Raw genomic sequence first — 288,358 nt, forward strand, 5'->3', positions numbered from 1 at the left:
GGAGCCTTTACCCTGAGACATCTAAAAGGACTCCTCTTTAATTCACAGCATAGTAAAACTAACTGAAATAATGGATACAATTCTCCAGAATCAACTGTCTCAGAAATAAAATCAGAAAGATTCTTTCTGGGAACCATGTCTGAAGAAAGCACATTTGCAAAATCAAAGAAATGCTTTTGTTACCCACAATAAAATTCAGTGAGGTATTCATCCTTATTTTCCCTGGAAAATTTACTAGAAAGAGTGGACTAAAATGGAGAAGATTGGTTTTATTCTTTGTTCTATAGATGGAAAAAAAGTGGTTTAATTCTTCAAAACTACTACATCAGACAGGCAGGCTGAAAAGTTTAAAGAAATTAAAAATAGACTTTTTCTTAAACCAAGTAGAGCCATATAGAGCCACGTTCTGTACTTACAAGCTTTGGTCTGATTTTAGATTCTGTAACATGGAGAAGAATCAGATAAAACCACTGCAGTGAACATTTCACTCCTACCTTACAACTGATTTGACCAATCATTTTGACTTCTCAGAATTTAATGTAGCTCTTGCAAAATATACTGATACAAGAAGTGATTAAGTACAGTGTCATTTCTTGCAACACAGGACATTTTATAATCACAGAATCGTAAGGTCAGAAGCAACCTGAGTTCATGCAGTCCAGCCTCCTGCTCAAAGCTAAGTGTGATCATGTAGACTGCCTGGGACTTTGTCCAGATGCACCAGAAAATCTTAAGCAACACAGACTCTACAATCTCTCTGATAAATCTGTTCCAATGATTAATTATCCCATCATGGGGTTTTTTTTTTTCATATACTTAATCCAAGCCATTCCTGTTTCTACCTATCAGCACTGCTTCATTCTCCTACCACTATGCACCTGAGTTAAGAACCTGGTTCAATATCCCTGCTAACTTCTTAGGTATCGAAATTCTAGTTTGTCTCATAATGGATGCAAAATCTGCATTTGCTCAGACTGTAAACAAAATAACTGGCAATGCCTATAAATGGGAAAAAATATACTTAATTACATTTTAATTTCTTACCCACTGATATTTCTAACTATTTTGCACAATCATGTTTATATTCATATTTTTTAAAGATATTGGCTTTAAAAAATGCAGAGTGACAGCAAAATCTGGTTTCATGAGTGACAAATCACAACGAAACACTAGGAGTTAAACTACTTTCAGTTTCTCATTACACATTCCCATGCCTGGTACCATCATTCCTACTCATACAACACTACCAGCAGCTGTGAAGAAGGAAAGTGTCTAAATTTGGAACCAAAAGCAGGACCCTTGAAGAACCTTGGCTTAAGTAACGTCCCTGTAATTAACAAGACAAAAAGACAAAAACTATATGACAAACAGTGGACAGATGGGCTTCTGAAAGGAATTTTCACAAACATTTTCAATCAGTTGTGAGAGGGGGTTCATCTGCAAGCATCCGTTCTTCAGAAATCCCTTTCTCCCAGAGGGATTGTGGAGGCTCCTTCCTTGGAGGTCTTCAAGACCCGCCTGGACATGTTCCTATGCAACCTGATCTAGGTGACCCTGCTTCTGCAGAGGGGTTGGACTAGATGATCTCTAAAGGTCCCTTCCAACCTCTACCATTCTGTGATTCTATGATTCTCATTGAAAATAACATCTCACAAACATTGTTACTCCTGCAGAGGAGCACTTTGAAGGCATATGTCAGCTTGCCATAACTGGATACTATGCTTCTGTTTTACTATGAACATATCTAGAAATTCAGTGGACTCACTTTCCCCTGTCCAATTTATTTGAGTTTACTAATTCTTTCTCCATTAATACTTTCTCTGTATTTTAATGACAGAAAAGCATCCTCAAGTCTGCAGGTAAAACTAATTTTTTAAAACAGCAGAGGTCTGATAAAGGCCTGGCTCTTTAGCAACTATTCAATAATTAGTAGGTGGTAGCAGTCTGAAATGGTTCTTCTCAATGCCTGATAATTTATTTTCATATCAAAACCATAAATCACGGGCAACTGGCATTTTTAGTGTCATTTGTAAAGTTCTAAGGCTGTTTTGAGGAAAAGACAAGAAAAAACACTGCATTAATAAAGAAGTAAAAGAAAAACCTTTCTAGTTTAAAGTTAGATTCTACTGCTGAAGTGTATTTTCCTTTCATGCAACTTCTTTAAGATTTTTCTGCTATAATGAAAATTAATCTACGTTTTACATGTCAAACATGAAGAGACTGAGACTGAAGACAAGTATGTCTTAGTTTATCACGCCATATGCTTTAAACCCTTTTCTTAGTTACTGCAGCCCAGGTCCTGTGAAACAGGTGAATTTCTGTCCTTGGTAAGGGAAGGACAATGGGTCATTTTGATACATCTCTGTAGGGTCTGTGAGATAACAAGATGTGAGCAAGCAGAGGAGCAAGCAGGGGCTGACAAACACACCAATCTTCAGGAATAATGGGAACTGAAATGCTCTTTGGGAGAATACCCAGGAAAATTCTCAGTGTTATAGTGTTTTCTCAGTTCACTGACTGAGGACAACTTCTCCCTGGGTACAAACCATTGACTTCATTTCCACATGTCATCTAGATGATAGAGACTCAACAGCAATTTTAAAAAAACAAAAAAACAGACCTAACTACATCACCTGGTTTCCATTAGACGTCTTATGGCATCAGGAATGGGAAAGACCTGTCAAAAGCTCCATTTCTTCTGTTCTCAAAGCAGACTTTCCTTCACCTTTTTTAAAGCTCAGAATTATTATCTAGGTTTCCACTCTTAGGCCATGTGTTATTTTTTAAAAAAATGTTAAAACCAGACCTACAATCCATCCAAATTTCCATGAGATTTTCAGTCATCCTGAAACAAGATTTATTTGTAATGAAAACCAGATATAACCATGAAATAGCCCTGCTTTTTCAATCAGTTGAGATAGACAGGCTTAAATGTTTGTTTGTTTGTTTGTTTTGCAATCTTACATAATGTCCGAAAGAAACAATCACAATAGAGCAAAGTCTTTTGGGCTTTTATTTATTTTCTTCTCCCTAAGAACATTGTTAAAGATCCCTTGGTAAAAATGGTAAAGCCTCAGCTCAGACAGAATTCAAGTAGGAACATACAAGCTCTGGAAACACTCGCAAAGAGCCACAATAAGCATAAATTAAATGCCCATTCTTCTTTTTCCCTTTAAGCAAGCGCGGAAATCAAGGTCAAACTCTCAGGAGCAAATGTTCAGCTACTGAACTACTGAATTAATGGTTCTCAACCTCACCACAGGTGTACTGGCTACTGCAGTTGATGATATCACTCCACAGCTCAGAAAACACAGAGGCTGAGAAACACAGCTCAAGCATTAAAGAGGGAAGGAACTAACATTGTTGTGTCCAAGATTGCTAAATCATATTGTGCACTTGCTGTTCTTTGAATTCAAACCTTCTCAAGTAAAAAGAAACCATAGCAGATTCATATTAGTTATTGTAGCAGTGTAACTGGAACACTACCTGCAAAAGCAAAATGATTTTGTGTTGAAGTACTGCTGCAATGAAATCTAAAAATGCACAATTTACCTTGACTAATTTCTAGAAAAATTAGTTACTAATTCCTCTGAGCTAAAGCAGGCTTCATGCGGTATCAAAGTTTTATATCCATCAGGACAGCAACTATAGAAAATAGCAAGTGCACCATTTAACCCTGTAATTGAAAGAGAAGTCAGTCATTGCTAACAAGACAGGTCTGACTTAACCTCCTATCAATGCCCACTATATGCTTAAAACAAGCTTTAATAGAGGAAATCAAGATATCTGTGTTAGGGAAAATACCTTTCTAATACCAAAGACATTTGTTCTCTTCTCTTTCCTTGTCTCGCATTTCTTTTTCCTCCTAAAATTGAGGTAGCATGAACCAAATATCTTGCTTTAGAAGGAAAGAAAAAACAGTTAAAAAAACCCCATGTAATAGCTATATTCATCACTAAAGGCCTGATCATAATTTCTTCAGAAAAAAACTGTGATATTGAAGGCAGATCCCACACCAAAAATCTCAAAATAGAACTAAGTTTAGGTGGCATTAATGCTGAAAGGATGAGAATAGGGGGCTGAAGACAATGGAAAAATTAGTAAAAATACGAGTGGTCTGCAGACTTAGCACAGGGTAATTTGGGGAACAGCACAAGATCACACTGTTGGAAATCAGAAACAGTAAATCTATTGCAGGAAGATCAGAAGAAACATATTAGCATAAGATACCAGCTAAAAGACTTATATCTTTTCATATTCCCCTGTATGCAGTCTGTGAAGGAAGTGAATTCATTGAAATCTCTTACACAAGAAACTCATTTCCGATCTAAAGGCTGTAACACATAAAATCCCTGCAAACAGAATGAAAGGCACTTGAACTACAGTAAGAAATGCAAACACTAATATTTAAGGAATGTTATAAATTTGGTCTTCCCAAAACTTATAATTTCTTGTAATAAGTTTGTTCTTTAGTCGAAAGAGTATCCCAGAGGAAATAACCTGTTAGAAAAATAACCTGCTAAAACTCTTCCTTCTTAAAATTACCTCATTGTCAGAATTGTAGTAAAAACAAACTACAAAATAACTACTCTGCTTGGGAGACTGACACTGTACTGTCATTTTACAGCTGCAAGCAATGATATGAAATTGAAGGGATTGTGTCCACTGCTGGAAAAGTCGCCCAGCTACAGAAATTATTCTTTCATCTGCCTGAAAGTACAGACTAGCAATGCACAAGCCAGGTCTAGACCTACAACCATAATCTCTGTCAGCATACTACTCTGACCATGGTAACGAATTACAGGCAAAGCTCTCCATTTCCCACACTCATCTGAGGAACATGCATGCTCCTGCTTAACTTCATCTGATTTGGCTGACCTGTACCATACATATGGTCTAACTGAGGAGGTCCCACCAGTACAACAGCATTACTAATTTCTCCTGTTCAATATGCACAAGCATCATGTTTGCTATTTTCACTGTCGAAAGATAATTATCTTGCAGCTGATTAGTACACTCATGTGGCTTCTTGTCAGTTATTACACATTGATGAAGCTCTACCTGATGTCAGATATTCTTGCAATTAGTCCCTAACTGCATGACCTAGCAGTTTATTACTGTATTTCATCCTGTTTCTATTAGTTCACTTCAAATTCATTTAGCCAGTTTCACTTCATCTTTGAGTCAAACAACATTTTCCAGTTTTAATGAATTCACCTACTATTTACATTAGTGTAAAAATGGGGAAAAAAGCATAAGACTGATGCTCACACTATTCTGGAGTCTTTCTTTCGGACCACTAGTTCTTACCTCATCAAAATTTTCATTATTGCATTGAGTTTTTCATCACTTCACAACTCATCTGCTACACGACAAATTTTCCATCTAACTAATGTTTCACATGGCACAATACCAAATACGTTTCTTATAAGTAAGACTTACTGTGGTCTCCTTGCTTATAAAAGAGTCAAAATGAATAAGGTTATAAGGCTGATCCATCATAATGTATCTTATTTGACTTCTTGTTCCTTTATCATTTTCTGTGATGTTTTTCCTTACTTTTTTGGTTAATAATTTTGCAACATTTGCATACTATTGATTCAGATGCATAGGTAGGGAGTTGTCCATAAGTTTTTAGGTTTTGAGTTGTTTGGGTTGTTTTTTAAACAATAATGTTATGTATAGTATTCTCCATTTTTTCTATACCATTCCAGCTTTACTAGACTAAGTGAAAGATCTTGATAGCAGTAATTACACATGCTTGTTTTTCCACTGTTATAGTGAAGTACATTGAGTATAACCACTCTTAAGATACGTTATACAGTTCTTCACAAAACTTTCTTTCTCCTCAAAAACAACTATAGTAAAGTTGTCATTGATGGAAACAGGAAATCTTTTTGGTTAATTGTTGAGATATTGCTTTGTTAGCCAAGAGATCATTCTAAGCTTTGTTGAATTATGACATTTTTGTCTTTGAGAGAAACATGGTAAGCTCAAGGAATACACTTCTGAAGCACAGGAAATACTTCCACTTTCATACATATACAGATATTGATCACTATGGAAAGATAGGAAAAGATGGAAAAAGCATAGATTTGCTTCATTGACAGTAATTCCATTCAGTTGTAGTATACTACAGCACACTGTAGAGCAAAGAATATAATAAATTTTTTCCCCTAAAATTTGCAGCCATTTTTCTCACATAATTTATACTTCACAAAAAGTCTGCAATTCACTTGACCGGCAGAATCCAATTATTGCCTAATTAAGAAAATCCGTGTCCTTTATTTAACTGGAAGGGATCCAGACTCAAATAGTTGAATGTTCTTTTTTGTCACCATTAACAAAAAAGAATTCTTTATGTTTTCAGGAAATAGCATCAATTATTTCTTCTACATTGAATTCCTGGAAGATGCTTCTTATCTCAGACCTGAGTAGACTATCAAAGACAGTTTTACAGCATTGTACTAGACTCAAACTATAGTCTCTATACTTCAAAAATATTCCAATTTGCATATCTAGAAGTTGCATCTTTTAGATAAAGTGCTGCAGAGACGTCCTTGAACATCACACAAAGGCCAGAGTTGGAGATATCTGTACATATTTGTCCTGATCTCAGCGTGGGCTGGGAGTGATGTTTGGACATTAAAGTTCTGACCTGCGCATGCACACTGGAGAACAGGTACGCGATGCCATTTGCATGGAAAAGTATATGTATGCTTTAGAAATTCTCTGAGTCTTCACTGCTTCTTGTTGGGAAGGTATAATTTCTTTCTACAACTTCTTTCCATCCCCACGGTATAGTGGACTGGGACTTGAGAATATCTGGTAGGCTCCTCTGTCTTATAGTGCCCAGGATAATTTTGCCTTCAAATGCCTTAGAAAGTGTTCCCAGATTATATAGGGTTCAGTGTCTTACAAAACTATATTATAATGTTTCACAGTTGCTGTTTTATGCTAAAAGGGGGCAAAAGGGAAGAAATTCGGTAGATAAGGGATGAAAAAAAAAATCATTCAAAATTCAGAACAGCTAAATAGGTCATTCAAGTCTTATAATAATCTCCAGTATCCAGGAGCAGGTGATGACATTGGTAGTCAGGAACAGAAGTATACAAAATGCTGGCCTTTTTTGCAGAGCTTATAGGTCTCATGAACACTGGACTGTTTCTAGCACATGGGATGCTCTCTAGGGTAACCCTTTAATATATTATCAAGTATATGAAGGCAAAAATATATATGAGAATATACAGAACAGCTCCACAGTCTTAAAATATTTGCATTTTACGCCACTCAAATACAGGGGCTTAAACACTGCTTATAATTCTTTAAATATTACTGAAGGTAATGACTAGTCCTCTCACTGTGGCAACAACCACTTCTCTGATCTCACTTTTGCATTAGACACTCTTGGCCAATGAGTCAGTTGCTTCAGCTAGAGAGCCAAGGAACTCATTAAAACCTTCTTGCAGTCTCCAGAGGTGACCAATTTCATTAGCAACTTTGCTCTACTCATAGAAGTATAGTGGCACGTTCTTTGTGACCGCATCCAGAGCCACCAAAAGGTTGTCTATAATGAGAGAATGGCTATGAACATACAATGCAATTTCTCAGCTGATTCCAAAACTATCTACTTCGCCTTCTATTTTTTTCCTAAAATATTCAGACCTAACAGATTGATAACTAAGGCCTGAGGTGCACCTCCTCACCTTTCCTGCAACCTCAAACCTCAGCATAGATCCTATTCTTTTTGGACAGTGAGAGGTCTGCCTTAAGCATTTTACAAGCCTACCAAACCCACAGCTTATTACATTACTCATCAGGATTCCATAAGCTGAAGTTAACACGTCAGTTCTCATCTCTTCTTCCAAGACTACAGCTATAGCACTACCACATTATAGCCTGTCCAGGTTATTTAGGAAAGAGCACATTATATAGCAGAAGTAATTTTCTCTTTCAGTGTCTTGCCTGCTCAGCTCTTCTGGGAAGATTTTATGTGCACTACCTACGGAAAATTAGATGCAAACCAAAAATCTCTGTTTGGAGCTACTAAATCATATGTGGCCAGAAATCGTACAGATACACAGAAATTTTGTCAGCTAGATGGGTATATTGACAGTTTCTTTCAGAAGTATCACTATGTAAAAGTCATTCAAATAGCAATTAGAACTTATGAAGAGAAAAATTTGACCTTTTTTTTTAATTGAAAATGCCTGCTAATTTGGATGCAATAAAAGTGATAAAATGTTATGGCAAAACAGAATGGCAAACACTACACAACACCAATCAAATAAGATGCTGCAAAGTGATAACTATGATAACACTGCTGAAAGTTCTCTAGCTTTTGAGGATTGAGAAGAAAAATAAAGCCTAATAAAAATCAGACTTTAACAATCTGCTTGACAGAACTGCATTGGATACACATGAAGTATAAATTAGAATAAACGTTATTCTTTTTCAAGATTTAGAGAACAGTAAGATGAGTGAGGTTCTCTCACAGGGCATAGAAAGACCACTTGAATGCCCTCAGCATACAAGCTTTGCAAAGAGTAGGTGGAAATGAGACGGAGAGGACTGCTATATACACTTTTCTGCAAATCTTTCTTTACCCCAAACAAGGCACAGACTGCACTTTCCACTTTCAGAGCAATTCTATGCTTAAGACACCACCAGGAATGATTTTGTTTAATGTTCCACAGTTTAGAGAGAAAGAAAAGAGAAGGCTTGTTTTCTTGAGCACAGTTCTCCATGCTTCTCATACTCGGGGACAAGTAAAATGACTTGAAGTAATTCATGCCACTGCACTTAAAGACTGCTGCATTATCACCACTCTCACAGGGAGAGTTCTGAAACTTCTTTTTGCCCAAAGGCTTTACTACATCTAGAAGGGATTGAGAACTGCAGGAATCTGGCGCATGACCAGGAGGCTTAAATTGCTAAGTTCTAAAGCCTCTCATTTAGCTTGGGTTGCCGCAATGCCGTAAAATCTGCTTTAGCCATGAACTTTGAGCAACATGTGAACCTTTACTCAGGAACCACGAGATGGCACTCCAAGCAGCCAGAAATCCTGTTTAATTATCAGCAACTATGATCTTCCTCATTTATGTAATTTATGCAGAAATTGAGTAAGACTGCTTCTTTTTCAGACAGTACTACTGAGATTACAAATGGATTTCTGCTCAGTGACTCTTCTGTTCCCATAAAGCTGAGCAGCCAGTGTTTAGACTGATCCATTTCAAACAGCTGTTTAATACTGTGCTGAGACAGACACAACATAAATCAATATTTTAAAAGGTGATCTGTGACCACAGGTATCTAATTTCAAGGTAATTTTAATCACATTTAGGAACACTCATTTCACAGGCTGCCTCATTCAATTTGTCCTGAACAACACCTGCTGTGTTCCTTCCTCCCACACCACCATTCAACTACTCTACCTACCCTGGTGCCCTGCCTGGGATCTCATACTCCCCCATTCCCACACAGCTGCCTACCAAGTGGCAGCCTGACATTGGCAATGGAGGTAGGAGAGGAGAGCCCCAAGCCCCTAATGAGACAGAAAAAAAATACTTTCTAGAGTCCTTGGCAAGATAAGAGGAACTTCAGGATCCTAAAGGGAAAGATAAGCAGTATTTTTCTGACATCAGTCTGGCCAACACTCTGGCTGGAGGTTCCAGTGACCAAGTAGCTTTACTCTTTGCCATAAGAAAGCTTTCTATCTTCTGACATCATATCAAATACAGGAGCATTTACCTGACAGGCCAATCAGCCAATACATCCCACTGCAGCACAGCCTGGTGCACTGCATCTCTGTCACACATGGAACACATGGAAGGCTCCTCCTGTCTATTAGACCCTCGCAGCTATTTTTTTATGCCTCTAAATAATGGAGTGCATCTGGTCAGTGTAATTCACATCGCCTAGACTACAATGGTGTTTCACCTTTCTGCTTCCTGTCAGGAAGAATATATGTAGGTTTACCCTGTGGATTGGAGAAGGCATGAAAGGATGATAATATGGCATGGCACAAACTGCTCTGTGCACTACTCTACCAAACCTCCAACAATCACCAAGGAAACAACATCAAATCCAAAAGCCATTAACACAATGCCCAAAATAACACATCTCCAAATAAGATTTCCAAACAAATTATCTGAATAAACATGGTACCTGTGCATTGCTCCCCAAAATGTCATCAACTCTCCACAGGTAAAAGCTGCCAAAGCTCTGAATTAAATGGAAATTATTTTCTGACTACACTGTAGGTAGGTTTTTGGTTTTTTAATTCAGTGATATTGAGGTGCTCAGATATTTTTCAATATCTTTTATCAATTTGGGATTTTTTTTCTCTAGCAAAATTAGCACATGTCATTGAGAAACCCTCTAGAAATAGGTTAATCCTCTAGAAACATCAGCAAAACTGAATTTTGGTACTCAGAACCATGGTGCTGGAGTCTGAGAGTTGCCATCAGAAAAACAGAGAAATGCCAGAGGCTTAGTCTGACTAACACAAGGAAAATGTCTGGAGGAGTGAGACAGATAGCTAATCATCTGTTCCACCAGAGGAATAACTCCAAACACACACTTCGAGTTTTGTTGCAGGCAAAAGGGACAACAAGACCGTGGTTCTCTTCCCATGTCTAGAAGTTTGCCTCCCTGCCAGTTTCCTTTGTTTATGCCTGGGACTCATTCTGCATAAGAACAGTTGCATTCCTACACCATACTTAATGAGAGCTACCATATGAACAAAAAAGGCAGAACAGGGGAGAAAGAGCTGCATCCTTGGTGCTGAAAATAGTCAGCACAGATTCTGCCAAATGCTGATTTGGTTGAAGAGAGTATAATGCTATACAAAGTAACCAAAAGTTAAGACTTCAGTTCAAGCCTGAACCTGCCAAATTTTTACCTACTTTCTTTGAGAATAAAGCCTTTGTTTTAGTTATTATAATTGTCTGGAAAAATACACCTTCAACAGGCATTTAGCCAAATACAATGCTTGTTTATTTTAATTCCATCATTCTGCTAATACAATCTAACAAATAAGATTTGGTTTTCATAATGAGCTCTGTAGTGGGCTGATACCTGTAAAGCTTTTTCTCTAAGCTTCAGATTTGTTTCCTCATTAAAGCTCTGCAATACTGATTCCTGCAGTAGTTTCATGAAATTTCTTTGCAAATTGCCACCTGATCACAATCAAACTCCTGCAGCTCACAGAGCAAATCTAACAATCTGTATTCTGTGCAATAATGCATCCATGCCCTAGAATAAATATTACATAGGACTTCTGAGAACAACAACAAAAACTGTTTAGAATCCCTCAAGGCACTGAATATTGTAGATAGAGCTGGACAGATAAAAATCACAGCTGAAAATGGTTTTGCTGTCTGCATTCTTTTGAACCTATTTTTCTTAAGCAATTTGACCTAAAAATTACTGCACTTGAAAAAAGAATATAGGTCAGACATATTCAACCAAAGACTTTATTTAGCAACCCAAATAAGATGGGCTTTTCCGTCCAATATCCAAGTGTGCTGAATTGTTCTGCATCACCTTTATTATGTTATCAGTGCACAATGTCATCAAGTTTCAAATAAGCCTCATTCCACATCATAACTGTAGTTTGAAAACAATTAGCAGGTGGTGTTGTCCATCTGTGAATTAGGCACAGTCCTGCCAAACTGAGTTTAAGAGGTAATGCACATTTTTTTCAGAAGCCCTTCCTAAAAACCATCACAGAGACTTGCTAGCCCAGCTTCTCAGCATGGTTACAGAACATAACAGATAGTGATGAATTTTTAAAGTGCCTGAAACATTACTTGTTTTTATTTCTAGGTTTAACAACATATAAATGTGACAGAACAGTGAAACAAGCTACCTAGGAAAAAAAACCCAATAATTCCTTACACAAACTATTAGTGGCAGCCATTGTTCTTTGGATTTAAGATATTCTTTATTATGGTTTGTTTGTTTTTTAAATAATGTACTAATTTATAGAATCTATGTACATTTGTTGCAAACACTGACAAGAATAAAAACCAAAAGACCTCTTAGCTCAGAAATCACCTGTCAATGTATTCTATTGTTTTCTTTCTTTATTCCCCTGCTGGTGAAGTGTTCTGCTTGCATATGGGTGAATTCTTCATTAATTATTAACTCTAATACTAACTAGTTAAAACTATCCAACTCTCTGCTAGACAGGCCAAAGCTCCTTTACAATTTTGCCATAATGAGTGCTGGGAAATATAAACCATATCAATAAAAGTTACATAGAACAATAGTGGCTAACTACCCAGTGCAGTTACCACTAAAGCCACTGAGGATCTCTTCAATGACCTTAATAAGAATCACAGTAGACCCCAAAGGCATATAGAGGAGTAATGCAATGACAGAAGTCATCTCCCATCAGTACTAAGTAAAGAAAACAAAATCAGCAAAAGAGAAAGACAACACTCCAGTCAATTTACTTAACACAAGCCTGTGCTGCTGTGCCATGAAATACCAACCCCACACAGGGAATCCTAAAGCACAGGTTCAGAAGCAATTTGCAACGTGCCCTTCAAGGATATCAATTTAGTCAACCACTGGGTAACAGTAGTAACATCTTTTGCTCCAAATACCTCAGGTTAAATTTGGACCCATGCAGAAAAATATTTGGACAAACAGAAAAAAGGGGAGAGGAAGGACACTCAATCAAGACAGGCTGTGTGCAGAAGCAACTTGACATAAGCACATATTATACCTAGTGTGATGGCATCGAAGTGCACAACTCTAAACTTCAGAGAACCAACTGTTCACTCTGCTCTAACCCATAGAAATTCAATTAAGCCGTAGATTTAAGCACCTTAAACATACTTTGAGACATTCAGTGCAGCTTTCAGATGCAGAAACTATTCTCTCCAGTAACACATCTATTTAACAAAACCTAAAACATGTAACCACAACCATGAATCTAACAAACCTAAACTCACGTCCCTTGATACTTTTAAAACACTATATTAGAATCTAAAGCTAGTCTGCAGCTGGAATAATTTACAGGTAAGGTCTGTCTTTAATATCAGACATTGTGGTTTTTCCACTAGAAGGTTCAGTACATCTTCTACCAGGACAGTCAGATTTATTACTTATGATGGATGAGCTGCACAGTTATAACACAGTTTTCCAATAGCACTTTGATAGATGCTGAAGTTCTTTGAAAGATTTAAACCATCTTCTTTTAAGCAAGGCAGATTTGCCACTTGCAGTAACAGAATTGCTAGTCTTACCACCACTTCTCTTGAAGAAAGAAATCTCATTAGTTTCAGATGTATAAGAAACACAAAGCTTTCAGTTCTGTGTTAGATTCTTTTGGAAAACAAAACAAAGCAATCCAGAAACGAAAGGATAAGAGCATTTACTGCTTAGAAGAGAATGTGTCACAGAAGTGATTAGAAATAGCAAAGCAAGTGCTCTCTTGTGGCAGCAGTGGTAACAATGGTTACAGCAGTAAACAACACAAGGGAAATAGCCAGAGAACACACACAAAAAATAGCAATACAGAGAGGCCTTTTATTTCCCCAAGATGCCACTATAGCATTAACATAGCTGTGTGAATCTGATGCCCCCTATGACCTGCACAAAAATAGAAGAGTCATCATCTACAGGACTACCTCTACTTCAGTGAACCAACTCCCTGGCCATTTGGAAGACCAGATATTCCATTACAGCATTTCTCACTACAATAGGATTACACCAATTTCCATTGACAAAGGTCTTCCTTTCAACTCTTCCATTCTCAATCATAATGCAATTACAGGATTCTACAGCAATTTGAACCCTTCTAAGGGGCTTGATAGAGCTTTGATTCTGCACAATGGACCCACTAGCAAGCAAACCCTAGAAAGACAGAATGAGCATGAGATTGCCTTGCCCTAATCATAACAAGCCTTTTGCAAAACATTCCAGATCTGTAATTTGCTTAGTTAGCTCCAAGTGGGAGCACATCACATGCAGATCTGTATAGATCATGTATAAACATGACACAATATCTTTTCATTTCCTCAGATGAATATATAAACCAAAATTCCAGAAGTATAGCTTCAATATTTCCTTTTGACAATCTTGGCAACATCTAGCATTTAGCCTATAAGCATAATGATAACTGCTAAATCTAGGGTAAGCAATACCACTTAGGAACTAGATTGATAAAATCACTACTTACAAGTTGCTATAACATACAAAAAAACAGACATTACTCCCTAAACTGAAATACAAACTATTTTAAATGGAAAGCATTTCTATTTCTCAAATAGAAACATAATTCAATAACACAGGATCTATATGTAACATCCACAATATCTGTGAAAATTATAGCTTCCTGGATAAATAACATTTGTTATTCCCTTCACAACTTTCATAATTTGTTTTTAATCTAATGGGAATATAAATGTGAAGGATTATTATATAGTTAGCACATAAACATTTCCCAGAGGTAGAAACTACTACTGATCTTAGATAAATATATACTTATACAGCACATGTTCTTCGTAAGGAATAATTACTCTAGCGTATCTCTCTAATATAAGGTATAGAAACAAAAGCAAAGTCAGCCAAGTAACGACTCCCCACATTATGACTCCTCAGATGATAGACTGGTTGTTAGGTGACTTCAATTTGTAATTTCCTGTTACCCTAAAAATGTATATTCGTATATTCACACAATTAATTTAACAGAATTGATAGCTGGAGAACCAGCCTAAAACTGACTATTACAGAAACAAATGCCTTGAAGTCAGTGCAGGACAAAATCATCCTGCTAAAAGTTTGCATTATGCTTACAATGTGGCTTCACAAACTCTTTAGTGAGAACACAATGTTACACATTTCCTGGTAAACTCCCCCACCCTCACTCCCCAATCAATCCCCCATCATTTGAAGTGCTACAGTTGTTTACTTCAGTGTGGAACAAATTGACATAGATTAACAACAGTGCTGTAAAAGGCATCTGAGTCGTTGGTGGGGTTTTTTTTGCTTTTAATCAGAATAGTTTCCCTAATTTGTCTTGCCATAAGTGAGGAGGCTGAGTGGGTCAGGACAAAGAACTAGGGGAGGGAGGAAACAGCACAGCAGAGGCTAAACTTGCACTCTCTGCCTGTGAAACTATGGTTTTAGTGAATGTGTAGGACTTTCTCAAACCATGAAACAGATGACTGCAAATGAGAAATTAGATATTTTCTGTATTATCCTTTGTAAAAGAAGCTTATTTAGCTTTAATTTGCATAAATTAGTACTTAGAAAAGGCCAGATCCTCAGAAAGGATACAACAAATTGCAATCAGCTTTTGTCTGGCATCTCTGGAATTAGTGGTTTAGAGCAAGTGAGAATCGTCTGTGAGAGGAACAATTGTGTTGACTCGAAATTACACAAAAGACTACTGTTAAACAAGCAAGAGTTTATATTAGTAAAGACCAAGATGTGTGTTTTCTTGACTTCCTTGTACATTTAACTGAGCTGTGTTCTCATTCAAAGTAATTATTAGAGGAGATGGCCAGGGAAAATTTGCAGATCACCTTCTAACCTTGGTGTGATAAGATATTAACAAGGTATTCCAGACTCGATGAAAAGTGGAACAGATGGCCAGTCTGCAAGACCACAGGAATGTAGGAGACACTTAAAGAGCTCATTTGTAAAAGCTATTTTGAAAAGCATCCTGTCTGCACAACTAATAAGCTGGTGAGAATTTCTTTTCATGATAAAATGTTTTTAACTGCATGTCCTTGCCTAGTTTTCTTTCGTGGATGGATTTCTGCAAAAGTCAGACTGACCATAATAGAACAGTCATAACAAAGCAAGACCAGCTGTTCTGGGCAGATGATAGTAAATACAGCCCTACTGTGAGTCATTTTCCCCAGAACTGATATGTGAAGCTCAACAAAGTTATTTCTCTGACATTATTCTGGAGAAGAGGCACCCATCGCTAACTTGGGAACACGGGAAAAGGACAGTGAGCAGGGGAACACTATCCACAGAATCTTTTATTATGATGACAAACTAGGGAAAGCATTCAAGTTGAGCTTACATGGTTGCCTGTTAAAAATACTAGCATTTCCCTGTAACGTGACTATATTTGATCTGAGATAACTGTCAGAAAACACAGACCTGGAGCCTCCTTGTGACGTCTTTATAGCCCCTTTCCACAATACAAACATGCCTTACACAAGTTTTTTAAAAGTGACCATGCAACAGACAGGAACCAGCAATGCATATAATTGGGACAGAATCCTGACTTTTGAAAAACCACTATGGTATTTGAAGTGGTAAAGTGGAGTTACTTGTGGTTTAAAAAAACTCACACTACTAGTTTATTTGGGCCACAGATCAATAAACAAATACATATGCACCTCACTGGGTAAGATCTAATTCGGAGAAAAGCAATTGATACTCTGAAAAACTCAGGAACATTTTCACTAGCCAATGTCTCTGCTATGAATTACCAGAGGATCAGCTTGCACTCCAAGCCCATTAGTTTGAGGGTTGACATAAAACACAGTTAGAACATCTGAACTTTTATTTTCCAAAACCAAGCTTCTCAACCTCCTTTCAAATTGTGTAATGGCTCAGCTGTTTCTAAATGCCACTGAAACGAACCCAGTGAAGCCTCTAAAAAGACATTGTGACAGTAACCTTCACCATCACTTCCTGAGGGTGTTTTGCTTTGCTTTCTTTTTCCCCCCTTAACAAGGCTTGATCTCACTGTCTGGCTGAACATTAATCCCCTTTCACCAAGTACCAAACTAATGCTTACTGTATTAACACACTGCAAATCCTCAAGGTATATGTTACACACAACTCAGTATAAAAGGTAAGCACAGGGCTTTCTTTTCACTACAGCTTTTACTAGGAAGGCAAGCAGAATACTAAGGTAAGTTTTCTTCAGATCCTGATCTTTTTCAAATTGCAAATACTGTATATAATTAATTGCCTCTAAAAAATAGATTCTCCTTTGCTTCTTTTTCTTTCTCCTTAAAGACAGGACACATTCTCTGTAAGAAATTTACATTCAAATCTTTCATTGAAAGTGGTATGGTACTCTGCTATTATTACTCTGCAAAGATTGCTGACATGCTATTTCAGTCACTTTGGAGAATCAAATTCCCTTAACAATAAACGCATGGACAGATCTATTTAATGGCTTTATCCTATGTTCTCAGTTATGTTTCTGAAAGCTTGCCATTATAGAACCACTTGAGAATAACATGAAGACTCGGTTGCTAACTGTTTCTAGAAATATTTCCTTTCTCCAGTACAGATGTATTTCTTTGCTTTATACACAGGATGAAGACAGTTAATTGTTATATGCTGTTATTTTGCTGGAAAGCAATTTGTTGCAATAGCTGTCAGCTCACCAATATTACTATAGCAGTGGAAAGAGAAGAATGTGAATTCTGCATTACGGTGAATGCCACATGGTGCTCAGGATACTGCTTCACAAGGGTGAGAATCTTAAGCTTAATTTCAGGTGCCAGAATGAAATATTCCAATTGATGTATGAATAACTCATTTCTCTAGTCTAACAAACACATAGGCAGGATGAGTCTTGTGAAAGAACACGTTGAGTAACCGCTGTGCTCTTTGACAGGAAAGCAGATACACAGTTTTTTTGAATCACAAAGGGAAGGGTATAAAGATGCTAGTAAAATTCAGATCTTGAGCTAGCTGCACACATTATATCATATAACTGGAGTGGAAAGTAGTACAATCTGGATGACTCCCTTGTGTTCGATTTGTAGCTGCAAATGGGTACAATAAAGCAGCTGTTACCATGTAGACAACTTTATTTTCCAAATAACTTGAAGAATCAAGCAATTGATCCAAAAGATTGTCTGGTGAGGGTATAACACAAATTTGCCGTGTCAGTCCTTTTGAAAGGAGAAATCTAAGGATCTAGGTGAAATTCTAAGAGTCTGATCCCACTGGTTGAATTCATTTCCACATCAGGTCCCTTACTTTAGAAAAAAAAATGGAATTCTATCCCATAACAAATTTCAAAACAGGTATTTCTTGTAATTTGCAGGATCCTGTATATAAATATCCACCAGTTTCATCTGTTCAGGAAACATGTACCTTCAAGGAGGTTGTGTATGAAACAGTGAAGATCCCTGGCTGTGGTGACCATCCTGAAGCCTTTTACTCATACCCAGTTGCTACAGAGTGCCATTGTGAGACCTGCGACACTGACACCACTGACTGCACTGTGAGGGGACTGGGGCCATCCTACTGTTCCTTCAGTCAGAATGGAAGTAACCAATGAAGGGTCCTTGAGATAGCAGCGTGGCTTAAAATGGTCAATTCTAAATAGAAGGTACTGATTGGGCTTATGTGGCAAATAATAGGCAAGGCTATTTAAAAACTGCCAAGATGGGGAAAAAAAATGTTCAAGGCCAAAATGGAGAGCTACTGACAAAACTTCTCTCCAGATCTTCCCTATTTCCCCCATAAGTTTCCTTAAATTCATTTTTACAGGCCTATAGAATGTTGTTTCTGATTCCTTATGCCCTTGCCTCCTCATCTTCTGTTACACCTTCATTCTTTAAATTCCTCTATTTCCACTGTTTAATTCACTTAACTTATTGTGTGCTCTCCTACACTTTCAAAAAGCTCCCAAGTTCTAAGTCTTAATTATTCCCTTAATTATCCCTTGGTTTCCCTCTCTCCTCAGAACACACTTCTTTTAAAGAGCCCCACAGTACTGGTTTTCTTGCAACCAACATCTATCTGTGCCACTACTTTCTGCTAGCTGGATTGTAAACCTCTCCCAGCTGAGATCTTGACTTTTTTTTTTTTGGCAAAATATTTCATACAGTCACAGCATGCTTATTCAAGAGCCAAACTCTATGTTCAAGTGTTGAATGTTACCTGAACTCTTGTGCTTTCTTGATAAGGCTTGTTAGCTCAGCCTTGGTGACACAGTAATATGAATAATATGAACTCTAGTTGATACCTGGCTAACTTGAAAAAAGAATCAGCTGTCTGCTGTCACCTGAGTAAGCATAACCTAAGCCAGCTAAACAATTCTGAAAATTTTGCCAAATATCAGAAACACTGTATTTCCTCTCATAATGCAACAGAAAGTAAAACACTATTTAACACAGGAGGTCTCACAAATTACTGAAAGGTAAATCTAAAGTTATCTGATTCCAGTAGTGAAAGCATGGAATGGTAACCTGCCTTGAAAGTAGTTCACAGTAGTCCTTTTTGAGATGAAAGTTCAGAGAGTTTTGCAGCTGAGTCTGCAATGGCCAGTATGAAGTTGGGATGGCCTGGAAGGAAGCTGGAGAACTGACTGAATCAGAATGGACAATTATGTCACATTATTGGGAAAGTTATCGGAAACCTATAGAATGAAATCCTATCAAGAAAATGAAAAGTTACTGCTCTTCATCAGAAACAATCACCTGCACAAACACAGAATGGACAGCAACTGGTTCAGCAGCAGTTCAGCACCAAAGACTTGGAGGTTATACAAGTTAAGTATGAGTCAACAGCATCACAGCACTGCAGAAAACTGGGAATGTAAGAAGTAGAGTCTACAAGATATGACTTACTTCCACCACTCAGTTCAACACAATGAAGACCTCAGGTGAACTGCAATTTCCACCTTTGGACATAGAATTTAAAAACTGAAAAGCTGGAGAAAATCTACAGGAGAGTCATAAGATCGAAGAGAGGTCAAAAAACATCTTAGGAGAAAAAGCTTTAAATAAATGGAGTTGTTTTGATTATGTGAGTTAACAGTGGGGGAAATTAGTGGAATCTTTTACATGCTTGAAGACTGTTACAAAGAGAAAGGAACAGTCAGTTCTCCATGTTCATAGTGGACAGAACAACTAATGAAAGATTCAGAGTAGTCACCAGCAAATCTTCCAAAAGCTACAGACAGCCAGGCACTATTGAAATAAACTGTCAGGGGGTTGGGAAGGAAGAGAGTTGACTAGTGACCGCTAGAGGTCTTCAAGAACACATTGCGCCTGCTAGGAATGACAAAGTTGCCATGTGGCAAAGGAATGAAGTAAATGACCTCTTGAATTCACCTGGCATGTCTGCTTTTGAGATCATTACAGACATGTTTATTTGAAGGGAATTTGTCTGTCACTTTGAGTCTCTCAGAATAATTTTAACTTATTTCTTTTTTTAGACTTTTTTACTGAAATATATTAGTTCTCTTAATTTTATTTATAAGATTAATTTGCATGGACATTTTCTTTGGTGTTGTGAAGTTTTAAAAGTGATAACAGGTAAATCAAATTGCCTCTCACTCATTTCAGTTTTAAACATGAGCTGACAAGATAAAACTGAGCATATTAGTCAGATCAGGGACAATTCTGCTTTGGATGAGCAAATCTTGAATTTAAATTGCAAAAGAGAAACATATAGTAAAAAAGCATGGAAAATGACAGGCTTTCAAAATAAATCTGTAAACACCTGTATTATCTGTTGTGCATTTTGGAATAATAAAAATAATTTTGTTGTATTTTTGTTATGTATGTCTTCATAATGTAATTAAAACACTTGAGAGGCCACCTACTCACTTTACTATGCTTTAAATCACACGTTTTCTTCACTCCTTATAGTTTTTGCATTTAACTAATATTTCTTCACCTGAGAGTTTCTACATCTAATTAATACACTCACATGAGCCATATTTGCATTATATGGCTAAATCACTTCAAATAAAAGATTGGTATATTTTAGCCTGATACAGGAACATGATCAATTAGTTGTAACACAACAGAACTGCAGATGAGAACAAAGATTATCATAAATATTTGATTTAAACTACAGGGATAAGAATGGCTCCAGTGCTGCATCCACATTAGCTTGAGTATGAAAACCAAGATCATACAGTTCTCATTTCATTCATTAGACAAACACACCACTCATTTTCATTTTGCAAAGGAATCTACTCAGAACCTCAAATCTAAAACTGTCAAGATTATTGAGGTTAATATCAGAATGTGAGCAAAAATAATACTAATCGTGCATCACTACAAGCTTCCACACTCTCACTTCATATCTCTCACACATCTTAAGTACCAAGGCTCTGATAAATGATGAGTTCTAGAGTCCTAAAGATGCAAAGAAGAAGTTGCCCTCCATGCAATTACTAACCTCAGACAAGCAAATTATAGCCTTCGGCAATACCTCTTTGAAGCATTTTCTCAACCCCTGTCTGATACCTAGATATGTGTTCTACCCAAATCTCTTCCATAAAGCTGGCTTTTTGGAAAATGCATTATATACTTATCATGCATCAAAAGTTTTCTGTTCTTCAAAAGATCAATGGGGAAAAGCAAATAAGTTATTGAACATATCATCTTCTTCTAATCATAAGTGATCACATAAAAAGCTCAGGAAATATAGTTCTTACACAAAGCCTTGTTCTTAACAGTGAGCTTTGAGTGCATGCATCCATTTATATGAAACTAGCATTGGTATTCTACTCTGAAGTCAAATGCATTCCAAATCATGCCAACAATTACCTGCTGTTCTACAGACTGATGGAAAATACTTCACTAACAGTAGTTTCAAAACCCATCTGGACGAATTCCTGTGTGACCTACTCTAGGTGGTCCTGCTCTGGCAGGGTGGTTGGACCAGGTGATCTTTTGAGGTCCCTCACAGCCCTCGAGATTCTGTGATTCTGTGATTCACTGACAGAAATTCAGAAATACTTACAGAAGGCTGTTTTGACTTGAAGATATCTTAGATTACCTTTGATAGCATGTAAAACAGATTTTGACTTGGCCTTCTCAAAGTTCACTTTCCATTCAATGACCAATAATCATTCATCAAACTTACTTTTACATCAATGTTTCTCCAAAATTTTAGTGAAGGTACATGCAAGCCATGAATATCAGCCTAGTCCAAGGTCCAAATCTGCTTTGAAATACTATTTAAGAAAAAATATTTAAGAAGCTATTTGTATGCTCTTTGCCTAGCTCTGTCATGATAAATAAATGAGAACTTTATCAAAAGGTGAAAGTCTCAGTATGACATGCTATTCTAAATAATAAATTGGTGGTCAAGACTTTAGAAACATTTACCAAACATTCCTACCATGGTCTTAACCCTTTCCATTGAAATCAATAGGTAAAATGCTTTTCAACTTCAAAAGAACTATTCTGTCAATGGTGAACTTTTCATAAACTTCATATTAATTCTATTTTTAATGGTAGGATCTGCAAAAAGGCCTTACAATAGGTCAGACTTCAGGCATTGGCCTACAGAAATTAACTTCAGGGGTAGTAAAAACTAAAATGAACTAAACTATCAGTTTATTTACTCCCAGTAAATAAAATTACCTCTTTTCTTGCATCACCCTGAAAACAGCAAACCTGAAAAACCATAACCCCCTGGATAAAGGCATACAGCATAGAGTTGAACTGTATACTGTTTAGCTGTCCTTTAAACATCTTTGAATGACACCTAATGCAGGATACACTATGTTGTAATTAAGTCTTTCAAATGCCCACATATATAGATAAACCACATGAAGATTATTCACCTCTGCTGATACATCTGCAAGTGAACTAATACTTTCTATCATTTATTATGCAGACATTTTGACCTTGATCTTATGAGTGTCTGTGCCAGTTGTACTTGAAACCCTCCAGACATCAAGATGGGAACATGAAGTACAGCAGCAGTATTCAGAGTTCTATTAACTGAAATGACCGTTTAATCCTAACTGCCTTTTTAGGTAGAAAGCATGCCCTGAATTTATAGACAGGTAAAGAAATATACATTCTTCACCTTGAAGTGACTAAAAAAAGCATCAACCTATTAGCACCACCCCACTACTGTCAATGCTTAGGTATTCCCTGCCTAACCACAGAATCTCAAGGGCTGAAAGGGACCTTGAAAGATCATCCAGTCCTACCTCCCTGCCAGAGCAGGACCACCTAGAGTAGATCACAAAGGAACTTGACCAGGTGGGTTTGGAATGTCTCCAGAGAAGGAGACTCCACAGCCCATCTGGGCAGCCCCTTCCAGTGCTCCCTCACCCTCACGGTGAAGAAGTTTTTCCTTGTGTTTCTTTGGAACCTCTTATGTTCCAGCTTGGACCCCTTGTCCTATCATTGGACATCATTGAGAACAGCCTGGCTCCGTTCTCCTGACACCTGTCCTTTATGTATTTGTAAACATTAATGAGATCACTCCTCAGTCTCCTCTAAGCTAAAGAGCCTCAGCTCCCTCAGCCTTTCATCATAAATGAGATGCTCCACTCCCTTATCTTAAAACATACTTACACTTGCCTTGATAATTTTGGCATATAACTGGGCTCACAGTATTTTTTACCATAAGCACGAAATATTAATGTCCTTTCTCCTTGTATTGGCTCTACTGAACAATAAGAATTTATCAGTCATCCAGAAATCCTCAGACAAATCTAGTCTGAGAAAGAGGTAATTACAAACAATAGCTGGAAAACAGGAATGTCAAGACTCTGATTTGTACATGTCAAGTTGAGGCTGCACTTGGGCTATTTGAATGGGAAGGGTAAAGACAGTTGAGCTTGGTGTTAATATGCTGTACTCCTCTGTCAGCCTTGCAAGTCAGTGATGTCATTATGTAATATTCAGCCACACACTTAACTTTTATTTAAAAAAATACAACTAGCTTCTTAGTTGAAACTGAAAAAAAAAAAAAAAGAGCTAAACAGCTAATCTGAAAAATTCATTTAGAGATGGCAGCCTTGAGATTAGTGGCTCTCCTCCACTCAGGCAATGGGATCTATAAAATTTTTCAGTGTATCTCATGTTTCTCTTCAATTTGTGTTATTAACATCAGCTATCAAAGCCTTGGTCTTTCAATGTGACTTATACTGATAGACATTACAGCAGCTCACAAGGCTGCAGACTCTGGGAAATACAGAAAATGAGACAGGAACAGGGTTAGAGAAAGGATATACTTTCAAGAAATCAAATGTCAGTGTTTCATTATGTGTAGGTGGGGAATAGAAGGAATTAACTAGCTATGCTTCACAGTCATTAACTGTTAGTTTTGTTTCACGGAGCAAGATGTAAAGTTTTACTTCATGCTGATGACCTAATTCATTTTATAAAATAATGGGGTGGGGAGGTTGTAAATATATTACTTGTATAGCATGATGTTATTCTGTATGAGAAAGGTAAATTTTGGATCTAATATTGCTGGATTGTATTTGGCTACAGTTATGTACACTGAATAATGCTATAGACAGAGATTCAGTCAGAACAGGAATCTAACCCTTAAAATAAATCCTTCTTAAGACACCAACTTTCAAGACATAAGGTACTCTAGCATTATCTAATGGCTTCCAGATAGACCTTTGAACAACTTAAGTAATCCAATTTTCCTCTTGCTTCAGACTCAAAAACTAGCTTTCATTATTCCCTTCTCTCATTATAAAGTTTTGAAAAATCTTTATGCTTTTGTGAATGCTGTAGAAATCCACAGTCAAAACAAGAGGACAATGAAGAAAAAAATCTTCTGAAATTAGAACGAAAACTTTTTGGTTCAGACACTGTCAAATGTCATGGTGAGGCAAAGGATTATGGATCAGGTCTATGCCCTGATAATACTGACCTTTTGGAACAAGCATTTAGAATCAGCAGCAGCTACTATGATTCACTAGCCCAGTAATCAAGAAATAAAAAAGACAGTTTAAAATTAATGCCACTCTTACTTCCAAATAGCACCAAAACACAGCTCTGACAAGCAATGGATCTGGCCCAATCACTTAAGCTTCTTTCCTATATGTTTTCTCCTTTTAGACTCTGAATATCTGAATCTTCATGAGAATGCTAAACCACATGTAAGCCAACACTTTAGGTGGGGGACTGATTTACGCCATCACTGTGAATGCATACAAACTCTATCACGTTGGCAATCTAGCCTTAAGACAAGCAGATCCTGATCTATGATTATCTGGATGTGTCCATATACTTGATTATTATGTCTGGAACTCAAAACCACTTTACACTGTGATGCTTAGTTCAGGGACAATGTAAAACCATAACCAAATCAATTCCTGTCTGTCCACAATCCAGTTACTTAGTATTTGTTATTTCAGCATTATTCAGTATTTGTTATTTCTTATATAAGGTTATTGTACAACACATGGAGGACTGCCATTTTACTAAGCACTTCTCTAAGCAGTGTGTAGAAACTACCTTATCAAATTCCAATATCCAGTTAATTAATTCATTAGAGATAATGAAGGTGCAGCAGTTTAACAAACATTCAGTTCACCCTAACACAAGCCCCAAACATCACCTTTAAGAACAAGCACTGTAGTTAATGGAAAGTATTTTGTCTAGATTGGTCTTCTAGACCATGAGAACTACTCTAATACTTATTTTCATCTATTTAACCCTATAATATAGTTAGTGAGATTACAGATTATTCTGATACAGTGTCTGAAGAATATCCATTTAGTTTTGCTTGTACTGTGTAGGCCAATATTGTTTTAACAATCAAAAATAAATAGCATGAGAGCAAGATTACATCAGAATAAATAAAATTCAGTTATTAATTTCAATGCTTCAGGAGTGAAATACTCAAGGGTTTGTGATGGTCTTAAGTAACTCAGTCTACACCCTTTCAATTGATGTCTGATCCATTCAATATTCACTAACACTTTGAAGACCAGAGTAGTGTCAGATCTCAAATTAGAAAATTTCCTTTTAATGTCACTCTTGTGTTAATTTCTGTCATATTATTTCAGGTTATTTGCCACATCTCAAACTAAGTAATATTAATAGCAGACAAAAAGGATCTTCTTTTTGATAACACAGCATGCCATGTGAAAGAAACAATCAATTCTGGTTTTGACATACACAGCCCCATTGACTTCAAAATGGGAGAAGTGATGTGCCCAAGGATACAGCAATTGATAAGTGAGATTTCAGGACCTCTTAACTCCTCACTGCAACAAAGCTACATAAAACCAGAGGTTGAAGCATTATACAATTGTACAATTATACAATGTTACCATATACACCAGCTTATTAAAAATGTATCCTTATACTTGATCTACAGATAAATTTTATCCTCACTGCATCCTCACTTAACTCCTCACTGCAACAAAGCTACATAAAACCAGAGGTTGAAGCATTATACAATTATACAATGTTACCATATACACCAGCTTATTAAAAATGTATCCTTATACTTGATCTACAGATAAATTTTATTGCCCATGACACAATGAAGAACAAGGGATAAGTGTTGAATGGTAACTCTACTACTAGATGAAAAGAATCTCATATAGACCTGCCAGGTTTTGAAAATAGATGGTTGAACTGGGAAATTCCCTCAGTCTTGGTAGGACATGACTATGTAAGTCCTCATTATGTTACATGGCTCCAAAAACATTATGCAAATAGCTGTGCAAAAAGCACTGAAACAAGATCTTTCACACATCAGGAACTTTGTGTCATAATTGGATTCTCCTGCTTGAAATGTCACATTCTCCCAGTGAACATGTCTATGGTAGGCAAAGGATTTCCTGCTTACCTCAGCTGATTCCTAATGAGAAATCCATGCAATTTACTACTTTTAATATTGTTGATCTGTTTGTGACTAGAACCTATTACTGTGAACCTGGACTTGGTACTGAACATTTGACAAATTAAATTTATGTGTATGAAAACAAAGAAACTAAAACCACTGGAGATCTCACAGTTAAATCAACTAGCATCACTGTGGCACAAAACAGAAGATACTCAATCATTGCAAAACAACGCAGTAAGAAATCAACCACAAAATAAAAATGTTAAAAGCAGGAATTAACTGCCTAATAGTTTCCGGTAAAATGCTGCCCCCCACCCCTTTGCAACCTGGTTTGTGATGTTTCCTTCTGCAGGGAAAGTCTAAGATGTCTGAAAGAGAGTATTCAATGAACAGATATTTCAAGCTTGTCTTAAATTTCACATCAGTCAAACGATACAGATGAAGAGCAACGTACAGAACAAGCATCTTCCCTAAAGAAGAGATATAAACATCCTGAATTATACAGAAATAGATCACACTCTCGTGAGATATTTCACTATTTACCAAATGTTACACAGTTCAATGTCTGGTTCTGATGACAAGTACTGCTTCTCTGACTCACAGGTATGGACGTTGTCAGTGAAAAAATACACTGTGCTGGATCCAACCACAGTCCAGGAGCTGAGGCTTCTGCAGCTCCATACACTCAGGTCCAACCAGCAGCAAGGCTGAAGGCACATAGTAAGTATATGCACAAAGAGCACATATATACACTACAGATATATGTGGATGGCCCTACAGATCAGCTGCCACAGTCGCTGGCATTTGCTTTCATTCCCTCCAGGCTCTTCAGTCACTGGCACCCAGGCATACGGGACCTTTGGAAGTCAGGATAGACTGTGCCAGTCAAGTGCAAGGCATGGCCAGACAGATATACTGACCAACAAGCTATTTATATCAGATCAGTCCTTTTCAACCCCTTATTTGTCCCCCAACAGGTTTTGCTGACCAAATCACCTAAATCTATCCCTTTCCTCACCTTTGATTACTTCTCTAAACATCCTAATAAATCTTGTGCAATCTCAAAATACTCTTCCCCTGCACCCCATAATGCATCACATATTCCTAGGCAGTGACCTCTCCAGTGTTGATTCATCTTGGTGTGGTTTCACAACTGCGAACTTGGGCTGACAGGGGTAGCCCTGGGGAGGGCCCAGATAGGGAGATTCCTACCTCTGAGATCTTAATTTGGGTTCCTAACATGCCTTTGTGCCTCCATACTCCTCTGGGCTTACAGAGAATGAGCTTTTGATAGGCTGACACCTCCCCTGTGATGGGCCTGGCAGTAGCTGAGCCAAGCGTTACTTTGACAGCCCCACCTGCCTTTGACTCTCTGTGCTCCAAGGCAGACAGGCTTTTATCATATATCCTAACAGCTGATTTTCTCTTCCTTTCCTTACCACATTTTCTGGCTACTGACAGCAGCAGATAGAAGTATCTTTGCACATTTTCAATCATGATACTGCTAACAATTCACATTTACTCCACAGAAAGTCTTTTAAAGAGCAATTCCAGTCACTTTTTCATGGCAGTTATTGTGTTCTCATTCCTTTCACACAATAAGCACCTAAAATCCTGCCTATTTTCCCAAACTGAATGCCTAGTGTTATGCCCACCTTACTGAAGTTTCCAGATTAAATGTTTCAGTATGCATATAACTAGTAGTTTTACTCTAATACAAGCTGTGTTCTTACTTTTGGACACACATAGGGCACACACAAGTTTGAAAGTCAAATTTTCATTAATTGATAAATGGCAATGATATTAGCTACCAAGAACCATCATCGGTCCTGTTCTGCTTAAGATGCTAAGGGGATGTTTTTGATATTGCCTTTGACTTCAATGTACAACAACACATGTCTTTTTAAAAAGACTTTAGATGAAGGACATAGAGCAAAAGCTAGTTAGCACACTGCATAACTGCCCCGAAGTTTTCAGCTGTTGGCCTAAAAACCAGATTCGAAACCAGGCTCGATGCCTGAAAAATGAACCAGACTCAAAGTCTGAAAACCAGGCTCAAAGTCTGAAAACCAGGCTCAAAGCCTGAAACCAGGCTCAAAGCCTGAAAAATGAACCAGACTCAAAGTCTGAAAACCCAGGCTCGAAGCCTACTTCATGCGGCAATCAATCCAGGGTCCGGTTCTCAGCTGGGTGGGAAGAAATCAGTCCTACTCAATGTGAGTGATAGCAGAAATCTTCTTCTTTATTGAGAGCAGGCTCTAACTTATATACACAGCAGCTTCAAAGCTAGCTCAGCAACAGCAGCTAATAGATTACATTCTTATGTTCATCCTACTTGCAGTTTCTGCGATAAGCAAGCTCCCTCACATTTTCCCATCTTGTTCTCTCTCCGAAATTGTTTTCCACCTTGAGCTGTTAGCTCGTTAGCTGAAAACAGCCCGACCTTGAAGGAAGAGAAAGCGGCCTGCTGTCTACATGACAGCAACTGCTTTAACCATGGCTCTGACTCTGGTCTTGATTGTGCATTAAATTCATATAACTAGAGCTCAGGCTGCCTTGCCCCAACAGGCCTAACATTATACCCCGGGATCCATGTCCATGCTCCCTCATTTTTTCTCCACACATAACTACCAAAAGTTCATATTTAGCCATGAGGAAGTGAGCATAAAAATCTCCTGAAGAACTTATAAGTCTACTTCTCTTTGGAAAAAAAAACAGGTTATATGAGTAAGTCCCTTCACATCAGGAAAAGGTACAATAAAGTCTATAAATAAGCTTACACTGGTATTTTTACAATGTTTCTTTAGCTGGCTTTCCACCTGTGCTGAGAACACTGCTAAGTCTATTTTACTGGTTTTGAGCAAAAATCATAAAAAAATAAGAGAATGAAATTGATACTGTGACAAGAAGAAACACACATACAGGTAATGAAACTCAGAAAGTCTGCTTTCAGTGTAGAACAAAAGAGAATTTCCCCTTTCACCTCTTCAGCTCAGACAGCCTTTGGCATTTATTGAGCTCAATGTTTTGATTTCAAGTAATATTTTTCTTTGCCTGGATGCGAACAACCTTTATGTGGCACCTGCACTAAAGTAAAATTCATTGGGAAACCAAGGTCAGACAGATTTTCCTGATGAACACTTGAGTTTCCAAAACAAATCACATTGTAATTCATTGTAAGCAATACTTTCAAGAACCCAGCTTTAGTTATCTAAATTAAAATCTCTACAAGTCGTGTTTCCTAAATCTCATTTATTCTTTAGTACACTAATATGTCCTCAGGTAGCTCACCAGAATAAGCTACAAGTCTGTTTAACAGTCCCCTGAAGTTAGGCTCTGAAATTCTACCTGACTTACAAGACTCCTTGCATTTGAACGGGGCTTCCTAAAAAGATAATACTTATGAAAGAGACAAACTCTAAATCACAAACGAGCTTTTCATTATTGGAACCCTTCTCACTGGCCTATATAGCATTAATAGCATCCATAAATTCATGCATATCCAAGATCTTGTGCTTAGGTTTGAAACTCATTTATGGATGGCTTATCATTGTATTTTTGATATAAGTATCCTGAAGTCTATTCAGCTCCAGTGTAATTTAAGAACCCTTCCAGGAAGTTGAAAAGAGATAAAATAGAGCCTGCTACTTAATCATACGGGAATTCCTTCCTAACAAATATCTCCAAATGTTCGTAAATGAAGCACAAGACTTAAGAGCAACCAAGTGAGGATTTATCCCTGAAGCACCATCTACAACACTGGATATGTTTTTTCCAGGTCATATAAGTGCCATCAAATTTCTATCACAGATATCTGTTAGATGTTTTATTTGCTTTGGGAGCTGAAAAGCATATCTAGCTTTCCCCATAAGCAATATTTTGTGTCCTTTCCAGAAAACACAAAACATACAGCTGTTAATCACAGAAATTACAGATTCACAGAATCTCAAGGGCTGGAAGACACCTTGAAAGATCATCTAGTCCAACCTCCCTGCCAGAGCAGGACTACCTAGAGTAGGTCAGAAAGACAAAGAAGATAAAATGAAAAAGGAAAAAAAAAAAAGACCAAGTAGCAGTAAAGCAAAAAGAGAATCTCTGTAACACTTTGAAATAGTTGTAGTACTAGATATTCTGATTTTAAAAAAACTCAAAAATAACCAAATCCTGCCTATGATCAAACTATCCTTCAGTTTCCAGGGCAATAATCTTTAAGTGGGGATTCTCCTTTAATATACTACTATGACAGTATTCTCTGACTTTAAAATGTACCCTAGCACTAGTTATAACGAGTTAGTTTCCTTTTATTTCAGTGGACCAGGATCTCACCCTAGGAGTCTTCCATTGATCTTTCCCATCCTGTCAAAGACTCAGAAAGACTGACAGTTCCTGTGATTCTGAAGTGAAAGGAATTTTCATTCCCATAGATCTTTTCTAGGAGTCTTACTACTCTCTGAAACAACTCTTGCAGATACAATATTCAGAAAATAACTTTATTGAAGTGTCTGGAACAGTACAACTAACTATGATATTAATAAACTAATATAATCTCTATCTCAACTCACAGAATGCTAACAAACACAATAGACTGAAACAGTCTGTGGTGATTTTACCCCAGAGATTGCTTCCAAAGAATGTGGTAAAGTCCCAATGTTTGAAATCCTATTAGTCTTAGCAGTTGTGATGGGTCATATAAACTAAATGACACAATTCTTTTTCAGCTGAAGGATGTCAGTTTTTACAAAGAATCTTTTGGGTACCACTAAGTACTGGGATAAATATGAAGTTTCTCATTTATGATTATTCCCAAATAGAAGCTAAAAACTGAACCTGATTCTTAAAAGCTGTTATCTTAGATGGCATCAAGTAATGGCAGAGTAGCATCCACAGAACAACAGAGATAGCAGGCACACCACACCACCTCAGCTGAGAGAACATTTCAGATTCACAGAAGTAATATTTACCTGTTTATCTGCTTTCACTCAAGTTAATGAAGAATTAATCACTGCTGTTTGATCTATAAACACCTTCTACAACCTTCTATGTCACACAGGCATCTCACTGTGCATGTTTTAGGTGAAGAAATTCCCAAGAACATGCCTTACCTTTTGTGATATTGTGCCACAGTGACACATTTGATAGAAGTGAAGATAAAGAACCTTTATGTCAGTGATTATGTTGACATCAAATATTAAAATGCATGGAAAATAAATAATCTTCTGCAATTTTCATAGATAACAGACTTATGAAAAACGTTGCTGCACACATCAGCCTTGCTTGCCAATCTAACTATATCATTGCTCTTTGCAACCTTCTGCTGACTGTCCCTTCTCTATTGCATTAAGCATAGGCTATTTGCTATCACTTTCAAGGCTCTCCGATTGATCCTTCCTACCCATCATCTCTCATCGAGTATTTACAGACCTCCAGTCAAGCCATAGTGGCAGCGTCCACCGTCTAGTTAAGTTTTCAGACAAGCAACTCTATAATTTCTCTCAAGAGATGACACACACAAAAAGACACTTTCCAGTTCTCCTTTGCATCTTCTCTTAAAATTCTTCTTTGCCAAAATGCCAATAAGAAGAATATTGTAGTGTATGAACATAGGTATTTCACTGGTTGATCAAGAATACTAAATTGTCTCCTTGACAACCTGCCTACAAGTACCTTTGTGTTATTTTAAAGCCACAAATTATTTAGTTCTCTTAATAATGCTTTGGAGCTTGGTGGTTTATCCCATTTCTTATGACAAGCTAAATGTGAGGGTCTCCCTCTGAGGTAAAGGGAAAGCACTTGCCAAACCACAAAACCTGTTAGTCATTTTAATCTAGAGTAATAAAACAACAACTCCACAAGATGGCATTACAGTAAACCCAGGTGGACGAATGGGAGGCACTGACATATGCTCCCTCTTGACTGCTTATTTTCAAGGATGTTGCTGTACTCATCAAATCATCTGTAAATAGCCAGGATGCACAAAACTGACATCTCAATCTCTTCTCTTGAAAGTAACATGAGAAAGCAAATAAAGGGAAACTCACTTCATAGAGGCTATTTTATATGGAAACAAACTGCGTGTGAGCAGTCTATGGGATCCTATATGCACACTGTCAATGCAGAACCAGTCAATTACATTCTGAGCAGTGATGCTCACTTAGTTCCTACCAAATACAATTCTCTAGGTGAAGCAAGGTTTTCCTACTCAAGCTGACTGGTGCACAAGGCATGCAGGTTGATATTTAAGTATAGTGAAAATTAGTATAGCACCAAAGTTGAGACAGCCTCTGTGCAATTAACAAAAGTATCCAGTTAGCTAAAGAAACAACTGCAGTGTAATTTGATATTCTCCTAAGAGTCAAATAAATTCCTCTGAAATTATTGCCAGTGCAGATGATGCATACCACAGTAAAAACACAGCATTATGAGATTTCAGGGGCCTATTGCAGATAAGCCGGTTTCACATCAAGATTAAGACAGTATCTTCCCAGCGGCTTTGTCAGGAAAGCAGTCTTGAAGGATGCATGCAGAGGCTGAGACAGAAGTCTACAGCAGTGGAAAGATTGCCTGAACTGTAACACGTCAGAGGCTGAGCAAGATAATCTAGGCAGCTAGAACTATTCCACGTCTCTAATTCTACCTGCACTATTTCCAGATAAAATAGATTTGTATCAATGGTGTTACTTGTTTAGTCGTTGCCCTGTTCAATGATACATAGTCATGGATTCAGTAGTACAGTGTGCACTGAATTTCCAGTGCCAGGAAAGTCTCATATGTCCAAATAAAAAAAAGCTAAATAATGTGATCTACCTCATTCCCAGAGATCAAGTGATGGAACACATCAATTAAAACAAATACCCATGGCAGCTTCTGCTTTTTGTTAGTACCTTATGAAACACTGCAGGCCTGATCTAATTCAAAGCCACCTGCTGACTTCAGTGGGCTCTGAATCAACCCTTAGCTCAGGCAGACTTTTCAGTTATCTCTTTAATGAGGCACTCAGTTGATTAACAGCCCTCCCACTTGCTACTCTAATGCGAATGCTTTTATTTCCGTGCTCCTCGTGGCAGTAGATATGATTGTACAATCAGTAAGAAAACTTTAAAGAAAAGCTGTATAACTGCACCATCTGCTCAGGTATTTCCAAATAACTTCATTTTGGGCAGATTCTCATTTGAGGATCAAGTTATCAAAGTAGCAATTAATACCCATCCTACCTGGTGGCATAAATTATCTAATCCCACACAAACACAAAATCTTTCTTTTCATATGCTTGTCATTATTTTCTGATGCTTTCAACTATTAAAAAAGTAAATTAAAAAAAAAATTAGTGCTAAGACACAAAACCACACTGAAAAGAAACTGTTAAATACAAGTTTGATCTAACTCTGATCCAAGCACAGTACACAGTGACTGTATTTCAGTTCACAAAATTAGCCTGCCTCTCTCTTAGCAAAGAACCACCAAAAGAATGTAACACTGTGTAGAGTACAAGTTACCTCATGGGAATAAACACAGAACAAAGCAGATGCTTCTGTGTACTTCACTGCCTTATACCAAAGAGTTTCTGGCTACTAAAAGAAAAAGCACTTATATTCTGAGACATCTGATAAGTGCACAAAAACATGTATTTATGAAAAGACATTCTCCTGAGACAAAAAAAAGTGGTTTTATTGCATGTCCCTTCCTTGAGAAGCCACTAATCTAAGATAGGATGAGCCTGCACACTAAGGTCTTTCAAGCCCTTCTACATTTGGAGAAGTTTCATGTTAAAATCCAGATTAAAAACATCTCTCCAGTCAGATCAATATTGTAACATAACAATATTGTAACAGTTCCAGTGGAGAATTTCCAAGACACTATAATATAGTAACAATACAAAGTAGTTCTTTGAGGAATAAATTTCCTCAGCCTATGTCACTAATAACCTATTTGCTACAACATTTTCTGGACATTTCCTAATATCCATTTACTTAAAACAAGAGAACAACTAACCTCTCAGGTTTGGTCTCTTTTTTTTTTTTATGTCAGCAATTGATATACAGAAGTTGTAGCCCATAAATATAGCTCCTGGCTGCTAAAATATAAATTGCACTTGTACACATTACTTACATTTTCAATAGGACATTTATACAGAGTTAAGGACTTCTGACATGTAAGGAATTAGTAAGTAAATGCATGTCTATCATTCAGAGTCACAGAGACTTCGATAATTCTTCCACTCATTATAGTACAGTACCTTAAAGAATCTGTATGAACACAACATGTATAAGCTTCAAAATAAAGGAAAAGAAAGCAATATAAAACACCATAAACACAGAGATTACAGAAAAGAGAAGGAAATAACAAAAGGAAAATAACATCTTGGTCACAGTCCATTAATGTGAATACATAGAGAAATGTTCCAGCAATACTTTTATAAACTTAAAATGACATGAATTCCAGATGACAAATGGCTCAAATGTCTCCTATTGCTTCAGGGTAATAAAGACAGGAGAAACAAAACATGTACAGAAAGGAGAATATTGATTTCAAACATCTGAAATACCAGTATTTTAACTCCCCCACTCATAAGCCCACGGACGCTGATGGGCATACTTCACAGATAGTGTTACTACACCGTTATGAATATTTTGTAGCCAAAAGTAATGTATGTAACTCAGTCCTACCCACATTTCCTTAAGCACAACCATGGGCTCTACACGCACTTCCCAGCTTTCAGATCCTTTCCAGATAGATAGTCACCATTCCATTCTTCTCCTTCAAACCCAGACATGGTAAGAGATGTCACAAATTCCAATAGGTCACTGAGTCTGGACAACCAGAGACCATACCAAGAACACTGGGGAAAGTTCTTGGTCTGCTTGGTAGATGAGATCCTCTGTTATCTGTATTCAGTGTGTGATCTTCAGTATTCAGGTGGTCAGTTTATTGTGTACATATAAAGGAGGCTTTTAAGTGCTGGGAATGGGGGGAGTATCTTGCTTACCAAAGTTTTAAGACGATTTATCAGCTATTGCCCTTCCTTAGCTATGCTCTTCAGAGGTCTCAGACAAAAGAAAACCCTGAATCAATACCCCATGACCAAAAAAAAAAAAATCATAAGTATATTTTAAGAGCAAATGTTCAACAAATATCTGATTCTACAGTGGCAACCTGACAGTATGTCAGTTCTGCCCCAACAGTAAAGATAGATGAGATTAGTTTCATCAGAGCCAATTAAAACACCATACAACAGAAATGAAAATAAGCCAGATATTAACTGCATAAATGAGCAGGTGCCTTTTCCTCTGAAAATAAAAACTGGGAAAGTACCAGGAGATTTGTTCAAAGCAATTAGCAACTGTGTTGCAACAGGAAACATGCCATGATATATAGCTGAGCAGATAACAGTTAGACAAGCACATAAAGGGAATCTTTTTGTTCAGAGTCTTGACACAACGATGGTACTCCCAATAGCTGAACTGGGTTTTGTATTTCAACATTGCATGAAGAAAAAATCAGAAGCAGAATTCACCCCAAGGTATCATGAAATCATTGGTTTCCTAGGATTTCATTCACCACTGAGCATGTTTTTATCAGCTATGCAAAAGCATGTGATGCTTCCTAGCATAACCAGATTTGGAGAAGGCTGGCTAGCCCAATCACAATGAATTTAAGAGAAGTCTCTCCCATCAAAAAGAAGAGATTAAACATCTTGCTGCTGACTAGAAGAGGAGCAAAGAGCATATTCTATTCTCAGTTGCACAAAAACACTGACAATCCTGCATAAACAGAGCATTAACACACTTCCGTGATAATAAAAAACTGTTATTAACAATCAAAGAATGAATAAACATGAAGGTACAAAACAATTCAGTTGTCTGAGAATGACATGAAGCTCTTCCAAAGTAAGAAATAGTAGAAAAAGTCCTAAACAGTTTACTTACTATTTAAGTTCAGGAAAACTGTGGACTCTCCAAATACAAACTGACTCAAATAGTGAATCATTTATTTTTACACAGTAAATATGTTTGTAGACCATAGTACATTCATGTTAGTGACAAAAGAAACAAAACCTTTGAGATACGACTATGACAAAGACTTCTTGTAAAACAAGGAATGTTCATATCAGAAAGATTTACTGGGATTTCCCCAGGATTTTGTCAGAAACCAACCAACAGAGTTACATGCTACAACTACCTCCAAGACAGGGAGGAGGAAATCATTACAGATAAAATGACATCAGGTCATTATTGTGAAGCTGGTAAAAAAATTGTTGCTGTAACTTATGAACTACTGTACAACACTCTTGCTAAACTCTAGATTGACTGACTCACAAATTGGTTTCTTCCAGCATAAGTAATAGCATTGGTTTGGCTTTGACACTCTAAATTCATCAAAGTGGTCTTTGGCTGAACTTATTCTATTGTGGTTTTTGAGGGGGGATGGGAAATACTTTTCTCCCATCATTTATCAGCAGCTTTCTTGGTTTACTTGGTTTACTTCTAAAAATGACAAAGACAGAGGAGAAGACATCCAAAACCTGACTGCTTGAACATTTTTAAATAACACAGTTTAATACTATATATAATGGTTTTAAGGTAGTTTCTAGAATCTAAAACCAACTGTGTTTAGACTCTTGACTAGTTGTACTATTTGCTGGTACCTGCTAACAGACCTGTCAGTTGCAGATAAATGCACCATTTTCTCTCCAAATACATAATGATGCATGAAATCCAGGGGGCAAACAGTGTGGGTTTAGGTCACTGATTTGTCACAACGCTATAAAACTGCTGACAATGAAACTGTCTCCCATGCTTTGAGGAGAAAAAAAAAAAAAAAAACCACTCTCAAATGTAAAAATAGAAAGGATATAAATAAACTTGATTTCAAAAAAGGCTTCATGGGATAATTGTCTCTTTTCTATAAGGATTTCAAGGAACCATGGCAATTCCCATGGCTACAGTTGATACAAAAGTTTGATGTACAGTGAGTGAGTCATGGAGCAGAATGCTGTAGAACTGAAGAATAAAGTTACAGAAATTTGTACAGAGCTCAACCCCTGTAACAGAAATGGGCTGTAGAAAAAAACATCTAAGCTCACAGATACATTTCTTTCAGATTATACATGTACCCAGCTGCACTGATCATTTTAATACCAAGACTTTACATTTGGCAAGAAATTGTGCAACACACTTGATAGTCAAACCTAAGAGTTGGTTTCTGACATTTCCTGTCATAAACATTTCAGGACTTACCATTCCATGTCTGTAACTGGGGAAGTATGATAGAACTCTTGTGTTAGGAACAGTATGCTTAGCAAGCAAAGCTATTTTTGCAGCAAGGCCTCACTAAAGCAACAGGCAATACTAAAATATGTTACCTATATGAATTATACCAGTAAAACTGCACCAATAAAGCCTTACACAGGTGCTCCCAGGGACTTAAGTGTACACTAAGATTTGCTAGGTGCTATTCTTACTTCAATATTTCAACAAGTCACTCAATTTCTCTGATATTGTTTAGCATCTTCTTAAAGTGTTGAGATAGATGTGATTTGCCCTGGAAAACATCCTTTTAAAATATAGTATGTATCAGCTACTCATAGTAGCAGAAACACTCTTAAGGCAGTGTAACTATGTCAAAAGAGTAAATCTTTTCCTTGAATAAAAATGTCACAGGAAAATGACTCCCTTTACAGACAAGCAAGAGTTCCCAGGATATGGCTAATAACCATTGCTATTTGTGGTGGATAGGTGTTCCAAAACCAGGACTTAACTACGGTCCTTGTCAATAGCTGGTGGCACCTATACAACCAAAGCTCAACGTTGATCCATCCTTTTTTTCTCCTCAACATCAACACTCAACTAAGACAGCCTTAAAGCTTGTTCTCTCTAGTTGACAGCCTAAAAGCAATGCAGAATAACCACAAATCAAGTCCTTCTATTTAATAGGAAATAATCATGGAAGTCTTCCTAGAATGATGTATGATTCATAAACCTGCACTTACATTCCACCATAATGCCCACTCACGGGCACATATTCATCATCTGTGCTGTTTGCTTCCATTGACTTGTGTACTAGGAAGAAGTCACAAACAAATACAAAAATGCTTCAGCCAACATCAGTGTGAAAACAATAGTTTTCCCTATTTGACTGGTCAGATTAACCACCTTCATTTTTGATGAATCCAAGCACAGGACATTTTTCTTAGCAAAGGACAAATCCTAAATTCTTTGAACACCCTAATCCGTTACCAGTGAGTAAGCACTAATGGGCCTTAGGTCTGTGCAGATACTAGTTGTTCTCTAAGAGATTAGAAAAAGGTTGAATGGGATTGCTTTTAGTAACAGCAAAAATCAACATCCCTGCTTTCTGAATCAGAAATAAATTCAGTATCTTTACAAATGGGTAAACTTCTGAAAATCAGCACCATCTGAGACATAAATGTGAAAACAAAATGCTATCTTTTTGCAGTTTGTCATGAGATACAAACCGGGCAGAGACGTTGCACCTATTACAAAGGACAGAAGACATCCATGTTTCTAAGCACATTCTCTTTACCCCTGAAGCAAAGAACACAGTATAGCAACAGGGTGATGCTACATCATCTGTGAAGTTTCTCAAACAAGAGCAGATTGGAAGTACAAGCCAAAATCCTGCTCAACATAAGAAAAAAAAAAACCAAACATCTCACAGAGCAGACAAATAGAATGTTCCAGGCAATAAATTTATAAAGACTAACAAGAAAACAGGCTGGAAAGGGCAAAAGATTCCCAAAGAGGCATCCCAAAGCCAGATGCCAGTGGAGCAGATGATTCACATTGTGACACAGTGGGAATCAAAGTGTTGAGGGGATTTTAGGAGTTTTTCAGTCCGACAGAATTTCTATTATTTCTATTACTCAAAAAATGCAGCATGGAATGAATCCACTTGTGGGTCAAAATTTAAATTTCAAAATTATGTGAAAATAATCCCCAGTCTTTATAATATTGTCAAATTAAATTAAAGACAAACCCCATCCAGGCGAAACAGTGATTTAAGCCAGTATATGCATGCTTTTATAACCATCTGTTTCAAAATAAAAGCCATTATCATCTTATAAAATATTCTAAGGTACTTTTTAAGATTACAAAAAAAAAAAAAACCAAAAACAAAAACAAACCATTAGCTTTATAATGCTATCCAGACTTTTGGCAACTTTAAGTTTTGGTGTGAAAGAAATGGTTCAGTTGGCAAAAAAATCGTGATTCTTCAACAATATGCAGCACTTGGCATCACATTTTTTACAAGGGAAAACTCACATGGGCTACCTGTTTACAACTCTGTTTACAGTTTAGAGAATGTCTTTATGCTTGTATTTGAATTTGTGTAGGCAAAAGCATGACACCAGCACTTAGCTTTATTTGTAATAAAGTGTATTTATTTAAGTGTCATTCAAATGAAACTGTAGATCCTTGTAAAGGATAAGGACAAGACAGCAAATGGCAACACAGAAGAAAAAAAAAAAGAATCAGTTGTACAGCAGAAATGTAATGGCAACGTAATAAATTCTCTAAGGTCTTTTTCTTTCATCCTTCCACAAAGTAATGGTTTTGTTCCACAAGCGATACTTAAACAGGCTAATACGTACTCACAGACTGTGATGTTCAGTCACAAAAAGAAGAGGTGTGGATTCCCATAGCATAAGAGAATACATAAGCTGTAAGAAGAGTGGAGGCTTCCAAACACATCTTACATTTCAACCCAATTTATCACCTGTTTTCTCCCATCAAATCTTTATTTTTTTATTATAAAGAGCCTAGTAATTCACAAGAACTCTTTCAACTGATACAGCCTCTCTCCTGCCTTCAGTCTTCCTAATTCTTATGCAGCTTCCAAGGTTCTGAACTGCACCTCATGTAGAATGTTGGCCCTTGAGTTTATTGGTGTACTGCTTGATAGTAAAAGTTTTATCTTTTCCATTAAATGCTTCTTACCAAAACTTTCAGCTTTCTTCTTCCTCTTTCCATGCTACAACCACTCTCTATGTTTTTGAAAGAGCACATGACAATACCTCATAAAAAAAAAAATCACAGAAAAAGTCAAAGGAGACATCTATGCCTACTTCATGTTCCAGCACATTTGCTAGGAGGAAGAGACACAGAAAACCTTGACACTTAAAAACTTTGAATAAATAGTATCTCTAGCTATAAAAAAATATAAAACCTAAATTACATCATTTTTTTCTTATTAAATATGCTAAATATAATAATATGCACATTTTCTTTTCATTTAACACTTAGAAATATTTCATGTGACACAAAAGGTTCTGTCCAAGTGGAGAATCTTAACCTGTTTCACTCTAATAAAAAATAATTTATCAACATCCTGAAGTTTTCTTAGATTGAAGAAGAAATTAAATCTCTGACCATCATTTTCCTGGTTTCTAGGAAAGTCTACCTGGATATTATGTAGGTAAATTGAAGTTTTCTAAGGATAAGCTGTAAGCTCTTAATGCTGTTTACATGATAGGAAAAGTTAAAAAAACACAACCCTAGGTAGTCCTCCTGGAAGAAAAAAATTCCCAAAACACTTACTGTGTTCTCTCGGGTAGACCCTTCCTAGAAAATTTTCACTTGATTATCTTTGAAATTGAGCTGAGCCACCCAGAATCTGTACAGTATTGGATACAGTGCTAATGTCACTGCCTTTCTTCAAAGTATACCCCACATTTTTTGCAGGTCGGTAACTAATCTGCCACTGCTTCAAAATCTGGAATATCAGGGTGACAGGAAGCCACAGCAATTTTTAAGTGATGATATATATCAATGCTAGTTTATTCAATTTTTACATGCAAATGAAATGAGCCACACACTAATCACTGAATCTCAGCAAGCAGACCACAAATGGATTCAGAGAGTATGACTTCTGCTACTCTTCAATACAAAATCCATTTTAAATTACCTTGACATACATATTGCTTTGCAACACAAGCTTTGGCAGTTCTCTGATGCACTTCTGTATGAAAATAGCACATGGAGTCAACCTGTATTGGCAGAAAAACAAATTTTCCTTCCAGAACAGTATATATCCCGAGCCCAAAATATATGAGTATTGTTACTGAATCTAGTCTAGCTCTTGATGCTGTTGCCTTTCATCTTCCATATCTAGAATCCTTTTAATCTAAACCCCTAACCTTTCCCTCATTAGAGCACAATCCGATTTATATAGATAAAAGCTAATGTGACAAATCAACTCTGATCTAAATCCATGGATGGCAATCTTGGTACAAGTTAACACCTGGATAACCTGAAATCTGTATCTAACCCTGTACAATCACCCTCTCAGATTGACACTAACACTGAAAAAGTGAATACACACACCTCACTGCTCCTCCTATATTTAATACAAATTGATGTCACAACCTGTATCTCAAACATCTCCTATCATGAATTATTCCCCTTCATTAATTCCACATCTTTGAGGTCAAGCAGTACAAGTCGTCAGAAGCACCCTTACTGAAGCCTCTGTGAATGACAGCCCTTCACTGCCTCTGTCATTACTGAGCCAATGTATGACCTAAGCAGTACGTATGACATTTATAATGGCTTTCTTTAGTGGTCAAATGGAGAAATGGAAAATGGCACAGTCTGTATGCTGTTACTGTCATGTTATGATTAAAGCTTTGTATTCCTGGGTTTTAGAATCCTGGGTATCTCCTGAAGCAAGCATACAATTATTTCTCAACTCCACACGCTTTTCATTATTTTCAGGCAACTATTCCACCAATTCTTTAACAGTGTCATGAAAAGACATCCTGATTTAGACTTACCTTTTGAAGGAATACAGTTTCAAGATTGTATTTCTACCAGAAAATATCTTTTCATAGGCCACAAAGATGATGGAGTGGAACATCTCCCTTATGATGGAAGGCTGAGGGAGCTGGGGCTCTTTAGCTTGGAGGAGACTGAGGGGTGACCTCATTAATGTTTACAAATATGTAAAAGGTGGGTGTCAGGAGGATGGAGCCAGGCTGTTCTCAAAGATGTCCAATGATAGGACAAGGGGTAACGGGTACAAGAAAGAACATAAGAAGTTCCAAAGAAACACAAGGATAAACTCCCCTGTTCAGATGGGGGAGCATTGGAACAGGCTGCCCAGATGGGTTGTGGAGTCTCCTTCTCTGGAGACATTCAAACCCCACCTGGATGAGTTCCTGTGTGACCTACTCTAGGTGGTCCTGCTCTGGCAGGGGGGTTGGGCTGGATGACCTTTTGAGATTCCTTCCAGCCCTTGAGATTCTGTGATTCTGTAACTGACAAAGGCTACTGTGACTAACATACTGCAAGAGAAAATTCCCCTCGGCCCCACACACACACTTTGCTGCTCGAGATCTTTCATGCTGTTTCAAGCATTTGTGCTCAGTTGGCTTCAGTACTTTGCTATGCCAAGTTTTGGTTTGTTTTTTTTTTTTTTTAATGGCACAATATAGGAAAGCCATAAGGCAAGCGTAGTTTCTTTTAGGCTTGGCTAGTATTTCCCACACACACGATTCTGACACAGCTTCAGCTTACTCCCAATGAAACCAGGCCCAAGAGTGTTTGAAACATAACTTTAACCACCTACATCTACCACCAAGTATCTACAGTGAATCAAGATTGGCTTCTATTGCATCTAATCGCTCCGTCCCAAAATCATTTATTTGTTCAGAAAGAGGTGTCAGCTGTTACCATTCCATCCATCAGCTGTGTCAAGACCCAAGTACATTATCATTTACAATTCTGTTACTAGTATTAGTTTCTATGGCTCATTAAAGCCGTTTTTTGGGGTTCAATCCATGCCTTTCTGTCTCTGCTCTGACTATAATTCAGTTTTACCATTGCCATCCACTGAAAAGCTGCTGGAAAGACGGTAATTATTTAGTTCTAAATGACTAGGGAGGCAATTTAAGCCTCTAGCGTGACTAACTGGGTGGCTTTAATTTGTTGCTAATATCACAGGGCTGTGATGTACTGGCGTACTATGGACAACAGCTCTGAGTGGGCAGAAACGTATAGCAGATGATCTCACTGATCTTTTCTGTTGCATTGTGTCACAACTCACCAATATGCAGTTACTGTACAGGACAGGAGCAACACAGGTAGAGCAGCCCAGTGCCTAACAAGTCCACACATCGCATCTCACCTATGAGAAGGGCAATGTTTTTAAAAGGCTGTCCTGCCTTGCAAGGGGTTTAGAAATAACAGTCACATCCCCTAAAAAATTCTGGGTTTAATCCAGCCTAGAAAGAGAGCAACTTGACAGAAACAGAAGAAAAATACTCTCATCCAGCACTTCTAAGAAGAAACAGAGAAACCAATAAACACTTTCTATAGGCATTAAATGGTAATCCAAGGCATTCTTTCAGATATCACCAACATCATTACAATTTGAAACCAGCATCAGTACTACAAATTGAAGGTACTTTTCAGGACACCTGTATTCCGTTTATTATGGTTATTGCTCTAAAAACTCTAAGAATAAGTAGGGTGTGGTGGCACTGTCTAACTGGAGAACAAATAACAGCCAAAATTCCACACTTCCTCCCAGTGGAAAGATCCATTCTCCTGAAAACATGATAATTTTTTTTAATAAAACAAACAAAAAAACCCAACAAAATCACAAAAACCCTTCACAAACCACACACCCAAATCCAAGTGATAGACATTTGAGAGACACTGTAGTGAACAAGAAACTGGTTTTGCTGAAATAATACAAGCTTTTCAAGATTTTAGTTTTATTTAAAGCAAGTAACAGCTTCTGTAACACTGATCTTGTGGGTTTGGGGGCAAATAGGGCTGCGAAGTTCAGTGAAAAAATATATATACTTCTCGCCTCCCTGGTAGTAGCACCCACTGACGCAGGCTCTCCCCACACTAATCACCCGCACTCCCGCACATTCTTGCGCCGATCACCCGCACTCCCGCATAGAGTCTCCGACGAGCCCGCAGTGCTACGGGTGCGCCCCCTGCCGGCCCCTGCAGCCACAGCGGCGGGACGCGCCTCCCGCGGGACACGGCCCCATTTCCCCCATTGCCGTCGGGGTTCAAGGGGTTCGCACAGCTTCAGCTCCCGCTTGCAGCCCGGCTTGTTTCTGGTGCCCTCGCTACTTCTGATACACGGCAGGCCGCGGTCTGCCCTCAGAGCAAGCGCTGCGTTCGGTATCCGGCACTCGCTGGTCACCGCACCCGGCCCTTCGCGACAAGCGACACATCCCCCGGCATCACTTCGTCCCACAACAGCCCTCAGCACCAGCGGCAGCCGAGGCCGGCCGCGCTTCTCTCATCTCCCAGCTACGGCCGCCGCCCTCCCGGCCCCATCCGTGTCCAGAAGCGACGATGCTGCCACCCGTGCCGCGCCAGATTAACACCCAACCCCCGCCGCGACCACCACAAACCACCGCCCCCGTTACAGAGCAGGGCCAGCGCAGGCCGAGAGAGCTGCCTCAAACCCCGCCCCCACCCCGCCATCCCCCTCGCTCCCTCCTCCACAGCGCATGCGCGCCGCGAGCCCAGCCCAGCGCCGCGTAACGCCTCAGTGCGTCACATGACCCCGCCCTTCCCTCTCCGCCGCTTCCTCCGCAGTGACCGATCAGCGTCGCCGTTCGCCAGCCCCGGCCGGAAGTGCCGCTCCGGGTGCTGGGCGGTTCCGCCGCTCCATGGTGAGGCGGGGGTAGGGCAGGGCGAGGGCCGGTTGATGGCCGCCGCGAGCCGTGCTGCCGTCGCTGGGGGAACGCGGAAGTCGAGTGCCGGCGTCCCGGTCGCAGAAAGTCCGCGGCAAGGTACCAGGGCTTCCGCGCTGCTGCCCCGGGGGCCACGGGAGCAGCGATGGCGAGGGAGGGAGTTGACGGCCGCGTTACAGGCCTCGCGGAGCGGCCGGCGCCTGGGGAGAGCCCTCCCGGTGGCCTGCGGCCCGCCGCCGGCCTCCTGCCCGCCCGATCGGCCTCGGGGAGGGTGTGTGGCCTCCGCAAAAGCATATGGGCAGCCGGGCGGGCGTTCCGCTGGAGGCGCGGGTCTCCTGGAGGCCCCGTCTGAGGCCATCCCTCTCTGGGTCAGGGCTGTCGTGCAATATGATGCAGCTGCTGAACTTGTTCAGACATAGGGTCACATCTGCAATTTCAAGACTGTTCTTTGCTTTTAACTTCTTGTAACCCAGTGCTGCCACTCTAAACAAGAGTTTTCTCCATTCTTTGTTCCTGCCGGCACCACGAAGCTAGAAAACCCCAGCTAAGTCTTGGCTAGTACAGCAGGCTTCCTGTGGGCAAGTGCTTCTCTGTGCTGAGCCTTATCACTGCCTTCTGCTTGGATGTTATGTTTGGCATGGTAAATGCTAGTGATTTCACAGGTGTGAGAACAAGCCTTCATTTTAGGAGAGAGCTTCAAAAATGAAATACAGTTTCATAGAATCTTAGAATCCTTATGGTTGGAAAAGACCTTTAAGATCATCAAGTCCAACCTCACACTACCAAGCCCATCACTAAACCAAACCATGTCCCTCAGCACCTTATTTATGCTTCTTTGGAAAATCTCCAGGGATGGTGACTCCACCACCTTCCTGGGCAGCCTGTTCCAATGCTTAATAACCATCTTGGTGAAAAAGTTCTTCCTCATGTCCAATCTAAACCTCCCTTGGCACAGCTTGAACCCTGTACTCCTTGGGGAGAGGTTGAAAAATGCATCTGAAGCTGTTAGTGAGAATTCTTGTAAATTAAGTGAATGAGATACTTGTCACCAGCACACTATCATTTGAACAAACAGTAGTGATGGACTTGCTGTGCATTCCCTCTGTTTAATATAGTGGTATTTCAGGTAGTGTAGTTAACTGTCAAAAGAGATGCCTCCTGAAGATAGCATTGTAATAATTAATTCATGGTTTATAGAAAACAAGTGATTTTTTTTTTTAAATTAGAACGTTTTCTAAGAGTTCTGACTCCTAATATACCCAAAAATTTTCAGAATCCAGATCATCAGTTTTGTATTGACCTTCCTCACCCCCCCACACAAGCCCCACCTCCAGCAGCAGGAATTAGACTGAAGTACACAAGCAGCCTTTGTCCATAGCCTGTAACAGTCTTCTCTGAATAGAGCTATTTGGTATTAGCGGAGTTGCTGTTAAAATGTTAACACAGCTGCCCCTAGTTTTGATTGCACACAGTTCCAGTTACCTTCACTTGAAAGACAAACTTTGTGCAGCTAATGAAAAAAACGATTGGTTCTGAGCATAGCGGGTTCGCTAAGATAGTGAACTTTGACAAATGGTCTTTTCAAAGGGATGAAAAAAAACTACTTTCAAAGTCAGTACCACAGTAAAACTAAAGAGGCAAAGACACTTTTATGTAGTAACTGAACATTCTCAGTGCTCAGCAGGCACCGAGAATAAACATTTTTTAACCTTGATTGACATCTGCACTTGACTCCTTATTTGTAATATTTGGTGCAGAATTGCTAACTGATGTCAGAGAGCCCGTGGAGCCCACTTTCAGCAGGTTTGATTCCTAGAAACTACTTGGAAACAGGATGAGTGAATTGCTTGGCCATCAACAGTATTTCTTGTGGGCCATCTCCACAGGAAGAACTAACAGGGATTGCACCAAGAGAGGGGCTTCCAGGAAACTGATGACTGTTGCAGGCTGCCATCTGAATAATTCATCCACCTCATGCTTTGCTCCCAGATTGCTTTTGAGACAGTAATGCTACTACATGTTTCCCCTTTATACTTATGTAGCTGAAATAAGATGCAGTTTAATTGCAGAATTAAATTTAATGTATTTTTAGCTTTATCTAGACTTGAAGGCTATAGTTTCTGTGTTTTTTAAGATGCCTTTTGAGTTACTTAAACCTAGTCTGTCAAGCTTACAAATAAAGATTTCCAGCACAAATCTGATTTTAATGCTTTTTCTAGGTTGATCTTCATAGAAACTACTAAAGACATCAGAGAATTCATTTGAGGCAAAATCAACGGTTCTCAGAAAGCAATATGGATCCTTGTTCAGTTGGAGTTCAGCTTCAAACTAACAATGAATGCCATAAGACCTATTATACCCGTCACACTGGCTTCAAGACTAAGCAAGATATATCTTCCACTGATCTACTGTTACTGCAGCTTAGGACTGGAACGACCCTTTCAGACAACAACACCATCTGCTTCCACCATGCCAAAATTTACATTGACAGATTTGAAGACTTACAAAAGTCATGCTGTGATCCCTTTAACATACACAAGAAACTGTCAAAGAAAAACCTACGAGCAATTGACTTAGATGACGCCACTTTTCTGAGTGCCAAGTTTGGCAGACAGTTTGTCCCTGGTTGGAAGCTTTGTCCCAAATGTATGCAGATTATCAATGGCAGCGTGGATGTGGAATCTGAGGATCGCCAAAGGAGAAAACTTGATACAGATGTACGTATATGGATCAAGATTCACACCTCCTCTTAATTCTGCAAGCTGTTGGAATTGAGCTTCATACAAGTGCTACATAAATTATTTTTAAATAGAAACACAAAAGGCTGTCATCTTTTAGATGTGTGGGAGTTTATTTAAACCTTTATTTGGAGGGCCTTATGGAATCCTCTTCCCTAATTAAATATTATGGCCTTTTCAATTCAAATGATTTTGTCTACTGGGTTTCTGTAAATACCATACTGGTGCTGGTATTTTAAGCTGTTAATCAAGCCTTACAAGGAACCAGCTTATGTGCTTAAAACTGGATACTGCAAAGGTTGCTTCTAAGGATATTGAGGTAAATTTCTGATTTAGTGTCTTCAGTCTAAAAAAAAAAAAAAGAAAAACACCAGTCTATTTTGTCTAGCAGTTCATTATCAAGTGAACCTGCACTGGGATGAATTAAATGTATTCTTGCCGTGTCTGAGCTGTGAAGGCCACAGTGTTTGCTCAGGGACAGTAACAAACTGGTGTGGGAGGTTAATGCTTTTAGTGCTTAGTTTGGAATACAGCTTGTATGTTGTTAGATGCATTATTCAAGATGTATGCAGGTCACCAGTAAAAGTCTGGGCAACCACATTGGCAAGAGCTCATCCATATATGCCTTGCAGCAAAGCAGAATTGCATTCTAGGAGCTGTTGTCCCTTACAGCCCAGGGGCTATTGCCAAACAATATTTTTCAATTACATGTCAGTGTGATTAGAAGGCTGATGGGGGTGAAACTTGATTAAAACTTCTGCTACAAAGCTTGCACTGTTGGGGTTTGAAACTAGTACACTGCTCCAGGATACAAATGTTAAGATTTCAGTTGTTTCTTCTGGGAAATCCAGTGCTTAGAGTTGAGGTCAACAGTTTACCTAAGTTATTAAAATATACTGACTTCGGTGAGTATTTTCTTATGACTTTTAATATATTTTTAATTAAATGATTTCTTCTTTGTTCAGGGGCGTACAGCTAAGGCCTTGAAGTCTTTACAGTTTACTAATCCAGGACGACAGACTGAATTCACTCCTGAGACCAGTAAGAGAGAAAAAAGAAGGCTGCAAACAAAAAATGCATCCTTTAGTTCAGACAGGTGAGCTGTTTCCTGTATTTACATTATCCTTAATTTTCACTTAAAATAGCCTTGATAGTTGGTGTCCCTGTGACAGTATAACATTGTACATGTTTAGGGGTTGCTTTTTTGTTTTTTAGGATGTTAAAGCTTACTCTTATTGCTGAGATAAACAAGCAGCTGTGTGGTGCTTAGTTCCTGACTGAGGTTAAACTACAACAATTAGTCATACAATATTTGTTAAAACATTTAAGAAAGATCACATTAATGCCTTTCCCCTTCTATCTACCTCAGTTTAACCATAAAAGACAAACAGGAACATGATGTGCAGCTCAAACTACACATCCTTTTCTGCTCCTGTTGTTTCTTCTACTCAGCTTGGGCACAAGGTGCAACCAGGGAAATTTTGCTGAGAGGTTAAGAAAATTCTGTATGTAGTAAAATGCTGGATCAAAACTCTTGTGACATCTCCAGCCTGGTTTGAATTGTTCTGTCTGACCTTCTGGTCAAACTCAAGGTGACTTTCAGAGGTCCCTTCCAAGCAGTTTTCTGAGATTCTTCAGTTTAACATAACTGTTATAGAGATAAGTAATGACAAAGGCATTAAGTACCTTTAAATTAGAAATGGCTTTTTGAACATGGAAATAACTTGGTTTTCATTATACAGGCAAGTTATACCAGCCAAGAGTAAAGTCTACGATAGCCAGGGACTGCTACTTTACAGTGGTATGGACCTCTGTGACTGCCTGGATGAAGACTGCCTGGGGTGTTTCTATGCATGCCCCAAGTGTGGCTCCAACAAGTGTGGAGCTGAATGTCGCTGCGACCGCAAGTGGCTCTATGAGCAAATTGAGATAGAAGGAGGAGAAATAATTAGAAATAAACATGTTGGTTAGTGTATATGTACATTATTTATCCACAGTGTGTGTTCCATGCTTTGATTAAACTCAGCACATTCATTTTTTAGTGGTTTAATGAAAGCCATGGGAATTTATCACAATCCACATGAAAATGAATGTGAAAAAGAGCACATTAGTCAGTGTGATTATGGAGATAATCATACTACTGTCTTACCACATTTTATTCTATGTTGTACTCAGTCTTGTTGATCATCCCAGTAAGTTCTCATAGAGCAATCTTTCACTGCATGCAAGTATAAGGCATTCAGTTTCATGTGATAGACCTGAATGTCTCACTGTCATTTCATATACTGTTTTGTAGAGTCTGCCATCTCCACGTATTCCTCATTTTTTCCTTCTCTAGTTCAGGATCTCATAATTTTGTATCTGTTTTATGTGAAACACTCTAAAAGTCATCAGTGGCTTCACATGCAGTATTAATAAAAGCTCTCTCCAGTATTAATAGTGAATGCTATATATTCTATAAATTATCCCAGATACATCTGATACTTTCAGTCTTATTCAATCAAATGGTTTCAAAGGCCTTTAGTTCAGATCCCATCCAAGTTCCTGGATTTTGAGATCCAAGTTATCCATATGAATTCAAGCGTCACTGTTAAAAGTGCTATTGAACTGGCAAGGCATTGAAAAATGTTATTTAATTGTGGTAGTGTTTTGTTGGTTTGTGTATAACACAATTTAAATAATTTTCCTATATTTATTGTCAGTCTGTAATTGGACTGATATTTAACAGCACCTAAAGGTAAAGGTTTGCATGAAATGAATTTGAGTGTCTTAGTTTCCAAACTAAAGAGTATCCAGACATCTGGGGAAAAAAAAGCAAGCAAAAAAAAGTTATGTTTGATTATCTATCCTTAGTACTTTAAAAATTGACATTATAACTAGACTTGGGGAAAAGAGATTTCATAACTGAAGTCTTAGTAACATTCAGTATTATCCTTGCTTGTGTTTTGCATAATTTTTTTTTCTTTCTGGGATAGACTTGGAAGACGTGAATGTTTATTGGGTCACACTGTTGACTTTTGAAGACTTACTTAGTAAAGCAGTATAATCTTGCTATTTGTTTATTTTCTTTTCTGGTAAGTGTTAAAGAAGGTTGCATTGCAAAACTCCAGAGTTATGCTTTGAACTGTACTGACATCTCCTGGTCCTAGTGAAGTATAAGCATCAATTTAGGCTACATTTTTATTAAATCTGCTACAAAAATAAACAGACTTTCTTCTTTGGGTCAGAGCATTGGCTGCTCTTCCAATAGATGTGTGTCTTATTTGCCTTGGGTGCCAGCTCCATTTATCACAAGAACCATCATGTAAGTTTTAGGGAGAGCAGCACATCTTTACACTTTTCCAGATAGCAACACCACAATTTACTAATAGTAGAGTCTTTGCTTACATGCAGGTGGGATTAAGTACATTTTACAATGTGTACTACAGAGCACGCTTCTCCTGACACAGCAATTAATCTTGTGCACTTGATCCACATTTGGAAGCCTGTCATCTCTTAAGCAACCTTTTGAATTAGGTGAAAACATGAATAGCTATCTCTGTGAAGGCAAGAGGGGGAAAAAGTTGGTCCAATCTTGTAGTTTTTATGTATTATTATTTTTTAGTCTAGAGCACAGTTGGCAGTACCCATTGTTAACTTAGGCTTCCAACTGCTTGGTGAATATAACTTATCACTGAAATCCACAGAATTTGGATTCAGTTAAAACAGTTCACTGAAGTGAAATATGAGTCTACCTCTACCTTAAATTGCCTAGGTGATCACATTATTAGAGCTGTATTTCTCCATTAAGTCTGAACAGTTAGTATATTGTCTCTTACAGATTCACTGGCTATGAATACTTTCCTAAATAAATCACTTGATTTCTGACAATTCATAGGTCTGCTCTTTGACTAAAAGCCTGCACCAAGTACTGGGTATGTTTGGTTGCTGTAGAAGCTACAGCGTACTTTTTTTTTTTCCCAGTAAAACAGGACTTTTTGGTATTGGTTGTTCACTTGTCCTGCTGGCTTACATATTTAGGGCATTTCCATTTAGCTGCATTTCCTTAACATGCCTAGGTTATAGCAGGTTATTCAATAGTGTACACACTTCCACGTCCACTGTCTTGTGTTTTTCTGTTAAAAGACATTATTGGAAGTCAAACTTCATCCTCTTGCTAGACTTAAAATGCCTACAACTGTTAATGTACCTGATTTTTTGAGTGCTTTTTATGAACACCACACAAACTTTGCCTAGCAGCATAATACACAAGCAATTTTATCATTACCGAAGAGTGATTGCATGTTGTTCCCAATATGTAGTAGTTCTTTCAGAATTACTCTATCACCAAGCCTGTTAAAACAATAGTCCTGTAATATTTTCAAAATAAACAACTGCTTTGTGTAATAGCCAAAGTTGGTAAACCAGGTATAACTACTTTGAACTCCACATGCATTAAAGAGAAAAGTGAACTGCAGATCAACTGCAGTTACTATGTTGAAAACTTTTTGATATTAAATTGCCAAAATTAATACCTACAAAATTTTTTCCTTATTCAAAGGACAAAAGTCAATGACAATAAAAGAATTTGTGGATCAGTTTGAGTTGATTGGACCAAACCTCCAGACTTATGACCTCTTAAGTTCAGGATTAAGTACTGCTTTGTGTTGTCTCACACACAAAGATTTACATCAAGAACATGGTTGGCATGGTTTAGGACCACTATCAGCTCTAAGTAATAAGGGCCTTCGGAACACAGAAAACAACACAGTGATGCAATGATGAAGAGCACAACCAGCCCTTTAAGACCACCTGCCCCTCACCCCTCCCTTCTTCCCAGGCTCAGAGTCCTGATCCCAGTGTCTTTACCTCTTTTCCCTTGAACGGCTCAGGTGGGGCAGGGAATGGGGATTTCAGTCATTTCTCTGACAGCTCCAGCCACTTGTCAGGGCAGGCAGGCAGGCTCATGACTGGTCCTCCCTGTTCCACAGGCCAGGCAGCTCTGCATGGGCCACTCTGACATTCATCCTGAGGGCTCTAACGCCTCTCCATCTTTCATGTATGTCTCTGCGCACTGCACGGCCTGCATCGTGGCTACCTCCTCACATAGTGTCCTGCCTGTCTGGGCACACTGCGGCCCTCAGGCACTCCAGCATGGTCTGCACCATGGCCACCTCCTCACACACTGTCCGTGGCTCTCAGGCACTCCAGCATGGCCTACACCATGGGCTGCCTCCTCACACAGTGTCCTGCCCATTAGGCACACTCACTGTGGCCCTCAGGCACAACCTGCGCCACGGCCACCACAGTCTCTGCGTGTCCGGGCACACTCACCAATTGCTGCTGTTGACTCTTAGTCCTGCCATTGCCCTCCGTGGGTTGCAGGGTCACAGCCTGTGTTTTCACCACAGGTTGTGGCAAGATTCCCCCATCTGGAGCTACTCTTCTTCAATTGTGCTCCTACCTCCACTTTCCCTTCTTAAACATTGACTGTAGAGGCACCATATTGGCTGGTCTGGACTGGAGGTGGATCCACCTTGGAGCAGGGGCAAGTTTCAAGAACTGTTTATGGTGACCAGCTGGTTACCAAGCAAAAAGCAGCTTCACCTAAACCTATGACAATGGTCAAATTTAAAGGTCTTTTAAAGAGAGTGGGAGTGCTTCTGTGGATCTTGTGAGAGTTACCACATAGTCTTGTGGTCATATTTGAGCCAGAATGTGCTCTTCTCCCCCTTAGCAGCATTGAAAGTTTCAAATTCATTGAACGTGCCCTGGGATGTTTTCTGTTAAATGCTCCAATACCAATACAGTATAGTTGAGTAATTAACTCAGAGAAGGTGTTACAGTAACATTTTCAGCATCTATACTGCCAACAGGCTTTTATCTGTGGGAGATACCTTATAACCTTAAACACAGCACAAATTTATTTTTCTTTTAATTGATTAAGTTGGTAACTCTTAGGAACTAACAAAGGAGACTAATGGGGTTTTTTTTAATCTCTTGGTTGACCATTCCAGACATCAGAAACAACAGGAAATGGCCAGACCTACACAAAAAGCACAACTTCATAAATCCAGAAGTCAGAATTAAAGCCTCTAAGGCAAAAAAAAGAAATCCGAGTTTACATCAGTAGGTTTCTTTGTCCCCTGATTTTATACCTGTTTTAATTTTCTTTTTAGCCTTTTCTTACAGATGTTACCCAAATGAGCTGGAATGGATCAACAGACAACTACACAAAAGCTCACATTGAAATCCTGTAGTGACAGCTACAGGTTATGTGTTCAGGTGAACACCTGTCACTTGTTACATGTCAGAAGCAACTTCAGCTTGCTGGAATCGGCATTAAAGCCTTTGAGTTCTCATCTCATGAAAAAGTGTAAACACTATACTGGTTTTGGCTGGGACAGAGTTCATTTTCTCCCCAGTAGCTGCTACAGGGTTGTGTTTTGGATTCAGTGTGAAAATAATGTTGATAACACACTGATGTTTTAGTTGTTGCTAACTAGAGCTTATCCTAAGTCAAGGTTCACTTTCCCATGCTCTGCCAGTGAGGGAGTGCAGAAGCAGCATGGCCAGGACAGCTGACCTGAACTAGCCACAAGGATATTCTATAAAAGAGGACATCACATGCAGTATATAAACTGGGGGGAGTATGCAGGGACTGATCTCTGGGACTGTCTGGGCATTGGCAGGTATGTGGTGAGCAATTGCACTGTGCATCACTTCCACTGTTAGTTTTTCTCCTTGGATTTTACTTCTCTTTATTATATATTTTTATTACTATAGCTCTATTTTATTTTAGGTAGTAAACTGTTCTTATCTCAAACCACAAGTACTTTTTTCCAGTTCTCCTCCCTATCCCACTGGGAGAGAGGGAGTGAGCAGCTGTGTAGTGCTTAAACCACAACACATACTGTTTCCAGCTTCAATTTGTCTTCCTCTAAAACTAGAGTCACATTTTTTATCGTATTTGTGCCTCAAATGCAGAGTTCCATCAGTTTTCAACTGATTTCTCAGTGGAATATATGATACACACACATGCAGTAGCTTCTTCCCCATGATCCAGATCATTTTCCCCAATAATCAAGCATTCTTAAAGTTTTTCTCACTTTTATACTGCCATGTAACCTGTCAATATTATACAAGTAGCAACGGGCTAAACAGTTCCCTCTAACTTACATGTGCTTTTAAATACTACTAACAGTAGAGGAACAGTTTACTAAAAGGATCCTATGTAAGCATCTTTCATTCCAAACTGCACTAATATTTACCAATGTCCAAGCTGTAACCAGAACTATTCTTATAGTCATTCACTGCAATTAGATTTCAAACTAACAGCTCTCCTCCAAGCACATATTTAAAAAGAAAGTTGAAGGGAAATGTGAACAGTTGTAATAATTAAACTACTGAGTTAACTCATCGTAGGGGTTTTACTCGAAGCGCATTCTCCTGCTCTGACTAGAGGGATTTCTGCTGTAGAAGCTTCCAGTACCCAGCAGAGGGCATCGGCTCCCCGCGAACCTGAACCGTCAGCTCCCTGTGCCCTTGCTGGGAGAGCATCCCCCGACTTCGAATAGGGGATTCCTCATTTAATAGGTTCAGGAATCGAGCCCGGCGAAGAGAGGCAATACCCACATGTGTCAGGTTGCAATAGAGCCGACTGGAGTATAAGATTAGCCCTTGAATGTAAGAATTTCTCACCCAGCCCCCAAACACCTTTCTGATTGTTAGGCTGGTTTTTTTTTAAAAAAAAAAAAAAAGATATCAACACAGTTTTTACACACTGTGTACAGTGTTCACTAGAAAACCTTGATTTAGAGCTTCTGCCTCAGCATTCCCTTAGAAATTCGGTGTTAGGTAGCCAAGAAATCCACTCACAATAGGGTCCTGCACTCATTAGCAGAGCAGAAAACTGACATCCACACTGGTGCTACTAGCAGTGTGCAATACACAGGTGACTAACCACATGGGTTCTGTTTCCCAGGCAAACAGGTAAACACACTGACAGCATTTTACTGGAGTAGCTACAATAGGAACCAGAAGCAGCTCACCACAAGATGTGTTAAGCCAAGGTGAGGAAAGGCAAGATGGGTATCTGGGGATGAGAAAACTTTCCCTGGGTCTCTTGCTATTACTGCTACTACTAAGTGCCCTAATTCTTCTCTTCTTCCCCCAGCTTCCTTTGGCAGCCTTTCTTGTGTACTCACCACCAAATTAAATCTGTATAGCACACTAAATGACTTGCCCTTCTATGCTCTAGTTAGGGCAATGTAACTAAAGTGCAATGATCTCAGTTCTCTATCTCGCCCATAGGTGACGACACTACTATAACCTCCTGAGAGCAAACACTGATTTGGCGTCTCAGACTGCAGCCAGAAATTGAAACAATTCTCTTCTGTCATGATTTCTCCTTGTTGTTTTTCCATTTGTTGTTACATTTAAATTGATAGCTCTACCTACTTTATTCATTTTAGTTACCGAATTAATAATATGAAATAGACAATGCTAATTTACTTACATTAAAGAAAATAGCACCAGCTAAGTGTCCCAAGTTAAGCCATTTACCAGAACCATCAGAATTTAATGTTCTGGGAGAAATCACTGGGATATTACTTGATTCATAGGGCTTAAGACCTCATAAGTCATCTAAGAAACTGGAACTATGTATCAAAGTATGTTCTCCAGAGCCCGCCCAAATAGAGGAGAAACAAACATCACAATCTAATGTGTAAATAAAGACTACAGAGCTATTCCATTAACACAGCTACTTAAAGGTAAAAAATCAGATCTTACCACCTTTCAGCAGCAAAGTTTTCTAAATTCAGTATTTCTTGTTCTAGTTCATCCTTCCTCAGAGTACCTGATAATCCAGATGGATTCAAAGGAATGAGTTTTCTTCTCAGTTTTCTATATCAAGTTTGTAACACATACATAAAAAAATCCTCAAGGAAAAAAAACATAACTACTCCCAGTGTCAAACCTCTAAGCTGCTCCTTTCTTTCTGTTTTATAACATGGTAATGCTCTGTCAGGTGACTCCCATGGCAGTTGGACTGGATCCTGCCAGCTGGCTTCACTGTTGCTGCAATCTTTCTCCTGACAATCAGCTCTTCTTAATAGGTATTAATTAGCCTGATTACATTTCCTCTTAGCTTTCAGACACTATCTTTGTGCTGCTTGATGGGAGTTTCAGATCAGTCTCTGAGAAAAATCAGTTATTACTATGCTAAATATCCTTGTGCATTATGCCTAACCTCATGCAAGATTCCTTAAGTTGTTCCAAATCTCAGCTACACTGCCCTATCAAGCCAGTTTGTCTATGTATTTCATTGGCAATAGCAAGCTGTTCTGTCTTGGGAGCAAGCTCATACCAACAGTCCTATTCACTTCAGTGGAATTGCTTAGGTAGATAAGCAGACCAAGCAAATAGATAGGTTCTGCACAAGTGAAATGTGTCATGACAAAGCACTGAAGCTGATGGGGCTGTTCAGACAAAAACATTGTTCACCCTCACCTGTTCCTTATGCTTTTGTGCTGGCACAGGAATAGAGATAGTGCCCGAGATCTTAAGAAGGCACTGCAGAAGGCAGCTGTGGAGCAACCATCTGTGTACTCCTAAAATAAAGTATCTGTCCACCGCTGAGGTCCCAAAATAAAATCATTGGATTGTCCTGTAGAGATGGTCCAGAAAAAAACTCAAGTCTCTATGAAATTATAAGTCCCAAATGCCTGGAATTGGTCTTAAATATTTAGGCTTCCTGTTGGAGATGAGAGTTGGGTTTGGAAATGGGGGCAAGGCAGCTGAAGATGGAGAGGTGGAATAGATGACTTTTTATATGCTTTCTGTTGGATGTGGTCATAAGCTAGTTGGGTAGAAAGCAGAGTAATTAACTTATGCTAATGACAGTTGTATCTTTAGACAAACCCAGATGTTGTTTTTCCAAGAGAAGGTTTTCTTCCTACTGCTGTGTTTTGGAATTATTTTTGCTTTTATCAAAAAAAACAAAACAAAACAACCCAAACCAACAGAAAGGTACAATTTATCCAGCCTGTTCTGTGGCAACTACCTTCACTTCATGACTCATAGAATCATAGAATGGTAGGGGTTGGAAGGGACCTTTAGAGATCATCTAGTCCAACCCCCCTGCAGAAGCAGGTTCACCTAGATCAGGTCACATAGGAACATGTCCAAGGAAGGAGACTCCACAACCCCTCTGGGCAGCCTGTGCCAGGGCTCCCTCACCTGAACAGTGAAATAGTTTTTTCTTATGTTTAAGTGGAACTTTTTGTGTTCCAGCTTCATCCCATTACCCCTTGTCCTGTTGCAAGCTACTATAGAAAAAAGAGATGTCCCAACCTCCTGACACCCACCCTTTAGATATTTATAAATAAGATCTCCCCTCAGTCTCCTCTTCTCCAGACTAAACAGCCCCAGTTCCCGCAGCCTTTCTTTCTTCATATGAAAGAGGTTCTGTTCCCCTGATCATCTTGATGGCCCTGCACTGGACTCTCTCCAGCACTTCCCTGTCCCTCTTGAGCCCAGAACTGGACACAGTACTCCAGATGAGGCCTCACCAGGGCAGAGTAGAGGGAGAAGAACCTCCCTTGACCTGCTGGCCACACTCTTCTTGCTGCATCCCAGGATGCTCTTGGCCACGAGAGCACATTGCAGGCTCATATTTAGCTTATTATCAATCAGGACTTCCAGGCCTCTCTGCAGAGCTGCTCTTCAGCAGTTTGACCCCCAGCCTGTACTGGTGTGTGGGGTTGTTCCTTCCCAGATGCAGGACTGTGCACTTGTCCTTGTTGAACCTCATGAGGTTCCTCTCTGCTCAATTCTCAAGCCAGTCGAGATACTGCTGAATGGCAGTCAGCCTTCTGTGACTCCCCTGTGTTAATTCCTTTTCTGTGAACTTCTGACTCTTTGAAGTAAAACATGGGGCTAGATCTGGTTTGGAGCAAATGAGAATGCAGGGCCACTGACAAAGGACATCCATCATGGGAATTGCTGCGAAGATACCTGCACTTTCTCTTCCTGTGGTGTAAATGAACTGCAACATCCAGCTCTACATGCACACACCCCCATCCCAACTGGGTGCTTCCATCCCAAACTGGAGTGACATGCTGAGTTTTCTGACATGCACACTTTTCTCATGTATTGTCTGAAGACATCCTGATTCCTTAGTTTTAAGTAATGTTTTTCATCCAGAACAGCAGAACATAAGCCTCTAACTTTGAACCTGTAATTTCCTTAACTTTTTTTTTAATTAAATTGATTTGGGGCAGGGGCAGGGGCATAGACCCAAATGGTCTAAGGCCGATTCAGCTCCCGAATCCCATCTGGCAGTTTTCACATCTTCTCAGTAAAACTCTGGATATGTAAGCACGTGCATGTGGGACTGTATATGCAGCTGACACAGCCAAATGTGTTGGAGCTCACCTCTCAGAAATACAAGGTGCAAATAACATGGTATAAGTTCCCATTGATCAAAGTAGATTTTATTCAAATCCCGTCCAAGAGGAGTCAAGAAGGAAGATTCAAAACCACCTTCTGCCTAAGTGCATGTTTTGTACTCATGAGTAAAGAGGACCCTTGTTTCACTGATTATTATTCAGTAGTCAACAATTATTTAACAATTCACTGGAAGGCTGGAAATTATCCTTCTGCATCTTCTGCTTCAGTGTAATCTGAAAGGCCCATTTGTCACTCAGTTACAGCCAACTTAGTATCAAAATACCACCATGTGCAACAGAGTTCTCCTGGAGGAACAGAGATGTAGCTGTTCCCCCCTTTACCTATTTTTTTTAACTCCACCAATTTCACAACTCTATTTTTCTTTAAAGTGAATTGAAAACCCTTGCCTACCATCCAGCACTAGCTGATGATGCTTCTCACATGTCAGAAATTGCTACTGACATTTCAGTTTTGCTTCATTTTCCCCCTTTCTTTGGTAGTATTATAGAGAACATCTATATTTGAATAAAAAGCAAATGCATATCAGAGTACACATCAGGGAATGCCAAATGTTTTTTTTCTAGTTACAATTCTATTTCAAATAGGGTAATGAAATTAAAGGATAATTACTAGAAGTGCAAAGCCAAGGTTATGATCAGAAATGGTTTCCCTTTCACTCGTAAGTCCCGTCTCACTGAATAACACATTCCTGTAGGGCAAGTTACTCTGCATATCTGCAGGTATCCAGAAGAAACCAAATGTCTGGCACTACTAGTGGAGTGGCTCTTTGTGTATAAACTACCTTAATTTGAAAAGAAGATAAAGAAAGGAGGCTTCATCACTGATTAATAATGGCATAAATTCACTTCAGGATAGGATATTAGCAATCTATTAGCAGAGTTTTACAGGTAAAACCAGAACGTGCTTTCAAATAGTAGTCATGGTAAACTGCTATTATTTTCTTAGGGCTGAGCTGTAGTTTGAGTCCTCATTTGTTTGATAAGCAATCATCAACAAAATACAAAAGAAAACAGTAATTACATAGTTGTCAGAGCTTTGTTGGGTGCTTATTGAGCAGGTTGATCCCAGCATTCCAGGGTAGCCACAACAGGGACCAGGGGAGGCTGTCCCCCCCAGCAGAAGGGTTTCAATGTGGCAGGTGAGATGCCAAGCAGAGCCTTCAGCCACTGAGTGGCAGCTGAGCTCCCCAGCGAGGTCAGTCCAGCTCTCTGCTGCAGCCCTGCAGCAATCCAAACTGAACCAGGTGGTGTGGCTTCCTGAAACCCAGACCAAAACTGAGCTAAATGAGGACATTTGTGCTGCATCCTGAGGGGGGCCCTTAATCTGCCTGTGAGACCACATTCATTGTCCTTTCATTTGCTAAACTGACCCATTCAGCCCAAAGCACTACGAGAGGGGACCTCCTGCATCCTCCTGTATCCTCCTGTGCCTGAGCATGGCGGAGCAGTAGCCTTTGGGACAAACCTATGGAGCATCTCCTCTGCTGTGGAGGGAGGAAGTTTCCCTCTGCATTTTGGTTCTGTTATACAAGGAGTGTTGTGGCAAGCCAGAAGCGTTCAAAAGTTTATGAAGTTTAGGATTCAGAGCTGCTTTCGTCTCTATGAGGAGAAATACTCATCTTGGGGTCCATTCAGTGGGATGCCAGTGACAGAAGTCAAGGTGTGTGAACTACAGGGAGCTGAACATCATTTTCTCATGATGCAAGTGTACATCACTAACTAGCATGAAGTATTAATTAGCAGTGCCCTTGACAGCCCCCATATACCACTGCTTTGAGGAAGGGGGCTTTCCTTCAGTTGGCCTCAGAGAGGCTAAAGGGAGACCTAAAAGCTGCTGATAATTATGGGAGAGGTAATTGAAAGTGAGGGCACTTCAAACTTTATTCAGAGTCATGGACTTCCACACTTTAAAAGCCTGAAGGTGGTAGTAAAAACTGCCCTTTTGCAGGAGCCTGTCTCCAGGAGCTGGCTGGTATAAGGCTTGAGTGTCATAAACAATTAGTAAGGTTTTGCCAATCTGTTTTATTTAAGTGCATGAAATAAAACATCAATCCTTTACTATTAGCTGCTTTATTTGACTGGTAATAGTGCCTAAAAGGGGCTGGAACTCCAATTTGCTCTACTTGGAACCACTGTTTGCTGTGAGAATATATATCCCCATTTTCTGTGAGAGTTTCAGTGGGACAATGACTGAGTCTTGATCTCTTTTTCTTTTTTTCTTCAACTTTATTACATAGGTGGCTGACAGGCAAACTAAATGTAAACTGCATAATGGAAGCAAGATTTAGTTTAGCAAATGTCCCAAATTAGTGTTGTTGTTAGCACTTGGGTGAAAAATGCAGTGTTTGTGACTGAGCATGCTGGCTTTCCTCTGTTGGACCCCACAAACTCATGATACCTTCTCAACAACCAGCTGCAGAGCCCTGGGGAGCTACACCCGAGTTAACCTCGAGGGGTTTTTAATAACTACCAGCCATTTTGTCAGAGACAATTACACCATGCTCTCTGGACTGAGAGAGACATGCTCTCTGGACAGAGAGAGAAACCCAGCAAGATTGCCAGACAGGGACTGCTCTTCTGGAAGCTGGAGCTTTTTGAGGGAAGGAGTAGTTCAAGATGAGGCTGGCTGGAGGTGAAGGGCTGGGGAGGGAGAGGATGTTCAGCAGAGCACAGCTGTTAATCCCCGTGTGCTCCTCTAACAAGAAACCAGAAGGTGAAGCTGAACACATAGAGAATTTGTTTCATAACATTAACATTGGAAATAAGCCAATAATAAGAATAAAAATAAAATTATTATGAATTATAAATATTATAATATTTATTAAATAGTAAATAGGTTTAATTCTACTGTCAGCCTTCAGGACATTTATTCTGCCTGCATTCCACAGTACCTGAGGAGGACAAAAACACTCCTCTGTGTACAAACTAAGCAAATGGGGCAGAATAGCAGGCGGGGAAATAATGATCCCTATGGAGCAAACAAACACGGGAAGAGCAGCCGAGTTAAAGCATTTCCCTCATTCCCTGGAGATATGTCCTTATCTCAGTAATTGGAGGAATAAGAAATAAAGAAATAAAACATCTTATTTAGCCATGGTGGTGGTGGTGGTGGGAGTCCTTTGTCTGCAGCACAGTCAGGAAAAACTTTTGGATTGATCTGGAGTGCACAGGCCTACATTCTATTAAAGTGTATTAACGCCAGGTCCTGTGCAATTAGTGAAAAGTCAATTCCCATTACTAGTTAACACTATCGAGTATCTGCTTTCTTCAATAAAAAGCTATGTCCAGTATAAAGACTATAAATCGATAAGCAGCCACTTTCTAAATCTATTCTGTCTCCTCCAAAAATGCAGAGAGCGCTGCCATTTAGAAGGTGGAATAGATTTGGAAGGAGAGCTCCCTGTCTTGGGAGAGCTGAGCTGCCCTCCCAACTGCAGTGTGGCTCCTGCTCCGGCTCTGATTTTCTTTGGAGAAGCTCATCCTTTTTTCCTCATTTCTAAGAGCTGGACTCATGCAAACTGGTGTTAAAATCTTTGCATCCATTTAGCAGCATCAAAGATCGGGTTGGCAGAGATCCTCCCCGGGATGAAGTCATCTCACGTGTTCGAATTAAACACACAGCGTACGGCTGTGAGCGCTTGGCTGAACTTGGGACAGCCCTTAGAGGTGTCTGGCAGCTCCTGCAGCAGTGGCCATGGTAGCCTGTGCCTGCTGTGGACAAGCCCTGTTGACAGGGCAGGAAGTCACCCTGCAGAGTTACACCTCACACTTTGGTCGCTCTTCAGGAGTGACGGAAGGTCTGCAGCTCACACACAGCTGTCACCTGCTGTCCTGTGTTCACTCTGTTGATTCCATAAGTAATCTTTTTGGGTAATGCTCCAGCTCCCTCTGTAGGCCCCGTGGTGCTTGTGCTGGGCCAGCAGCCCAGGTGGCATGCGCCTCTAATCGCCTTGGCGTCTCACAGAGCAGCCCGCAGCCTCCCTGCACAACTGCAGCACAGTCAGCGGTTGCTGGAGCAGACAGCTGGAAGTTAGGCAGTCATTACAGCAGCGAAGCAGAGAGAAACCTCTCCCAAGTATGCCTTAATAATGCTGTCTCCCAGGACAGGTTTTCTTTTTTTATCTCTATTATCTTTATCTCTTCACAGAAGGTGCAGGTATCCAGGCCACCAGCCGAGCCTCCTGGGTGGCTCACCTCACAGGCACCACACAGCCCACGGGCATGTGAAATAACTTACTCCATACACACAAGGGGATTGTGTCTGATCAAGTTTGATCTTCTGCTTGGATTTGCAGTGCATGGTAAGGACTTGGAGCTGGTGAGACGCTGCCTTTCCAGTGGTAATGGAAAGAAATGGCATCCTATCAAGATGGCAGAGATTTTTGTGTGTGAGGAGCACCTGACTGCTTAGCTGAAAGTCAGAGAAGGAGAAGTGGGAAAGGTGTGTTTGATGCTTTTAAAGTTTCTATGTGCAAGTTTCATGTCTTGTTAATCCCAGAGTAACTGAGGAATACAATTAGAAATTAATGACAAAAATAACTAAGAAAAGGAGGAAAAAGCCCGTCCTTGGTAAGGAAAATGAAACCAAAACAAGAACTGGGAGAAAGAGTGAAAGATTTCTTGTTCTGCTCCTGATACTAGAGGTTTCTGTGGTTTAGTGTTGGTTTTCACTTGTGACCCATGGATATGCAGAAACTCAAAGGCTGCTTCTAGGAGGTGGATAAAAGTTGTCTAAAAGACAGCTGTTGTTGGTAGCCCTTTCTGTGTTAATAAACCAGGGGGAAGACAAAGAACTGGGTAGCCAATGAAGTTAAAGACTGCTAAAGGAAAGAGAATGCATTTTCTTTCTTTACAGCGAAGCAAGGAAATAAAACCGCTTTGCCTGTTTTAATGATAATTTGCTAAACATCTGAGCTGTCATTAGCCAGAATGAATGTAGATGAAATTCAGTCAGAGACAAGACTATTTGTAGAAATTTGGAGTTTATAGGCACATCAATGGTCCTTTTTCCCAGAGGTATTAAATTTTGATTTAGCTGAGGAAAATATATGATGTGACTTAATTACACGATGGTGACTAGCACTTGGTTGCAAATACTGAGCAGTGAGAGTGGAAGCCAAATGCTAGGAGTCTGGTAGGTAATTTTTTTTTTTTAAATTGTTGACCAAATTTGAATTATGAATAAATTGGAGGAAATGGCAGTCTTCTTGTGGAAGTTCCAGAAAAAAATATAAAAGAAAAAGGATCTAAGCTCATAAGGTAAGTTATTAATGTTGGAATATTCGCTTTGCTCCAGTTACTTGTAACACAGGAAATGTGATTTGTGTCTGTATGTCGTTTTAATATTAACTCAGTTGCCAGCTCAGATCTAAAATAATGAGACAGATCCAAGTCTTTCATTTCCAGAGAAGAATTTTTAATGGAAATGAAATCAATATGGCAAAACATTCCACCCAAAGAAAGGCTAAAAGCTGTGTTTAGCTGTAATACTTGAGGACAAGAGGTTTTAGACCCTCCATTTTCTTCCCCTATGGTGTGACGGACGCATGCACATGTGGAAGTTGCTCAGTAAGAGGCTAAAGACCTTTGAGTTCAAATGCATGCTGTGATCGTCTCTGCAGCAGTTTGATTAGGAGCAACTACAACAGGATAAACAAGAGTGAAAAAAAAAGAAAAAGCAAAGCATCACATCCCTAGACACAGCTGTGTACAGCTGACAGGGGCTGAGCCAGAGGCTGGGGTTAGCGGGTAAGAGTTAACATCCTTGATAGGACATCACTGGGGATGCCTGCATTTCAGCAGGAATGCTGCACAATCTCTCTTCTTTCCATTTACAGCTCTTCCTTATTATTCATAAATACGAATTTCCTGTCCCCTTTTTTTACACTATCTATAAATATCTTCAGCTACAGCAAGTGCAGGGATAAAATTCTATTAAAGGGAGTTGTAAATTACAGCTATATTTTTAGATTTGAGCTGTTTGTTAATTTGGTTTCAATGTTTCCCAAAAATGCTGTGATTTTAGTGTTTGCAGCTGGTAACTGTAGGACAACTCTGGACTCTGAAGCCATGTTTATAGCCCAGCACACACACTCAGCCCCCATTGCTTTTCAGGCTTTGCTTTGCCAAAGTGTCTCAGCCTGAGAAGGACTGGCTCCGGGACTCAGAATGTTGACTGGAGCTTCAGAGACCCATCCAAAGGCAACACTGCTTTGTGTGTGGTTGAAGAATCACTGGCACTGAAAAAGGGACAATTTCTCTCTTTCACCGTCTGTGTTACAGTATGTGTGTGAGCAGATGTAGCAGAGGTGCCCAAGAAAGCAATCATCAGGAAAGAGCAGGCGACCTCCTCACACACCTTTGCCTACTGATTTAAGAGTGCTCAAAGCAAGGTCCTTCATCACAGCCTCCACTGAGGTCCTACTCACAACCTAATTGCTCATTGCTAAAAATCCCTTGCTGATTGTGCAAGAGATGTGGTTGTGAGCCCATGTGCTGACTCTGGGAGGCCACTAAAACACTCCTCTCGGGTCTCCTCATGCTTTCTGGTACTGCTGCAGTCCCTGTCCTCCATCTTTGCTGAGGTGCCTGGTGCATTTGCCTCAGAAGGAGAAGGCTGGAGAAGACTCAGCCCTGCAGGCTTGTAGAGATCCCAGCCCCCTGCCCAACACCATCATTTGACAATACCAATGCTCACTGTCTTTTCAGCTCTGTCTGTTCAGTCCATTGAAGAGGGACTTGAGCCTCAGCGAGGTCAAGTTCACTTACAGCCTTTTCAGAGACCTCTACAGTGTGACCTCGCTCTGAGTATGAACAAGGGAGGAAAATTTAGTCGTAAAAAAAGCTTGGGCCTATCCCTATTCCCTGCAGATATGATCTAGGCTTTTTGCTTGGCCATGGGAAATACAAACCATCAAGTACAACTGTGTCCCTTGCTGTACCAACTGGCTATTTTAGATTTTGAACTGGTGATCTGTGGTTCTTTCTAGCTTCATTTAAACATTCATTGCAATGTGGTCTCTTTCTAACTGAAATCTGCAAATGCCCATTTTACAGTTCTGCTGCTTCTAATAGGGAAAGCAGAGAATGGTACAACCTGCAGACTTCAGGTACTGGAAGTAATTTGTCAAAATGTAAAGCTTACTGCATAAAGTATTTCCATCGGCTGTAGTGCAGTGGCTCCTCAACATGAGCCTCACGTCCCGTGCTTAGAATTTGCAGAGCTGAGGCACACCAACTCAGTCTTGTGATGACCAACAGTGAGATTTTACTCATTCAGTCCAAAATCTGCTCTCCCTGGGACATGTATGGTAGAAACAATAGTGGGAATTGGCTCTTTATTTTGTGACTTGTTCAAAGCTTCTGCCAAGTCCCCTGGAAGGATCATCTATGACATTCCTATGTGACCTGATCTAGGTGAACCTGCTTCTGCAGGGGGGTTGGACTAGATGATCTCTAAAGGTCCCTTCCAACCCCTACCATTCTATGATTCTATGATTCAGTGTGCAAAAATAACAGGCAAAAATATCAGGTCTGATTTTCATCCTGCAGAAGGATAGCAACTCTGGTGGGGTTCTGTCCAGATAAAAATCCCTCTATTTAATACAAAGGGTGCCAGACCAGAGATTAAATCCCTGTGGAGTTTGGTCCAGCACCTCTCTTGTTTATAAGACTGGCAGAGATGTATGGCTCCTGCTGTCTTGGGGTGGATCCAGCTTCCAAACTGAACTGATGTTGAGCTGCATAGGGGCACAGAGGCCAGGAGTACGCTGCTTTCTATAAGGCTTACAAGTTTCCCGTCTTCTTATTTTCCACTGAGTGGTTCTGTATTCCCCAGAGGTTCCTTCTTAACAGCACAGACCATAACCAAAAAATTAAAAATAAGAAAGGAGGAGGGAGTGGGGAGAGGAAGGATGAGAATAACAAGACATACCTGCAGCAGTCCTTGCTGTATATTCCCTCTGTGTTCCACTGACGGTGTCAGGCAGAAGGGAAATTGTTCTATCAGTGACTATGTTAGATTCATGACCCCACCACAACCTTGAATTGGCCTTTAGTTGTCGCTGATGGGAACTGAAGAACAGCTCCTGTCGACATGATTGCTGCTCTCCAATGAATCAGAACACGCAGGGCACAGAGCAGCACATTAAACTAGCAACAGAAATATATCACTGTACTTTTATATAGATGTATTGCTTTTGCCCAGGCATATAAATGATTGGGCTATCCACTTATTTTTTTTCCAAGGACTATAAATTAAAAATAAGCTAAGGGTTTTGAAATTATGTTCTCTCTCTCTTCTCACCCCCCTCCCCTTCCTCTTTTTTAGAGCTGGGCAGCTATTTTAAGTCTACAGTAAAACATTTTTAAGGTAATCTTACTGCCTATGTCTACTTGACCATCCTTTCTCTAAAAGAAATCTACTACTGCAGTTATGGCTCAGGTCATTTAACACTTGATTGTGACGACACTATCTGCTTGTATCCTTGTGCTTCTTTTGCTACCAATGAACACTTACAAGGCTGCATTTTTTTAATTGAGTAAAGCCAAGTACCTGAAATGGCAAATTCTCTGTATCTCACGTATTTGGGTTTTTTTTCCCAATAAATATTTTGTGAAATAAGATTATTGTAATATATGTTAACCAAAGGTCACTTTGACTTGAAAGTTAGCTTGATGTACATCTGCATAATTTAACCTAAGTGCCTCAAAAATAGAAATGTTTCACCATTAAACTGCATTTAATTTTTCCAGCTTTCCTCTTACTTGCTGATTGAATCATCTTTTTAATTCATCCATTTCATTCAGAGGTGATAGCACCAAACTTGCAGAGACTGGGGTATGTTTTGTCCATTGCACTGTTCCAGCTCCTTGCAATTTGTCACTTAGAGCTTTGGAGCCAGACAAGCTGTTTCACTTCCACCTTTGTTTTTTCCTGAGATAAAATGCAGAACAAGAAACCACTCAGGAGTGTTATGAAGCTGAGGCAGGCAGGTACCATCACGGTGTTTGCTCCAGGGAAAGCAAGCAGCTCATCCTTACAACTTTCATGGACTAGCTGCTAAAGAAGTTTGGTGTTAACCATGTGTCTGCGTGTCAGATGAAATGAATTTGCCATCCACGGACATGTGACCTGGTCAAGGAAAACAAATGAGCTGGCTACAGCTATTTCCTCTCAATAGAGTCATAAACACTGTCCTAGCAGTTCCTATGTATTTTTTCACCAAGCTTTGGATGACTGAGTCTTTACTGTATACCAGTTACTCTCAAAACTAGTAAGGTATAAATAACAACCTGGTTGCATTATTATCCTTTTAAAAGACCAGTAATTCCTAGATCTAATGATAATACAGTTGCTGGATGTTTTGAAGCTTTTAGCCAAACACTATCCAGGACAGCAATGCTTCACCCCACCATGGTCTTGACAATATTTAAAAAGGAAGTCCTTTTTGGTATCAGCAGCAAATCTAATAGCAAGAAACACAGATTTAAAGGCTTTTTAGTGTGAAGAGGGTGGGAAAGTGCAAAAACACCCCTAACCATCCAACTGCCTAGGAAGAAATGAAGCCTCCATCCTCCCACTCTGTTGCCACCTAGCCACTGTGCTTTAATTCCTTAGGTGTTTAACTACTTCCCAATAAATCTTTCTAAATGCGCTTGGCATAGCCAGTTTGCTGAAATCTTCAGCGTGCTGTGCACTTCAGTACATAGCTTGTGCAGAAATCCTATCAAGGCCCACAATTAACCCAGGGATTACTGCTTACTGGATGGAGGGGAGCCGCTCCTATTCATTGAGTTTTCTCAAGGAAGGGAAACACAGCTGTAAGAGGGAGGATTTACAGTGATATCTATGTGCAGACAAATGCTTCACTTGCTTTGGAGGAAAACTATGTGATGGGGACTCAACCATCCTTTGCTGGCCAGTTCAGGCAGCTCTGGGCAGCTCTTCCCTGAGCATGTCTTCTAAAACGTGGGAAATTCAGAACTCTGCCTGGAGAAGCCAGCTCTTAGGAATGGACTCTGCTCTCACAGTGCCACTAGCTAGACTGACCAATCTCCCCAAGGATTCAGTCCCTTTTAGAGCCCAGCTAAAAGTCCATACATGTCTGCATTCTTAGGGTAATGGATGCTGCTGACCTATTCTCCATATTATTGTTAAAAAAAACCCCAAACCCAAACTACTCTATTTCAAGAAAAAATATACTTGCTTTGTGGCTAAAGGACTGTCCCAAAGCATCTGATTCGCTGGTGCATCTGCAGTTTGCCTTGGGAAGTAGCTTGTTTGCCGAGCTGGAGAATTAGAAAGTTTTGGGCTCTTCTTTTTTTTTTCCATTTTACAGAGCTTCTGTAATTCTTGACTCTCTAATAGCTTTAGCATACAGTAATTGTTTACAAACTAACTTTTGAGCATGACTGGTGCTAAATTCCAGACCTAATGAAGTTATGTGTCTGAGGGTTCGCTCCTGAGCTGCTTTAGGCCGCGAGAATCAGTCTGTTTTCATTGCTGTACTGTCAGGCTCAAGGAGGGAGGGACCACTGGCTTCAAGGGCATTTCTTCCTCTCTGTGCCCATCGGTGGGGCAGAGGGGGCAAAGCCAAGGCCTGGCTTTTGCTCCTTACTCAAAAAGGGATGACCTCTTGCTGAGCTGGGGATGAGATGAGGAGTTTCTCTCTGGACAAGGTAGCAGTAAGTCTAAGGCTCTGAGGCTAACTAATCTCTGCCAGCTCCAGAGGGGAGCACGCCCACATGTTGTTCTCTTTGTTAAATTTCTGAGTAGTTCTCTAATCTGGTCTTCAAAGGCAAGGGAAAAGCTCTCTTGAGCAGCCACAGAAAAGAAAGGAAAACTGAAAGTAACAGAGACTGTCTTAAAGGAGGGCAGTGGCAGCCAGTGAGCTGCATGGCTTCCCAGCAAGGTTCTCTGTGCCCAGCACTATTTACATCCAACTGCAATTCAAATCTTACCCCTGGTCTTAAACAAGGCGAAGTTATCAGCTGTTTTGTAAGTGCCAGTCCTCAAACTCTGATAAATTTAAAATACTCCCACCCAATAAGTAAAACTGGCATTTGAAGGACACATAGAAAGTCATTACTGAAAGGTGTTAACTTTTCTGATAATAAATTCGTTTTCTGACTCCTTGAACACTTTGTCAGCCCAGACAGGAGCTTGTTTTATAGCACAGGCCTGGAATGCTGTTTGCTTATTGATGTTATGAATGTCTGTGATTTTATTTAGGGTTTAGGTTATCACCAGCTGTTGTTGAAAAGAAAAAATAATATCTTGCAATGTCCTCACCTGATCTACTCAACTGTTCCTCCAGCAGCCCATGTGAAGGGGAAGGTTGACAAATTCCTGATATCAAAGCCAGCTGTCAGACCAACACGGGGTAATAGCTGTCCTTGTCAAACACACCAATTAATTCACCGGTGTGTCAATGGAGGTGTAATTGATAGACTCCACAATCTGGCTGAGTAATGAAAGTCGAAAGCATTACTAAGACCATTTCACCCCCTTAAGAGATCCCGTAATCTAACCTGAGCTGTCAGCACTGCAGTGAGGGGTGCTTAAAAACACCCCAAACCAACAGTTTTCTGCAGTAGTAAGTAGGGGTTTTGCACGGATCTTCATTTCAAGGGTAGAAAAAAATGTGAGAGAACACAGAACAATGGCATGATACTGTGGAATAACAGTTTTATCCAAGTGGAATAGAAAACATAATTAGAGAAATTGCTTCTCTGTGAGAATGGTGTGTTCTCGACATCTTTCTTTTAATGAGTGAGTCGTTTTCAGAAGAAAACGTAGCCATTGTCTTAGAAGCTGCGGCTGTGGGAAGGCAGCTCGATTCAGAAGGCTCATTACCATAATCCTTTGTCTGAGTTAGAAATGTTTGTTAACTTTTAAAACAGCAACAACAGAATTGCTGTTACAGTTCCCTGACTGCTACACTTCCTCATCCATTTCAATTGTAGACTTTTGTTTTAATAAACGCTTTGAGGTCTTCTGGCTTTAGAGGGTGGTTTCTAATCAGTCACTCATTTTATTGAAAGTAAAAAAGAGACACTGTGGAGAAAAAATGAGGGAGCATGGACATGGATCCCGGGGTATAACGCTAGGCCCGTTGGGGCAAGGCAGCCTGGGCTCTAGTTATATGGATTTGGTGCACAATCAAGACCAGAGTCAGAGCCATGGTTAAAGCAGTTGCTGTCACATAGACAGCAGGCTGCTTCCTGTTCCCTCAAGGTCGGACTGTTCTTGGCTAAAGGTGGTAGACAACTTCAAGGAAAAACAAGATGTGAAAATATGAGGGAGCTTGCTTATCGCAGAAACCGCAAGTAGGATGAACATGAAAATGTAACCTATCAGTTGCTGTTGCTGAGCTAGCTTGAAGCCGCAGTGTAGATAAGTTAGAGCCTGCTTTCAATAAAGTGAAGATTTCTGCTATCACTCACACTGAGTAGGACTGGATTTCTTCCCACCCAGTTGAGGATCGGACCCTGGGCTAAGAGCCGCAAAACTTCCCAACAAAAGATTTATTTCTTTACCACTGCATCACAGGGATAATGTCGTTGGATCTACAATCAGACCTACTACAGTGGCATGTGCAAGCCAGAACAGCTTTGCTACACCAGCTCTGTTGGCAGATGAGTACTTGTAGCCATGGACTCAATAGCATCATAACAAAACAGAGAATAAAATCTTCAGGGATAAATCCAAAAGCCTCGGAGATAAATCTGAAAGCTCTACACGATAGGCAAGATAATAGCATGACAAGAAGAAGGACTAATATTTAACAAAACCTCAGGCAGGGTGCGTGCTGCCCTGTTGTGCACAAAGCAAACCTCTGCTCCTGCCCACAAGGACACGAAGGAGGGATGGCACATCCCATCTCCCAGCCTCCTCATAACATACAGCCAGACATTCACTGCAGGAATGTAAGACATACCTAAATCCACCTGGGGAATAGGGGGTACATTCCTATATTGACCCATAAAATTTGTCTCACCCTCAGTTAGCACACTACAGTGCCTCTGCTGGGCTATCATGGCTGGGGATACTGCAAATCTATCTAGACTCATCAGTATCATTTAAACGTGCTTGAGAAATATCTGCTTGCTACAAAGAGCAGAGGGAAAAGTCAAACCTGCTGCTCTGGGCTCAGAGCTGGCCCAAAGCACGCCCAGGACCCCTGAGGAGGGAACTAAGTCTCCTGGGATTTTAATGTATGCTTTGAGAGAGTCTGAAATAAGAAAACAGAGCTTCTAAGAGAATATGGGATGGCATTTTATGGGGAGGAACTGCAGTATTGGTTCTTTATGTGGTTCAGGAGATGATTGAAAGACCTTACAACCACAGGCAATGATAAGAAAAGCAAGTGGCAAGTGAAAAGGGATGGGCGAAGCTGGGTAGCTCTGCTTTCCTGATTCCGCGGATTTATGTACTTATGGATGAATTTAATACTTGGTGATCAAAAGAGTTCAAATAGTGGTTGTATTAATGATTTCAATATAACCTCTAAATCCCAGGATGGCAGTAGAAATCTTCTGCTCTGTCTTAATCTTCTGACACTTTTTATTAAGAGCTAAATTAAGTGCTGTTGCCTTATGATAAAGCAGCTTACAGGAGTGGGAGCTGTGGTATTGTCGCTGTTCTGTATGTACACTCCGGGCTCTGCTCTCAAGTTCTAGTCAGACCAGTTAGGTCTTTCCCAAAAACAAATTAGTGAAGGGAAAATCCCCTTTTTGTATTCTTTTGGCCTTTTTGTTGATACTTGGTTAATTCTCACACAGTCTTTTCAGCTATGGCTCTGAGTTTGCAGAGTGCTGCACGTTACTGCCTAAATTTGTTAGGGTGTATTAGTGTTGCAGATATCCCTAAACATGAGAAAAGCCCAAGTCCTCTCATCCATGCAGCCTGGTTTGACCCACAACTGCCGCTCTATCTTTCTGTTTTCCCAATAAATGCTTTGTGTCTATTAAAGACACCTGTAGGGCTCCCAGCTCAAGCAAGTATTATGTGTCTTGCACCAAAGATTTACCTTATTCTGGAGTTTAGGACACCTGTGTTTTGTGGCCAAGGAAATATTAATGTGTCTCAAAGAAATATGAGACTCATCTTGCCATTACTCTTCTCTTCCTCTCACTTATTCTCTGAAGTATATTGATCTTTCACGTGCTTGTATTCTTGAGCCAATACAAAGAGCGTGTGTCTGATATAGGGATGGAAATAAATGATATTTGAAGCTGTTCTCAAACCTCAAGACAGTTGATTCTGGCTTTGCTGTCAATCCCAAAGATGACTCAGTTTCTAAGTTAGGGGTAGTCTTATCTGCTAATGAAAGGTAATGCCATCCCTAAATACCAAGACTGTCAGCCCCAGTCTTCATTTTGGAGCTACAAGGTATCAGAAGACCTGATACCAAGTGCTCTGAATGAAGGACAGGGACTTTTGGGTTATCATGCTATTGCACTCCCCTCCTTGCATTATCAGAGAGGATGTTAGGGGCATCCCTGTTGCAGAATCAGCTGGAAATACAGAAGCCAGATGAAAAGGTTTTTGTAGCTCATACTTTCTTCACCTTCCTTACATCAAGGGCCCCACAACTGGATGCATTATCATGGATGTGGTCTAACAACGGCCCAAGACAGGAGCCTAAACCACTCAATCTACTGCTGGCTGTGCTCTTCCTAACACAGCCCCAATGCTGCTGGCCACCTTGGCTGCCTTGGCGCACTGCTGCCTCCTCTTCAGCTCACTGTCGCCTCCTCTTCAGCTCACTGCCTCCCACGACACACTAATATTTTTCGGCATGGCTGCTCTTCAGTACTGTATCACTGGGTGAGTCCCTCCCAAGTGCAGGACTTGGTCTTTGTTCTTGCTGAATTTTGCAAGGTTCCTGTTGGTCCATTCTTCCAGTCTCCTGCTATCCCTCTGAAGCACTCCTGAAATGCTGGTGTTGTTTTAATGTTCCTACTTACACTGTGAGGAAGGCAGGATATTACACTGGCGGATTCTATTTCTCAAAATGCATCTAGGATCTATCCTAAGAACAAAAAAAGCAGGGGATGATGACACAGAGTATCTCTCCATGCTCCCCCATCCCCCTGACATGAGGTTAGTTGAGTCCCCATTTAGCATAAGATATGTGGCAATAATTTCTCAGTGTTGTGGCCTTCAGTGAATGCAAGGTTTAAGACTTGAGGGAAAGACATCCATAAATTCTCTGAGTGATGAATGGTTGGCAGTTTTATTTGAGTACTTTCTGCTACAGATGTTTAACATTTTTTTCCAAGGGCATACACCAGAGAACAGAATGAGGAGATGTTTTCATCTGAATACTCACATCTGTGGTACAAAGCAGGCGTGGTCACCAATGGGCAGCAGAGCCAGAGCAGTCACACGTGGAGCACCCAAGTCAGGACAAAGAGGAGGGGGAACACAACCAGGTTATGGCCTTGGCAGAAGCCTAACAATAACATGACATGCTTTGCTGGGCAAGGTGGAAGATGTGACGTTCCCAGCTGGCAACTGCTGGTAACTTAATACTCCCAGATGGAGACTGAGGGCAATATGATATTCCCAGCTGGTAGCCATGGCTTGCCTCAGTGCATTCCCATTCGTACATGTGGCTTCTCTATACAATGGGAAGGGGTGGGCAGAGTGTAATAAAGCAGCTGGTCTATTAGAAGATAAGCTTTGTGGAGAATAGCACAAACATGCAGAATCCCCTTAATCTTAAACTTTATTACCCTAGATAATAGGCTTTGGTAGTGACAACAATCAGTTGAAATGCAGAATTGTCTTGGTTCCCTCAGCACCTGCTGTGTCAGTCAGTCAAAAGCCATCTTCTGCAACATAAAAAGGTGCTGTCTGGTACAAGCAAGCTAAGAATTTTGTTTGTTTATCCTGAAAAGGCAAGGGAAAGCTGGGCATCCTCCCTCTGCGACTTCAGCACGCACTCTGAACCTGCTGTAGGGGAAAGGCTTAAGCAATATGAAAGCCTGCTTGCTTGCTTTCCCACAGAGCAGTAGGAGCAAGGCAGCTTTTGTCCACTGAAGCCCACTTCAAAGAGTAGTAGATGTTATTCCTGCTCTGAATCAGGTCAAGTTTCCCAACATTCAATTAGGAATGAGGAAAGGAAATATCATAAAATCTGTCTGTAAAGTCTTTCTCTGTACCATTTACAGTATCTCTGACATTAAATTCATTTAGTTATCTGAGGCACAGTTCAGAAGTAGCATCTCTCGTTCACTTTTTTGGTGGTAAACTTGAGTCCCTGAAGCCTGAAGGAGTGCAATACACCCTCCTGTAAGTGGGCACCTTTCAGACAGCTTTCACATGAAAAGGCATTTTGCTTTATAAATCACTTTGGCTTTATTAATTTTTCGGGGTTTTTTTTTCCCCCCTATCAAAATATGAGGGGAAAAAAGAATTACTTACCACAAGCTGTTCTTCTGCTTACAAATATTTTGATGTGACTTTGGTTGAAAGAATAGCTAAAAAGTGACAGAGGGTCATTTTTAAACCATGAGGAGTAATTCCAACAAAAAAAATGGTGCCAATTATTTGAACTTCTTAGTGCCCTCTAACAATAGTTGTAATATGCAGTGTAGCAGAAGCTCACAGTGCAAGACATATAGGGTAGGAAAGGTGGGTCATTTGGGGAGGAGGCGTTTATACAGGTCCAGGCAGTATAGCTAAATCAGTCCAAATGTTATGACTGTTACAGCTTGATCTTGGTTTAGATTTTGATTCTTAGTTTTGCCCACAAATCTTTCCCTTTTACTGTCTAGTATTTCACTGTCTCCTCTGCAGGAAGTGATGTGTGAGATTTAAAAAATAAAGAAATTGAAACCAGCAGCATATTTTGACTTGCAGAACTATAGGCAGAGAAGGAACAGAAGGTGCAGTGAAACCTGCATCATCCTCTGACTCTCCAAAGACAGAAGCGAAAGGTGATGCACAGCAGCTACGATGGCCCAGCAGCCTGCCAGCTGCAGGCAGTCAGAGTGAAAAGGCATCCTCATGGCAGAGCAGATGCCAACATGCCAACTGCCTGGGTAAGAACTGGGAAACAAGGAAACCTAAAAGAGAACCATAGAATCATTTTGGTTGGAAAAGACCTTTAAGATCATCGAGTCCAACCACTGATCTCACACTGTCAAGCCCATCACTAACCCATGTGCCTCAGCACTTCAGCTACACAGCTTTTAAATACCTCCAGGGATAGGGAAGTCACCATGTCCCTGGGCAGCCTATGCCAGCATCTAACAACCCTCTAGGTGAAAAAGGTCTTCCTGGTTTTCAATCTAAACCTCCCCTGGTGCAATTTGAGGCCATTTCCTCTTGTTCTATAAGTTTAATATCATCTCAGTGGAGCTTTAGAAGAAATGCTGCTTCGACCCTGATCTCTCTCAGCTTAATTGTCTTTGAAACTCATGGTCTACTCCAAGTAATCTGAGGGCTGCTGACCAGTTCACAAGCTGTGTCACCCTCGTGTCTCAGCAAGACCGAGACTAACCCCCCTTCAGACAGTTCTGCTTCCTCTGGCAGACATGACCAAGACACCTCAGCTTCCTTCACAATGCTGTATTGATTTTTTGCAGTCTCTCTTTCCCTGAGGAATTGACTGCACTAGATCATATTAAGAACAATCTGAGCATTTAATGGGGCTCCTTCAATACGGTGAAGTTTGATTGCTTGAAGTTGAAGTTCATGATAATTATTTATGCTGACAGCACCCTCACAGGCAATAAAGACTGACCCTTTCCTGGAGGCCTCAGCCTCTCTGTCGGGGAATTCTTTTGATCCCGCTGTGCTTACCTAGTACACATACTTCTCATTATTAAATATGAGAATGATGATCAGAGAACGAAATGTATTGTACTTCCACTCAAACTGGTATCAGAATTTGTTTCTGTTCCCTGTTACCAAATGAAACTCTTGTGCATGACTACCATTAGCAGTATCAGAGCTCACCTGCAGTTTTGAGAATAGCAGCAAAACTTCCGACCTTACTGAGTGCAGAATCAGGCCTCTACCTGCTCTTCTGCAATTCTGCAGTACCCAATAAAATCTGTTCATGATGAAAATTCTTGTATTTCTGTGTTGTCAAAGAGGTTTGTCCTGAGGGTTGCCTATAATCACAACTCTGAGTTAATGAACAGGTTTATCTGTGAGTTAGTAAATGGGTTTATCTGCAAGTAGGTAATTTTTCAGGAATGATAGAAGCTGAAAATAAATCTCTGTTGCAACTTTTTGAGCCCTGTTATTAAAACTCCTCTTTGTTGGATGCAATGAAGACAGTTCTCAAAGTGTGTGTGTGTGGGGGCATGCACATATCCCATAAAACCAGCTGCCTTAACACCTGTGGATGCTTGTCAATGCACAAAGCATCAACACTTTCATTTTTGGTGTATACACACACACACATATATAAAATCAAAACCATTATTATGTTGTATGTATACACACTCATAAAAATACACACACATATGTAAAACAGCTGCTCTAAAGAAAGCAGTTCAGCTCCTCAGCCCTCAGCAAAGTGTGCAAATGCACAGCAGCTGATGGTCTGCTTTAAAAAGCACAGGAGGTAAGCAAAGAAAGAAGATGATTTTCTGATTTGTTTGCTTTTTAAATATTTTCTTCCCCCGTGCCCAAATGACAGCTACATCCATTCTACTTTTCTCTGGAGCACAATTGCCTAAATATAATGCATTTTGGGACAGCTCAGGTATTCTGCCTTTTTATAGGAGGGAGAAGTACAATGAATACGGCTTTCATACAAGGAATACAGTACTTACCTGTGTTGTTGAGTTCTCCTTCTGTGCTGGAGAGGATGGCTATAGTGCTCTGACTCAGCTTGATGAAATGCCCAGCCCAGGATCTCCGCTTTCTGTCACACTCCTTCTCCCTAGTGCAGGCTCCTTTCTTTATGCAAGATCTTGAGCTTTCAAATGCAGGAAGAGCTGCCTTGCGCTACTCACTAATCCCCCAGCCAGGGGGGATTGAGGAGTCCCAGTCAGGACTGAGGAGAAAAATGAGGCTCTTAACTCATCTAAATGTAAAAATGGTGTTATTTCAGAAAAGAGTTTGTGCAACAGTTAGAAAATATGAGAATTATGACAAAGGTACCTGGAGGCAGCAGGGTGTGACGTGGACAGCACCGGCTGCATGTTGGAAGCCAACAACTGAGCAAGGGGGAAAAGCACATTTGAGGGCCTCCCTTAGATGGCCATGCTTGCTTCCCTTTTTGGCTTTCCTTTGCTATAACTTTGTCTTTACCTTGGTTCCCTTATTTTAAACCATATGTCAAAACAGATCTTGTTTTGGTGGGTTGCTCTGAAACTCGCCAATGGCCAAGTGACCAGGCTAAAGGAGTCTGTGGCTGCCCTCCTCACACAGGCCAGGGTTTGCATTTAGGGAGAGATTTTTCAGCAGTATGGCTTGATGCAATGAAAGAAAAGGGTTTAAAACCTGCTTCTTGTTAAAATAAAGAAATAAAATTAAAAGGAAAGAGTCAGGGAGGCAAGAAAAGAAGCTGCTCTGCTCCTTTCAGGGATAAGAGTCCGTGCAGGCCACTCTGTGGAGCAACTCAGACCATTCCCAGCTCTCCTGTAAGTTTTTCAGTAATACTGAACTCTGGGTGACCCTTGCAGACAATAATTGCTTCAGCACAGGTTTGACAACAACAGCAAGAAACTCTAAAAATAAGCACAAGCTTAAAATAAATGTCAACCCTGGAGACACAGTTGTGTAAAGAATCCAGTGCACCTCCCGTGTTTTCCCTGATTAGCATCACAGTTCTTGGCAGGCCAAAAAAGTAACAGTTTTCAAGGGATTTCCAATGCCTCCTGTTCTAGTTTCTAAAGTGGCAGGGAGCCAGCCAGGAAAGACGACGAGTGGCCTTTAGAGGGACCTCATGGGGCAGCTATGGGCCAGCATCCCTCAGTACCTCAGTACATGTACCTCAGTATTTAGCATATTCAAAGGTAGGATATGGAGTACATACAAGTTAAATGAAGTGGCTGGGATAAATGTCTTTCCTTACAGCTTAGTAGCTGTAACATAGCTCATTTAAAATGGGTATATCATACCTTGCAACGTGGAGTGTCCTAAAGCTGACCAACAAAAACACATTTAGTCACCTGTGTGTTGGGAGAATGAAACAACTTTCTGCTCATCGTCAGGAAAAGGGAATTCCTTCAGCTGTATGTGCTGAAGGAGTTACTTGTTCTTGAAGAGATGCCCACAGGATGTATACAGAGCAGAGGCATGTCCACGTTTCCAGAGCACTTTTAGAGGATTTCTTGTTACAGCAAATCACCTGGAAATTAGTCCTTATACTGCCATGTTTTTAAGGCAGTACACATACCTTGCTGCTACACTGAATCTGGGGTTCAAAAATCCCAAATATTCACTAAATTCGATGGAAAGTAACTCTTCTTTCAGTAGGCAAGAAGACAGCGTTCTACTCAAAGAGGATGTTTGCTTGGTGGTGTTATACGAGGGAATCCTCTCAAAGGCTGGGGACCAGGAGCTGGTGAAGGTAAAGGCTGTCAGATATCCTTTATGAACCACAGAATGAATTTTGATTGGTGAGTAACGGAGAAGAGAACCAAATTTTTATTCTGTGGCTCTTTTTAGGGACATTTTTCTCAGGTTGCCAGGCTGACTTCTCACAGACAGCTGTCTCACAATATGGACTATTTAAAGTTAGAATGTGCCTTACATACCCTCCTCTTAATGTTTTAGATGATAGTATGTTAAGAAAGGCTGTTAGGATGTTAGAGATGAAGAGCAGACACATGCATGGAATTGTATATGGCAGTCAATGAGTAATCCAGGGTCCCTTGTAGGAAGACTTGGAGTATTTCAAGTAAAGAATTTGCATCAAGTTTCACAGTATCACTGTAACAAAGATATATAAAATATTTCAAGCTTTAAATACCACTAGGTTCCAGGATGGAGTGTGTGAGGGAAGAGGAGACAGTTTCTCTGCATACTATTGTCTGCAAGCCAGGTTCTTTGTCTTTCCCTGCCACTCTTCGATTAAAGCATGGGTTAGATCTCAATTGTTAACTGAGATACTCACCTGGCAGCAGATATTCCAGGTAGTCCTAATGCAGCATTCCTGCGACAAAACAGAGATCTGAATTCTGAGAAACACAAATATGACAAAGTCTGTATCCTTGTTTTCTGATTAAATAAACTTCTGCTCTGCCATCACTGACGGGGTCAATCTGGTCCAATGACTTTTGATGAGACAAAGTGGTGGATTTGCTGTTGGCCTTTTCTTTTCTTAGAAAAAATTGGCTATATTAGCTTGCTAAATAGCAAAACTCATGAAATTGCTTATTTTAGTTATCGTTTGGACTAGTAGTAATTATGCCTGTAATACTAAAATGAGGTTTTCGTGCTGGTTAATGAAACTGCTAAACTGTCAAGACTGCTAGTCACACTTAGGGGTCTCCAGAGACTGTCCCCTAAAACAGTTGCCATCGTTATGTGTAATATGGTTTTTTTGTAGGACCAGATGTGAAGCATATGGTGACCTATTACAGCAGGGATGAGCCGTAAGTCCTGACTGAATTATATTGGACAAACTATCCAAATGGAAAGATAACATCCAGTGATTATTATAGGATCACAGCAGCTTTCTAGAGTGTAAGGGGTGATGATGGACTTGGGAAATTGCCTAGCTCAGTTAATCATTCCTGCCTGATAGAGTAATACTGATATTCTTGAACGCTTATTTATATCCTAGAGGAATATTATGCTGTTGTGTGTGCAAACATACTGTAAAGCATATTGCTACTGCTGCCACTACTTTAGGTACCCATTCCCACTGCTGGAGGGAAGTCCTGTGAAGCAGTGGGTGCCATTGAGAACCTGTGGCCTTCTCCAGTGCTAAACCCCGTGGCCCGTAGGACCAAACCTCAGAGGTCCTGCTGCAGGTAGGAAATGGCCTGTAAAGGTGAAAGGCTACCAGGCCACAAAGGAGGCAAAGAAAACAAGAACTAATTACTTAATTAAATTCACTTCTCTTTTATGCAGAGAGACAATTGTAGTGTAATTGGGCACATTTCACTTCCACGTGGCCATTTAGTCGTAGGGGCAGGGTCCTCACTTGCAGGAAACTGGTGAATGGTTGTACTGAGCTCTGAGGGCTCTTGCTAGAGTGCTTGTGTCTCCTGGCACGAGGAATGAGAGCAAGACTCTTTTTTGAATAACCATATTTCCCCCTACCCATTAAATCGATCGTTATCCAATAGTGTACTCAGTCTTCAGTATGTTGGCAGGTACTATCCAGAGCAGAATATAATGGACTGCTTTTTAGTTTTGCTACTGACACTTTATATTACTCTTTGGTATGATTCTGTCATTTTATGAACAGTTTAACCTGTTTACTCATGTGTAAATGGACAATGGTTGAAGATTAGAGAAGCTTCATTTGCTATGAAGAGCTACTGTCTTGTCTTAAAGGAAAAAGAACCAGTTGACCTAGATGGCAGGTCATCTGCTTCTTAGCGTGGATGCATCAATTTACCATCAGTGTCAGCTTATGCATATACTAACAAAATATGTAATAGTATGGCTACATATTCATTTTCAGAGGCCAGAAAAGTATAGGCAGTGATTTCAGTAAGTGAATATACAAATTAACATACAGCATGATTCAGACGACTCACTGGCACATGCGTTGTTTCATATTGATTTCTAAAAACAGTGCTGTAACTGCTGTTGGTCAAACTTACTTCAGACAAAAAGTGCTTGCTTGAATGTGTGTTTAGAGGACAGAGCAAATTTTGTGTTATCTCCTCCTGTCCAGTATTCCTTCCATTGCCACATTCTTAGGCTTTAAGATTGTTTCATCAGATTCACGTGTTTTCTTATAACCCATCTGGTCTTGCTGTTTCATTGGTGATTTCACAGTCTCTAGTCCTGCCCACACCCTAACCCACACCACCAGTATCATCACATTCATATAATCAGATGCACAGAAATGCTGATACTTCCCCCCATTCTACAATTGTGCAAGGCTGATTTATTGCAGTAAAAGCCCTCTTGAAATTTTCCGGCAATGGAAATTGAGGTATTTTCATTATATGGCCAAGCTTTGTGTGACAAATAATGCTACCACAGCTTAATTGGCACTTATACAAATATTCAGGCCTGTAAATGACACCAGTGAAAGCCACAGCTAAGGCTGGGGGTGTCTGCATATGGTTACTACACTCCAGGTAGATAATTTGTTCCTTGGAAAAATCTGTTTTCATAGTAACGTAGTTACAAAGCAGTCTCTCAAGTGCCACTGTGCCGGGTAAGCACATCACAGACAGAAGGTAATGACTGCTGACACCAGACCAGCTTTCCTCTTGTTCCGTATAAAAGCCAGCAAACTCTAAATCATCAGCACAAGCACGCTGCTTACCTGCCCCCATTGTTGGAGCGTGTCTTTACAGCAGGGAGCGAAATCTATCACAACACACTTTTAGAGAGAGGAAAAAAAGAATGACTGCGTGGTGTATAGAAGCTCAACTGGCTGGTCTGAAAAACATTAAACTGAGATTAAGATTTCAACAGAGAGCACTTCCCACTCGAGGAATAGTGCCTTGTGAACTATTTTACCAACAAAAAATCCAAACATCCAAAGAAAAAAACACCCCACCTCCCCAACACACACACAGAGGAATAAAATCATGTCAGGTGGGAGGGTCTTAAAACTCTTCCTGTCCTAGGCACTTTGGCACACACCCTTGTAAGCTTTATCAGAGGAAGGATGACTTCAGTAAACAAGTCACATATTACTGTTTGTCTAACAGTTGCAGTAGTTACAGCCTGGAGATCAGTATGTCTTCAGAATGCCCTTCTGGCATCTATTGGCTATCACTGGTTCAAATGAAAGATCTAATGTGAATGGGTTTGGGTTTTTAAATTCTTCTGTTTCTCCAAGTTAGGATTAGGAAGCTGGCTCATTCTCCTTGTAAACAAAAAGCTGTGGGGAACCATACAAGAGCAAGATGTCAGATGAGGAAATAAAGACTCAATCCCTAATCTGGCCACAGGTCATTGCTATGACCATGTCTTATAGTTGCTCCAACAGTAAAAAGAACAGAGTTCCCAGCTTTTTGCTTTCTCTGACTCTTGCTTGATTTGGGCTTCTCACTAAAGAGACTCTATTACTATGTTGGACACGTAACACGCTAAGTCAAGAAGGTCTTGGCCTTGCCATGCAAATGACTGCACCAGCTTTCTTGCATCATACCAAGAACAGAAAATTTTACCTGCAACTATCCACTGTGCTAATTGGTGTAACTGGTAACTGTAGTAGCTCAAAAAAACCCTTGGAGCAACAGGTAAGATTTTTTTGTATAGGTCATGTCACAAATCTGGAATTCTTTTACATACTTCAAGATACCATACGGTGATGGATTTAAAGGCCATCAAAGTGATGGGGTGTCTAACAGGATCTTTCAAATGTTCCTGGCAATGTAAAGATATCTGAAAATCTGGCCTCAGTTGGATAATAGAAAGCCAAATCAAAGATGAAAATAGACCAGTTGAGTTTCATTTGAAGCTGATATAGCTATTGAATTTTCAAGTTTTATATCTAATTGAGTATGAATAATAAGTCTATGCATTTTGTAGTTTTAAGTCTACAGTAAATTCGATATCACTTTGTACAAGTTGGTCTGTTGATTAGGAGATCTTAATCAATACAATTTAGCTCCTCTAAGGAACTGCCACTCTCCCAGCCTGAGTTGGGTTTGAGCCAGATGCTCTGTGCAGTCAATACAGTGCTCAAATATGTTGTCTCCAAAATTCTCTAGATACTTCATAACACAAAGCCAATAACCATGTGGTGTTACTGACAGAGCTGGAGTCTGTACCTCACAGTAATATAGAGATTTTGTTTCTGCTTCAGACTGTTTTTAAAGAATCTATGATAGTGACTATCTTCAGAGAGTTTGGACTAAGCTAATTCATCACTTATTTGCCTGATGAAGAAAAAACATAAGATGCACTTTAACACTTAAAGAGGATTGATAAAAGTTTGGCATGCATCTAATAAAGATTGCTTGCTCTGTTACCAAGAGCTTGGTTCTACCTGTTCATCCTCCCTCTTCTAGCTTGATTAAAAACCCAGGAATTGGCTCTGATTTTTGTTTTCTCTCTAGTTGGAAGTCTCCCCTGTCACAAAGCCAGCCTGTGGTTCCAAGATTTGGGTATGATTTTCATTTTTTTTTTTGATCTTGGGACAACAAAAGAACTCTTTTCTCCATCTCTTTGCAAAGAAAAGTGTACAAAAAGGAAAACTGAAATTAAAGAACTAGATTATGGCTCAGGAGATGCAGATTCAGTTCTTAGGACTGTCAGATCTCCTGTGTGATCATAGGCTAGTTGGTCACTTTTCAATCTGTTAACTCAGGAGACTCCTTTCCTCTTACCTTTACAGCATCCTGTCCTTCACACTCAGCCTTCCACATCAGATGCCTTGATACACATGTAATGAGCTCCCAAACCACCAGACCCATACTGACTTTAGGCAATGCTACCTATACTGGCAACAAAGAAAGAAGTTCCACTCTTCCTCCAATGGCAGTGACTCTCAGCAGCTAGGAAAGGGAAAAATACTTTGCTGAAATACATGACAGTGAATGTTGCAATGTTTGTAGACAGTATGCAGAAGCATTGCATTTGTTGTGCCATTTCTTTTCTAACAGGCCATCACTGAAAGCCCTTGGCAACACACTGACATGTTTGAGCCACATTACCAATTATACAAAACCACATTTTAATGGGGCTTGGGGGAGAATTTGAGTCTTTTATTTTATACTTCTAAGGCTACTTTTTAATATGTTGTAGTTTATCTAAAACTCCTAGGACTTCTGCAGTCCCGTGACAAGTCCTATTGTACCACACCACCCACTGCTTGAGCAAGAGATGAATGTAGGCCATTCGTTCAGTCATCCTAAACTGAGGCACATGCTTTTGTCAGACCCTCTTCCATCAGCCTAAACCTTAAATAAGTGCCTGAACTGTGTACTAAGATTTGCAGGGAAATGCTGGCTAGAAGAAATGAAGGATGACTCTGGCTCCATTCCATAATCAGCAAAAGCAAATTGAGCCCGAGGAAAACTTCCTCAGAAAACCTTAAGAAGTAAAACAAAATGTGATGTGTCCTTTTATAGCCACATCCTAATTGAATCACTACTAAAGTGGCTGGCTCAAGCCAGAGAGGGAAGTATGGAAAGATAATTAAACGGGGAAAAAATAAATCAATACAGATGACTAAAAACTTGTAGTACACTGAACTCAATCCTGACTTCTCTTGCATTTTCTCTTGATTAGGCTGACAGGAACTGAAGATGAAACTGTTGAAATCTGACTACAGTCTTGTGCTTCTGTGGGTCAGACACAGTGCTTTGAAGGCTGAGACTTCCTGCAAAGTGCACAGGGTGTCCTACAAGGGCTGACAGAGCTGCCTAGGCCTGATCATGGCATGATTTTATCCAAGTGGCATGTAAATTAGCAATGAAGGTGGTGCATAAAAGATTGGTTACCACAGATGAGGAATCTGCAAGGCTGTCAGGATCTGTACCTCAAAATAGAGGAAAAGGCAAAGTACACTGTGTTGCAGGCTTTGTACCATGCAGCTTTTACAGTGCAGCACTCTTTCCAATAAGAAGTTCTCATGCTGGGCAGGGAAAATCAGAATCTTCAACTGTCTAAAACTGTTAGAAAATAGCAAGTTAGAAAACAAACAGGAAAATGGGGAGTGGGAAGAGAAGGGTAAAAGACAATTCCAGAAACGTAATTCAATCAGGTGTGGTCAAAGCCCTTGGGTCAACTTAACATACAATGGAAGCACTACAGAGTTTGGAAGACTCCCTGAAATTACAGATGGTTTCCAGAAGTTTCCTTAATAAAATTTGTCTAGGGAGAAAATATTGGTGTCAGTGAGGGGGAAAAATCTGATTCACGGAAAATGGAAAAGAGAAAGGCAGCTTCAACCAGGAGTTAGCCATCAATCTATTTCTTAGACAGAGTCTTGGCAAAATCCATACTCCTGGTAGAACTTGCCTGGAGTAGATCAGATTGATTTGACAGTCTCTTAGCCTAATAAATGCTTGACCTCAAGGTCTGCTGAATTCACTAAATTCACTATGCAGAGAGAGATTGAGAACCAATCACCTCTGGGGAACATCCTATTCTGCAGCCCTCCCTTATAAAGGCCTTGACTGCTTTCAGCCTCATCGAGATGACTAGATGAAAGCTGCTCTCAGAAGAAGAAAGGTTAATCGACTATGCTGCTGTTAATCAATCACTTGGAAAGATTCAGCACTTAAAATAGGTAGGTCCCCCTTCCTGCCAAGAGGTTCTTGCATGTTAACCAGGGACTATCTCCTCCAGTTTGAAGGATGAGTAATAGACAGAAACACAATCCAGATAGATGCCAGGTGTCTGATCCAAAGCCAGCTGAAGTCAATAGAAAGACTCCCAGTGAGTTCAATGGGCTTGGATCAGACCCCAGAGAGAGACTTATTATCCAAGGTTTATTCTGCATACAGACACTCAGCTACTTTTAGTAGTCAAAGATCCTTGAAAAGAAGCAGATTCATCACACTTTTGCCTCCTTCTGAAATCAAACTTCTTCAAATCCTACTGTGTCCCATTTACCCTGATTGTCAGATATGGCTGACATCTGGCAAAGGAAAATTACCTGCCTGTGACAGCAGAGACAGACACATATACCCATTTCAAAATCTCTGAAGAGTACTGAATGAAAAAATGCCAAACTGCCTGTGTTTTCCTGCCCTTTTTGTAGCTGGTGCTAGCCAAAAATGATAGCTTTCTCAGAAAAGGGAAAGACAGATCAACTTCTGAAAGAACAAAGGAAAATGGAGGGAACAGAATTACAAAGATCCTGCCATGGAGAAGAACAAGCTCAGTGCTGAACAACTAGTGTTATGCAGGTGATGCTGACAGAGCCAGAGAGAAACAAAATACATGAGAATACATATGCTCAGAAAGTACTCCTGAATATCAGGTATTTCTCTAAATTGACAGCTGTATTCAGCACCAACAGCAACTTATGAGAAAGCAGCTGCTATCCTTGATGCTTGTCTAAGTGGAAGGAGGGGAGTCTTAGCCTGTTGTTACAAGTCCAGGCCCTCATATGCCCACATGGAACCCCTTGCTAACAGACCTGCCACACCACATGGCCAAAAAGCCATATGATAAACGTTTCAAACCAAAAGATACACACTTTCAGGACATCTGCAGCTACATGTTTTTTGTCCATGGGTTTACTGCAGAGTCTGATACAGACTTCTGCTTCTTCAAGGCATTGCTTCTGATATTTTCTCACTACCAGCCTTACCCAAGGCAGACTCTTGGCTGAACTTATGACAGCCTTTACTCATCCGGCTCTGTCTGCTGCCAGAAGGCTTCAGGCTGACCAAATCCTGGAACAAGGTTGCTGGCTTAAAATGTATGCTTTTGGAATGATCCAGTTTTTGCTAGAGGTAGATTCCTGAAGTGGAGAATGCCAGACTAGTGCTGTAGACTGTACCTGTCTCAGCCAGGGAGGAGGTGTTGGGTCCTTTGGAACACTGGGGAGCAGTCCGGATGCAGCAGCTATTCTCTGCTTGTCTGGAAGTTCATGGCACTACAAAGCATCCCAGGCAATGGATACCTCTTCCTTATGCAGTGACAACAAGCAGCAACAGATCAGTGAAATAGAATGATCTAAGGTGTGTTACATATAGGATTTCTAGGTGCTTCAAGAAAACACTTTATCTGAGAAAAGACAGTGATCTTAAATGCAGTCAAATGCAGCTGTGGTTGCCAAAACCAATTCCCCAATCTTCCTACTGCTGGCTGAAAAAAATCCACAAGACAGAATCTGCACATACACAGAATAATAGAATGGTTCTGGCTGGAAGAGACCTTTAAGATTATTGAGTCCAGCCTTTACTCCCAACCACTAGACCATTTCCCTAAGTGCAACATCCACCTATCTCTGAAACCCCTCCAGGGATGGTGACTCCAGCAGCTCCCTGAGCAGCCCGTTCCAATGCCTGGTAACCCTTTCAGGAAAGAAATTCCTTCTAATGCTATGGGAAGCACTGATATTTGGTGACTTTTTCCCTTTTGGCTCAATTGCCAAACAACCCACACCGCAGATGTCTACTAAAGAGTGAAGGTGCCTGTCAATTCTATAAGGAAATCTGACAAGAAATGCCACACACCAAACAAGAATTACAATTACCTCTTACAGTAAGAGGTACAGTAGCTTCTTTCCCAGAAAAAACTTTGGTATAGCAGCCTTATGAATTTGAAAAGTTCAGCTCATCTCCATATAAGTACACCAGCAGCAGTCCTGAAAGTAGCATTCTGTCCTGAGAACTGAGAATTTGGTTTTGATAACCTTTGCATCAAAAGAATGTCAAAAGTTAACAACGTGCCAAGTTAATTGGGAATATTCTGTGGCTCTCCAGGTCTTGTTTCATGCTACTGCAGATGCAGATTTGTGAAAACAATGCCTCATCTTCTTCTGTTTGAAACTGGATTTTTCACAGCCCTAACTTCTCTTTCTGAACAAGATTCTGATCATTAGATACTTAACTGCACTGCAGCAACACCAGCAGGTTCTGTTGTTGTTTGCCATTCTACTGGCATGCACTGAACCACACTCCCCCGCAATTCTCTTGTCAGCAGTGGATCCCTCTGCAGCCACAAAATTGAAAAGATATCTGGATAAAAAAATGACGTATGTAATCTATGGCTATTCATTTCTTAACCCATTGTGGATAAGGCACCTACAGATTGGTACTAATGACCAAGTGAGGAAGTACAAAGGTTACTGCCTTATCAGTTTTTCCTTAAATCATCTGGAAAGTTATTCTACAAGGCTTAACTGCACAAACTTAGTTGCACTCAGTTGTAATATCTGAAGACAAAATCTCTTCTGTCTAAAAGGGATGGATAGATGGATGGCAGAGAAACAGAAGGAAAAGCCTGAGTGCTTTATCAACCCAACTGACATCCTATGAATGGTAAGTAATACAAATTTATTGAGAACAGAAAAGTTCTTTCTTGCCCTTATCACTGCCCCTTCCATTGTTAATGCCACAGAAAAATGTCACATTCCCTTCAACCACATATTTAAAAATCTTGCAATTTTATTTGCATATAAAGGCCGCTAGATATAATATCACAATAAATTTAAAGAAACAACTGCTTTTCTAAATTCTATTAACAAGGTAACATAAAACAGAACAAAGCTCCATAGCATTTACAGTGGTAGAACAGAAATAACTATCTGCAACAATATTTTGTGCTAGCGAGATTGCATTTACACACAGTGCAAAATAAGAAAAAGGAAACAAAAAGACAAGAAGAATATTTAAATATAAAGGACAACTAAGCCTTATTTTAGTTAGGCTTGATTGTATCCATTTGACTCTATACATGCCTGAACTACGACAAAGATTTAACTCGGGCTCTCGAAGGCCTTGAGCACTCGGAAAATGTGTCACATCCTTCATCATTTAGATGTGCTGTACAGCATAATTTTGCAGATGCTATACTGGCAATATTAAATCCTAGCTTAGTTATAATGCACAAAAAATACATATATATATAAATTCATATTTAAAAGGAGTCCGCATTTACATTTTCTTTTTTTTTTTTTTTTTTTTACTGCATGAAATATCTGCTCTTTGCAGCTTTCACCTCCAGTCTTTTAAAGCTGAAATAATTTAAAAACAAATAATAAAAGGTAGATATCACATACAGGCTGTGACTATCTATATCAGTCTAAAGTATAAAGCAGGTAGAGACAAACAACCGAGAAGTCTATTCTCCCCTTGCCGCGTTCTACTGTTAACAGAAACAAGTTTCAGTCCATGCACTCATATCAAGAAGTAAATGGACTCCAAAATATTGTTTGTGCTACAAAAGATATAAATGGAGATGGAAAAGCTAATAATAAGATCTAGGGAAAAAGAAGACACTTAAAAAACCCCGACAAGAACATAAGTTGTGCAAATTTGGGTGTTTTTAAATGCTGCTTAGTTTTTAGCTTATAATATAATATTAAAATAAGGTCTCTCACTTATTAAAAGAAAGCTTGGCTGTCCTTTTGAGAACACTATAACAATTTACAATGGCAAATTTATTGGAAAACAAAACTCATTTTACAAATTCACAATGCTGTATCAATTTAAAATGAATGCTGCATTGCCAAAAAGCACAACTAACTTTTCTTCTTGTTTCTTTTGTACCAGCAATTTACAAAAAAAAAACCCCAAAACCCAAACCCCACCCCAAAATAAAACCCCCACAGTTCCCCCAAACCCTCCCTCCACCCCCCCCAATTTTGAAATAAACATGTAACAGAATGTAAGTTTTATAATTAGAAAATGGCAGTTTATAGACCTTCCCCAGTTCCAAATGTGCCGTAGTGCTTCATGATCCTTGAGGGGTTGGAAGGTCAAATATAATTGGAGGGTTGGTTGGTTGAAAGCTGACTGTACACGTTGAAGCATTGATGTACGTTGTGTAACCGTCTGTCATAATGCCATAACCTGTAGGGAGAATGTGTCACACTCACTGTAATATAAACAAACGATAGTGCCTGTGGGCAGCTGCACTGAAAAGCTTGTTTTGGGATCAATGCTTTGGAATAAAATTAAATTAATCCTTTCAAAATGATATGAGCTTTTGAACACTGTCACAAAGGCCTGATTGAAAAACAATACGATGTACTCTATTTGAAGAAAGAACCAGTGCTTTTGGTTTATGTGAAAAATTTTTTTCCCCATGGAAAAGAGCCTCTGTTGCAATTGGACACAGCAGAAACAGAGACAAAAAAAACACACATGTTCTGTTTCCAATTACTTAATTAGTGAGTTGTAGTTTGCATGTCTTTAATGTCTGTCACAAGGAAAAAAACCAAGCAGGAGCAGAAGATTCAGAAGTAACTTTGGTTTTGTCTACAAAAGCCCCTCTCTGGGCAATGAATCAAACCCCATGCTACCCAGCCCTTATCACCCCAGCTCCTTAACCACAGGACTGCCAAGCTGGTGCTTTTCCAAAATCTCAGACTCATCAGCAGGTTAAAACTACACAAACATACATACATTTGCTTTCTATAGATCTGCATTACTGGTGAGAATCATGACTAAGGAAAGGAGTCTTCTGATAAGAACACAAGTGAGCATTGGAGGTCAGTGGATGACCCCAAGCTTCAGCAGGACCTCAAGCTGCAGGCTACACAGATGGCTGCTTTTCATTATGAAGGGATCTTGATAACTCATCACCAAACAAAAAGCAAGAAGGAGCGAATATTAATCTCAGGCTTTTCAGTATGCCAAGGATTTGACTCCCCAGTAACACTATGCCATCAGTTTCAGAATGCTGAAAATTGTTCTCAACTTTCTACACATCTGGCCAGCAATGTCTTTATTTAGGGTGTGCCTGAGGAACCAGCAGCAATGCCATTTCTCTGATGGCCTCTATCTTCCCTTCCACTTGCCACACAGGAACAGGACATAACAAGAGGGTTGTGCAGCACAGTAAACTTGGGCAAGTGGATCAAATTATAGCAACCCATGAATGGAGTCACATTTGAGCCTTCATTGAGTAACTACCATGTGAGAAAACAAATGATAACAGATGTACAGAGATCCTGAGAAGGATCTCCTAATAGGCATTCTCTCAAGATATCAAGGCTCCAATTTCACTAGTGCAAAAGATAAAAGAAAGCTTTGCAGCTTTTGCCAGCAGACATCCACTAAAGGCTAACAAAGAAGCTAGGAAAAAATCTAGGAAGAACTTTTTACAAATAAATAATCCTTAAAAATCAGTTTTATGGAGGAAGAGAAATTCCCATCACAAATCCACACGGGAAAAATATTTTTCTTTCCTACCCACAGTGTCTATCAGAAAGAATAATCACTTTAGAATTGCTGCACTGTCCACATGTACTACTTTATTTATTTAGGCTGGTAATTTTTATTTACATAATTCTCATGGTGGGAAAAAGCATGTTTGTGGTTCTTCTTATCAACCAGAGAAAACACCCACATCACCAAAATATGTGTCTAGCCTCTGTTGATTTAATGTAATGTGGTGCATGTTCACCTCAGCTGCAGCTGAATAAGAATTAATTGCACTGTAAGATAATGCTCTTGACATTTGGCTATTTCTGTACTGAAACAAGCTGTTCTCATGTCTTCTGTGTAAGTACTAAACAGAATTCTAACTTGTATTAGCATTCTTGTAAGAATTTATTTGATTGTTTACTTTTACTATGTGCTGCCACCTTTCCTATGAGATTTTAATGTAAGGTGCTGCATGTGGTCCTCAGTGCTTTCTCTTAATAATGATCTTGTATGCTAAAATACCTTCCTCTCCCATTACTCACCATTTAAGTGTCATCCTCCAATGTGTGTACAATAGCTGTAGAGCATTTACACATTTTAGCTGGAAGTCTTGCTGTATTCACTTATTCTTAATATACAAGGATTAGTACTTATACAAAATACTCAAACTTTTCTTGGAGTTAAAAGATTGCTATACATGCCACTATACTTAATGTCATAGAATCATAGAATTGTTTCAGCTGGAAGAGACCTTTAAGATCGAGTCCAGCCTTTGTCCCAGCCCTATCAATGACTAGACCATTGACAACCCTTTCAGTAAGGAAATTCCTCCAAAAATCCAGCCTGAACCTCCCCTGATGCAACTTGAGGCTGTTTCCTCTTATTTTATTGCTTGTTACTAGGCAGAAGAGAGCAACCCCCTCCACACTACAACTTCCTTTCAGGTGTATCATATCAGTATTTCCATTATAAACACTTTATTTCAGATACCAGGCATGAAGCTCACTGTATGAAGTCACAAGGGCTTCAGAAAAACCAATACCACTAGTTGAGAAACCTATCTGTCTTTTCTTTTATGAAGTCCTCCAAATCTTTAAGCCTACAGAGAACCTAGCTGGAGTCAGTGGAGAAATCTCCAGGGGGGACAATACAAAGCATTTAGTATGTAATTGTGAGTTCCAGGGTCACAAAGCCTTACATGCTCTCTCAAGACAGAAGTTCTAGTGTTTGTCTCTCAGCCACACGAAAGCTAAAAAATGGTATTAAATATTTAAGTATCTAGAAAATGTATTTAATCTCTCAGTCTCTTCCACTGCCACAAGCTGAGCTTATTCTTTCTAAACCTTCACACTCTGCCTAATCTGGTATTGACAGTGAAGATCTCTTCTAAAATATGAGACTGCTGGAGCTAACATAACACAGTGCAAACTCTATTACAGGATGCTTTTAGAAATGTATGCAAAGTAAGTTCTGGCAATCTCTCCTCCTGATGTCTGACTCAAGATGCTCTCCTTTCTGCTTTTCCTTATCAACTGAGGGAGGGGAGCTGAGACAGTAAGCTGTCTTTGATTTTCGTTTTTCTTGTGGCACCCTTCTTGGCTCCTGTGCTTGGAATAATGAGGATCATTTTCACTTTGGCTTGAAAGTGTGGGGACTCTCATATGCTTCCCTAACCAAATTTGTCCAAGATTCAAATTCCTTTCAGTTAACCTGTACAGAACCACCCTTGTACAGTGAAAGACATAGGTGGCTAAATGTAGCACACATCCCCGAAACAGTCTGGTTTCATTCCGGCATAAATTTACAAAGTGTAATTACTTCCCTCGATCCCCTCCCTCCTTGAATCTGATATGCTATTATATCCATCCTTTGCCACACATCATCAACATGTGCATCTTTGCAATCAGCCTGGTATCAAAAAGAGAGGCAGGCAGTGCTGCTCCTTACCTTCATGAATTCCACCAAAGACATGGAGTTTGGGCCTTACTCGCCTCTGCACTGTGTTCAACAGTTCCACACAACCCACCCTCTGCAGCTCCTTGGGAACCCAGTCTCGAAAACCTGAGGGCAAAATGCAATCAATATTGTTAATTTTCTCTATTCAGGTTAAGATTTCACGTAGTCTTTCAGGAAGTCATAATTCACAGAAGGTTTATTACATTATCTGTAGCCGTAACCTCTCCATTAAAGCACACAATGGCTTTTAACAAATGTTTCACTGTCACTTTGTCTTCCTTAAGATTTCCTCCCTGCATCTGCATTAATATTTTTCTAGATGTGATTTGGTTTTTTAAACTAAAGGTTTAAACTCGTCTTATCTTCCACCTTGAAACCCTGGGACATTTATTCCCAGCACTGCTGCAGATTTTTCTTCCCTTTCCCTTGGCTCTTATAGAAGTCAGCTTCCCAAACCAGCTACGTGGTCACTCCAGAAATGAAACACCTCAGGAACATCGGCAGATCTGTGACTCATTACCTCTGCCACCCCAAAGATTTAGAATACAGTCTCCCCCAACTTCCAGAGGACTACAGTCTGCAAGTGTCAGGTTATTTCTCGGGTCCTAATAACCAGCAACAAGCAAAGAAGCAAAATAGCTTCCAAGAAGCCAGAGCTAATTAACTGCATCACCTACGGACAATGCAGAACAACACACCATCAGTTACACTTCTGCCATCAGTTATGGCAGAAGTCTGCTACTTGGTCAAGCACTGATATGGGTCAGCAGGGCAAGATGAATGAGGAGGAGTAGAAGGGAAATCAGGAGCCACATCCAACTGTAGCACCGTTCTACTGACTTCAGAGTAATTACATCCTGTGCCAAGTTTATCCCAGGTACTAAAACATGTTGTGACATTAACTTGACTGAACTTTGAAGAGAACAAAGAGTCCAGTTACAGCTCTACTTCCCTTAACATGCACGTAATTTCAAAAGCAGCATTCTGTCAATATTATCATGCAGGCTGAGGCCTAGACACACGCACAACATGTCATGCGGCACATGATTAACACCTAATCTGTGCCTGTAGTTAAACACAGTGCCAACCTTTAGACATGGAACATCATTATCACCATCAAACCCCAAATTTAAGTACCCTTATTCAATTAAAGCACTCGGTGTCTGCAGCATCACAGTATTTCTGTATGAACCCAATTCAGAGCTGAGGGGATAAGCAATCCAGTTAAATTAGCACCCATGAAACACAACAAACATGCCTGTGAGGGTTTTTTGCTTCTTTGGGAAAATAAACAGATTAAAAGAGAGCTATCCAAAGTGTTGGGTTTCAGTAGTCACTGCAATCCACTGGCAATGGATGGTGCATCACTGCTTTATCAAAGCAGCACACTCCAGAAAGATTAAACAGAATTTTCAGATCATCATACAACATTCTCTAAGTAGTTTTAAAAGAATAATAAGGACATAAAAGAAGCAGTAAATATTTCTCTGGTCAAAAACTTTCTAGGTCTTTTTCCTTAGCTCTGCTTAGGTTGCTGACTCTTAATTGTGGTACAAAATAAAAGTAAGCTTTAATTCCTGACTCCACTGTCACTGAGGAGCTCTGGGAGAGTACCAAGCCAGCCTGGTAACTGTTAAATGCTGTTTTATCACAGCACCTTGCAGTAAATAACATGTGATACTATTCTGTGAGACACGTGATACAGAAAAAAGTAGTGGAAATTTCTAAATGGTTTTACTGTGGGCTTTAATGACTTTAGATATGAGTCCTCCTGCCTCTGCTGATGATCATCTTAGTGTCTTTTTGCAATCATAAGAACTTGGCTTACAACTCAGGATCAAAATGGGGATCAGTGAATTACTCTCATTTACAAGTCAAGTAAAATTTAACTAAACATGAAATTTAACTAAATAACTAAACTAAATAACTAAACTAAAATTTAACTTAAACTACGTAATGAAAAACCAAGTCATGCATTCATAGACTTGTGCTCACCTGTCATTAGTAAGAAATGATTATTTGAGAATTTGCTATAAGCTAATTAATATCTTTAAAACTACTGTTACATATTCTAAGTTTACAAGGATGTTATCAAGAAAAATATGTGACTACATATTCCTAACTCTTGACTACATACTCTTAAAACCTTAAGGTACTGTGTTAATTGTAGTGGAAAAATCTCTGAAAAAGATATGGGATTGGAAACTTTATTGTCAGATGAATACTGTTAAATAAAATGTCAAACTGTAATGGCTATAGAGTCAGATATTTGATCTTCCCTGGCTTGAGTTTAACAATAAATTTAGTTTATATTAAGAAAACACGTGGAAGCTCAGTAGATGTGCTAAGCCTAATCACCACCTTCACATATCTTCCAAAAAAGGCTTCTTAATTCAGTTTTGAGTTAGGATACAATTACAGTATAGCTCATAGTAGCATTGAGTTTGCTTATTTTGAAAGTGAGATTCTCATGCAAAAAAAACCACATAGCTTTTGTTTCACTTACCAAGGGGAGGTCCATGTGTCATTAGTATATCAATACCCTCAGGAATAAGGTTCCACTTGTCTAGCAAAGACTGACCTCTGGGTAGGTTAAAGCCCCATCCGTTAAACCACGGTGTCCTTGAGGGAAAAAAGCAGGAATTGCATCAGTGCAAAATAAAAATCTCTTCCCTTCTCCATTTTTTCTGAATTAAAACAATGCCTGTGCTTCAGAGATTAACTGCAGGCAGCTGTTTTAAAGGAGATGCCTCTAAAAGAAACTGATTTAAATACATAAGTACGTTAATCTATATATTTTAATTTAGATTGATATCCTAAGCTTTTTATGTATTTCGAAGAGTTTTCAGCCCTGGGGGTGTTTACTCACTAGATAGAAAGGGAAAAGAGGTTAAAATAACAGTCTTAATCTAAAGCTTGGCCCTGTTCAACCGTAAGCACTCCATCCTTGTGTTACCTACCAAAACAAGCAAAACATCTCAAAAGTTTTTTGGAGGCAAGAGTCAATGTCTCACAGCACACGTCAGGTGTGAGTAACAGTTAAACAGGAAGTCTGTACCATGCAGTGCTTGTAAGCACCCGCTTATATTTGACTAAACTCAAAACTTGCTCCTTTTAGCATTTTGAATATTTGAGCATTGTCATATAAAATGGCTTCTGGAGTTCCTGATCTCACAACATTTAAGTCCCACAAGGACTTTTTAAAGATATCTTATAATTCAAAATTCATTCAGACTGAGATCCTCAGACTCCTCCACCATGGCATAGTGCTCTGGGACTTTGGTTGACCCATCCACACCAGCATGTAGTTAGTGATGAAAAGGGGACCTTCTAGGAATACTTTTTCAATGTAAACCAGCACAATGCAGGTGTATTACAAGAAGTATTTCCTCAGCAGGCAAGGCAGGCAAGGCAGGTACACAGAGAGAAGAGATACGGTAATATTTACACTTGTAACTAACAATCTTTCATACAGCTGTTAGCACTGTACTAATATTAAGAGTTTCCATCCATGTGTGTATTTCCCTAGAGCTCAGGCAACAGATTTAAACTTAGTTTTCAAGGCAGGATACTCCAGTCCTAACCCTAATCATTTGAAGGCAGCTTTCTGAGAGTTCAGACTACTTCTGCAAACTTGTTTGCTGCAGATCTGAAAACAAAGAACAAAAATTGGAGGAAAACAACCAACCACAAACCAGTCTCAAAGAAAACCACATGTGTTAAAAAGAGAGAGGTTGTTAAGAGCCCTACATCATTTAATTATGTAACCTGACTCCTGTACCCTCTAAATTATGCATTTTTTATCTTCGAATATGCATTTAAATTGAAACTTCCTGCTGAGATTATATCTCTTTTATTTGTTTTTTGGGGGTTTGGTTGGGGGTTTTTCCAGAGAAAATACTGTGACCAATGTATACCCAGTGATATGCATTGTCTGAATTCTTGACAATTGGCAGCATAGAAAAACAGCAGGCACTGCTAATAGAGGAGCGGAAAGGTCAACTGGTGCCTTAATAACCAAAAAAGGACCCATCTCAAGTAGTCCTATTGAACTAATACTACACACACACACAGAGGAACTTGTTCAACCTAACACACTTCCTGGATGCTGGATGAACACTACCACAAGATGGGGAAATTAGGTATTAGTTAAACATCTTATGTGAGCTATGGGCTCCTCACTAGCATAGCAATGGAACTTCACTTCTCACTGCTGGCTTACTCTGCATCCACCAAAACACCTAAAAAAGTCCCTGTGTACAGTAAGGTCACTGTACCTCACAGAAGCTTTTTATGCAACTGAATTAAAACTGAAGTATGTGTCTTGGATTTAGCTGAATCACAAGTGTTTCTCTGCTTTTCAATGATTGACCTTTCTGAAACACGTACCTCAATTTTATTTCCTATAATGTTTCTAGGTTTTCAAGTATCAAGACTATTGCAACCTTCTGGGCTACAATTAAAAGTTTTAATATGGTTTGGCTAAACATTCAGCTGCTTAAAAAAACAAACACATAGCATATAGGTTGAACTTCTCACTGCCAATTAATGATTCTTTCCCCACTTGTATTTCTCCTGCAGATAATGCTGTAGTTATTACACCATAGTTAAACCTGAAATCTGAAACCACATCTGTGATCTCTCTGGAGCTCTTTGGAGACTACAACCGCTGAAAAACCTGGATTTGTCTGCAGGTTTTTTATTTTCTTCTGAAGCACTGGGGGAGGAGGAGGAGGGGAACCTGAGCTTCAACATACTCTTCCTTTGCCAGCCTCTGTAATTAGCTGTGACTAACAGGCATCACATGGGAATCCACTTTCAAAAGACCTTCCCTATTACGCAGCATGTGCACTAAAAAACACAGTCAAGTACTTCTATAAAATACTAAATATTTTCATACAAAATGAATGGAGGAGGAGAAGAGCAGGTACGACTGGAAGAACACCTGGATTATAGATTTAGGTTTTCAGGCATTTAAACACCAACCTCTGCTGCACCAGAAAGCCAAGAGGAAGGAGGACATATTCAAAACACCACCAGTAAGAACAGCTTCATGGCACAGATTCAGGTTTAGATGAGATGACAAGGAAGGTCACTCGGTGTTTTCACTATGCGGTCTTGCAGCACAGACAAAATGGAGTTGATGTACTGTGAACCCCGTGAGCAGACAGATGAATGCCTACTCCCAGTAAACTTCAAACGTGTGCAAGAAAGACAAAGCCCACACCTTAGGGTAGGTAGCATCCTATCAAGAGGCATTGGATAGGGATATTTTACTCATATTGGTACCCTTTTATGTATAAGTAAGAGTTAGATAGAATCACTCTCAACCTCTAAATAATTTAAATGAGAAAAAAAAGAGCCCATGCATGTAATTATGTGCCTTCTGCAGCATATTCATTCTATGATTCTCAAACTGGTTACTTACTGGGAGAAACCACTCCATATCTAGGAAGAAATGTGCACACACCTGCGGTAAGTTGCAATCAGGTGCAATAATTAGTAAAGGCTACTTAGTCGTTAATAACCATATTTAAGATCTGACCTATTTTCCTTTTCTGCGAAGCCTGAAGTAAAAGATTTCCGTTAACTCCTAAAGCCCTCAATAGTGTACTTCATTTTTAAGTAGCTGGCATGAAAAGAAAGCTATCAGCTGTTGAGTAATGTCACAAGGGAGGCATAGATGTAATAAACACAAGGATTAGTAATGAGAGATTACAAATGATTTTATCATTTTCTGTTTAATGGACGAGGACACTTCCTCCTACTTGATGCCCAGAGTGAGGGTCCCACTTGCCCACAGCATGTCAGCCCATGTCTGAGAGAAGCTAACTGAGCCTCAGTTTGTCAGAACCACACTGCACTTCATAGCATCCTTCACGTGCCATCAAACCGTCATGATAATTCCTGATCCTCGTCTCACCTGACAGCTCAGCCCTCCCCTAACTGCAAAGCTTCCTTATCATTTAGGGATAGCAGTTCTGTTGGCACCAGATGTGACACAGCAAATACCCTCATGAAATACAGACACCTGGCCTGTTGTTAACTCTCTTCAGTTCTTCATTTTATATAGGAATCCCCACAGATCCCCCTCCACTTGGCATTTTGGAAGTTACATTTTCTGTAATTAGAAGGATGCTTAAGCAGTAGGCTGCATATTAGCTTCATAGCTTGTGCTGCAAGACAAAGACATCACTTGACATAATATACCAAGAAGGAGGGGATTTTGAGATTCACAAGACTAACCTCCCTCTCCTTTTGCAGGCACATTGGGAGAATCCCCTGACAAGACACCCAGATCCATCTGCTTTTAACAGCAGTAGGAGATAGGATCTCCCTTCTCCGAAGTAGCTTTGTATGGTTTTAGTATTTTACTATTACATTTTTAAAAAGCACAGTGATGGAGCATTATTATTACAATATCACAACTGCTCCTTGGTGCATACACAGGAGACACAAGGCCATGGCCAAGTTCATCCAGGTGATACAGGGTTTTCAACAACTTCTGCAACTTTAACATTTGTAAAGGGTGGTATCTCCTGCTACCTGATTTAATTACCTGATCCTCAGAGTTCAACAACTCAAAAGGTATATGTACAATGAGACCTTCTAGATTCAGGTTTCTCTTTTACCTTCACCAGTAAATCCATTTATTTCAACAGTTATTTAAAAACAGGATTAGGAAAAAAATTATTTCACAGATTTTTAATCCCGTGTATTCAATCATTGCTAAAGCTATCCAATCTTCAATTTTATTCTTAATCCAATGAGCAAAGTGCACAGGAGGCAAAAATCTCAGTCTGTTCCCTGCCACAGGGTAACAGCCAAGAGGGTGTCTGAAAGGCATCGCAGCAGAAACCAATAACAGAACCAATAACAATGAAACACTTCCAAATTTTGTCAGCATTCAAATTGAACACACACATCCACACACACACAAACATCTGGCTCATGAGTGAAAGATAAAGTTCGAATAGCAGAACAAAAACAGTGGGACAGGACACTGACATGCACCCCTAGGCTTGTTCAGTTACAGCACCAGCCTCCAAACATATCCCAAAAGTATCTGTTACAATCCTAAACAAAAGCCACAGCAGACTGGAAGAGAACAAAACACAAAGGTGGGGGGGGGGAAGAAAGTGACCTTTGTGCACAGAAAAGCTTTTCAACCCTTCTTCCTTCATGCACAAATGTTTGCCTGGGCAGCACAGCATGCACGTGCCAGTCTCCATTCAGGCTGTGGACTGAGCGTGCCTAGTAGGAATACACAAAAAAGGGACTGGAGCAGGGGGCACGGAGAGGGGAAGGAGGAGAGGCTGTGTAATCACAGAAACAAAAGGCTGAGCAGGGCAAGTGCACGATGTGTTAAGGAAGCACTCTTTACAAGACAAGAGCTTCTATAAAGGCTTTGAAAACTTGCCTTCGTTGCCATAAAAGCTCTTTTCTTTGGTTAAGCTCTTTCTTATAATAAATATTAAATATTAGTAAATATTAAATATTAGTAAATATTAAAACGCTTTTTCCATAATGTAACAACAACTAGGAAATCTTAAAGGTTACATTATTTCCTACATGTGCTCACTGTATGCAATGTTGTGGTATCAGTAAGAGGCATGTTCTGGTGGCTCGAGCTGTATTTCATTCCTGCTAACATTCACCTGCTGTGCCTCACTGTCCCATTTAGAAAGCAAAGACAATAACATCCAACTGAAAGAAGCATCCCAGCTTCCCTGGGATTTTGCTTACTCTGCATATTTAAACAGTGGAAGCTCTCACAAAAGTGGGTTATGAGTACTGTGGTTGTGTTAGCCCTTACTGAATGTATCTCCCCTTATTACTGACCTGCACAGAAGTCAGGAAGTCTCCAAGACATAGTTCTGCTATTTTTACAAAGTTACAAAAACCTGAAGCCTCAAGAGCTGATGTTTTTGGTTGGTTTTTTTTTTTCCCCCAAGGTTTCTCTCTCTCTTTCAACTCACTCACTACAACCTCTAAACACTTGCTAGTGGTCTAAATAACAAAACATTTGAGAAACACAACTCCTGCCCATCCACCACGTCTGGAGGGAAAGAGTCCACACGGCTCTATGAAGCAGTCCTCCATAATGAGAAGCTGCAGCAACCACCTCGTCACCTAGTGTGACCTGGTATTCTCCTTGCACCAAGCTGTTCTCAATTTCTACCTCAAATTGTACAAATTGGTAAATGAAGGTTTTAGATTAGAACTGTCTCAGACAGACATGTGTCCTTGGATTTGAGAAAAGTATGAAAGAAAAAGCTAAGACCTAGACAAAGCTACGAACATTGACTGCTGCCATTCAGAACGTCCCATGGATATCCTAGACGAGATTATCACCTATACTAGGGACGGTAAGTGCAGCTTTAGCCATCCATATGGCTGGAGAATGGTATGTGAAAAGAATTCCCTCCTGCATCTTGCAGTTCTTCCCCCTCTCAGTTTCTAAGCGGCATTGCTTCTGCTGCCTCCAGGCTACTCCAGCTGTTATTGACAGGCAATTGAGCCTTGGTACCCAAATCTGAAGTCCACCTCTGCAGATACCCTTGGTTTCTCTGATGGCCCACACCAATCGGTGGCATCTGTCTATCCTGGTGTAGTTAGTGATGCGTTTTGAGTTAACAATATCAGAGCACCACACACAGTATTTGAAACTAGGAAGAATATTCTATGGGGAAGATGTGTTTTTTAAAAAAAGAAAGCAGAACGAAGTTGAGTAAAGAAACACATAAAAACACACTAGGGGGGTTTAAGAAACTTGACAGCAAAGGAGCAGACAGGCAAGAGGTTAAAATGCTGTTAATGTCACGGAGCATTACAAGACACAGAGGACAGCAGGACCCAGAGCATAGGGCTCCCTGAGGAGAGGGTAAAGAACACACAATGAAGCAGAGGAGAAGACAGAACCAGTAAGTTAATGGGTACTGGGAAGGACAGGAAGGGAGTAGATGAATTTCTCAAGTTCTTGACCTGGACAGCCTTTGCGTAAGTATCTGAATTGCTCATCTAAGAGGAAATCTTTTCCAAATCTTCTGAGGTTTTCCAATCCCTAACTGTATTGCAATTATTTTATTTAGGGCTTTACTTAATGAGATCTGGGAGATATTTTAATATCCCAAAAATATGAAAATAATTCAAACTTGACTCAAGGGCTAATTTCATTCTACTTTTAAAAAGTACAGAACTACAGAGGCCCACTAACAGAAGGAAGTATTAGGCCTTGTGTATCTCTGTGCTGCATATAGTTGAGGATGGCTTGAAGGATAGGCATGGGGTCTAAGCTGGCACCAGCCTCAGTTGTGTCTGTGCATTAAGGACACTACATTTTCCTGTGTGACAATGGGAACACTCTGGAAACAGCTCAGGCCTATGAAGAACCATGTTGGACTGCTTAGCAGAACTACTTCTCTGTTCCAGAGTAGGCACGTTCTTCCCTTCATACTGCATCCCTGTGCAGAGTACATGCACTCATTAAGTGCCAAAGGATACTGCAGTATTGTAATGAGCTTGAACACTTCAAATAGTTATGGCATAATTTTGTAGTCTTTGTAGAAAAAACAGAGAATTATATAATTAATATCTATCTAGAGGCAGAAGCTCTCTTGTATGGAAGCTCACTGAAAGTGCATTCTGAGGGACAGGCCAGGGAGGAGGAAAGGACAAAAAGCAGGTGGCTAAACTTTGGATTGAATTTTTCTCAACAACCATGCATGTTCTAGATAGAATGATGCTAAGATGCTTGGTTTCTTCTAGTAAACTTGATCATAATATGCTAATTGTATTGCATCATAAATTAATTTTCTATATGCCTCTTATTATTCACGAGGGAAATTTAAATTGACAAAGCTTCCACCCCAGGTAGCTCTGGAAGAGAGTTTTATTAGTAGTCCAGTTTCTGAAATGACAGCACAAATTCTTGATCTTATTTCCAGAGTTAACAAATCAGTTTGTTGTTTCTGAAAAGTAAAAAACCACTGGAAAACATCTGCAGGGCACAAACCAACATCACAATCACAGGAATATGAAGGCTTTAAAAAATTCTTTTCAAGTATAAGTAATAACTAATTTAGCCTCAGAACAGTTTACAGACGCACTGTGTAAAAATAAGCTGATCACAACAAGAGTATATTTGCTAGAATATATGCCTAAATGACTTGAAGCAAGTATCAAATGGTAGACACAGAATATCAACCTCCATGATTTTCACTATTAGTCTTTAACAGTACGTCAATTATTCTGATCTACTCCAATGATTTAAAGTCAACACTGAGGTTGCTATTGACAGATGGTGCTGTTTATCTATAAATACCATCATTATTTTTATTTGTTTTGCTCAAAATGCTGTTTAGTATTCCTCAGGAACTGAACTTCCCTGAATGCCTAGCAGAAAACCAAACAAGGTTCACATGTATTAAGTCTTCCACTGGACACACAGACCACAATATTTTAATTGGAGGAATTTGCAACATCATAGTCTGAAAGTTTACAACAAATGGAACAGTTTTATAATTCGGCCACAGTACTCCAGCATTTCTTGTTTGTTTGAAGCCTGTGCCACCTTCCCTTTCAGCTGCTTCTTGAAGCTGTGTTCTGGTTTAGCAAGGAGCAGCTTTTGGCTTAGTAACAGGGGGAGAGGGTTGCAGTGAAGACCCGGTAAAGAGTTTGTGGACCCTCCCCCGGCTCCTGGGTTCACACCCACCTCCGGCCCGGCTGGGCCAATCTGGCGCCTCTGCGATCACTATTTAGGGGACGGGAATTTGAAATGGGAGGCAGGAGGTGTATGGGTGATACAAGATGGAGGTGACCACGCGGACCCTTCAGCCAGAGGAGGAAGGAAGGAGGAGCAGTAGACCGGAGACCCTTCTGCAAGCTGTGGCGGGAATGCAAGCTGTGCCCCTGAAACCTGTGGAGATCCGTGGCAGGACTGAGAGCCACCAGCAGCTCCATGTGAGTGAGCCCGGACGGGCGAGGGACTGTGTGGGGAGACGGCCATGGCCCAGGCCGTGTTGGAGAGCCTGCACGTCGCAGAGCAGCCCCACACGAGAGGCAAAGAGGAGCTGCAGCCTTTGGAATGGGTACACGTCGGAGCAGCCCGTGCAGGGCTGCCATGTGTGTGAGTTACCCCACGGACTTGCAGGGGAGGACTGGTGTGGAGTTCACCCGTTCTGAGGAGGGACAGACGGCAGAAGCTATTGGGAGCAGACTGACTGAGACCTCCACTGCCTGCCCCCCCCGAACCGTTCAGGGGGGGGGCAAGGTAAAAACCTCGGGATCAGGGCTCTGAGCCCGGGAAGAGGGGAGGTGTGGCGGGAAGGTGTTCTTAAAAAGGCTGGTTGGACTTTCCATTGATGTATTACTCTGTGTTGTTTCGTTTTGGTTATGTTTTGGTTTTTTTTTTTTGGGGGGGTATGTTTTAGGTGATGTTGCATTAAATTATTTTCTGTTTTCTTCCCCAAACCGAGTAGCCTGGTCTGTTTTGTCCTGGACCTTAAGCGGCAATTAAGCCCTCCCTGCCCTCGAGCAATTCTCAGCCTCTTCGGTACTTGAGGCTAATCGTGGTCTTTGTTCCCTGATGGGCCTAAACCACCACAAGCTGGATGTAAAGTCACTTACCCTCACCAACCAACTGAAAACAGCCAAAACAATCAAAGATTTTCCAGTGTAACAACACATGCTTATTTGGCATTTAGGTACGGTATGAAATATCATGGCTGGACTTTAAGCAATTGTACTAGTTTATTATCTAATTATAAGTTTTAGGAAATGCCATTTATTTAAAAGATATGCAGGTTTGCTTCATTTTCTGCATTTATTAGAGGCTTTGCCTTATGCAGAAATTTAACAAAGCAGTCTATTCAAAATTTAACCTTTACTGAAAGCTGTGATCCTACCTTGGAGTCTGCAGGAAGGGAAAGTTAACAACTCTTGTCCCAGTCTTCATCCAAAAACCACTGTTACTTTATTTGTCAAACGCTATCAGTCAAGAAACTATAAAAGCAAAAAACCCAGTCATCTGGGGAAATGAGTGATTATGGATCTCCAAATGCAAATCACACCTCCTTCCCAGCTCAAGAAACCTCAGGAGACTTGCATGTGAACAAAGTTCACATGTACAAAAATTCTATAACTGATAGTGTGTGTATGTATAAAAATACCTTTATCTCCTGTTGCTGTGCCTGTGACAAGGAGACCAATAAATAACTTAAAGATGTGGCATGATGCACTCCCAAACCAATGAAAACTCCAACTGCTGTAGCATCCAAGCATGACCCCAGTAATATAAGCTAACATTTTCAGGTTATTACCTGGAGGAGCTGTCTTATGTATGAGCCAATTTAGCAAATCAATTAAAGTAATGCAGTTACTTGATCAACAGATGAACACAAAGGAAAAAAAAAAACCACCGACAGAAGAGACTGGGGAAAAAAACATGAGAGGGTCATAAAAAAAGCAGAAGCTGCTGAAAAGACTGCAGAAAGCATTTGGCATGACAGGGGTAAAGGGAGCATTATTTTAATTGAAAAGGATCTGTTTAAGCATGGGTCACTTACTTGCTTCAAGATCATTAAACAAGGAGCTCAGATTACATGTGGGTCAATTTACACAACATTTAATTTTAGGCTCACCCACCTTCATTTATCCCCTCAAAGAGGTTTGTGGGAGATGCAGATTACTCAAGATTGAGCGAGAGTTATTTCACTCTTCTGGTGAACTAACATGAAAACATCAATTAGCAACCAACCTAGTAGAATTAGTACTAGAATGAGTACTAGAATTTTTACCTGTCTATCAGTGGAATCTGTCTGATCAAGAAAATGCTTTTCATGATCACCTTCATGGTTCTCACCTTGATGGAGTGTGGATTTCAAGCCTCACACCTTTCCAAGGCCCTGTGCAACACCTAATTCCCTTCAGAAGACCATTAGTGGAACATAATCCAGTGCAAGCAAGCAGTAGGGAAAAAAAAAGAGGTAAGGAAGATGTCTTCCTCATTGACCACCAGTCAAAACGCCAGGTCTTATGAAAAGCCTGAGTTGCCTCCCAGTTGGATTGCAATGTATTTCAAAAACCTTTGCACAGACATCTGATCAAACTGCTTCTCCTGGAACTGCAAAGCACCAGCTCCAGACAGGTAACATGCATGTATGATTTGATGTTTCTCGTACTACAAATGCCTTGTTATAGGTCCACGACTGCAGTCATCCCTTGGGATCACAAACACTCATGCTTTTAAAAAACACATTTCCAAAGAAAAGTTGAGAGCTCATATTACATGTTCTCACCTGAAGTAAATTTTTAACTGATGAGTTACAAGCCTATGAACTGGTGGTTTATAATAGAAAGGCAGACTGACATTTAAATAGAGTGGCACTAGAATAATGGCTTTACATTAGTATTTTATAGGAGGCTGAAAAACCACAGAGTTAACATACTATATTTTCTGGCAATAAAAAAATCTGTTGAAAACAAAAGGTCATTTTATTTCATAATATAAATGAATTTGATTTGTATTGTATGGTCAGGAGAGTAAAGGAAAGATTAATTCTTAGAGAAGAAGTCAATGTATCAGGATGGCTAGTATTGGTTTGGTTTTAATTCTTTAACAATGCTGTAAAGCCTGTGGTTCATAACCCACAGCTGTATATTGCTGTACGTTGTAGGTTTTAATATAGGCCCCAGACTTCAGTCTGAGCTGATAAAAATCTGAAACTTGCAGTAGGCCATTATGTGGGCAAACTATTCATTTTATATTCACCTCCTTGTCGTGTCAGTGCAGAGGTCATCTAAAGAGGGGGTCTAATTAATCAAACTGTCAGAGCCAATGAGGAGGAGCATGTTAATAGGACTTTTATTTCACCCAGGAAAGCAGTGGTCTGACAGGAACCAGAAAATATGGCCTTGATGTTGCTGTTTATTAGGAATGCTGAGATCGGTTGTAATAGGTGCCAAGCAGCCTATGTTTGATAAAGCGCTGAATGTCAAGAACCTCAACCAACTAGAAATTAGACTGACAAGAGGAAAGAATCTCAGCATACTGATCAGGACTGGAGAGCAGGTATGGCTGAATGTGATCACAACACCTGCACAGTACACTTTCTCTTTTTTTTTTTTCAAAAGTAAAGCAAAGTACCCCAAAACAAGAAACTCCAAAATACTCCCCACCTCAAAATACCAAAACCCATCATCCATTTTCCTGCACTTAAAGGTGAGGCTTGTGATATGTAACTCCCACTTAGCACATATAAGCAAACCCAGTGAAACTAGCACAGAAAAGACCCTAAATTTGGTACAACGGTCCTGAATTTTGAGGATTGCCTTCATAGGGTCCCATAGTGGCCAGCACACTGGTGCAGCCCTACAGCTCTGTTGTCCTTTGAGAGAACTGACAGGATTGTAATTGGTCCAAGATGAGTTTAACAGCTGACACTAACTGATCCAGGTGAATGCAGAAGCTGCACCAGGGGAAGGAAGCATGGCATAGTTAGCAGATAGGTCTGTGCACCTCTTGCCTGTGTGAGACTGAGCACTCAACGAGTTAAACCCTGGCCCCATGAAACACAATGATAATGCTAAAATAAATGTGCCGAAGATTTCATTTCTTGCCCAAAGCCTTTCCACAAAATTGATGTTCTTAGCACAAAGTGCGTGCCCATAGTAAAGAAGAAAACAAGCATATCTAAAAGGGAGTGAGTGGGAGATATAAGAGATGCTCACAGTTTTTGAAGGGCACTGGACTCATTTTAGCAGCAGCCACGGCATTTGCTGTGTGGGTGATATATGTAAAATTTTAAATTAATTATTTTAGTAATGCATCCCTACGTGATTTCTCAGGCTGCGATGTATTTTATACTTCAGGCCATGGTAGGCTTTATAATTAACTACTTTCTGAAGCCATTTTAATTAATTTTTTTCCCCCAACACCATTATTTCCAAATGAATAGAGAGCTAACATTAAATAGCCTTCTTAATAGAGAGCTGCAGGAATCTGCTCTTGTAGGATAAAGCACTGAGAATCACGCCCTAGCAATGCCCCCGGAAAGGTTTAAGCAAAGAATGTAGCAGCTGAAAGGAAATGAGCTGCCAAAGGGGAACCTGGGACACCTATGGGGCATGCGAGTCCTCAGACAAGTTAAAATCTTTCTTAGTGGAAGAGGAAAGCTGTTGTGTTTATGGATGCTGCCATGGATCCAAATATCCTCATCCTGAATGATCTCTTTTTTACTTCCCTGAGAATACTCCATTGTCTGGATCTTCCTCTTAAAAGCCAGCAATACTATAACTGGAATCAAATAATGCAGAACAGAGTTCCATGCCTCTCACTGGGGTAAGTCAGCCTCTCAAACAGCCACGCTCCATCCCGGAGATCCTGGCAGGCTGTTGGACAAGCAGGAGCTCAGGGTAGTCCAGCCTTCTGCACTGGATAGTCCCTTGCTAGTGGGCTAGCACGATTCCATCTACAAAGACTAGAGGGAGATCCTTGCAGCAAGATACTTTTCTTTGCCAGCAAAACCTCTTGGAAAACCTCCTGCCTCTCCGCTGAACCCTCTCTTTCATGTCACGGGCACTGCTCCATTTAGGTGGTACTGGTGAGACTGACATGGCATCACTGACGTCAGTCGTGTTTAAAAATAATTGGAAGACCTTTTCAGTGATTTGGTTTTGCAGGATTCATGTCTTCAACGGCAGAAATACAGGACTGGAGAACTGCAGCATTGGGTTCAGTGCAGGAGCTGCTTTCTTGGATGGCAAAACTCAAAGCTTTACAAGCAAACTACAGCTTTAAAGGTAACAATGCACCCTACTGCCAAACAGATATATAAAGAAAGACAGCCTTTCCATCCTAATCTGCCGTTGACAATGTCCTTCTGAATCATGAAAATGATATTTACTTCCCCTTACAGTTCCATACTTTCTAATTTAAACATAAGGCACGCCCCCTATACTTCACAGAAAATATGACAGATTGAAAAGAAATGCAGAAAGCTAAAATGTGGTCCAAATGGTTACCTCTTGGAGCTTTCGGTGGCTGTTTTCACAGCTACAAGAAAAATAAATGTTGGTGGGTAAAATCTTAAAAGATTTTACATTTCTCAGTGGCAGCAGTGTTAAAACCATGTATTAAAGTCAGTTCATCACTAGCATACAAATTAGCACCAAAACTTGGAACTATGTTAAGTATTTCTTAAAAAAACATATTGAAGAGAGGTTTTCTGACATAGAAAATATATTACTTAGCCATTAACATAGTATTTTATTAGTGTAAGGATTTTATTACCTAGATTGTACTATTAGTTTATTGAAGGGGGGGGGGAAGGTTTGAATTTTTTATAATGTCACACCTCCATTTACTACCATTGCATAGTCAAGAGCATGACCAAGCAAATAATTCTTCAAAGGCTCTGTAAAATTGTCTTCTTTCAACCGCTCGCCTAACTTCATGGAGAGATTGCTTTTATTTTGAAACAAAAGAAAATGTGCACGTTAATCCCACTGACATTGCTATAGGAACCTTATTTACAGTATGATTAAAAAATGGTCCTTTCTTATGGCCTCATTAAATCTAAGCCTCATTTAACTACTAGGACATTTTTACAATGGGTTTACTGACATACTATGATAAATGCCTGTATAACATCCTTCAACAATAGCCCCGACTATAGCCACAACCACAATGTGTGTATAAACACTGCATCGGTTTTAACAATGCACTGCCCTGAATAGTAGGAAGTGAAGTAACACTAAACACATTTTCACCAACCTCACATCTCCAAATCTGTGTTTTGCTTTAGGTTTTTTCATTGACTTCTGTTTTGGTTGGGAGGGATGGTATGTCTTTGTTTTATCTTCTCTGTGGGAAAAGAAACATTCCCCTTAAAATTAAGAGAAGATGCTAAACTTTATAAATATTACAAGATCCCTTTGAAATTTTGACCTAGGAGGAAAGCTTTCCTGAAATTTGATTCTTTAGGGATAAAAGGGTTGGCAGCAGGATGAAAGTAGCCCTACCTCTTTTTCCATGTCAGAGAACTGAATGGAATGGCTTATGAATACACGTAACTCACCCATTCAGGTGGCTATTTGTCCTGAAATATCAGTGTTAGGTTACTGTGCAAAGCAAAATAACTATTACCAGCATGAACTCGATCCACCAGAACAATGAAGGCCAGGACAAGGCTTTTGGAGACTTTATAAACTATTTGAAAGTCAAGATAATGCAATCAATTAAGACATTTCTGTGGCAATCGTCCTTTCGAAACACCTTTCTGAACAGTTCACCATTGTAACCTGCTCTTGCAAGGAATAGACAACAGGAACATCAGAATTGCATGACAAAGTAAAACTGAACAGGCTCAACTGCCTTCGTGTTCATGGCCTGCCTCTGATTTAATTTCACATCAGATGATATCACAAGGCTGGACATGGCTACAGTATTTCACTGGAGACTAGGGTCTGACATTCTGTCTAAATGAAACTTCCCAGGTGTCCCAAACACTTTTTATCTTATTTCCATGCTAGCAGTTGGAAATGTCACTAGGTATTGCCACACTGACAAATGAACAAAGGCATAAGAAGGTAACAGAGCTGGTTCTTCCAATGAACCATGCCTGGCAAATGTGAAAAGTTACTTTTGACCTTAGCTCCTAGTCCACTCGCAGGTATTAATGGCAGGAAGGGCAAGCTCTGCAATGCAGGCTGAAATACTGAGCACAGGTTAAGAAAACTTGGTGTGCATCTGTATACATATGTATATAAGTATACATATTATTAAAAAACACCATCAAGGGCCAAATCTTGCAACTATTTTTCACTTTACTGCCACAGGTTACGTCACTTAGGTTAGTGAGAGACTGACAGCAACAGAAGATTGAGCCATGTGGCTATAATATATATTTTACATGGATTAATGGACTGAGGCTTGGAGGGTATTGATGATAAAATAAGAACACACCCACGAGAAAATTTTTTTTGTGCCCTTTCAGAGACAGTGAGAAGACGATGGTAACATTTATCATTACCTTAACATCTGCAGGTATTCTTATTAATGACAATGAATTGTTCTAAGAACAACTTCAAGATCAAAGTGAACTCACACTTCTGTTTTATAAATTTTTTTTTTTTGCTGTAATGAAATCATAATCTCCTGCCTTTAAAAAGAAGCTTTTTTAGATAGGCATGCTTCTGTCATAGAACTAAGCACTAGGAAAAAAAAAGGATGCCTTTGTATTATCAATAGATGTGTTCATATTATCAATTATCATTTGAGTAACTGCTCATTGTGAATAGCACTGTTTACCTCAGCTCAGCAAGACAGAAAGACTTGCCACGCACAGCAATGACTCCTGAGCAATTCTAAAAAAGGAGCAGTGAGCATTTGTATGCAGCAAACCTCCATCTGAAACATCCAGCATCCATATCAATGTGTGTGAAACGCTGCTCTCATTGAAGTCAATGTTCAGAATTTCACCCATGATTTATTTCTCAATAAGTCAACTCCTGCTCTTCCATATTGCTTTGCTTCTGAGAGCACACAAGATGCAAAAAGGTGCATTTCTATTTAGCAACACCCACTTCAAAACTTCACATTCTAACCTCCTGTAAGGCCCTGCTGCCATCTATTCTCTGATACAAGCCATTACTCAGCCTTGAACTTACCTTTATCTTAGCAAAAAATAATTTTTACTATCACAATATTTTCTGGGTAAAAAAAAAAAGAAACCCACATGGTCTTGTAAGCATCAGGAAACAAAGTTTTCAGTAGTAGAGGTAGGGTAAAAATAGGGTTCTGTACCACATCTTGGCTAGTTTTCCCTGAAGATGTAAATCTATACAACTGTTTTCTTTAACAGTGTACCATTGAGGCCCTAAAAGATCTGACTCCTCCATTACTGAGATGATACAAGTGAGATACACCATATTCTTGGTAATGTATTTTCAGAGCTCAATAGTGGGATGCAAGGTATTACCTGCCTTCAGGAGACTCAGCCTGAGCCACTTCCTTGGCTTACCATTCCTTTCCTACAGCTGGGAAAAAGAAGGAAGAAGGGAAGCAGAAGACTGGATGGTGCCATCAGTTTATTCAGTATTGTAGTCATTAAAGAAGTTCCTCAGATAGTCCTCCTCATTCAAGAGACATGAATGAAATACTCTTTAGAAACCAAAGAAAAAACTAGAGAGGAAGCCTCATCAACCTCTACAGGCAAGGCCAGTAACTCTATGCACACACATATCCCAAATATATTCTATATATACTTTCTTCCAAACATATATCTGAACAAATGAGCATGATTTGGCATGTTAAAGTAGTCTGACATACTCACATGTCAAAACATACAAGTCCTTATCAAACTTTGTTCAACAAATGTTGGAGTGGTTCAACTTCTGCCTCTAGATAATTTTTTTTTTAAATGAGGGAGCAATATTTAACTTTCTGTTTCAATGTCTAATTGCTTAATTGCAACTTGTATTCAGACAGATGAATTATCAAAGTTTAAAATGAAAGCTGTTGCTGACTGTTATCAGGAATAAGTTTTCCACAGTGTTTAATGCTTCTCAGTGCCTAAATGGCTGTCACAATACCCTTTCTGAGGTGAGTTTATCCCTGCTGTAGCTTTATTTCTTACAAAGCATCAGGAATAAATACATTATGTTATTGTTAGGTACAGTGAAAGCAAGTCTATTAATACTAGAGTCCTTGTCAGCTAAATTTAGGCATTCAGAAGTCAAATGTTTGGTATAAGTTACTTTGCTAGGTTCCTTTAGAGGTGATAGAGTCAAGCCCTTCCAAATCACAGAATCACTGAATCTTAAGGCTTGGAAGGGACCTAGAAAGGCCATTTAGTCCAACCCCCTTGCCAGAGCAGGACCACTTAAAGTAGATAATACAGGAACTCGTAGAACTTGTTTAAAGCAGTTTGGATGGATTGTAGGTGCTGCTCTTTATTCCATTTAACTAAAAAGGGAGTTGAGAAACTCTTGCTGAGCTTTAACTCCAAACATCCAAACTAAAAAAAAAAAAAAAAAAACAAAAAAACCAGAAAAACAATATTCTACCTTAAGGAAAATCATGCATTATATAAAATAAAGCCTCTGCAAATCGCAGTGAGAAAGGTGTTTGTTCACATGACTGTGCATGCATATATACAGCATATAAAATCTGACACCTAAAAAAATAGATAAACCCACTTCTGGCACTACTGAAAACCCTTCAGCATGTTTCTTCTTTGAAAGTGTGCAACGCTTGTAAGAAGGCAACTGTGATACAGCTTTTAAGCTATTTTAGTAAGGGCCCTTGACAAGCTTCACATAAAATATTCAGCATTGATGCTTTCAAGTCCACACAACTTAACTTACAAAGCTCTCCATCTTCAACCCACATTATAAATAGGGTTATTATAAAGGTGGTGTATGGATCAAATGCTTTCCCTTATCCTTGCCATCTGCCTTTCTAAAGCGTGACAGTATTGGACTGCATCACAAACACAAGCAAAAATCAAAACCAACTTCTGTTAGAATGAAAGTTATTTAGTGAAAGCTTTAATAGTTTTGAAAAAAAAAAGGTAGAATTTCACATACTGTTTCAAATAGTTATGTTTCCAGTTCCAGCAAGTAACAGTACAGCTGAGCAGCAGTTGGAATCATAATGGTCTTCTATTTAGTCCTCTAGTATAAAACTATATTGGCCATGACTTTTATTGAGAAGGCTTTTGCCTTATGAACTAACTTTTGAAATGAAATTCTGGCTTTACAGAACTGAGGAGCCAATGCTACTGCTTTCAGAAGGAGCTATTTTATCTCACTAACCTTTTATTTTTATCTGCATAATGAACTGATACCTGCACAATGTAAGGAAGTTGATAAAACAATACACCGAAAACATCTACACGGTGGAAAACACAGCACTCACGTAACTTTTCAGACTATAGCTACAATGAAGGGTTCTCTGCAGGCATAAAGCAAAAGCCATTTTAAAATTCTTACAGGTCTGAAGACTTCAATGTATTTTTCTAAGCTGTTTAGATGCCAAAGCTGGCATCATGATGGAGATACGTTTGAGCCTGTATGCTGTATTTCATAATGTAAATCCGCAGTCCCTAATCAGGCAGAATTCCAACTACGGTATTTAAATTTTTCTCATCTGTAGTCTAAGAACTTCAGGATCAAAAGCCTACTGAGATCACTGGAAAAAGTCCTATTGCCTTCAATAAGCTTTGACTCATACTCAAGAGGACCAACAATCAGAAAGTTACCTAGGGCCTACAAGTGCAACCAGTGAGTTTTTGGAATGAGCCGATGCAGCCTTTCTGCAGATGCTGAGGACTTTCTGTTTTCTTAATGGATATTGACAACAAACAGATTCTCAGTTGAACTATGCCAATTTTGATAGCTTGACATTAAAACTTCTAGTTATCTTAGTTTTCCTCTTACATTTTCTATATTTCTATCTCAAACTAATCAGACATTTTTTCTATTCTTTGTTTCTTTAAAAATCTGGTGCCTCATTTTAGTTCTCGTTTCCCTCCCCACCATTTCTCTCCCTCTGTTTGGTACTCTTGGGAATTTTATCCTTTGACAATAGAACTTCATGATAAAATAGAAGCTAATAACACTTTTAACTTCTATTCATGTTATGCAAAGATATTTTAACTTCTGTTGAACTCAAGCTATAGGAAACAGTGATTTCACACTGGACTTGATACATTATATGGTCATTGAGATACTTCCCATAAATATTTTAGATGATAATTCTCTTCTTCCCAAAGAGAAAATGACTTAATTATCAGGGCCTTTTGCTCACACTATTCATGGAAACAGCTATAATTTTAAAGCATATTTTAAAATACTAAATTATGAAACCCAGTTCACACAGGGTAACTATCAGAGATAATTATTTGATAGTTCATTATAATGACTACAGTAGGCTTATTTGTAGTAAGGGCTATGCTTTATAACATGATACCAAAAGCAGATACTAATTTATAGCCTCCTTTGGCATGTTGAAAAATCACTGTCACCTGTTAGGCCAGTTCTGTTAAAACCCAGACATGCTTCTCCTTGCTGTATCAATATTACACAGCCACTGCAATCAATTTCCCTGTAAAAAGCCACCCAGGTCAGTCTGTTGTCTTATAAGATCTATGTATACACATAGGTAAATATGATTTGCCACATTCGGTTGTTTTATAATCCACCATTTAAACTTTAAACATATGTTTACCAAAGCCTCTACAAGCACAATGTCTTATTTTAGCCAGAGTATCAGAAATACAGTGCAAAGTTTATATAGTAACTTCTGCTCAACTGAAAAATATATCAAAACAGAGCAAGTTCCTGTCTGTTTTGAAACAATGGTCCTCTGCCTTCTCACCCCAGATCTGACAGTCATTTACAGGAACTGAAACCTCACCTCCCACTGAAATGAGTAGAAGTCTGTCCATTGATTTAAACTGCATCAAGATTTAATTCCAGGTGACTATTGGCAAGACATTTACTGCAAAGTTATTGCGAAACATGTTTCGTTAATGATAATGATACGAAAACATTGGAAATCCATGAAGGTGGAATGAGAAGAACCAGACTAAATGACCACAGCAGTCAATGGACAGATGAAGTGAGCTCTGGATTACACCTTGCTTGGAAAGCAACATCTTCTTTAGAGCCAGCAAAATTTTACACAAATTATTGGAGGCATGTTACTGATTATCTGTATAAAATGCCCACAGAATAAACATAGATACTACTGGTGAAAACACAGCGAGGAAGTAGGAAGAGAAGTAAGATCATAAGTCCACAACACACACAATTACTGACATGCATTCAGGGAAGCTGCTTATAACAAAAGCAATTTTTCACACTGAAATTTGCGGGATGGGCTCCTCCGCTCTCTTTCAGCAACCTTATTGCATATTTGAGAAAGCAAACATAGAAACCACAGTCTGTAAACTTCTTTGCTTCAATTTTATCAGCATCTTTTCAAACCTGAACAGTGACAAGTGCAGTGTATCTGACTGGGAGCCACAGAACAGCAGCGTGAGATTGATCTTCTGTTCAGAGCCTGGGGAGCTGCCTGTGCCGCTCGGCTACCTTGAGGGCGGTTGCTTTAAAGAATCACCACAATAATGAAAAATTCTAGTTTCTGGAACAAAATATCAAGAAGGAACAGATTCTATACCTTTGCCAAATTCACTCTTCCTTGGCAGCTTTTGCTGGAGTAAAACAAATTCACCTGAAATGTAACACTCAGAGTGGGGTAAGGGGGAAGTGCAATATATTTAGAAGCAGAAGTATTACACGAGAGCCATGATATGAAAGTCACAATCCCCTCCACCCCCACCATTTATTCCAATTGGAATAACATCTTTTGCTCACACCAGTATTTACCTCCTTGTAATTTAAAGGGGGAAAAAAAAAAGGCCAAGTTTTAAATTAACTTATGTACTGTGCCCCCAGAAATGATTAATACTTCTTGCAAGGACAGTTAAGAACAGCAACAAAAGAAAACCTAGATTATTGTAACCCTGCAGAATTCCTTATTGAAATCTTATTCCTCAAACAGTGAGATTCAATTGTTCATGTTGTAAGGTCAGATGTTACAAAAAATTATTATCTAAGGTTTTTAATTCAGCATGACATTTCTGCATGAAAGGCCAGTGCTTTTGACAGGTAGGCTGAGAAACATGAGGAATTTCCATTACAGAAACAAAAAAGGCAAACAAGAAAATCTGCAAGAGATCCCTGGAGAAGACATACCTGCAGTGTTTACTTGCTATCAGCCCTGGCAGACTGAATCCATCAGCAAAAGCACCACCTGTCCCCAAGAGCTTCTCCAGGTTGTGCAAAGCTTTCCAGAAGCTGAAGCCCTACCCAAGTTCACCAAATTCATCTCAATTCGCATTAGGTGTAGTTCCAGAAAGCATCACACAACTCCAAAAGCAGAGAATTACTGAAGTTTAGCTTACTATGTATGCAGTCTTAGTTTGCAATGAGTGGCTTCTTATTGTTCCTAGCTTTCACTATTCAAGACATAAGAACGCTGACGCCCCTCACTCTTTGATCAGTTGCAAAAGGCTTTCAGCCTCCAAAAATATCTTTGCCTTCTTGTGCCATTTATTTTAAATAATTTTCCAAAGGAAAGGATATTTTTGAATTAACAACTAAAATGAAAATAGAAAACATGGTGGGATGCCATTCAAAATCTTCAGCACATTGTTAGCATAACCTTCTCATACGGTGTTGTGTTAACTAAACATAAAACCGAGTGTCATAAGCAGATGCAACCCCTGCACAACAAGGGGAAAAAAAGACTGAGTACAACACTAGCTTGATATGTGGCTTCTCTGTTCTCTTCAGCACATTCAGCAAAGACCTGAAGTAGAAATTACAAAGATTCAAGCAAAAAATGGTGGTGAGGAGATAAACTTACATTTCTGACTGAATCAACATGGGGTTTTGAGCTTTTACATAATGAATTCTAGTTTATATTAAGTACATTATTACTATTTTGGACAGCTAATTAATTTTAACATTTACCCTCAATCTGTAACTACCCACACAAAGTCTACATTTACAATAATATCTTAAAATCATTAATACGGTAAAAAAAAATGTTTCATTGTTCCTAAAGCTAAAAGTCAAGCCACTGAACTGGCAGAAGTCCCCAAATATGCTCTTAGAATCACAGTTTGCTGAAAAAGATCTTTACAGGATTAGTTTCTGCTTTCAGAAAAGAAAATGCACTTTCTATTTTAGCCCATACATGTAGTTCATATTAATGTGTGATTAAAATGAAGAAAAAAAAGAGAGAATGACCTGGGAATCAGAAAGCAAAGGTACCACCCACAATTTAGAAATAGAGACTAAGTATGGAATACAAAGTCCATTATCTTTTCAATCTTGAAAGACTATCCAGAGCAGGAACAATAGATCCAGTTTAAAAACTGGTGCAAAGGTAATACTTTATCTTATTAACATGACATTTGCTGTAATGAACTTGCTGCTTTCTTCATGCATTTAGAAGGTCTACAGTACTTTACATCTCGTAAGATGATAAATATAAATTAATTACAGTAAGTTGCAAACACAGCTTGAGTGAATGACTAAAAAGAGTTTAAGCAGCATAATTCATCCCCTTAACACCAGAAAAGAATTAAATACACAAAAAAATAAAGTGTAAAACCATAAAATAAAAATATAATGACTCTAATGAATAGTAAGCTATGCTGCTATTAAAATAAGTCAGTAGCATACTGTCCAAAGTTAACACAGTGAAATGTTGCCAATCAGTCATAGATTTTTAAGAGGTACAATAGCAAAAACAAGAGTAAAGCCAATAATAAGAATCACTTAAGATTTAAACCAGTTCAACACACCAAAAAATACAAACACTTTAACAAACAGGTAACTTAGGAAATGGTAATATTGATTTTCCTTCTGGCTACTGAGGTTTTTCCATAATTAACATCATCCAGCTAATCTTTCTGCAGCTCCTGTACAGTGCCATCCAAGGCTCTACTTCCTACAGCATGCCCTCGCTCTGCACCTTGGCCATGTTTATCTACCTTATCAGCTCAGGAAGAAATTTCAGCAAAACTCTTCCTCTGGTCACTGATATCTCTGGGAACCGAACCCATTAAGATATTCCTGATCCCTGCTCATGCTATTTTAACTCTCTGTTGTACAGGAAGGAACTGATAAAAATAGGATTACAATGCCCTTACAGATGAACTAGCAGGAGGCTTGATTGTGATTGATGCCTGAATAAATATACAATAACAGGCCCTGCATTTCAACACTGCTTTTGATAGAAGGTAAGGAGTGTCGGCTTTCACTGCCTGGACTGCAAGACTCTTTTCTCAAATACCTGGGAAGCGTTCTTGATTGAAAATTCAATCTTCTAATTTTCGTCTGACTTTAAATAAAGAGCAGGAGGTAGTTATTAGTAGGTAGGAATGACTATTAGTATTGAGAGGTACAAAGGTGCATTTATTGTGCAGCCTACCCCCAAGTTCAAATGAAGGTCTAAATTCTTTTGAAGTCTAATTACCTTCCCCCACAGATCCTTAGTGCCAAGGTGGGTCTACTAGAAAAATAAGCAACATCCTAATAATTTTGTGGACTTCCTCAGAATATTTAGTCTGGGAAATGGTCTCTATGGCAAAGGCATGCTAGCCAGCCCACTGCAACGTTTGGAAGGCAACAAGAGAGCAGAGTATTTATTGCCAGAAAACAAGCTCAGTTGGTTTTCCTCGACTCCACTGTAGTGCAGTATAGACTGAAGCCTGGCTGCATGCTTCTAATGTCTCTTAATAAACTAATTATTAATGAGTGATGCGTTTTCCCACTCCAAACAGGAATTTCAGGAAGTAAACTCAGTGCATAGTTTTTATTACCGTTCCTCTTTTTGGAGAAGAGGGCTTCAAGTGTCCTGAAATCACACGTTATCAGCTCCCACTTCAAGTAACACAGCTATCTATTTCACTTCAACAGGATCTCAAAAACACCCCTTCATACCTTGTAAAAAATAAGACACCTACTTAGCTTGCCAGTGCAATGATCTGGCCAAGTACTTAAGCAAGTACACAAGCTTCAAGCAGGCAAACAGTCCCACTGGCTCCTTTGAAATCATTCATAAAAGTGTGTCTGCATCTGCTCAGTACCTTGGCTGGATTATCTTACTAAAAATAAGTAAAGAGTAATACTTGTCACTTTCACAGCACTTCGCATGCTAAAACTACTGTCCAAACAGCAAGCAGTGAGGAAAGCATATAAATACTATAAGCCTCATTTTGTAGATGAGGAAATTAAGGCAAAGAAACCAGTTATTGCCTGGTCCTCATACAGCGAGACAGTGTCAGAGCTAGGACTCCCTTTCTCGGTTCCATCATCCATATGCTCTATCCTTCTGGCATCCACGTGGCTTTCCAACTGGAAGCACCGTCAGCATATGCAGCAGCTGCCTAGCAGTCTGCAAACAGACTTCCAAAATTCAGTTCCACCAATTAATACAGTCTGCAGCAATTAATATAAGATCAAATACTATAATAGTCCTACCATTAAACTGTAATATATACCAGCACAGTACCTTTCAAGAAACAGAAGGAACAGATCTCCTTGGATATACACGTTCTTCTGCTAGCACAGTAACTGTGCTAACTATTAATGTTGAAGGCACTTCTGACATGGATATGTGACAAACCACAGACACCTTTCTAGAGCACTTTGTCCTCCGCATCAAGAACCCACAATCCAACAGCTCTTCTGAAGAAACCAATGTGCTCATTGTATCTCCCTTTCACCCACCTAGCTTTCAGAGATGTCTGAACTAAAATTATTTCACAGTGGTCACTGATGTGAAATTGCCTTTCCCATGCACATGTTAAGTGCAAACCACGTAGCTTGCTGACAGGAAGGTACAATAACTTAATGGGTTTCTCCTCAAGGGTTCAACTAGCTGAGAACATACGCCAGCTAAGTAACACTGCTTGAACGTGTATCGTGGTCACTTTCCATTACCTACTTTATACAGCAAGCACTTCAACTCAAATCGGGGTTGGACTAGATGATCTCTAAAGGTCCCTTCCAACCCTACCATTCCATGATTCTATGATCCTTATACTTACAGAAGTGTAGAGATAAAATAAACCTGTCACCCCACCTCTCACTATTCATTATTGGTAGATCTTACTGGAGTACTCATTCTCTTCTGACATCAGCATTCAACAAGACCATAAAATCCATTTTCGTGAACGCACTACTAGATCAAAATTCAATCAAACCCTCAAGCCCCAAACCAAAGCACTGCAGCAGTAAGATGCAAAGCATTTACTCGCTATAAACTTGGTCAGTTAAAAATTTGGAGCACAACTGGAAAAGTAACCACATCCCTCCTGCTGTCAGCACAGACTCCCCATTTTATGGCCTGCTGAATGACCAGAAACCTGGCTGACTTGGAGCAAGTCTGTATTAAAGGGTAATATGGCAGAGCTCAGACCCAGTATTACTGATGGTGGAACTGAGATGAAGTTGTCTCACAGTTGTCTCCCTTCTCTTCCCCGGCTTCGGTGAGATTTCAACACTTGCAGGGTGACATCAATATCACTGTGTTAAACGTCATTTAATATAACATTTCACTGCCTAGTGTCACTGCAGAAGTTGGCCTCTTCAGCAGGAAGAAGAGAAAAATCCTGCATCAGATCACTCAGCAACACCATGAGTGGTTTCTTCCTTCAGACTCTAGTAGGCCCCAGCCCTAAACAACGAAAAGGCAATGACAATTGCTCTGGTTCTATGTTACTATAGCTCTGGATTAGCACAGCTGTAAATCAGGGCTTGGACCTGTATTTTAATACCTTTTCTTCTCTCGGTTATGATGATTCAGTTGTGATTTGAACAGCATGCGATTCCAACCAAGCTGTGACAAATGAACTCTCCACGCTACGCTTTATAATGTAAAAATTGAGTTTTGCACAGAGCTTGTAAAATCAAGCCAAACACATACATAAAGGAAACTGAAATTTCCCAGGATTGTTTTTATTCAAGTGCTGGAGACGCAACCTGCTATTCAAGTTCATCTAGATGCACACAATGTAAATGGGAAAAGTCGTGAAGCAGAAGATTTTTTTTTTATATTGCAATTTAAAATATCTTTGAATTTAAATGAAACATAAATCCAGTGGGCTGCTAACCAAATGATAGATACCCCCAAGCTGCACAGCAAGAAAGCACTTAAACCCATGTTGAACTTAAGCAAACACATAAATCTTACAAATTTCACAAGGATGAAAATGTGCACTTAAATTCAAAAGCAAGTAGTTTACTGTTGTTTTTGCAGAGAAGCGACTGACATTTCAAATAGATAGATACATATATATATACATATATATATATACACACATACATATATATATATAAAAAATATCACAAAATGACGAAGCTCTGCTCATGGAGAATGCTGACAATGAAGCGACAGACAATCCCAAAGCTTAAAATATTAACAGAAGAATTGTATCTGGAGTACTTTTGTTTTTAAAATCAGATCCTGGTGAAGCAGTGAGAAATCTGGTGCTGATCTAAGGATTGATATGGAGAATTGTCTCCTAGTAAAGTCTAAATTCAGCACAAAATAAAACTACAGTGTAATTGGGGTGGGGGGTGGGTGGGGGTGGAGGAGGTGTAATTGCTCTAAGAAAGAAGAATTATAGCTACTCAGCTGCTAAGACTTCAGAGTGCTCCAAAACCATAGCTCTATTTCATCACATTTCATTTCTGTAAATATATTAAATTCAGTCTCAGTAGGTTAAAACATTATAATAGATTGTATCATTCCAGACTTTGGCAAAACTGGATACAAAAACCTAAAATTGGCTTGCCTGAGAGGACTATCACATGGATGAATAGTGGCTAAAGGGCTATAAACAAATAGATTGCAGCAGCACAAGGGAGGTGCCAGTGTATTGCCACAGGGATTGGTATTAGGATCGGTTTTATTTAACATCTTTATTAATGAACTGGAAGAACGGGTAAACAGTACATTAATTAAATTCACAGATTTCAATATAGCGAGAGGTGTTATAAACATGATAGCAGGGAAGAAATTATGCAAAAGGAGGTTAGAAACACTGAGAAAAGAAAACAGGATCCTTTCTGGGGGAAAGGAAAAAAAAAGGGCAGACCAATATATCTGAGAAGAATTCAGAAATGTAAATAATCAGCGAGGAGAAGAAACCTGAAAGCTGTCAAACTAAAACAAAAGACCTAGGGGCGGCAGTTGACAGCAAATTATGTATGAGCTTGCAACATGAACGGGAAACAGAATACAGTGATCTGGGTTACAGACGTGGAAGTATCACAAGACATCAAAAAGACAAGATGATGCAAGCCTGGACTTTGTGCAGAAGCAGTGAAACACAGAGTTGCCATACTGTATCAGTACTGCAACTAGCCAAGTACCTCCACTCAACAGACAGGCCATCATTGGCATCCACACAGAATACTGGTGTTTGGTTCTGAGCCTCCTGGGAGTCTTCATTTTAAAAAAAACCCCAGCCCACCAACCAGCCAGAGACCAAAAACCCAGAAATATAAAAAACCTCACCATAAACGGCAAAAGAGCTGAAAGGACTGCAAAGACTGAGTATATAATGCAATTGACATAGAGCCTGAAAGGTACTAAGAAACCTTTAGGCTTATCTCTAATATGATACAATGTGGATTTAAAAAAAACAAACCCTAAATGAACATAGGAAGAATATAAGCAGAATATCAGTTCCCATTAGCAACATCTACTACACTAAGGAACAATCTTGAAAGAAATTAACTAAAAAATCCCTTTTCTTCATTCATTAAAACTGGTCAAAACATTAAAAAACACAGTGTAGGAGACAATCCTGTGATGGCAAAATGACTTAATAGGTCTTTTCCATTTTTAACTTCAATGGTTCCATAAAAGACAATAAGCAGAGAGACAACCCTCTGCAAAATTAAATCATCGGGAATCAACCAGAGAATGAAAATTAAATCACAGTAAAGCATTTTCTTCTTTGTAAGCATTAGCATTAATCACATGCAAAAGTAAAATATTAGTTAATTTGATTCTCTGTGCCTTCCAGACTCTGCTCGAAATGAATCAATGCAGGGAGAGTGATTTCTCTCATAATTGGGGAAATGATAAGGAGGCTGGAAAAAAAAGAAAGAAGAAAAAAAATCCCCAGAAATAGCTGGTGAAAATGAAACTCCCAAAAGAAGACTAGAGAAAACCATGTTAGGGAGCCTGTTTCTTCTGGATTCCTAAGCACAATATACCTAAAATTTTACCTTGCTGACTTTGAAACATTATTATCCAAAGATGGGTAGAATTTGAAAGAAAATCAGCTTGGACAACACAAACTATTACTAATTTGTTTAAATGACTTATTACTAGTCTGCAAACATCTGAAAAATGGTGTTACTCTATGATGAATTTGCAAGGCAGGATACATTTGCGAAACCCTCCTCCTTAATTGCTGTGAAACAGGTTGCTGGGGTGCCTGTAAGCCGCTTGCTCAGCTATTCATGTCAGGACCATGTCAGCAATAAAGCACAAGCGAAGGCCTTACATCTGCACTGCGTCAGCCGAGGCAGGGAGGTGTCACACTGGCACTTAACTCTGCTCTTTAGGCCATGAAAGGTCAAACTGGACAAACCACAGCCTAATCAAGCGGTTTGCAGCTGAGGGTGAGGCAGCACAAAGCCTTTCAAATTAGCAGTTAAATGGTGGCACAAAGTGGTAAGGGGTCAGTTCTCTTCATAGCCAACAAGAATTCAGGTGCGGACTTTGCTGGAAGTCAAAAATAAGCCAGTTTTGCAAAGGCTGGTAATTGAAGGTTGTGCACTAGAGAAATTGAGGCTTGTGTCATGGGAATACAGAAAAAACAGGCATGAACCCAGTGAGAGGCAAGAGCAGCAGCTGAGACAAACCCTGCTGCCTCAGGGCCAGGGTTTTTACCAGACAGCAGCCTAAGTTCTTTAGTTCAGTGACAGTCTTTATTAGGCAAGCAAAGAAATAACGTAATCAACATAAAAATTTACAAAACAAAATCAAAAGAAAGGTATAGGAAAAAAAAACAACCAAGGGGTCTGGTTTGTTTCTTCTGATAGATTTTTTAAATAGATACTTTCCTCCTACAGGGAGAAAACAGTGTATTTAATTAGCAGCATAAATCACTGCACTTTTATAGTTAGTAATATCTTCTATAATGAAACTAGATTAGTTTCTCACAACATATGCTGTTTATTGTTCAAATTTTACCAGAACTTCTAATAACAGAAGTGTTACAGAATGGTTCACTTTGGGGTTTTTTGTTTATATTCAACCAACTTTTAGATTACTTCTTGTTATACACACATCAGCAGAAATCTGTCTGGCTTCCTACCTACTGCAGAAAAGTATACACCATCTTGAACGACCCTCTGCATGTCATGGGGATAGATTTATCTTTAAAACTACAGAAAAGAGTTTAAAACTTAGTCTCTTCTCTGTGACCAAAGCTTGAATTTTAATCCTTGCCTTTAAAGAAGGGGCAGGTACTTCTCATTCAGAACACCCCCAAAAGCAGTTCTGCTGTGACGGGATCCTGCATGTCAGCCCTCCATCAACAAACGGGTGGCCACAAATGTCACTAACTTCAGCAATTTTCTGTAGGACTGCAATTATTTTCTTCTTTCTATTTTCCCCATCCCACAGCAACACAATCAAGATGTAAACACAAAGAAAGTGTACCAGACACATCACTGATTTCATTGCTATTTAAGACAGCCCTAGGAGCTCTGTGCCATGAACAGATGAGGAAAGCACATTAAACACTTGCAACAGAACATCCAAGTAGACCTGTTTTGCAACCTGATTAATAGAAACAACCTCTAAGGACTAATCACAAGTCAAGCCCTGTTTTGTAGATTAATAGGACAAAGGCACAAGAGAACAGGGAAGGTTACAGGACTGGAATATAAATAAGAAAAGATGTACACACTAGGTAGTTTGACTGCTAGTAATTGTCAGCCAAAGGCACATCCTTACAGAGTGGTCTCACTGTTCTGTGCTAACGCAACTCACTTCCAGATGGACCATCAGCCTCTGCATCTCTGAATATTTTATCTGTATTTTAACTGCAAAATTTACAAAACAACAACAAAATTCTCGTCTGAAACAAAGCATACTTTTACCTCACACTTGAAATACCACTTTAATTTCTGTTGATATTAGACAATTAAAAAATTTGCAGGAGCTATACTTTTCAATTATACATACATGGATCAGCAAATACAGTATTAGCACATAATGAATGACTGTTCCTCAAAACACTCCTGCCACTGCAATATGGTGGCAGATACTAAGACCCAGCAGAGATTCCACATGCTCCATCCTGTGATCCCATGAGGAATTGTGCTGCTCTGGCTGCAACATCCGAGCCAGCAATTTTGCTTTCCCTTAGGAGCAGGATTCCACTGTACACCAAAAAGGTGCTCGGCCAGAGTCCTACAAGGAAACCTTTTTGAAACAAAAAGCAAGGTAATGTACATTTTCTCCTCATGGGGAGTTTTGCTCATGTTCAACGGCAACTGGAAGTTACACATGTACTATGTGCAGTGTCTACACAAACACTGTATGGAAAAATCACAGAATCTTACGGGTTGGAAGGGACCTTGAAAGATAATCCAGTCCAACCCCCTGGCCACAGCAGGACCACTTAGAGTAAGTCACACAGGAACTCGTTCAGGTGGGGTGTGAATGTATCCAGGGAAGCAGACTCCACAACCCATCTGGGCAGCCCATTCCAGTGCTCCCTCACCCTCAGGCTTCTGAGGAAAACTTAATTCTCCACTTTCGAAAATACTCAATCTGACTGCCTGTAACAAAATGTAGTGAAAACAATGGCAAAACAATATGCCATGTCAGTACCCGCTTCAGAATTCAATAACAACTGCATGTGCCACGTGTAATTACTGCTTCATTAAACACGTGTGATCTGCTGTCCAAAATCCTAAATGAACGAAAGCTCTTCAAACTTCAGAAAGGGTGGATTTCATCCTTTATGTGTCAGAGTACCTCTTTATCTACAGAGGGACTATTTTCAGAGTGATTTACACTTGACTTACTTTCACATTTTCTAAGCTTTCTCAAAAGCTCTACCTCTTCCAATGCCATACACACAAGAACACAAGCAATGTTCTGGAACCTTATAAATCTAGGGAATTTATAATAAAGAATCATCAGGTTAGGCAATGGGAAACATTCTTCCTTAAAATGGAAGTACTCTAGGTTTCTCAATAAATTTAAAGCCAATGTTGCATTCACAAACAGAAGAGGAGACAAACTTAAAAAGGACTGAAAAAACAAGTTCGGGTACCCCTCACACTGGAGATTGAGAGCATTTTGGGCCATCCCATATTAAAAAAAGAGAACATTTCAGGACTACCGCTTTCAAAGTAGCACTCAGGTTGCCTTTCTCCTCCATTTTCCTGACACGCAGGACATGGAAGTGTCCCAAGCAGCCCAGATGGAACACCAAGAGAGGTGTTAAAGAGCACATCTCTCTTGCAGTTTCTGTTTATTGCATCCCTAGTTTTGGAAACAAGATGCATTAAAATCTGTGCCAGGAAAAGGAAGCTGAAAGAGTCATCCTTCCTTCTTATATAAAGCTTTCTTATGTAAAAGTCTGAGGTGCTTCACAATCCATAAGTACATTCCCAGGGTATAACCTGTAAACCTTATGCAAGAGAGCAGTAAGGGTAGTAGCTGTAAATACCAGCTTCTGTCAGTAAGATACACGGATTCACAAGTGTACAGAAATAAACTTTCTGAAGAATCAGACCACACAACTTTCTTGTCAGTGCTACCTATCCAGCAAATGCTGCTGAAGCTCTGAAACAAAGGCAAGAGCTCTCCAGAACCAGAGGTTAGCCAGATTGGCAGATCTAGAGGTTCAATACTCAAGTACTCATATCATCCCTTGCAAAATAAATATGACACACTTGTCAGATGATTTCAAATCATCATGAGCTCATTTTCTAAGAAGCATAATTTCTTTTGTCAAAGTGGCCACAGGAATGGAGTTTCCAGGCATGACATGTATGTCAGTATGTATGACAAGTAGCTAAGTGCATATATTAAAGGATACTGTGTTTAGCATTTCTCTGAAATGCTGAAGAGAAGAACATAGAATGGAGTTACCAAGTTGTAACTCCCATTACCCTCTTCCTGTGCATGTAGGCTGTGAAACAACATCCTTGTCTGTGCAAAATTAAATGAGAAGGCAGCAAGGCACTGCAGCTTGTGAGGCCTTCTGTACCTACTCAAGAGTGTGTGTAACTCAGCCACATCTGTGAAGGCACAGCGATAAGCTGTTGACATCTTCATGCCTGCAAACCACCACTTAAGCCTTCTCTCTGTGCACATACATTCAAACATAGCTCTCAGCCATGTTAGGATTTTGATGTTTAACTAGTAGAGTCAGAAATGTCAGCAGCTCTCATACTTGAAATGCACACAAACCATAATATAGAGTAGCACCTAAACATTTTAGAGGTGGTTATAAATACCCAGAGGTCTCATTGATTTTCAACTGAATCCATGAGTGTTGACCACTTTTGCAATAAAGTGCCAGATCTAGTTTACTGAATAGATTCTCATGAAAATCTGATGAATGTAGCTGTCACTCTTGACCTTTATGTCTATGCTCAGATTCACGATCAGAGTTCTCTTATTTGAAGTGCTTGTGCAATTTCTGCTTTATTTCATGGTCTCTGTGAATTACTTTAAGTATTTTATACACATGTCAGGGTAAAGTTAGCATTCTGATCAATAAGTATTTGATAAGTAAGACCCAAATCATCTTGAAGAGAGTCATGAGAAATCTTATCCTTCACTGGGAGCTACCAAAATCCAGTCACTTGGCTGACTTACTTTTGCATTAAACCAAATAGTTTTTCAAACATAATTTCTTTTGTATTTCTATTGCATTTTATCACCATCACATCATATAAGCTTTGTCATCAGTTTTACCCAAAGCAATGCAAATTCTTCCCATTTTTTTCCTGTTTGTCCTGAACAGATTAACTATGAAGCAAACCACTTGTAGACTACACCTGTTTCACACAACTAACAGTAGATAGGACAACATCCACCTATGTTCTTTCCTCATCTCCCCCATCCCAATCTCAGTCCTTTCACCACATCTCGTAAAGACACTTGAAAGTATCCCCATTTGTCCAATTACAACTTAAGTCAGAAAAGTTGTAAATATATAAAACTGATAACTTCAGAATTAATTCAGCCTTATTACAAATCTCATTGAGTCAGTGAAATTACCCATGTACCAAACCTAGCAGCAGGCTTAGGTGCCTTGTTGAAGTGGGGAGTTTTCACTACATTTTCCCAATGTGGGTTGACTCTTGCACTGTGAAGGTATTGGCCCACATAGTCTTTTCTCACTCAGAGTCACAAATCCTGAGCTCTGACTACAGGAAAGTTGTGACTACAGCAAAAAGTCTTGGTCTCCCACATCACTCCTTGTTGGAGTCCTGGTTTCTTTGGCTCACTAGCTCCTCCAGCAGCCAGGCCCTGACTTGCACTTGTACACATGTTTTCCAACAGTCTTTTTGCCTGTCACTCAAAGCACGCCACTGCTCCCTAATTCTTCTTGCATAAGGTAGAGGGGCAATGAAGGGAGGAAAGTAATGGGGCTTGAAGACCACCATGCAATGGAAAATCTGTTCTGGTGTCAGCTTGTCAAAGCTCAAACTCCTACTGCCATCCTCAAGTGAAGTAATTATTCAGTTAACCTTAACAGTATGCTATTTCAAGTTTTGTCTTTCTTCCCTTCTGCACTAGATCAGCACAAAGAGGTATGGCACATGTACAGGTAGAAGAAAACGGAAACATGGGAGTTCTGAAATGCAGAAGCAACATAGAACTTATTCAAGCATCACACACATCCTGTAAGGAACAGCGTTATCTCCACATCTGGGTTAACTCCCACCTTGTCTCCTCTTTCCCCAGCTCTTATTCTTTAAGAAGCTTCAGACTTCCTCCCAAAATGAAGTCTGTAGTAGCTGAGAGGACAATTTCAGCAGTTTTGTAGTATTCTAGTTAATCCCTAATTCCTCCAAACTCCTCCCTGGGTTCAAATGCTTCCAGCATGCTCAATGTACACAAAGCCACATTGATCACTGTGTTATTCCAGTGCTCAGCAAAAGGAAAGCAAACTTCTTGTTCCTGAACAGCTGGTAAATGAAAAAACACAAAACCAAAACAAATCTACTCACACATGCACAACTTGTGTGTTTTGTATGCACTTGTATTTCAAAATGAACTCCTTGTTGAGCAAAACACACTTCAACCTACAAACAGAAGACCACCATGAATAATTACCCCTTCAACAGTAGAGCTCATATTCAATCTGGCTTGTTGAATTTTTGCACAGCATCTACTGAATCCAAGAAAACAGAGAAGGAATTCGAGACACAGAGAAGGTTCCCACAATCGTTTGTTTGTTATTGCTCTGAATGAATTCAAATCCCTGTTGCCACACTATAAAAGACTCAAAAGAGTCAAGAGAGCCACCATTTTATGTCTAACTGGCTAGACTTCCAACCACAGACACAGTTTGTGTGTTACACTAACAGTGAGTACTTTCAAGTTCTTATTCCTCCTGAAGTCAAGCCTGAAGGAAAGGTTATAACTTCATGATGTGCCCCACTGCTAGGATCCAGAGCTTTCCAAAAAGTTAGCTAGGACAGCCTAGCATCATAGTTTCAAAAATTACTTATGAGAGAACATATTTAAATTTGCAAACATTCCTAGAAAAAAGAAAAGAGAAATAAAGCTTTTAAAAGTAAACAGGACAATTTTTTACTTAGAAGTGAATCTGATACCAAGGAGACTGAAGAAAAATCAGCGACATTCCCAAAAAGGGGAAAAAAGTAAACAAAGCACTGCATTTCTAGACCTAGGGGAATACATTCTTCAGTGCTAAAATGGAGAGATCTGAAGGACAAATGTCAAGAAAAATGAAACAGAAGCCTGCACCTTTAAAACACGACTGTCCTACAGTGGTGCTGTGTTTGTTTAACATACAGACAGAAGACTTCAGTTTTTGCCAATACTTTTCTCAGTTGCTGACTTCAACTGCATAAACTCCAAAGTTTTTAAACAAACTGGGACATCATCGACAGTCCTGTCCAGTCTCCTCCTCTCCCCCAGTTTCCTCACTACTAAGTTGCAATGAAGAATTTATTGCTGAGTAATCCAATTCCTATCCCTTCCGTTTTAGGTGCAAGCTAATTGCCAACTAGGACTATGAAAATAAAAGAAATTAGATCCATTCCAACCCATCAGTATATCTGAATCCCATCATGTGAGTTGCCAATTGGTTTTCTAGTCCTCACGCTTGATATCTGCTGTTAATTTGTTTGCTATTTCAAGAACTCGAAGACTGTCAGCAAAATCCATGATGCATTACAAAACTTATAATTGAAAAGGGAAAAAAAAACCCAACATATGATGCTTTTCTGACAGGATAAACACAAAGTCTGAAAACACTGATCAGAACAAGAGAGGGGTTGTAACTTACAGCTGCTTGTATTAACATATAATTGCAAATGAAGTCGGGAAAGACACAATTATAGAAATAATTTCAAAGTGATGCAGAATTATTCAATGAAACCCCCCAAATTGCAGAAAGCATTATTTTTAAAGGAGTAGCTGAATCACTCCATATTTTCTTAAGGCTGCATAACCTACACCAGTTAAAATTTTGCTTCTGAAAGAGAGTTAAGGCACTTCCTCTAGAGTTACTAAAAAAAGCAAATGAAAGCTTTGGCTTCGAAGAGGTGAGCGATAGTTAGCCGTTTGTTCTTGACCTCCGGATCACCCTGCAGATCAGATTCTTAGGACATAGGAAAAACCCACTAGTATTCATTAAAAGCAACTGGGAGGCCAGCTTTGTGCTTCTGCTCTTGAGACCTGAACAAGCTACAACTTGACAAATGCGCAGGATATTGCTGAACAATGCCGCTGTTCCTGTCAGAAGGGAAGAGCTTTATTCCCACCTTCATTCAGGATGAATTGATTTTCATCACAATGATGCAAATCGCAGATTCCAGTCATCATTTAAATAATCAATTTTCATCTTTTACGTGTGTGCTTCTCAGTGATTTCCATAAAGTTGATTCTGTTAACCATTAAAATGCATTGATTTACATTGAAGTAGCTTTTAACATTTTCTCAAAAAGATCCGTCTATCCACAGTAATCTAAAGATACACATATGCTGAAAGTCCTGGATCTTCAAGTTTTACTTTTAATTCTGCTAGATATTGGTGGAATTTTCGATATATTGTAATAGCTTATAATAAAATCACTGATCGTTTTATTAGATTATTTTATACTTACAGTTTGTAACTTCTTTATGGATTTTATTTAATGGAAACAAGCCTATTGCCTCATTGTTCATGAAATGAACTACCACAAATTTCTACATGAGCAAAACAAAGTTTATCATTTCATCTCAACCATTTCTATCTTAGAAACAAATCAAAAAAGCTACCTGTAGAGCTGAAAAGCAGAACAAAATAAAACAGAGGAAAATTAACTCCCTGAACAACTGTTTTCTGTCAAAACACCATGGTTTAAACAAATTCTGGCTCCAGTTAACTGCAGTTCTCTGGTGGTTTGAATTCTTTTAAAGCTTCATTAGGATACAGACATTGCTAGAATATTTGTATTCAAATGTCTATAGCACACTATAGTAAATTCAGTTCCTAGCATAGATGAACAATTTCAAATCTAATTAAAAAACCCCACATATTTGAATTTAAATTAAAACTTATACGTATTCACTTACACATACTCGGCACCCAAAGCTGTAGTAAAAACAGACTGTATCTCCTTAGACTTTTACAGATACGTCACTATGAGTTATGCTTATGTACACTTCACAAAGGAAATCTAAGAATAAAAAATTCATGTATCTAACACTGTTTGTATTTTTTTGTCCTGTTCAGTAAGTCATCCCAGTCTCAACTTTCTGAAGGAGAAAATATTTCAGTTGCAGTCTTTATAGAGTTTCGACTCCATAAACTATCATTTATTTTCCCACCAAACAAGTGAGGTTCAAAGGGCAAAGTCTGAAGGAGGAGAAAGGAGAGAAATGGTTTTCTGTGGATTGTCACCTATAGACCAAATGGAAAATATTCAGCCATTTTTGCTCGTTCAAAGAATCTCCTATTTAAAGCATGAAAATGTCAGTTACATTCTCCATCTCTGAAAATCAGCAGAGCTCTGAACATGATTCATGTTCCACCCTTCCTCTTTTCTCTTTTCGAGGTTGATACTCTTGTTTTCAACTCCCCTCCAGCTAATGCAATTTGAGACTCAGAACCATCAGGCTAAATTCAAATTTTCTGCTCCTTAGAGGCTGTTGACATGCACCACCGCACATTCCAATTGCAAATACACATGAATGCTCCCGTGTATTGTAAGTTATTTTCTACATACAAATTCTACTAAATTGTAAGTTAGGAGGCACTTCTTGAATTCTCTTAGGTCTTTAGAAAGCCTTCAGATGTACCTTGAGTAATAACATGTAATGAATATGGACTGATATTTCTTTTCTGTAGTTACACACAGTTGGCAATTTACATTTTCTAAATAGATAGATGACTTATAGCCAGTTTTCCCAGTATTCTGGCAATTACTTCTTAGAAACCCCTGACAGGCTGAAACCTCCAGAATCACAGCTGTTATTCTTGGTTTGATCCCTCTTTTTAAACTAAAACCAGTATCTTTATCAGCAAATGAGAATTTTTTTCCCTCTGGAAATACTTAGTAAAATGCACATAAATTGAACATGCCAACTTATCTAATGTTACGGTTGGAGCATCTTCTGGGTTAATGACCAGTGTTCCACTTCTGTGACAGAACTAACTGGGGTAAGGACACCATAAATACACACAACCTCCCCCAAATTCTCTTCCTTTGGGGTAATCTGGAGATTTATAGTAGGAGAGTGAGATGGGATTGGAGAGAAAGGAATAAAAATGTAAGAAGTGCTAACAGGCTTGTCTGATCATTCTGTCTCCATTTCTAGGCATAGAGCAGATTGGGAACAGGTTTGGGTTTTTTTTTTCCTAGTATATGACATGACTCCTCCTTCCTCTCAAAGATCAACTAAAACGCAGTTAACTATCATTATGAAAGGAGCAAAAGAAAATGACAAAAACACATCTTTATGCTCCAAACATGGACTATCTGATCTAAAAATCTGTATTCAAAATGACAGCGTCAACTCCACACCAACAGTTGCTCAAAACATGCTTTACCAACAGTATTTCACAGCTGAACACAAATGAAACATTCTTCAAGAGAGAGAAGTTGGCACTTGGTTGGAGCTCAGTGTGCCTTTCTGGCAATCTAGTTTATTTTTCCCAGTGATCACGAACTGGAAAAATCCAGTTATCAACAGATTACAGTGAGAAATAATTAAGATTTGTCTTCTATGATTGACTAGGTCAGAATAAATGCCATTGACTTGTTATAGTTTAAAGCATCCCAGCTCTTTGATGCGAGGTCCCTTAATATTTCAAATATTCTAAATACTCAAATATTTTAAGCATAAACATTCTAAATCCCATGTATATACATGTAAAATGAAAGAACTTCTAAATGCAGTTGGAGATGAAAGTGTAACAGATTGCCATTACAGATTTGGGAAGCAAAAGAAGAGAAAAGAGATCACTATGTTTTGCCAGTATATACAAATGTAAAGGTAAAGGCATATCACACAGTTCTCCAGTTCAGGACACCAAGCTCTCTTCCTCAAGCTGGGACTTTATGATCACCAGATCTCTCCAGCTGTAGTAAGCAGAGTTCAGGTTAATCTATCCCAAATAAATTTGAAAAGATGTACTTCATAACCGCTGGATGCCTGCAGAATACGAGCACCTTGAGTCTGGAATATATACATGAGAAAAATCGAACACGATTTTAGTCTCAGCAGTGAAGCTTCCAGCTCACATAGCTGCTCACCTTGCAGCAAGTCTCAAATCTACCTCATGCTACCCAAGGCCTTCAATGTCCTGGCTTCTTCCATGTGTTATATGCTGCTTACTACTACTTAAAAAAAACCAAACTCGCAACTTTGAAATGTCTTTAGAGTTTATTCTTGAATTAAGATCATCTTTCCCAATTAGCTGATAGTGCAGGACTTAAGAGTTTTGGAGATTTTAGCTAAGCAATACCAAGGTGATTTAAACTAGTAGCTAAAGGCTATGATTTAAATTTTAAAAAACAGTATCTTAAGTCAAGAATGTGAGATACAGAGCTAGATCAGTTTTCTAGCTAGCACTAATGTACACAATATGACCCCCCAAAAAGCACTGTCAGAAGCATCAACGTGTGTGGCGGTGTATGAATCACCAAGGCCTGCAGGCCAAGTGAACTGTCAACAGAGATGAGATGAGACGAGATGAGATGAGGGGAAAATTTCTAACATCTGTATAGGTTTGTCCCATTCTTTGGTTCAATCTCTGCCATTCCATTCCCCCTTCCTTTCTTAATTTGACCTTTAAAGCAAGGCTGACATCAAAAATATAAGTTATAAGCTCATTATGAACCCTTCTTATAGATGTGCATAAATTAGCATCTAAGTACTTCAGGTGACAACTGAGAATGCCAAGTAGCATAATGATTATCACCATCACTGAAGTTCAGGTTTCTGGTAAAGCTTGAAAGAAATGTGGCAATTGTTAGCATAAGAATTTAAAACAAGTACTACTCCACACAGAGGTATTAGGCATCACAAATCAGCAACATGCAGAAATACAAGAGTCTCCTTAGTACAAAACTGGACAGCAATTTTTCCTGCATACACTTAGCAGAGGGCAGGAATGAGATCAAAACTGGCTTGAAATTTAGTTATGACAACTTCACAAGCAAAAGAAAACAATACCTAGAATTTATAAGAAATAATGCTTAAAGCATCTGCTGCCTTGTACCTTATGCTGTGTGTTAACCACTATCATACTCATCTATTAGCACAGCAGACATAAATACCTAAACAGTATATAACATATTGGAGCTTCCCTAACAAAGATGCCACTGCAGTTAACCCACAAGCACAGAGTGGATATTGAGTCCACATTTTTTTTAAGTGCATTCAGCAGGCAGAACAGAAATAATTACAGTTCCTTTTGCATGGCTAAATCTAGCCTATTTATTCACATAAAAAAAAAAGGCAATTGTTTCAGGGTAGTTAACAACTAAGTTTGATACTGTTCTGCAGGGCAATGCAACAAAGCAACTTCACACATTTACAACTGAAATGATCCCTGCTGTGGTTCAAGAAATAAAACAGCAAAAAAAGTTTAAATGGAGACTTACCATGGGGCACCATATATTCGGAATCCTTTAACTGTTACCTCTGAATCTTGTAAGTAAATACTATTTGTCAGGAGTGACTGTACATTGTCAAAGTCCTCCGGTTTCAATTTGGACACAGAGGGAAAGCGGTAGTAATCTTGTTTAACAAGGTCTGCCATGAATTCTTTATCAAATGTCAGTTCATGATTCCCAGCAATCACTATTTTATATTCATATGGTAGGCTTCCTGAAATAACAAAAAAGAGGACTTAATTAGTACATTTTCCTCCCACACCAGCATTGCTGGCAAAGTAAGTAGACACCTAGCAGTAACAGAATGAAATACTCAAGATATGTGTGCATCTCCACGTTGAGCAGAAGTTGTTAATGCTCCTTTTCTTCCACTGAATGAAAATATGTTAAAACACAAAGTACTGTCACACAAAGCAATATCATAATAAAGTATACTGCAGAGTTAAATAAAAGAAGCTGGTAAGCACCAAACCAGCATAAATCACCATTGCTCCCTCGCTTTCAACTGACCACACACTGATGCAGATGATTCTAAGATGTGACAATGAATCCTACCACTTAATTCATGGGACTGGGTCAGAGTCAACAGTCCTGAGGTCCAATACACAGGAGTGACCTGCAGTGAGATACCCTGGGTGTCTGCATGGGTGGGTAGACCAGAGACTGCAGTATGCCTCATAAGCACGTCATGATAGTACAATTAGGCTGTTGGTGCTGTTGATTTTTAAACTGCGACATTATTTGGATTAATTTATGTCCCAAGTAGAATTTATTCCAGACCTAGCTTGTTCTCTAAAAGCGTCAATTCACGTGCAACAGATTTCCACATTATTATTCAGTTTATGATAGTATCTTATTTCTGTATAAAGTACATGTATAGAACAAACCATGAAACTCAGGAAAATAAGATATAAGGCAGGAAAAAGGAAATGTGGTTAATTCATTTACTGTGAACTGTCAGAGACAAGAATTCAGGCTTGATCATGCCGATTCAGGGCAACTATTGCCATTGTTTGTAAAGAGGCGTGGATCAGGCCCGTGGAGACAGATTTTTGGAGTTCACACAGATTTTTCAAGCAATTAGTACCAAAAAAAATCAATGCCAGATCTTCCGAATAAACATACTGGGTTGCTGAGCTCCCTTAAAAAATATGGTCGCATACTCTGGTGTCTTCAAGAAGGTAGATTGTTCTACAAAATCTGTCCCATTGTGTCTTACCAAAAATCACATGCAAGTTTGCATCAAAGCTGACTTCTGCTGCCTTCATCCAGTCTGATACTGAAATAATTCATTCGGTGTTTATTCCTCTTAAAAATTTAGAAAAGGTTGGATTTGCTGGTTTCATTCCTTCCCACCCCTCGAGGCATCAAAATATATGTGGAAATCTGTGGTACTCCCAACATCTGCCCTGAGGAATACGACACTGGAAGCTATGCATTTCTCATGAACACAGTTCTCCTAAATAGCCATGGCTTTGCTAGTTTGAAACTTACCTTTCAACTTTCAAAACTGTTTGGGTTTGTGTTTTGGGGTTTTTTTAAAAGTAAATTTCAAAATGTAGCTGCAAGTATTTACAGGAAGATTAACTTTCCCCTAAGTAAGACTTACGGAGAACTGGTAAAAATCCTCTGCTTTTCAATATTTACCACACAGAAACCAGAATTACACCAGGTACATATATAAACATCATCTTTGCAAAACTGGTTAGTTCTGCTTAGGAAACAAAAAACCTGCAAATCTCCTGAAAAAAAAATAAGCAGGCATCTTCACAGACACCTCACATTGGAACCAAATGCAGATCATACATACTCATAACTCTCTGCAGTGCTGCATGAGATTAAAAGCTAGGGGAGATGCAATAAATGCTCCTCTACAGTTTATGCCTCACTCCTTTCCCTCTTTCCTCCCTTTCCCCATCTCTGATACACACTGCTGTGCAATTCATTTTTATTTAAAAACTCCATGTGGCAGGTACCTACAATTCCTGCTCTCTGTGACTCCTGGGCACAAGGTAAAATTGCTATTTTCTTCTCTCTCAGGAAACATAAAAGATAGTACCGGCATGAAATTTGATACACTTGTCATAACTATCAATCCTGGAAAACAAGCTAGAAGTGATTAAATTCTCAGAGAAGTGGGACGGAGAAGTTAAATCCAGGTTTCTGCCAAGTTCTCAACATTTGCCGGCTTTAGCAGAGAAAACCTCATTTTACTGGAGAAATGTCCAAGTTCTGCATTTCCTCTCAGTTATTTCAATAGACTTGGAAATCACCACATTTTGTTGATATTATGTCCAATTAAGTCTGGAACATTTTTTTGCCTGTTTTTTTTAAAATCTTGGTACATTGAAAAAGAGTGCTTACTTTGCAGACACAAAGGAAACAAAAAGATGAGTCAATGGTGACATTAGCGATAATTAAAACATATAAATGTAACATCATATGTTTTATATAAGCACCTGAAACCAGAAAGGAAAACTAAACAGTATTTGCTGCAACCAGTGTTAAGACAGACATTGATTTTGTGGTGGTGCTGGGTTGCTCAGGACATGGCCCCACCAATGAAACCTAAGGACTAACATCAGGAATGATGAGTAAAAGGCAAAACAAGCCTTGGAGGAGAAACTCTACGGGAACTGAAGTGTTTCAATAGCTATCTGTAAAAGCTGTAGCTCAGCAGTACTGCACAGCCATGGCCTGTGAGCTAGAGAGTAACCAATGCTGGCTGTGTAAACAATGGCTACAGGCCCGGGGCCCACATCTAGCAGTGAGATGAGATGTGCTTCCCTCCATGTTTATAGATACTTTAGTATTTACCATAGGATGAGTACCAAGGTCTGACCAAGGTCTGACCTGACTCCCCTCAGAGCTCCCCAACTTTATAACCAGTCATGTTTTACTTTCTTTTTACAGAGCTGTTTCTGGAGCTAGGGATGAGCAATACCACTCATCAAAATGCAAACACATCAAAAGCCAGGTCCAAGCAAAGGGGAGCAGCAAGAGCAAGTTCTCATCCATTTCTTTCCTCTTCCCCGAGGAAAGACTATATAGCACTAATCACAGTAATAAATTACCTGCAATCAGGTTAGCTATTTATTCATCACATTCTGGTTTCCCCTTCTGGAAAGGCCCTGTGGCAGCACACGACATTCATTCTCTCTGATACGATTTATTAAATAGTTTGGTGTGCTTTCTTCTGGCAGTCCTGCCCTATAATCTGCTGAATTTTGTGTTTAATATGGCAGCATAAACAGTCATACACAAAAATCTCCTACTCCATGTTATTTTAGTTTTATCTTGACCAGATTAAGCTCTACATATCTACATCACAGAATCATGGAATCGTCTCGACTGGAAGAGACCTTCAAGATCATTGAGTCCATGGTGTCTGTACAGAGAAACGTTGTAGCACAACACACAGGTTGAAAGGCATTTTGTCATTTTCCTTCACTAAATTTTTACAAGCCACATTCAGTCTTCATTAGTTTAATTTACTGTTAAGGTTTCCATCATGCATCAGTAATGTTATTAACTTTAATTTATACTATGAATCTGGAAAACACAATTAAGACTTGCTTCCCAAACTAGGAAAAGGGTTTGAGCACTGCAGACACCCCAATTATCAACCTTCAGGGTAATAACCAAGTTTAAATTAAAAATACTTCAACATTCAACAGATGAGATCAAAAGGCTAAAAAATGCACCAAGCCTATGACGCAGTCACTTATACTGGAGTAACTGGAACTTTATGTGTGTATACACAGAGGGTGTACATCTTCAATATATATTTATACAACTGTAATCATTGGTCAAGCAAATATTGCAACTAGACAAGTCAGTCTCACTCTTGCTCAAATAAAAGCACAGATAGTTAACTGTGAATAACTTGTAAAAATTGAGTTGTTTACAGTAAATGCATTAATCTGTGACTCAGAAGACTTATGTGACTTGTCATTTAGCAAGTCAACCTCAAGCTACTATCCCACATACCTTTGTCCACCAGGTGTTCATCCTCTCTCCTGTGCCACCAAACCTCCTTGCCAACCCAAGGATTTGGTGGCCACAGTGCACAGTGGATCAGGAAACCAATCCAGCTGAAAACTGATGTAGCAAAAAAAGAATGAGGCTCTGGAATGGTGGTAATGCAAGACTTCTTTTGCTGCCTGCAGCCACTTAGAGTACTTTAAAGTATTACCTAACAATAGATCTCAAAAGAAGGGACCTCAAAAGATCATCTAGTCCAACCCCCCTGCCAGAGCAGGACCACCTTGAGTAGGTCACACAAGAACTCTATGTAACTCAAGGTCACTCAAGAACTCCTATGTAACATAGGAAGAGGGAGGAAGCTGGAGGGGTGAAGGGCTGCTGAGTTTTTTAACCTGTGTAAATAGGTCTTCTGGTGTTTAAGTTCACCTTAAGAACTTGATCCTAGGAGTCCTTCATCTGTTGAACAACCATTCGTGTTTCAATGGCATGCTTCATAAGAGTATAATTTAGTCACACAACCCAAATTCTGTAGAGCTGCCAGACACTAAAATGAATCTGACTGACAATGAATGTTAACTGACGAGTCCCTATAAAAACAGAAAATCACATCGATTTTGATCACTGTTACCTACAAAACCCACAGGGAAGTAGGAGAATAAGAAATAATGTAATACTAGTTGTCTATATAGTTGTAGAAACCTCTGTTTACACACAAATGCTATGCAAGTATATATTATGTGAAGCTCTGAATATGCATATACATGTATTAACTATTCAAACGGATATATATGTATTAACTATTCATACCACACAACACTTCTATGAAATGTGAAGCATTTTCATGACTCTTTCATAGCCTCCTACCCTTTGGCCATATATTAAGAAGTAGGATGAGAAACCTTGAAGTACAAATCTTAGTCCCTTCAAAAAGAGGGAAATCTATACAAGTGAGATACCTGTGCAAGTGAATAATCTTGAATTTATGGTGTATCATACATGCTTCCAAGTGCCAAACTACTCATGAAGTATTTACCTACAGCCAGTCATATACACATCTAAGATAAACGCTGAAGGAGCAGATTTTGTGTCATCCCTACAGAGATCCAGTCCCCTCAGCAGCACAGGTTGTTGCCGCTTGTCTAGCTGCAGCTGCCCAAACTGCTCCCCAACAGACAGAAAGTAAAGGCAATTAGAAGAACCTGCTGTGGTCAGCAGCTAGGGAAACTCTTCATAGAGGTTTCTCATGGAAAGCTCACTGCATCTCATGGTTACTCTCTTCCCAGCACTTTACAACATAGAGCCTGGCTTTGGCTTTTAAAAATAAAGACAGAATCTCTCAAAGTCTGTGATTTCTCCTTCAGCAGCAACAAATGAGTTAGATTGTGTAAGTACAGTTATATAGACTTGAGCATTCACATTATAAGCTGGACTTCTCTCATCATCAACTGCAGATACTAAGACCAAAAACAGCTATTCTAGGATGATACTGACCAACTGACTGTGAAAATATCCTGGCTGTTTTAATCAAACAGCCTTCACAAAAAGTCCTCAATGGAACTGCTAAAACTGACATCTATCAATGTAGTGGCTGAAAATGTAACTTGTGAATTTCTATGCATTTTACCTCTGTGTCTATAGAAATCTACAGAACAAAACAACGAAAAACAAAACATAGGGCAAATAAAGGACAGAACATGCACAAAACCAGAACACGCTTCTAAAGAAGTAGAAAAAACTGAAGCACAAGATCTCTCAAAATCTTCTTTAGGAAAAGTATTCCACCAGCTTTTTAAACTATCGTCAGCTCAAATGCCTCTATTTTTTTCCCTTCCAAAAGAGAATTTTGGAGAAAGAAAAATAAAGGCAAAACACAAATGGGCAACACAGCAAGAGGAGTAAATGAATGAAAGTTTAACTGTTTTCCCTTTATGCAAAGAAAACATTGGACCACAGCACAGGGAGAAGCAAAGGCTGAGACCCTTGAATTCCTGTGATAAATCTAAAGCTTGTACATTAAAGCTCCCCTTTGTTGAAAAGGTTGTTAGACACAACAAAACAGAAATGTTAGGGAAGTGCAAGCTCTGCCTCTGACCTTTCACTCTGTAACCGTCAGGCTTCATAAATTTTCACAAGGCCTGACAGCTCTAGCGTTAATACTCACACTTGCGGATCGAGCCACACAGCAGGTTCAGACTGCTACCTTCTCCTCTGAAACTCATGCATTAGGATTTCTTCCATGCTGGCAATGGAAAACCAAGTCTAAGAAACATTAAACACAAAAAACTACGTTACAATAATGCCAAGGTTGAGTCATAAACCCATGAAAGCAAGGAAGTACTGAATGAATCTTGCGTCAGCATCTATCTAACTCAGCTACACAGTGCTGAGGTCTTGCAGCAAATACATATGGTCCTGTCTGAGCAACCACAGACACAGGTGCTACTTAACCTATATGGACACTTAGGAGAAGTCTGGCAATGCAGAATCGGTAGTAGCCAATACCACATGCTTCTACTTGTTCTCTCTCCCATAGGTGAACGTTGTACGTTTGGCCGTAACACCACTGAGTGCAGTATGAATCCTGCAAAAGGGCCATATACACTACAACCTACTTAACCATGGATCTGATTCAACCATGCTCTGTATTGGTAACAATTCCTTGCTTTTATGTATTTATGCCTCAACCGTAACATTATTCTAATGTAACTGTTTGTGATTAATATCTTTCCTCTATCTGTTAAAAGAAAAAATGTAGCACAACATAAGTGACAATCTTTTGTTTCACTTCAGTGTTCCACAGCTTCCTTAGCATTAGTCTGACATTACTTGGATTGGGTTTTGATCTCAGAGTTGTTTTGAATTTCACTGTGCTACTGTTATGGAAACATTTTTTTCTTGAAACAGAAAGCTTCACTAAAGTTTTATCAATTAATACATGACATTTATTTGTTTTGAAACAGATAGAATCTTAAGCTTTTGTTTACTCTAACCTCAAAACCAAAAAAACCTCCAGATTTTGCAACTCGTGGCACCGCCAACTCTAGGTGTAAAAAGTCCCCTCAATTGACTTTAAAATTATGAAATCTGAAAGAGAAGCAGCACAGATTGCTTGCTAATCCCCGGAAAGGTTTTCTTTTCAGGCTTGTAATTATGTAACCTAAAAGGCAGAGCTTTCAAGTGGGGGGATGCAGGGGAATAAAAAAATCTGACAGCTACGAAGTTTCCCCTTAAATTTAACAAATTCTGTAAATGACACCCTCCTTGGAAATTGCTATAGCCTTATTCTTCCCTCTAATTTTTAAAACTGCTTCTTGCAGAAATGGTAGTTCCTGCTACCCTTTCTTATCCATAGCAAAGCTACGCTGCATGCACACCTTCAAAGAGATGCTTTAAGTGAAAGAACATTCACTTGGGAAAATATAAAGGTCTTTAGGCAGGAAAATCTTTTGTCTGTTTTGTCTGGCAGAGCTGAAGGGTGTTCCCCTGAAGAGAATTACCTCATATTTACACTTAAAATGAGATTTGCATCTAGCTCCCTGTAGTTTTAAGGTCTGTAGTGCATGTACATTGCAAATAAGTATGCTGTATTTTGTCCAAAAGATTTCACATTTTCTCTTCTGATCAAGATCTTCCTGTACCAGAATTGACAAGTTTTAGATTGATTTCAGCTCGGCTTGGTTTCAAATGGCTCAGAACTTGAATTCTGAATACCAAGGCTGAGAACGGGAACATAAACTCTGCCTTCACAGTGCCGGTGGGGCTAAGTAGATACATTCCCCTTGAACTTGATTAAGACTAAATTGAAAAGGAACATTTTTGGTTACTATTACATTAGGCTAAAATATAGAAACGATCTCTAATACTATCTAAATCTAATAAGAAAAAGCTATCTCTATTTCAAAATTTTCAAAGCATTCTCTGTAAATGCGTCACAGATCAATTTACATGGTACTTTCGCCAATAAGCAAAACGAAATCACAGGTTCCAATTGGCTTAACTCATATTGGAAAGTGCAAGAGCAAATGCTAGAAAATGCAATTACTGCAAACAAACTCCATTTTCTCCACTCGGGAGGGAATTTCAAGGAACATTTTATTGCCCTCAAATAGTATTTCTAAAGGCATCAATACACAATTCTATTTTCTTTTCCGAGTCCCTTCACTATATAACCTAATCCTCTATAAAGAAACTCACTAGATTTTGAAATAATATATTGGTTGTTTCTATTACCTTGTGCATGCACATATTGTATCAATTTACATGATTTTTCTACATGAATCTTAAGAATGTAAAACCCAACAGCCATTGAACACAAACAGATCTGGACTTGCTTCCCATAACACACCGTTTGTCCCTATAATTTATGTTTCCAATTACTTCTTTTTTTTTTTCTAAAAATAAATGAACAAAAGCCATCAAAAAGGAGGTCATCTTCAGAAACAATTATACATAAAGTAATTAAGCTAATCATAAATATCACAGACGGTGTCTTGGTATTTTCACATACATAAATTTTCACCCTGCAAAAGGCCAGAAAATGCTAAGGACAAGATTTTCCATAGTAAAATATGTTCATTTAAAAGTGAAACAAGTCTAGGTATCAATTCTTCACTGCTTAATAAAGTAAAATGTAGTGAAGGAAATCAGAACTATGAAAACAGGAGCTAGACCTAGATTCTGTCCCATATTTTTCTGCCTTATTGTGAGCAGCAAACCTCCTTTTCTGTCCACAGACTGAAAACCACACATCAGGATACTTTTATTGCCTACCTATCTAAACAAATCAGGAAACATATAATCACCAAAATGTTCTCTCATTTCTCTCCTCTCTCAACTTGTTCCCATTATTTGTTTTTTCACATTCAAATAAAAGCTTTGAGGCTTACAAGCCTACCAAGCAGTAGGCACATGCCTTCCCTTTATCTCCCAGCCTGATAAAGCCTAGCCAAGATTTCTGAAAATCCCTCCAAATGCTTTTTTTTTCTGTATCCCAGGCAGCTGATCAGAGCTTTTCTAATAGGAAAAAACATCTCAAAATACATCTGATAACTATTTTTAATTGTCTTGCTATAATACAGTACACTTTACAAAACTTCTGTTTTTATACACGTAACCAAAATCCTTCCTTCCTTTCAAATCTCTAATTTCTGAGTACATTATTGGTAACCCAAAAAACATGCTTGGGCTCAGGCTTAACTGACTACCAATACTAATGTAAGGTGAACAAATTCTCAAAGCGAAAATATAAGCACCAAGAGTAATAAGGAAATTAAGAAAAATAAACTGAAAGGAAAAAAGAAGAAAGAGAGGATATACTTCTTAAATATCCCAAAGTTTTAAAAGCATGGGCTGCTTTCCAAAGAGTAAGTCAGTCTGAGAAGGTAACATTCTCCAGTGGGCCAAATCAATGAACTGCTTTTGAAAACTGACCCTGTGATCATGTTCTGTGCTTTTACAAATATTTAAGTAAAAGCACTAAGTTTGATATTTCAAGATGTTTTTAAATGTATTTGTAGATGGCAATGCTGATGTTTGTTGGGAACTGTTTCTTCCTTCTCTAAGTCAGAAAAGGAGAAATGTAAAACCTGAACCAAACTTCACTTCTGGAAGCAACCCAATATCCATTTGACAGCACCATGTACTGTAATTCAGAACTACTGCACAGTGCTCTCCTGAAAGTTTTATAGAGGATGAAAACGAAAAGGGAAAGTACACAGGGAGTATGAACAGAAAATTACTGTCAACTAAAAATATTCAGGCAGGTCTTTATGAACCTCCAGTACTATTTTCTGAATCTTACATTTAAATTTATTATTCTAAATAAACCTAAACATTGCATTATAGCCTTTCAAGATGAATCTCCCGAGCCCTGTAAGGAAATTCCTTTTAATAACCCAGCTCACAGAGAGGTTTCTTAGTTACTAAAGGAGATAACTAAATCACTCCAGCTGCATCATGTTATTTCAAGGAACTCAATTCCTCTTATGCAGGTTTGGTTTGTTCTCAGTCATCTAGAATTGCCTGAGCAGAATGGCACAGCCTCAGATACCTTCCTTCTAAGTTTAAGTAACCCCACAGAAGTAACCCTAAATGCATACACACAAAAAAAAAAAAAATAAACAAAAAGAGAAACTTTAGGTCCAATAAAGGTCCAGTGAGAACTATAGAAATTGGTACCAGTGATTTCTGAGTTCCAAATCTCACCCCTGCTACCATTTCTTGCCACTTCTTGTCTCCTGGCTTTGCAGAATTTCTATTACCAAATTATCTGTGTTGCAGCATCCCAGGAGTTCAGGACAGACAGATCAGACTGAAGTTTTTACCAAAAAAAACGTTTGAACTTGGAGTGGCAAAATTATCTGCTGAAATACCTCCTAATTGTCCTTCCAAAGAAGGAAGGTGAAACATGAAAAATAATGTATGTGAAGTGAACTCCATTTTGCAATATACAGAGTTTGCATGATGCATTTGAGACAGAGTTCATATGAAACTCTTGTTTCCTACATTTGTTACTATAACTACATAGGCTCTATGCTACAGCCATCTTCACTCCTTGACAACACAAGGATAGTAGAAAGCACTTGATATAAAACATCAAGTTTAAGTTAAACTAGTATCTGAGACTTATGGTACTTGTATCCGTACATTTGAATTTACAGTAACAAAGTGCTGCAAAACCTGCATGATGCAGCATCTGTAGTTTCCTTTTGTGTACAGAAGTATACCAAGGATTCTGGTACACGAGTAAGTATTTCTCTGTGTAATTAAACACTATCATTAACTGTTAGGCCATGAAGCATTTGTAATTTTTCATCTCGTGTGGTTTCTGTACGGTAGGAGCAGTCTTGCCTTATCCATTTTAGCCATCATTTCCAGACTTAAAAAAAAAAAAAAAGCAGGAAAAAAAGGACTGAAAACTCCTGCTGTAAAAAGGTACAATAAGCAGACCTTAAGTTTTGCTGAATGAAATGACAACTATAGTTAATCTGAGCTGGTCACTAAGACAAAGCACTGAAAGAACAGCTACTTCAGTTACTTACACAAAGGTAACAATTTCTTTCTTATTTATACTCCTTTCTGCTAAGGTTTTGCCCTTTCACCTCAAAGGCAAGCATCGTTGTTTTTACAGCTGGCTCCATGGAAGCATTTGTTTATGAATGGCTATATTGCTTCCACTATAACTGTACACACATCCTCTCTATTATCTCAATCAAATGTCAAGACTCATCTTAACATATAGAGCCAGAGCTGTCAGTCACCAGGGCAGTAGCTCTTCCCTCCTGCTGCCCCCAGAACTGCCCCAGCAGGGTATCTCCCCAGCCATCCTTGCTCAGGAAGCCCCTCCCTGCCTTTCACACCCCAGCTAATGGCACAGGATTATAATTTACAATCAGGAGAATGAAAATGGTGACTGGCTTTCCTTACAGTGTCTGTCTGGGAATTACTTTGTATGGGATTTTATGAGTCTGTGACCTTTACTCTCAGGACCACAATTATGGTTACAGCTACACCTCCAGTGTGAGAAATACTGATGTTGCTTTTGCAGAATTAGAAGGAAATTAAGACAAGGAATTCCGACTGGTATCTGCCTCTGTGTAATGTAAATCAGTGGACTGACCACAAGACTGTTATCTGTTTGTTTGTAATGTTAACTAGAGTTTTAAATCTCAGGACTGTGGGGAATGGGTGATAATATACAAAAATCAGACATCCTCTGAGGGGATTGTAGGCACCTTGAGAAGTTGTAAACCTTGGAGTACCTAATCAATGGGGAAACGAGGGAGGGACCTTGCGGCCGGGATAGGGAATAAAAAGCCGAATACTGTATCTGTCAGGCTAGGACACCCGCTCTTGCTTAATAAAAGTGCTTCACTGCAGAGTCTGACCTGAGTCTTTCACAAGAAAGCTTGTTTTGTTTCTCACAGTTTGGGGCTCGTCCGGGATATGAAGTCGCCTTCCTGGGGGATCTCTGTCGCTGAAGGACAGGAAGACGCATCCCGTTGATTTCAATGGTCCCGTGAATCATTGACAGGGGTTCCAGAGGAAACCGACCAGATCCTGAGACCAAGTTTTGAAGGCAGACCCAGTGAACCACAGGGGGAAAGGACAGGAATAGTAGGCACGATCATATTGACCAGGAAACTCTGTGCACGGACCAAGGTAAGAAAATTGACTATTAAGTATTACCTGGATGGGGCATTCTGAGAGACTTTCTGTGTGCGTGTGTGTGCTTGAGACATACAACAGGTATGAAGTGAGTGAGGAGTCCGGATCCGTGGTTCTGTTGTTCTGCGAGGAAAACAGCCGGAGATGGACGAAGTGAAAGCACAGAGTGACAGTAAAAGTCTCAGGAAGTCAGAATGGGAAATAGAAGTGCCAGGCCTGAGGGAAATAAAAGGGATGAGGAAAAGGGTCCCGGGAACATTCCTCCAGATAGTCCATTGTGAGGATGTTGAAAGCTGAGAAGACGTGTCGGGTACTCAGGATACAGTACTGTTGTTTTATGTGGTCTAAAGAGATGAGGAAACAAGTTTTGGCAGCATGAGTGTTTGTGGACCTTAGATTTTGTTGCCTTCAAGCATCCAATTATTGACATCGAGTGAGCTCACCTGAAAACTTTCATAATATATAAATGATTACGTGTGTTGTTTTGTTTTGTCATTTTGTTTTGTTTTTTGTTGTTGTTGTTGCTCAGAGTGTAGTGGACTTTTTGTGGTGGCTGAATGCATTGTCTTGTTTTCTGTGACATTTTGACATAGAGAGTAAAGTGGGACTGGTCTTTTTGTTGATGTCTGCGTCTTTCTCATTGTCCCTGTCATTTGACAAAATAAATGTAGTGTCACAGAGAGGATTGTTTTATAAACTAAACGTATCAGTTCAACTTAACGTTCCTGAATGAGGAAAAAAAAGAAAAATTAAAATTGTCTATTGAAATAGAAAAGGATCTTGTGGGCTGGAGAAGATAAGAATTTATTTTGTTAACAGCATAGTGAAGCCAGCTCCAACAAAAGGAGAAGATGTTATTAAAACACTCATATAGAATGACGATATGATTTGTAAAGTCAAATTGTAACATCACAATATCAAAACAAATTGTTTGCTGATAAGTTAAACACTTATCAGACTGTAGCCAAAAAGGCTGCAGTTCAGGTTGTATACTATAAACATTAGAGGAAAAAGAAAAAAATTAAGCTGCAGCAATTGTGTGTGCTCTTAATTAAAGGCGCCTGCAGAGCCGGTCTCTGCACTGTATGTATGAAGAGTGTGTTTATGTAAAATGTTTTGCAATCAGTGAGTGAGTTTTTTTGGAAGGTTTTAATCCCTTGATATGTTATGTATGTGTGAGGAAGTCAGTGTGTGTTATTTTTTTTATGTTCAGGATATAATCTAAAGTTGATGTTAAAATGTCTGTGAAACTTATTTTGTTTGAAGAGAAAGAAAAGATAATTCACAGGAATGTGGGATGAAATTTTAATTTAGCCTCAGAATGACTTTAGACTGGGATTATGGAAGTTGAGCATATGGACAGAGTTTGTTGGATAAGGGTTGGAAATTGACGTGTGTGATTGGAATGTGAAGGAAGACGGGAGTGTATTGAATGGAACAAAGAAAGAGGCAGGAAAGGAGTCAGGGGAAGAACTGTTGGTGGATGGTAAAGGACAGCCTGGGCAGGCAATATAGATTGTTTCCTCCCCAGCAAGATGTTGGGTGTGGGGAAGCGGGGCACTTTGAGAGAGAATGCCCCAAGTCAAAGGAAAAAGAAAAGGTGATGTCATTACTGGCTTTTGGAGATACTGAATGGAGAGGTCTGGAGTTTCGTAATTAGAAGTCCCATTGGGAGCCCTTGATAAATCTAAAGATGGGATCCCAGGAAGAAGAGGTGGTCCTCTTGGTTGGCACGGGAGCTGCCAGAATCTCATTAAACTTTATACCCTATGGGGCAAAGTTATCAACAAATAAAACTCTCGGGAGTTAAAGGAGAGAGATTTTCTTTCCTTATGTTTAAACTGATGTTATTAAGAAAGAATATAAGAACAAACAAAATCTGATAGTCCTTCTTCTGATATTATTTTACTTCAGTATATTGATGACTTTTTAATTTCGGGCAAAGAAAACAATGTGGTAAAAGAAGCCACAGATTTTTTTTTGTTTATTAAACTTTTTAGGAGAGCAGGAAGTATCAAAATCCAAACTGCAATCTGTCAAAAAGGAAGTTAGATATTTTGAACATTTTATTTGTGAAGGGAAACACAGAATGAATCCAGAGAGAATAAAGGGAGTTATGGAGTTGCCCATCTTGCAAACAAACAAATAAAAAGGAATTAAGAAAGTGTTTGTGATTAACTGACTATGGCCCTCTGTGGGTAAACTTTTATGCACAGAAAACAAATGGGTTAGATTCAAAATTGCTAAATGAAAAGCCAAATGTTTTAACTTGGACAGAAGGAGAAGAAAAGCTAATCCAGGAATCAAAACAAAGTGTAATCACCACTCCTGTGTTAGCACTGTCATCCTTAGGTAACCGGCTTATTTTGTTTGTCACAGTAGATAAGGGAGTGTTAACTCAACAATGGGGTGGGTGAATGACAACCAATAGAACATACATATCCAACCTTCTGGATCCCATATTGAGGGGATGACCAGAATGTGTACAGGCAAAAGCTGCCACTGCCCTCTTAGTAGAGGAAATCAGAAAACTAAAGTTTGGAGTTATATTAATAATAAATACCTCCCAGTAAGTCAAAACTATTTGAACTCGAAAAGCTGAAAGGTGGCTAACCCATTCTAGAATATTGATATAAAAGACAATGTTCTCAACTTTAATCTTGACTCCCAGCCCATGCCTTAATCCATCCACTTCCCTATGAAAGGGAGTCATGAAATGTGAAAACTTTGAACACAATTGTTAAGATATAATAGAGTATCAGTGTGACCTGAATGGAAAGAAATAACTTTACATACAGGCCCTTGAGAGTAATTCAAGGCAAAAGGCATAATGGCTATGCAATTATTGAAGGAATGAGTCAAGAGCCAAAAGAAGCAGGGCGATCACCAAATACCTGGTCAGCCCAGACATACGAATTATATGCTTTAAACAGAACATTACAGCTGTGAGAAGGAAAAGGTGAACATTTTATATTGATTCAAGGTATGCCTCATGACTTTTCCTTTCGGAAAGGCACGAGAAGAGGTTTACTCAATAGCAAGGGAAAAGTATTAGTACACAGAGAAGTAATTAAACAAGTATTAAAGAATTTATCACTTCCAAATGTGGTCCATGTGAATGGGCATCAAAAATGGAATTATTTTAGGGCCAGGGGAAATAGATTGGCCAATGAAGCAGCCAAAGAGGCAACATTAAGCCATGAGATTCTGAGTATGTATAATCTCACCTCCTAGGTACCTGCACCAAAGGCAACTCCTGTGTTTACAGAAAAAGAGATGTTAAATGAACAAGCTATGAGGGAAATAATGGCTATTTTACATCAAGGAAGTCACTGGGGTATGCAAGCAAAGTGTGATTTAGCTTTAAGAAAATATGTATGTGTAGGAATGTATACAGTTGCCAAACAGATTTGTGAATTATGTGTGATTTGTAAGGAAAAAAAAAGGGCCTTAGGAAATAACCCCCAGGAAGGAGAGAACCTGGCCTAAGGCCCTTTAAACCAAAAATATTAAAATATTAAAAGAATTAGATACTGGGGTTTTATTTTGTCTTTCCTCAGGAAAAAAAGGTTTTTGGCCCAAACAACACCTCTCGAGTTTGCAGCCCACACCATCCAGCCTGAAGGGCAGATCCTGATCAAGTCCTGAAAAGGAACCAAACTGCAACCCGAATGGGAAGGCCTGTTCCAGGTATTACTGACCACTGAGACAGCAGTAAGAACGGCTAAAAAGAAAAAGGACTGGACTTATTACATCAAACTCAGAGGACTAATGGGACTCTCCACTTGAGGATGGACAGTGGCACATATGTCAGACTACAAACCTCTTGTGTCTTAAACTAAAGAAGCAATAAGAATCCAATGCAAACAAGGACACTCATTAATGTTACTAACTGATGAGGTGGTAGTAGTAGAAATGTCATTAATTGTTGAAAATTAGGGAGATCATTGTAATTATGGGTTATTGTTTGTTGGAAATCCAGGGGACAGCATCATGGGGACAAAGTAGTATTTGGTTAAAATATGGATAAATATAACTAACAGGGAGGCTCCACAAACTATACAGTTTAATGATTGTCAGATAGAACCTATGAACTTGGAGCCGATATAAATGGAAGGGATTCAGGATTGTAGTGTAGAAATCAAAGAGGGGACTGAGCCAAAGGATAGAAACTCCTACTAAATTACCTAAAATAAAATCATGAGACCCACCAAATGACCCAAAGATTGTAACTATAACTGGAGTAAATAATTTACCGTAAACATTTGAGACTGAAGCAGGATATGAAGATGCAAATGCCTGGATTGAATGGGTTTAAATATACAGTGTAAAGCCTGAATCATAGTAATTGCTATGCATGTGTCTCAGGAAGACCTACTGCACAAGTGGTTCCCTTTCCTTTAGGATGGAGTAAAGAACCACACGGAACGAGATGTATGACTGCCCTATACCAAGAAAAGACTGCATGGGGAAAAGAGAGCTGCGAGTCTCTCTCACTGTTATTCTCTGCTCTGCAGAGCAAAGACATCAAAGTACCTCCTGTTTTCTCTACAGTGGCCGGTAACCACACAGCTTGTCTCTCATGACAGGGTGGAGGGGCTACTGGGTATCTCGGAGACCTGGAAATGTGTACTGAGTCACTGAACGTGACTGAGGATAAAGCAGGAAATTACTCAGCTGTGAGTATCCCCAGGGCAGATCTATAGTGGTATCGTGGAGGAAAAATCCCGAGGCCCGTGCTCCCTCCAAATTGGAAAGGCACATGTGCCCTTGTTCAATTGGCTGTTACATTTACCCTGGCATTTGAAAGAGAATCATGTATTTCGGGGAAAAGAATGAAAAGAAATTTAGGGGTATCATTCGATGACAGGATCTATATTGATTCAATTGTAGTTCCCAGGGGAGTATCTGATGAATATAAAGCATGAAATCAAATAGCAGCAGGGTTTGAATCCTCCCTATTTTGGTGGGTAACGATAAATAAGAATGTGGATTGGATAAACTATATTTATTACAATCAGCAGCGGTTTATAAATTACACCAGAGATGCAATCAGAGGAATCACAGAACAACTAAATGCCACTAGCAGAATGGCATGGGAGAATAGAATAGTTCTAGATATGATATTGGCAAAAAAGGAGGGGTCTATGTAATGTTAGGAGACAAATGTTGCACTTACATACCAAACAATACAGCACCAGATGGAACCATAACCAGAGCATTACAGGGACTTACCACACTAGCAGAGGAATTGGCTGAGAATTCAGGGATAGATAACTCTATTATGGGATGGTTGGAATCATGATTTGGGAAATGGAAAGAAATGGTAGTATCTGTGGTTACCTCTCTGATAGTAGTTGCAGGGATATTAACGGCAGTTGGATGCTGTATAATCCCATGTGTTAGGGGGCTTGTACAAAGATTAATTGAAACAGCGATATCTAAACAAATGCCCTTAGACCCGCCTCCCTACCATGAGAAAATGTTTCCTCTTAAAGAGCAGGAAGATCAAGAAGAGACAGAATTAAAAAATAACTGTGAAATAATGTTGTCTAACCTAGAAGAGTCGTTGCAAAAGGCAACAAATGAATAAAAAAAAAGGGGAAATTTGTGAGAAATATTGATGTTGCTTTTGCAGAATTAGAAGGAAATTAAGACAAGGAATTCCGACTGGTATCTGCCTCTGTGTAATGTAAATCAGTGGACTGACCATAACACTGTTATCTGTTTGTTTGTAATGTTAACTAGAGTTTTAAATCTCAGGACTGTGGGGAATGGGTGATAATATACAAAAATCAGACATCCTCTGAGGGGATTGTAGGCACCTTGAGAAGTTGTAAACCTTGGAGTAACTAATCAATGGGGAAACGAGGGAGGGACCTTGCGGCCGGGATAGGGAATAAAAAGCCAAATATTGTATCTGTCAGGTGTGCCTACTAGCTAGGACACTCGCTCTTGCAAGAACGCTTAATAAAAGTGCTTCACTGCAGAGTCTGACCTGAGTCTTTCACAAGAAAGCTTGTTTTGTTTCTCACACCAGCACAAAAATGCAGGAAACATCATGGTTGTCTTGCAGCTCTTCTGCTTATCTCTCAGTAGTGAAGGCAAATTATAAACACTGCTCAGGGAGTGGAGAGCCTTAAGAGTAATGTGTGGAGGAGAGCAGCTCAGGAAAAAGTAAGGAAGTCCAGGTAATTTTTTTATCATGTGCAGTTCTGTTTGTGTTGGCTGGCTACACCAAAAAAATTAATGGCAACATGCAGGAGAAAGTGAGCTACTGCACTCCTGATATCCAGCCTGGCCTGTAATATTAAAGATTCTGGTTCAGTAGAAGCATATGTACTGAGGTCTTTAAAGTTCACTTATCATTACAGGAAATCCAAAGTACAGGATATTCCTGAGCTCTCTCATTTCTTAATTTTATTCACTTGGGAAGATATGAAGCTCTGGAAAAAACAAGTGAATGTCCACTACTTTACATCCCTGTGGTTCCATTTTGTCTCCATCTTCTTTGAAGCCCCTGTCCTGCCCCCAGCTTGAGATTATTTTCTTCTCTATGTTGGTTTTACATCTTCTTGCCTCTCTTTTGACATTGCTGTCCCCTGTTGTGCTGCTTTGTTCCTTCTCTGCTAAATGCACCATCAAGAGTAAGTGAAGGTTTGGTAACCATCACCTCACAGCTGGGGTGCAGGACAAGAAAGAGATCAAAAAAGCTCACTGAAGTGACCTGTGCCTCCATGTGATCTCAGGTCCTGAGAAACTCAATTCCCAAAGCTGTGGAAGGGCCACTATGAACTCACTCACAGATGAGCCAATGCTGAGACCAGCCTGGTGCTTCCAGCCTTGAACCAGGGTCACCAAGAGAAGATGCTGACCATGGGCCTTGTGAGCACCCTATAGACCTAATCTCTATTTGTCATCCTGAGAAGGCCTGAATAAGGAGGACAAAGAAAATGCAAATTTCTTTATCTGTGAGGAAAAGGTTTCTCTTCTCCTTTTTCTCCCCATCAGTGGTACCAGAGTGTTCACAGATATAACACCTATCTGCTGAAATCAATATACTCCCTAAATACAGTCAATAAAGATTTCAGGCTCTTCTAATAGGTGTGACAGGGGTGGAAGGGAGAGGTGGAGTCACAACAGGTCAGTCTTTCAGAGTCTTTTTGTGCAAAGCCACATCATTCCCAATAAATAAAATACATGCAGAATTTGTCCAAGCAAAAATATGCAGCTTCAGCCCACTGCAACAAAAGGGTTAATTAACAAGCTATGCAGGCTGGTTATAGCCAGCAAGAAGCAACAGCCTATTTTTCTTTAAAAAAAAAAAAACTCAGTAGTTCTTAGAACATTTATTAACCCCCTAGTACAGGCAATTACTGTAAGATAAAGGTCTGCCAGTCTTGCATTAACATAAAGTGCTGCATGTTGCTTTTCTACAGCATAGTAATGTCCACAGTGTGGATAAATGCTAACATTTGAATTTTAAGCTTCATTCAACATCCCCCCCACCTCCACCTCCTCTCCCCCATTTAACTTTTTTAACAGATCTTCACTCACTAAAAAAGAATCCTTTTATACAAGCCAGAAAAATGCAGGATGGCATTTCACTGAGATACCTTTTTGTAGCTGAGTTTAAGGTAATCTCACACATTTTCTAACATGCAGAAATGAAGAGAGGAAGGGGGGTGGGAACCACAAAATGTAGAGCTCATTCCTGCTCTCTGTGAGGTTCTCTAGTTACATTAAAAAAAAAACAAAACAAAACAGTGGTGATTAAAAAAAGAAGGCTTTGTAATAGACAGGACACTGCCAACCAGCCTTAAATTGAATTACACAGCCTGCTAATCTTTATGATGAAATAAAATTTCTTTGAACACTACACATTATACTAAAATCTGCAATGCTTTCTCCCCCCAGCCTCAATCTCTCTGCTCGAAGCAACTCCTCCACCTTGAAACCATTGTTCTTTCTAAGCAGGAATGTGATGCTCTACCAACAGAAAGACTTCTAATTTTAATTGGCTATTGTTAATATGGTGTGCATTGTGTGACAATTTAGGAGAGGCGGTTTTGCACTTTGTATTTTTGATGCAAGATTTAATTTGTAAGTGACAAAATAAATTGATGGTGTACAAAGAACTTTAACTGCTTCGCATTGAAATCACGCTCATGTTATGATACGCAGCTGCAGTGGCAATGCATTCCTTGTTTCATGCCTGATCGACACAACAACTATAAGTCTTTGTTTTAAAGTGGGAAAAAGGGAATTGAAAGGAAGAATTATTCTGGTTCTTCTATAAATTTGTTTTTGTTATGTTTTGTTATTGAAAACTTGATCATCCTTCCCATTTAAGAGGAAATGACTGAGCAATCAGTGTGACTGAAAGACCTGTCCAAGAACTGTGCAATACTTTCCACCCCTGCTTGCTGGCTTCTTTCTTTCATTGAAAATGACTAAATGAATACGTTTGGTTAAAACATACAAAGGGCCACTCAAGCCAGAACATTATTCTCTTTGAAAGCACATTTCACTGAAGCCAAGTTTCTAATTTTCTAATGGCTGTCAAGTAACACCTTAATATTTGGTTTGACCCATCATGGCAGGTAGTACAGAACTTATATAGAGAATTTTACACCGTATCGCCAGTAAATTAGCAAATACAGCTTAAAAAAGCTCTCAAAGTTTGACTGTACACCATTAACAGATAGTAAAAATAGTTTCTTGTGAAATTTCTTGATGGAAAGTTGCCAGGAATAACAAGAGCAAAACAAGAAAAAAACGATCAGATATGAATAAACTTACACTGCTCCTCATGCACAAATTCCACTTCAGTCAGTGGAAATTTTAATATCTTGACACTCACTTCTACACAATTTCTTCTCTTCTACCTTTTAAGTTATACTTCTAAGGTTGTGTTTTCCACTAAGTATCCAGTACCTGACTCTGAGGAGAAGCAGCTAGAGTAACACCAGCACAAAAATACAATTTTGCACTTTCTGTTTTTTCACTCTTGTTTTCACATTTCACTGTAGACTGCTACATTAGAAAAATTATTCCGCTTATTACCAAAAATCCACACAGCTGTATCTTCCCATTATTTTGTAAATACAATCAAATGTAACACTCAAATTATTTTTTATTCATCTGAGAAGAAAAAAAATACTATATCCAAAAAAAGGGTATATGCAAATAAAAGCTGAACACTGACAATTAATTCAGTCAAGCCATATGGGAATTTAAAACTAAGTACAAATGAGAATTTAACTATGACATTAAACAGAGTTCATGTTAGGACAAAAGCCAAGGAAATATTCTTAAGTGGTGATACTGCAATAAAACCTAACTAAACTCGGAAGAAGCTTTTAAAACTTTACCACAAAGGCAATGAGATACGTAATCCAGAGAAGTAAATATGTTTAAAAAATCACCACACAAAAAAAACCCCCTTGAAGACTCTAGGTTTCATCTTACAAATCTGAGGTTGTTCTTCAATTAAATTGCATCAACTTATCATATTCAGCATTTATCAGCCATCAGAATTAATAACCAAGTAGACACAATAAGACCATTTGTACAGGCTTGCCAGTGCACCTTCAGTTCAGAGCATCTCTGAAACAGAGAGCCCGGTATCATCTGGATCCTACAAACCATAAAAAAGCTAAAGGTATCAGAGGGATAGCAGAATGTCAACATCAACAAAAGAGTTAACTGTCTTCAGCAGCCAGCTCCACCTCTCCTTAAAATAAGTCTGTCCCATTCCAGTGTCCAAAGACAAAAGAAGGTCCTCACCAGAGCCACCCACAGAAGACATAGCTGTTTTCAAAATTAGACCAATAGATTTTGCTTCCCTCTCTCCCAGAACAGCTGTGTGAAACTCATACATAACTTACAGGATTAAAGCTACCTCAGCATTTTCTTTCACTTGCAATGAATGCCATTTTTTTTTCAAGTGCCAAGAGTTTTGTTCATCAAAATGGTATTTTATGTTCAGTCAATTATTTATTCTAGCTGTAACAAGCAGAGCAATATAGGGTTCAAAATATGCTCCAGATGGTAAAAAAACAAATCAGAAATAAATCAATTTATAAAAATAGGAAGAGATTTGTTTTTCTTGCCATAATTTTACTTTAAAATATTCAGAAGCTTCCTTCTGGCTCTAAATTAGTTCAGAATACTCTGAGCTAATATCCCTCTGTATTTAGAGAAATTTAGAGCTTACTGCTTTGTTTTTATAAAAAACTATCTTGTCAGATGCTAAAATAACTCACATTAGAAATACAGTTTTACAGAGCAAAATTCTCAAGAACAAATACTTTGTCACAATGAATCTGCTTTCAGTGTACATTAGCAAAAGGAACACTCACACAATACCCTAAATGAAATATGCCTGGAGAGGAGGTGAAGTCTAGATAAAATAAAGGAATATCGAAGGCAGACCAGAGACTGAGAAAGGATACAAAGGAATGTGACCCTGAATTTTTAAACAGTGATAAGAAAAGAGCTTGATCTTACTATTATACTGTTTCGTTACAGTTCATTTTTTGCAGATTAAATTATACTGTCTTCAAGATCAAACACTATGTTGGCAGGTGTCTGGCTTGCACTTTTGACTATGATTTCAAATTTCTACAGTACTAAGGCAGAAATTTAAGTGTAGACTGGTACTAACTCCATACCTCCAAGAACACCGCCACACTTGTACTGTTCTTCCCACTTTGTCATCTACTCCATATAACAGCTATTAAATCCAAGCAGAAGCTGCCATTCTCAGTAACTAAACACTCACATCAAAGCAAACTTTAAAAGAACTGTAACAAGAAAACCTCCATGTTAAAATAGCATATAATCATCTTCTCACCTTAAGTAACATGACGGAGGAACTACATCCCCAAGAAAAAGCTGAATTTTTATTTTAGCTCTATCAACAGGGTTTATACTAAAGGCAAGCATATATCACAGGTAAAGAAGCATTTGGTTCAGTCCAAACTGATATGTATTTAGCCACTAAACCATTCAGAAAGCTCAAGTCATTATCCAAGTGAAATTAAAGAAAAATGCATTCAGAACAAAAGCAAGACATGAAAGAAGAAACATGAAACCATGAAGTTGTCAAATCCCAGAACAACTCAGAAAAACAACCATAGCCAAATTCTACTCTCAGCTGCACAGACATTAACCGACAGCAATTTCACCTCCTGGATTCACACGAGTTGACCCCTGCAAATTTTGCCTAGTTTGTCCAGTAATATGCCTTTTATTAGAAATTTTGTAGGAAAAATAACCACCCCAAACCCAAAAAAGAACACAATAAGAGATAATCACTAGACAAAAAAAGGAACAAAACTCAGTATCTGAGAAAAACTACTAAACCAGATGCAAATCATTCACACAAGCAAGGCTACGCACAATCAGGCCCGTGCTAATCGAGCATGACAAACATATCGTCACTCATTAAAGATCTATCTGCCTGAATATATCTTTGCTTTCTCTTCAGCTCTCATGAGTTATTCAATCACTCCCCATCAAGTAGAGAAGGAAATATCGCACAACGAAGAGCTATAATTAGATATTCCTGGATTTCATTTCCCCTATATGACTCAATGAGAATGGATGGGAAAAATATGAACAGTTAATAATAGTATATTGAAACATTAAGTAAGAAACGTATTGGGCATAGCATAACATCTTAATTCATCCTCAGCACATAATGCTGTGTTTACTGCAAGGTCAGTTAAGTTACTATAAGAGATTTTTAATGAAAACAATTATAAATTTAAAATAACTGTGTTTAAAGCATTTAACAGCCACTAAGGTCAAGTGATTACAGCAGTTACAAGACCCAAGGGACGTGTTCACACCAAAACAAAGCGAATAAATTACCTCAGCCAGTGTATGTAATCACTAAAGTGACCACAGAGGTTATTCAATGTATAAGCCCAGACAACTTTCATGCAAAACCAATAATGAAAATTTATCAGCCAAAGGGAATAAAAAGTGTTAAGTACTACTATAAGTTGCAGGAAGATCTGAGAGCTAGGAGGAGGAGGAAAGACAGTGTGGAAAGCACATCAAGGAAGGATGAATGATAATGAAATGGATAGACAAGATGCTCAGGTGAGATACACAAAGAGTTAAAGGGATGCAAGACCCACAAGATATAAAACTGCAGGGCTGACACCAGTGCTCTCAAGTCCTATAACTCTGGCATATGTTGCACCCAGTGAAGTACAAGCAAGGCAGGGGTTCATAACAGCTATTTTTCAACTCTTCTCTTGGCTTTACTGCCAAGAAAACTATGGATAGTTTTTGTGCCTTAGTCATCGTACCAACTATGATGCCTCTCACTATATAGAAAAAAGAAAATCCTGATTGTTCCTGCCTGCCACTGGTATGTATTTTTCAAACCTATTACATGCCATCAGGTCACAACCTGAAAAGTATTAATCTTCACAATATACATAGGAAACATTAGAACACTATTTTTTGCAGATAAGAGCCTGAAACAATGTGGCGAAAGGACATGCCTAACTTTACAGTGTTTTGATTCCTGATGAGGAGAGGAGAGCACTGGAACAGCTATTTCCCAGTGTGGTAAAATTCCACAGGGTACTCGATTTGCTGCCTCACCTTATCCCAGAAACCTAATAACTGGTATTGTGATATATATGAAAATCCAAGTGGACTCTGTGCACATTAAAAAGGAGGGGGGAAAAGGAAAAGAAAGAAAGAAAAATAAATAACAAAAGAAGCTTTCTCTGTACCTGAAATATGAAAGCCTGAGGCTAAAGTCAGTAGATGAGGATCTCATAGTTAAAGTTTCCAGATTCAATGACAGTGACTGTCAAAGAATGCAAAATCTGCTTTAAATAAATACCATAGTGACCTCCACAAGAACTATATACACTCTAAGAAAGCCCCATGGTAAATTATTTGAGGCTGGAACAAAACCTGTTCAAACAGCTACAATTCTTCTGTTGGAAATGTTAAACCAAGGCTCTATGTGATAAAGTTACACATCATGAAACACCTGTTAAATACAAGGAACACCAAGTGGCTGCCAATGCTGCAAGGTTCTCCCCAAAAGGGTGCAAACACACCAGCAGCTTACTTGTTTTGGCTTTCTGCAGCACCGAGTTAGCATCTGCAACTGCCAAGCACTGGGCATGGCCTCTGGCTGTATCTAAACAATACTTATGAAATGACTCAAAGTCCAAAGAGGAATTTTGGTAGCCAGACACTGCTCTTCCCAGTGCTCTCATGTTAGACTTTAGAGGCCTATGCTCACCGGTAAGTAATTCCTTTTCTGCAGCTGCCTGGCATCTAACAACTGGACCTCACTGAGCAGTAGTGCTGGCCCACCTTCTCTGGGAGGACTGAAGCTCTGTAGGACCACAGGGAAGCTGTGCAGCCTCCTACTGTTCTTACCTTGCTTGCAATAGCCTCCTTTGCAACACTAACATTTACAGGCTATCACAAAGAACGCTCAAAAGCTGAGGATGATAATTCCCACTGTCTCTTCCCTCAACCTACATACATATCCACTGACTTCTGTACTGCTGCTTGATTTCCAGTCCCGCGATTGCATTCCTAGAAAATGGATAGTTTTGAGCCCATAAAATCTAGTACCACTTTCTAGAAATAAGAATGATAAAGCTAAATTACAATCTGGCACTATCTGGAAGCTCCAGCCCCACATGCACAGGAATAAAATTTAAATTTCTTTAAAATTAGGCTGTGGAAATCAAGGAGGTCATAAGGAAGATAAAAAGAACAGTACAGAGAAAATGCAAAGGAGGATGAAAAAACAGAGAATATGGAAGGTCTTCTATTTAAAAATACCTTTTGTCAATTCATACGTTCTTAATCTCTTGAAGGGTCAGCCAAGGAACTCCAATGGAAAAAATAATGCTATGAAGGCACACAGAGATGTGGCTGTCATGATAGGCAAGATGCAGGTAAAGCCTGATGACAAATTTGTGCTTTCATATGTTTTTATATAATGCTGTAAATTCATTCCCATATTTTTTTTAAGATTAGTTGCTCGAGTCACCTTCACCTCGGAGTATTTCCGGTGCGAGTTGTGACATGACAGTACATAGCCCAGCATACCATTGGTATGTATAACAGCAGCATCCTGCACAAGTTCCCTTCCTTCATTTTGGTCTTCTGCTGTTGCAATTTAATTGCCCTCAAGTGTAGCAATACACTGTGAAGGCATCGCTAGCAAACACACAGCACGAGTATGAAACACATCCTACCAAAGACACATTGAGGGCCTGAGTTCTAAGTTACAATGCCAATATCTTAGCTCAAAGGAGCAACCATGTGAATTTCATCCCCAAAAAATTGTTCTCCTCCAACCATTATTAATGATTTTTGTTGTCCTATATTGTGGGAAGAAGGACTTTCATCATTTCCAAATATTTTGTACCTTTCATCACTGCTTTAAATCATATCAAACCCAAAATACAGCAAACAAAACCCCGCAGTATCAACTAATGGGACACTGTATGCATTGTTATGTACTGCCGTCAACCTGTCAGTGCACACATAAGGCCACATAGGTCTTGGAATGACAGAATCTTTTCACTCAAGATAACGCAGAAATATAATGAAGTCTCTGCATTTGTCTTAATTAACGGAATCATACTGAGGCTAGAAGCAACATATCACACAAGGACAAGTGAAGTAAGGGGAGGGGGGAGAGGTGAATTTCAAGTGTTCTAATTCAATTATTAGGCAGTGACTGACACTTAGACAGGAGAGGTTAATTGGGGTCACCAAAACGCAGTAATTCCTTACCTAACCAGTCATTAAACTTCTTAACCTCTGAGGGCAGTCCCAGTTCGGTGAAATCGCCCGTGTGGAGAAGGATGTCCCCATAAGGCATCTGGATGCCATCTGTTCTGGAGTGTGTGTCTGAGACGCAGACAAATCGCGTGTGGCCCGCTGGTTTTGGAGTGTCATATGGGATAGGGTCGACCCTAAAGCAGACACATAAAGATCTCATAACAGTTACAAGGTTAAAATCTTCACATCAACACAGATCTGTCTCTGCATAAGCATGAGCGCACACACATCCACATCCACTTATACACATCATACTGAGAGAAATGACTCTGTTAACAGAAATGTCAAAAACCCAGAAGGGACCACAGTGCTTCTTAAATACTTACCTGGTAAGGAAGGAAGATGAAAAAATACACAAGATATGGTCAGCTTCTGATACTAAAGTTAATTTAAACGTTGGAAAAAAAATGGACTGGAGAGACTTTGATTTCAGATATATTTTTTCCATAATCTGCTTTATACATGAAAAGGAACATGGGCCATTAAATGATAGGTCTTGCAGGTGGGTCAGTAACAGCCTCTCACTTGAGCAGAGCAGCTAGCATCTGATTTTGTTCAAGGGCATAGACACTCCTACAGGTGCCAACAGGAATATTTGTTTGCTTTGATGAAGCCTGGAAATTGCAGAAGAACTGAGTCTAATAACAAATAGAGAAAAAAAGGGAAGAGAACTGCTTTATGCATACTTAATGGTTAGACGTTTCAAATTCTAACAGAAAAACTTGAAATACAAAAGGCAATCCATTGCCTGCTTTAGAACAGCAATTGGTTCTCTGCAGAGCTACCATAGTTTGATTTGCTCAACCGAACTCAACATTTGAGTAGCACAGCATCTGGATTAACACCTCAGAAAATCCCATCCCAGCTCCACAAATCTTCAACCGCATTCCCTCAATGTGCCACTTTGGATCAAGGTTAGAGCTACAACTAGAAATTTAGAGGCATTCAGGACTTATGTCAGAATAGTAGTCCACTAATGTCTCAAATCATCGAAGCAATAAAATCAAGCTCCGAGTTCCCTAAAATCACTCAAAATAATGCTGTTCTAAGACTGATTGTGACAAATTAGCAAATCAGGCACATTCAGAAATCAGTGCCTGAAAGTAAAAGCAAAATTAAACAGGTTTTCTTAGTTTTGCTTTCCACATTACATGAAACAAGTGATAGCACACATCACTATGAATCTCTTTTTCTTAAACCCTCGTAATTGCAATGAGATGCATGATGTACAATAGAAAATAAAGCACAATTCTAAAAAAAACAGTGGTTCAAAAAAATCAAACTCCATGTGGATTTATACTGTTTCCAATGGAAAATTTCCACTGAAAAATTCAGGCTCCACAAGATGATGTTTACTTGACTACACTCTTTGGACTGGATGTGAAGGGGCAGTTTGGTAGATAGCTTTTTTCTGGTTTTAGTATTGCACCTCTTATTCCATCCAAAGCAGCAGGTACAATTACTTGAGTCATACAATTGGTTACCACTACAGAAATGCACTGCAAAAAAAAATGAACTCCAACAATCACTGGATTCTTCTTCTCTACAAGGGTCAGAAATTAGTAAGGTTATTATTACAGAGGAAAACTCATTTATGCATTGAAACCACACTGGCAAGCTGGGCAGAACTGTAATTACAGCCCACAGTGCTTTTGTACTTGGTGTCTTCCTCACAATAACTGAAGGTAAGTCTAAACTTTTCAAACAGCATGTCACACAGTAAACACGAGGGTCTTCAAATCAACATTTTCACACTTCCAAGAATGTTTACTCCAGACAACACAAAAAACAAACATTGACTTTCATCACTACTATATACCTTGTTTAGATCATCTCTGCATGAGCTATGACCAGCACTGCCTGTCTCTGGGGAGTCAAATTTTGTTCATACACAGCAGCTATGCTTTTGCTATTCTCTGCAGTTTGTTTCCAAACAAACTCCGTTTTGCTTTAGGCAATTCCCATTAGAGTATGACACCAAAACCTGTTCAGGATTTTTCTATTCATGCAATGACTTACTTACAGAAAATTCTATAATTGAAGCTCATTATGTTCCTGACCCTTCTTTCTCCTTTTTACAAACACTATGATGTTGCCAAGTAACCTTTTTTCTACATCTTAGCTTAATTTCTTCTCTTACTCAGTAGTGCTTGCCTACTAAGTATTTGAAAGTGAGATACTGAAGGATACTGTGTCCAACCCATCAATTTATCTAACTCAAAACAGTCCTTCAATAGAAAATTAATAAAAGTGGTGTTACTGCCAGTCCTAAAGGCTCAAGGTTTATTTTTCCCCCATCTACAGCTACAGTATGGCAAACAGCAAAGTGAGATTTTTCTTTTTCACTACATCACAAGAGGACTGGCCTCTGAACTTGTGCAATCAGTTATTGAAGTAGGCAAGGCACTACCCTTTCACAGCTTTTGGCAACACATTGCTCCCTAGCAGGCTTCTACCTGGGCTGTGAATGGCATCCATTCTTATGGTGGTCTGCTCACCTCATGACCCAGCATCTGGGGATTACAGATGGGCATTTCTCAAAGCTCTGTAACAGTTACGTATCTGACACTCACTGCAATTCAACAGGAGATAAAAGAATCATTTCAGCCCAGCCTACCATCAGTCTCTGCTGAATCCAAGCACATACCTAAGAAATTCAAAGGGTTCTTTAACATTTGCTCCAAACACACAGCACAACCAGCTACATTCAACACTCCATCACCACCAGTACTTTATTCGTTCAGTCCTCTTGAGGTGGCAGACTGAAACACTTTACAGATTATTTTATCACTGCATTTGGAAACACATGTTCATGGAAAGATGCTGTAAATTTTCTTCCAGAATAGTTTAAATGTTCATACTTTAGAACTAATACAGCAATTAAGAAAAGGAAGACAAAGTAACAAAATAACCAAAAAACCTCAAATTTACAGTTCCTCACACACTACTACAGCTGAATCAAATGACAACATAAACCGGCTCCGATTTGGATTGCTCAGCTACCACTAACCACTATCTCCCTCCAAAGATGGCACTTCAAGACAGCAAGTTACCACAGCACTTCCGGAGAGCGAGGCCATGTAAGTAAGCAAGCCCCTCGCTGCCCCTCACTCTGCTGCTGGGCCAGGTGAGGGTCCTCATCCATTGCACAGCAGATTTTGTCACGGCTTTACACTTTAAAAGTGGATATGAAGTAAATAAGCAATGAGCAACACAGAAGTTACCAAAGGGATTTTGACAGCAGGATAGGAAGATTGAAATCAGAAACTCACAGAGGAGGGAAACACTGGGATTGTCACATGCACAGAGGCAAAGGACTTGATTTAGGATGTCATGCTATGAAACAGACACATCAGCTGTATATTTCTGCCCAAGCTTTGATGTCTTATAAAAAAGCAGCACTAGAAAGAACCTGAGACAGAAAAGGCAGTGCAGCCCTCCAAGACATAGCTGCAGACAGAATTACGCTGGGACCCTGTTTTCAAAGAAAATTTAGAAAAAACAAAGGAGCATTTTTCTAAAAGAAATAAGTTTTGATTGTAAAGGATAATTCTGCATGGGTGAGTTCAAATGCTGAAAATCCAGGGCTCTGGCTGGGTTAGCCAGTCCCTGGGAATGCCTGTGCTTAGAGAGCTGAACCCACAGCCTTTTCACTTCCTTGCTCTCTTGAGTTTTGAGATATGCAGGCCCCAAATCCCCTCTTATAGAACAGTTCCCAAGAAACCAATTCATCCATGGAGACAGAATGAAAATCTTAAACATTAAGCCAGGAAGAATTTCCAGTTCCCAACATGGAATAAATCATTCAGATGAATGCAGTATCTATGCTGGACAAACCATTTACAGATGCTAAAAATCCTTCCTCTGCCCCAAACTCTATAACTCAAACTAGCAGTACCACTATTACTTCTCACAGTCCACCACTTTTTAAGCTGTTTTTGTTGGCTTTGTTTCAGGTGAACAAGTCAGTACAGTGACCATGTGACTTTACTGTTTCCCAGGCTCACCACATGCGCCCATGACATACAGGCCATGTCTGTCCTAGACTGTTTCACATTGCATGGTATCTTTTCATCTCTTCGTAATTTCTCCACCGTGTTACATTTTGGGGTTTTATGACATCTAAATTAGTATTTATTATAGATACACTTAAGCCCAGACTTCAAGTCTGTGTACCACATAAAATATCTGTGTGTTGCTGCACCTACTCTACTGCTCTGAGAGTCATTTGGAGACAAAGTATCTAGTAACTGTTCTACATTAAAAACATATCTCTATTACCAGCTCTTAAAACATCACCTACTTATAAGTGCTTTTAATAGTCAATTTATTTACAGTTTAGCTTCATCTTGCGACATTTTCATACTCTTCCTGTTATTCCTATTTTCAAAACCTGCAAACCAAATACTCTTTCAAAGACTCAGTTACATTGGTATGTTTATTTTAGGATTCAAATGCAAACACCTTCTGCAAAAGCACTTCAAAAAGCTTGTTTGTAAGTGCTATTAGTTCCCCTCCTCAGCTAAGGCAACAAAAGCTAATTTTGTTAAAACTGTAAAACAAAAGCAATATATTTTCTACATACTTTTTTCTTTCTTTGAATTCACACCTCTGCTTCTATACATGCTTCCTTCCCCTGGCATGGGAAGTTCAAGGAAAGTGAATAATGGGAATTTCTGTGTAAACTCCTTGTTATGAAACTTAAAGTAATTTGTTACTGTAGCCAAACCTCACAGCTTTGTTATATTATATTGCTATTTTTCTTAGAGCCAGTCCCAAGTCCTGGAATTGGGTGATCATATGAGACCTATGACTTAATTATTGCTGTCAAAATATATCAATAAGTCTCTCAGTTGAAGAAAAATGCATGAAATGCACCTGTATGCACTGTAGACATTCAAGAAACGGAACAAAAACAAAAGATGTATTTTTTTTCTTATTAAAAACAAAATAATCTCAGTACTATTAGGCATTTTCACAATTTCAGAACCAGTTTTTAAAGCGTCAGACAGGAGGATTGTACGTAAATGCAATTGTTTAAAACAAAAAAACCCACATGCATTTAAAATATTTAGCTCAAAATAGTAATGTAAGTCTTAAAACATAGTGTCATTTAGTTTAGATGATCCAGCTAGTATGAACATGGACACATTACTAAAGACTTCATATACTATCAAGTTAAAAAACAGAACTCCAGCACTGAGCAGATATAGTCCCTCAGCTCTTCATTTGAACTTAGCAAGAATTTTTTGAGCTGCCTCACTCTCTCAAAGCTACAGTGGGGCAAGCTTTCTGTGCCTGTGCTACTCTGAACTGCATCTCCCATTGCCTCTCTGGATGCAATTCCCCAAATTTGTAAAGTATCCTGGAATATCCAGGTATTTTCTTTTTCCCTTTACTGAAGCACTCATTTCTTAAAAATGTCTTCACGACAGCATCTCAATACACAACATTTCAACTGCCCTGTGTGCTCCAGCTGTAAGAAAGACGTTGGCAGCCTGAGACATAGCAACAACCTTTCCACTGAGCTGCCTGTTTGGGACTCTCCACAGCTGGGCAGGCAGGGCATACGCATCTCCTCACCCATCACCGTGAAAACCAGTGAAAGGACTATCATCAGGCACACATCAGAGCCAACAGCACACAGTCAAGACTAAAGATTCTGAATGACAAAAATGCAGAAAAAAAAAGCAAATTACACTAAGAGAGGCTCTAAGACTCTTGGGAAGGTGAGCAAGACCATGTATTTTTTCCCAAGGACTCACTAGGCATCAGGGGGATTTTTATCCAGTGCCCTCTCTCCTCCACTGCAGGTTCAGTCACCCACACTCAGATCAATGCAGCTCTGGCACACATGGCTGTGCCTTCCCAGTCGCTCCATCTCATTGGCTTTGCTCCCTGAATTGGTTTGGCTCACTCAGTTCAACAGGCCCTGGCACCTTTATCTCCTCAAGTCACCTCACTATGAATGCCAGAGTAGATGCTGCTTTCTCAAGCACAGTTGTAGATCCCAATCCTAAATGAGACTCTACATGAAGAAGGTCCAGTCACAGGAACGGATTACAACAGGAACTGAAAAAAAGGTGCAAAAACCAGTGCACCAGGTAAGAAAAGGACAAGAAAACGACTGCAAGTCATCAACCTCCACAGGGTCACCTCGGCACCTCTTCCTCCCCTTCCAGGGTCATTACAGAGCTCACAGAACATGGAACGTGAAAGCTCAGTACACATCTCTCACTCCTGGTTGTCACACAGGAGACATACCTCCAGGCCCGCTGTGCTATTTAATACTCCTGTGTCAAGATATGTGTGGTCCTGAAAATTCACTTGAGTCAGTCAAGAATTCCTATCGCTTTGTAACTTGGATCTGTAAATTCCAAACAAACCAGGCCTCATACAAATATTTTTGAGGCCGTAGATTATCGTCTCGGTATTTATAACTGATATGCCATTAAAAGGGAAACTACAAAAACTCTGATGAAGGGAACAGGCAGGTTAACTGATCACATGGTACACTTCACTGGAAGGTGGACAGTCTGCAAATTCTTACAGCATAAATTCAGCACATCATATAGATATCCAGCTATCTGCAGCCGGAAAAATGTATACATGCACATACACAGAGCTAATTCTGTGGTGCAACACATACTGAATGACAAAGCCAAACACTCATTTTCTCTCAATAAATACAATGAATGCTAAAATATAGCATTGCTTTAGCTGGCTGCTGGCAGCCATTATTTGTTTAAATCATACAAATTTTGTTAATTCCATCTTCCAGCATGGCCAAACACCAAGAAAACAGTTGGTTTCTTCCTGACTAAAAATAAAGGGATGGAAATACCTTTCAACACTCCCACTGGTAAATCTTATTTGTGCAAGCACATGTATCCCAGAACAGACCACTCCAAATCAGACAGAAAGCCATACCTCTTCTGGAAACCTCCATGTACATGTGTCACCCATCAAAACCTAAGAGAGAGTTCTGGAAACTGTAAACCAGAGGTCTGATATTTATTTCAGAAATGGCATTAATTGTGTGTCGGTGCAATGTGGAAAAAAAAAATAAATTACATTTACAAACCCACAGGAGGATTCAGTGCACCGCTCAGCAGCTTACTACTAACGTTTCCAACAATTATAGCTGCAGGGAAATGATGGACCCTTTTATTACAGGTTTTGGAGCTGTTTTACTTCCAGCAAGATTTATGAGATTAAACAGAAATGACCTATATTATCCACTGTCACAATCTGGGCAAACTTAAGGAAGCCTGCCTTTATAAAGGAATTTATAGTAATACATCTTCTCAGCCTGATATAAACCTCAAGTAATTAAGAGTCCAAACTGTTAATCTCAGATTCTGGTCAGTAATAAAACCAGAAAAGAGCTAAAATACACATTTTTCTATGGTGTTCTTTCGGGGAATATAGTCAGCTGGTCTTTTTTCTGAAGTACCTAACCTCCTTTGATATTAATGGGAATTCAGAAATTGAATTGCTCGAAGCTTTTGGAAATCCTATTCATCATACTTTTGCAGATGACATTTCTTTTTAGTCAATGAAATACCTTCTAAAATTTGGCTATAACTGGCTTTCCAAAGGTCAGAGAAGCAAAACAACTGAAACCAAACAGTACCAGCACCACTCTAAGGCCCAGGCAAAAGTTTCCTTTAAATAAAACAATAAATTGCTGGTTTTATGCTAGTATGGTTTCATTTAAACGTCTCATTAAGAAGCACTTTTTCTTTTGTTGTTGCTGTTGAGGGACTGTTATAAATTAATGCCTTTCTCCCACCCCAAAAGAACTCATTTGCTGATAAAACTGCACCTAATAGGAAGGTACACCAATAAGCTCTCTACACTGAAAGCAGATTTTTATTCCCCTACTATAAGCTCCACAAACTTCCACTCAGGAGATGTACTCAGAAAATACAATCTGGCATCCCAAACCCCAATGAGATGTGAACTTAGAGTCAATTTTAATTTAAAGATTTGAAAAATACGCATTTTTATATTTCAGTAAGTCAGGTGAAACTAATACATGGTATCCTTCCAACCATTCTAATTGTAGGATTCATAAAATAGGGAACTTATTTCTAAGCTGGAAACCATAGAAGGCTTTAGCCCTTGCTTCAGGAGTTTAACAGTTTTTCAAATTGCAATGTAAAAAAAACCAAAAAAAGCCAAAAAAAACCCACCAAAAACAAAAAAAAACCCAAAAAACAAAACAAAAAAACCCCCAAAACCCCCAAGACAAATAAAAGCAGATCTCTAGGACAGATTAAATTTAATTGGTTTCACTCTGACTTGACAGATCAAGTCGTTCTCAAAAATTGCAAAACAGTTTTGGTCCAATGGACAAATGTAGAAAACTAATGAGATGACTTATAATTACAAAGCTCTGTCAAAAAAAGAATTGTATAAACATCTATTGCAGCACATATTCCATTTTTTATGCCCATTTGTATTAAGATTGAAATTTGGAATGCCCTAAAATGTACACAATTCAGAAGTCTAACTCAACACTTTCTCTTAGAGATAATAAATTCAGCGAATAGACAGTAAATCTTCTGTAATAAGGCAAGTGGACAATTAAACTTAAGGCATACAACATTTTTAGGAGAATTTATTAACTTCTGGAATTTGCTACCAAATCTAAAATCTATCTTCATGTTTCAGAAAAAAATACTTAGTATTCAGATACCCAGAGGACTGCAGAAAATTACTCAAGGTTGGTTCTGATTCCTGCCTTGCCTCCCAACATATACTTGGTGTGAACTATAGTAACTACTTGACATTTCACTGACTTTTCAGATCAGGAAATAAATGTGTTCTTCTTTAATCCCCAACTTAAGTATACAGGCCAAGTAAGAAAGTCTACACATAGCCTTCTCAATCATTTTACTTTCCAGCCTCAAGGTATCACCCTCTCCAGGGACAAGATGCAATTCAACCTCCATGCAAGTGAAGTGTTTGCCGTCTCCTAAACAGATTGCTAACCACGAGTCTCTCTAGTGCACTGTCTTATGAGTTGACCTCCACAGAGGTGACAGAATCAAGTCCAAAAAAAGCCATTCAAAAGGAGGACAATTCATGCTGGGCAAATGACACTAATTCCCATTTTTAAGTTACTAAGGGCATACAGTGTCATCAACACGTCTATCAAATTGTCACTGATGTTAGGAGGAGACTAGTGAACAAACAGAGCAGAACATATAACTCAAATAAAAATAAATTTCTTGGTATTCATTCAGGATGAGACACCATTTAAAAGAAGTAAACTGGCAGAAATTCCATATTACCTACAAAATCAATTTGTGGGTGTGAACCTGTACAAAAAACTGTCTCCATCTGGAGGTGTATTCTCTCCTGTATCTAAACTCTAACCAACTTTTTGAAGATATTAACAATACAATGTTTCCCATTGAAATCTGGGCATCTAACACTATTTTCCTACTAAATAAAAATCTTCAGAACAGTCACGCTGTCGTAAAAGGCCTTCTGCCACCCAGTCTCAACTACATGAATGATTTCAGCCCTAAGAAGCATTCTGCGGGGAAGATGATTAAATATAGACAGCAATTTTGTTCTCCTAATGTTAAGTTCTTGTTTTTAATAGGAATAGAGAGAGAGGATTATTAACTAGCTTCATGAACACCAAAATACAGATTCCTACTCAGTATCCAGGTGACCAAAAACCTCAGTATTACAATAAAATGGCTGACTGAAATTATGTAAGCTTTCATGTTACATAGTCATGCAGTTGGCTTACTATTCCTATACTCCTGGTTAATTCCATTGACAAAAATTTTGACAGTCATCTTAAAGTCAACTTGAATTCTGGATTTAGACTGGCAAGGGATCTGAATCTGCCTCATGATGTATAGAAAAGTATAAATTTATTTGCTATCATTTTCTTTGAAAAGAGGAAAAATATACCAAAGTTCTGCTCTTAAATATTCTCTCAGCACTTCACAGATAACTTTGTCGGAGACATAGAAACATAAACTACTACTTTAGGCATAAAATTCTACCGGAGAGAATTTTGCACTTTTATCTTTTTAGTCTTTTTTTTGTCTATTGCAATTGTCTTCATTACAGCTAACATCATCTCCCTGACATGCACATCTAAAATAAAACTCAGTTGCAGACAGAACTGGATTCAATCAGCAAAATGCTGCAACTCCTTGGTGACCAGATTGGAGAGGGCTGTACTATCTCGAACGGTAGACGCTGAAAGCAGGTTCCTTTATTTGTGAAAGACTGTGCCAAATACATTCCCAGCTAAAAAGCATTATACCAGACAGTTTTCTCCCTCTCTTCTCTCTCTCCAGTATTAAACAACTTGTGATGAGGAAACCACAGGTCAAATAGTATACATTCCACAATATGTCAAGATACAAACATTAGTCTGCACTAGCAGAACACTGCACAAATGCAGCTTCAGCTGGAGATACTCCTTAGAATTGCACAATTCATTCTTTCTTCCCATCTTTATTTTCTTTTTCAAAGTCACTCTTTTTTGGTGTTCCCATACACTTTCTCCTAAGCAATGAGTATACGTATGACACAGGCTGCTGAATTCTGCACCAGTGCCTTCTTGTAGAAAATTTTTAGACTTGTAGATAAAAACCAGCACATGAATATTTGTGTTGCACCTTCCCTATGACTTGTCTGTGGCATTTATTCGACACATGTCATGTTTAGACAACATTATGAGAAGCACTGCTGCATATATGATCAGGAGGTATTATCAATAATGTAGTTAATAAGCAGAGGGTTTGTGGGCAGTCACAGTGTTACAAGTTATCTAAGAACATTTTTGTTTCGCTTGTATTTCTATCATAAAAATTAATGACTTACAAGTCCTCAGTGGGAGCATCTGGCACATTCATACTTATCAGAACTGTTACTGACTTCAGCAGTTAGCAATTATTCCTACTGTATTAAACTATTTATTTCCAGAGATGTATCCCCAAAAAAATCAAATCCAAAATCAATTATAGTCAAGACAGAAATCTACCTCGGGGATACTTTTAGAAAAAGCAATTTAAAAATGCATTTACTTTTGCTTCTGTGCCAGTAACAAAAGACATGGAAAACAAAGGAAGAACAACAGAATCATTTTGATTTTTGTATCTACAAGTCAATTCCAAAGCCAAATAAACTGTAACCCCTCAATATGCAGCTTCCATATGTGAACAGTAATAAGGTATTATCACACATGACTCAGAAGTTGTTGCTAATTGTACAAACCTACTTAGTATCACTTAATATGCAACAACGTAAGACCTTGAAAGCTTTCGAAAACTGTCTGCTTTCCAGATCTGTATGTTGCATACCATCAAAATTTCTGTTCACATGGCAGTCATAGAACTGCACTGCAGAAAGTAATTTCTGTATCAAATAGAAAAAAGCAAATACTTTCTAGCTTTTAAATTTAAAGGAAGAACATCACCATGAAAAGCTCCAGGAAGGAGGGAAACAAGTCATGCCGCATAACATTGTACGATCCAAAATGAGATGTGGGCAATGTAATGTCACTTACGTGATTCAGTTACAAGTGATGCAAATGCAATCTTACTGATTACACTTCAAAACAAAAGAGGCAATTTCATTACTTCAACCAATGCATTAGACATGCAAACACTATGAAACATCCTATCTGCAGCAGAATAAACAGAAACCATCATTTCCCATCTAGATGAGAATAACCAAGATGGGTGAAAATCAGCCTATTGTGGTGGGTGCTGATAATGCTTAAACTGACTAATGGTACATTTCAGCTTACATAGTCGGAGGTACATAAAGTCTCACACACATAGATTAATTCCACCAAAACCCATTTTAATAAGCTAAAGAAGGAGAAATTGTACCTCAAGATTCTTCCAATCATGAGTTAAGCCCCAAAAAAACCAATCCCCCCCAAAACCAACACCATCCATTCTTCTTTTTTTTTTTTTTTTGCAAAAGAATAAGTTTCATTAGTTTTATTTATCTTCTGGTTTCTTGAAACTGGGGAATATGAGGAGGTAACTAAGTAAGGAAGACAGGCTGTGTGAATTAAAAGTACCATAACTTCTTCTCTATGACTCCCCAAGGAGTCTATTTATTAGGCACAGTCCTGTTTTCTGATTTAGCTTAAGCACTTTTCCTAAAGAATATGAATGTCCACACCCAGAAGAATTTCAGAGAACCAGCTGCAGAAACAGCCTTTTCTGTAGGAACTATCTTGAATCAGTTTCCTTATAGGAATACACACTTAGTCTCAGGTCTCATTTTCATACTTTTCCTAGTATTTAGAAAGAAATTTATATGTTTTTAACATGTACTCCAAGTAATAAAAACTTAAAGCAAGCTTCAGCTACTTGAAAATTCACAGCAGAATAGACAAACTAGGAAAACCAAAATATATCAACATCTGGAATATCAGGGTGCACTTACTGTCACCTATACTAACTACCTTGGGTAGGTGGGTTTGAGATTTTTTTAAACAATCAAAACTACTTTTGCTTTGACTTAGAATATGTGTAAAATTGCACCCACCTACCCATCGACAATAATTTTTCTCAGCGTGCAGATGAAATGTCAGTTCTTTTCACTGTCATTGTGGGGCAGGAAAACACACCTTCCAGGGACAGACTATGACAGAATTCCACAATAGCTCTGCAAGGGTATGGGAATTGCAAATAAAAAAATAAACACATTTCCCTGAGTCTTCAGGGAGAAAATATTACTAAACATTCTGACAAATATATTAGCTAAAACCTCCCAGCATCTTTGACAAGCTTGTAACTATTCTAAGGAAACAGACTAATTCAGTAATTTGCTCAGAGAGGCACCCCCTTCCCCCCCAACCAAGAAAAAATACCACAAAAACCAATCCATAACTGTTAAAACCTGGGAGCACCTGTCCTAACCATTTCTTCCTTTACATCTGGATCCATTTGGTGTTTTAGTTTTCATTACACTTCTGCATTCTGGTGGTGCCACTGAAATTTCCATCTGGATAGCTCCAAGTGCTTACTGAAGTCAATGAAGTCAAAGTTTATAGTAACTGTAACACTACACACAGGAAAGTGAAACTATTCTATTCACATCAATACTTTCACAGTCATCTGTTTTAAACAAAATTAGCAGTTACGATTCTTAGTTCTTTGACTGAAGTGATTGACTTCCTGCAACCTTTCTTCTCATTCCTCCCTCAAAACTACTTGGCAATCAAGAACACTTACAGACTGTTTTGTAACCAATACTGCCCTTAAGGGCAAAACCGGCAAGATACTTCAGTCTGTTCTGGAAATCCCTTCTGCAATTGATTATTTTGCCCAGTTCCACTCTACTGGTTTACTTTGGCCTATAAAATCTAGAGCTCCTTCATCTTCTGCAAGCTGTGAAGGCTTGAGACTTAACTATACCCCTAAAGGGCAAAACTGTCTCTTTCTGGAATGAAGAGGTTCTGGTCAATCTGCCTTCTGCAAAATTGCTCTAAATCTTTCCTCAAGAACAGCTTTGCGTGCAGGCTGCTGCAGAAACCAAATGGTAACATGCTCACTCAAGCTTTCCAGCAAGCAACTACTTTTACATAAGAAACCATCTCTAGCACTTGCTTTTATTCCATTGTTATTACCTACAGTAACAAAGATCAGGGTCTATTTCTCTCCTTGTTAAATAACATGCTAGATTTTTTTTAAAATAATGATCATCTTTAACTGATGGAGAGAATATCAGGCAGTTCCAAAGAGCTATGCTTATCTCCACCCACACAAATCACATTTTCTTGTCTGAAACATCAAAACCTCCCAAAAGACCATTTCTCACCAAAGCAATATCTTGCTGTTACTATGATTTGATACCCATGTATCCTTCACAATGTGCCACCAAGCTAGCAGCAAATACAACTTAGTTTAACAAGCAAGGGTGTACCTTTTTTGTAGAACAGCTAATTAAAGTGGCTGACAATCATTGCCATGTAGATCAATGACATTAACTGTGTAACGATACTCTTCCTTATAAGCCACTTTCCCTTGGTGTGCACACACAAGCACAAAACACAACCCAGTAAGTCTCTCTGACCTTGACCTTTGCTAAAAACTATGCCCAGAGAATAGCCTGAACTACTACTAGCCATTGTACTACTCAGTATGAGGAGACCTGCCAGGTATACACACCAACAGTCCCAGGACCTCAGGAAGCAGGGGTACACCTAGCTGTGCTTGACTTAAGACCAGTCAGCTACCCAAAGGGAACTGAACCTCACAGAAATTTAACAAGGTCTCTGACTTGTGGCATGTGTCACTCACTTTTCAGTTCCCAGCCTGATGGCAAAAATGCAATTCTTGTCCAAGCACGACGGGAACATGCTTATATGAGGAAGGACAACTGCAGTATGGAACAAAGGGAATTCAGCCCTGGGACGTTAAGTATGGCCTGCCACCAGTTTAACAAGATGTCAGAGCTGCACACCAAGAATAATACAATCTACACTTTTAGATTTGTACAGACACTTTTAGATTTTGAAGCAAGTGCAGAGAAGTGCTGTTGACTGCATAAACCATGCTGTCATTTTTCACATTGGTAAGCAAAGCAGAGGAAAGTGTTAACCATGAAGACCTGTTGTCTCCTGGATTTCCCCTGATGGTTCCCAGCCCTGTGATTCCCTCTTTCACAAGTGTCCCACCATGCTCAGACTCATGGAAGGTAGTGACTTTTACCAAAAAGTCTATCAAGATGTTCCCCTTTACCATATGCCCCATTCACAGATTTAGAAAAGACACTATTTGCAGGCTAAGAGTGTAAAATAAACAAGCAGAGACTTGGTCCTCCTTAAAAGCTAGAGTGTAAAAAAGTGAGTCATGAACCACTTCATGGGTACTTGTTGGGAATATGGGAAAAAAGGACTTCTTCCTCTCCCACTGACCCAGAACCTATACTGGGAGCGTACAGACAGGTCGCTGATCACATTCTCCCAGTCACTCCTCCTTTCCAGGCAAGTTGTCCAGCCAAACCTCTTCCCAATCTCATTCACAGTGCAGCTGCAATAACAGTTGTCTGAATCAGTACTACAAGTCAATAATTCAGGCAACACAGCCTATAATGGAGCACTCAGCAGAGCTGTACAGACATAGACATAGCTCGAGCTGTTCTCCTGTGCCTACCTTGCTGCTTCTCATGGTATGACATCTGACTTGGACTAGCCCTGGAAGCTGTGTGGCCCCTCCATGAACCAATTCAGCTTCACAGGCAGGTGAATACAAGCACAAGTGAAGCAACAGGAGCTCTGGGACAAGGCAGGAATGAAGGCAGTGGGCTGTTTCTTTACATGTTGGATCAACACAATAATTTTTGTTAAATGGTGCTTTCCCTTCCTATCAAGACATAAATAAGAACCTGCTTGGGCTAACGAGTTTTCTCTATTTCAGACATAGTTTGATCTTGCACCTTACGTTCGACTTCCAGATGACTCTTTTTGTTCAAGACAGTATTCAGCTTTGATGGAAGACAGACTTCCTAAACAGACAAATTAAAAGCAAATAAACAAAATGAATGGAGAAAAAAAAAAAAAAGAAAAGCAATTAACTTTAATATACTGAGACATCAAGAGCCCTGACTGGAGCTTCTTTACTGTGCTACGGAACTGTATTTCATAACCTTCTTCACACCTTTCCTTCCCAGCATCTCATTCCTAACCATCCATTCTTTTTTTAGTCCATCTTTTTAATATCCTTACATGAACTTTGGAAGTGGCAAGTGATCATGCTGTATATGAAAATCAGAGTTATGCTCTGTTCGGTTTTACAGATTTTGCTTTTCTCTTTTTTGTTTTCCTACAACCACTTTAATTTTTCCTGAGGGACGCGCTGGCATGACTGCCACATTAACTGCCAACTCTATGAGAAGAACATTTCAATCACCCATTACAAGTAAGCATCAGTCCTCTAAAGTCCAACGGCCAGACACCATCTTCATGCCCTTCCAGTAACCCTGCAGCACAGCTATCACTGCCACTTCTTATCTTATCGCCCTTTCAAACATTATCTGCTATGGTCAGACAAAGAGCCAGACCTAAACAATGATGTTAAATGACGACTTCCTCCCAAAACAGTCTTGAACTTCTAATGAAACTGATCACTCCGTAGTGAGATAACAAACCACGTCTGGGTTTTATAGGCTTTAAAATCAAAGCCAAGAGAACCTCAAAAGGAAGCAAGTGTCCAGGGAAGGGCAAAGCTATTACCACGTGTAAACATTCTGGGTAATAGGTAGGTAAACACCAACTATATGTATATGTCCATTCATACATACATGTAGAAACAAGCAGACAGTTTTTTGATTCCTTTGGTTTTAAAACCTATGAAAAAAAGGCAGTCAAATCCTCTTCTGTTATACCTAGTGAACAGAAAAAAATTCCACCCAGGCTTTTTGGCTCATTAGATTTTAAAAGGCAGCTGCAGTGGCTGAGAGTTTCCCAGAGTAAAGAACTCAATGTTTATTAATTTCATTAAAATCCCGACAACTCTGCATTAGAAAGTGATGTCAGTTAGACAAAATTATTTTTGCAATGTTTTTATAACAGTAAAAGATTTGATATACATGAAATAAAACAAAACCACCCTAAACCCAGAGAGGAGCAAGGCTTTTGCTTAGATAATTTTTCTCCATCTGGCTGCTTGCTGTCAAGAGTATAAGCTTTTTTACCAGCATAACCTGTGTCGTCATTAGGCAGACCCATTAACATGACTAACATTAGAACTGTATGAGCAAAATTCACTAAAAAGAATTTGGCCTCTGTCCAGCTAAACTGCCTCTTCTTCCAGGAAAGCCAGTAGGTAGGAGCTCTAAATGAAGATTAAGGGTTTTCAACGAGAGGAGAACATCATGTCAAAGGCTCCATGTGACAAAGCCCATTCTTCATTCATTCCATTTGCACAGTCCCAGGTAGGAGCATGCTGACTGCTCACAGCTCCCAGAAGCCTCCATGCCCATGAAGGTCCAGAGACGTTACCTTACAGCTCAAAACAGGGCACTTCTTTTGAAGCCTTGCTTTGTCACTCCTGGTGGCAACATCAGCAGAGCAGTTGGCAGCTCAGCACTCTCCATGCTTAAAAGCACTACTCTGGCCCTCCAGAAAGTCAAACTCCCATTGATCTCCACAGGTGCACTCAGGTCCTTCAGGATGTAGAAATTAGACCAGATTACTCTTGTAGCTTTGAACAATGGTGAGAATTCTTTACATGTTGTTTGGAAATGACATGAAAGTCTCAGGTGGGTTCATTGTAGCTTTGCAATTCTAAACTCAAAACCATCCAACACCACCAGACACATAAACCACACATTTCATAGCATAGCTATGTCTCATGAAGTATTTCTGCAAACAAACTGCAAAGTCAGCCATACATTCAACACGAGGCCATTACTAGTCAGTGTGGGTGTACAGGTTGACAACCCTGCCTTTCAGCAGCACTGCCAGACTATGCAGTAACCAGCCCCATCTTGCTGTGGCTGGTTCCTGCTTCAGCTCTATCTCCTGGTGTGCAAATACAACTGTCTGGAGAGACAGGCAGTGAACAGGACTAGTGAACAGGGCTGGGCTTACGTGGAGTTTCTCTCCCTCTCAACTCCAGCGGATTATTCTCAATTATGTTACATGTGCAACACAGACATGAGGAGACCAGAACAGCAGTGCAAAAGACTGAGGGCTATTCAAGTTTGCAGTACCACCATGCACCCTCCCCTGCCCTGCAAAGAGACCACGACTTCACACACTGTTATTATAAATTTAACATGCAGTGGCTTGAACCAGCTCCAGGAGCACATTTTGAGCAGCATGAAGCAGGGCCACATTGCAGACCTTTGTGAAACCACAGTGCAAACCAGACTGCTGACCCATTTAGGAGCATCAGAGCACATCTGAAGGCCATGGTGAGCTTAACTAGGTGTGCAAGTGCAAGTTCTAGCTTGGCTCGAATAGTGATTAAGCTATATAAAAAAAAAGCGGAAATATCACATGGCGGGGGGAAAGATTCTTTTGTCCTTTTTAGTAATATAGGTCAGTTTAAGAAAACATTCCACAGCATCTTAAACATTTCTGTGAGGATAATGAAGATTTAAAAATCGTGATCCCACTTAGGATATGCACAGAGGCTGCACCTCACTGTTTCAAAACATTTCCCCGACAACAGTTACACTCTGGTCTTTGAAATGTATATGACTGGGTATGTTGCTTCATGAAAGCACAAGTTCTTGAAGTTCTACCCTCTTATTATTTTCATAAACATTTAGGTTAAGTGCTGCAGAGCAGCATCACAGAAAGCTCCTTCATGATTCATTCCAAGAGTCAGGAGCAGCCTCTTTCTTACTAAGCCCATGAACGAAGAATGGGAAAGCAAATAAAGCTGTCAATACAAAAGGTTGTCTATATGCTATTCCTCTGTAAAAACATATACACCATAGCACCTTAAAAGTCCTTTTTCAGACATTGTGTCACTACTAACAGCTAATAAAAGAGGAATTTTTAAGTCAAATAGTGTATTAGCCAAAACACCACCAATAAATAGCTAAGTTGTCACGCTTAGCATAAAAATGAAACACACTAATGAAACATAGTGCAGTTTGTTCATACCATGTGCAGCCTAGAATCATGCATAATGTAACAGTGCAACTGCTAACAGCAGGCTCACAGAAGATAATTTACACTTGTTTTTATGGACATGAGGAACTGATCTTTGAAGTTGTCCCTAATGAGATTCTGCTTGGCCCTAACAGCATCCTGAGAGAATGTGCTGGTTTTCTCCCCTGCATCCAGTGCATATTTATAATGCAGAATCCAGACCTATTTAAATAGCACATGTGGACTGGTGTCCCCCCATGCCATTGCAAAGTCAGATTCTCACAGTGGGGGAAATATCTACTAAAATGTCTCAATTTACCTTCAAGTCTTTTTTGCAATTACCCATACCACCTTTACTAATTAGCAAAAGATAGACAGGGGTTAATGAGTAAGGTTCCTTTTTCCTTTGTACAATTGAACTTCTAACTTGATTAAGCTGCAGGGTTGCTGGCAGCCTTATCTTACATTGCAGAAGACTTGTCCTAAATACAGTCATAAGGCTCCTCAGAGAAATGAGAACTGTAGTTGTGTAATGGATCTAAAGACTGTTTCACAAACACAGGCAGCAGCATCTCTAAGACAAACAGAAATGTTTTGTACTACGCCCTGTGTAGTCATTGCTTTAATACTGTATCCACCTGGGTTTTAAATCCCTTTCAGTTACCAGATCTGCAAGAACCACTGAACCAACAGCACTAAAGCCTCAAGTTGCAACTAGTACAGCAACCACAATGCCTCCTACAACTAAGAGATACCGTGATACCACCAAAAATTGGCAATGAGGGAAACACACGGTGTTCACAGAGAACAGTTCTCAACTCCATCATGCTCAAAGAACACAGGCAGTCACATTTGTAATCATATGTACAGTAACACAACCAAAAATGGACCAAAACTGACTGCAAAAGTTAGATAAACATTTTCAAACATTTGTTTAAATGCTGCCTAATGTAACCGGTATGTGAGCACCCAGAGCACTGCTGCTAACAACTGTCATTGCCTACTCTGAACCAGGGTATTCACCCCTATTTGGCAACAAATTATGGAAGGATAGTGTAGGTTTTACTCTCTTCCATATCTCTCCCAGATAAAGCCACCCATATGCCATGGTCCTTGACTATCACTGTTTCACATAAAGGTAAGTCAAGCAGAGTAGAGATGATTTTCATTTACAATAATATACTGAAGTGTAAACTAAGGCAGTCCAGGAAACTTTCTCATGCTCCATTCAACTGTTCCTTCTGCAGTGTAACAACCTTCAGGAGGGTGCTAGAACACTGGACATGGCAACTCCAGCAGCCACCCATGTAGCTGATACACGATATTCTGAAGTTATACCGTCAGGGAATTAACATTTTAACTCAGTTCTCTGCCACTTTCTGCTTGGAAAATAGAGGGAAAAAAAACCCAAAAAACTACCCATAAATTCTCTGAATATGCTCATCAACACTGCTCATGCCCTACAAATGCACAGTATATAGTTTAAGATAAGATGATTCAGGGGATGGATACCAGGATATCTGATTTTTTCATTTAGTGCTCATTGTCTAATCCGACTCTAAACAAACAGAAATTCTACCCCATGACAGCTCTTTAGTGCCTTGGAAAACCCACAAAGCACTCTGCTCTAGTTCCTATAAAGACATTTGTGTAATAAAGACCACATGGCAACTGGTGTTCTCTGAAGAAACTCTGGTATGAATGGAGACAGAGATACCCTCTTGGTTCCACGTGAAGTCCTGACAGGTAAGAGACTGACAGTCATTTGTGGGAGACTTATGAAGGAAGCTCTAACAGTAACTACAATAGCTCTGTGTGCATACATGGAGAAAGAGAATCTGTTCCCAGCACATTGACACTGCTCACAAGGCACACTAAACCCAACAGAAGAAAAAATGTAAAGAACAAAAAAAAAGTGAGCCTTTAAAGCTGCTCGGTTCTGGGCACAGCCCTGAAAGGTTCAAATGACCTTTCTCAGTATGTTAACGTGCTACCTCTTGGTCAGCATTGCCAGATTCCCTTGTGAACAACTACAAGGCAGAAGGCTGGAAGCTCAAAATCTAAAAAAGCTTTTGTTAGGAAAATAATAAAACACATATAAACCTGAAAGACAGACTCCTATACTAGCGCTGCAGCAGTAAAGTGCCATATATTACTGCTACACTTCACGCTAGAGCAAGATTGCCTTTAATCACAGATGCAGACACTAAAATCATAACAAATAAAATACAGCTGTAGGTGCAAGGTGTCCTACGAACTGTCTTATCTCTGATTATTTCTGGGTATTTTAGATCATTTACCCATTTATCATTCTCCATTTATTCTGTAGTAGTAACCTCCAGTACATTCCTCTTGCATTTTATTGGACAAGTGTCTAGACTCTTAAAGAAATTGCATTGCCTCTTACATATCCAGAAGATTGCCACTTCTTGTACCAAATCTTCTGTAGACCTCCATTTTAATTTGAACTAATCAATTAAAAAAACTACCAACTTCCTGACTCTATGCATTTCAGTGTACACCTTTTAACTCTGCATTGAATAAAATGATTCATAAAAGGTCTATCTCCTTCTGTAGAATGGTGTCTTAAAAGAGAAATACTGACTGAAAACAGTGAATCCCTGCATACTGTGGGGTTAAATGATGATTATGAACAGACTGTCAAGGAAGCCAGGTGAGACAAAGTTAATTTTCAACTTAAATTAGCATTCCTCTTGACAATGTAGATTGAAACAATGTTTTGGGGTTTTTTTCAGGAAAAGGGGCTCTGTACTAATGATATATAATATAGGCTTGATAACAAAACAAAATCTCCCTGAACACAGGCCACTTAAATTCCTTGAAACCAATTCTAAAGATCTCCTTTCTCCCCTGGCTTAAAGAAAATAAAGGCACTACATTTTAAAAACAACCTATTTCATGAAGGCACAGAATTTATGGTAATAGATAACTAACAACAAATGACAAAAACTCCAAGAGTTAAAGGTCTTCATTTCATTGCCAAAATGTTCTAACAGTATGTGTGATCCTTCCATTAACACATCAGCACTCTCATAAAGCAGCCAAGCAAAGTAGCCTTGCAGAACACCACCAAAGGTCACAGTGGGGAAAAAAACATCATACACCAGCCCCAGAGGATTATCATCATCATTTTAATTCTCAGAGGGCGTCTCAAACTGGTATTACAGTATTTGATCTGTACAGCCTCATTATACTGACAATCTTTCCAGTGGAAAAACTGTCTTAAGAACTTTGTGCAAATAATTAAAACACCCTCAAAAATTTCCAAGGAAACTGCAATGCATCTGTCTCCCTCAGCAACTCAGAGAGGGTCTTCTAAGTGGAAATTTTCAAGCTATAGAATGATGATGATAACAGAACAAATTTTGTTCTTCTGTTCCTTTCTTCAGACCTTCCTTTCAAAGCTGTATCACAGTTCAACAAAAGATGATGAGGGGAAAAATAAAAATCAAACTAATGTCAAGAGACATATAATCAAAATGAAAACATTTTCTTTAAAAAACTTTCAAGTAATTTCTAAGATTACACTCAAGTTGCATATATTTTTCACACTAATTAAGTATTTATTTAGTCATAATTTCTTTACTTCTTTCCACCAAGATGAAAAGTGAATGCCTGCCTGGCTTGGAAGTTACAAAATAAAACAACCATAAACACATTTCCTCCTTCTTTAATATCTGTTAATTATCATAATCTTATATGTACATCGTTAACAATCAGAGAAAAGTAGTCCCTGAAAGAATCATAGTTTGAAATTGAGAGAGATATTTAATCTGGCATCTCTAAGTGACTGGTCCTGTCTCACTAGAAGCAGTAAGTGTCACTAATCACTGCATTTAACAAGTATAGGACAAGGCTCCTATTTATTAAATATGCTGGGCCACAAGAAATTTTCATTCTAAACAATTATTTTCTCAAAAACTACTACTTGATCATTCACAGGAAACGAAATAACCCTTTGGTAATTCTCACTGCTGGTCAAAAGTAATGAGCTTTAAGAAGCAAAGAAGCCTAGAGTAATTAAAAAGTAATGACTTTCTTCTTTGTGCTCCCTATATAAAAGGAGCGTGAGGGAAGATATACTGGACTAGCACCTTTTTCTTGCCATAAACAGATACAACAGCTAAACATCTAGGAGTAATGTACTGACCCTGATGCTCCCGGTCACTACACTCAATTCTTTATACCATAGAAATTGTAAACATGGTAAATAGCAAGTTTCCTGGCTTACAAATGCATCAGATAAAGTCTCTCTATCATACTCCTTTCTTCTTCCCTCCCCCATTCTTTCTCCATCTGCTGCCCTCCTGGGAAGAGAATGCTACACTTAATGGCTGTGTGCTTTTAAGTCTAATGTGCTGGATATAAGTTAATGCCCAGTATAGTAAGTGCGGACTCTGCTGCAAGGAAGCCTCCAGTACTGTTTTTTCGCCTTATCAACATCCAGTGGAATCTCTGTAGCCCAAATGTCAAGCAGCATGCAAGGAAGAGAGGGTCTGGGAATATGAAATCCAGAACCTGTGACAAAACTAAACCTTACAAGATGTTACACAGCACAATCACTTAAATAATCTTTGGTGTCCCCCCACAACATGATGATTTAAATTTAGAAAATACGCCTATTATAAAATAGGGCACATAAAAATATGGGAGAGCATTTCCCTGTCAGCAGAGAGAGTACACAGATGAACTCTGTTGACAGCACTCTGATGCACAAGATAAAAGAAAGACAGGCTTTATCCATCACAGTTATGAAGAGAACTGTATTTGGTGATTACAGGTTTGACTAGCTCTCCATCCTCTCTACACCCACCTGAAAGCTTCTGCAGCAGCATACAACACCAATACTCACCCACTAGCATTTTGTTTCAGCCAAGCTTGATGCAGCGGATCCTGCAGGATACACACAATTGGTGTGCTGAGAGAACTGGGAGAAATCTCCAGGTTTATAGAGGTTAAGACCAAGCTTTATGGTCAGCTCTTCAGGATATAAATAAAATATCTGCAACTCCAGGTACCTAAGGTTTAATGTTTAGAATCCAGACTTGTAGTTTTCTGCTCTACCCACGGGGTACCGCTCCAGGCCTGTTACGCATTACTGGGTACAACATTTTCAAACATTATCTTTTTGTTTGAAAAAGGCATCAAAACAAAGGTCATTAAATAAAGCCTAGTTACATTTACTACAAGATAGAATTGCTATGACTTCAGTGTTTTAAATGCAAACATGTTTTGGCCACAGCTTCCTCATAATTAAAAACTATCAGAGACACTGTCACAAAACTTGCCCTCTGCAAAATAAGACCTAAAAACTGCAATGTTAATGGCTGACATCAAAACTGAAAGTAAACGAGCAAGACCTGAATTGTCAGAGCCCATCAAATAGCAAGCTCTTTATATCTTCTGAAACATCTTCTATGAAATATCTGCAGGTATAGCTACAGACACACTCATCTCTGTCCTCTATTTTGCCCTGCATGTACACATTACAGAAAAGACCAGAAAGCCAGTATCAAGGCTTTCAGCAAGCAGAAAGAATCACGATGAAGCCTGTGAAACTGCAACTACATATGCCAAGTATGATTCAAACCACTAGAAACAAGAAGCCATTGCTTCAAGGACCAAAACTCACAACTTGCTGGAATCTTTGGCGTGAATTAAGAGGTGCCTGACTGAGTAGACTTCCTAGCACTCATCATTTGGGGCAACACAAGTAACCAAGCCCTTCACCAAACTTTACTGTATCTTCAAAGAAGTAACTTTTTAGTTTGTTCTAGGAGGTTCAGGCTTTATATCTCTGCTTCACTGTATTTCTGCTACACCTAAGCACAATTACTTTCTCAAGTTATGACATTTCACAGAATTCAAAACAAAACTCATCAAATGCTCTTTTGAGGAGACATGCTGGCCCATCATTTCTAATTCTTCCCATAGATACCCATGTGAGGCAATCAACTTAGAAATTAAGTCACTTCTGGTAGCTCAAGATTAGAAATGTAGCATTCAGCACAAAAGCAATGTTCAATCACCAACAGTTCAGCAGTTCTGAAACAGTCCTGTATCAAACATATGTAAGTTGCATATAGTAATCTACCATAAAAGTCTAAATCCAGGTTCTTTACAGGACTCTCCATTTGTTTATTTGTCCAACACAACGGTCAAACAACAATTTGTGAAATAAAATAACAAGATGCATGCCTAGATGGGTACAGCACTTTCCTTGGGCTTCTAAAAGCCACCCATGACAGGAAACATGCTCTCATCATTGCTGATAGGTAGCACCAGTCTCATTCTGCCGCTAAGAGAAAACCATCAGCCAAAAACCCTAGGATGAGATTCATAGTGTGGGGTCTTCATGGTTTGTAAAGTATTAATTCCCTGATGGGGATTTACACTCTAGAAACTGTTTCACAGGACAGACTGCACTCTCACCCTTGAGCCATCACACAAGAGCAAGAATCTGCTACTTCCACAACAGTATCCCCACTGTCCTGGTATTTTAAAAAAAGAAACGACAAGTTTCCAGTGACAGTAGAACATCCTGATAGTAATGTATTCCTGCTGGTTTTTTTAATAACTACTTCACAGCAAAGAACTCGCCTGGAAAGCAATCTCTCCCTTGCACACCTCCAGCACAAGGTACTGTGGCAGGGACCACTGCTGCAGAAAGCATTCGTGGTCAGATTGAGTCACACACCTCCCATGAAATAAGAACACACAGAGACGTGAAACTAAGTCAACTGTCACTCAGTACGACTGACCACTAAGTGAACTACACAGGTACTATTATAATGTAGAATCAGATCACATCATGAAAATGTCCATGTACAGTGCTCTGCTACTAAAAGAAGCCTTACAATTGAAGCACCTGCTACATGAAGGCTTCTTTATGTGACTAAAACAGTGTAAAATAACATTAACATACATATGCATAACAACACATAAAAAAACTCCCGTCAGAGTTTATTGGTTTCCTCTACAAGGTATTGTATCAAAAGCAGGATTTCATCAATGAAGAAGTAAGGTGAAGAAAAATCCACCTCCTTGGCTGATCCCTAAGCTCACTGCCCTCTCCCTTGTGCTGGCCACCCCCATAACCCACTATTGCCGAGATACACCAAGAAAGAGATCACTGGAAGTAGCTCACTGGGAATAAGAAAGAAAAAAAAAAAAACCCAAAAACCCAAAAAAAACCAAAAAAACCCAAAAAAACACAACAGAAAACTACAGCACACCACTAAACATACATTTTTAACCCAGATCATTTCAGTGGTGTGATCTACACTGCAGCCTCACAAAAGACGCTGCCAATGCTACTGGGGAGATGAGGCCAAGTGTCGTTCTGGGGGAGTAAGGAGCAGCCGAGAAGCAGCAGGTCCAGCACTGAGATCTGGGCATAAAATCATAGAATGGTAGGGGTTGGAAGGGAGCTTTAGAGATTATCTAGTCCAATTCCCCTGCAGAAGCAGGTCCACCTAGATCAGGTCGCACGTGGGATGTTTCAGCACTCCTCCACAGAAAAACCTTCCAGGACTTCACTCAGAATAGTGTCCCAGTGTGGGACAACTTCACACAGCCTAGCTGAGCTAGAAGAAATAGTGGTGACTGGATGCAGTGAAGGTTATTTGGTAGCTCCTCTGCACAGTCCCCAGTAGACTGGGAGTTGGGTGTCCCCTTGGCATTTCTCCCTGTGCAGTCTTGACATCCCATGAACTCAAGGCCTGGAATCCTCTTTCCTGGAGTTGTAGCCCCAGGTCTCAGCATATATGCTCTACTTTTCCTTGCAAAATCAGTTCAAGTATCGCTTGTCTGACCCTGCTACAGTGCATCAAGAACTTCTCCCCTTGCAGCCCTACAAGTAGCCTATGGGCACTGCTTCTACACTCAGACAACACCGTTGCAATTGCACACGGCAAACAACTCATTTGAGAGGAATGAATGATCAATTTTGATAGCTACGGAGACTGCCCCGGCTGTCTCTTCCCAGCAGCACTGCAGGTAAAGGGTTTTATCACCAATTTAAACCAGACCTGGTTTCCATCTTAGGAGAGGACAAAGTGGAAATATAGCAACTAATAGGATGATGGTAACAAAAATGATTTTAAACCTGTCCTACGTTTATAATAACAATAATATTGATACCTCTACAGCATCAGCCTTCCAGGGATGACAGATCATTTTTTTAAGGACAAGTTGGTATTATTATTCCTTTTTACAATGACAAAAAGAGAGGTCAGTAACTTAATTTTCCTAGACAGTTTAGCATATTATGACTACAGTGCATAAACACACCACAAGGAGCCTAAATTTGGGGGCTGACTACAAAACTGCAATCCCCAAGCCTTACATCACCATTCTATGAACATTCCACTTTCAGCATGCTCCACTCCAACATCTCAAAGGTTTAAATATGAGTGGATCCTCATGAAGTTTTTATTCTCATTTTACATCTAAAATTTAATTTTAGAACTTATGCTTAGATTTTTGCAAAATAAGTCACTTTAAATAAAATCACTAAGATCAGTAGAGATCTTGAGACATATACACATGCCCAAGCTCCAGTTAAAGTGTTCTCTTATTGACAAAATTAGCATCTTAGCAATTCCACTTCCATTGTTCTGTGTGTGGCAAGAGAATCAGAAAATCCAATAACTTAATAGCCTTCTTTTTCAGTGGGGACTATTTATTTTGGGACAGCTGTAAGGTTCCTCACCTATAGCTGTTGTGCTCCCCATCTTTCCAATGGAATCCCCACAATGCTGCAGGGAAAGCTCAGCTACTGGTGGCTGAAGAAAACCAGGTTTGTTTTACTTGTGTTTCAGTAGGCATTCACACCACCCAGGGACCAGTGAGGGAAAGGAGATTAGAACTGCACAAAGGTAAACTGACCAACTGTGAGCAATGAGCCTGGTAAAAATCCTTGTATCTAAAAGTAAGGCTGAAGTTTTAATTACACCCGTTCAACATACTCATGTTTTCCAGATTAGAGTTTAAATATAACTCAATTGTTTCAGGAAGCGCTGGGGTTTATTATTTTAAAAAATAAGTAATGAAGATGAACTTAGCTATCAGAGCTATGCATTCTTTTGTAAGTGTTCTTAATGAACAGAGTTACAGTTTCCACCAGAACCAAGATCCTCTATCATAACAGTATCAACTGAAAATGCCTGCCCTGTCACACTAGGTATAGCTAACTAGCTCACAATTGAACCCCTGCATTCTCTCAGCCAATAGTATTGCATCCACAAACTCCACTATTCTCTAAATGTCAAGTGAGTCCACATTCTACTAATGCAAACTCTTTCCCCCTCCTCCTAAATATCACACACCTTATATGAAACAAAAGCTAAGAGTATTACAAATCAAATGCATGATTTCCCACTAATCTCAGTGGGAGTTTATAAAATCCATTAAATACAGGATGGTTTCCCCAAGAAAAAAAAAAAAAAAAAAAACAAGAAAAGGCAAAAAGCAGCAAGATCTTATTTCTCAAGGTTAGTAGTCTAATAAGATCTCTGGGTTTTAACAATTTAAGGCTTTATCACACTTGAAAGTTTTTTCTTCTGATTATACAGCTATATCTTTATATTACTACTATTACTATAGACATTTACACACATACATTTAAACACTTTATTCAACTATACATATATAGTTCTACTAATATAAAAGGCTGTTTATATTCTTTGTCTTAAAATAAGAATATTCACATGGGGAATTACATCAGTACAGAAAAGGCAGTAAAATTATATAGTTGCAGACTGTTCAATATATCACCAGGTATGCATAAACTCATTTAGAAGACTTTTGCACTGGCACACAAACCTTCCTCTTTCCCCTGCCAGTGAATTTAAACCATACCAGAGTTTTAACTCCAACTATTCTAAAAGAAGCCACCAAGCCTCTGGTGAGACTGGAGGTAAGGTAATGAACTCCACTAAAAGGCTCAGCCTGCGGCAGCTTGAGCTACAGCTAGTTTATCTCCACAAAATACCCTCATTCTCACCACCTGGGCCTGTCACAACAGGCATTTTCCACAACAGATACACAAAGTATACTTCACTCTCCCTCTTTTTTTTGCCTGTGAAAGTAAATGATGCATTACACCCAAACAGGAAGATTTCTCCCTCTGGGAAAAATGAAAAATTTTCCATTTGGATTTGGCCCATTTTCTTCTCAGTGCCTTTCCACTGGACTGAGGCAAAAAACAAGTAAGATGAGAACGTTTCACAAAATGGAGCCTTAGTAATTTGTGTTAAATTAAAATTGTTTAAAAACCCACTGTGGTGACTACTGTAAAGCCACAAAGTTTAAAAAAAGAGAGAGAGGAACCTCTTAAAATAAAAGAGAGACCATCCTAAGCAAATGGCAAATGTACCTGATGAATTCAAAGTACCTTCTAAGTTCAGTCTTTTTACTTTTTTCCCTATTACTTGCTTATGATACTACAAGTTTTCTCTATCCTCTCTACTAGTACAAGTTTTCTCTGTCCTCTCTACTTTGAGGCTGGGGTTGAAGCTTTCTGCAGCTTACAACACACCTGTCCAGGGCTGCTGGCTCCTCCCATATGATCATCCTGTCTCCAGGCTGCATCCCACTGCTGCTGCTGAATGGTATGCTGGCACCACTGCCATAGCTTCAGACTATCTCAAGAAGATCTAAACAGGCTTACAAGTTTTGGGTTTTTTTTAAGGAAAACACCTTAATTATAATACTTGGCAGCAGAATACCAATAAGAGCAAGAAGTATTTGCCTCTCTGAAGTCACAATTCCTGACAAAAAATGAACTACAAATATTTTCAGAAGAATAATAACCATTAAAAAGCAAAGGTAGGCATATTATAATTGCTATTATTTTGCAGTTGCCCTTTAAAGCAGGGAAATAGGGTGATACAGTTAATTAGAATTAACAAAGTAAACACGACTTGGTACAAAGCATTAAAGTACAAATATTTTATAACATCTTCAGAAACTAAGTGAAACCTGTGGGTGGGAGCATTGCTTCAAGATGACAAAATATTTAACATGACATCCCTTTATCCCAAATAATCCTACAGTAAAAATTGTCTTTAAAACACCTGTTCAAACATTAATTAGTAGAGAAATAAAATACAAAGGCTGGACAAACTGATTCAAAAGTCATACTACACGAGAGCTAAAGTAACTGACACCACTGATCAGATCAAGAAAAGGGAGCTTTAATACACAGTTATTTACCTCATAGTACACTTAAACAGATTCACTAAGAAGTGCTGGTGTAAAAATAGATATAAAGATGGTAAGAGAGAACTGCATCCCTGCTGATCGAATGATATGACACCCTCATGTGAAAGGCACAAAATGAAAGCAGGAGAAAAAGCACAGAATGGGCAGAAAAAAGCCAGCACTGTCTTAACCAAAAGGCTTTCCCAGTGATACTCACAGGCTCTTTCTCCATTTACTCTGTGTGAGAAGAGAGATGGGCCCACAGCATACCAGAACCACAAATAGCTCGGTATAGGCCAAGAATCCACTTCTCACTTTTGCACATCAAGGTGTATAGCATAAAGAAATTACTTTTTTTAAAAAAAAGAACAGTTTCCTTTAGGATAGAACATTGTCCTGTCCTCAAGTTGTTCCCAGCTACCGATTTATGGTATGCAGCAGGGCTCTGCAAAAATATATAGTCCTGCTATTCATATACGTGTCAAGATGCTCACTTCTGGTGTTGCTTTACTCATGTACCATTATCCTGGGATTTTTAAAACAAATTTTTCACTGGAGGATAAAACCTCATCAAACTCACTCCTAGGAAAAAAAAAAAGTGCATAGTAAAAAAAACAACTACAAAAAAACAACCAGACTCTAAAACCAAAGCAAATCAAACAAACCTGGCAGCTGCAGCAATGTGGCACAAGCAAAGACACAACAGGGTAAAAGACCATGGTTTCTCTGTTAACGCTGTTTTTACAAGGTTTCTCACTGGTAACATCCCCTTTCAGAAATATGCACAACGTCTCCATTACAAGACACTAGGAAAACAAACCCCTTGTGAAGCTACCACACAATTTGGTCTCTCCTCCCCAAAAACAGCTCTACTGATCTTACAATCATATAAACCCATAGCCATACTCATAGCTTCACTTCCTTGCTTTCCTTTACCCTGTATATACTTGATTGGATCCTGTCATTTTTTTTTCTCATCAGGCTTTCTAAAACCCATCATTTGCTACACAGACCTACACAGGAACTCACCTCCTGCAATGTAACATTAATTTCTTTGCTTCCACTGTAAATCTGGGACTAATCTTCCAATTTTTCCAGGTTTTTATCTCCCTTTTAGCATGACACACCCTTCTTTGAAACCAAATTACCAATTTTGAGAAAGCTGCAGTATTCCATTTTAAAATCCTTTCAAATACTGTACAATATTGTACTTTAATAGTTTCAGTATTTTTTTCGATTACACAATGTCTCCAAATAAGTAAAAAAATTTTAAGGCATCTGTCAAATCAGTGACATTTAAGAGGTACACAAATTATATGAGAAGTAGCTGTGTAAACGTTTGTGAGCTTTTGAAAGAAAGCATAAGCAATTTTCACACTGTTGAAAACCTCACTTAGTTGATCCTAAAATCAGCTCCCACTGAAACCAATGTGAGTTAAGAAGGGGTTCTTTAAAACAGCTTTCTACATTTCTTTTGTTTGTTTTGAATTTGTTCTCTACATAGAATTCGTGCTTAACGTCAGTCAGTAGTGCAGTCTGGAGCACAAAACATGCCACAGAAATTTGCTGACAAAAGGCCTGAAAAGTGAATCACGAAAACTGAAATATTTCTAAAAGAAGAGTTACATCATCATTGTAGTGACAAAGTAAATGTAATTTATGGAAACTTTTTCCACCTTGAAAAGTGGCATGCACCAGGAACACTCTTCACTATCCTTCAAGTTGCCTTTAGAAAGATTGTAACCTCAAGAAATCCTATTAGAAGGTGCTGAACTCCTACATTATGACTCTTCCGGCAGGCTTCTACATAACAAAAATGCAATGAAGCACCATACAACTTTTCCCCTCTTATTATGCAAAATCCTGATCAAATTGAATAGTGCGACAGCCTTCAAAAAATCCTGACTAACAATGGCGCACAGGAGGTCAAGAGATGTCATCTTTGTTTCAGTTTCACGTGCTCTTCAGTCTATTAATGTTAAAAGAAAAAGAACCTCCACAGAAATAACCGATAAAGATCAAACTTAACCAAACAATGGGAAGGAAATTCGGAGTTAAAACTGGTACTTAGCTCTTAACACAACCCATTGTCCCTAGATGCAGTGCAGCAGACTGATCCTGAGGGTCACAGACTGCCCAGGAATAACGAGGTAGGTAAGCAGCCTCTAGCTCCCCACTTCCCATGCTTTTGTTGGTTGAAGTTGGGGCCTGGGACATTGTTTCAAGGCAGTATTTGTATTTCTTGGGAGGAACCACTGGGTAGCCCCTCTGGCTCCTTTGTACTGCGGGTTGCAAGTGGAATGCAGCATGCGGCACACGTTTCACTCACAACCAGAAGGACAAAGGATTCAGTGATCAGGGGGGACAATTAGTCCCAATTAGGCCTATTTCGCAGCTGAGTGTAAGGGCTGGGAGAAGGGAGCTCAAATTTTAAAGCAATGGGTCCCTCAGGCAAGTTAAAGTGAGATCAGTAAAGTTTCAGAAAACGTACCCTATTAGTCATGGCCAGGGCAAGGCTCCCAGGTCGGTGTCACCGTGCCTCAGGCAGGAAGACCTATCTCCACATGATAGAGTAGCAGAAATTTGGTAACCATTTTGCCTGTTAGCTAATGCGACTAACCCATTTTCCCAGCTTTGCCCCTCTCCTTCAGCAGCAGCTCTGGGTCTCAGCACTCACGCAGACACACACAGGCACCTGCAATACTCACATGTGTACATGCGGGGGCTGGAACCTGCTCTGGTTAATGTTGTAGTGTGTAAATGCCTGCGTTGGGTTGGAGCTGTATTCATCCACCGTGATGGTAACTTTGCCTTGTGAAGGAATTCCATGAGCCATCCTTCCTCCTTATGGACATGAGCAGCTCACAGCTTCCTAAGGCCGGGAGAAGGGTAGGGCATTGTGTTCCAGGTGGCTCCCGACTCCCAGAAGCTTCTCATCAACTCTGCAGACCTCTGCCTGGAGAGAAAGACAGCACAAATCGCTATAAACTCAAAAAGAAGTGAACATACACAGACATATTACTCTATCCTCTCCTGATTCCCATTTAAAGACCTTTTCTGTATTTCTAATACACCCATCACCCAACTCTCTTAAGCATTACTATTCATTATTGCCTCATCCTTTACCTCCATCACGAAACACTTCTACAGGAATGCTTAAAGTAAGACTTTATCTTTGGGGGGCAGGGGGCGAATTTGAGTTGAAAGTTCCAGTTAAATACTCCAAATATACTATTTCTTGTTTTAAATAACATCTTGTGCTAATTGCAACCATCAAAATTAACAAATGGACTGGGTTTCCTGAAGGACAAATGGCTTTCTACAAATACCCACGCTTGTTTTCAAGGCCTTGTTTTATCTTTACAAAATAAGTGACAACTGAGGGACTTATGAAAAGGTGATGCAAAGCAGAAAATTTTTACAACAATGCAGGAAAAGGTCCACCCAAATACCTCTGAATCAAGGTATTCATCTGTCCAGAGAAAGGCTAGTACCTAGGCAATGTTATCAAAATATCCATATTATAGCACACTAGTAATTTAACTAGTTTGGACTCATCACCAGACAGTAACGATTTATCTGATAGATTTAAGTGCAATTTTACACATAAATATTTCTGTATAAGATTAAAGACATATACTCTTCCTTCTATGCATTCCTATCTCTCACTTCTTTAAAGTACTCTTAAACATACTTTGCATTAAGACTGGGAGCATTCTGTAGTTAAAGCACAAGCCCCAAGAGTCAGAAACTTCCCAGACCTGATCTCGAGTTCCCTGCACAGAATCTGAGCTTCAATTTCTTCAGTCAATAAACTAAGGATACCTCAGCTGCCTCCCTTTCAGAGGGACTTGGCAAAAATTGATCAGCTGAATAGAAGAATACTTTCAAGATGAGCCACTCTTTAAAAGCCGTGTTTATGAGGCAGATGCTCAGCTGGAGCACGCTATCTTAGCTGCAAGGACTTGCATGAATGAAATTATGATACTTTGCATCAGTTGATCCCTCCCTCTAGTTGCACATGCAATAGTGGATTTTTTCCTATCTGATGTGTAATTTACAAAAGTAAATCAGTGCTTACTGGGAAGACAAAGAGATAGGAAAGAGAAGAGAGTGACTGTGCCCGGAGCATCAAACAAAGCAGTATTTTTTTCCAGCATGATTTTCCTGGGCTTTTCTTAGCTCCCAGATAGAAATGTGTTTGCCATGTGTAATGCTAAAATATTTGGAATCTTTGATTTGTATTCAAAATATATTTTTAATACAAAGACTAATTTCCAGTTTGGCATGAAACACGACAGAAATGCCCTACAAATGGCAGATGGCCTGCTATAGGCCATTTATTTTACTATTTTACAACCTCGGGCCTACGTAGGCTTCCATATGTTAGTTGGGTTAAGACATTTTGCAACCTTTATTCCAGTAATTGGGTTCTATCCTTCATCATCTTCAGTATTGGAGAGGAGGGGGGAAAAAAAACACCCAAACAAACAAAAAGATGAAATTAGACCATAAAATTACCATTAAAAAACTTAGTCACTAGTGAGACAGTCCATTACTAAGTTTATGGTCTGGTCTTCACATTAACTTCCTCCTGTAAGAATAAGTGCCATAGCTTCAGGAGTAAAAATCAACAAGGTGAGCTTTCCTAAGCCAAATTTTTGCTGTTAGATGGAAGATGCCTGCAACAAACTGCTCACAAATCATAATGCAGTGGTTATTATTCCAAGTTTGCAGCTGTTTCCTTAATTTCTCTTTCAATTATATTTTAGTGTTATTTTGCATAACAGTAAAACACACCTGCTTCAAATCGCAGTCCTGTTCTAAGTACTGTAATTCTTTTGAGATAGAAACTACCAAGAGTGTGTACCACAGAGCAGCATAATTGCCCTGCACTGAAAAGTAAATACAAATGAAAACATTTTCCTGTTAGAGAAATGACTGCCATTAACAGGAACACTAGCCATCAAAGCTACAGGAAAAAAAAAAAAAAACTTTTAAGTTTTTCCTTTACACAGCAAGAACTTCACTGTCTGCATAAATTAAGAAGTAGTGTGAAAATTACACGTCTAACTGAGTTTTTTTTGCAATTAAAAACCAGAATAGAAAATGACACATTGAACCAACAACCAAAATATGCTTGGGCTTTCAGAAAAGCTAAATCACACTATTTTCAGTAATCTAGCATAAGTAAGGTCAGAACATTAAATTTCATAATATAGTTCACTCATGGAAAAAAATCCAATTTGTTCATGAGAGTGAATTATACATAAAGATAATAAGCATCTTTTACAAGGTTTATAACAATTCACGTTACAGAAAGAAATTACAACTAACTGGCATAAAACAAATTATAAGAGGATCCCTGAATAGCTGTATTACATACTTTAAAGTTGACTTTAAGGAAGATTGTAAGCATATAAGCTGCAATTGCTTCCTATTATTCTAATCTTTAATCTTAAGAACAAATCTCCTTACTTAAATTAAGACAAAGCCAAACAAAGCATCTTTTTAAAATGAAATTCAATGACAAATGCTGGACTGGAAAAAGAAAGAAAAAAAAAAAGTAAAATTTTAAACTGGCTTGTGTGTCAATTCTCCGATTTCCATTTAGTGCTTTATAGAGTCCTACAGCTCACCTACTAGAAGTATCTAATTATTACCTTCTTTACCGCGAACCACTGTGAAGAAAACATCAAAAGGGAGCTGAATACTTCAAACTTTAAAAAGAAATTTATTTTAGGCCCAAGATTAAAAAAAAATATTTTAAAGGCTACTTTGAATTACTGCTGTTCTTCTTTCTCCAACTGCTGTCACTCTTTGAAGGTTACATACAGCAGATGTGTACAAAAGAATAAAAGTTGCATTATTTTTCACATCTGTCAAGTAAAACAATGTGCAATATCTTCCACGTCTTCACGGTGGTAGTTTTAAGAATGACTACACTAGAAACCTAAATGACCATTTTTCCTCTTTTTTTTTTCAGTGTGGTGCATTTTCTCAAATATAATTCTTATCCTGGGAGCAGCAAACCTTGTTCAGCTTGGATCTCTACCATCAGCGACACAGGAGATGTGCTATTGTATGCATCTGTTCAGTTTTACAGGTATAAACCAGCACTTTTTCATAAAAGGACTGACACAAACTTAGGAACAGCTAATGTTACATCGGCATGCTACCGCTCTGTCAAAAAACTATCGCAAAATACGCATAGATAAGTAATTTTCAAATGTAACATTACATTTCACGGAGAGCTACACATGCAAGCTCTACGTATGCACACACAGGCACGCGAAAAACGCATTTCTCCCTAATAAAATATTTACGCCTTCCTTTTTTGAATCTCAAAAAAAAATTGCCTCCTGTCAGGTCTCGGGTTGTAAAAGAAAATTTTGAAAGGCAGGAGACGGAAAGAGTTAATTCCGTGTCAACACCTTCTGTTGGTACATCCACTATCCCGACGCCGTGGCAGCAACAACACGCGTTACCCCGCCCGGAGCGCGGGCACCTCGGCGCCGCGGCACCCGCTCCAGCCGCCCGCCCCCCACCACACACCCCCGGCTTCTCCCAGGGTATTACCCCGTGCCTCGGGGGTTATTTCGCAGCTGCCCTGCCGGCCCCCGCGATGCTGCGCTGCAGTTTGCGGCCAACTCCGGACTCCAGCTACCCGCCAAGTCAGGTGGCGGCACCTGAGGAGGGGGCCGGGCTCTGACTCACCCCCCTTCACCCGCCAATCCCCAATACCTGGGCACCCAGTCGCTCCCCACCTCCGCCGCCTCCCGGGCCGCCCCGGCCGCGGCCCTGCGGGGCGCCGGGCTCGCCCCCCAGTGATTGATGGCTCTGGGTGGCCAATGGCTCCGGCGCGGCCCCGTCCCGGCGTGTGCCGCAGCCCCCGCCCCGCGCCCCCTGCCCTGCCCCCCCCCCGGCCCTTGCTCGCCACCGAGGGGGTATTTCTCCTGTTTTTATGCGATGGCGCACAAAGTTCGCATCACGCGCACCCTCCACAATTGCTACAGAACCAAAATCCTTTGGGGGGTGGGGGGGGCACGAAGATGCTCGGGGGAAGGATGCAATAAACTCTACAGCGAGCCGCGGCCGAGCGCGGCAGGGGCCGGGATGATGCCCGCTGCTTTTTTATTCCGGCAGTGCCAACCGCGCCGTCCCCCGCACCTCGCCTCCACGCCCGGAAGGTTTCCAAGTGCTTGAGGCCTCCGGGATCACGGTTTCAAAGCGGGTTCTCCCGCCAGCGAAAGAGCGAGGGGAAACTCCGCCGGGGAGCGGCAAAGCAACCGGCGTTATCCTCCTTTACTTTTGTGGCGTGTGTCCCCCCTCCTCGCCCACACCCCCGGTCCCTCCGCGCCGAGAGCCCCGCTCCCGTCTCCCGCCGGCTGCTCGCCACTGCCGCCCGCCCGCTGGCCCCAGCCAGCACAATGCTCCCCGGCCTACCCTTTCGGCCCCGCTGCGCCGCCCCCAGCCCCGACCCCGCGCTAGGAGCTGGCACTACCGCCACCCGCCCCCCCGGACACTTCCAGAGCCGCGGCTTCCCCCTTCCGCCTCCGACATCCCCCAGGCCAAGGAGCAAGGCGGCGGCGGCGGAGGGCAGAAAGGGCACGGCCTGGGGGAGGAGGGCAGGGCAGCCTCGCTCAGCGCCGCCGAAAAGAGCCGCCTCGGCTGCTGTGAAGCGGCGGCGCCGCCGCCGCACAGACCCGACCCGACCCGACCCAGCAAGCTCGGGGCGGTCACGCCAGGGGAGACAGGGAGAGCAGGCGGCCAGTTTTATCCTTATTATTGTTTGCAGAAGGCTGGCCCCGCCGCCGCCGCCGGAGCTCCTGCCCGCCTCCCCCCACACACCCCCAGCTCTCGTCCATGACACGGCACCTCTAACCCGCCGCTTTGTGCGCCGCTGCCCCCCTCCGCACGCAGGCACCGACCCGGGGCCGCTCACCTTCCCTTCGCCGGCTGCCGCTGCGGGCGGGTCGGGGATGCCTTCAGCGCGGGCAGCGGGGCCGCTCCATGGGGCTTCGGGGGCGCGGCCGGGGCAGAGCCTGCGCCCGACCTCGCGGTGGTGCCCGGTGGCGGTGGCCTTGGGTCCGGGTCCGGGTCTGGGTCCGGGGCGGCGGCGGGCGCGGGGGTGGGCGCGGTGCAGTGAGCGGTACTGCCACTGGGGTCAGGGAGCAGGCACCAGGAAACACGGCTGCCACGGAGCGCTGCTCGCACACACACACGCACGCACAGCTCCTCCTGCTGCCTCGCACTTCACCCCCCCCGGGCAGGGAGGGAGGGAGCAATCGCTGCTGCATTTCCCAAGTGCGGCACAGCCTCCCCCCGCCGGGCCGGCAGGAGAGGCCGGCGGCAGCAGCGGGTTTGCAGCTCAGCTTGGGTCAAGGTAGGGTGCCGGCTACCCCAGCCCCGGGAAGCGGGGAGGACTGTGCCAGGAGCCCGCCGGGACCCCCCCCGCGACCCTCCGCCGGCTCGGGGCAGTGCCCAGGAGGCCGCGGCAGGAGCCCGGCTCGCACCCCTGATACACTGACGGTCCGGCACCGCACACCGCTGCTCGGCTCTCTCTCTGCCTAAATAAATAATAACAGACAGAAATAACAACAACATTAGAAAAAAAAATATAATCCAAACAGGTCTTCCCATCATCTGCACCTTTCAGCATTGGGTATTAGTGCAGCGCTCTGCTCCTTCTCTAGATAAGCTAACCTCAGCAACCAGAAGAAAACATAAACAGTACTGTAGGGTTAGCCTTTGAGTCTGGACGTTGTCTTAGGGTAACTGGATCTTCTTTATGCAGAGGTTGAATCAGGGAGGTTTCTGTTGTTTTAGGGGGTTTTTTTGTCTTTTTTTTTTCTTTTTTTTCAAAATCCACAGCATTTGTGTCAACAGCCACAACAGTAACAAGGTCGAGATTAGAGGTGTTTGTTCTTTTACTTCCAAAACAGCAAACGGAAGGCGAGCGGTGGGGGAACACTTCCACAGTCACATACTTATAATGGGTAGGAAAAAAAAAGGGGGGGGGGGAAAGCCAAATAATCTAGAGTAATCGAGATTACATAAAATAAAAACTCCTAACAGGCCTCTAAGAGTATACAGTGTCCTACATATTTTAAACAAGTACTTTTGACTGGGCAGCCTTCAGATATACATGGCAACTAGGCAGGTTTTTCTTTGTTGTTGAAAACAATGAGAAGGGTCCCCGGTATTGGCAGATGTAAATCCACTAGAGTGAATTATCCTGTTTAGAAGCACAGCAAATTAAGAAAATCAACCTGAAAAGAGACTAGATGATGCAATTTTTTTCCAATTTGATATTAAACCTTTCACTCTTTTTTGGTTTTTTACTATTGTCATTTTCCCTTTTAACAGACCCCCTACCACCAAAGGAAAATTCCTGTTTCAGACAAAAATGGCCCATAGATGAGTTGTCCTGCTTACTGCAACATTTCCAAGGAATCTCCCTGGAATGGAATCTGAGGCCATAGTTTCACAAGTATGTTTATCTGTTTTACTCTTGACACAGCTGTAAAATAAGCAATGCAGCATTCAGCCCACTTACCCCATTTCTGTGCCTGCACTAGCCCTGGTGTGAGAACAGGGAACCTCATCTGGGAAACCCATCCAGTTAGCACTGAGGAAAAGCAGTCTGGGCTGGTGTGGGTCAATCTCCTTATCCAATCCACTCCATAACCACGCAGATGCTTCTTCTGGAGCAGGGCAAAGAGTGAGATGAGCAACTGGGGATACAAAGAGAACTGGGCAACTACACCGGTACCCCTCCCAGCTTAAATATAAAAACATGGGGGAAGCGGGGGGAGGAGCAGGTTTGATCCTGAGCCCGGTGCATCCTTTCTCTGGAGTTGCAGCAGCAGGACTTTTCCTGTATTTGTGTGCTTATACATTTAGATCCCCCAGCACCACAAAAGTGAGCTTCTAGCACGAGGCAGAAACAGGGTAGAAGCCTGGATAAGGTGACTGGACTGGGAATTAGAAAGCTCAAAGACGTTCTCTCTGATACTTTGTATGGTGAGAGACAAATCAGACACTACCCAGTGCCTCAGTGTCCTAGCACTGGAATAAACTTTTTCCTAATTCACTGGGCCTTACGTAAAGCAAAGTGTGTGGCCTGGAAGTTAGCGGTACTTGAGTTTTGCTCTTGTGAATCCAGAGTGGGACTCAATTCTAAGGTCAAATCTCTTTCACAATACTAAATGTTCAGCAACAGCACCACAATGTCATCAGAGCACTATATTTTAATAAATGGTTTGACAAACTCTGCAACATTTTCTGTCAAAAGCATATAACAAATCTCTTCCTTTTTATGAACTACTTGTTGTCTGCTTCCTTGAGAACAGTATGCTTTCCAAAGATGTACCCAGCTTCAGAAACATGGTGGCCCTGGAGTTGCTAAAAGGAGAAAATATTTTTCTTAATCTGATTCAAAGGTTTTCTGAGGAAAAGAGTTGCATTTTGTTGCCTTTCTTCTCTAACTCATAAGAGCAGCATTGAAATGCAAATCTGGAAGTAAAAGAAAACATCATTATTTTGGCTGGAACGTGCATTTGTTAATACTCACTTGACAAGAGGATCTCAGAGATAAATTTTAAAACTAAAAAAGTAAGCAAGCTGCTTATTGTGAGTGTTGCAGGACTGATTTTCCTAGTTGGACGAAATGCAAACCAAGGAACAAGCAGCTTTTGTTTAATACTTCCTATTTGTAATGTTAAAAGTGTATGTTATGCATGAAACCTTAGTCATGTTCAGGGTTTGTGCTGGATTTTGGCTTTTCACTTTTAGAAATCTAAAGTGAATATCAACAAATATACAGGTGCGGCAGATGCATGTTTAAAACCTTTTCAGTATCACAAAATCATGTTCTTCACAATCTATTATGACATCTCTAATACACTTCATAAGTACCACTGTCTCTAGTTTCTGCAAGCGTAAGACAGACATAGAGTAGTCCAGAGGAAACCATGTACACTCATCTCGCTTTGTTCTTTACTGTGGGAAAAATCTCCCCTAGGTATCTGTGAAGCAATGCAAGAAAGTTTCATTTAAAGTACACCTCTAAGAAGTGATTCCATAAACAATAGGATTTTTTGAGTGGACTTCTACACACACAGGAGTTTTCAAAAACCTTGAAAACCTTTCACACTATCTATGATGACACTGGTCTGTGGTTACAGTACTGTCCTGATAGACATCCTGCCTGGTCAGGGTGTGCTACCTCGTGTGGTGCTTTACTGTTCTCTACAATTTACTGCATGTTGCTTGTTGAGTGTACTCTCTGAGTAAGCTCAAGAACAATCTGACCAAAGGAGGGAAGACTTGATTACAACAATGATCAACAATCTACCAACAACACAATCAACGATGCTACTTCAAGGGTGTTTCCACAACTGTTAACATTTTAAGAAAGTACAGTTTGCTCCAGTGGACAACCACTGGTACCAGTCTGTGCTGAAAGTCACTAGACTCACTGTATTTCAATATAGACCATTGTAATTCTGCCAAAAACTGTTTCTGAACAGGTCTGTTCCCCTCATTAATGCAGAAATTCTTCAGCAACCGTGGAACAGAAGACAACAGGAGAAAATTACATCAGTTTAAGCTTTGTGCCCCACTGAGCAGATACAACCTTCCGATTTTGCAGAATATAGTTGGACAGATGAAAAGTTCTCCATTGCTGCCTTCCTTTATTCATAGCCTGTATGTCACAGAGCATTTGGTGTGCCAGCAAAATGCAATTGCTGGCCAACAAAATGAAAATAACACACATTAAAGAACAAACAAACAGAACCGCCCCTCGCTCCTCCCAGATTCCAATTTGGAAGATACAGCCTGGGGTTTTTGTTCTTAGAGCTTCTTTCCCTTATGAAAAGCACAGACTGGAACTAGCAGTTAATTAAATCCTAAAAACTGTGTGTTTTTTTTTTTAAAGAAAGCCTCTTGGCTTTTGGTTTTTGCAATCTCTACAATTATGAATCTTTCTCTGACTTTTTCTCTCACAAACATTAGCCCACACACTTACCTGACATAACAGGTACTCCAGCAAACACTATATCTTCAAGAAGAATCCATGGCTTCAGCACAGAAGCACACCAGCTTTTGGAGAAAAAGGACAAACCTCAAACAGAAGTGAAACTTGAACCTTCTCTTAGAATCTACAGGCAGAGAGGAGCACATCATTATTACACTGATAAAGCATGAGGTAAGACTACTGAAAGAAGTACCACTAGTTATCCTCTGGGCATTCTTTTTGTGTCTGATGGACCAAAACATTGTCACAGGATAATGTTTATCTGCCTCCTTACCCCTACTAAATTAGATTAAATATTTGGTTGGAACTTTCCACTTTCCTTCTGTGGAAATACAAAGTGATGTAAATGGGGTGTAGGTGAAACATTTGCCCTTCTATACATTTGCCCTTCTAAAAAGTCCCAGTGTAACTGCTAGTCAAGGTACCTAGGCAACCAACCATTCTTCTAATTTGTTGTTGTTGTTCTGTACATTCCACCAAATGTTCTTTTTTCAAAATTGAGAAGAATGAATGGGGTGATTTATTCCTTAATAGTTTAACAGGCAGTAACTTCAGTTTTGTATGTACATGAAGATGCAAGTGTTGTTTGATGCACAACAGTTATTGCAAAGACATTACTGCAAGGACTCCCAGATTCTGAAGGCTCAGACCACTCTATAAGGAAAGGTTTTTAGTAGTCACCTCCTGATGAATGAGTTGTGGCAGGGAGTACTGAACTGTGGGAGCAGTGGGAGATGTTCAAACATCCTATTTATTGTATATGCATTTACCTGTTTAGAAGGAGGTAGATGCTTTTCTCTTCAAGTCATCATTTTATCACTTAAGATGTCTACAGTGCACTGAGTCCAAGTCAATGCCTCAGGAAACCTTCAGTTTAATTCAGCTGCCGTTCAGGCACCCATGCTTCTTGTACCAAATAACTCCAAAACTCGAAGGTCTGTCAGGAAACAGGCATTTAATACTGAAGACTATTCCAAACCTCTCTTCTCCTTGACCTTTAACAGCAACTCCCTTCCCTCTTCATCACATAGATTATCTCACTCTGTCAACATTTCATTTCTGTTCCTGCACGTAAGATGAACTGTGGTTCCGTGAGTCTTGAGAAGCCACAGTGATATCAAACAGCTTTCTGTCTACAGTCTCCCACTACCCACGTCTGGCTTAAGAGAGAAGACTCAGTGAAGGGGGTTTAAACCACATTGGGCACATTCTGCAAATGACATACTCCATGAACTGAAATTCCTGCAGAAAGAGAAAAATTCTTCTCTCTGTTGCTGAGAAAGGTCCCTATTGCGATGAAAGTTGCATATGAAGTGCTCTACATCAGTCAAAATTCCACATGGAAAGCAAAATTCCAAACTGAAATAGATCCTAGATCACAGTATAAGTAAAGCAATTTACATGGTGGTGCAGAAGACAGAATATTACTCCTGTGCTATTGTGAAGATTTGTTTTAATTTAAGACTACAGATTTAATGTCAAATTCATCTGATCATGATGACTGTTGTCAACAGTTACTTAAGAGTTAACCTCTTTACATGTAAGCAGATAGATCTTTGCTTCACACCTTACGTAATTACACTTTAGACTGACACGAAGAGCCATGGTCTCTAGCTTATCTACGTCTGGTTCTGTCTGGACACCAAATTACCTTTGGGTCAGGAGTGTGGTCTCTTTAGAGATACTTACAGGGAATTGTAGGATGAACATAATGGAAACTCTTTAAAGGGGCCAGGTGTTCCAATGTGGAGACCTTTCCAATTTGAGCATGAAGAACAAGCCTCCCTAAAAGAAGGAAAAGACTTTCACAGTCATTCTCAAGAGTCTTTTCACTTTGAATGTCCCCAGTAACACTGCTGATCTGAAGGTACACGTAAATTGGGAGCCTCAAGCCAAAATCTTTATTCCGTGTTAGTGATCATAATTATCAGACTCTATTGTACAGAAGACAGAGTTTTGTATCCTCATGAATCCTCCTGTTCTGTGGTGAAAGAGTGAAGCTTGAATTTGCATGCAGTACTCTTTCATGTAAGATAGGCTTCTAGAAAGAAGTGGATGTCTTATGGTATAATGTCTGGTTAATGTTAATTTTTACCCCTTGATTGACATTTTAAAATAAATATTCCATAGTTATTGTCTAGATTTTTAATACATCCAAGCTGAAAACACTTGCTAAAAAATTAAGGATTCTACACTCTGCCTCAGACCCCCTGGGAAAAAAAATCCTGTATTCCAGTTATTGTCTAGCATGTGAGTTCAGTGTTGGCAAACTGGTGCCTGCATGTCTTTGAGGCATATGGAAATTGATGATGAAAGTGTCTAGAATAACCAGAAGTATAATCTGATGAAAACTGAAGCAGTTAACTGTGAAAAACTGCTAAATCAGTGTCATCAAATTCTGCTTGAAAAATAATGAAACAGAAATACCACTAGGACATGAGAAATGCAGAGCAAGGACTGTGAAACCAGAGTAAATACAAAAAAAAAGGAAACACAGAAGACATTATTTTCATTGTTATTTTTGAAACACATGTCCAAAATACAATACAACATTCCTGTCCAAATTCACTTTACTGAGACGGTGACATCATGTCTCCTCCAAATTGTTCAAGCCCAAATCTTGGCATAAGCTGTTCCAATAGAACACCATGTTTAGCCCTGGCACTCTCGCCTTTCTACCCATAACCATGTGCAGAATAAGAACAGCACCGTGGCCAATGCAAATGCTAGTTATAGCTCAAGTCCCTTGGGGCAATAGAAAAAGACCAAAATAGAAAACATATTACAGTTTTAAAGCAATAATATTGCTAAGGAAAAATAAAACAAACATAACCTCAGAAGTAAGATGACGTTTATTGCCTAGAAGTTAACAATTCCTGAAGCTGTTAAAGTACTATATAAATAAGACCTGAAGATGGCAGTGAAAAGATCCTGATATTGTTTTATTCATAGATTTTTGAATGAAAACAAAACAAACTTATCTAGAAATGTGAGAGCAAGAGGACAAAGAAAGAAGGTAATGTGTGTTTTGAGGGTTTGAAACACATTCAAATTACGGACAAAAAACCCTCTTGTTCCGTTCAGTTGTACACATGTTTTGTGAGAGCAACATGTGTGTATATGCTCAGAAAAGGGATATAAACTTGCATATTCAAAGATTTGCCAGAAAAGTTGTACTAAAAGATCACAGGGAGACAGAGACAGCTGGAAAAATTGGAGCAGGGTCTCCAATTTTCATGCCAGTGTTACACCTAATGCAAAGGGAATGCAGATGATGGACTGCAAGCTATATGTTATTCCTCCTGCCACTTAGCAATGTGCTTGTAGAGCTGAACAAGAACTGGGAAGTAACAAACAAACAGCAAACCAAACCAAAACAACCCAGAAATGAAAGAAAGTGTGCTATTGTAAATTAAAATATTTATGACAGGACATTTATTACAGTCACATCAACAATTCTATGTACAAAAGGCAACCATGAAGGTAAGCAGTGAATACCAAGTACTAATTTCTCTGAAGTGTCTCACCATGTCATACACATAGCAGAAACCGTGGGATGGAAAATATCTGTAAACAAACATCTCTTGAAGGTTCTATATCATGCTTTTACAGGATGATAATGAGAAGTTTCTTCATATGGATTTATCCAGATTAATTCTCAATAAGCCTAATTAGAAAGTTGTGCTAATGAACATCTAGAAGCCTTCTTTCTATTAGGGAATATGCAGATAGGAGGCTTAGTAGAAAAAGGGTAAGAGGAATCTTGAGAGGATTTTCTGGTAATACATTCAAGTTTCTAAACTAATTTAGGAATGATTTCCATGGGTTTCGATATTATCTTTTCCCATGAGGTGATCTCAAAACCTATGTGTTAGAAGTCATTTCCTCTGTCAGTTACTGTTAACCCAAACTATACACTTGAGAAACCTTTTATCAGTGTTTTCACCTCTCCTAGACCTATGGAATGGAATGGAATCAGAATTCCATTTTTTGTGATGATAGTGCTACAAATTCAGAACAATAATCTTATTTTTAGAAAATGCCTTCTAAAAGAAAGTCAGTTCATAAAATCAGGTTTTTTAATCTCAGTTAGAATTTAACCAGAGTACCTTTCTGTCCACCTAGACTTCCCGTGGGTTCCTGTTGTGCATTCAGGTTTGCACACAGCATAGCCTTTGACAGTAGCTGAGAGCAGCAGAGTCACAGTGTGTGTTTGAAGCACTCTCATTGTCATAGTGACCCATCTATTGACATATCTCACCTCTGGAAAGGAGAAGTGAAAAGGCGATATATTAAAAATACAAAACTGGCAGTGCAAAAGACAAAGGAAAAAGTAGGGGTTCAGATGCCAACTTTCCACAAGCCCAGTGACATAATCAGTATGGGCCTAAGCCTACGAAATTCCACAGCTTCCAAAACAAATCTAGACACAAAACTTCCCCAGATTAGCTGATGTCTTTGCCCAGACACAAGATAAACTAATAGTCTGACAATGACTCCCATTTAGAGCAAGCTGCTAACCTTACAGAGGTCAAAATCTAGCATAAACCTGGACAAATGTATATTTAAACTTTTGCCCAGGCTTCAGACTAAAAGCTATACTTGTGTTGTTGGGTCAGAGAGCAGAAACTACAGAATCACCTTCATCCCACTGAAAACCTTGGCTTTCCTTCTAGCTAAATTGATAAAATTGAAAGGAGCAGATGTTCTACCCTGTCTTGAGATTGAACCCTTATATTTGAAATGAGACATTAGCTGTTGATTTAAAAGCTTGCTTTTTTTATGTATAGTAGACTTGATTTTTAGCCAGCTATTTCATATGCAAAAACTATTAAACCATAATATTTCATCCATTCTTATTTGCTTTTTTCTATTCTTTCAGGTTTAGCCTATCATAATGCACTTTTTAAGCTCTGAAAGAAAATACAGGAGTTCTACAATGGGTAAATTATTAATATCTGGGAGTGTCTATTAAAAGGAATAGTGTGAACCAATAAACAGTAAAGGAAGAAATTATCACTGCCAGTCCACATTTTCGTTCTTTCAGTTCAGAATCTGACTAACTATGCACAACCAGGTTACTCTGAAACATTCATTTATCTTCTGATGGATTTTCTTCAGTGTGCTCTTTTCCACATATTTGTCAGATTAGAACCCTCCAGCTACCTATGTAACTTGCCAAATTAACAAAGCAAAAATCAGCGATCAAAGCCCACAAATGATGGCCACAGTTTGCAAGCTGCTTAATTTCCCGCTTTTAGAGATATATATACACTTTGTTCTTGTTACATTGTTGTAAGGGTCCCTATGTTGTTATTCTACAATTATATTAGACCCTGTGTACGTATGTACTGCATGTGTAGTTAGAGTAAACTTTGGTGGCATTGCTACTGATTGAGCTCTGGTCTCCCAGAGATCAGTGTGACCTGAACACTGCATCCACAGGGAGCTCCACAGACTTTTGATATACATCTTTTGATAGCAGGTGTTAGAGCCTCTGACAGAGAAGACTCCAAGGTTTTGGACTCTGGGCTCTGCACATGTTGTAATCAAAAATTTATTTCTTTGTGTGGCTCCTAGGAAAAAGAGCCAGGCTCTCAGGATTGTAGAAGTCTGGGTTTGTTTCCATTTTTATGGAAACAACAGGAAAATATGCTCCTAAATTTTTCAAGAATTGATCCAATAAGCAGTGTCTTAAAATATTTCTGGCCATATCAATACTGATTTATTACTGCTGTTTTGTAATTCCCTAAGAAGAATGACAGGAGGAGTTATCAGATGAGATATTTTGTCTGACTTATCAAATGACAATGTTCTTTAATGACAATCTGTAGTTACAGAATAAGAGAAGTTGGAAGGGCTCAAAAGATACCCTCAACTAGGTACACACTCTGTAGACTACAACTTCTCTTTTAAACCCATGGCTGAAATACAGACTTCTCAAACAGCCAAAGCTCTGTTCAGGCCTAGCACAAACACACAGTTCTACTCAGTAGGACTGAAGCAGGGTTTTGAGAAAGATGAATTTGATTCATGTCTATTGCCTAAAAATCATCCTGCCCAGCATCAGCATCATCCCATCACAAAACTGAGTTTAATTGCAGATTTCTTGCCTCCTACCAAATCCCACTATTTTCAGAGACAATTTGGGATTTGCAAGGAGTACAGGATTCATTTCCTTACAGATGCTAACTAAATATTTAAAAGTCAATCTTGCTCCTACTGAAAGAAGTAGGAGTTTGACTATTAGTTTAAACAGAAGTGAGTTGAAGTCACAGATTTACAAACTTTTTTCTTTTTAGCTTAGAATTTTACATACAAAAAGGTCACTTCAAAAGCAAATCCAAATGTAATGCAATTTAAGACTCCTTGACACTGACAGAGGGGTCAGTCACTCTGTGACAGAGGAGGTTGATAATGGTGTCATGTAAGCTGCACAAATCTATATAGATTCTCTTTTAAACAATAGCTGGTGCTAAATTTGAAGTCCTTATTTGTGAGTCAGAGACAAACTCCACCAGCACTCAATGATTTAGGCTGCCTGCTTCAGAAGTCATGCAGCTTCAGGCTGTTTTTTTTTTTTTTTGTTAAACTCCTCTTCACATACCAGTTTGAAAGTCTCATCCAACAGATATCAAGGGAATCCCAGTCAGCAGTTCATCAGTACAGTCTCCTTTACTGAAGCCAGGATTTACATTTTCTGTTTTGAGAACAAGACAGTTGTGAAGTAGTGGACCTAGCATTTATTTGGTACAGAAAGATGATACATGCTACATTTAAAATATCTACACTAAAAATGAATGTTAGTAAATACTATGTTGCATTTTACTTGTCAAAGGTCATCAGGAGCTGTATTTCAAGAAAACCGAAGGCATTAGATGTAGTTTGCCCAGCCGATTAATACTGAGCTGTGAACTTTCATCCTCTGCAGTAAGATTTCCATCCAACTGACACAGAACTGACATGCAGTAACACTTACAACCAGGGGGATCCAATTTAGACAGAGTTCAAATGGTTTCAAGCTACTCATAGGTCACAGAGGTAAAGTATGCATAAGAGAGCTGGCTTTAATCAGAAGGTTTTCAGTAATGTCACACCAGAAGTGATAGGCCACATTGAAAATGAACTGGATGTTAGGCTTGAGAATTAAATTACCAAATATATTTAAATATGCTGGATATATTCTTTAAGACATTTTCACAAGCCCAAAACAACTGGGAGGAGGACAGTACAATAGAAAAAGACAGTGAATTTTGCACAAGCATTAAAAAATCCCTTCCTTCCCATGAGACATCATATCTATGATGTCTATCTTCATAAACTTTGGGGGAAGAAACATGATCCAAACCAAAACCAAAACAGCTCCATTGTGGGTGACAGTTTGGAAATGATCTGAAAAAAGGCTCAACCCTTTCTCCATAATGGAGCATTAGAACACAGGAAAATTGAGAGGGACAGGAAGCATTACAGTCAGAGAAAGGATTTAGGAAAGGCCAATTTTAATGCAGTTATCAAATGCTGACCGACTTGTGGAATAGGCAGGTCGAATCTCCTTTTAACATTTCATACTAAAGAACAATGGGAAAATGAGAGGACTCATTGAAAGATGTGCCATTGAAAGATGTGTTATTCTCTTGAGACTTTTAAATATTCCACCCAGAAACCCCAGAATCTGTCAGGTGTTCTTATTTGAAGTTTCCCTGATCAGTTTGGCTGTATCCAAATCAGCCCTGTGCCCTCCTTTTCATGTAGATAGGCTGTGAGCTTTGTCTCCTGTCAGATGCCAGGAAGTAAACTGGGGAACAGCTCACTAATACAATGGAAAGCATCATACCTTTTGTCCAGTCATTCCTACTGGTTTGCACTCTGTTTAAGAACGGCTTCTCAGCGGAAAGATAAAAAGCAACTACTGCACAAAGCCCAGCAGACAAAGTATGTCGAATTTCTGAAGGTTTTCATTGAGTTTTTGTTATGAAAAAGATTAAAACTCCTTACTGCTGTGCCTGTCTACAATATCCTCACTGCAAAAATTCAAGTCAATGCCATGAAGACAAGGGGAGACTTGAAGCCTGTCACTAAAAATACAGTGCTGGATCTCATGTCATATTACAGCAAGTGTATCTCAGCCTCAGATCAGCAAAGCAGAAGGAAGGAACATGGCAGAATGGCATCCAGGGTTTTCTTATGGAGTACTCTCCCAGAAGCAGCATCACAGACAACAAAATTACACGTGTGTAGCCCATTAATTTCACTGCATCCTGCACTGATTATTTAAAAAATAGAACCAGGAAAGAAAGCCAGGAATTAAAATCCAGTGTTTTCTTAAACAGGATAAATTAGGGCTTGCTGAGTTCCTCATTGTTAGAAAGCAGATTGTTCCAAGTACCTAGCTTGTTTATTTACCTCTTTACACCTTTCAGGTAGCTCTTTACAGGACTCTAAGATATGTAATCCAGGCATAACTTTAAACACTGAACTGGCTAAAGTGTCATCTAGGTCAGTAAAATAGGAGGCTTTTAAAGACTGATCCATCACTCTAAGCCCATACCCGTTTTTCTTCTACATAATGAATGAACAAGGTTTATCACAGACAGAAAAACCTGCCTCTTATGAAATTCTCTTTCCATTTGTTGCTCTCACTCACTGGCCAGACTACTATCACAAAATTAGATGTGCTATTTCTCAGTTCTAATTACTCTGCACAGCTCAATTTCCTACACATTCTCAACTTTGTAGGAAAAATAACTCTACTGCATGAATGGTCCATAGAAGTCAAATATTAAGAATTTGTCTTCAAGCCTACCAGGTCATATAATTCTTGAATTATGAAAGAGACATTTTTCTTACTTGGAATTGATACCTTGTGTTAACATTCTAAAATAACAAGAACTAGCAAATGTCCAATCACCCCAAATCCTCCACATAATCCGTTCAGTCCTTCCTATATTCACCCCGTGTAACTCTGAAGCCTTTGATTATCCATTTCCACATGTAATTACACCATTCTAAGCTGATGGACTTAAGAGCACAGAGACTGTACCTAAGCAGAAGTGCAGCATACTCCTGTAATCAAAACATTTTACAATAAAGTGAGATGCAGCTTGCTTTCTTCATTTTTGCTGGAAAACAATACTATGCTGCTTTTTGCCTTTTAACACATTTTTAAAATTAGAGTTAAATATTTTACTTAACACAGCTGTATATGTTTTATTTCATACTTTTGCCAAAATTCCTCATATCCTCTTCCAACTATTACAGTCTTCCTTGAATGTTTTTAATTTTTGGTTTCCATGGTTCCATAAAATGCAAGTTGCTGAACCATCTCTAAGCTCAGGGCTGGAAGTATCTCTTTATTCCACCCCACGACTACATAGAACCTTGGACAGACTTTAACACCTATCTTTTTGGGCTTCTTTTCAGATGCTGTCCATTAGACTATAGCCTCTCCTTGCTTCCCTGAAGCACTCCATCATTAAAGGATTATTCAAGGTTCTCTTATATTGTTCCACTAATCATGAGTTTTATTATGTCTCTTCTTAGAAATGCAAAAATCCCACAGCAACTGGAGAATTTTGCAGATTACCATATCTTCCAACTGGAGAGCAGCTGATGCATCTGAACTTTGCATCCTCCTTGAAGGACTGTTTTTATTTTTATCTAGTAAAATAGAGGAAAATAATATATTGTTAGGATGCATCTCAGATCAATGGAACGTGAAATGGGAAACATGTTTAGTTGTATTCTTGAAATCCTTGCTAGCAGAATACCCTTAAGTGGCAACACATAGTACTTCCTTCAATCTGCCTCCGAGCCCATCCTACCCTGCTTGTTAATTATCTGGCTTCAGTTACTCATCTCTCTTACCAGTACAACACATCTGGCATGAAGGCTTTCGTGCTAAATAAAATCCAGTTAGTCAGAATGCTTCAGTACATCCCTTTGACAATGCAAGCTATCATGCTTTCACCATCATATCCTCTACTCTCTACGCTGGAAAGCTTTTGAATCCTAAAGCTTTGCAATGAACTAATTGCTTCTCTAGCAAAACAAATTCTTAAGCAAGAAGCCATCTCAAAACTTCCCCACCATTTAGTCCAACTTCATGGCACATTTTAGGAACTTGCTTTAAATTTGACATTAAAAGGAATCCCTGTATTAAAAGAAATCCAAAAAACAACCAAATCAAACCCAAAACAAACAGAAAAAGAAAAACAAACCCCACCAAACAAACAGCCTACAGAGCAAATTAATGCATTGGGGATCTTAAAAAATAAAACAACTCCCACCCTCAACTGCTTCTGAAGAGGTGCTAGAACAAGGACATAATACGGTTTCTCGTCTTTCTGAAGGGCTGCTTGGTGTGCCATTTAAGGAGTCAAGCAGAGCACAGCCTAGAGCAGTAATTGTGCTGTAACGATGACAAAACATAAACAATTATGTCTTAACAGCATCATTTTATCCACACCAAGCATTGCCTACAGATTTCTCCTCATGCTGCATTTCATTCATTGTCTTCCCAGGATCTATTCAACTTGCATTTCTCTCCAATAAATTACCCAACTTCTTTTAAGTCAGCTGAAAAAAACTCCATACCGGTTAAGAATGATGTTTTCCTCGCTCACTTAAAATACACAGTACATATTCCCATTAAACTGACACTGGGTGATGATGCTACATAGGATTTGAGGTGTTTTATGTTTTTCAAATTATTAACATCAAAATCTCCCTATAAAAATAGAAACAATTATAATAATTAAGCTATCTCTTCTGTGTGGCTGCACAATGCATTTTAAAAATACCCCATAGAGCAGAGAATGTTTGTTTTAGTCCTAAATGTGATTTATCTGTTGATTCTTAACATTCATATTTCAACAGCATCCAAACCATTAAGCTATCCCAGAAGACACATATCCGAAACCATCTTTAACTGTCTCCATTTCCAGAATATGTGGATCTAAACATTCTAACTGTCTGACTTGTAGTGACCAAAGGGTCGATCGCCTGGGATATGACAGGAACTATAAGGGTTAACTTGTGGGCTATTTCAAAACACATTCACATTCTTTTGCAATAAAACATCAGACTCAATGACCATCAAATAATGGTTGCATGATCTGAGAATTTGGAAAACCTTGACACATTCAATTGCTTTCTCTCATTAGGTCTGTACTTATTTGGCATTACCAGAGATATCTCAATCTCTAAATAATTAACCTACAACCAATATGTATGAAATTGCCTCACTAAGCTCACTATCCAGGACTGTTTGCTGTTAAATTAGTAGAATAAATAATTTACACCAAAAAAGTGTGCACAGGATAGTGCCAATAAACCTGGGGGAACTTGTTCATTATTTGCAAGAAAATTGGATGAAACACAATTCCCCAAGTACAAGCCATTCTGTGGAGTAAAAGGTGTATTAGTGTTATTGCAGCATGTAGGGAACAAATGAAGTCTCATGACTGTTCTCTTCAAAGTATGCTCTCTTCATTAGCCTGTTCTCCAGAGCTATAAATACATGCAAAGTACTGTACATATGAGAACACAAGAGATTGACTGTTTGCATGTGAAGGACATTTCTTATAGGAAAAAAATAATGACAAAAAGTATTGCAGGTTTATCATCATTCATTAGTGAATAAGCAAGAATCTAAATGAATAATATTGAGCACTGAAATGGCAGCTGTGGATCATTTGGAAAACCTGCAATTCGTCTTTTCCACTGGCAGTGGTTCCTATGGCTAACTAAATGCCCGAGGAAATTGCTCTGTAAATTTGTAATTCACAGGACTTTTATCATTTTAAGATCATTTCAAAATGAATTGTTGATAAAACTTATCTCTTGCAAAGTTCTGCACAGTTACAGACACAGAACTTGCTCCAGCACAGAATGAATCAATGTCTTTGTGCTGGGAACTTGAACAGGTGCTGCCAGCAAAGAAAATCAAGACTTACTCCTGTTAAAACTTTAAAAATAGTTAAAAAAGAAATAGTTATTCTAAAGGCACATTCAGAACTCCCAACTAAAAATCGACATGTAGAAATAAAGAAATAGATTTCACCGAGAACAATTTGGCACAGAAACTAGTGCTTGAGGCCAAAACAGAGTTTATGACTTTTGCATGGGCCTATCTCCCATTTGGTTTCTGAAACTGCAAGCTCCTGCACTCTAATTGCTTGCAGCACTCATAGGTACGGCTTTCTCTGCACAGCAGTGTACAAGGAAGAGACTCCCTTTGGCCACTGTGGCCCAAGATTTTGTTATAGAACCACCACTTCGCTGCCCTCCCCGGATTACACAACCCCCTTGAAGAGATGCCCAGGCAGGGGATGACCTAACCTAAAGAACTAGCTCCAAGCACCGTGTGCTTTTGAAGCTACATTTCTCCTATAAAGAGACATGGTCACCAGTCTCGTGTTCCTGCTGCAAGATAGGGACAGAACCACAGGCACATTTACTACACCCAGGAAAGAAGCAACAGTCTCTGGCTGGATCCAGCCTCTTGTTTCAGTTTGAATTCAATGCTAGGTCTCAGCCTGATTTGTGGCATTTGTTGGTTTTTGTTATTTGATAGCAAGTATCCTGGGACGTGTTCCCTGACCTTGCTCTGCATCCATACAGAAAACACAACAATCTTTTTTATGAAAAAATAAACATTTCTCCCTAGATTATGAATCATGTAGTTGCCTGACCTGGCTCCCAGTGTTCCTGCAATCTATCTTATTTAATACTGAAAGAAATCATAGATGTGAATGCCAGCTTACTTATTCTTCTAGAAAATAATACTGGGGATACCAATTTTACTCATTTCACTCATTTTTATCCCAAAAGAACAACAACAAAAAGGTTAGCCCTGCAGAGTAAAAGGTGTCCCCATGTCATTGTTGCTTGCAAGGATCAGATAAGCACCCGGTTTGTTCTGTCTATGAAGACAGATTTATCCAAATAAAGCATAGTGCATTTTATCATTCTGTAATGGAAAAGACCTGTCACTCTTTGAATATCATCATATGGTCGGTGGCCGGCAGATAATGGACTGTTAAGTGTCAAGGTGACTGGCTTTGAATGTGCACAAAACTAAAAATTATAGACCTGTCATTCCATAGGCAGGCCACAATTAGCTGTCTGTGCAACTTGAAATTTCCATTTTGCCAGCTGAACAGTCAATTGGATACAGTTTCTCAATATAGATGCATTTTTAGGCTTTTTTTGCACTCAGGATTTTCTCCTTTATAAGGTTTTTCAAATATCTGTGCAGTGCACTTAAGCAGATAGGGTTAGGAGGGAGTTGTGCAGTTATCTCCTCCCCAAACACATACACAAATACATGCACCGGTATTTTACAACCATCACTTTTTACATGAATTTCCTCCGCTATGCTCTGTAATGTTTCTGCCAGGGATGTGGTGCTAAGGAACATAGCTACACAAAATTCACAGCTTCTGACTTCACAGCTGTTTGTTTCTATTAACAAAGGAATATTCTTCTGTGTCTTGCTATCAGCCCACCCTGATACAAGTTGATAATACAACATGACTCAAAACATTTTCAAGCAACAACTGCAAAAAAGTATTTTCTTTTTGGAGGTATTTTTTCTGTATTGCTTACTGACAAAATTTTAAGGTAGTTGGGTCAGAGACCTTATTTTATGCTGCTAAAAGAGAAGAGACAAATACAGTGACATATCAACAATGACTCTTACACTTTGCTTTGAAACTAAACAAACAATGCAATCAAAAAGTTAAGAATCCCATGACATATTAGTATACGTACTGAAACCCTTTTTGTCCTGGACAAGTAGCAATCATTTGGTGTCTTACAGGCTGTCTGCATTTGAGAAAAATCCCTTAGTGTTGTCCCTGAATGTGAGGCTTACAATATGGGGAGCTTGCCAAGTTCTGGGTTTATAACCATAATAATATCAGGACAAGTGCTGCCTCAATGTCTTTTTGATATGGAAAAGTCCTCTAAAGATATGTTGCTGTAAAGGGTTTTTTTCCTTTTTTCTTTTCTTTTCCTCCAGAATTTCTCTCCTCTGATGTGGAAATCCTGCACACAGGTTCTGTCCAAAGCCACTCAGAATAATGGAAAGGCATCTGGGATTGTCACTGGAGTTTGCATCAGGCTGCTAGATATAGCCTTCCATTTTTAAAGTACTTTATATATTGATAAAGCCTTCACATGCAGTTCTGGGAGGTACACAGTGATACTTTGGCAACAGAAAGAGGGCTGCTGATCATCGAAGTCAATGACTGAGTCTGTAATTATATGGCATGTGGGCTTTAGTGATGACTGGCTCAAATGATAACGGCTTGAAGAGTTCCTGGTCTTCCTGCATAGACCCACGCTCATTTCCTTTCCTGTAGCACAATTTACTCTTCCCTCCTTTGTCCTATTTATGTGCTCTCGTCATCCTTTTTTGATGATGACTTTTAACAGCAGTTATTTAAACAGTATAATTTACAGCAAATCCTAGAAGTAGCTGTATGTACAAAGCTGAGGATGTGTCAAATGATAGCAAGAGTGCAGGAATGAGAGACTGGAGGGAGCAGAGGGGAAAGTTCTTAAATTCACATTGCAGAACTACACTGTTAGCCTGAATTTCCTCCCAGCTTTTTCTCCTCTCTCCCTCTGGAAATAGAAGGTTAGGCCATTAGAGGATTCAATTGGTTCCAGATGGACCCTTAACCCAGCTCTTGTAATAAAAACATTTTCCTGTTAAACAACCTGTATCACATGGAATAGATGAAATTCATCTTTAGTATACCATCACAGAAGCCTGGAAAGACAAATCTGAAGTATGAGTGCCTCTATCTGAAATATAAAAGGATAACACAACAATGATTTGTCTCACAATTAGGCAGTAACAATTAAGTAATACTGTATCAGACATACAACACAAGCTTCTAAGAAAAGTTGTGAAAAATTTATGGCCATCTTTTATAAAGGCAGCATTCCATTTGTATGTTTTCTATTAAATTCTTCAGAAAAAACAAAACATAAAACTTGACAGTTTGACTCCTAAATCATCTCTTTCATGGGCTACTGCCATTGCTAACATATTTTGGTTTATTTTACTTCGTCTTTTTTTTTAATATATAAAACAGAGAGCCAGTTTTGCTTATATAGAAATCAGTGACAAAAATCTCCCAAGTTTTCTCACCAGACCATAGTTAAGCCTTTTTGCACATTAGACTAAACATTTACAGTTCTAGATTAACATTTAAGGTACTTGGAAAATAAGAATAGAGTGTGATTTTGCATTTGGTACCAGCTTAAGTAACTCCCATCCTCCTTCCTCCCAGCCTTCCTTCTGCCCCATGTGCCAACAGTATTTTGACTGGCACAGACATTTGTGTTGCCATGTAGTCAGCGTACATTTTATCTCTTACCAGCTGGATCTGTTCCTCAATCATGTTCACTGTACCACTGTGCAAACAGTTGTGGCAGCAAACACAAGAGCTGGGAACAACCAGGCAGGCGGGAGATAGATGCCCGAGCTGCTTAAGCTATGACTGCTAGTCAATAAATGCTCTCAGTATCACAGCTTATGTAGCCTGTCCGTCTGTCCTAGGTCCTTAGAGACCTGTTTTGTTACAATTTCTTTCAGATATATTTGTACACACCACCTTTGCAAGAAGTGCTGCAATACAGCTATGGAACTGAACTGCAGCAATGCTTTCAAAAATATCTTTCAGAGAGACTTAAATACTGAGCATGTACATGCTTTAAAGATTGGCTTTTAATTGACCGAGATGCTGTCAATATTCTTTTCTTTAAAAAGAAATAAAGAAATGCGTTCTAGGCTAGCATCCTAACCAGTAAGCTGTCCTAGCACTCTTGCTTTGTGCATTTCCTTCCATTTTCCCACCAGAGATGGCTGTAATATAATTTATTACAATCATGAAACTGATTATGCATTCTGAATTTACCTTAAAATAACACAGTGCCTCAGTGAAAACCATTACATGTTCACAGTGGAATCTGTCTGGACAAATGAAAAAACAAATGCTACTTGCCTCAGATTCCATCTGCCCTCCCCCAACACACACACACACGCACACACACACACACACACATACACACTCTGTTTAATTGTATTACTAGTTGAAATAAGAAAAAAAAGAATGTTTTTTTCCATTCTATAAATTAAAACTTTGTGAGTTGGGGTGAATGGATTTTCCCTCTGTTTCTGGAGGGACCTGCACACAGAAGGGTTTGTTGTCTGTTTGATCTTTCTGTACTTTGCTTTGAGAAAAGGGAGAGATTTTGCAGTGCAGTTGGGAGCACTTGTGTGGTGTCTCAGTCTATACAAGCAGGCTGCATACTTTGTTATATGCTAGCAGAGATTTGAAAGAAAAAGAAATCACACCTCCACCTTTTTCTTTCTAACATCTCTTCATCTCAGAAAATCCTTGTGTTGCCAGACCGTCCACAGAAGGTTAAAAGAACTTGCAACTAAACTGGCCTTCAGTCAGACCAGAGTCACACATACATGGTTGTCTGCTGCCTTGTAGAAACACAACTTATTTTCACTGAACAAGGCTTTCCTATGGTAGCTTCTTAGCCTTGAGACAAGAGAGTGCTATGTCTCTGTAGTTCCTGTTCAGAGCATGCCAAAATGTCTTGGATCCTTTGTCATACATAAACTTAGGAAAAGGGAAAAATGGTAACTTTCAAAATGAAGACAAGGCATTTGTACAAAGGGCTGGATTATTTAATGCAGATCTGAACAAGCTCCCCCTCCCCCCTCCCATTCTGTGCTTTTGCTTCTTCAAGCAAACGCTGTTTCTGCAGCACTGTTTGTGATCCATTTTCCCGTTGGTACTGATAGGCCTTTCAAATTAGAAGGAGCAATACCAGGATGCAAGGCATTCAGCAGGGTAACTGCTGCTCTTCTCAGTGGAACTGTGGGGAAAAGAATCACATCAGCATCCTCCCGCTGCTGTCTGAGGTGCTATGAGATGCATTGCCTCTAGCAGCACTGGATTTTATGTACAGCTGTACGGATAGTTGGAGAAGTTACCATGACATCAAATCACCCTCTCCCTCCATTTCACTACATGGCATTTACATCTCCCTTTGAGGTGAAAATGGATGAAGCAATGAATATAGCATGAAATAAGCCTGGTCCTAACCCTGGTCCACCTGGAGCTCAGCCATTGGCTTCACTGGAGCAGGGACAAGCCCTTTACCTGCACCAAGATCAATATAACTTTGAACAAAAACAAAAGAATATCTGTCAACTCTTGGCTGCTACGTACACCTTATGGCTGAAGCCCGACCAATTAAACTCTCAAAGCACTAATGCTGTCAAGACATTTAGCTGCTAAATGAGGTGTGGGCAGATTTTGCTGTTAATATCTGAGAATGAGAAAATATTTGCTAAAAACTACCGCTCTGTAAATTCTGCTGCTATTTCACCTCAAAAGCATTAGGTCTCCAAAAGCCAACTGCTAAAGGAAGGCAGTTTTCTTCCTTAAAGCCAAGGGTACATTGAGACTCTACATTAAAACTACCATAAATAATACAGTGACTGCATGTGTCATGTTAATATTAAAAAGAGGGGCTGTGTGATGCATATCAAGTAACAGCGTTGTCCATCTACGTAACAAAATACCGGTGAGTTCCACCCCAGGAAATCCACCCTACTTGTTTCACACGGGAAGACCGTCTCCTGAGCATGACTGTGATGCCGAGTGCATGTGGCCAGTGGCTGCCCGGGCTGCTGCTGAACGGCAGCCAGGCCCTGTGTGCTCTGAGTGCCCAGGGCCTGCGGCGGCCCTGCAGCCCTCATGCCTGCCCATGTCACCATGCTCCAACTGCAACCCAGGGCCGGCAGGCTGACAGACTCCATTAGCATTGATGCTGCTCTCTTATCTCCCAGAGACCGGCTGATGACGGCCGCCTGCCGCCACCGCCAAGGCCTCCACCACCAATCCGCTCCAGCTCGGCAAGGTCACTGCACTGGCCGGGCTCGGGATTGGCTCCGGCGCCACGGCGTGTTATTACTGTCTGATTTGATCGGAGGCAGGGGGTGGTCTCCAATCAAACAGAGAAAAGGTCCTGGAGAAGGTAATTAAATCCTGTCAGAGGCAATTATCGGTTCCAGGGCCATGACTCTGGCACTGAATGCAGATGATCTGAAGCTCTATTCTTGTAGAAATTCAAGAGGGCTTCTGGCACGGATCAGTCAGACATAAAGGAAACAGCAGGCTTTTTGCAAACAATGCGCCGCTGTATTTTGAAGCTTTTTGCACATCTTTTTTCCTCCCTGTTCTCAGAGTTTGGTTACCACTGATCAAAAATGTTTCCTTCTCCCTACATTCTCATTAATTTAATAGATAAGATTTACTTATGTGTTATACACTTTATAATGACAAGCCATGTAACAGAAATTCTGTTCTGAAATGCTGCCCACTTAAAATATCTTTCATCAAGCCAAATCTGCCTTAGACAATACAAACATATCAAATTATTGATGTTTTACTGGAAAAAACTGAAAGTGTCAGAATTGTATTACTACCCAGAAGGGCAATGTCTCATGTCTAAATCCTATGGATACCAAAAGGGAATAAATAAATGACTTCCTCCTACCACAGTATAATGATGCCAACGCAAGTGTATCAGAGTGTCCTGACATGTTGAAGGGGCATGCATTCCACTGAAACAACACACTGTTTACATTTATTTCCACAAAACTCCAAATATTATTTACTGTATTTTTCTTTTACTGTGATGTGACAACCATTCTATTTTTTTTTACCGCAGATTAAAAACAAAACAAAACAAGCACAAAACAATCTCACAGTCCCTCTTTAACAAAGGCATTTCCTTGATTTTACATAAGACCTTTTTTCCCTCAAATGTGAATCAATTTATTATTTCAGAGTCAGAGTACAAGCTCAGTTGTGTCACAGTAAATCAAGACTGACAGCATTAAAGTACATGGAACTACTTTAGCTTTTACAAAGAACAGAAGCAGGGCTTTTGCCTGCCTCAGTCTGGGCTGCAATCACTTCTTGCACCCAGGAACAGGGAGTAGAAGGTGAAAAATTGCTGAAAGGCCACTTAGGGAAACACATCCACAGAACAACTGCAACTGTAGGTCTTCATGAATGGACTCATTCACTGGTATCACATTCTGTTCCAAATCAGTTTTAATTGTCTCAAAATATCATTCACTGAATAAAAAATACATTTTTACTAAACCTTTCCTTTCACTAAGTTTTGATTTGCTGAACTGACTTTGTAAACTGCTGCTTACATACAAACTGCTGCTGAAACATCTCACACAGTGTAAGTTCTCTGTTTCTGAGAGGGCATTGGGATTTTTGTCTGGTTGATTCCCTGTATTTCCCCAGCAGAGGCCATGCGCTTACATAGCATCATTTCATTTTGTATGAATGCACACCTGGAGAGAGGGGATTATAGCTGCAGTTTCACATTTCCTCACGCAGATAAGGCATGGGGATGGCTGAAAGAAATGAATTTAAGCTTTTCCTCAACATTTCAGTATAGAAAGTATAGGAAGAAAGTGTGTGTGTGGTGGCTCCTATAATTACAAAGGAGGCAGCAGATTATTTCCCCTCAATGAGCAAGCACAGTCAAGGGAAAGACCTTTTCCCTTGGACTATGTCTGGAGGCAAGGCCTTCTGTTAGCCTGACCCACAGATCACTTAGGCTCCTACTTCTGCAACCATATGGAGTCTCACAAAGTGTCTCCTTTTGGCCAGTAAGCCAACATTAAAAAACACAAGAAAAAAAATTGCACAAAGAAGCATAAAGGCAGAGATTTTGCCATAAGCCTAACAGAGCTAAGGCTGAAATTTCATGAGTCCTTACAAATCCATATAGATGCTTTCAGCTGTAGAGAGGAGGGTCACTACAACTTTGGTAGCAAAGAAACATCTAAGTCTCTACATTCAATTAATTATTGAATTCCAGTGCACAATTACTGAACAAAGCATTGCAATTGGTGACAACTATCACAGTAATTTCTGAAGTTCAAGGCATTTGTCAACTAACAGCTGAATAAAGCATGAACTTGGTCAGAGAATGACTACTTCATTGCTTAACACCAATTAGTTAACACTACCCTCCCCTCCAATATTGGTCAGTTGGTATTACTAAATTTTTCCTGTGAACCTGCTTGGAAAAGGAACATTTTACTTCTGACTAGCATCTGTGAAGGAATGTACTGCTATTCATAGTTTTCAAGAGTAATTATTGAGCATAAAAGGGCAAAAAACCAAGCATCAGATAATACTGTCTTCAGCTTTACGATGTCGTCTCTGTCACCATGCTGTGATAACACAGACCCTCATCCACCTCATTTTAGATTCTTAGCCTTGTCAATGGAAACATATATGCATATTTCTGGAGCATCTAATAAAGGCATTAGAGAATTCAAAATCATTTTAAAGAATTACTGATACATTATATGGAATTGAACAATATTATGGAGAGAACAAGTTGTCTTACAGAGGCTTATTTACACTATCATTATCACATACTCTTAGTATTCTCTACAAAGGCACATCAAAACCAAAGGACTGAGGTAGCTCCCTGTGCTGTCAAAGCTGACTTCAGGATTCCATATATTTCTTGTGAAGTTGATTACAATCCTAATTATGCAAATGCTTGGCTATTAGAAGATAAGCACAGTGCCTTAAATTCCTATCTGTATTTTAAAACATGCTCATTCATCATTTGACTGTCCTCATATGTAAATCTGTGTATGAGGGAATGCACATTTCTATATGTTCCTTTATACTTGAACATTACATTCTTTAGCCTTGTGAAGGTTATTTAGCAGTAACTATGAGAAATAGCCGTAGTCATTCTTAGATCAAAATGTTTGATTTTTGATTCACAGGTAGGGCATGTGACTAGTTCTTATTTGTATAAAAGCAAATCTTAGTTATGTAAGTAAACCCAGTATTTTCTTTACAATGCAAAAAGTCTTTTGTTTCATGGACGTTCTACAAGATTCTGTTCAAATCTACTATTTCACTTATTAGGAAATTTGAGCAAGCATGATAATAAAACTTAAAAAAAACCAGAAACAGTGAATATCAAGTTGACTACAAATAAACACTTATTGAGCTTTTTTGCATTACTTATGTGTTATTAATACTTTTTAAAGTATAAAAACATAAACATCAGTAAAACAGTTGATTCTACAAACCATGAAGGGCTAGATTCTTTTAGACAATCCATAGTCATCATGTTACATAGGTAAATTTCAAGGAGCCAATATCAAATTTTCTGTGGTTTCTTTCTTCCCACACGTCACACTTCAAATTTGTTTTGACAACTAAACGATGTTTCCTTTATTTCATTATAATTCCCTTATCTAGAGTCAAAGCTTCATGACAATTTTGTAGAAAAGAAACATAAAAAGACTTTGTGGTAGACAGGTTCCTTATTTTAAAGATTTCTTACAAAGATATGTCTGTAAACAATCCAGTTGCAAGAGGTTTTGCAGGTACTAGCTCTTACCTTACCTCACAAATCCCACTTTAGATCCAATTCTCATTATTAATATGAGAAACCTCCTAAAAAACTCCAACACCCCACCCCCACTCCCACTCCTGATTCTTTTTCATACCTCATTTCTGTATGTTGTTTTTTTCTTGAGGCTGAAGCATCTGTGTAGCAACCATCAGCATATATATTTTTAATTTACTAAATGCAGTAAAAAAATACTAGTTGTCATTTGTGTAAGATATATACACTCATACTGGTTTTTTTTTCACTTTATGTATAAAAGTAATTTAATTCATTAAAGTGTATATATTTCAGAACAGAGATGCAGCTACTGCTTACTAATGCACAACAATGAAGTGAATTAATGCTCAGCCAGGTTCCTACCACCCATAGATTGCAGAAAAACTGAAGGCTTATGAAAAGAATAATGCAAAAAGGAATTTTTGATTCTGGGACCAGTTTTCATGCCAGACTTGAGTCTGAATATATCTCAGGAGCCACAGAACTGCCTAGCCATAGTTCCCAAAAGGGGTGCCCCACCTTGTGTTGACTGCTGGAGATCAAAAGCTCTTTAGCCATTGCCCTCTGACACCCACATCTACTCCTGCAGTGCTAGAGGTGTTAGGAGAGTTGCAGGATGCAACCCCATAACCTGATCAGTCAGGGAATTCAGATCCACTCCTTACTTGAGGAAGTCTGGTTTCTTCAGTGCTCTATAAGTAAGACTAGAGTTGGCCAAATATTCTGACATTTATTGGTACAGCAAAACTGCGAGACAGAACAGAACATAAAATCTGCAACTAGTAAGGTCATAAGAAGTAAGAAAGAAGTCGAGAGAATGTTTATAGGATCTTTAACAACCTCAACTAGTAGATCCCCTGATTTTATGGCACAGTTGAAAATTACATCATTGGTGTTCCCTCAGTGCTATGCCATCACATCTGACGTACTCTGAGACAGGCGGGAAGACCATTTAATGAATCCCAAACACAGGGCAGGAAAGGACCTGCTAAATCAAAATTAATTGCCTGCTATCATAAGCACATCATCATACAATCTGGTTTATAAATTAATCATACTTCATCTTAACAGTATCTTGGCATCTTGTTCCCATTTCTATCGTCAGACAGCATTTCTGGCATCTTCCTTCTCCAGTACTTAGAAATCTCTTAATTTCCAGCCCAAATGTATGTATCTTGAATGAGATGATACACAATTTCTTCTTGTGCCAATATTTTGCCTTCTCTTAAGCAGCTGTTTTGTCTGGTGTTCAGTTCTTCAACATGCTTGTAAAGAGCAAGCAAGCTCTTTTACAGCTTCACTTTGCTAGGCTAAACAAACCAAGATATTTGAGTCTCCTCTCAGCAGAACGGTCCTCCATCCCATCAATAATCCTTGGCAGCACTTTTCCTACACCTCCTTCAACTGGAACTATATAGGAGTAAGAACAGTATGCAATAATTAAAATAACAGGTAACACTGTCACATATATGACCATAGCAGTTTGCTGTCACTTTTGGGAATATTTCTCCAGGGGTGTGAAGCTATTGCTTTTTTCAACAACTCACATCACAGTGGTAGCTCACCCTCATCCTGGAATCTTCCCATATATTCAAGCTCTTTTTTTTATTGCCATTTCCAGATGATTAGCTCAGATCTTGCAAAAGGAATCCTCATGACTAGTATTTAAAAGCATTAAATGCCTTCCATTATTCCCAGTTACCAAATTCTTCCTTTATGAAGTTCATTTCTTAATAACAATGACTTAATAATTTGAGGCTTTGAAATAATTTGGTTATGTTGTGCCTGTTTTTTATTCCAGTGTTATTCTATCACAATCATTTAAGATGACCTTTAAAAAAACTCTTTCCATTCAATATAATTCCAATCAAATTTCTCTGCTTTTAGAATAGACTTTTGTAGAGTTCTTTAGTTGCATTGTTTTCTCTTATTTCCCTCTGTCCCATCTTTCATGGTTTTTCCCACATGACCCATACAGAATGGTTTATTGAAGTCAGGATTAAACAAAAAAATCCTTTACATGAAGAATTTAGTTTATCAAAGAGAGATGTCATATCATTTATCTCTGGTAAATTCATTGTCTGTTATCTCATTTTAAATCAATCTCTGGAACTGTTTGTTTATTCTTAATATCTACTTTTAACTTCTTCCTAAAGTTCTGAATAATAAAGCTAGAACTACAGCCAGTTACCTAGGACCATCCTCACCACCATGCATATGCTTTTCAAACAAAACTTTTCTCCTCTTGTTTTTTTGGCACTGCGTACTATTTTACTGATCTTTTTAAAATAAAATAGAACCACAGAATTACAGGAACCATATTTTGTTAAAAAGTTGTTTGGGTTTTTTTCTTTCATGCTTTCTCCTTGCTAAATTTGTATACCATTCTTTCCAAGTTTTCATTTTATTTTGGCTTTACCAAGACTATATTTTCATACTTTCTGTTCTCATTAAGAACTATGTTCTCTAAAGGTCCCTTCCAACCCTTACCATTCTATGATTCTACGATTCTATGATTCTGTGTTGCTTCCTTGACCATCCCACAACTCCAACTGGTTTGGCCAAAATCAGTTATCCTCAATCTACACGTCATTTACATTAAATACAAATCCCACTTTCACCACTTTTTTTTTTTTCCTTTAAAAATATAGATAAGAAACTATTTATCACTGATTTACATTCAATTTATTTCCCAAGTCTAAGCCATCTTGACTTCAGCACTTATCATGTCATACTTAATAGTTTTCTTATCCATGATAGATCTCTTCCTCTGTTCATCAGCTTCTTTACTAACTTCTAGTGAGATTTTGACTCTTAATAATCTTTTAGATGGTTACTTAGCTTAACACCACAAAATCAGACCTCAAAACATTCACTTACAAGTTTATTCTCTCTTGCTTAAGATGTAAATCTCAAACATTTTTTAAACCAAAACTGGAGAGCAATTTAAAGTCCCGAGTTCTACAGTCCAAGTAACTCTGCTGAACAGGTATTTGTTTTGATTTCTTTAAGTAATTTCTTCAAAAACAATCTGGCATATATTTCTACTTAATTTGAAATTAATCAAAGGATCAACCATGCCAAGACTTTTTTATATTAACTACTTATTATTACGTACTTACATATGTTTGCCATAGCATAGTACTACCTTTTATTTCTTCTCTAACAACTAATAAAGAAACTCATCATTCTCTCACTGAATTAAAATTGGGTCCTATCAGAGATTTCTCTTTTTTTTTTTACCCATTTTTATGTGGAATTTTAAACCTTTTCACCACAACTCTCTCAAATGATGTAAGAATTTTTGTTACAATCAAAACTTAGCCTGGTAGTGTATAGCTCACTGCTGATAATTTTCAATTAAGCCTATGCTTTTACATTATGTTACAGATTCTTTACAACAGAAAATCTCCTACCATTTTAATTTATATATTTCCTAAATGAAGCTTGCGTTTCAGCAGTCATATTTCTGCTTATCCACCTTGCTTTTAGATTGTCTAAAGTGTCTCATGTCCAAACTGTGCTAGGTATGTCTATTCACCTTACTGTCAAGGTCCTTGGCATTGCTTAGCCCCTGAACATTTCGGGTGTTCCTCATGGTGTCTGCCAGTTTTTTAATGAGATTAGACAGTTCCCTCAATTACCTTGCCACATACCTGACTATTGTTATCACCATCGTTATGCCTTTCCTGATTAATGTCCAGAACAAGTGCCACAAGGCCACAATGAGCTAGGGGAATTGTCATAAATTCTTCTGAAGTTTCATTTTCTTTTAATGACAGATTAGTATACTTTTCATCTCCTTCGTTTCCATTTAAAGAGTAAAATTATTTTACACAATTATTAATAGTTCTTTATATCTATATTAACACACTCAGGTAAGCTGCCATAGTTGTCATAGAGATTTTCTTTGTATCATTTCCCTTTTTATAAAAGAACTTCTATAATTGTCACACTCATGATTGAAAAGCAAGCAGACAATATGAGTGATAATGATTAGCTCAGAGTCTGAGCATCGAGAGCCATGCAGTCAATCCCCACTCGTGGCAATGGGATGAAGATTTTATTCCTACTAATGGTGCAGTTAGGCATTAGACTTACTGCAAGGTTTGATGTTTGAGATCGAACATGTTATTAGTTCAGGTGGCACCTGGTGGATTCTAATAATTGTAACATTAAGTTTACTCTTGCAAATTCACAAAATTCTTTTGGTATTATGGATATTAAAACAGAAGTCCCAAGTAGTATCTCATAAAATTGATTTAGGAAGAAGATACTGCGTTGAAGAATAAGGTACAGAAAAAGAAATTGAATAGTTTTTGTTATGGACCTTATACTCTCAATGCAGACTTTAAAAAAGAACAGAATTGATGAGCAACTTTATATCTGGTTCTCTATTTGACAGTAGTTTATTACAACAGAAATATTTCATTTTGAAGCACAATGTTTCTTCTTGAGTTAAAGAAGTATTGTTATAATAAAGGTTAAGGTCCATGACTTGAAGAAGCATTCTTTTTTCGTGATGTTTCATGACCTTTTACCTTTAAGGACACCATCAAATGACTAAGGCTGTCAAGAATGTTAGAAAGTTTGGTTCTTCCATAAAAAATGAAAGTGATGAAAAAAAGTTAATTGTAGGCTGCATGCCTTTCAGGAAGCTGATAGATGTCTGGATTTAAAAAAAAACCCAGTCTGCTACTTTGGGACTAGGGTTTCTGGAGATGACTAAAGATGTTAAGAGGCAGTAATTAAAAATTCTGCAGTATTTCAAAGGTTGGTTTAAATACCTAACTTCTAATTTTTTTGTCTCTATTAGTTCCTATATACACTTTCAAAAGCATACAGACATCATTTCATGCACTACTCATATTTACTGCCGCTTAGAAGAGAAACTGTTTTATAAACAACTCTTTGAAACCACAGAGAAATGAAAAAGAATTTAGTTGCCTGAAAAGGAAGTTAACAGAGAAAGAATATAGCTCTGGACTTAAAGCCCTGGTCAGGTTTAAGCCTAAATAGGCAATACCCTGAGTGTAAAATCATTCCCTTTGTGCTACCATGAAAAAATATCCTCAATCCTGACCAGCAACAGAGGCTGTCTGGTAGGTCACACAAGAACACAGTACATGTAAATACAATTAGGGAGCAGAAACCACCTGCCAATAAGGAAAAAAAAATCAAACCACCAAAGAGGCTGAAATGCTAGCCAAAACCCTAGTAATACTGACTTACTGTGATTATACATGGAGATGTAGCCCATCTGCAAGCAATTGCCATTCTTCCCACAGATTTTGCATTTAATGTTATATCTCGTATTAGCTTAATAGCACCAAGATAGAGTGAAACCACTACTGGTAGCAGTCTGTAGCAAATACAATACATTGAAGAAATAAGGTTGCTGCCTCCTCAAACTATTCTGTTTAAATGCTTTGCTACCCTCTCCCTTCCCAGGCAGTGTAAAGGATTATTTTTCCATCAGGAAAAGTCAGGTTCTGGAATGCATTCCTGAAATTCATGGTATTGTGCTAAATGACCAGAAGATTGCTTACACTACCACTTTTAGCAGATACTGCCTGTTTTGTTATCTCAGAGAAGTTTTGCTTTAGTCTGATTGTCAATGCCTACTACTGTCATTTTTAGGGCAGACAGATTTTCTGACAATGTTACATCATTGCAGTATCATACTGCAGATAACAAAGTTTCACTGGTAAAGCAGAGATGTCTGTCTTGCTTGTAAGAGAAGCTCACAGGTGTGAAGGAATCTGTGTGAAACCTCTTAGAGAATCCTAAACCTTTGAGAATAAACTACATTTGAATATAATTGCACATATATATTTGGTTTTGATATTCTATGATCCTTTTTCTTAAGGATCTCAACTTTTTTTTCCCCTCTCAACAGAAAAACTATGAATTTCTGAGAAAGCATTTAGTGTATGTATAAAACATATTAAAAACTACTGCTTGAAATAAAAGCTTTTTCAAGTTATTTCAAGTGAATAATATTAAAATCTTTATTTGAAGTATAATATGCTCCCTCTCTAGTGACCATATTTGCAAATATAAAAATTGAACACAAAAAAACCCAAACTGACAGGACAGTCAACTTTTTAAACTGAACATCCACTGGTCTTTCGAGGACTCTTCCAACCCTTAAGATTCTGTGATTCTGTGATGTTGGCTTATTTCCTGTTATTCTCCATCTGAGGATTCTTTGAATGTTAAAGCAGCTTGACCCCAAGAGAGTTACTGCCATTTGTACAAGGATAATATTGGTGTAGTTTTTCAGTAATAAATTTTTAAGGAAAATGGAAAGAAATTTTTATTTCTATTTTGACAGCAATTTTCCAAAAGTGAGCATCTTGTCAGAATGAGAGAAAAGCACTGAGAAGATAAAGGGTTTTTGCAACAATCTGCACTTCTACTTTTAATTTGGAAGAATACCTGTAGTGGGCAAACAAATACAATGCAACCATTCCATTCCTGGGGGCTGGGGAGGCACCTTCACAAAACCTGTGGGCAGAGAAAAGAGGAAATTCTCTTCAAAACATGCATGAAAGCTCACAGAGTGTGTTCTCCAGCTGAAATATTGCCTTGACTCGACAATATTATATCAAGTGTTGTTAGCTCTACTACTTCCCTCGAGTAACCAAAAAATGAAGGAATCTGAGATGAGTATCTAAATCCAGATCATACTGAAGACTTAGGTTGTCACATATTTGTACAATCCAGAACAGCATGTACTGATCTGAATAGGTGCAAACTGCTAACAGTTCTGACCAAAATCTTTAGATAAGATGAAACAAGTATTTAATGAAAAGATTTCCACATAATTTATGTGATTTTAGGAGTTTTCTCTGGCAGCACAGTTTTGTTCTTGGTAAAATAAAGTTCAACATGCACCATGAACAAAAGCATCAATCAGAAAGTTGCATTAGAATCCCAATGAGTACTGTTGCAAACAGTGCTGGTGCAGCAAGTTGTTGAAATATGGCATAAACCAAAGTTTCTCTTGCATAGTTTTTTCCATATTCACAGTATAACCAAGCCACTATACTTGTAGTAGCAGTAGTAGTCACATGGATGATAGCTCACACACAGTTTAGGCTATTTCTATTTGGAAAGAATATTCCAATATTCTATTTGGAAAGAATATATGAATATTGGCCAGGACAGCATAAGGATAAGTCATGGTGGTGTTTGTGTGAGACTGACTATGATAAGGAGATGATATGAGCTTGGCAATGTGATAAGCCTCTGTGGGTTGAATTATTTTGGAAGCTTGGGAAGGCTGAAAGCATTTAGACTGTACTCTGTAGCCCAGAATGCAAAGATCACTGAACCAGGGCTGAGCATGCTACCTGCAGAACTAGGAGCAGAGTAATCACATCAATGTAACACTGAATCATGCTTAATTACCCATATTTGCAGTTTACTGTAACCATTCTGAAGGGGATAGGGGAGGTGGAATACAAATACAATCAACAAGCAGGAAAAAATCAATAAGAAGAACCAAATGTGCTGAAAAAAACCCAACCTGGAACACCCACCCTGATCATTCAATAATAATTTATCTAAAATTTCTTCCTGCACACTTGTAACTTTACATGATTTATGCAACTTTGTGATCAGAATAAAAGACTGGCAAGGCAGCCACACCAGGATATTATTTTAGAAAGCCACGTACAAATGGCAGAATCAGCATCAGTGATTTGTGACTACTATTGAAGAAATTAGAAATAATTGCAACCTTTCATTACAAAAGCTGTCATTTGGTATCTGCAAGCAATTTGGTGTAAAACTAATCTTGACGACTGAGTCATTGCCAAACCTAATAATTTGCTGCATAAACTTTAAACCACATAATTGCTCAAGGTAAATGCAAGAACCTAGAACATTAACTGTTACTGTATCAAGACCAAATCATATAGTTCATGATTCTAAGAAATTTGGACTGTAAAATCAGGCTCTTCGTTAGTTTTTCTCTTTGAACATTGTGTGGGTTAACACAAACTTAAATTTCATGGAAAAAAATCCATCACTGAAAGACATAACAACATTTCCATTTTGCAGACTTATTTTGGATTACTCACATCAGCTACTGAATTCACAAACATTGCTTAACTGAGGTTCAGGGTTTTGTAAAGTTATACATAAATTGCTTCAGTAAAAACAAGAATAGATTTCTTTAACATTCAGACTAATGGATTATCATCCTCACCACGCCACAGGTAGGTTATACTTGGATTCTACATCTTCCATTTCTATACAGTTGGCTAGCCCAACACTTCCTTTTGCTATACAAAACACTGCCTCTTATTTAATTACATTTTTCTCCTAGAAGAGGTCCAACCCAGCTTACAATTGTAAAAAAAAATTGTTGCTACCATTGTGAGAAAATAATTACCTTCTAAATGTTTTTGTAGCATATCTATAGGTACATGCCATTTTTTTCCTGTTAATTGTGTTTCAAGGATCTAGAGAGAAAGGTGGATTGGCAAGGGATCTCAGATGCTCCCACAACATGTGAAAATACAGTTCAAGTCACAGCATGGTGCAAAGCATTATTGGAAGAGAAAAAGCAAGAACTCTGTCCTACAATGTGTTGAAAGCTTCCCAAATGGTGAGAGTTATTTCAGAAAGTTTATTTTAAGTAAAAGAAATCTTTTTCAAGGAAGTGGTAACATAGGATTACACATTACAAAAGGTTGCTTTCCAAAGTAAAGAGGAATTATTTTACTTCTACCTCTTTTTTCAACGTATCTTACTTCTTTAGGAAAAAGAGACCAGAAAATGTCACCTGGTTGACAGCACATATACATGCACATGTGTTTTCAGTGAAACTCAAAGTGAGAAACTTGTTTCTTTAAAATATAAAATGAAAAGAAAAAGCTTCTCTTTCATGTTAAGCACTGGGTAAAGATTATACTAGGTTTGCATACAAGAAGTATAAAGACTGCTCTCAGTCCCAACTAAGACACTTAACTCTCTGCCACAAGTTCAACAAAGACCCAAGATTTCCAGGCCATACAATGCCGCCTTGGCCCCAGACTTTTGGCATTGCTCTGCACAATGCCAACATCCCTTTGCCTTTATGCAGTTCACTGCAAAAGAGACTATCTGAAAGAGATCGGTCTCTGAAAGGGTGTAATCACACATGCACACGTATGGGCTGCAGCGTCAGTTCACTGCTTGCAGGGATGAAACAACCCATTCCATAGTGAAAGGAAGTTAGAGTCGTTATGGCATTATAGACTTGTATACATCACAAAGATTTTTTCCCCAGCATATCTGACTTGCACATGCTGCCACAGGGTTGTGTATAGATACTTGAACCTACATTTGCTTGATAGGCAACCATCAATTCTGCTGCATCTTTCACTAGAGATGGGGAGAACAAGAGAAAAGAAGAAAGGAGACAGAAAGTAACTCTGCCTTTAACAGAAGCCAATAGAACTTGGAAGCTCACCAGCAGGTAAAGTCAGCTAATAAGGACAGTTAATTCCTCTGAGTGTAAGTGTGAGATCTTTTACAATGAGCCTGCACTATGTCACTGTTGAAAATTTGTGCCCATGCAGCAGTGAAGCCACTTGTTAGTCCAAGAGATACAATTTACAAAGTATTTCTGAATGAATAACTGGGAGATGAATTTGATTCTAAACTTACTATACAAATTGACTGATTTTTTTCAACAAGGTTAAAAATAAAACAAAATGTAAGTTTGGGGTTTTTAAAAATTTTTATTACTCCCACAAAGCTCATAGATTCTATGAATAACAAAGCTCTAGTAGTTACAATTAAAAATTAAGCCCCTGGAGGAAAAAATGGATTTTTTACATATTAAAGTACCAAAGCAGGTACAAGATTTGATCTCTCTCATGCATTTCCAGTGCAAGTGACCTCTGTATACAGCCAGGCACCTACAACAACTGTAAAGTTAGCCCTGTTAATGCAAACAAGTTCTTTATTGATCTACTGCAGTGAAGACTTGAGCTTCCAGAGTAAAATAACAAGGAGGAAAATTCCCTTACAATTAAGAATTTTTTTTTTTAGCATTTTTTAGAACTCGCTATCAAAAGCTACTTCAATACGTTTCACATAAAAGGGGAAATCTTCAACCATTTTTCCCTTTATCATGCCGGTCCAAGTATCCTAAAGTATGAATGCTTGAAACAACAACAAAAAACCAAACTCGAGTTTTGTCTCATTGAAGCCATTTAAAGAAATTATTTTCTCCCTTGAACACAGTGGTGAAAATGTAACAAACAGGCACAGTGTAAGGTCTGGGTTATGTGAGTAGTAATAAGCCATTGCTTCTTTGTGAGACAATAAGAAAATACCTACAAAGTTAAAAAAGGTATCAGTAAAAGGAAAATCTGTAAAGGTGAGATCGATTTTGCCCATTTATTCCACCAATCTTGTCATGCTGTAATCAAGTTTCAAGTTTAGTTAGATTTTCACTGCCCCCTCATCTACAATTTAAGCAAGTATGTTAGATCAGTGCAAACAGATGCTGGCTTTTTAGAGCCCAAGAGAGTATGGCTATTCACTATCAAATATGCAAAAATGGTTTCATTTTGGGCAAGGCTCCTCTTTGTGCTCCTGAAGATTAAATGGTGAATAGATTTTGGATGGTCAATCACAGCGAGATGAGTTTTACTTCAGACAGAACTGACAAGTGTTAACACTGCTATTCAATGAAAAAAATCCAAGTTTTCTTCCTTTCAGTGTCACTACCCTACTAATTAATTTAATTGTATAAAGCATAAAGCCTGTAGGATATCACATCAGTTTTTTTCTTAACTGTTACTAAGCAAAAAGGACAAAAACTTGTGAAGGCTTCTGCATAAGTATGAAGAAAGTGAAATACTTGTGAAGAGGAAGGTGATCTTCTATACTCAAAATAGCTGCTATGGTTCTCCTGAAAAGGTTCTCTTTCAATAACAAACATTGCACTTCAGTTGCCAGTGCCAGTATACACAGAAATAGGCTTCAAAGTTTGTATGGAATTTTAGAACCTTAAAGAAAAAGAAAAGAGAGCGAGAAAACCCATGTTTTTATAAGATTACATTTGCATAGATTAAGATTCTGTGGACAAGGCATATAGAAAGCACAAGTCTGGTTAGTAAAAGGAGCCTCAAAATAACCGTTAGATAAATATTAAAGTTATTCAACCTAAAAACCTAGAAGTCCAATATAATTGCTTCTTTTATAGCTAGCATTGCAACTACTAAATTCCTCAGCTTCCAAGAGCAGACTTATGGAGATGCTGTACTGTTTGATTTGGCACTATTCACAAGCCCTGGCAGATGATCAAATAGAGGGCATAGAAGAGCAGGAAAAGCCTTAAGAAATTGTCTGGACTGCTATCATTACTGCATCCATAGAAAGAAAACCTGCTAGTAAGCAGAAAGTAGCTGTATGTATTACTCTCGTTTAATTTTATGCTGCTTTTTTATATATCTCAACAAAATAAACATCAGCATTTCTTCAACAGATATTAATTTGAGTCCAACTTAACTTACATCCCTTCACTGACCAACAGGTAGAAAGTTTATTTTTTTCCTCTTTGCAATATTTTGGAAGTTATGAGTCACTAATGTTGTACACTAACTGAAAGCTCAAGACAAAAGAGTTACAAAAAGCAGCAGGAAGGAAACAGAACTTAAAAAAAAAATCAAAAATTATAATATAAAAAAGTGGAAGATTTAAAACATTATGTCTATAAATATCCAAGGGACATAAAACTGACTTTTTGCAATAGAGTTTCAATTCAGGGCAGTGTTTTGAGCTTCAAGAGGACCTGATCATAAGCTGAGGAGTCCTGAAAAGCTGCCAAGAAAATTCTGCTTATGTAGAGTACTAGGGAGAGAGCGGTGGGAGGATGTCCAAATCACCCAGAGGCATTAGAAAGTAAGTAATCCCAGGGTCCTTATGCATGACTGGAAATTCACAGTGAAGCCTTCTATGTAAACAGGAATCACCAAATATCAATACAGTCACAAAAGCTTTTACACACAGTGTTGAACTCCTAGTAAGATGAGGCCATGTCAAGTGACAGGGCCCAGGGAAGGCAGAAGAGTCACTTGCCAACACCCTGGTCCTCTTGTGTGTTACAGCAGGCAGACGATACTTGAGAAAAACCACACTGTCTAGCAACGTCTTCCCTGCCTCTGCTGACAACATGAACCCTCCAAAACCTGCATTCAGTGTAGGATGCTTCCACTACTATTGAGCACTGCCCCAGTGGGAGCAGGGAGGAGAAAGAGAAGGCACACGACTATAAGAGAAATTAATGCTTTGGGCAGTTTAACTGCTATTCAGATTTCAACTTGGAGAGCTGCCAGGTTACCAGGGAAGCAAGTCATACAGAGCAGCTGTTGCCCAGTTATGATCTTCTCTCACACCAGACTTCCTCCATATATATGCAGCAGATCCTTGTTGGCAAACTGTGGCTTTTTAAGCCCTCCACCAGCAGAAAAAAGAGCTGGAGTTTTGATTTAGTTATAGCTTTAACTATATTTTCTCCCTAACTCTGCACTGTAAGTGGAAAACAGCTGTACAGCAATGCTGGGTGATGCCTTTGGGGGAATGTGCAGTGGGGTTGAAACCCAAAGTAAACTTTTACAGTTTGTCCAAGAAATACACAGGCTCTTCCAGCTCAACAGTTACAAGAATCAGATGACTGTCAACCTATGGTCCAACCACCAGCAGATGTAGAGACACCCTTTATAAACACAGCAACAATATCATGGAATCGTAGAATGGTAGGGGTTAGAAGGGACCTTTAGAGATTATCTAGTCCAACTCCCCTGCAGAAGCAGGTCAACCTAGATCAGGTCACATGTCCAGGTGTGTCTTGAAGACCTCCAAGGAAGGAAACTCCACAATCCCTCTGGGCAGCCTGTGCCACTGCTCCGTCACCCTCACAGTGAAATAGTTTTTTTTCTTATGTTTATGTGGAACTTTTTGTGTTCCAGCTTCATCCCATTACCCCTTGTCCTGTTACTAGCTACTATAGAAAAAAGAGATGTCCCAACCTCCTGACACCCACCCTTTAGATATTTGTAAATATTAATATCCTCCCTCAGTCTTCTCTGATTTTTACACATATGAAATCACAGAATCATTTCAGTTGGAAAAGACTTTTAGGATCATTGAGTCCAAATATAAAAGCTATCTCATAATCTTCTTCTTTTTAAAAGATTTTGTAATTACTTCCCTTTTTTTCCTCATCTGCCAGCCCTTCATGCACCTTCATGCTTGAGAATGTTGTTACTTAGCCAGCATGAATGCAGAAAATTGCCTTCTCCTGAACTCCTGACACTTTCATCTCCTTATTCTAAGACTTTAAAGTCTTTTATGGTCAACTATGCTCAGATTTGTCAAGTCACAGAACTGAAGAGAAGCCTCCTAAAATCAGACATGTTTTCTCATATTCCCTTTGAAAGCAAACCTGAAGGCTCTACTGCTAAATACTGTACTTGCTCATGTACCTGTACAAGGACATTAAACTGAAGGTCTCAGTTGTTGTAAATTGTATATTTTTTCAATGTTCAACTGCTTTACTATGCTACTTTGACAAGTACTCTTGTGACAGTTAAAAAAAAGAACACATCCCCTACAAACACATTTTAATCATTTCCTTCAATCTTCCTTGCAGAGTGCACTGTAGAATTACTGGGTTTATTGTTGTAAAGCAGAACTACCCAAATGAGCAGCATCCAAGAGCGATGCATGTCTGTACAGTTGCTTTAGACAAAAAAAAATCATCTAATGGCTAAATTCCTGTTGCAGTTATGGTCCCTTAATGAAATTATATCTTAATGGAATTGACCTACTTATACATTAAGACTACTGTACCTAAAATATAACATGGGTGGAAACATATTCTTTGTAATTTCAGCTGCAATTTGCAATATTGATTTTAACCCCAGATCAGACCTTGATCTAAGTAAGTGCACTGTGAATCCAAAAATCCTGACCTCCAGACCAAACATTTGTTCTTTATTATAAGATCACCTCACATTTGGGTGATGAATGTGACTCCAATATCTTAGTCAACACTCTGGTTCAAAGACTAATCCTGCTGCGTGCAACTTTATTGTTATGAAAGCTATATAAAAGTGCTCACCCACACAAAATAATGATTCCTCAGTGACACCAAGAACAACCAGAGTATTTCCTCACCTTGAAATAGGAGAAAAGGCAGATCCAAAATTTAGAGTGCTAGAGTGCAAACAGAAAAAGAAATCTTTGATTCCTTTATACCAGTGGAAGTTAGAGGGGAAAGAATGGTTTGATTTTCTTTTAAAACATACTTAAGCATTCAGCCTTCCATCACAAAGCCCTCTTACCCTGACTGAGGCATTCTTGAAAGATTTATTCATTGCAAGCAGAAGCATAGGAAACCTCCAGAGATTTTTCATCTTCCTTATAGTGAGTAAAACCTATATCTTCCACAGGTATTTATCTGTTCATTTCCTATTGGTTTAACTGGGCATCTAAATGCCTTTAAAACTATTCATGCTTCTCCACTCCTCTTCCTCCCAGTAAATGAAGGTAATACTGTCTCCCTGTTTCAAAGAAGGTTCATGAGAATGAACTACTAACATCACTGAGCCATTTAAGACTTTATTTAGTCACCTAAATGACTAAGGGTTCTTGGGCCTTGAGAACACTAGCAATTCAGGCATAGAGCAGCCCAATGCACTGCTATGGGCTTACTACAGGGAGTGAATGAGATTTTGAAAGGAACTTAATCACAACATGATTTTGAAAAAAGGAAATTGTGATACTAATTCTCCTACAAGTACACAAGATAGGTTCTCTAATTCTCTTCTCTGCTTTTCAAAGAATCTCTCTAAGGAATTGTTAGACTTTTTTATGACTGAACTACCTCCTCTTTACAAAGTTGGCTCCACATCTAAACCACGGAGCAAATAAAATGTAGTGGACCTTTTTAATTCGAGAGAGCTTCTCTACGTGACTAGAAAGAGAAACTCTTTAAACTGGTCTATTTCATTTCATAGGTAGTTATTAATGTTCATCTCTCTATCCTTCTGGCAGAGTTTGAGAAAGAAACTTGCAGTACCATCTCAAGACTCATACACTACATAATTTTAGTTTGAATCTTTAGAAAGAGATTGTATATAGGAAGAACAGTAGGAAGCAAAGTGTTCCACAGTATATAATTACTATAGTCTTCAATTAAAAGAAGGAAATCTGTAAGAAAAAACTCTCAAACAACACAAAATATAATCAAACTCAACATTCATCAGTGGTTCAATTGATTTACTCAAATGGAAGCAGTGTGAGCTGCAAGGAGCTCGGATTAAGACTGCAGTTGTTGAACTGCCAGTACTTCCAAATTGTAAATGAAAACAGAAACCACCACAACTGCAGAAAACTTAAGAGCATTATCCAAGTTGTTAACAACTGTGTAGGACACATTTATGCAGAGACATGAAATTATTTCAGTAGGGTTCCTAGACTCTAGTGAACAATAGTAAACTTATCAGAAACTTTCAAAATGCCAGATGTGAAATATCACAATCATTTCTGACTTAGCAAATGACCTTCATTCAGTCACTTTCCCCTTGGCCCATCATTTCCAGTTTGTGTTTACTTGTACACTACAGTGTTGCATGGACTTTATATGGGTTAAGTGAGTTCAGTGCTGGAAGTAGCTCAAGGCTCATTATGGATGAAAATTCTTTGCTTTGGGTGTCTGATCTCAGGAGATGATGCTATAAAAGAAAACTACTTTATCGTCACTGCTACAAAAGACAGTAATAGCACAAAATCCTGAACACTTCAACCATTTTTGCATGCCTCAATAAGTCTTCAGGATAAGATTCAGGAACAAAGACTGGAACAAAGACTTAACATTTTTATTTAGTAAGTGATTTCAAAATGCTAAAGAAAGTCAAAGAGACTGCTACAAAAGAGAAAAGAGGGGGCAAAATGAAAAGATTATCATTGCATAAAAAGAAAAAAAGTGGGCTTTTCACACAGGAATTCTCTCTACTCTCTAACAGTTTATTTTATGCCTACATAATGCCTTTATTTTTGGACAGGATGACATAGCAGTTCTTTGGAAGCCAACCCTTCATGATTATGATACAAATTTTTCAATGGTGCAGGTTAAAATTAGAGAATTCTGAACTTTAATAACATAAAACATAACTTTCCCAGCAGATGACAATCAAGAAGTTTGAACATATCTAAAACATCAACAACCACATGAGCAACGATAAACAACCCCCCAAACACTTCTTCCACTAAAAGCAAGATTGTATCCCTACCAGTGTGGGGAAGCAAAATAATTTTCTCTTCTGTTTTCATGGAAATATCTACAGATTAAAAAGCTCAAACAGGAAACCTACGTTTTGATAGATGTAACATATGCCAAGAAAAGAAATATTGGGTTTTGCACAGTACCTATGTCACTGTGACTGTGCTTTTTAAGATCTCCTGTATATAGCTCCAACATACATTGTTACCACCTCCCTCCAACAGCTTCTCTGAAAATTCCAAATCTACAAGGAAGACAACATTTAAAATACTGAAGGAAGTCTGTGAGAGGAAGCAGCAAAAAAATGCACTAGGGTACTTTAGTTATTTGAGAAGCATATATTACATTTGCCTCAGATCTGCACAGCAGTAGCCTCACATATGATATGCAATCACAAGTGATATATTGAAGTCTTTCTTTTTGTCAGTGTCCTTATGGAACAAAAGGGTTACTGTGTGCAGCAAAGTATGTATACCTCAATTCTAAGCAAGTATTGCTTTAAGTTATTTTACTAACACAACGGATCATTTCTTCTTACATCTGTTTATCTGCCCTTAGACTGAAGGTCCTGTAAAGCACAGACAGGAGCTTCCTGGAAAGCATCCAATTGCCGTCATTAAAATAATGACTTTTGCTTAATAAGAATTACTCAACTACAATAAAGCACAGCAAACAACAGAGATGTTCTGGCTTGATTTTACAGACACGAGTTGCAGTGAAACTCTGAAATAAATGACAATGCCAAAGGAAAAATTCTTCACTGTTGTCAAACCGTTCGGAAAGCATTAACATGGTTCATTCATTCTCAGCTTCAACACCATGTTGAAAACATACTTCTGTTGATCTGCAGTTGATTGATGTACATTACTCATATCAGGCTAATGACACTTTATTTTCCAACAATACCAAGTAATGAGTGACCTTGAGTGCATATTGTTTTGCTGAAAGGTTTTGTTGCTCTGTGTACTCTACGAGCACCCCCAAGGAAATGAGGGCCCTGTATTGGTGTTTTTCAGCAAACCTCATTTCTTTCATGGCTTTCTGTAAGAGAATTTGATACAGGGATAGAAGCTAACCTCAGTGAGTAAATGAAATATTGATCCACAGTACTCTGGCCTTGCCTTCACCTTGTCCCAGGGCTGTGAGTTACTGACTTTTCTGTTTTGGCTGTAATAGGAATTATTACAACAGGCCTGTGCGAGTAATTACTTGGCATGGCAAAAAGGAGGGTCCATCATATATTTCTGTAGAGACGTTAGCTTCCTTCAGCACAGCAGTCTGCTTTTTTGGCCCTGTCTTTCCTATTCTTGATTCAATTCTTTTAAGCATCATTAATCAAGTTCCTTGTCAGTAGAAGTTTATCAAAAGTATTAAGTGAGCAAGGTTGCATGGCTTCCTTCAGGAAAAAAAAAAAGAAGCACCAATGCAGGGCAGTAAATTTCAAAATATGGAAGACTGGTTCCGTGATATATATGAGTGTCTCTTCAGCTGGAATGAGTAGTTTGTTTTAGTGATAGATATTGTAGTTTGAGCTGTGATAGAATCCTCCTCAAGTTTATATGTCATAGACCATCGTTTATGAGAGACCATGTGTTTCTAAACGATGAAGGTCATGGCTGATGGCAAAAGTAAAAGCAGTAGTGATTCATTAAAAATAGTTAATAGGGCCTGCTGTTGACAGGGATAAATACCAACACGCTTTTTCAAACCACAAGCAACTAGTTCAGGTAATTTTTCTTTTGTGTTTTCCAGCACTCCTGATTGCCAGATAGCTGTGAACATACATAGAGACATGAGTAAGATTGCTTCCACCCTGTTAATAATAGATGCAGGATGGGTTTCACGTGTGAATGACTTCACTGGATACAGATTTTCTAACCAGCAGCTTTGGCAAACTGACTAAACATTCAGCTCACAGTGGTTTGTTAGCTAACAATGGTTTACATGATACACTGAATTCTTAGGGGTCAAACACATTTGTGAGCTATACAGTTAGGATTCCATCCCTCAGTTTTAACACCAACTAATGTCCCAGTAGAGCCCACGTAACATCAGTTGCATAAAGGACACTGAAATGGGACCTCAAGGCATTAGAATAGCTAAAATATTACTGGATCTTTATTGTATCCTCAGTCAGAACCATGTAATTTTCTTAAGTCATTTCTGTGATATTGAGAAAACACACTCTTAAAATTCAGTTAGAAGTAAAACATTTCAACTGGTTGTTGTGGTGCTGTTCCTTGTTTTGTTTTGCTTTTACTTTATTTTTTAATCAGAAACAAATAATAATAATCATTAAAATCAAGGTTTAGTCCACTTAGAAAAGCTTCCATATATATTTTTACAAACAGATTTAAAGCTGCATTCGAAAAGAGTTTGGTGAATGTTCTCTCATGTACACAACTCTGGTACATACAGATGCCAGCCCAGGATTACCTATGGTTTTGGTTGGTTGGTTTGTTTTGAAATACAGAGGGTTATGCTACTAACATATAGTAAAAAAAAAAAAAAAAAAACAACAAAAAAAGCAGAGTAATGATTCATAGCTTCCAGAGACAACATTAACTCCATCTATTTTTATCACACTTGAGTGTTCTGGTTCGGTGGAAAAACCAGACAGAGTTCAACACCCTGTTTTACCAGATACAGGATCCAGGTTATTGTTGGTGTAAACTGGTGCAATTGCACTGAAGCCAAAGAACATAAACTGTTTGCTAAAATGCAAGGACAATTTCCTTGCCCTTTAGCTTCATCAGACCCACAAGCTTTAGCCCTGACAGTTTCTTATCCTGAACAGAGTAGAAGTCCAAAGTCGTCTTATCACAGAATCACAGAATAGTACAGATTGGAAGGGATGTCTAGAGATCATCCAGTCCAATCTCCCGCTAAAGCAGGTTCACCTTGATCAGGCTGCACAGGAACGTGTTCAAGCAGGTTTGGAAACCTCCAGAGAAGGAGACTCCATGCTCTCCCTGGGCAGCCTGTGCCAGGGCTTACTTGAACAGTAAGGAAGTTTTTCATTATATTCAAGTGGAACTTCTTGTCTTCCAGCTTGTGCCCATTACCCCTTGGTCCTGTCACTGGGTTCTACAGAAAAAGACTAGCCCCATGATCTTGACATTCATCTTTTAAGCATTTATAAGCATTGGTAAGATCCTCTCAGTCTTCTCCAGCCTATGCAGCCCAAGGTCTCTCAGTCTTTCCTCACAGGAGAAATGTTCCAGTCTCTTGATCCTTCACTGGACTATCCAGAATTTTTCTACCTCTGGGGAGTCCAGAATTGGACACAGCACTCCAGATGAGGCCTCACCAGGGCAGAGTAGAGGGGCAGCAGAACCTCCCTGGACCTTCTGGCCACACTTTTCTTGATGCATCCCAGAATGGCATGGATCTTCTCGACTACAAGCACACAGTGCTGCTCATTCCAGGTGAAGGGACACTCACATATATCGTGGAACCAGCCTTCCATATTTAGAAATTGACTGCCCTACATTGGTACTTCTTTCTCTTTTGCTAGTTGAAAGTTTTGTTCTGTCTCTCCTGGCATTTCCCTACCTTTCTACCTATCTAACATGAGCAGGGGGAAGGGATTCTTATTTATTTTAGGAAAGAGTGATGTTTCCCACTCTGGTCAAGGGGTTTCCTCCATGATCTTTCTCTCAGCTGTTTAGTTCCTGTTCTTAGTCTTGAAGCAATACCAAAATGAATATGGTTAACAAAGTCATGCTTTGCTTGAGTGGACACTGGAACAATAATGTCAGAAAATTTAAAATAAAAAAAAAGAAAAAAGAAAAAAGAAAAAAAAAAGAAATCCACTCGTTAATTAAAAACAGTAAGAAAGAGGACAAATGAAAGAGTGAATCCATTAAGGCTTGGTTAATTCTACCATCTCCAGTCCTTTGTTCTTCAATGATACATATGCTTTGCAGCTGCCTAGATCAGAGCTGAAATACTGTAATTACAGATGCTCCCTCACTTTCCTTCCTCTTGCTTCACTGTGGAAAAATAAGTTTGATTTTTTTCCCCTACTTGCTAGCCTAATACAAGTGCTTGTTTAGGCGAGTTGAGAGAAAACTCTATGTTGTCCAGTGGACAACTCTTCTTAAATCAACCAGTGTCTTTTCATCCTTCTAAATATTTCAGCAGAAAGCACTGTTACATGCATCTCAGATCTCCCCTTTTCCAAATATTAGTTCAATTTACAGAAAATTACGACTCCTGTTCCATGCTGCTCGCTGCTAATGAAACAGTTGTGTGCAGTGGACAAATGCACATGGACCTAGGTGAATCAAATGAATAAAGTGAATAACTATAAAATACGGACCTTTTGACTTTTACATCTAAAGGCTGATTTCTATACAGTATGAGCACTGAGTTAAGCGGTTTAGAAACAGATTTAAATCTGTGCAAAACCTTAGTGTAGCCTCTCTTAAGACAGTTTAAGAGAACCCTAAGTTGATTTAGCCTGATATGGTTTATAGACTTAAATTGGTTTCTAAAGCAATTCAGTTAAAATTGGTATTGAAGTTAAAATCAGAGAGTCTACAAGTCAATCACACTATCTTAGTCTGAATCAGTAGATTTCCTCAGTTCCCAGATGAGAGCAAAATTGCAACACCAAAGATTTTTTTTTCATCTTTCCTTTTTGAACATTTTGATAAAACCATTGCATTCTGCTGGAAAGCATCAACAGTGTGGCTTATGCACATCTTCTTTCCTAACTGAACACAGCAGTGACAATTTTTGGTGCCTAGGACTTCAAACTCCAGGGTTATTTGATTTCCAATGGAGTGTTTGCTTTGTCTGATAGATCATCACTGTAAACACTATCAATATTACTCTACTATATTGCAAATGAATACTTATCTGATTTATATTTATGGGAAATGTCACTAAAATATTCTGATTCTAGAGGTATTCATTTAAAAATACCCTAATTTGATCAGTCAAGATTCAGAATCAGCTGTCAATAGTAAAAAAAACCCCAAAAAGCGCAAACAAACCCCCTTTTCTCAACTTTTAGAACTTTATAGAATCATCTCCAGAGACAATATTGATTCCACACTCAGAAATGAAGCAACAATAAAATAGAAAATCACCAAAGACTCAATCCCAAATAGTTACTTTTAAATGGTCTCCTGAACAGCAAAGAAGTCTGAAACATAATCTTTGGATGCTGAAGATTTGAGTCATTTCAAATGTCAAAGTTAGAATGAACTAATTTTTCATATGTAAACCCAAAACTTGAGAACAGGAAATGGATCAATAAACTCTGATTCCTCAGCATTGTGAACCCATTCCAAACACTATGTAACACATAAATCTTTCTATATATTAAGGGTTTTTTCCCCTGTAAGCATAGAAACCAAACCTTTTATTTTTTATCTTCTTTTTTTTTTTCCCCTTCTTTCTCTTTTTTTCCCCCCTTTTGATCATTGCCATGGCATGTTGTCCTATCGTTTCTTGTTTCAGCTTCAATTGCTAACCAATCAAGTTCAGCACCTGGGGAAGGTGTAGGATGCATCCTCTGTAAGTGCATGATAAATGTCATTTCCTCCATATGTGGAACATTGCCCCTGCATCATGTATATTTAATAAAATCTGGTATTTTTTTTTTTTTACCTAGAAGACTCAAAAAGAAGTTTCCTTTAACTCTTATTCTACAATTACATGTTACAAATTTCAGCGCTTCAGAGCTAGTTCACTGCACAAAAATACTCACTTTGTTTAAAAAGGTAAAATCTCCCTGTGGCACAACTTGCAAGGTCAAAGACTGAAGAAAACATGTCATTATTATCATTATTTCTGCTATGAAAATTGGTCCACCTAATGGTCTTTCATTTAAATATATTTCTGACCTAAAAAAAACCCCACTTTAGAGACTAACAAAACTCTAAGTGCTGAACTAAGGACATGAAAAATTAGGTACAATTTTTAATTCCCTTTGTCCCTTTCTATAGATAAAGTATAGCTAAGGCTTTCTTTTAAAATAAGCAATCAATATATTACTCAGTAAGGATTTTATGAGGTTATTCTTCTGTGAGAACCATTTTATTATTATATATTCACCCAAGGGCACAAGTGAAAAATATTCTGGGGTTTTGCTTAATTTAGCTTGGTATGATGCTGTCAGAATGCATTTTAAGGGTCTCTGCAGCAAAAGTATGAGAGGTGTTGAAAGGACAACCGAGACATAGAGTTGGCAGATAAAACTAAGACAGCATCCAGACATCTGTATGAAACTTGCCTTTATGTGTGCCTGAAGTGAGTTATACGAGTCTTATTTAGTTCAAATGTTTTGTTACTGTCAGAGAAAGATTCCAGTGGTACTTTGATACTAATCAGAACTTTAGGATCCATGTCTACTGAGCATGGAAGGGATATTAATGAAAGATGTCCTTACCCATTCAGATTATTAGAATCAATACTATCAATTTCTATTTTGGTATAAATACCCCAATCTACACAGGACACTTCCACATTTCATTTTTTGTTACATTTAAAGACTGGAACAAGAATGGCTTCAGATTTAATTACAGTGTGGAAGAAAATACAGGCTTCAGTCATCATAGTAGCAGTTGAGAATGAGGAGATTTTTTCCTGTCTTGTTCTAGCTTGCAACTATCCTCTTCACATGGTGTCTGAGCTCTGGGATGACTGCACATTACTGCAAAGTGAACCCAGATCCTTCCCTCATTCCCAAAATCTATTACATGTTACATTTTTTTTTTTTTTTACAAACAAGGACCCATCAATTATTTCTGCACTGGCTCTGAACCAATATAAGCACTGGCAAAAATTCAAAATGTTTTTCAAGGACATGATTACTTGTGTAAGTGTTCTGAGATACACAAAAAATATGCACTCATTTGAATTATCCTCTCAGGCTCTTACCAGCTCTGATGACGTCAGACAAGTTTTTAGAACCGTCAGAAGTAGGTTAAACAGTCATTTTTCTCTTTGCCTCCCCTTATATTACTCTTTCTGTAATAAAAATATTTTTGCAGGCAGATGTAAGGCCCCAAAGACTTTAACATAATGTATTGCAACAAATTTTGCAGCTTGTATGCTTTCTGCTCCTGTCCCAACAAGGCACCAACACTGCTGGGGGGTACACAAGGCACTGCCCCAGCTAGACTCAAGAGTACCTGTCAGCTACTGTACTGGGCAGTCTTCAATCTTTTCCACCTATGTGGCCTTTTATGAGTGACTTTTGCAGACTCAAGCTTTAATCTAACACTAAAGATTTGATGATTCGCTCCTTTGTATATATTTACCACAAAAGGTAAGAATGAGTCTTTATTTTGAGGAAGATGATCATTCTGCCATCCATACTTTGTACACCTTTACAGTACTTATGTCTTAGATTAAAACATATCTCATAAAAATGATGGATGGACTAGAGGGAAACCATGGACAAGTCTCAAAACACAAGCCTTTTTACTTCAGTCTTATTACTTATCTATCTTATGCTCCCTAACACTTTAAATCCGAATTGCTTTGGTACTTGTCAAATAAACCTAACTATGGATAACTGACATTGATGGATATTGCTGTAGTTGTGTAAGTGGCTCCATCTGGGAGAGGTCAGCTGATACTGTCTGTTTCTTTCCGACTTTTAAAAAAATGTCCATATTTTCCTTCTAATGACATAGCTGTTGCTGCCATAAACAAAAGGTGATACAAACGCATACTGAAATGCAGCACATTTCCCAGTTCTTCTCAATGGCACAGTATTTCAACAAACTGTCAGAACAGTTAAAAACAGCTACTACCCAGAGTCTCCTACTTCCAGCAGTACAAAGAACAGGAGCAGCTCATGTCACTTAACTCAAAGCCTTACTTTACTCTTGTGTTCTGTGTTACTTATACCCTATTACAAAAGGCTTAGGCACCTCTTTAAAGATTATTTTGTGAAAGAATGTACACACAGAGACATATGCATACCACTGCACTCCAAAGTAAATATTTGTACTTTTTAGTAGCTAACAGTGCATCAGAGCCTACAGGGTTTCTCTCCCTCTTGAGTTTGCTGTTCTCATTAAAATATTTTTTAATGAAAATGTTATTGGCATGTCATATCGCCCACAGTCAACTCTGATGCTTGTTATGCTTATTCTTGAGACAAATGTTGGACTAAGAACAAAAAATAGTCTTCCTCTTAGGAGAAATAGGAAACTATTGAAAAATAAAATACAAACCAACTCATAAACAAACTCCATTCATTTCAGAACATTGTTTCTAGTGTTTTGGTATTAATTAAATACCCTAAAATTGGAGCATTCACTTCATCTTAAACGTTATTTAATGTTCCTCAAGATACATCTGTATTTGGAAAGGAACCTTTATTTAATAAACAGAACAAGACCATGGAATTCAAAAGGCAAAGGGTTTGAAATGAGAGAAAATTTGATTATAGATTAATTTTAGTTAGATGCAGAAAAATCATAGAATAATAGAATGGTAGGGGTTGGAAGAGACCTTTAGAGATCATCTAGTCCAACCCCCCTGCAGAAGCAGGTTCATCTAGATCAGGTCGCATTAGGAACATGTCCAGGCGGGTCTTAAAGACCTCCAGGGAAGGAGACTCCACTACTCCTCTGGGCAGCCTGTTTCACTGCTCTGTCACCCTCACAGTGAAATTGTTTTTTTCTTATATTTAAGTGGAACTTTTTGTGTCCCAGCTTTATCCCATTACCCCTTGTCCTGTTTCTAGCTACTATAGAAAAAAGGGATGTCCCAACCTCCTGACACCCACCCTTCAGATATTTATAAATGTTAATAAGATCTCTCATCAATCTCCTCCAGACTAAACAGCCCCAGTTCCTGCAGTCTTTCCTCATATGAAAGATGATCCAGTCCAAAAAAATGTAGATTCATAGAACAAAAGTACATGTAAGAAATCAAAGGCCTAGAAATCTAATGCTGTTAGCCAATGCTCTCAGCCCGACTGGTTAATTAGCATTTTTCAAATCATCATTATTCTTAAATTAATCTCCACAGCAATTATTAATTCCTTGATAAAAATTATTAGTACACATACCTACATAATCTTTCTCATCAAAAGCGTCATGCAATCGAGAATCGAAAGCATAAAAGGACAGATACCAGAAGCAGGTTGAACTCTTGGAATGTTTTAGGCTTTGTATCCAAACCTCGTTAGCCAGAGAAAATCAAACTACACCTTGAAATAAAAATGTAACTCGTTTTTTCCACCCACAAGTAAGAACACTTTACTGCAAAACTTTGTACAAAATGTTTGAGGTGTTTTAGGTTGGCCCTGTTGTATAAGAACTTAAACTCATAGCTATGAATTGCAAGCTTTGGGAGTGCTCTGAATAACTTTTTTCAGACAGTGAACAGACTGCTAATACCAATGGACAAATTTATTAAAGCAAGAAACTTGCACAATTAGAGATTAAAGTTCGTTATCTTAGTTTTAAGTTACTCACATTTACAAAGACCTTTGACTTAAAAAATCACAGTAAATACAGCTTTTTGTTAAAGTTCACTCTTCAAGATCCCAAGACCTGGGTCCTGTCCTAACGAGCACACTTTAGGGGAGACAGTCTTTGTTTAATTTTTGTCAGGAGCTCATTTCTGTCATGTGCATGTTGAGGAATACGGGGCAAGGGAAGAATCTCTTTTCTGCCAGTAATGTTCACAGCAAGAAAAAAACCTCAAATGCTACCTTCAAATTGGCAGGTTATTTAAATTATTGCCTCGTGGAAGTTTATCAGTGGGAAAACAGAAAGTTAGATATAGCTTTTGAAGTCTGTAAAACAATATCTTTTATTTTCATAAGTTTTGGGCTTATAGCATAGCCCAAATCACAACAAAGGTGTAGGTAATTATGAAACAGAAACTTCAATTCAGATTCTGTCTTTCTGATCCACAAAGCCTATTTTTTCCCTTGTGCTTTCCTTTAAGCCAAGTAATTAGTGCTTTATGAGAGATCCTAATAGTAAAACTGAAGCTCCATCTGTGACTATTTATACAAATTACATATCTCATTATGTATTACTATTTGTTCAATAAAGAAAGATGTACTGAATGTATTTCATATTCCTATATTTTCTTGGTATGGTGCTTTCATGAGCTGTATTTTGTTTATAGAGGGAAGGAAAGTATTGTCAAAATGATGATTTCAGAAATAGCTATAAATTACCTCCAAAATTAATCTTCCAGGACCATTTGTTTTTGTTCATTTTGTTCCAATATGTGTTTAAAGACTAATTTCTTAAGCTCTCCCTTACAAATTTCTTAAGACAGGTAAATATTTTTATGCTATAAAAGAGGAAGAGTGCCTACAGAAAATAAATACATGAGGAAATCTTCTTTTTCCTTCCCTAACAACTTTCTGAAGCTTGATTTTGAAACACTGGGAAAAAAACCAGAAATAAACTGTTAGGTGAAATACTGCTGTACTGTAACAAATAAAACATTTTTACAAGCCTTGAATTCAATGGCAAATATGCAAGCTATGGCAGAAGCTGAGGAGAAGGGTGAAGTTTCCCAAGCCTCCGGCTGTGCTGGCAGGACTGCCACAAGCAGTCTTCCACCTCCTAACCCCAAAGAGCAAGGTCTCTGTCTTCTCAGATGGCTGCAACACTGTATTTCATCAGCATAATGCTCCTTTAAAGAGGAGCACCCAGAAAACTGTGTGAGCTCCAGGAGGTCCAAATGATCCACCCAGACTGTAAGTCACTTGAGTCTGCCCAACTACCAACAGCAATGAATTGTAAAATTGCAGCCCTAAGATTTCCAGCATTTAGTTACAGAAATCATAATAAAAAGCTTGAATGGTTCGATTGTATTGTGCTAACTTTACAAAAGTTAGTGATATACTGACATCCAAACAGACAAATTTCATACACTTTGATGATAATACATAAATATAGACAGAGCTGCTTAGAGAGTTCAGCTGATCATTTAAACTTTGGATGTAAAGCCAAAGTGGTAATTGACACTATTCTACCCTTAACTATAATTAATGCCAGTATGGTAGACATTTTCATACCCCAAGAACTTGCTTTGTGTACCCAGGAGTGCATCTACTGGCATTTTACCATCGCCTTGTCGCTTCACAAGCTAAGTAGCCCCCCTCCCACAAACACACTCTAACACTACTGATGCTTTTCATTAGCCATACTTCCTCCTACATAGGGCAATATTTTTATGTGGTACCTAAACAAGCAGTAGTTTGTTTTTAAATCAGAAGCATGTTTGTCAGAGCTAAGTGAATAATGTATAGTTTCTAAAATAATATATATAGCACCGTTGTCTCTAAAGGGTTTTAAATGAGTAAACAGAAATTCAGTTTTAACTTGCAAACAGACACTGCAAGTTCTTCCCCATGGCTCCCATCTCCATTTTGGTCCCCACAGGGCCTTCACCCTTCCCAGAACACTCCCTGTCTCGAAGGAGGCTAATGACTTAATCACACAGTAACATAGAAATTACACCATTTCTGGCTGAGATTATGCTTGAAGATCAAATAATTTTCAACAAATGGCATTGTTCCCAAAGCACTACCCCTTCTCCCTTGCCAGGTGAGCTAAGACAGCAAGGAGTGACAGGGACGTGGGGCTGCCTGGTGCCTTGCCATTGCTATGGGGCCACCATCCTGGCCTTGGATAAGGTGAGTTCTCTTGATTTCCATAGAGCTTTAGAAAGTTACAGTGTCACCCATACATGCAAAAATGTAGACTGACTGAAAAGCAGAGACAGGGGCAGACTCTGCCTCACTGCACAACATGAGAAGGAGGCGGAAGGTGAAGCCATGTTCTCTGCCAGCCTTCTTCCTTGCCCACCTGTGCTCATCTCTCCATAGGCACCGAGGACCTGCACTTCTTCCTGCAAGAAGCTGTTTCAATTACAGATCTTGCTCAGCCACAGGTAATTTACTGTAAGCATTTGGTTTTTACAAAGTTTTTACACATTTCATGCAGTGCTCTCTCCGGTCACAGTCTGTGTGTCTCTTAGAGAGAAGCCACAATGGTGTCTGCAAGGCCACTGCTGTGCAGGAACTTGTGCCCCTGGGAAGGTCCCCAGGTGCAGACTGCAGCTTCAGGGCTGTCAGAAATCCTGTAATGTTGCAATATCCTCCAACGTTGCCATCTTTTTGATGTGCCTAACCTTAAATATTGTATGGATTGCATGAATGGTTATTTTTCAGCATCGTATTCCAGACTCTTAGATCTCAAAAGGCTGCTCATACATCATGCAGTATAAAAGCTAATACAGTTTCAGAGGGTGTAGTACATGGCCAAGGTCAGGAATGTTTTCCCTCTACTGGTACTTTCTAAGCACTTAACAAAAGCTTGTCTTAAACAATGGATTTGTTATGATAAAGACAAAAGAGATGACACTCTTGACAAGCAATGATAGTGTATTTATTGTTTTAACTATTGCAGACAATGATATTTAAGAATAGAGAAATCCAAGGTAATGCACAATTAAGGGTCTAATTTGCATAGTTAGTTATCACTACTTCTCACACACAGCAAGTGCTACATAGGAATGGCCTGCTATTTATCCATTTGCAAAACAGAGACAGGATTTGTACGTGGCAGACACTGTGTCTAGTTTGACTGCATGGTAATCACTCCCAACATGAGGAAATAATGAGTGTGTGGAAACCAGAATGCAAGTATTTAAATAACTCAAAGCTACAGGATTCAAACTCAAACTTATGCTTTATGTATTGTGAAAAAAAATACACCTAAGACAAAGTCCTTCTATTAAAATGAAGTTCTAGAAATAAAATCCTTGTAATTATCAATCTTCTATTCCCAAATAATGTTATTTTTTCTAAGTAAATATTCACAATTCAAGGAAAATGCTACTTTAATATTTGTAATGACTATTAGCTATACATTTACAAATGCTGCTTGAGAAACAGCAGAACACAATTAAATGCTGTATCACCAAATAAACTCAACATATTTTTGAGGCATCTGATTGTTTGTCTTCCTCATGAAATAAATTAAAAAAAAAAAAAGCCCCAAACAAACCAAAACATACAGTACTTTGCCCACACTGTAATTTGTCAACTGTTGAGGAAATTGGCATGTCTTTTCGGCTGATTTATCGGTTAATCCCAACAATTCATTGTGGAAAAGGCCAACAATGAATTACAACGTGAGGAAAAATTAAGCAGCACATTTAGAAAATCTTTAACTGTAAAGCCTTTAAAGCAAATTTCAAAGTTCTCATAAACCTAGCTAAAATACTACTATAGATAAGAATTCCTTGGTTTCAAATGATCTCTCTCTTCCAAGTGTTCTACCTCGTATACTAGCATTGCCAATTTTGTTTCTTAGATTTGATTTCAAGTATGTTTGAAAAATATATAACCCCTGGGTCCCCAAAACATAAACCATGAAAGGGGCACAGGGTATGTTATGCAGATTTCTTAAGCACTGAGACTCTGGATAGTTCTGGGCATCAACTAAGCAAATTACTCAATTTAAGCCAATAACTAATCTTGCCTGTTGTAATGGGACTACTTCTTGCTTACCGTTAGACAGGTTTTTAAATAAAAGAATAATACACGTATGACTGCAGACTTCTAGACCTGCATTATTTGAACATAAAATATCCTGCCCAGCTTCAAAATATTGTTCATTGTAAGTAAGTTTTCAGATAAGTCTTACAAAAGTCAGAGGTACAGAGTTTCTTGAATGCAGCAGTAGAGAAGACAGAGATCTCAGGTCACTCCCTGCTCACTCCCACATGCTTATACAGTCCTCACTGGGACTGAATTGTCAGAGTCAAGTTTGAGATTGGTTTTTCTATGCCTGTTTTCTTCTTCCTTTTGAAAAAGTATCAGCTGCAGGTAATCCAGTATAAGATACTGGCAATCATACTTTATCATGCAAGAAATGGAAAATGAGTGTCTTCAGCCAAGGTACTAGGAGTTATGCAAATTAAACCCCACTTGCTGCTTTGAGACATAATTCAAAACCTATTTATAGGTAATGGAAGTCTTGAAATATAGCAGATTTGTAGCAGACGCATTTTGAGGGTAAACCTACACTACACTGCAGTATTATGCAGAAAAATACTAGGGGCAGTTAGTATATGGTTTACAGCCTCAGCTTACATCCTCTTTTTAGGTAACACATTTAAACAGCACATTAGGCTCCACTATAACTCCGTTTAAGTCTTCTGTTTCCCAATTCGTCTTTTGGAGATCTGTGCCAGAATCTCAATAGCTACTTTTCAACCTGAATTTATTCAAAGCAAAATTACACACATTTGTTCTCCCACCAGATCTGCATTAACTTAATTATAGTTCCAGGGTACACAGTGAGCATGATTGTTTGTGGGTTGCATCCCTTAATTTTGGCCCTAAATTATCTCTCTAGTAACTGTACCCAACGCTCTGTAATTAGGTTCTCGGTTGCAAATTTAATAGTGCACCTTGGAATTTCTGTAAATTGTTCCAGAGCACTCTTCAATTCCCTAAATTCTTTTGTCCAGTTAATTTAATTGATCCTTAATCGATACGTTTCTTAAATTCATCCCTTCTGAAATTACTTGGTGTTGCATCCTTACATGTGATTTAAACCAAATCACTTGTGAATCCTTCTTTCACAGTTAACATCTCCACATTCCTCCTAACTTACTAAAATTAAATCTGAAGTATCATCATCATATGGTCGGTTCCATACAGTACATGCAAAACTGAATCTTGTCACCTTAAGAACAAGCATAAAAGCTTTCCAAGAGAGAATTCACTGCTTCTGTCTCTTCTCAGGCACAAAGCATCACCTTTATCCTCCTACCAAAACTAAACAAGCAAATCTTGTCTTTGCCATGGCCACCTACTCTTCAAGGTAGCGAAGTCACCAGGAATTTAGTCAAGAGCAGTAGCCTGCTTAGCTGTGAAATGTGAGCTCCAGGTGACCTTACTCAGCAAAGCTGTCTTGTCATCTCATTTTGCACTCCCACGCTTTGCTCAGCAGTAGTAAGAAGAACAAATAGCAATATGGAGGTATGCAAAGGCTGCGTTCATACATTACAGGAGTCTCATGCTGCTGCCTCGAGAAAAGCCATCCCTGCACGTTTATCTGGGCACTGCATACAAAACTGAACAATGCATGGCAGAGAGTAATACTATATGAAACAGATTTGAGCTTTCAGGAGAATGGCAGTTCCGTTGCCTAACTAGCCCTTTATCTATATTTAACATTTAGTCAGATGATTCTTTTAATTGGGTAATAATTCTATTTCAGAGAACAGACAAGCTTATTTTAAAAATACCAATAATAAAAATAAATCAATAAAACTCAAATTCAGACAGTAAATTCTGTAGATTCTGCAAATTATTTGTCATTATTCTAGCTATTATTTCAATAATTTTCAAAGTATTTGCCTTGCAACCAGCCAGCCAGGCTACAAGTGAAGCAGTGAATCTGGCAAAGAACAAATTTCTGAAATAAGAAGACATTATTTAGAATACATATTCTAAAATAACAAACAGCTGTTAAGTCAGCTCTAAAAACTAACCTCACTTTTGGTTTGGTTGGAGATTGGTTATCTGGGTTTTTTGTTGGGATTTATTTGTTTGTTTTTTCTTCACAAACTCAGGTACCATTTTTGTCTCCCACCTAGTCCAGAGTACTTCACACAAATGAGCAGTACCCACCACTTTTCAAGAAGGGAAAAACAGGCATGTGTCCATCATCCCACACGGGCAGACCCCTCCTGGTAAACTAGCAAGAGCTGACAGGTAAAACTGGTAAGAAGCTCTCAATATTGCTGCTCCTAAACTGGGTATTCCACCAGGATACATCACATTCACTGGCCCATCCTCCATCATTTTCAGATCACATCTGCCATTTGGATGGTGATAGATTTTAAAAAGAAGAGATATTTTGCCACAAACCACTTCAGTCAAAGGACTTGTACTATTTTTGTGACAGGAGTGCAGACCTGAAAGCACTGAACCCTGCATCTGAGCAGATCTTGAACATCCCAAGTCATCAGAAACTACAAGTCTCAGAACCTTATCCAAACTGAGTCACTGAGTCTTCCTGTCAGGGTGTGGGTTACTGAGGAGAGACCCATGACATGTAGCTACCTGGAGACATTGGTTAGTGTCACAAATGGTATATAGAGATATAGGTGTATTGAGGACAGGCTGATGGCAGAAAGCAAATATATGGAGCAGCTATGGGAAAATATTGCCCATTTAGAAGACTGAAACCTGCCTTATTTATGCAAAACTCTTCTTATCTCCATGAAAGAGTATTTCCTATGTAAAGAAAGGAAGAAAAGTCTCAATTATAGTCCAAACCATTGACAAGTCCAACTATGGACAAAAAAATAATTCTAAGTAGAATTGTACCACTCTAACATTTTTACTCTTACTTGCGATCAACGAGCATGCAAAGGGCTTTGCTGAGTCACAAATTCTAGTTAAAGGAAGCAGATCTTGTTTGATTTCCTACAGTCAGGTTGCAAAAATAACAGCTCACAGAGTTTGGTGAGTCTGTGTGCAAATCTATGCACAGTCATACAGTGCAGTGTCTTTTCCATGGAGTCTTACAGGCTTTTTAGGTGTTTTAGCAGTTCAGCCATGAAACCAGTGCTCTTTGATCAGTCCAGCAAAACATACTATGGAAAAACTAGCAGATTAGACTTCTTATTTTAATGCACAAAGCACATTTACCGGTATCAGTGACTGTTGCAATTTTGAAAGTGAATACTTCCAGTACAATTAAAATTTTTTATTTGTTGAGACTTTGACATACTCACAAACTGCAAAATGTGGCAAAATGTCACAGTAACCACATATTTTTGCCTGTTGCTGAAATGGACTGTTATGCAGACAATAACCTTTAAAAAAACCAACATAACAAAACCTAAGCAAATACACACATACAAAACTGAAAATATTATCCAAGTTGTTTACCAGAAGGTTTCATTTGGGCCACCCAAGACTACACGGGCCAAAACTAGTAGGAAATCTGTGAGAAACTCATCAAAACAAGCTGGGAGAGTGTGAAAGAATCTTTTTGAAGATCAGTTTTGAAACTTGTCGGTAGAGTTGTTACCAGCATTGCAAGTAACAGCAATGCAGGGCCAGATTCAATGTATTTCTATGCTTAGAAAAATCTGAACCTTTGTTTTGTACTCCACAAGTCAAAACTGTACACAGGCTCTGTCTATGTAGTCTCAACTTCTACTGTTGATACTTCTTCAGTTAGCACAAAATACACAAATATTTACCAAGACAAAACCAAACCAAACAAATCTCCAATCATCTGACAGAAAGTGACTCTATTGCCTGGTCTTGCAGTCAGTTTTCTGAGAGATACAAGTACAATTTCTGTGGGAAAAGTAGTGAAGCATCAGTCTTCTTTTCGTGCTCATTTAAGTTTGAATGATATGCTTTGTTCAAATTCCTTCTCCTTCATTGAGATGAGAAAATAATAGCTAAGATTTGCTACAAATCAAAGCAGGTTTTCTGCCAGATTTTCTCCCCCCTCAGCAGCTGACCTCAAGTATCTTTTTAGAACAATAAAAATCAATTTTTTCCAGATACTTAATTGTGGCTATGATCTGGAACCAACAGGATTACCAAGAAGACATACAAGTATGAGGACTGTCTACTGGCTGATATTGTCTAGAAAGCAGATGGGAACTATTATACCCCACCAACAAATTTCATGCCAAGAAATCACACCAGAGCACATAGCATCTGACAGGTTATTACTAGGAAACCTATTGACAGCTTATCAGCTGGCAATACCAATACTGCCTCAGGGGAACTATGCTATACTAATTCAGAAACCCCAGAGAGATTGCTGACAAACAGATGACACAGCAGATGAGAAATACTGAGCACAGCAGGAGCTGGTAGCATGAGAACCTGCTTCACCAGGGTATGAATCTCACCAGAGAATGAACTGAAGAGATGCTCCTGAGAACTATATGAATGGACAAAGCAGCACTCAAAGGGGCATCTGGCTGCACCAGCACCACCTCGCAACAAAACTATTGCTCATCAATTTAAAAATTACCTTTTGTGACAGAATTGTGGTTCCAAAATTATCTCATTTCACTTGCTGAACGGTATTTACAAAGTCCAGAACCCCTGCCTTGTACACATGCACAGCTCATAAACAAAGTGATGTCATTTATGTTATGCTTATATGCTCTATGTAAAGCTGTTGTTTCATAGAAATGTGTGTGCCACTAATTCAGATAACTGCAAATGTATTATTCAGAAAGAACTAAAGCTATCTTATCTCATTTCCAAATTGCTTGAACTCCTTAGCTGCTTTTTCTTTCTTACATTGAACATTTTATTATCTTTCCAAAATTGAGATTAATGATCACTGTTCATTGCAACAAGACACTTCCTTAATCCTTGTTCTGCTGTTCCAAAGGAGTTTATGGGACAGAAAGGTCTGCTATAGGGGCAGCCGGGAGATCCCCAACCATAGGGACAGTGCTTCATAGGTCAAGTCTGATAACTCAGTGCTACACTGGAAATTTCTGCAAAAACATTGGTGTTCAACAGCATTAGAAAGGCACTGGAGGTGAGGAGGGGAAGAACGGTAAGGTTGGCACAAACCATGACATGCTGGGAAACAGTCCCTTGGCAGTAGCTGGGAGCTGGCTGAGGATAGTCCAGTAACATCCTTCAAATATTCAGAGCCTTCCCAGAGAGATCACTGGATCGAGGATGGCAGGAAAGATGTTTTGTACCCATATACAGGGCACAGTTAAAGAATAATTCCACAGAATGTATGAGGTGCCCAAATTCATTCTGATTTTAGCGCTTATTGATTTTACTATACTGCTCTTACATGTTTTCTGGTAGCACTTTATAAATGTTTTATGTAAAATAAATAATTCAAGAAAGACACTGTTTTCTTCAGTGAAGTTTATGACATCATGAGAGCTATTTTTTTTGTTACTATGTTGACTGCAATGATGAAAGAAAAAGGAAAACTAGGATCTAGACTTTCAAACGTGACAATTTTCTCAATCACATCTGCATTTTATGTTGCATCAACACTATGCTGAAGACTGTATTAGATATACAATATAAGACAGTTCTGTCCCTTTCTGGTGCTGTTTTTAACATTTTTTCCTCCTCCCTGACCTTTGATTACAAAGCCTTCTCCTTAAATAAAATAGATTGCAGTTTGGTGTATTTTAATGTCATTTTGTCTTTATTTCTGCATTGTTTATTCTCATTTGTTTCACTGTCCTCAGTAATCAAAAGGAGAAACTGCAAACTGAAAAAGCCACTTTCAGTTTAACTGAATAACTTGGCATTTGCTTCTTTTAACACGTTTTTGGTCTACTGACATGAGAACAGTCAACAACCATAAAGGTTAAAATCTGATTGGCAAACTATTTCATATCCTTCCTAAAGTACACTACTCCGGAAACATCTTCCAGTCAATTCTTGTGGACCACACTATAAGATCAAGACTTTACCTATATGGTATCTTTAACAGTGGTGTTTCAGTGCCAATGGATTTTATGTCAGCACAGTAACACACTCATCACCAAAAGGGAACGAATAGATTATACTACATGGCTATGTATCTATCTCTAACGACTGTAAATCTAGTTCTTAATCCTTTGATAAAGATTGTTTCCTGATTTTACAGAATCATTGCAGCATATTGTAAGTTACATGAAATGAATAAGTCCTGCCTGGGGGACATACACAGATAGTGTCATGCAAATCTTGCTGCATGTCATCATGAAGTCAGAATACTGATCACCTCCCAGGAATCTATTGTGGAGGGCAGTAAGAGCAAAACAGGGAAAGGGACCAGGAGTTAGAAACATTCTATTTTGCTAATTTTGCCCAGAGAGATTTTCTGATATATTTTCTTCCAGTGGCCTCAGAATCTATTCAAGACAGAGTAGAAATCCAAGGATAACTCTTGAATTTAATAAACATATGGTTAAATTTCCCTCTTCAATCCAAAAAATCATCACAGTGCTTTATACCAGAAGCTTGCTGGACCACAGAGAAGCTCAAATCTCACAAACAGCAAGTAAATGAGAGCTTTTATTCACTTTTCAGTGAAAATATTGAACCATTAAGTGTCAAAAGCCACTCACCATTTTCCACTACCCTACTCACTAGATCCCACAACTTCAGCATGTTTCTTAGTTCTGACTCAGCACTGGTTTAGAAATGATACAAGTACTAAAAATTCTAAGTGAATGAAAAAGAGCAAGTCCCACAAAAAGCACATTGTTTCAGAGAATAATGAAAGTCACTAGCATGTTTTTCACCATTATTGTTTAACAATCCAATCATTTTGTTTTTACACAGTCATACATTACAATCCTTGTCGTATTCTTAAGAAATGATGCAGATTGCTGGGCAGCTAAAAAACAAACCCTGACAAAGACTGAAGCAAGATTAACAGCCAGTTGGGAAAGCATGATGGATATCTGCTGAAGCTGATAGTTGCACACATCAGTGCTGAAGCAGAGATATTTCCAAACCACAGTTTGGATAAGAATCTTCTCATCTCAGGTGAAACCAAAGAGATTACAGTTGGCAGCAGTAGGAAAGAGATCCCTCTGTCAGACAGTGAGGTGTCTAAGCCTGCGGAGATAACAGGACTAGAAGGAATACCTATGATCATTGTTTAATCTTCTGAATATACATAAGCTTTTCTCTCTTTTTGCTGCTGTTTTCCATTCAGAAATACAACACAATTATCCCACGTGCAGTAGTAGATGGTGGGCAAATCGTACCAAGTGATACTGCTGAAGTGGCACAAATACACTTCTATTCAGCCCCAAACCTACAAAATATCTCTTTAGTATTATAACAAAGCTGCTATTATTTCTTCTGGTAGAATTAAAATGAAAACTAAAAAAGGCAAAACCCAAACCCCACACCACATTATTGTTCAGCCTTCACTCATAACCTCCTGTTTCTTTACTGAAGATTTATATCTGTGGTCTCTGATCTGCCTCTAGACAAGATGTGCATGTTGGGGTTTTTAGACCACAAATATTATTCCAAGCTATCATTAACACTTAGAAATCAAGTAACTGGAGACTACAAATGTACATAAACATCAGGAAAATGCTGTTGTGAAATGCTTCATCTTCACTGACTCCAAGTGTGCATGGCCTATGAGAAAGAGAAATAAAAATGTTGGCACACAACTGAACAAGAGCTTTGTAAAGCACAGTTTCTTCCTAACTCATTTGAGAGGAAGTCAATGCCCACAGGTAGCTCAGTTTACCAGACGATGCTGCCTTCTCACGCCAAGGAACAGTGGTCCCACAGTGGACTGTGTTCTTCAGCTGGCCATCTGCAAACAGCCAGGTAAATGCTGAGTATGTTGTGTAGCAATTTAACCTTTTACACTCAGCCTTAGTCAAGGATCAAGTTTTGCTCCAACAAACATAACATTATATCCATGACCAGGACACACATGGCTGCTTTTTATTTCCATAGCTGAGCACATAGTAGGAACCGCAAAGCATCCCATCTAGTTTGTAAATTAACTGTTTATTTCTAAAAGAAATTTGCAAAAGTTTGTTTTCATTTTTATTTGCCCAAGACTAAGATGGCCAACTAATTTAAAAGTTAACCTTAATGCTATTTGACTCATATGAATTGGTTGTCCTAAAGTTCTTATGGACCACCAGGGCAGTGCAGGTAGCCACAAGAACTAACAAAACCAGGGGCTTTGCTTATTTGTTAAAAGAGAACTTCCAGCATTAATTTTTTATGTATGAATCAATAAAACCTGTCTTACAGGTACAAGATTTATTACTCACACCCTACTCAAAATATTTAATATTGTAAAATGCAAAAATAATATTTATGTAATTTACCTCAACAGAAAGTTGAGTGCTATTGAAAGAAGGTATTTGCTATTAGTGATAATCCACAGCACACTAAAGGCTTCTACTAAGAGAAGGACACTGAGACATCTTTGTGCAGCCAGAGAGATGAAGCTATGAAATGTTTCTAAGCTAAACACATAAGGTACAGCAAGAGTTACGAAGATCTGTTAATTTACTAACGCAAAGTTTTGAATTCACACAGCACTGTATGAACAAGCAGTCTCCATGCTTTTCAAAAACACTTTATGTATATATATACATCTATAAATCAGAGAGGCAATACACATTTACAGTAGCAATCCTTTAAGATTTGTATCCTTTAAGTCTGTATTGGTATAGGAAACTAGCGGGAGGAACACTGCAGAATCAGTTCCTCTGTGTTGTAAACTGTGCAACATAATTATACATTAGGATTGAAGTTTCACCTCTCCTGTTTGCTTTTTCATTTGTCTTCTGTCTTAAATGGCAACATTTCTAACCAACTTGCATTCAGATACAATTTGGAATGTTCAATGAATTCACAGATCTCATCTTCTTTCTCTAGATACTGAGGCAGTTTTGATGTGTCCTTGTGCTAGCAAAGGGTTAAAAACTTTTCTTATGTTCTTACTGGGTTGTAAAAGAAACTGCTGAAGCTGATCAATGACCACTGTTAAGACCTGGAAACCAATTATAAACCTGAAATTTGTGATGAACAAAGCTCTGAAACACTGGGATGAAAACTACTGAATTAGTCCAGTTCATTAAAATCATTAATAGTCATGAAATGAAAACCACCAGAGTCCAAAAAGGCTTAATGCCCTATCCATATTAATTAGATGGGAGCAAATCTGAAGTGAAAAGCAGCACATGCTTTGTAGAATTAGCAATTGCTCTCTACAGACTACACAGATCTCTATTAAAATTCAGTTTAATTAAAATTGATCACGTTAAGAAACTGATGTGGTTAATTAACTGAATTCCTGGACTTCTTTTCATACCTTTCACAAATGCATTGTACACTACTTTCCTGGGTGACAGCTTATATTGCAGTGAAAATCTTGATTTCACAGGTTAATGCTGCATGTTCCATGAGGCCTAAAGTTCCTGTGTATCCCCCAAGAAACCCTGACAGCACAGGGAAAATAACAGGCCTTAGAAACTACCAAAATCTGCCACCACAAAGTCTGGCTGGAATCTAAATAGTTTATCTTGTAGATCAGCATGAAACTCTGGGCACATATAAGGAAGCATCATAAAAGCTGTGGTCTCATAAGGTCTATCAATAGAACTAAACAAAAGATACAGGAAATATATAAATAGACACACATGCTGTATCAGCACAGACTGACACAAGCAGCCAAAGGATCTGGTCCATGCAATTAGTGAATATAAACTTGCAGATTGCAGACACTTTAGTTTTTGAAACATATTGACCTCATTGTCTCACAGGACCCATGAAATAACAGGGCTCAGCTAAGGGCTTCATCCTATAGCTGCCCAGGAGTACAGAGCTGGCACGAACTCCAGTGGTCTACATGGGGATTCCCGGAGGGCCAGAAGCCCCATATATCTTTTGCAGTATCATTCTCTAAACAATGAGGTAATTATTTGCACAGTTATAAAGCAGACTTGGTGAGGTTAATGGTTGGACTCAATGATCGTAAGGGTCTTCCTCAATCTAAATGATTCTATGATAAAGCACTAGTGCCCTACCAGCTTCAGGAGAAAGACTGAACTGCGTGAAATGAAGATTCCTTTTTAACGTATTGTTGTTTGAAATGGTAAGGCATTGTGAATTGTGCCATCTTATTTTCAGGATAAAGATATCAGGTTTTTCTTTTCCATGTCTATTCATCAGTGTGGTTTAGTCTACGGAAGCTACTTGGCCACGAAGTACTGCTGCAAACAATTCCTGTCTTTTAGTACATCACTTCCTATAGAATATCAGTAAATGATCCTGTGCTTGCCCCTTATACCAGGCTGTACAAGAGGATATCAATGTAGCTACTGTTTGAAAGAAAGTAGATTGACAAGCATCACTACCGATAGAGCATAGAGGATCATGCTACAATATCTAGGTTACCATCTGAACAGCCATCCTAGTGGCTTCTCAGCTTTGCAGGGAGCAGAGTGACATGTGGAATCTCAAAGACTCATAAGTGATTATACTTTTGGATGCATCTCAAAGACAAGTCCCCAGATTTTCAGAGGAAATAAGACCGTGGCCAGAAAATTCCTGAAGGAGAGTGGATCTAAGGGTCTGAAAATGGCACAAAGTCTATGTGGAGGATAGAATAATTACCAAGAAATTATAATACAATAAATATATGACAAGGAACACAGATTTACATACATTTGATTTATATTTGAAACTATATTAATAAGAGCACTGAACTCAGTATACCCACACGTCCTTCTTTACTACTCGTGACCATTATGTAAATGCTAAAATGGCTTGATCTTCTCAAGGTAACTAAGAGCATTTGGTGGTAATGCTGTCCTTTACACAGAGCTGTTGCATACAGGCCACTTGAGTGTGTGGCTGGACACATCTATGCTCTTACCTAAGAATCAACTACCTTCAGCTCCAGTACTACTTTTTTTTAAAGAAAACCAAAATCTGACTAGGATATAAGATATATAACTGACTTTTAATTCCCTCAATGCCAAACCCTTGTTAATGTCTTGGCCTGTTTCAGTAAAATGCTCATAGTTCAAGTAATGTAAAACACACACATTCAATCAGTTTCCTTTTCCCTAAAGGCAAACACTTTCTTATCATGGTGAAACAGGAGTCATGTGCTGCTGCGTTGGAGAGCCAAAGTTCTTTTAAGCCTCATCAAAAAATTGAATACTTACTGCAACCTATCATTTGGAACAGCAGAGTAAGACAAAAGCATAATACAAACAAACACAGGAGGTTCAGTCAGCATTATCTAGTATTGGATAAGCCTAAACAGCTGTCTTACAAAATGAGAATGCACGAGCAAAGACCCAAAATCAAATAGGAGAATTTAACCCCAGCAAAACATATAAAATTACATCTATTCATATTGAAATCAGGATTTCATAGACAATAGTTAAAATATAATCAGTTGAACAGAGATGCTCATGATATGTCTGCCTTAGAACAGGGGTTATTTTAGGACAGCTTTCTCTCAAGTAACCACAAAGAGGGCAAGGCCTTAACAGCAGGTGTGCACTCTTTACTTGAGCAGTATTCTTTTATAATCCCCTTTTTTACAATAAAAGGGAATATTCATATTTTGAACAATTGAATGACAGTACTAGTACAACTGGACAAAAGAGAACAAAAGAAACTACATGGTAATTAAAGCAGATTCTGCACTGCTAAAAAAACCTCTTTGAAAATGATATCCTAAGTTGCCTTACTCATGTTACTTAGGAACTTCTATATTGGATCTGTTTCTCAGGGGGCTTCAAAATTTCGTGGGCTACCGGGTCAAACCAAATCTTCACCGCACAGCAGCAGAATAAATGGGAGTCATCCCTTTCAAAGTAAAAGTCTGGGGAGCTGATAGAAGTCATGAGAGGTGACAAGAGAATGAGAAGCGTATGAAGATCAAGTTTGGACCAGACCTCAAAGCCTGAGTGACTTCCCAGGCACCCAATGCCTGATGTTCAGTGTTTTCTGAAGCCCCTCTGGCCCCAGCTTCTCTCATACTCTGATCCCCAGAGCTACAACTCCAACAGCTCCCAGCACACCATGACTCCCCAGGCAAACACAAGTAACAAACACTGACTTGCAAAACGAAGATCTTCCCCAGCTGTTCATGCATCCATCCTTTCCCTATCATCTCTCTCCTAAGAAAGGTAAACTCCAAAAAAAGAAGATGCAGTGATATAAAGGGTCATCTCTCCACTACTTTCCTACCAGAGCCCCTTTCTTGCTGCAAATGTGTTTAAATAAAAGTGTCAGATGCATTTCAGCAATGGATGACACAACCTCCTCTCAGTGGCTTAGAATGGAAGATTACATGAAGCATTTACTGAGAGTAATATTCCCTTCAGCCCCATAAATGAAGAATTACAGTTAATCCAGTCCTTTTTAGCACTATTTTAGCCTACAAGTACTTTTGTGGTAGAGTGATCTTTTGCACAGTATGAATTTTATATCATTTTGAGAGGAAAGAGGAAGAAGGCTCATGAAACACTTCCATGCCATGAACAGCAACACCACTTCCAGCAAGTCAGACTTCGCAATAAATAACAGAAACCCTTGATCTACAATCATAAAGACAGCATATATAGCACCTCAGTTTAAAGAGATTAGGACAAAAAACAAAGAGAAAATCACACCAATTTATTTCACAGTTAAGCACCAGAAGCATCAGAACCAAAGACATTTACCAAAAGGCTGGTTTGAAATTAATAACTGAAAAGTGTTATACTCCTTTATGTTGTTGACATCAACCAGACTATTTGATATGACTTTTGTATGCCTCATACTCAAAGTATGTAAATTCAATAACCTCTTATCTGGGCTTCTAAATACGTCTTGGGCTCATTACCTGCAGCGGTAGGTACAGAATGCAGACTGTGGCTGGAGACAGGGCAGAAGATGACGTAAGTCATTTAAACAAACATGTGGAAAATGGAGGCACTGCCAGAAAATGTTACTGCTGGATCTCATTTCCAAAGTCTGCCCAAGTGGATGAAAAGGAAATTGTGCACTACAGAAATTTTCACAGCTGACTTTGGAAAAAAAACAAGTAATATTAATTTTCTGTGGAGCAGCACTAAATCTACACTAGTTTAGTCCAATACCTTGTCAACTTGTTAGCAACAAATCAATGGATATATAGAAACTGTGAGCCTTGTGCCCCATGCACAGATTTAAAGACTGCATGGAATATTAAGGATTGTTCCATTGAATTATTGATGAATTCCTAAGTAGGTAAGGTAAAGTAACAGCTGCAGTCAAGATGTAGAGCTAATACATACTTCTGTCTAGTTTCTATTTCATAAGTTCATTTTGTTTCCATAATGATTACATAATTTCCATAATGATTATAATTTCCAAAATGATTATTTGTATTCTTGGGTACCTAAAAGAAATGCTGTGTTCATACACTGGACATTAAATACTTCCTGAAAGTTCAGGCTCACCAGGATATTTCAAAGGAATGTTTATCTTGGTTGTTGTCTTCTAACTTGAGGAAATTCTCAGCAGTGTTCTGTCATTTTCCTTAGTGTGACCCTTAATCCTACAAAAATTGTCAAAATGTCAAAATTTTAAAATGCTTGAAGTGAAAATGGCCAAACTAAAATATCAGGACAAGGAATTAGGGGTAAAGGAATTGGGATTTTATATGTGAAAGTCTCCCACACTATAAAATTACATTGGAATGAAAAAAAGCTATTCTTCTTCATGCCTGGGAAGGTAATGCTTACTTTGGATGTAGAAATACATAGATGCTTCATGCAAATTATGCTGGTCATGATGAAAGTAGAATTATTATATTTAGCTAAATGGACAAAAGATTGTTATTGGTAAAATATATTAATTATTATCACAGCCAGATTAAAGCCTACATCTTGCTGCTTGATGGAAAAAAATATTTAGAGAATTACAAGTTAAATCATCTAGAATGACATGGGCAATGCTGGGAAGGAGGGAAGATGATACATACAAAATGCCCATCCTCAGTAAGTTCAGTTACAGTTCATCATATCATACCAGAGCCTGTTTCAATAATCTATTCTTGTGCTATACATGGAACAAGGAGCTTTGAAGCAACCTCTTGCGTTAATTTTGCATGAAAACACCATCTGGTCCTAAACAACTATCTAGGCTATGGATCTGTTATAGCCTAGATATGGTCTACGTGATATTGAAAGGTCAAAGAAGGGTCTAATTATATGCCTTAGTACTTGGAGGCCATGGTCACTGGAGCATGAATATAATCACTCAGGCCAAACAAGACTCATTTATAATTTTAATTATCAGTAGATCAGACATCTCTCAAAGAGTTGTTCCATGTAAAAGAATTATATGACTGTTGCTAAAAATAACTGTCTTGTCTTGTTTGTCACTAAAATAACCCCGAGATACCCTCAGTTAATTCCCTGTTGATATATTTAGAATTCATCAATCTTCTCAACCACTGCATATTAACATATTTAGAGTATATAACTGCACACAAAGACCCCCTTGTGTTACAACAGTATGATCTGTTATAACAGAATTTTTAAAAATACAGAATTCCAAACCTGAGAAATATCAGACTAGGGCTGACCATACAATTCCATTCATTCCCTTGTGTGTAATGATGCAATACGTACAAAACAGATTGTGAGGATATTTTAACAAGTCTCTTGCCTCATTCATTCCACATAGCAGAGTTTTTGAGAGGAGAGAACTGAGCTGTAACTAAAGAAACACCCACTTTGGTTGTTAGGGGAAGAAAAACAAAAAAAGTTATGCTTTCACTGAGACCAAGATGATATGAGAGATATGTCAGTTGATGACCTGACCTGGAAAGTGTATACAACTTCATCACTTCCCGTGGATGCTGTTTGATACTACATAAATCACTTGAATCACTTTTTGCCCTTAGATGGTCACTAATTCTTCATTTTTTTTTGTCAGTCCTGACTTCAGGCATAGGGTTTGATTTACAGAAGTGTGAAAACCATTCTGCAAACATGTTCAAAAGTGACCTCAGTGCAAGCTGAGCTTTCAATGTATGACATGCTTGTAACCACAAAGTCCTATGAATCTTACATTCAGTACCTAAAGATCAGTGCAGTGGTTCCCAGTTCTGCACAACCCTCGTAAGCACTGTTTTCCTATCCTACTAAACTCCAACTAAAGACCAGTTGGAAAGGACACAGCTCACCGAGGCTTGGGAGCGTAAACAGCCAAAGAGAACCATTGGAGTCACAGTTACTCCAGGAGGTATGACTGTGCTGGATAATGTAGTTGTAATCATCAATGAAAAGCTTATGAGAAAGTTGCTAATTCAAAGTCAGACAGAAGCAGTGCACACTATGATAAACACTTCACATGAGATGACTAAGTACTCTGTACAAATATATACAAGCTATACAGGATGTGTTTATACCAATAAAAATGGTGATTATGCCATTAAAAATGATGATTACTGTGATTGCTAAACAACAGAAATCCACTGTTACCTCCAGTTTCCTTCTCTTTTGATTACAATCATCATTTGGATGACCAGCAAAAAACTTGAGTCTCTTTGGTCTTCAGTTAACATTAATATCAATACCTGTTAATTTGTTTACTGTAATTAAAGAATCCACAAGGTGTTTGTTTGCACTTTCCTTACATGATATTTTATGTACTACTGCCTTAATCATACAATGAGTATAAAAACAGTCACATACTTGTCTGCTGGATATTTGAAGAGCTGTGAAGAGACATCTCTCAGCCTCTACCATAGAGACGACTGGATCCTCATCACTCCAAATAATCTTACTGGCTCATGATGGGGAAGGAAGCCTTGCCAGGTCAGCTTCCTGAGGAGTATCCAGCTGTACTGTCAGATCATCTTCCCTCTCTAAGCCCAACTGCCCTACTGCCCACCATCTGCCAGGTTTCTGATGTAGTCTGGTTGCACTTCAGTGTGTTGGACACTGGGTGCACTTTCTCCTGCTGAATGTCTCAGTCACTGACTACTTAGAGGGCTTCTTTTTCCCCAGAGTCTCAAGGGTCTTCTTATAGCCTTAATCAGAAAGAAATACTCAAGTTCAACAAGTTACATACACTCACATTTAAATGACTTGAACTTCAAGGGAAACTCCTAAAAGCTCAGAAAGTACCTAGTATTTTGCTGAACATGGGCACTAACAGTGAGAGCATCCTCTACTGCACATCTAAAGTGGCTTAATTTTCCACTACTTTTATAAACACAGAACCACCAGGAAACTGGAGTAACCTATACAGTGTACCCACTGTGGATTACAGCATGCTCAGGCATGCAGAAGACTCCTCAGTCCTGGTCATCCCATCACCAGATTTATTGACCTAACGTACTTCATCTCCCCTCTTGTTCAAACACTCCACCTCCTTCCAGAGGAAAGCAACAGCAATGGGAGATGATGGGTGCTTAGATCAGGACTGACTGTCAACTGAAGCCTCAGTCCCCAGAGTCTGCATTCACACCCATGTCACAAGGCGACACTAAATATACTCACCCCGCAGTGTAGACACAATCACTCACTGCTATTCTGAGCACTATACGTACCTAGCCTGTTTGCAACATAGGCTTTCAAAAGCAATTGATGCTTAAAAATTGTTTAAGTCTCGGGGGAAAAAAAAGAATCATGCCCACACAGTTTCAGTACTGTATTGAACTTGCAAATCAAAAAAGGAATGCTTAACACATTTGCCTGGGTTTAATACCAGGTCGTATACTGCTGCTGCTACCACCCATTTCACACATGCATATGTTAACACAGATTTCTCCCATGCTTATAAATGACTAGCTACAAAAAGAGCAGTTGTATAGTCAAAGCAGCTGGAGTAAAATGTAGAACTAGAATCAAAGACAAAGATATTTATTAAACAGAAAAAGGCAATAAATTGGATCATTTGCTTCCATATTTATGCTTTCAATCATTAATCAAATCCATTTCCATTTCTAATTTTACAATTTTTCTTTTCTTTTGACCTTTAATAAAATGTTTCAACTGATCAGGGTAATAAAAATATGAGTTATATGAGCTGGCACAGACAAAGACAGACCGTTAGTAATCTGTGTTCCAGATATAACAAGGAAAATGCCCAAGTATGGGCTTAAAAGATACCTTAAAAACATTCCAAGCATCATACTTTTCATTTAAGAATTCAACACAGAAAAACTTTTTAAAAAACCCCAAAACATGAACAACCAAAATAAAGTTTCTGGGACAGTAGCTGTCACACAGTTGCTCATTAATACAAAAGCATTTTGAGGTTTGTCTCAACTATATCCAAAACACTAAATTGCTTAAATTATTTCGTAGTGTAAGTACTTAAAATTGCTTTTTGGGTTCGGTAAACACCTGTGAAGTACTATGTCAGCAAGAATGTAATCAAAGCAAACAGCCTACTGAGCCTACCAACCAGTAACATTATTTGTTTCATTAGCTTTCCTTTTAATAGCAGTTATTGATTTTCTACAGCAGAACTCTTATACAAAGAGCATTAAAAGAGAAATTATACATCCTATTTTTTCTCTGTCTTATTAAGGACCGTTGCTGAAGACTCACAGTCACCAGAGATTTAAAAGCCTGAGCTGAATAGATCTACCTTTAAAAATTCTAGGAATTTTTTCTTCTTTCTATAGAGTCCTTACTATGGGGCAATGCCATTTCTGCCAGAAATTATGGCTTTTTTTTTTTTTCATTGGATAGGGGTAATTAGCTAAAATGCATTATTCTATTACTATCTGGCCTCAGTTACTGATGTTCCTCAAAGTATTCTTCACAGAAAGTTCAGGTAAGCAAAGGCATTGTGAAAGAAGGAAAGAACAAAAGCACAGAGTGAAGGGTAGAAAGGGACTGGTGGAAACAAGAGGCTGAACTCTGGGAAAAGAGATCAAGATCAGAGGTGTGTTTCAGAAGGCAAACAGTATGTATAGGAAGATTGGGGAAACAATAGAAAAAGAAAACTGTGGGTACCAGGAAACAAAATTTAAACAGATTCAGCATTTTTGAAGACTTCATAGTTCAGAATAATATCTACATGAAAGGAGAAATTAAATCACAGCGGTATCAACGGGCATTCTTACTCCTTCAGCAACATCCATAGCCTGTCTTACTAACAGGACTCACAGGCCTCAGTTAGCAATGCTCCTTGTCATCTCTCAGGTCAAAGTAGCATTTTTTTTACTTCCAAATTTTGCAATATTTTTAACTGAAAAATACCAGGGACCTAGAGAGCTAGTTCTGAGACAAATTTAGTGGGATTAGTCACGTGCATTGGAGAACAAAGACTGGGCTCAGTTTTCAATTTTGACTTAGAAGGTACCGATATTTATTAACATGCTCATTATTGTCAGCTGAAGATCATTTTCAGTGGCTGCATTTCCATCATACTGTGATAATTTTGGTGCATTGTCACTTTCACATCAGCATACTTCAATCAGTTAACAGAGCTATAAAGCAAAGAATTGGCCCTGCTATAGTCACAGTAGTGTTGCCAGCATTTAGTTGAACAAGGGTGACCCTGGAGTACTCCAAGTGACAATTGCTGCAATAGGATCACTAGAGACATGAGGTAACATACTGTCTTTGCACTCTGCCTACACACTCGGGATTAGATATGTCCAATACGAGACACAGGGCTCCATAAAGAATGAACAATGACATTTAAATTCTAGGCTTCTGATCCCAGGGAGGGAATTCAGATTTCAGAGTCTGATGCCTGCAATGCATGGAGGAACTTGGCATTTCAGAGTGGGATTCAAAACAACCAGTGAAGTCCAGAGAAAAATATGAGTGCACTGAGCATCTTAAATGCCAGAGTGAATACCTTTATTCAGAGATGTAGACAAGTGTTAGCACACCAAGAACTGGACGTTCTTCTGGGGGTAGGATTTTGCATCTTTTCTTTCTGAGATCTGATCAGGGTTTCCTGTTTTATTTTGTGAGTTTTCTGAATGTAACTGCTAACAAGGTGATGATTTCACTGTTCACCTTTGTGTGCTATCACAACACTCCTACCTTTTATTAAGGTGTAAGAGGTCAAACCCAATGCCTTCCTTACCTAACAAGGTTGAAATCTATGTTTTCCAGCTCCAAGGAAAGTGTCTTTACTCCAAAGTGTATATCAGCCTACAAAGTGACTCCCGTGATCCCTCCTGCTAGCCCTGTGCTATTATGTAGAAAGAAATACTGAACAAAGGGGAAAAAAAACCCACCCCAAAACCCCAAACCATGAGAAAGAATGAGCATAGCTAGTTTTGTAGATAGGGAGTCTTGCCTCTAGTATCCCACTTATGCTGTCAGTTCCTGAGCCTATTTTGGGATAGCTTCTACCCTAGTGGCAGTCTTCTGTAAATGTGTGAGTGATCCTGAGAAGAGAGAATTAAGGCTCTTTTCTAAGTCTGGCACACACACCACTCTACCACCTCAATCATTCAACTGTTCCACCAGCTGCCCTGTAACATCACTCACACCCCTCAAGTTTCTGGCTTTCCTTTATAAATACTCTCATTTATTTTTCTATATTATAATCCACTCTTAAGCACAAATATATCTTAAGTTATCATTAGCTCAGTAGGGCACCATCTCCCCACAGAAAAACTCCCACCTTTGTGCTCGAAGAGCAAACAAGTGACTAGAAATGCCACCTAACAACATGATATTGGGACTAGAAGTCACAGAAAAAGAAATGAGGTGGGAGAGTCTAATTGGAGGAAAACAATTAAGATGAAAACTTCACCCCCAGCTTAAGCAAAAAATCAAAGAGGATGTTTTAACTACTACAGTCTGTTGGAGTATCAGCACCAGTTCTGGACTAATAAAAGAATATTCAAACAAAAAGCATACTGACTCAAAGTGCACATTTTTATTTAATTAAAGGTGAAATAGAAAGAACAGTAACAGGTCAACAATAATGACTTATTACTTCCTTTATGTGGCACATTAACAATAAATGGTAATTTACCATTAGAGAGACATATTAAATTTTTTTCCACTAAAGAAATTAACATTAGTCATGTGGAGCAAGAGAAGGGCTCTCTACTTCCAGTCTGAGGATTTGCATTCAACAGGGCAGGCTCAGGATATTACAGACCCTGCTTCCCCTTTAGCAATGCAGGAAGAATTAAAGCATAACCATGTATGACATCATTCCAGCTGTACGCTGATGGGCTACAGATCGTTTCATCCATGCTATTTGAAAAACATTCCACTTTCCAGTCATTAGACTTGCTAAATGGATTCACCTGCCATACCCTTGGAATCATTAAAAAAAAAGAGAGAGAAAAAAAAATCTTTGGCACAAAAGAGCTTTGTTTAAGTTTTATAGTTGATGCACTATTACTTCTTAAAAATAAATAAACAATATTTTTCACTCATTGCATTGGAAAAAAAAAATCTACATCCACGTTCCCTGTTTTTATTCTTACACTAGGCTTATTTCAAAGTTTCTTCTTAATTATCTACAGAAAACAGATACAACAGACTTCCTAGACAAAACTTGTCATTACTGGGGCTGTACTGTGCCTTAGTATTTTTAAATAAATGCCTGTTAGTCTGTTCCAAAGAACAGAGGATCAGTTTACTGATCCAAAGTCTACTTCTGGTAACTTCTTTAATTATTTGACACTAAGATAGAGAGCTGCTATTTAACATTCCTCCCAATCACAGGAAAATATCACAGCATTTGTGCACTGATTATAGCTGCACTCTAAACTTCAGACTCATTTAGAAGCTTCAACTCTACAGGTGGGATTTTCAAAGCTGCCTCTAGGTCATTAATTTCTAATTGGACACCCCAAGCCTCCAGGCGAGCTTTGAAAAATCTCATCCTAAATAATCAATATTCTACTTCCTAATAACCTGGTCTGCAAAAGAACCGACAGGACAAAACATTTAGCAGCTGAAGGGAGACTGCTGTGAACGTGGCAGGAAAAAAAATCAGTCATATATCCTCATCTTAATAGTAGGATTATTCCCTGCTTCCCACAAGGAATGAAAGAGATCTGACTGGCAAAGGAGGGAGGAAGGGAAGGAATCATCACAAAAAAACCCAACCAAACAACAAAATCTGGAATCAAAGCTTCATACATCTCACGAAAACAGAACAGACCCAAGAGCCTCCTGTGCAGCTTGGGCCTATGTTCAGAGTAAATTTAAAACAATTTGGTCCAGATGGCAAACCCCGCCCTCGGTTTCAGAGGATATTAAAATACTGCATAATGCCACAAAGCAACACAGCTGATAAAAAAAATCAAAAAACAACTAATCATTCAGGTATCACTACAAATTTAACCCCGTGTTTTTGAAATGCAGAAGATAGGGATTTAAAGCAGCAAGATAAATATCAGCTCCTCTTGGGTGAAGTGTGTGATAACTACTAGTTAAGTAGAAAGTAACCTTTCATTCAAGAGATACATCAACCTGAGTGACCTAATGAAAAGCAGAGAAGCAATTATATTAAATCTAAAGCAGCAGCAGGAAAAAGAAAAATAATCAGTGAAACGTTTAGGACTATCTCAACCATTCAAGACTGTAAATAATTTGAAACATACTTCTCCAAATGCACTAGAAAAAGGGAGGAGAGAAGGTAATCTAATATAGACCATCCCTACTCTAATTAGCAGACATTTGAGCAACTGAATTTTCTAGGAGGGAGGAAGAAAAATAACCTAGCCCCAAAATCACACTCATTTAAGATTTTAATTATTAGTTTCTGTAAATTTCCTACATACTGTAACAGTTATAGAACTGGGTAATAATTACTTCGTGGAGTCTTTCCAAAGTGAAATATCCTACCCACCTTGAAGCTGAAAACGGATTCCATCTGTTTTAACATACTGTATTTAAAAAACACCAAATGTCCAAAAGTTTTGAAATCCAGGTAATGGAGTGGAATCAGAAAGACACACCTCTTTCCGGATGGTTCCACCTATTTGTTCTACCCGCCACTTTGAGACTTGACCCAGCTTAGGGCACTGTGGTTCTTATCACAAAAGACTTGATCCTTAGAACACTAATTACACTTTGGCATTTACAGGCTGGATAGCACACTGTGATGTTACATTGGGCAACAGAGCATGATGAACAGTAACCAGGGCAAAATAAAATCTGGCAACAAGCATGGCTACAAAAACAATTTGAGAATACACGCCAAATCACACTATATGGCAAATATATGTGTGTCTGTATGTGCTTGTGTACCCAATTACTTATGCCTGAAGGATACTCAGTGCAATAGTCACAGCTCTTGTATTTTCATAAACATAATCTGCAAATTCTTTTCAATGACAGAACAAAAGGCCTCCCTACAATAGCTCATAATAAACATCAGTGCAGGTTATACCAATGTTTAACTAAGAGTTAAAATTCTCCAGTGGTTCCCAGGTTCAAAATTCGTAACCTCTCTTTTGCTTCTGCCTTGATTTTTTGCACAAGTAACCTGATGATCTGCATTATGCATGCAAACTCACAATAATTATATCCTTTTGATCTTTATTTTTTTTAAATCAGCTTTTTTTGGTAATGGATGTATCAAACACAATCAAGATTTTAATACTTTATTTGTCAAGTAAAACTAGGTTTCCCTACTTACACAACTTCAGAGCTGACTCCTGCTATGTTCTTGTAAGTTACCTATTTCACACTCAGTTTGATTGGAATTGGTAATCTGAAATATTTAAAAACATTCCACTACTAATACTGCTCAGAAGCTGACCTGTAAATCAGCAGATGATATCTGGAAAGACTTAGTCTTACAAATTCCAAATATTTGAAAATACTTCATTTAAACTTTTGTATCTTGAGCATAACTAAGAGATGTTTCCCACTTTTCATTTATAAACTGACTCTGTACAAAGTAGTTCAGGTTATACAGTGAAGAGGCAGTGTGGACTGAGCAGGTGGAGTTCCTGGGTTAGGTCAACATCAAGATTTAATGTGTACAATGTTTCTTTGTGTCTTTGTCCAAAAATGTAGTTCGGGCTCAATGAATCCTATGTTTTCTACATTTCAATCAATACAGGAACATTGAGATTGATCATATTGTGACATTCCTGTAATTCCTCCCAGTCACAAAATACCTTAATGAAGCTTTTCTTTCTTGTATATCAATAGCTGGTGACTTATTCTCATTTCTTTAAAGAGGTATTGCTTCCACAATGCATATAAAACTCTAAAGTTGCATCCAAGACCAGTAATTGTTTTTAATAATCCCTAACGTTGATTTCAGAACACTGGAAATAAATTTTGCAGACTAGTTACATAGATTGCTGAGATCCCAAAATTCATTCAAAAGAATTGAGCAAGCATTCACTGGATCTGACCAGTACTTCATCTATCCTAATCTGATATTCGAGTTTTGAGTTGTGAGTGAAAGGGAAATGGTCTCTGCAGTGATCTTGACCTGAATACCTCAGGAGAAACTTTGGATAAACTGAGCAGTAATTGTAACACAAGAGCCTGTGGGCAGCTCCCACTTGGGACCAGTGATTATTCCACCTGTCTGGCCTTGTCTTTATCTAACTAGTGCAGCAACAAGTTCTCATGTGAACATCCTCTCTGTTTGACAGCAGGAATGATGAACAGAGTTGTTTTCCTATTAGAGAGTGCTATAATAGCTTGAATGACCAAAATATGGTAATGCTTTCCCTGGACAGGTTCACATCGTTGCTGCACAACTTGGGGTTTCCAGCATCTACAGGGATGATTTTTCTTTCTCTTTTCAGGGTTAGCTCTAATAAGTACCACTTTATATGACACTTTACACAGTCTGAGTGCTTTTCCTACTGGGATCCTAGTGGATCAGCTTCTCTTGTTGCAAAACAGTCTTAAAATATATATTTCTTCTATCAAATACAGACCTATTCTGCACTCCTCATGACCACTGAATTGTACTTGAACTTTGTATGACTAAATAAATATTCTTTTAATGGATGGTGTACAAGTATCAAGAGAATACGTTACATGTGTCCAAATCATCAGGAAATGCTCCAGATCTGCTATTTTCCACTTTTCACTAACAATTTTGCATACAGCTGTACAGCCTCAAGTTTCTCATATTTCTAGCTCATAGTAGTCTACAGCTCTTACTATTAGGTTACCCTTTCAAAGTTTTAATGAAAATTTGGAAGAATAGAATGAAAATTAACCAACCAGTTAAAACCTGAGAACTAGAGTGAGCAGTTCTGTCATTGTTACTTGCCCTGAATGACCAAATACACTCACATAATATAGAATGAAATTGTTATTTTCTAAATTAAACTGGTTACACTGCTGCAGCCAGAGAGAATTCAGAACTCTTTAAAGAAAGGGAGGAAGGCATTTTACAGGAGAACAGCAAAGGGATTTTAAGTTGATTCACCACAGTGTGAAATATGATACTATCCGGGAAGCAGCCACACTTAACCCATCCATAAACCAAGCAGTCAAAAGGGCTTGAATATGACTATAAGATGAAGTTGAATGTGGTCTATTGCAAACTACACATAGAGACATTACTTGTGCCAGTGCCAACCTGCATGCAAGATGCTCCACATCCTGGGCATTCCCAAGCTGTGCAGGAAATTGCTTTAGCCAATCATTTATAAAATGAATGTTAGAGGTAACTTTAACCCAACGTTTGACTCCACATGTCAAAGTGTGTGTAGCCACTGGAAAGACACTTTCCCTACCAAGGGCAGCAGAAACACTTCACACCTGCATATCCATATTTTGGATGAAGAAATCCTTTGTATTTTACACATCAGCCTTAGTGGCTGGGAGGGGAGGAGAAACATGGAGATATCACATTGTGCATCAGTGGAAACACAGGCAAAGTCTTGACATCTTTTCTGCTGCAACTGTTTTTCGGGTGGGAAGGTACAAGAGTCTGCTGAAGAATGGTCCCAAAAGAGCACATATCTGCTTCCTTGTCCCAAACTGCTTTCCCCCACCATTTTGCTGAACCACTATAAGCAGATCCTCCATGAATAGATACAATTTTCCACAGAGATAAATAGGCAATTGAAATCTAAAGGCCCATGACCATACACTTCTTATATACAAAATGATGTAATCTTGTAATCAATATGCTATTTAACACAAACGAGTGCAGCCCTTGGGGGAAGAGAGCTGTGCTGTGAATATTTAGACAGAGTGATAAGGTTGTCCTGTTTTTCTGCTTCATGGAAATAACCAGGATTTTAAGAGTGCCACTCAACAATGAATGCTGTCTGATGGTTACAGTGTCTTCCACTCATTAGAAACAATTACAGCAAAGAGCAGGTAAGGCAGCCCTTCAAAACAAAGCAAAATCGTATCTGTTGGTTTAGGTGTCCACATCATAGAGCTTTGAGAAAATTCATTGCCACCGTTAGCACAGAACTGACAAGGACTTTTGAAAACTTGTAGGCAGCCAGACTGAGAAACTAGAGAAAACACAGCATTGCTTGGCAGAACTAGAAAGACATAATTTCTACTCCTAGTAATTTCTATTATGAAAGTCTCATTACGTAGGAACAACTTTTATGGACGTTTAAACTTTAAAAGAACTCAGAGAAGAAGCAGCATAGCATCTACTAAACACCATTGGCTTACAGAGACTATTTCAAACCTAATTAAACTACTAATCCAATCTTTTAATCTCATAATGTTCTATTAGATGAATATAACTTTTTTTTTTCTCAAAGAGAAGAATCTAATACTACCATCTCTTTTCTATTTAATTAGACAATAAAGAATGAAGAATTGGCTACATAAAACTAGAAACAGACAAAATAACTTGAAATCATTACACAATTTCTAGATGTGTATTTAAGCAAGCTGCTGCCTTGTCCTTTATACTGATGACCACTGGTGGAGATCGAACAGTGAATCCAACACAGATAACAGCTCCAGCACTGTATAACAACTGACTTCAGTAGGCTATTAAATATAGAAATTCTCTCATGTGGCATAGGAGGGTTGTTATTTTGGGTTTAGTTAGCATTTTCATTTGTAATTAGGAAAACAGTGTGGAAAAAAAGTATATTTACAGCTGGCAGCAATTTAAAAGGCAAAAATGCATAAGATTAAAAAATTGAAGAAACTAGGTAAATTAGAAACACATGCAAACTTCATACATGGCAAATACAATCTGAAGTGCAGGGGGAGGAAGTGAACAAGTCACACCAAAAGCAAACTAAAGCTAAACCATCAAAGAAGTACATCTCCTTGTGAGCTCTTCCAATTAAGCAAAGTTAAACTATTTTCTTGATGTTGGTCACCTTATCTTCTGCAGAAAGCTAAAGAGACGATACCAGTTGATGTAGCCATTCTTCAGTCTCCAGTTCAGAGCCAGGCACATTATAATGTAAACCAATATTGATTTCAGTTCACTTTAATACCCTGGACTGCAGACTGTGGTGGTGGAGGGCTCCAATTCATAATCGCTGTCAGATTTAGCTGCCACAGCTAAATCCACAGAAGTTGTGAATAACAGACCTTAGAAATCATTTCAAAGTGAAATATGATCCAAATAGGCAAGTACAATCTGGGGATATGTACACTGAATCACAAGGTAAATTATCAACTAGCTCGTCTAAGATGGACAGAGATAGTTTAATTGAAAGGATACCATGATGAACCAGAAGCTCAGATACACTGTGTTATCAAACCACTGCCTGAGTAGCAAGGGAGAAATGCAGCCATCGTAGTTGGCAGCAATATGATCATCTTCCATGTTTTAGACAGTTATCCTGATCTCTGCATTGCAACACAGCAGCTCTTGAGATAAATAATTTCCCCCATGTATCTTCTCTCACTCCCAGAAAAAAAACTCCCCCAAAAGTGAACCCAACCAATTCATTAAGCCACAGATCAATCACAGATCAATCCCCAGCAGACATGTTGCACACCCTGGATGGGCAAGATTACCAAAAGTAGCATTGCTAAAAAGTTTGTGACATGCAACCATCACACAAAGTAGATATGGGTCTTTTGACATTTTGCTTTTTTGTGCTTTTGTTTCCCATGCCTACATCTTCTAAGACCATGATCTTTATGCATTCACTCTCCAAACTATAATGGTTCAGTTCCCTGGATGAGGCCAACGATTGAAATGTCTACACTGTACAATTTTTCTCATGGATGAAATGAAACATGGTACAGATTTATTCTGTCTTTCCACAGACAGAAGTCCACAGTCAAGATAACTGTCAATACCTTCTACACGGGTTTAACTCTACCTTAAGTCACTAGAAGAACAACTAGGAGTAAAGGAAAAAAAGAATATCTGATTAACTTTAAAAAAAGTTCTTTCCATATATGAAATAAAGGTGCCAGATCATATATATATATGATTTTTTTAAGGATTAGGCAGAAGCCTTTAACAGATGCTCCATAAGGAAAGATCTGTTAGACAGGAAAATAACGATTTAGAAGACCATTTCCATCAGCAAGTCTTATCATCACTACTACCTCAACAAACAGCAGCTGGTCTCTGCTGCGTCTTGGCATCCAGAAATACTTCAGCATTACATGACTAAGCAGAAACAGACAAAAATTCACTCCCATGCCTGGACTACTACTCTGATTCAAGATACATAAGACTAGAACCATGTGATTCAATCAAAAGGAGATAACAGGCAGTCATAACTCCATTTTGTTTGCATTTACTTTTCCAGCATTTTACAGTCTAACCTTTGACAGGCAAGCACTGCTATCATAAACACAGAAATACTTGTAAGAAACAATGATGTCCAAGAATTTTCTATATGCCATTATAGTCCGTATCAGTTTTGAAAATGCAAACTGCAGCTCACTTATACATAGAGGAAACCCATGGACCCGCCTAATTCATAGCCCTGGGGAACCTGGCAGTTCACAGGGGCAATATCAGAAGATGAGATATTTACAGTGACAAACTGGCACCACAGAGGCAACTCCTAATGAAGCAATGTCAGAACAGTGCCCACAGGGCTCGTGGTGTTCTATAGGTATTATAAGACAAACCTATGATTTCTGGTATCAGAAGCCACAGGAAGATCAGTAAGAATTACAATTGACAATGTGCCAGAAATCACCTACTATAAAACAGAAGGTCACTACAAATCCTCATTAAAGCTGTCTCACTCCTTTGGCCTGATTGAAATTTTTCAAACAGTTTATTATTACCATGAAGACAAGAGTTGCAGTTGCCCTGCCACAACCTTTTTCCAGGACCTTTGCTAGAAAGGTAGATTTGAAACAAGGTGGAAATCTGAGAAATTGCCCGAGGACAGCAAAAGGCTGCTTAATCAACTGCTCCAATTTCCAGCAAAGAAAAAAGTCTTACAGATGCCAAAGAGGTGTTAATGATAGATATTATAAAAGGGAACTGTTACAGTATATCTTCCAAGGACTGCTACAAAAGCCTTACTGGCAAAAGATCAAGAAAATAGTTTGCAAGTGCAGGACCATATCTATAATAAAAGTACAATGTGACAGGTTTAAAATCCATAAGCTATGCTGAAGTACATAGTTCAGAATCCCAATGACCCAGCTGGAACTGAAGATGTTGAAAGCCTTGGTATTTAACCACCACAGGAAAAGAAAAGATCCCAAAACCTTCTCTCATCTTCTCACATCTCCTCTGCACTAGACTTTATGCCAGGAACTGCAGCAGCCCAGATTGCTTCTCTGTAATCAGTGGTTTCCACTACCACTCTTGGAAAACTTCAGCAGATGTTAATAGTGAAGAATATTGAACCACCACGGAACCATAATGTCAAACAGCACAAAATGAAACCACCAAGCCCAAAACAGATGCTTGAAATAATGGGACATACTAAGCAGCTGCATATGTGGAGATGGCAATGACAATCCCACATGAGCTTCCCTGGACTTTGAGGCAATGTTTTGGCAGGGAATGTAGCCATCCAATCACAGTAGTGCAGTGAGTTCCTCCCAACTTAATTCCTCTTGACTCTCTGTGCTTTGGTTTCTTTTGCTCAACCACATTTATTGTAGTTCTCCCTGTCCCATGAAAGCTAGAAAGGCTTTTCATTTAACCTTGTTTGTAGTTCTGATTTAAGGTAAAAGCTTCGCAGAAGTTAAACTCCATCAGCATAGAATTTAAATCTCCCTCTCTATCAACCACATTTCATATAAACACAATTAAAGACAAGCAGTTAAAAATTTGAAAGTATATTGTATCCAGAGCTTTGTTTTGCTTGATTTTAAACTTAAAACTTGCCCTAATTTAATTAGGACTGAACCAGAACACAGCTCAAAACAGATCAGCAGAGGCAAAAGAAAAAGAAAACCCAGAATTAAGCCTCATCCTTAAGTCTCAAGAAAACTAACATCTCAATAAGGTAGCCATCTTTCTAGGTCAGAAACCAGAAAGGAAATCTGGAAACAGTACCAGACAGTTACTCCTTCAGCTCCAGTAGAATGTCACTTGTACCCTCCTCAAACACCGGTCAAGCAAAAAAAAATCTCACAACAGTCTAAACCTACCTCCACCAATCCCTAAGGATGACAAACGAGCAGCATTTCAGTACAATACTTTGGGTTAAGTCTGAGAAGGATTAGCATTTGTTCATGTCTTTGGCAATCTCCATTCTTTGGAATGTTATTTTTATGAGTATTTTGTGCTCTACAAGTTAACACAGTGAGTTCTTATTTTCACCCTTTTAACTTGAAGAAACTTTAACTGTCACTCAGATGAAAACTCTTTGTCATGCTCATGTGAGCTTGCTCAGAAACTAGATGACAGACAAACCTTTCTGTACTCTGTACTGTACAATTATTTTTTTCTGAAGTGTGTTTTGGGATGAGTGGCTGTTATCCTACTTCACTGGTGCCGTTCTCATTATCTGATTTTATTTTTACCTAACAAAGACCTTTCTGATGCCAGGTTGGAGTAAGCAATCTGCTTCCCGGTAGTATTTCAACTGAGCCAGAGTTAGAATAAATTTGATCCTACTAAACATTTTCTTTCAGAAATGGTGGTAAACCATTACCAAATATTTCTAATAATAGAAGGCAGCTGTTTGTAAACACAGTCCTGACGGGAAGCTACTGGGAAAGGAGCATTCCTACACTCAGGTCCTGGGAAATGGGCTGGTGAGAGTATTCTGAACTCTTGAAAGCGGAAAGAGTAGTGACTGGACGGGGTAGTATGACAACGAATGTCATTAGAGGAACAAGCAGATGCCAGAAGAAGTGAAGGGATGGAGCTGCACTAGTACTATTGAATAAGTTCAGCAATCATGAAATTCACTAAGAAAAATGTTTGAGTTCTTCATAAAGCTTCTTGTGAGATTGTTAGTGAATGGACAACAAGAGAATCAACAGCAGAACAGGTCATCAGTGACGTATGCAGAGGAAATATGGAAAAGCAAGTACAGCTCATATTTCAGTTCTTGGCTACCTCCTGTGTCAACAGAAAAGAAATAGATCAAAACTGTGACCTAACGTTCCATCCTTTCTATAACAGCAGCAGCTGGTGTCAAAGCTCCACACAGCAAATAAAAAAATCCCAGAATAGAAAGCTGTGATTTCCACAGATGCTTTTTGCCTTCAGTTTACGCCCTCTTGTAACTTTGTATGAAGAGACACCACCTCTGTCATAAACCCAGAAAATGATGTGATTTATACAAAACATCCAATTCTTTCTCTCCCTCCTGAAACCTCTACTGAGCTCTAATTTACCTTTACAGCAATGAGAGAAAGAAGTTGTTTGAATGTTACACTAAGTATTTTACTATTTAGGGAAGGTGAAAAATTTTAAACATCCAGCATCTACCTTACTTGTTATCAATACCATAGCCATTTCAACTAAAGAAAAAGAGGATAAAAAGCCTAAGGTGATGTCACTGTAAACAAGTAATGAAGTCAGATTTGCATATTTTGTACCAATTTTATCTTTGATTGATACAGAATTCAAGAAATAAAGGCTTCATTATTTTGCCTAGAGCAAAACAAAGGTCTGTGGCATTTTTTCACTATGTCATGTT

At 39.0% G+C, this 288,358-nt stretch overlaps 3 protein-coding genes across 6 annotated transcripts; 2 read left to right on the top strand and 1 right to left on the bottom strand.

The window, feature by feature from the left end:
* The first annotated feature begins 17,307 nt into the window (after window positions 1-17,307).
* On the top strand, window positions 17,308-18,283 carry FSHB (follicle stimulating hormone subunit beta). The gene is made up of 2 exons (XM_010200951.1): window positions 17,308-17,466; window positions 18,047-18,283. Exons 1-2 carry the CDS (start codon window positions 17,308-17,310, stop codon window positions 18,281-18,283), a joined length of 396 nt encoding a protein of 131 aa, XP_010199253.1.
* A 26,818-nt stretch (window positions 18,284-45,101) lies between these two features.
* On the top strand, window positions 45,102-51,816 carry ARL14EP (ADP ribosylation factor like GTPase 14 effector protein). The gene is made up of 4 exons (XM_062000406.1): window positions 45,102-45,307; window positions 47,428-47,925; window positions 48,912-49,042; window positions 49,689-51,816. Exons 2-4 carry the CDS (start codon window positions 47,503-47,505, stop codon window positions 49,915-49,917), a joined length of 783 nt encoding a protein of 260 aa, XP_061856390.1. The 5' UTR covers window positions 45,102-45,307; window positions 47,428-47,502; the 3' UTR covers window positions 49,918-51,816.
* A 38,970-nt stretch (window positions 51,817-90,786) lies between these two features.
* On the bottom strand, window positions 90,787-202,264 carry MPPED2 (metallophosphoesterase domain containing 2). Of its 4 annotated transcripts, none has more exons than XM_061999796.1 (7): window positions 201,974-202,264; window positions 196,737-196,980; window positions 164,145-164,326; window positions 137,178-137,403; window positions 96,757-96,872; window positions 94,242-94,355; window positions 90,787-90,995 (listed from the first exon to the last, which is right to left on the bottom strand). In XM_061999796.1, the coding sequence occupies exons 2-7, from the start codon at window positions 196,862-196,864 to the stop codon at window positions 90,877-90,879; spliced, it is 885 nt and encodes a 294-aa protein (XP_061855780.1). In that variant the 5' UTR covers window positions 196,865-196,980; window positions 201,974-202,264; the 3' UTR covers window positions 90,787-90,876. The 4 variants fall into 4 exon arrangements, with proteins under 4 accessions (XP_061855780.1, XP_061855779.1, XP_061855781.1 ...); XM_061999795.1 differs by having other exon boundaries at window positions 196,737-196,984; XM_061999797.1 differs by lacking the exon at window positions 201,974-202,264 and adding an exon at window positions 200,773-200,813 and having other exon boundaries at window positions 196,737-196,984.
* Between the last annotated feature and the right edge of the window lie 86,094 nt (window positions 202,265-288,358).

Source organism: Colius striatus, chromosome 7 (genome assembly GCF_028858725.1).
Source record: "Colius striatus isolate bColStr4 chromosome 7, bColStr4.1.hap1, whole genome shotgun sequence".
Classification (NCBI taxonomy): Eukaryota; Metazoa; Chordata; class Aves; order Coliiformes; family Coliidae; genus Colius; species Colius striatus.

Excerpts from the sequence above, each read along its gene's own strand:
- MPPED2 (XM_061999796.1), bottom strand. The coding sequence starts at position 196,864 with ATGGCTCATGGAATTCCTTCACAAGGCAAAGTTACCATCACGGTGGAT. Across the intron at positions 137,404-164,144 it reads GAAGTTTAATGACTGGTTAG|GAAGCCTACCATATGAATAT; the intron begins GTAAGGAATTAC and ends TTGTTATTTCAG. Across the intron at positions 96,873-137,177 it reads CGAATATATGGTGCCCCATG|GACACCGTGGTTTAACGGAT; the intron begins GTAAGTCTCCAT and ends TTTTCCCTCAAG.
- FSHB (XM_010200951.1), top strand. The coding sequence starts at position 17,308 with ATGAAGACAGTTAATTGTTATATGCTGTTATTTTGCTGGAAAGCAATT. Across the intron at positions 17,467-18,046 it reads CAGGATACTGCTTCACAAGG|GATCCTGTATATAAATATCC; the intron begins GTGAGAATCTTA and ends TGTAATTTGCAG.
- ARL14EP (XM_062000406.1), top strand. The coding sequence starts at position 47,503 with ATGGATCCTTGTTCAGTTGGAGTTCAGCTTCAAACTAACAATGAATGC. Across the intron at positions 47,926-48,911 it reads GGAGAAAACTTGATACAGAT|GGGCGTACAGCTAAGGCCTT; the intron begins GTACGTATATGG and ends TTCTTTGTTCAG. Across the intron at positions 49,043-49,688 it reads GCATCCTTTAGTTCAGACAG|GCAAGTTATACCAGCCAAGA; the intron begins GTGAGCTGTTTC and ends TTCATTATACAG.